The sequence below is a fragment of the Malus sylvestris genome, chromosome 15 (genome assembly GCF_916048215.2).
Source record: "Malus sylvestris chromosome 15, drMalSylv7.2, whole genome shotgun sequence".
Lineage (NCBI taxonomy): Eukaryota > Viridiplantae > Streptophyta > Magnoliopsida > Rosales > Rosaceae > Malus > Malus sylvestris.
This window is the reverse complement of record NC_062274.1, coordinates 52202248-52486641: the sequence shown is the minus strand read 5'-3', so window position 1 is coordinate 52486641 and position 284394 is coordinate 52202248. Positions and strand designations below refer to the sequence as shown.

General features: G+C 38.9%; 24 protein-coding genes, 4 long non-coding RNA genes, 1 other non-coding gene and 1 pseudogene across 63 annotated transcripts; 12 read left to right on the top strand and 18 right to left on the bottom strand.

Annotated features, from left to right (window-relative positions):
• Window positions 1–3934: 3934 nt before the first annotated feature.
• LOC126605174 (uncharacterized) lies at window positions 3935–5686 on the bottom strand. The gene is made up of 3 exons (XR_007616861.1): window positions 5578–5686; window positions 4983–5049; window positions 3935–4144 (listed from the first exon to the last, which is right to left on the bottom strand). It is a non-coding gene; the product is annotated as an uncharacterized LOC126605174 (long non-coding RNA).
• A 23160-nt stretch (window positions 5687–28846) lies between these two features.
• Window positions 28847–33054, bottom strand: LOC126602419 (transcription factor TCP8-like). Of its 4 annotated transcripts, none has more exons than XM_050269272.1 (2): window positions 30724–33054; window positions 28847–29472 (listed from the first exon to the last, which is right to left on the bottom strand). In XM_050269272.1, exon 1 carries the CDS (start codon window positions 32557–32559, stop codon window positions 30739–30741), a length of 1821 nt encoding a protein of 606 aa, XP_050125229.1. In that variant the 5' UTR covers window positions 32560–33054; the 3' UTR covers window positions 28847–29472; window positions 30724–30738. The 4 variants fall into 4 exon arrangements, with proteins under 4 accessions (XP_050125229.1, XP_050125230.1, XP_050125231.1 ...); XM_050269273.1 differs by having other exon boundaries at window positions 28847–29461; XM_050269274.1 differs by lacking the exon at window positions 28847–29472 and adding an exon at window positions 29731–30022.
• A 9101-nt stretch (window positions 33055–42155) lies between these two features.
• Window positions 42156–43689, bottom strand: LOC126602422 (60S ribosomal protein L30). The gene is made up of 4 exons (XM_050269279.1): window positions 43449–43689; window positions 43232–43333; window positions 42527–42595; window positions 42156–42426 (listed from the first exon to the last, which is right to left on the bottom strand). Exons 1-4 carry the CDS (start codon window positions 43573–43575, stop codon window positions 42386–42388), a joined length of 339 nt encoding a protein of 112 aa, XP_050125236.1. The 5' UTR covers window positions 43576–43689; the 3' UTR covers window positions 42156–42385.
• Window positions 43690–43835: 146 nt separating this feature from the next.
• LOC126602421 (uncharacterized) lies at window positions 43836–45527 on the top strand. Of its 2 annotated transcripts, XR_007616103.1 has the most exons (3): window positions 43979–44315; window positions 44417–45176; window positions 45377–45527. XR_007616103.1 is itself a non-coding variant. In XM_050269278.1 (2 exons), exon 2 carries the CDS (start codon window positions 44427–44429, stop codon window positions 45120–45122), a length of 696 nt encoding a protein of 231 aa, XP_050125235.1. In that variant the 5' UTR covers window positions 43836–43909; window positions 44417–44426; the 3' UTR covers window positions 45123–45299. The 2 variants fall into 2 exon arrangements, 1 of the variants encoding a protein (XP_050125235.1); XM_050269278.1 differs by lacking the exons at window positions 43979–44315; window positions 45377–45527 and adding an exon at window positions 43836–43909 and having other exon boundaries at window positions 44417–45299.
• Window positions 45528–65217: 19690 nt separating this feature from the next.
• LOC126602420 (serpin-ZX-like) lies at window positions 65218–81163 on the top strand. Of its 3 annotated transcripts, none has more exons than XM_050269275.1 (3): window positions 65218–65503; window positions 66082–67120; window positions 72227–72584. In XM_050269275.1, exons 2-3 carry the CDS (start codon window positions 66118–66120, stop codon window positions 72400–72402), a joined length of 1179 nt encoding a protein of 392 aa, XP_050125232.1. In that variant the 5' UTR covers window positions 65218–65503; window positions 66082–66117; the 3' UTR covers window positions 72403–72584. The 3 variants fall into 3 exon arrangements, with proteins under 3 accessions (XP_050125232.1, XP_050125233.1, XP_050125234.1); XM_050269276.1 differs by lacking the exon at window positions 72227–72584 and adding an exon at window positions 80201–81163 and having other exon boundaries at window positions 65224–65503; window positions 66082–66576; XM_050269277.1 differs by lacking the exon at window positions 65218–65503 and having other exon boundaries at window positions 65519–67120.
• Window positions 81164–81965: 802 nt separating this feature from the next.
• LOC126602286 (serine/threonine-protein kinase-like protein At5g23170) lies at window positions 81966–83586 on the top strand. Its single transcript, XM_050269113.1, has one exon. It carries the CDS (start codon window positions 82158–82160, stop codon window positions 83211–83213), a length of 1056 nt encoding a protein of 351 aa, XP_050125070.1. The 5' UTR covers window positions 81966–82157; the 3' UTR covers window positions 83214–83586.
• Window positions 83587–85731: 2145 nt separating this feature from the next.
• LOC126601630 (zinc finger transcription factor YY1-like) lies at window positions 85732–90629 on the top strand. Of its 2 annotated transcripts, none has more exons than XM_050268361.1 (6): window positions 85732–86015; window positions 86687–86745; window positions 87958–88160; window positions 88478–88567; window positions 89286–89429; window positions 89933–90629. In XM_050268361.1, the coding sequence occupies exons 1-6, from the start codon at window positions 85930–85932 to the stop codon at window positions 90233–90235; spliced, it is 885 nt and encodes a 294-aa protein (XP_050124318.1). In that variant the 5' UTR covers window positions 85732–85929; the 3' UTR covers window positions 90236–90629. The 2 variants fall into 2 exon arrangements, with proteins under 2 accessions (XP_050124318.1, XP_050124317.1); XM_050268360.1 differs by having other exon boundaries at window positions 87955–88160.
• Window positions 90630–91607: 978 nt separating this feature from the next.
• On the top strand, window positions 91608–96714 carry LOC126605231 (ubiquitin-like domain-containing CTD phosphatase). 2 transcript variants are annotated; one of them, XM_050272604.1, is made up of 7 exons: window positions 91608–91974; window positions 92071–92209; window positions 92305–92419; window positions 92509–92572; window positions 93568–93733; window positions 94098–94352; window positions 96575–96714. In XM_050272604.1, exons 1-6 carry the CDS (start codon window positions 91685–91687, stop codon window positions 94341–94343), a joined length of 1020 nt encoding a protein of 339 aa, XP_050128561.1. In that variant the 5' UTR covers window positions 91608–91684; the 3' UTR covers window positions 94344–94352; window positions 96575–96714. The 2 variants fall into 2 exon arrangements, with proteins under 2 accessions (XP_050128561.1, XP_050128560.1); XM_050272603.1 differs by lacking the exon at window positions 96575–96714 and adding an exon at window positions 94463–94768 and having other exon boundaries at window positions 91609–91974.
• Window positions 96715–98832: 2118 nt separating this feature from the next.
• LOC126604709 (COBRA-like protein 6) lies at window positions 98833–101880 on the top strand. 2 transcript variants are annotated; one of them, XM_050272006.1, is made up of 6 exons: window positions 98833–98966; window positions 99062–99141; window positions 99744–100191; window positions 100629–100782; window positions 101046–101329; window positions 101419–101880. In XM_050272006.1, exons 1-6 carry the CDS (start codon window positions 98912–98914, stop codon window positions 101703–101705), a joined length of 1308 nt encoding a protein of 435 aa, XP_050127963.1. In that variant the 5' UTR covers window positions 98833–98911; the 3' UTR covers window positions 101706–101880. The 2 variants fall into 2 exon arrangements, with proteins under 2 accessions (XP_050127963.1, XP_050127962.1); XM_050272005.1 differs by having other exon boundaries at window positions 101043–101329.
• An 824-nt stretch (window positions 101881–102704) lies between these two features.
• On the bottom strand, window positions 102705–103636 carry LOC126603098 (agamous-like MADS-box protein AGL103). The gene has a single exon (XM_050269847.1). It carries the CDS (start codon window positions 103542–103544, stop codon window positions 102705–102707), a length of 840 nt encoding a protein of 279 aa, XP_050125804.1. The 5' UTR covers window positions 103545–103636.
• A 3623-nt stretch (window positions 103637–107259) lies between these two features.
• On the bottom strand, window positions 107260–113125 carry LOC126604845 (uncharacterized protein At4g06598-like). Its single transcript, XM_050272160.1, has 5 exons — window positions 112947–113125; window positions 111105–111847; window positions 109082–109161; window positions 108843–108965; window positions 107260–107940 (listed from the first exon to the last, which is right to left on the bottom strand). Exons 2-5 carry the CDS (start codon window positions 111824–111826, stop codon window positions 107729–107731), a joined length of 1137 nt encoding a protein of 378 aa, XP_050128117.1. The 5' UTR covers window positions 111827–111847; window positions 112947–113125; the 3' UTR covers window positions 107260–107728.
• Window positions 113126–115736: 2611 nt separating this feature from the next.
• LOC126602025 (magnesium transporter MRS2-4-like) lies at window positions 115737–143613 on the bottom strand. Of its 2 annotated transcripts, none has more exons than XM_050268843.1 (4): window positions 143060–143613; window positions 117756–118204; window positions 116697–116972; window positions 115737–116247 (listed from the first exon to the last, which is right to left on the bottom strand). In XM_050268843.1, the coding sequence occupies exons 1-4, from the start codon at window positions 143190–143192 to the stop codon at window positions 115969–115971; spliced, it is 1137 nt and encodes a 378-aa protein (XP_050124800.1). In that variant the 5' UTR covers window positions 143193–143613; the 3' UTR covers window positions 115737–115968. The 2 variants fall into 2 exon arrangements, with proteins under 2 accessions (XP_050124800.1, XP_050124799.1); XM_050268842.1 differs by lacking the exon at window positions 143060–143613 and adding an exon at window positions 118406–119233.
• LOC126602024 (receptor-like protein EIX2) lies at window positions 121201–124267 on the bottom strand. 2 transcript variants are annotated; one of them, XM_050268841.1, is made up of 2 exons: window positions 123934–124078; window positions 121201–123800 (listed from the first exon to the last, which is right to left on the bottom strand). In XM_050268841.1, the coding sequence occupies exon 2, from the start codon at window positions 123718–123720 to the stop codon at window positions 121384–121386; it is 2337 nt and encodes a 778-aa protein (XP_050124798.1). In that variant the 5' UTR covers window positions 123721–123800; window positions 123934–124078; the 3' UTR covers window positions 121201–121383. The 2 variants fall into 2 exon arrangements, with proteins under 2 accessions (XP_050124798.1, XP_050124797.1); XM_050268840.1 differs by having other exon boundaries at window positions 121201–124267.
• Window positions 135291–137341, bottom strand: LOC126602030 (uncharacterized). Its single transcript, XR_007615951.1, has 2 exons — window positions 137171–137341; window positions 135291–135664 (listed from the first exon to the last, which is right to left on the bottom strand). It is a non-coding gene; the product is annotated as an uncharacterized LOC126602030 (long non-coding RNA).
• Window positions 143614–145853: 2240 nt separating the features above from the next.
• LOC126603097 (receptor-like protein EIX1) lies at window positions 145854–177394 on the bottom strand (annotated as a pseudogene).
• Window positions 148054–148846, bottom strand: LOC126602026 (receptor-like protein EIX2). The gene is made up of 2 exons (XM_050268844.1): window positions 148493–148846; window positions 148054–148359 (listed from the first exon to the last, which is right to left on the bottom strand). Exons 1-2 carry the CDS (start codon window positions 148796–148798, stop codon window positions 148279–148281), a joined length of 387 nt encoding a protein of 128 aa, XP_050124801.1. The 5' UTR covers window positions 148799–148846; the 3' UTR covers window positions 148054–148278.
• Window positions 154723–156498, bottom strand: LOC126602027 (uncharacterized). Its single transcript, XR_007615943.1, has 2 exons — window positions 155851–156498; window positions 154723–154924 (listed from the first exon to the last, which is right to left on the bottom strand). It is a non-coding gene; the product is annotated as an uncharacterized LOC126602027 (long non-coding RNA).
• On the top strand, window positions 156956–160578 carry LOC126602029 (uncharacterized). Of its 7 annotated transcripts, none has more exons than XR_007615947.1 (8): window positions 156956–157307; window positions 157898–158151; window positions 158254–158313; window positions 158566–158653; window positions 158814–158866; window positions 159089–159194; window positions 159663–159766; window positions 159929–160578. It is a non-coding gene; the product is annotated as an uncharacterized LOC126602029 (long non-coding RNA). The 7 variants fall into 7 exon arrangements; XR_007615946.1 differs by having other exon boundaries at window positions 156959–157307; window positions 158084–158151; XR_007615945.1 differs by lacking the exon at window positions 156956–157307 and having other exon boundaries at window positions 157314–157972; window positions 158084–158151.
• On the top strand, window positions 163157–166934 carry LOC126602023 (putative calcium-transporting ATPase 13, plasma membrane-type). The gene has a single exon (XM_050268839.1). It carries the CDS (start codon window positions 163514–163516, stop codon window positions 166409–166411), a length of 2898 nt encoding a protein of 965 aa, XP_050124796.1. The 5' UTR covers window positions 163157–163513; the 3' UTR covers window positions 166412–166934.
• Window positions 177395–183462: 6068 nt separating the features above from the next.
• LOC126602017 (conserved oligomeric Golgi complex subunit 1-like) lies at window positions 183463–189761 on the top strand. Of its 3 annotated transcripts, none has more exons than XR_007615934.1 (7): window positions 183463–185726; window positions 186384–186578; window positions 187040–187320; window positions 187780–187959; window positions 188216–188390; window positions 188836–189147; window positions 189418–189761. XR_007615934.1 is itself a non-coding variant. In XM_050268832.1 (6 exons), the coding sequence occupies exons 1-6, from the start codon at window positions 183621–183623 to the stop codon at window positions 189004–189006; spliced, it is 3108 nt and encodes a 1035-aa protein (XP_050124789.1). In that variant the 5' UTR covers window positions 183463–183620; the 3' UTR covers window positions 189007–189761. The 3 variants fall into 3 exon arrangements, 1 of the variants encoding a protein (XP_050124789.1); XR_007615935.1 differs by having other exon boundaries at window positions 189354–189761; XM_050268832.1 differs by having other exon boundaries at window positions 188836–189761.
• Window positions 189762–190333: 572 nt separating this feature from the next.
• On the bottom strand, window positions 190334–194225 carry LOC126602018 (cleavage and polyadenylation specificity factor subunit 3-I-like). Its single transcript, XM_050268833.1, has 6 exons — window positions 194073–194225; window positions 193670–193868; window positions 193428–193525; window positions 192872–192917; window positions 192639–192788; window positions 190334–192204 (listed from the first exon to the last, which is right to left on the bottom strand). The coding sequence occupies exons 2-6, from the start codon at window positions 193832–193834 to the stop codon at window positions 190570–190572; spliced, it is 2094 nt and encodes a 697-aa protein (XP_050124790.1). The 5' UTR covers window positions 193835–193868; window positions 194073–194225; the 3' UTR covers window positions 190334–190569.
• On the bottom strand, window positions 194196–194269 carry TRNAR-UCG (transfer RNA arginine (anticodon UCG)). The gene has a single exon. It is a non-coding gene; the product is annotated as a tRNA-Arg (tRNA).
• Window positions 194270–202269: 8000 nt separating this feature from the next.
• On the top strand, window positions 202270–228048 carry LOC126602020 (DNA-directed RNA polymerase I subunit 2-like). Of its 10 annotated transcripts, XR_007615936.1 has the most exons (10): window positions 202270–202581; window positions 202663–202715; window positions 202837–202910; window positions 203079–203196; window positions 204008–204092; window positions 204219–204335; window positions 204547–204728; window positions 224927–225048; window positions 225614–225736; window positions 225899–226092. XR_007615936.1 is itself a non-coding variant. In XM_050268836.1 (8 exons), exons 3-8 carry the CDS (start codon window positions 224952–224954, stop codon window positions 227401–227403), a joined length of 483 nt encoding a protein of 160 aa, XP_050124793.1. In that variant the 5' UTR covers window positions 204585–204728; window positions 224577–224770; window positions 224927–224951; the 3' UTR covers window positions 227404–228048. The 10 variants fall into 10 exon arrangements, 3 of the variants coding, with proteins under 3 accessions (XP_050124793.1, XP_050124792.1, XP_050124794.1); XR_007615939.1 differs by lacking the exon at window positions 224927–225048; XR_007615937.1 differs by lacking the exons at window positions 225614–225736; window positions 225899–226092 and adding an exon at window positions 224577–224770 and having other exon boundaries at window positions 202272–202581; window positions 224927–225278.
• A 9010-nt stretch (window positions 228049–237058) lies between these two features.
• Window positions 237059–239678, bottom strand: LOC126602019 (multiple organellar RNA editing factor 1, mitochondrial-like). Its single transcript, XM_050268834.1, has 5 exons — window positions 239208–239678; window positions 238633–238730; window positions 238485–238550; window positions 237503–238323; window positions 237059–237379 (listed from the first exon to the last, which is right to left on the bottom strand). Exons 1-5 carry the CDS (start codon window positions 239600–239602, stop codon window positions 237365–237367), a joined length of 1395 nt encoding a protein of 464 aa, XP_050124791.1. The 5' UTR covers window positions 239603–239678; the 3' UTR covers window positions 237059–237364.
• Window positions 239679–241346: 1668 nt separating this feature from the next.
• On the bottom strand, window positions 241347–242067 carry LOC126602016 (ferredoxin-like). Its single transcript, XM_050268831.1, has one exon. It carries the CDS (start codon window positions 241979–241981, stop codon window positions 241547–241549), a length of 435 nt encoding a protein of 144 aa, XP_050124788.1. The 5' UTR covers window positions 241982–242067; the 3' UTR covers window positions 241347–241546.
• A 1122-nt stretch (window positions 242068–243189) lies between these two features.
• LOC126602015 (transmembrane 9 superfamily member 1) lies at window positions 243190–249419 on the bottom strand. The gene is made up of 12 exons (XM_050268829.1): window positions 249190–249419; window positions 247805–247997; window positions 247612–247716; window positions 246740–246757; window positions 246552–246649; window positions 246317–246469; window positions 246008–246142; window positions 245703–245869; window positions 245282–245376; window positions 244774–245147; window positions 244116–244389; window positions 243190–243688 (listed from the first exon to the last, which is right to left on the bottom strand). The coding sequence occupies exons 1-12, from the start codon at window positions 249274–249276 to the stop codon at window positions 243621–243623; spliced, it is 1767 nt and encodes a 588-aa protein (XP_050124786.1). The 5' UTR covers window positions 249277–249419; the 3' UTR covers window positions 243190–243620.
• A 5489-nt stretch (window positions 249420–254908) lies between these two features.
• Window positions 254909–258718, top strand: LOC126602014 (serine/threonine-protein kinase SRK2A). Its single transcript, XM_050268828.1, has 9 exons — window positions 254909–255472; window positions 255750–255824; window positions 255927–256028; window positions 256254–256307; window positions 256400–256492; window positions 256585–256677; window positions 257196–257300; window positions 257391–257489; window positions 258012–258718. The coding sequence occupies exons 1-9, from the start codon at window positions 255353–255355 to the stop codon at window positions 258327–258329; spliced, it is 1059 nt and encodes a 352-aa protein (XP_050124785.1). The 5' UTR covers window positions 254909–255352; the 3' UTR covers window positions 258330–258718.
• A 1156-nt stretch (window positions 258719–259874) lies between these two features.
• Window positions 259875–266590, bottom strand: LOC126602010 (thiamine biosynthetic bifunctional enzyme TH1, chloroplastic). Of its 2 annotated transcripts, XM_050268810.1 has the most exons (10): window positions 266464–266590; window positions 265892–266176; window positions 265683–265757; window positions 264472–264547; window positions 264308–264383; window positions 263755–263889; window positions 262589–262653; window positions 262356–262483; window positions 261469–261716; window positions 259875–260834 (listed from the first exon to the last, which is right to left on the bottom strand). In XM_050268810.1, the coding sequence occupies exons 1-10, from the start codon at window positions 266518–266520 to the stop codon at window positions 260291–260293; spliced, it is 1689 nt and encodes a 562-aa protein (XP_050124767.1). In that variant the 5' UTR covers window positions 266521–266590; the 3' UTR covers window positions 259875–260290. The 2 variants fall into 2 exon arrangements, with proteins under 2 accessions (XP_050124767.1, XP_050124766.1); XM_050268809.1 differs by lacking the exon at window positions 266464–266590 and having other exon boundaries at window positions 265892–266291.
• An 843-nt stretch (window positions 266591–267433) lies between these two features.
• On the top strand, window positions 267434–270730 carry LOC126602011 (tyrosine--tRNA ligase, chloroplastic/mitochondrial-like). 5 transcript variants are annotated; one of them, XM_050268815.1, is made up of 4 exons: window positions 267434–267580; window positions 268559–268674; window positions 268887–270362; window positions 270492–270730. In XM_050268815.1, the coding sequence occupies exon 3, from the start codon at window positions 268897–268899 to the stop codon at window positions 270343–270345; it is 1449 nt and encodes a 482-aa protein (XP_050124772.1). In that variant the 5' UTR covers window positions 267434–267580; window positions 268559–268674; window positions 268887–268896; the 3' UTR covers window positions 270346–270362; window positions 270492–270730. The 5 variants fall into 5 exon arrangements, with proteins under 5 accessions (XP_050124772.1, XP_050124771.1, XP_050124770.1 ...); XM_050268814.1 differs by having other exon boundaries at window positions 268559–268684; XM_050268813.1 differs by having other exon boundaries at window positions 268552–268674.
• Window positions 270731–277098: 6368 nt separating this feature from the next.
• Window positions 277099–284054, bottom strand: LOC126602009 (uncharacterized). 2 transcript variants are annotated; one of them, XM_050268808.1, is made up of 12 exons: window positions 283601–283749; window positions 282911–282998; window positions 282653–282777; window positions 281934–282378; window positions 281701–281816; window positions 280652–281435; window positions 279674–280111; window positions 279270–279458; window positions 278962–279189; window positions 278290–278623; window positions 277993–278176; window positions 277099–277824 (listed from the first exon to the last, which is right to left on the bottom strand). In XM_050268808.1, exons 4-12 carry the CDS (start codon window positions 282351–282353, stop codon window positions 277341–277343), a joined length of 3177 nt encoding a protein of 1058 aa, XP_050124765.1. In that variant the 5' UTR covers window positions 282354–282378; window positions 282653–282777; window positions 282911–282998; window positions 283601–283749; the 3' UTR covers window positions 277099–277340. The 2 variants fall into 2 exon arrangements, with proteins under 2 accessions (XP_050124765.1, XP_050124764.1); XM_050268807.1 differs by lacking the exon at window positions 282911–282998 and having other exon boundaries at window positions 283601–284054.
• Window positions 284055–284394: the final 340 nt, after the last annotated feature.

The window sequence follows — 284394 nt, the reverse complement described above, 5'->3', positions numbered from 1 at the left end:
TTTTCATAATTAATTGCACTAAATAAGGACTCCTAAACCTAACCAAATAAGGCTCCATAATTTTCTCAACCATTAACTCGGATTGACCAAGTTACTGTATGTCAAGAAACAGTAAGCACATGTTCTTTGACACTCACAACTTACATTCTCCCACTTGAGTGTCCAAGAACATGATCCTTATTTGGCTAAGTGGTAGGTGATCACTGAGTCCCACAAAATTTGCAACTATACCTTTAACAACTTGTCACTAGTAGTTTAAATATTGGATTATAGAAAATAACATGTAATTGCTTCTACATGTTTACTCTATTACCACGAATATCAAATTACGAGCACAATGTTGCTTGACATCATTCGTTAAATTCAGGTTGATAAGCAAAAGATCAACTCCTGAACTGAGCCTCATGAAAGCATGGCTCATATTTTTTGTCAATTTATAATATGATAAGAGGACAAGTAAAATATAACATACTATTTACAAAATTAGGACCTCTTATTAAACTTATGAACAAAACTTAAACAAAAACTCTTAAAATATCAGCCACTAACACTTCAAATTTTAAACACAAAAGGTAATCTCTTACTCCCACTGATTAAAAGAGACAAAATTATATAAATTATTATTACTCCCACTGATTAAGAGAGTAAAAAAAAACTTTGTAAATGTCTACAAAATGAAACAGATACCTTTCCAATACTCCCATTAGCAAGACATTAGTCATGGGATCTAAAACATAAAATTTGTGAGCTCAACATCTTTATTCCAGATATTTGTAGGGAAGTGACTATTGTGACTGAAAAACTATACAAAATCATTTGGTCCGTTTTGTTCATCTAACATTTGACAGAAATAGAAAACTTTAACGGAACGTTTTCTGATTGCATCAAAAGCATATAATTCCATAATCATCTTTGGACAGAAACTAATTATATTAGGTTTGCATAGCTAAAACACAAAATACAAGGGCAAACATATATAACTTCAACACTTTTGAGCAGATGAAGTATATGCAATCTTGTCAATTTCATGTTTCACTATACATTGATTTATATTTGTACTGAATAAGAAAACACTTCTGAGCAGATTAATTATTAATCAATAACAAATAAATCACAAGTCCAATTTCTTGAACAACATATAAGAATTAATAAGTAAAACACTTTTGAGCAGAATATACTCATTAACCCTTCTTGAATTTCCTACAAGATTAGTTGCATATGTAACAAATAAAATATAAACAAGTATGATAATGTACGTTTTATCTACCAAAACTATGATCATTAAAAGCATGCAAAATTGATGAGTGTGAAGCCCATAATACATTATTTCTCCCCCTTGGGCAAACACTCAAAATTGCAATATTAAACACTAGAGAAAGTGGTTTTCATATAACAAAATATAGGCTAGTTGAATAAATAAAGATAGTATACACGATCCATTATATAATATAAGATGACAAATTTTTACAAAGTTTGGAGTTAGAAAATCTATCAAAATGGTAATCAAATAGGACACGTTGCAAGGTATGCAAAATTGCAGCAGTATTTCCCAAGCTCTACCACAATTTCAGATTTAATCATAATTTAAATAAAACCAATTTACAATCTTTAATATGCTCAAAACACAAAAAAAAAAAATCTTAAATAAATTTGTTGAGTCACAAAATAGTTGGTTTGGACATAATAAACCAATCTATATGTATCAAAATTAGGCTTATATAAGGAACAATATCTCAACATTATTAATCGATCTAAAAGTGACAAGTGATTAGATAAACCAATGGCTACAAAATTTATTTTAGTGTATGAGAGAAGACCCACATATGTGTTCAATATTAGATCATAAATTAAAATGAAACCTAATAAGAGAATCCAAACTCAAAATTTATGTTTTAATTCTAAAACAAAGTCGATTAAAGTAAACACATAGATATCTCAACAACATCAATTTTTTAATAATAATTTTAATCCAATTTAGAACTCACAGAAAATTAAGGAAAAAGATTGGCAAATTTACCTACTTATTCTTAATTCTGCAAGATTCATCATGGAAGTAATGAGTTGTGGAGGATCGAACCAACTCCAAATTGCATGATTGTTACACCATTGGGCAGAAACTAATCATGCAAAGAAAATACCTGCATAGCTAGCCAAAACATAAAATACACAAAATACATATAGCTTCAACAGCTTTGGCCAGATGAAAATATGTTAGAAGTACTTTATGATTTGCTATAATACTAATTTATAATTGGTGAGTGATTTCCTGAAATTCCCATTGGGACAAAGTATTCACCATATAAATTAGAATTCTGATTTTTCAGAATAATCCTTTAGAACAGTATTAAATAACCGTTTTGTTGGATATTCAATGATTCTCAAAAGATTCAATCACACACAAAAGTGTGTCGTTGTTGACATTGAACAATAGAGTTCTCGAAAGAGGAAACATAGTTATTCAGTTGTTCGATAGGGACCAAAATAATCAATTAGTAAACTGATGCCACTTTCCAATTTTCTCTCAAAAGACAATTATCATCATAATCAGAATTGATGACCAAACAAAACATTGGTTTAAGCAAAACAAACCAATACATCTTTAAATCAAAATTTAATCAGTGTTGTCTATAAAATTCATTAGTGTTGATAATTTGCATAAAATAAAGACATATTAGAACCATAAACTTGTATAATAACCGGTACCAATAGATGTGCACAAATCAGTGTAACAATATCACATAACAAAACTAGTTTTGAAGTACCAAAAAATTCAGCAGTACTATTTTAGTTTGCAAATTCACCAAACACTCAATTCTCTTTAGATTGTCATGAAAAAATTTAGGTATGAACTAGACATATATGAATACTATTTTGCAAAATTTAATGATTTTTTTTAAATCTTATAAGTGAGCCAAAAATGAATTCGAAAAGAGAGGTGCTGCAGAAACAGCAGAAAATGTTCAGTACATACCTGAGATTACAAATTCACCAAATATTCATTGTTCAACTGATTTGGATCAGAATTTTCAAACATAAAGTAAACATAAAAATCTGTTATTTCCCAAAATTTCATAATTTTTGAGATTTTACAAGTGTACTAAAAAAAAATTTGAAATAAGTTGTGCTGCTGAAACAACAGAAATTCTGCAAAACATACCCGAGTCTAAATAATTCACCAAAACTTCAATCTTCCTCCAATGTGTATGAAAATTTTCAGAAATAAAGTAGACATGTAAATTTATTGTTACCCAAAATTCCATGATTTTTTTTTTCGATTTTAAAAGTGGGTTAAAATAAAATCGAAATGGAATTTGCTGCAGAAACCGCATACATTCTGCAGGACAGTCCCGAGATTAAAAATTCACCAATAATTCTTTTTCAAACCAATGCTCTTCAAAATTTCTAGATTTGAAATAAATATCTCAATGTATATCATACTAAAATTTCATGAATTTATGAGTCACATAGATATGTCAAAATAATATCACAAGCAGACTATTCTGCGGAAGTCTGCAGAATTCCAGCAATATGGTATCAAACTTAAAAATTTACCATAAATCCATTTCTTGTCTAGAAACGTGAAAAAAAATACCAACATTTAGCATGTCCATTTTGATATATCAAAATCTCCTTTTAAGATAGAAAACAATTTAAAAGTGACACCAAAATGGCCACGGCATTAATATGTGTATATAGATCAAGCTCCTTACGACGCAAGATTTGAGAATTGAAAGGGATCTCAAACCTTTCTAATTCCTGCAGAATGAGTTCACACATTCATCTAAGCTATGAATGAACATGTGTGCCTGCATAAAACATGTTAGTGTCAATGACACACCCTAACCCGAAGACTAGGACGTGCTGGCCGTCACGTGAGCGTGACGTAACCATAACGCAAGCGGAAACGATTTAATAATAAAATACGAGTCAACGAAAACCACTAATTGCAGTTATTTACAACCTAGCATTCTATGTGCATAAGAGTGTACTAAACACACATAAACAGAGCATAAGCGTCTAGGTGCAGTCAAGTAGGACCATAACTATTTTACAACACCCTCGGGTGAATCCTACATTTATTTAGTCTGTCAGAACGCCGAAGCAGTCCTCGTAGGCCACCAACGCCTCAACTATCAACTAGAACCTGGAGGGGCGAAAAACAGAAAACGTGAGTGGGCGAAAATAAAGCTTTTCCAAAACATTTCATGAATCCACATTTATAACCCCTTTTTGGAAAACCTGTATACTTTCCCAGAAAAATAGTATATAGCATATATATCTCAACTGTCTCGATCATCAATCTTATAACAGATTCAATAAAGAATGTACCATGCCAATTTCAACAGTTTAGTATGAATGCATTAACATAATATAATCAGGTAAAAGAAATAATCAATCGGAGGCCCTCTAATAGCCCTGAACGATTGAACCTAGAGCTCAATATCTATCAATCTCACTCTCTGCCGGAGTCACTCCGCGTGACCTGTCCGGCCTTCTGCACATAAGTCGGAACCACCTAATGTAGTCTGAACGACTCATGGTAATATTCGCTCTAGTGCTTCTCTCATCAATCATCTGTATACAATAACCTAAGGTCACCCACCAGTCATAATCTCACTAACACTCTACGACTGGCCCGTCGTACCCACTCCGCGTGGACTGTACGACCAGCATCTACTTGGATCCAAGGCGAGCGTGCGATGCGGTGAATACTATAAGCACTAAACCATGGTGCAGGATATGAGCTCAATATATCATCATCATCAACATAAACAGTAATAATACTCACCTGATAATTACCTGTGCGTCCACAGCACCATTTCAAATATATGCATCATACATCAATTCATGATGTTCATAAAATTCTATGCATGGCAAACCAAATCATATTTCACATTTCAATTCAACATACTTTTCATTTAAGTTGATTTCTGGGGAAATCGAGTATATAGGTATATATATAAAAAGCAATGCCCACTCACTGATATGTCGCCGGGTCGTAACCCCCTTGACGCCCCTGGATGTGCTCGTCCTCGTTATATGTTCCTCCTAGAAGTGAAATAACTTAAAACAATCATTTAACGCACATTTAACGCACCTAAACCAAACTAGGTAATAAATTCTTCATACGATGCTCAAATTGGGTATATGAATATACCACAGTGACCTACACAACCTCAGGATCATCCCCATATTTTTAAAATAATTTTTGGAGGTCTCACGCGCCCCCACGCGCCTGACGTGGCACGGACCTACGCGCGGCCCACGCGCAGCCACGTGCCAGGCACACTGACGGTACAGTGAACGGCGTTAGGAATATTCCGTTAAAAACTAACGGTTTCCGTTAAAATTAACTAACGGCGTCAGAATATTCCGTCAAACTTGACGGAATATTCCGTCACCTTCAACCTTCAGCTCCGGCGACCGTCGCCGGCGCCGGAAACTGGGAAAATTTTCAATTTCACTATTCTTCTTCATTTTTCGTCCATTTTTCACGTAATTTATACCAAAATGAAGCATTTCACATGTACAATCACGTTGGAAGGGTTTTAAGGTCTAAAAACAACAAGATCAAACCTTTCCAAATTTCACAAAACTCGGCCAACTTCGAAACCAGTGATCCCGACGTCCATTTTGTTCAAACGAGGCACTCCGAGCCTCCTCGTGACCTCCTTAAGCTCACTGTGATCTTAGTTTGGCCTAAAACACAACCAAATCAAAGTTCGTGAACAGTGTCAATTCATGGGGTCTTTAGAAACTAGGGTTTTTGAAATGAAACTTACTTGAAACTTATACCCCCGTGCTCGTGAAGTTCCCAAGATCACGATGGTGATCTTAGATTGGACGTTCGTGTAGGATTGTGGTTATGCTTGGTGTTTGCCGTGAGTTCGAGTGAGTTCGAGAGTAAGAGAGAGAGAGTGTTTCTGAGGGAGAGCTGAGGAAGAAAGAGGGAGTGTGAGAGACAAGAACACGGGAAATGGGGAGGGATTTAGGGTGTAGGACCCCACCTAAAGTCCAAACACAACATTACAACCTAGTTTTAGTCCCTAACATAAATTAACATATACTAATATAAATCTAACCCTAGTTTAGGATCTTAAAGTAAAACAAATGTCATACATTTTACACACCTTGATCCCGTGTAAGGTCACATTGGTCATTTCACGTCCTCGGAATTTATAATTCCGGGACGGGCTGTGACAGTCATGGTATCCAAATTCAGAATTTTAAATCATGAAAATCCTATACAATGGCTCACCCACGAAGTTAGTATCCATAAGGTTAATTCAATCCATCAACTCAAAATAATTTCAAAAGGTTGCTTTAGACAACAACAAAAAATATGAGCAAACTTACTAATTTTACTTCCGTTGGGTCAAAATTTATTCTCACCTTTGAACGGGATATGCTCACTAGGGTTTGGGCGAGCCCTAGGAAACCCAACACTAACACTACCAATCAAATTAAAGCAAGATATGCAAATCTCGTAAAGCTCAACCCATAATAAAGCATGGCAAATAATTCATTATGCAAGACTTGGCAGCAAGCTTTTCATAATGGGGTTCAAGCTCGATGCATAAACCCTAGTGCATGGGTAATGAACCATGGCAGCATACTAGAGCTCTCTGATCCTTCAACCAAACAAATTTACTCCATCGGAGATATCATGTGATAGAAAAGGAATACTAAAAACTACAAAATCTTTGGAATAATGTATCTTTCACCCACCATACATCTTATGTATAAATATGTCGTATGATGTAACTTGACATCTAAATCATAAAGTTAATTGAATATGTTGGTCAACAGTCATTCACAATATAAATTTTGCCATGAATCTTTGTGATTCATGCCGCAAAACTGTAGTTAGAAAAGCAATTACAAAAATATTCTAAGATTAAGCGGAAGCCTCAGGATCCACAAGTAAAAGACATTTAAACAAAACAACAAATAATTATGCCTTTAATTTGTTAAGAATTTGTTCAAACAGATTACCAATAATCCGAACCCCCAAGCTTTGCAAATTCCCTAGCAGATTTGTATCAATATATTCAAAACCAACCATGATCGAAATTCTGAATTCTAGGCGAGGTGAGAGGCTCTGATACCACATATAAGATGTAATCTGAAAATCAACAAGTTACTAGAATCACAGATAAAACAAATATAACTACAATAAACCAATCAAACAATTAAAAGGGAAATAAACTTATCTTCCGAAGTGGAGGAAGAAGAAGAAGCCATGACTGCTAGGGTTTCAAGGAGGAACTTCTACACTCTAGCAGCCGAGATTCCTTGAGCACAAAAATAGGGTTTTGCACTAGAATAGGATGATGCTGTGAGTGCAGGGACCTCCTAATATATAGACGCTCATCCCTTTAATCCGGCCTATTAACTGATTAAAGGGATATTCCATATCAATTAGGATTTCATTATAGTCCTAAATGGTAACGAACTCTTTGTCAACTAAATAAGGTTTTCATAATTAATTGCACTAAATAAGGACTCCTAAACCTAACCAAATAAGGCTCCATAATTTTCTCAACCATTAACTCGGATTGACCAAGTTACTGTATGTCAAGAAACAATAAGCACATGTTCTTTGACACTCACAACTTACATGTGCATGTACGTTGTGTGGAGAGGAGAGGGGGAGAGGGGGGGAGGGTTGGCGGAGGGGGTATTGGGTAGTGGCGATGATGGTGGTAGTGGTGACAACAATTTGGTGAAGGTGATGGTAGTAGAGATGATGGTTGTTATGGTGACGATGGTGGTGGGAGAGGGGCGGCGTACTAGAATATTTTATTTCTCTTCAAAATTCTAACTCTATTTTATTTGTATTTTGTGCTTTCTATTTTTTTTTTAAATTTAATTTATTGAAAACAACAGACATTAACATACATGTTTTATAAAATTTAAACTAAATATTATTTTTCTATTTTTGTATTTTACCGAATGCATTTTACACTCGTTTTTGCATATGTAAAACGAAAAACTTTGGACAGAATGTTACAAAACATGCCCATAGTTTACCCTGATTCCCTATCAAATAATTATAAAAGGGGGAAAGTGGTGGAAGGTAAAAGGCAACAAACTCGCCTTCTCAGGTTTGTTTATTTATTAATCTCTCCCTTGAGCTCTTCCGTCTTTGGATTCATTTCATTTGATATGATATTCGAGGAATGTCAATGGCATTTCTCAAAAGTGAAACTTTTTATGAATTCTCTGTTGTTTCATAGTTTAGCGTCAATTTTCAAGTCAATATTTTAAAATCTTGTGCTAAAACATAAGGTGGCAGAGAATCTGTGAAGAATTTGTCAAGATTTATGCAATGTGTGTATGTGTGTGTCAAAGTTGAAAAGAGAAGAGATTGTCAAGATTTTAGAGAACGGCCATCGACTTGCTATGAATGAGTCAAGTACCGATATTATACCCAATTTAAACTAACCTAGCAGATAACATAGTTTTATCACAAAAAATCGACGCATTTAAAATAAGAATAGCTTAAGACAAGTTACCTTTTATTTTGTCACGTTTTCGAGGTAAGATTTTTTACATTTTTCAACAGAGATAGAAAATAAATAAAATATATCCTCCTATACAATCTCACTCACTTTTCTTGTTCCTTTTAGCCCCTTCGGACAAAACTAACAAATTACTATTATAAATAGGAAAATGTTAGAGAGATAACCTTTATTAGAGACATGAGAGAAAGGGGTGCTAAATATCACACTGTTTAGTTTCGTAACTATAACACAAAAGATTGCAGGAAAAATGGGAAGGGAGGGCTATTGATATTATTGCTTTACTTCTTTTCTTTGCTGTGTATTGTAGTCACACACGGAGTGCTCTTTATATAGAGCCACATCCATGACAAAACAAAAGGTGAAATGTTGAAAACTTCACATAACAACAATCATACTATTGTGGCCTTTTTGAAAACTTCACATACTGACAAATACACTACTATGGGCATTCATTCTCATAATTTTACAACACTCCCCATTGGATGCCCATATGTCAACATTAGTTGCCTCACTAAAACCTTGCTGGGAAAAAACCCAATGGGAAAAAACTGTAGCGAAGGCAAAAAGAGTACAACTTTGCTTGGATTGTTGATATAGTGTTAAGTATGCTTATGTTGCCTCGTTAAAACCTTGATAGGAAAAACCCAGTGGGAAAAATCATAGTCGAAGGAAAAAGAGTACAACAGGCATGTATCATGGATGCTCCCCTTGATATGTATCTCCCCTGATTCCGCATTCTTCAAGCTAAACTGATTGGTAAGTCGACGTAATCCGATACCATGCACTAGCTTCTGAAACGTGCACTTTGTTAAAGATTTGGTGAATAGGTCTGCCAGATTTTCATTAGAACGAATTTGTCTGACTTCAATAACTTTAGCCTTCGGAAGCTCATGTGCACTAAAAAACTTTGGAGATATGTGTTTAGTCTTATCGCCCTTGATAAATCCTTCCTTCATTTGGGCAACACATGCTGCATTATCTTCATGAATGACAGTCTGTGTTTGAAGGTAGACCATATCAATTCTAGATATGATGGATTATTGATCTTAACCAAGAACATTCACGACTTGCTTCATGTAAAACAAGTATTTCTGAGTGATTGGAAGATGTAGCAACTAATGTTTGTTTTGTTGAGCAACATAAGATTGTTATATCTCCATTAGTAAATAGTTTATGAGCGGCTTTTATGCGGATCAGAGAGAAAACCAACATTTGCATATCCAACAAGGATCTGGTCCTTTGTGGATTTCTCTTAGTAGAAGAGACCCATGTCTGTTGTCCTACGAAAGTATCGTAAAACATCTTTGATTCCATTCCAGTGATGAATTGTTGGATCAGAACTATACCTTACTAACAAGTTGACTGAAAAAGTTATATCTTATCTAGTACATTGTGCTAAATACAATAAAGCACCTATTGTACTCAAATATGGTACTTTTGGACCAATGACCATGATCGCCTTAATTTGATTGAGAGCATACCTAATGGTTTGTTAGTCGTTTCAGGCGACTTAAGTCCTTCTAGGACCGTCATATATATGTCAGTATCTAATTCTCCATATAGATACGCGGTGATGACATCCATAAGTCGCATGTCAATTTTTTCTGAAACTATCAAACTTATTAAGTAACGGAGCATAATTGCTTCCATTACAGGAGAGTATGTCTCCTCATAATCAATTCCAAGTCTTTGTGAAAAACCTTGTGCAATGGGTCGTGCTTTATATCTTGCAATCTCGTTTTTCTCATTTCGCTTTCTTGTGAATACCCATTTGTAACCCACGGGGTTTACACCAAGCGGGGTTTGGACGACCAGTTCAAAAACACTTCGCATTTCTAAGGAATTTAATTTTGCCTGGATTGCATCTTTCCACTTAGGCCAATCTTGTCTCTATTTGCATTCATCAATAGAGCGGGGCTTAATATCATCGCTTAATATGATTTTAGTGGCTATTACGAATGCAAACATGTTGTCGATGATTATTTTATTTCGATACCACAATTCATTAGTCCATGCATAATTTATGGAGATTTCTTTGCTTTCATGTACTTCTGTTTCTTCAGGGATATGTGTCATCAATGACATTTTCTTTTTCAAAATCATCATTTGTGGATTTGTCATTCATTTTCTTTTTCTGAATGATTTCATTTAGATTCATTTGTGCAATTATCCTTCTCTTTCGAGGGGCTGAATCTTTTGAACCTGGGGGTCTACCACGCTTCAGGTGTGCACCAAAAGAATCATTCGCTGCCACTTTATTTTGTCTCATAAGGACATCAATTCTTGCAGACGCATTTGCAGTTGGTATATGTGATTTTGTCACTTTCGTTGCATCATTAAATGCATCTGGCATTTGATTAGCAATATTTTGAAGATGAACGATCATTTTCACATTGAGTGCTTCGTGGGTCAAAATGAGAAAACATGGGTACAACCCATGTCAGCTCTTGCTGTTTATCTGGAACGGTTTTTTCTCCCTCTAACGACGAGATGACTGTCTCATCAAAGTGACAATCCACAAAATTATCTGTAAACATATCACATGTCAAGGGTTCCAAATATCTAATGATAGGTGGCGAATCAAAACCCACATAAATTCTCAATATGCATTGAGGTCCCAATTTAGTGTGTTGTGGCGGTACAATAGGCACATAAACAACATAACCAAAAACTCATAAATGTGAAAGGTTTGGCTGATACCCAAATACGAGTTGTACTGGGGAGTATTGGTGGTTGGCTATAGGTCTCAATTAAACCAATGATGCAGCATGTAAGATGGCATGTCCTTATGCAGAAATTGGCAATTTTGTTTTCATGAGCAAAGTGCGAGCTATTAATTAAAGCTACTTGATAAATGCTTCTACTAAACCATTTTGAGTATCGACATGAGGAACATGGTGTTTGTTAATGCACAAAATCAGTGAGGACTTTGGTACAACAGAAAGTGTTAAGTTTGTGACCTTCGCTAGATTGCTCCAGTCACTAGTGTGGATAAGTATGTAAATGGATAGAGACAGGGAAGCAAACACAAGATGTATGTGGTTCACCCAGATTGGCTACGTCTATGGAGTATAGGAGTTCTCATTAATTGTGAAGGGTTTACACAAGTACATAGGTTCAAGCTCTCCTTTAGTGAGTACAAGTGAATGATTTAGTACAAATGACATTCGGAAATATTGTGGGAGAATGATATCCTTTTATAGAAGAGTTTCTAGCTTTGTTTTGACATTGACACGTGTCGTGTTGTAATTGGCTTCTGATGTTGACACGTGTTGCGCTGTGATTGGCTTCTGATGTCGACACGTGTTGCACTGTGATTGGCCTCCTAGTTTGAGGAAACTCTTCTGGGTTCTTGGCGGTATAACATTGACCAGTGCTCAGTAGTTTCGGGATTGGTCAAGTATGGTACAAACAGTGCTCCCCTAAGTTCCCGAGTGAGGGAAGCTCCTCGGTTGAGGACTTGCAAGATCCAAGCCGCTGAGTAATCATGAAACTTCTAAGTACTGAAGTGTGATATCGTTTTCACTTGCCTTATCTGTCTCATAAGTAGATGTGGCATCTTCTCTGAAAGTACTTTTCCTCCATCCAGGGGTGGTATCCTTAACCGGTGGAGATGCACTAGGTAATGTATCAATTTCACTTGAAGCTTACTTGTAGTTTTAGGCTTGGTCAAGCGTGATACAAACCATGAAGTAGGAGTCCCCCAAGTCGCCGAGCTGGGAGATCCGCCGAAAGAGGTGACAGACAAGGTAAGCAATCAGAGCTCCCAGCAATCAGTCTCAGATCAGAAGTTTGATTTCGAGTTCCGGCTAATTGTTCTTATTCTCCCTATCTTGCAGGCAGCAAGAAGGATAAAGAGAAGAAAAAGGAGAAGAGATGATATGAGATACTTTTGCTTTTGAAGAAGTAACTTTCCACAGGCTTATTCTTGAACTGGGCTAGAGGGTTTTCTGGTTTCCTTCAGAGTATAAGGTCGACTCAAGAATTTGAGGGTCAAAACAAGTCCATCAAATCAAGAGTGCGTTCAACCTTGATGATATGGGATACTTTTTCTGTTGACAAAGTAATAGATGAATCGGCACGTGTTCTATTGCGCTTGTCTCCACATGATTCCTTGTATCCTTCTCACTTGCCCTATCTGTTCCTCAGGCAGATGTGGTATCTTTTTTGGAAGCATAAGATGTTAAAGATGAGTACTCGAGAGCAATGCTAGGTAAGTAATCAGGCAATGAGTTCCAGGTAGTTAGTCCTGACTGGAAGCTTGATTCCAAATGCTAACTGATTGCTCTCTTTCTCCATGTCTTGCAGGTAAGAACAAGGTCAAAGGAAAAGACACAAAAAAGCATGATATGGAATAATCTTGCTTTTAATCCTGATGATATGAGATACTCTGGCTCTGGTGTGGCTTGTTTGCAGAGGTATTATCAGGGAAAAATAAGCTGAGTACTTCGAGAGACTGTGCTGAGAGTGCCTCTCGGATATGAAGAAAAGTTGAGCATTTTATTTATTTGCAGGTTTGCCTGGCTGTGGAGGATGAAGGTTGACATATATAGGAATTGTCCCAACAGCGAGTAGTAACGTTGTTCCTTTACCCTTCTCGGTCATAGTAATGTAGTGGGAGCTGCAAGATTCACGTGTTTTAACTTTGTCAGAGCACTTTGAAAAAGTGGTCTGTGGTATTTGGAAAGCTGATGTTGCATGTGAAGATTGCAGATAAGTTTTATCCAAGGAAATCTGGCTTTCGAAGTTCAGAAAACGGTTCTTCTTCAATTTTCGAACAAGCAATCCTGTCGGGGACATAGCTCTTAAGATTCGAAGAACGGTGCCTCTTCGATTTTTGAGAAAGCAACCCTGTTGGGAGTCTAGCTCTCAAGATTTGGAGAGCGGTGCCTCTTCGATTTTTGAGAAAGCAATCCTGCTGTGAGTCTGGCTTTCGAGAGTCGGATAGCAGTGCCTCTTCGATTTTTAAGAAAGCAATCCTGGTGGGAGTTTAGCTCTCAAGATTCGGGGAGTGGTGCCTCTTCGATTTTTTAGCAAGTAATCTTATTGGGAGTGTTTTCTCGATGTGAGTAAAGGTTGGCCATTTTTGTCAATCTGCCTTGCCACAGAGCACATAGGTTCATTTAAAGAGCTTCAGCTTCGAAAGTTTCATTTACATAGCTCTAGCTTCGAAAGCTTCATTTACAGAGCTCTAGCTACGAAAGCTTCATTTACAGAGCTCCAGCTTCGAAAGCTTCATTTCAGAGCTCCAGCTTCGAAAGCTCCAACTTCGAAAGCTTCATTTACAGAGCCGAGAACTTTGGGGAGCCAAGCAAGCTTGAGATGATGGGCCATGAAGGCCGGTAGTTGTCATCGTCAGTATCTTGGTCATGGAGAATATGGGGGAGCTTGCATGAGGTGTGGATGTCGTCACAGGTATCGATCTCGACTTTCGCGGCACGGCGGTCAGCCATGATCTGATCCAAATCCCTTTCGTCCTCAACAGAGTCATAATTCGCATGATCCTGAGCAATTTTTTTGGAATAACCTTCGTCTCAAATATTTTTTCCAATAACTGCTTGCACCTGAGCTCCAGCTTCAAAGCTTCACTTTCAAAGCCTCACCTATAAGGGCTTCACTTCTAAAGCTTCACCTACAAAGCTTCAGGGCATGGTATACAAAGACCGCCTCCGAACAACCGCCACTTCGGCCTATACATGGATTGAATTTGAAGTCTCCAACCAACAGACTCTATTGACTGAAGACTTGGGGGACTACAATATGTACCATATATTGGGCTTCCGCAACTAGGCCTCATGAAAAATACTTGGGGGACTTAGCCCATTATTTATGTACTAATGAGCGAACCCTTATTCTATAAAAGGGACTCCCTCACTTTCATTAGAGAGCACCCATTATTCATGTATTGAGGAGCGAACCCTTATTTTATAAAAGGGATTCCCTCACCTTCATTAGAGAAAGACTCTTAGCCCATCACTTATGTATTGAGGAGCGAACCCTTATTTTATAAAAGGGGCTCCCTCACCTTCATTAGAGAGCATCGCCGCCAGCTGAGCAACCGCCTCACTGCGAGCATCACTCCTAACCCATCACTTATGTATTGATGAGTGAGCCCTTATTCTATAAAAGGGACTTCCTCACCATCATTAGAGAGCATCGTCGCCTACTGAACAACGGCCTTGCCGTAAGCACCAACTTCAGCCCATCATTTATGTATTGAGGAGCGAGCCCTTATTCTATAAAAGGGACTCCCTCACCTTCAACGCCACAAGCCGAGCCAACCAAGGCAACATAAGCCACAACCCGAGCAGCCTCACAACATGTGCTACTTCTAGTTGAGCATCATTTCACATTGAGCACCGCCTCATATTGAGTATCAGTTCTAGACGACATCTAGTTACTTCGGCCCACACATTGACTGAATTTCAAGTCTCTAGCCAAAAGACTATCTTGACTAAAGACTTGGGGGACTACTGTTTGTACCATATTTAGGGCCTCCGTACTTAGACCTCGTATAAATACTCGGGGGACTCAAATGTAATTATGTAATAAATGAAGGGGCAAATATGTAATAAGTGAGGAGACCTTATTCTATAAAAGGACTCATCACTCTCCTCATTAGATGAGGACACGTGTCAATGTCAGAACAAAGCTAGAAACTCTTCTATAAAAGGAAATCATTCTTCCACAATATTTTTGGAATGTCATTTGTACTAAATCATTCACTTGTACTCACTAAAGGAGAGCTTGAACCTATGTACTTGTGTAAACCATTCACAATTAATGAGAACTCCTCTACTCTGTAAACGTAGCCAATCTGGGTGAACCACGTACATCTTGTGTTTGCTTCCCTGTCTCTATCCATTTACATACTTATCCACACTAGTGACTGGAGTAATCTAGCGAAGGTCACAAACTTAACACTTTTTGTTGTACCAAAGTCCTCACTGATTTTGTGCATCAACAGTGTTCAATGTCAATGCCTTGTGTCATGCAGTAATCATCAAAGGTTTGAGAATTGACGTGATAGGGTAATCTATGAACTATGCTTGTAACTTAATTATCTGAGCAAGAAGTCTCGCTAAAGTAGCATTTCGAGTAGACAAGAGGCAAACATGTGACCATCAAATAGATGCATCAACCAAAACCATAAATATCGAAATGGTCTACAAGGTGGTTGAATAGGCCGACAAATATCCCTTTGAATTCTTTGCAAAAATGATGGGGATTCAGCATCAATCATTAGTTGTGATGGTCTAATTACCAACTTCCCTTGATATTAAGCCTTTCAAGGGTTATCATTTGATATAGCAATGTGTCTGCTCAATAATTGATGTCCATTAGACTTGGTAATGATTCTATGCATCATGGTAGATCCTGGATGACCCAGACAGTCATGCCAAAGCATGTAAATTTTTGGATCAATGAACTTCTGGTTCATGACAGTATGTGCTTTAATTGTCTTTATGTAAGTATAGTACAATCCACTCGATAAACCACGCAACTTCTCCAATATACGCCTCTGGGTATCATTAGAGGTAATGCATATATATTCCACATTTTCTGCACTTTTCATTTCAATGTGGTATCCATTTAAACGTATATCTTTAAAACTCAACAAATTTTGAGTAGATCGAGTAGTGTACAACGCATTTAGTACGTCCATGTTGTTCCATTTGGTAACATGATCTAGGCCTTTCCTGAGCTTTCAATTATATCTGATTGGCTTGATATTGTTGTTGTTTGGTTGTAGCTTTGAAGAAGATGAAGCATAAAAAAGCAATAGGCCCATACGATATACCAATCGAAGTGTGGAAACTTTTGGGAGAGACAGGTATAACATGGCTCACTGACCTTTTCAATAGGATTTTGAAAACGAAGAAGATGCCAAATGAGTGGCGAACGAGCACTTTGGTGCCTATCTACAAGAATAAGGGCGACGTACAAAATTGCATGAACTATAGGGGTATTAAGCTAATGAGTCATACAATGAAGCTCTGGGAGAGAGTCATTGAGCATAGATTGAGGCAAGAGACACGGGTTTCGGACAACCAATTCGGGTTCATGCCAGGGCGCTCAACCATGGAGGCAATCTATCTCTTACGAAGATTGATGGAAAGATATAGAGATGGGAAAAAGGATTTACACATGGTCTTTATAGATTTGGAAAAAGTGTATGATAGGGTCCCAAGAGACATTCTTTGGAGGATTTTAGAGAAGAAAGGAGTACGAGTAGCATATATCCAAGCTATAAAGGATATGTATGAAGGAGCAAAGACTGCCGTAAGAACTCATGAAGGACAAACCGAAAGCTTTCCCATAACTGTAGGATTACATCAAGGCTCATCCTTAAATCTTTACCTTTTTGCGTTGGTAATGGATGAGTTAACAGGACATATTCAAGATGATATTCCTTGGTGTATGCTTTTCGCAGACGATATAGTGTTGATAGATGAAACTCAGGAAGGGGTAAATGCAAAGCTTAACCTTTGGAGAGAAGTGTTGGAATCTAAAGGTCTTCGCCTAAGCCGATCAAAGACAGAATATATGGAGTGCAAGTTCAGTGCAAATGGAGGCCAAAACGAGTTAAGGGTGAGGATCGGAGATCAAGAAATACCAAAGAGCGACCGTTTTCGTTACCTAGGATCTATCTTGCAAAAGAACGGAGAATTAGATGGAGATCTCAACCATAGAATACAAGCTGGATGGATGAAGTGGAAGAGTGCATCCGGCGTGTTGTGTGACCGCCGTATGCCACTGAAGCTCAAGGGAAAATTTTATAGGACGGCAATAAGGCCGGCGATGCTGTATGGCACAGAATGTTGGGCGGTGAAACATCAACACGTACACAAAATGGGTGTAGCGGAGATGAGGATGCTTCGTTGGATGTGTGGGCACACGAGAAAGGATAAGATTAGGAATGAGGATATCCGGGGTAAAGTAGGAGTAGCCGAAATTGAAGGAAAGATGAGAGAAAATCGGTTACGGTGGTTTGGACATGTGCAAAGAAGGCCTACTGACGCTCCGATTAGAAGATGCGACTATGGGACAGAGGTTCAGGGCCGAAGGGGTAGAGGAAGACCTAGGCAAACTTTGGAAGAGACTCTAAGAAAAGACTTAGAGTACTTGGATCTAACGAATGACATGACACAGGATCGAGCACAATGGCGTTCTAAGATTCATATAGCCGATCCCACTCAGTGACTTGGATTTTCCAAGTCTCCAACCGAGAAGTTTTCCTCACTCGGGAAATTAAGGGAACACTACCCCAACCTACATGCTCCACTCAGAAAGCTTCAACATACAAGCTTCAACAAAAGAAAATTCAAAGAACTTAGCGAAGAAGGCTTTGGTGTATTTAACACAATACGTTGAAATGAAGGAAAGCTTATTTATTGATATCCCCGATAAGTTACAAATATGTACATATACATGAGTCAAAATAAACACACAAGAGGGAGCCTTCACAAAGGTTGCTTAGGAGAAGTCTCAGCAGTCGGTAGAGCCCCAGAAAGAGAAGGCACCGGAGGGGGATCATTTGGAGCCTCAGTACTGGACAGAACCCTAGAAGGAGGAGGCATCAGAGGTTGATCATTTGGAGCTTCATTACGCGGTACAGCCCCAGAAGACGATGGCAATAAATGTCTTTGGAACAAACCCACAAATCTCTGATGATCAAGTAAAACCTGACCATCAGTTTCCTTCATCTGGTCAAGCTTCCTCTTCATGTTTGTAGCATAGTCATGTGCGAGCCGGTGCAACTGTTTATTCTCATGCTTGAGCCCTCTAATCTCCTGTTTGAGACTCATCACTTCAGCCGCCAATGATTCAACTTGGCGGGTTCGAGCAAATAGGCGTTGGGCCATATTAGACACAGAACCTGCACACTGAACACTGAGAGCCAGCGAATCCTTAACAGCTAACTCATCAGACCGTTTGGAAAGTAGTCTGTTATCTTTGGGAGTGAGAAGGTTCCTGGCCACCACCGCAGCGGTCATATCATTCTTCATCACGGAATCCCCAACGGTAAGAGGACCAGTAGGGGAGACGAATGATGGGCGCCATATGTTGTCTGGAGAAGGCGGGGCTGCCTCTTCAACAAGGTTCAAGTCAAAACGACGGTCGGAGGGGCCAGACATTTTCAAAGGTGTTGAAGAGAGAAGAGGTCGGACAAATCAAGATCTTAGAAGTGCAAGAATGAAGCTTCTACTGGTGGAGATTCAAGTGTGCTTTGGAACTTAATGCCAGCCCCTATAAAAATCTGCACTCGACGGAGCTTCAGAAATCGAAGAGGCGCCTGCTCAGAAATCGAAGAGGCGTTTGCTTTCTTAAAAGTTGGGCTGCTTAGAGATCATGAGGTTTGATCTCAGAAATCGAAGAGGCGTTTGCTTTCTCAAAAGTTGGGCTGCTCAAAGACCACGAAGGCCGATCTCAGAAATCGAAGAGGCGCTCGCTTTCTCAAAAGCTGGGCTCCCTAGAGACCACGAGGGCGATCTCAGAAATCGAAGAGGCACCTACTTTTCCAACCTTGTCAGCACCTGTCACACGCACACTCAGCTTTGCGGAAATTATGGGCATTCTGTCAAACACTTCTGGGGAAGTAGAAAACACATGAATCTTACTGTTCAATCACCCACTTCCCACACGCAACAATAGCTCATGGGTACCACAGATAACTTTGCCAAAGTTCTCTGCCAAAGTTGAGCACGTGAAGCTTGCAGCTCCCACTACATCGCTCTGACCAAGAAGGGTAAAAGAATAGCAAAGAAACAGCACTAACAAAGTTTAGACCCATAAATTTTGAAGGTCTAGCTACCATATTATTACCCACAAGGGTAAAGGAACAGTACCACTGCTGGATAATTGGAAAGTCCTTGTGTGTCAACCTATGTGCTTCGTGGCAAGGTAGACTAGCAAACATGCCCAACCTTTACTCACATTCGAGAAAACACTCCCAATAAGATTGGTTGCTCCAAAATCGAAGAGGCACCGTCCTCCGAATCTAAAGAGCCAGACTCCCAACATGACTACTTTCTTAAAAATCGAAGAGAGGGTAAAGGAACAGTACCATTGCTGGATAATTGGAAAGTCCCTGTGTGTCAACCTCTGTGCTTCGTGGCAAGGTAGACTAGCAAACATGCCCAACCTTTACTCACATTCGAGAAAACACTCCCAACAAGATTGCTTGCTCCGAAATCGAAGAGGCACCGCCCTCCGAATCTCGAGAGCCAGACTCCCAACATGATTACTTTCTCAAAAATCGAAGAGACACTGCTCCCTGAATCTCGAGAGCCAGACCCCCAGCATGATTGCTTTCTCAAAAATCGATGAGGCATCGTTCTCCGAATCAATCGAAGAGGCGCTCGCTTTCTCAAAAGCTGGGCTGCTCAGAGACCACGAGGGCCGATCTCAGAAATCGAAGAGGCACCTACTTTTCTAGCCTTGTCAGCACCTGTCACACGCACACTCAGCTTTGCAGAAATTATGGGCATTATGTCGAAGACTTCTGGTGAAGTAGAAAACACATGAATCTTACTGTTCAATCACCCACTTCCCACACGCAACAATAACTCATGGGTACCACAGATAACTTTGCCAAAGTTCTCTGCCAAAGTTGAGCACGTGAAGCTTGCAGCTCCCACTACATCGCTCTGACCAAGAAAGGTAAAAGAATAGCAAAGAAACAGCACTAACAAAGTTTAGACACATAAATTTTGAAGGTCTAGCTACCATATTATTACCCACAAGGGTAAAGGAACAGTACCACTGCTGGATAATTGGAAAGTCCCTGTGTGTCAACCTCTGTGCTTCGTGGCAAGGTAGACTAGCAAACATGCCCAACCTTTACTCACATTTGAGAAAACACTCCCAACAAGATTGCTTGCTCCAAAATCGAAGAGGCACTGTCCTCCGAATCTCGAGAGCCAGACTCCCAACATGACTACTTTCTCAAAATCGAAGAGAGGGTAAAGGAACAATACCATTGCTGGATAATTGAAAAGTCCCTGTGTGTCAACCTTTGTGCTTCGTGGCAAGGTAGACTAGCAAACATACCCAACCTTTACTCACATTCGAGACAACACTCCCAACAAGATTGCTTGCTCCAAAATCGAAGAGGCACCGCCCTCCGAATCTCGAGAGCCAGACTCCCAACATGATTACTTCCTCAAAAATCGAAGAGACACTGCTCTCCGAATCTCGAGAGTCAGACCCCCAGCATGATTGCTTTCTCAAAAATCGAAGAGGCATCGTTCTCCGAATCTCGAGAGCCAGATACCACAGACCACTTTTTCAAAGTGCTCTGACAAAGTTAAAACATGTGAAACTGGCAGCTCCCACAACCGTGCTATGACCAAGCAGGGTAAAGGAATAGCATTACTACTTGTTGTTAGGGAGACTCCTATATATGTCGACCTCCATCCCCAACGGACAGGCAGACCTGCAAAAATGCTCAACCCTTCATCATATCTGAGAGGGCACTCCCAACAAAGCCTTTCGAAATATTCAGCTTTCTTTCCCCCCGATAATACCTCTGCAAACAAGCTATACTAGAGCAAGAATATCTCATATCATCAGGGTTAAAAGCAAGAGTATCCCATATCATGCTTTTTCCTTGTCTTTTCTTTTGGCCTTGTTTTTACCTGCAAGACAAGGAGAAAGAGAGCAATCAGTCAGCACTTGGAATCAAGCTTCCAGCCAGGAACTGACTGCCTGGAACCCCTTACCTGATTACTTACCTGGCATTGCTCTCGAGTACTCATCTTCAACATCCTATGTTTCCAGGGAAGATTCCGCATCTGCTTGAGGAACAGATAGGGCAAGTGCGAAGGATACAAGGAAGCATGTGGAGACAAGCGTAACAGCACACATGCCGATACATCCATTACTCTGTCAAAAGCAAAAGTATCCCATATCAGCAGGGTGGAACGTACTCTAGATTTGATGGACTTGTTTTGACCCTCAAATTCTTCAGTTGGCCTTATACTCTGGAGGAAACCAGAAAACCCTCCAGCTCAGTTCAAGAATAAGCCTGTGGAAAGTTACTTCTTCAAAAGCAAAAGTATCTCATATCATCTCTTCTCATTTTTCTTCTCTTTATCCTTCATGTTGCTGCAAGATGGGGAGAAGGTGAACAATTAGTCGGAGCTCTGATTGCTTACCTTGTCTGTCACCTCTTTCAGCAGACCCCCTAGCTCGGCGACTTGGGGGACTCCTACTACATGGTTTGTATCGCGCTTGACCAAGCCTGAAACTACAAGTAAGCTTCAAGTGAAATTGATACATTACCTTGTGCATCTCCACCAGTTAAAGATACCACCCCTGGATGGAGGAAGAGTACTTCCAGAGAAGATGCCACATCTACCTATGAGACAGATAAGGCAAGTCAAGACGACACCACACTCCGATACTTAGAAGTTTCGTGATTACGAGATCATTCTCCCACAATATTTCCTAATGTCATTTGTACTAAATCATTCACTTGTACTCACTAAAGGAGAGCTTGAACCTATGTACTTGTGTAAACCCTTCACAATTAATGAGAACTCTTCTATTCCGTGGACGTAGCCAATCTGGGTGAACCACGTACATCTTGTGTTTGCTTTCCTATCTCTATCCATTTATATACTTATCCACACTAATGACCGGAGCAATCTAGCGAAGATCGCAAAAAGCGACCGTTTTTGCTACCTAGGATCTATCTTGCAAGAGAACGGAGAATTAGATGGAGATCTCAACCATAGAATACGAGCTGGATGGAAAGAGTGCATCCGGCGTGTTGTGTGACCGTCGTAGGCCACTGAAGCTCAAGGGAAAATTTTATAGGACGGCAATAAGGCCAGCGATGTTGTATGGCACAGAATGTTGGGTGGTGAAGCATCAACACGTACACAAAATGGGTGTAGCGGAGATGAGGATGCTTCGTGGGATGTGTGGGCACACGAGAAAGGATAAGATTGGGAATGAGGATATCCGAGGTAAAGTAGGAGTAGCCGAAATTGTAGGAAAGATGAGAGAAAATCGGTTCCGATGATTTGGACATGTGCAAAGAAGGCCGACTGACGCTCCGGTTCGAAGATGTGACTACGGGACAGAGGTTCAGGGCCGAAGGGGTAGAGGAAGACCTAGGAAAACTTTGGAAGAGACTCTAAGAAAAGACTTAGAGTACTTGGATCTAACGGAGGACATGATACAAAACCGAGCACAATGGCGTTCTAGGATTCATATAGCCGACCCCACTTAGTGGGAAAAGGCTTTGTTGTTGTTGTTGTTGTTGGCTTGATATTGTTGTTACCTTTACTTGTGTAAGCATCAAACTTGAGAAATATTTTCGATCTTGAAGTATTGCATATGTGGTTGTGCTATATGCATGACAAATATCTCCACCATTACTCTTGTTTTCAAAATAACCATTGTTTTTATCTATGCTCTCTGAGTAAGGGAATCATAGTTAAAACTAATTTATTCTTAATAATTTTATTGAAAGAAAATGCGAGCTTTAAACTACAAATTCAGATAATAAGAGTACATCAAACAGAAATGATTTAATTGGACCGATACAGTTCATTCCCTCTTTCCACAATGAAATTTGAGACATCCAATTGGGTTGTGTTCAATTGCCCTAATAAATCAAACAATGGATCAAGTATATCCATTGGTTTAGCCTGATTGAGAAAATTGGTTTCGACACCCTTTTCCTTGAGGGAGACATGATACAAGTCCACCATATGTTTTGGGGCACGACAGGTACGTGCAAAGTGCCAAATGCCACCACACCTATGGCAAGCTCCTTTAGGATTTTTAAGAGTTTTATTCATATGAGCTTTACCTTTGTGGCGATATACATTTTTGAAGATCGGGCCTAAATTATGTCTTGCACCCTGGTTGTGAAATTGGACACCATGATTCTTACCTTTCTCGTTCCATCAGCCTTGCCTGTGGCCACGTCCTCGTTTGTAATTATTGCCACAATAGGATGTGGTATTCATTTTAAGGGAAACATCATTCACTTTTGGGAATGACCCCGATCCAGTAGGTCGAGACTGATAATTTTTCATCAAAAACTCATTTTTTTTGTTTAGCCACAAGGAGCACCAATATTAGCTAGTTGTACTAGTAAATCCTCGCTCTCTATACTGCTGTTGCAGGAGCACGTTGAAGGCATGATAGGTGCTGAAAGTCTTTTCTAGCATATCTTTCTCAGTGATAGTCTCCCCACAAAGCCTCATCTGGGAGCTAATTCTGAACATTGCAAAGTTGTACTCAGCTACCGTCTTGAAATCTTGGATCTTTAGATGTGTCCAAACAAGGCCTTGGAATAATCACCATTTTCTGGTGATTGTATCTATTTCTCAATGTCTTCCATATGGCTAATGGATCTTTAACCGTTAGGTACTCGCTCTTCAGCCCTTCATCAAGGTGGCGATGGATAAAGATCATGGCATTTGCCCAATCTTGAGAGGATGCATTGTTTTCCTCCTTGATGGTTTCTCCAAGATTCCCTGCCTCCAGATGGATCTTGGTATCCACTACCCAGGTAACGTAATTCTTCCCAGTAATATCCAGGGCAACAAAATCAAGTTTTGCCAAGTTCGCCAGTTTCTTTTCTAAAAGAAAATTGAGATTTGTAAGAACTTGCAATAATATGTATTCTGGAAGAATGTAGTGTTAGAACTTTTGGTTCTTACAACTTTTTCATTTTGATCTTCAAGCCAAAAAGGTAAGCACTCAAAATTTCAGGCTTGAGATTTACATGATCAATAAGGAGGGCGATTGTACCGCACCACTCTCATTGAAATAATATAGCATAGGGTGTGTGATTATAATGCACCACTCAAGCAGTAGGAAAAATTAAATATGTAGAGTAGGGTGGGCGATTATACCGCACCACCTAAAATTGCAGTAAAATTAAATCTGTAGTTCAAGATGGGCGATTATACCGCACCATCTTTGATCGCAGTAAAATTAACATAAATAAACACTGGGTTAGTATTCAAAAGCTACACTAAATAAGAAATCAAAATTATAAGTAATTGTTATATTGAGAACTAGAAGCAGGCACGGTGTTAGCATCTTCACGAGGCTATATCAAGCAGGTAAAGCAGAGGATGAAGAAGAACAGTAAAATCCTTGGAGGAAGCATTTTTTAGCGAAAGGAGATGAGAACTGGTTAAGGTTAGAGAGTCATGTTGATAAATTGTTATAAATAGGAAAAAGTTAGAGAGGTAACCTTTACTAGGGACAGAAGAGAAGCGGGTGCTAGATATCACACTGCTTAGTTTTGTAACTATAACACAAAAGATTGCAGGAAAATGAGGAAGGGAGGGATACTGATATTATTGCTTTACTTGTTTTCTTTGTTGTGTATTGTAATCACACACGGAGCACTCTATATATAGAGCCACATCCGTGACAAACCAAAAAGTGAAATGTTGAAAAATTCCTATAATAACAATCATACTACTGTGGCCTTTTTGAAAACTTCACATAATAACAAATACACTATTGTGGGCATTCATTCTCATAATTTTACAACAATTACATATTAATCTTGGATTTCCTCCACACCATTCTAGAAATTGAATTCCAGAAAATAAACAAAAATGACCAAAAAAAATAACCAACTGTTGTAAAATTATGAGAATTAATGCCCACAATAGTGTATTTGTTATTATGTGAAGTTTTCAAAAAGACCACATTAGTATGATTGTTATTATGTAAAGTTTTGAACATTTCACTTTTTGGTTTGTCACGGATGTGGCTCTATATAAAGAGCACTCTGCATGTGATACAATACACAGAAAAGAAAATAAATAAAGCAATAATATCACTATCCTTCCCTTCCTCTTTTTCCTGCAATCTTTTGTTTTATAGTTACGAAACTAAACAGTGTGATATCTAGCACCAGCTTGTCTCTTGTCCCTAGTAAAGGTTATCTCTCTAACTTTTTCCTATTTATAACAATTTATCAGCACGACTCACTAATGTTAACCAATTCTCATTACCCTTCGCCGAAAAATGCTTCCTCCAAGGATTTTACTGTTCTTTTTCCTCCTCTGCCTCACCTGTTTGATGTACGCTTGCCAAGATCTGTTAGCACCATGCATGCTCCTAGTTCTCAATATAACAATTACTTATATTTTTTTTATTTCTTGTTTGGTGTAGCTCCTGACTACTAACCCAGTGTTTATTTATGTTAATTTTACTGCAATCAAAGATGATGTGGTACAATCGCCCATCTTGAACTGCAGATTTAATTTTACTGCAATTTTAGATGGCGGTATAATCGCCCATCCTGCTCTACCGATTTAAATTTTCCTGTTGCTTGAGTGGTGCAATACAATCGCCCACCATATCCTATATTGTTTCAATTAGATGGCTAACTTGCTGTGGTTTGGCCGGAAAACGACTCAAAAGTCTATACACGGCCACTTTCGAGTAGTTTTATGGCCAAACCACGGTGAGTTAGATATCGAAAAAGGTACCATTCTCTACGTCTCATCGAGAAGTATGATTTTTGTTTTTGAATCACTTGATTTTGTTGAGTATTGAAGAAGTTATGAACGTTTAAAGTTTACCCAGTTTCCGGCGAGTTTTCCAGCTTTCTCTCGAACCAGTCAACTTTGAGGCTATTTTCTGGCCATCTCTGGTACCCATTGGGCTTCTAAATAGGTATAATATTATTCTACACTTTCCTATCTTTATTTTGATATATTATGGGTCGAATTTGGTTAAGAAATGATTGAGTTACGAAGCTTTGAAAATTGCTCAAACTTCCGGCTAAGAGCTCAAGGACACTTAACGGAGTTTTTAACGGAATGACCAAAATGATGGATGGTGGACAATCTCAGGGACCACTTTGATTGATTTGAAATGTTAGGGACCAAAGTGATGAGTTATGCAAATCTCAGGGACCATTTTGGCTATTTAGCCTTAAGATATTTGTCTTGCAGACAACACAACCACACATACAATAATTCAAGATCAAAAATATTTCTCAAACTTGATGCTTACAAAAGTAAAGGTAACAACAATATCAGGCCAATCAGATATAATTAAAGGCTCAGGAAAGGCCCATATCATGTTACCAAATGGAACAATATTGTCCATACAAAATGCGTTGTATGTTACTCGATCTACTTGAAATTTGTTGAGTTTTAAAGACATACATTTAAATGGATACCACATTGAAACGAAAAGTGCAAAAAATGTGGAATATATATGCATTACCTCTAATGATACCCTTAAGCGTATATTGGAGAAGTTGTGTGGTTTATCGAGTGAATTATACTATACATACATAAAGACAATTGAAGCATAAACTGTCATGAACCAGAAGTTCATTGATCCAAAAATTTACATGCTTTGGCATGACCGTCTGGGTCATCCAGGATCTAGCATGATGCGTAGAATCATTATCAACTCTAATGGACATCCATTATTGAGCGGACACATTGCTATATCAAATGATAACCCTTTCAAGGCTTGTTATCAAGGGAAGTTGGTAATTAAACCATCATAACTAAAGATTGATGCTGAATCCCCATCATTTTTTGCAAAGAATTCAAGAGGATATTTATGGGCCTATTCAACCACCTTGTGGACCATTTTGATACTTTATGGTTTTGGTTGATGCATCTACCCGATGGTCACATGTTTGCCTCTTGTCTACTCGAAATATTGCTTTTGCCAGACTTCTTGCTTAGATAATTAAGTTGCGAGCACAGTTCCCAGATTACCCTATTAAGTCAATCCGACTTGATAGCGCTGGTGAATTTACGTCTCAAACCTTTGATAATTACTGCATAACACAAGGCATTGATGTTTAACACCTATTCCTCATGTCCATACTCAAAATGGTTTAGCAAAAGCATTTATAAGATGTTTCAATTAATAGCTCACACTCTGCTCATTAAAACAAAATTGCCAGTTTCTGCATGGGGACATGCCATCTTACATGCTGCATGATTGGTTCGATTGAGACCTATAGCCAATCATCAATACTCCCCAGTACAACTCGTATTTAGGCATCAACCAAACATTTCACATTTATGAGTTTTTGGTTGTGCTGTTTATGTGCCTATTGTACCATCACAACGCACTAAAATGGGACCTTAGCGCAGATTGGGAATTTATGTGGTTTTGATTCACCATCTATCATTAGATATTTGGAACCCTTGACTGGTGATATGTTTACAGCTCGTTTTGTGGATTGTCACTTTGATGAGACTGTCTTCCTATTGTTAGGGGGAGAAAATACCATTCCAGAAGAACGACAAGAGCTGACATGATTGTACCCACCTTATCTCATTTTGACCCACGAAGCACTCAATGTGAAAATGAAGTGAAAATGATTGTTCATCTTTAAAGTATTGCTAATCAAATGCCAGATGCATTTAATGATGCTACGAAAGTGACAAAATCACATATACCAGTTGTAAATGCGCCTACAAGAATTGTGCACTCCTGAAGCGTGGTAGACCCACAAGTTCAAAAGATTCAGCCCCTCGAAAAAGAAAGATAAGGACACAAATGAATCCAAATGAAATCATTCAGGAAAAGAAAAAGAATGACAAATCCACATTTCATGATTCTTAAAAACAAAATGTCATTGATGAGACGCATGTCCCTGAAGAGACAGAAGTACATGAAAGCAAAGAAATCTCCATAAATTATGCATGTACTAATGAATTGTGGGATCGAAATAAAATAATCATCGACAACATGTTTGCATTCGTAATAGCCACTAAAATCATATTAAGCGATGATATTGAGCCCAGTTGTGTTGATGAATGCAAACAGAGATAAGATTGGCCTAAGTGGAAAAATGCAATTCATGCATAATTAAATTCCTTAGAAAGGCGAAGTGCTTTTGGACCTGTAGTCCAAACCCCGCCTGGTGTAAACCCTGGGGGTTACAAATGGGTATTCACAAGAAAGCACAATGAGATAAACGAGATTGCAAGATATAAAGCACGACTCGTTGCACAAGGTTTTTCACAAAGACCTAGAATTGATTATGAGGAGACATACTTTCCTGTAATGGATGCAATTACATTCTGTTACTTAATAAGTTTGGTGGTTTCAGAAAAACTTAACATGCGACGTATGGATGTCATCACCGCATATCTATATAGAGAATTAAATACTGACATATATATGAAGGTCCCATAATGACTTAAGTTGCCTTAAACGACTAACAAACCACGAGGTATGCTCTTAATCAAATTAAGGCGATCATTATATGGGCTGAAACAATCTGGACGAATATGGTATAATCATCTCAATGAATATTTGATCAAAGAAGGATATACCAACAGTGTCATTTGCCCTTATATGTTCATTAAGAAATCAAATTCTGGATTTGGTATAGTAGCAGTATATGTTGATGATATGAACTTAGTTGGAACCCTTGAAGAGCTCTATAAAACTGCTAAATATCTGAAAAGAAAAATTTGAAATGAAAGACCATGGAAAACAAAATAATGTCTCGGCCTGCAAATCGAACATTGTGCTAATGGAATTTTGGTCTTTCAATCAGCTTACATTGAAAAAATCCTGAAGCGATTTGGCATGGACAAGGCTTATCCACTCAGCACGCCAATGGTCGTTCGTTCTCTGTACATTAAGAAATATCCATTCCGTCCAAAAGAAAATGATGAAATGGTCTTTGGTCCAGAAGTATCATATATGAGTACAATATGTGCTTTATTGTATTCAGCACAATGTACTAAACCAGATATAGCTTTTTCAGTCAACTTGTTAGCAAGGTATAACTCTGCTCCAACAATTCGTCACTGGAAAGGAGTCAAATATGTTTTACGATACCTTCGTGAGACAACAGACATGGGTCTCTTCTACTTAGAGAAATCCACAAATGACCAGATCCTTGTTGGATATAGAGATGTTGGTTTTCTCTTTGGTCCACATAAAGCCTGCTCACAAACTGTATATGTGTTCACTAATGGAGATACAACAATTTCATGGTGCTTAACAAAGAAAACATTAGTTGCTACATCTTCCAATCATTTTGAAATACTTGCTTTACATGAAGCAAGTCGTGAATGTTCTTGGTTAAGATAAATGATCCATCATATCCAGAATTCATGTGGTCTACCTTCAAAGACAGACACTCCAACTATCATTCATGAAGATAATGCAGCCTATGTTGCCTAAATGAAGGAATGATTCATCAAGGGCGAAATAACTAAACACATATTTCCAAAGTTTTTTAGTGCACATGAGCTTCCGAAGGCTAAAGTTATTGAAGTCAGACAAATCTGTTCCAATGAAAATTTGGCAAACCTATTTACCACATCTCTACCAAAGTGCACGTTTCAGACGCTAGTGCATGGTATCGGATTACGTCGACTTACCAATCAGTTAAACTTGAAGAACGCGAAATCAGGGGGAGATACATATTAAGGGGAGCATCCATGATACGTACATGTTGAACTCGTTTTCCTTCGACTAGGATTTTTCCCACTAGGTTTTTCCTATATAACGAGGCAACATAAGCATACTTAACACTATATCAACAATCCAAGCAAAGTTGTACTCTTTTTCTTTCGCTACAGCTTTTCCCACTGGGTTTTTCCGAGCAAAGTTTTAACTAGGCAACTAATGTTGAAATGTGGGCATCTAAGGGGGAGTGTTGTAAAATTATGATAATGAATGCCCACAGTAGTGTATTTGTTATTATATGAAGTTTTCAAAAATGCCACAGTAGTATGATTGTTATCATGTGAAGTTTTCAACATTTCACTTTTTGGTTTGTCATGGATGTGGCTCTATATAAAGAGCACTCCGTGTGTGATTATAATACACAGAAAAGAAAAGTAAAGCAATAATATATATCATTATCCCTCCCTTCCTCTTTTTCCTGCAATCTTTTGTTTTATAGTTACGAAACTAAACGGTATGATATCTAGCACCCGCTTAAATGAAACCTATCTTTTCATGTACCTCTCTAACTTCTCTCATGGTTCAATACAAATCCATGCACTCATCTCATTACAAATTCAACTTCCAAATCTGCAAAAACACAAACCCAACAAATCTCTAGTGTTCCTGCTCATCCTCTAATTAATATTAATTAATTAAATGAAAAATTGGAAGGAGGACTGCAATAACCAAGCTGCATGCCAATGCCATCATGTAAATTACACAAAAATAAAAATAAAAATAAAAAACTGACCATATATTATTCATGTCATTGAGAACTGTTTGGGCCTTCATCTCCACTATCCGTAGTTTGATGCTGGTGGTGTTGTTGTTGATGATGATCCAACGGATGCTGATGATTCTGCTGGTGATCGGAATTCATATTTAAACCTCCTCTAGAGTAAGCATTAAGCGCTGCCAGCATGCCTAAATTCGACTCGGAAACTCCGAGGCCGAGATGCTGAGACGGTTGTTGCTGCATTAGCATGGAGCCCAACTGGAGGGGACTCCCTCGGCTGCCGGCTTGCTGGAATTCAAGACTGCCCGGAAGATTGAACCTCGGCATGAAATGTAATGGCGCTTGCAATGTGCTTACGTGACTGGCGGTTGCGGACGGGAATGTCCACATTTGGGTTGCTTCTGAAGGACCTGCCCCAGATGTTCCGGTGGCCATAGAAGGTACAGCCGAACCAGCAGTTACTGGCAGCATCCAGAATGTGCTGCCAGCACCGCTTGTTGGGGCTGGTGCCACTGCCCACATCGCAGTGGCGGGTAAGATGTTTGAAGGCCTCAAAACCCCGGAAGAATAAGATCCTAGCTCCTCTCCCTGCTGCTGCTGTTTTGGCAATTGTAACCCACAACTACTCCCACCCTTAAATGCCTTGTTCCTGGACGGCGATCCTACTCCACCACCGCTGCCGCTTTCTCCTCGCTCTTGATTGTCATCCTTGAACAAATCTTCTCTAAAGCGTTTTCTCATATAATTCTCAGTCGATTCTCCACCGCCGCCTCCGCCACTGTCTCCGCCGCCACTTGGAAGCGCTTCTGCAATTTCATCTGCTGTCATGAGAGGAGACTGATGCGGCTGATGATGATGCTGTGGATGCTGCTGCTGCTGCTGTTGAGGTTGTTGATGAAACCCCAACAGACCCGAATGGGCAAAACCCTCGTCGTAGTGAGGGCGGTGGGTGAGAGCCAAGGCGCCGTGAAAGGAGTGAGGGGCGGACTTGGAAGGCGGAGCAGAGAGACTTGACCCACTGCTGCGCAGGGATATGTTCAAGGTTGAGAAATTGGCTGGGATGGTGCCTGTTCCGGTAGTGGCGATGATGGAAGGCTCAGCTTGCTGGAGGAGCCACTCGATGGTCTCGCCGTCAGACTTATGTCCCAGTTCTCTGGTCAACTGGAAGACTCTGGCCGCGCAGGTTGCCGGCATTCGTATGCGTCGGCCTCTGCCTTCAACTTTTGTGTGTCGGTCCTTGGTGGATCGTTTGGCCACTGGAGTCGTTGTTGCTGCTGCTGCTGGAGGCGGAGTGGTGGCGGGTGAAATGGTCAGTTGCTGTTGAATTTGGTTATTTTTGGCGGAGTCGAGAAGGGAGCCGGGTCTGGTGGGTGGGTGGGGATCGGATCTGGTGGCGATGGCGAGGGAGGCGTCGACTAGTTGGGGAGGGGCGGTGGAGGTGGAAGTGGAGGAGGGGGAGGAGGTGGAGGAGGAAGAGGAGAAAGATGAGGAGGAAGGAGCAGAAGTTGTTGGTGGTGGTGGGGTAGAATGGGAAGTGGTGGTGAGGCCAGCTTGAATTGAGATGGAGCCCATGGAAGGATGTCCTCCTCCTCCTCCCCCTCCTCCTGAAGAAGATCTGATGCCATCAAAGGGGCCCACAAAGTGGGAAGAAGAAGAAGAAGAATAAGAGGAAGAGGAGGAGGGGTGTTGTTGTTGGTGGTGGTGTTGGAATTTTTGTTGAAGATGAGGAAGAAGATGGTGGTGGTGGAGACTTGTGGTGTTGTTAGAAGTGGAAGTGGAAGTGTTGCTGTTTTGCTGCTGCTGCTGCTGCTGCTTCTTGTTGTTGTTGGGTTGGAAATTTGATAAGTCCATTTGGTAGGGAAGGGTTTGGACTTGGAGGAAGAGAGAGATGATATCTTTATTTTTATGTGTTTTTTTGTTTCTTGGGTTTTAAGTTGCTGTTGGCTGATTGATCTTGATCCACTTCGTCTCTCTCTCACTCATCAGTCATCCACAATAGTAATTTTCTTTTTCTTCTCTCTCGTCTTTCTCTCTCTTGAGCTGGGTTGGACTTTGGACTTTAGAGAGAGAGAGAGAGGGGGTGAGGTGGAGTGAGAATCTCTTTAAAAATATGGCAGGGTTTGGATTGGAGTTGGACCAAGCTAAGACCAACTAAGAGTGAGTTTGTGGGGTTCTTACTTTCTTGGTCTATGATTAACTCTTGTCCTTCCCCTGCGCAGCACCAGAAGTAGCACTTACTCTTTAGAGAGAGAAATATCTAAGAGAGAGAAATTAGGTCAAGCAGGTGAGGGTCCTTTGTGGTGGAGCTACTAGCTATGAGGAAGGAAGTAAGACAAGAGAAAGAGAAAGAGAAGACCCCTCCGCCCTCCACTCGTGGGGTCTGGTAAAAGGAATGATAGGAATCCACCTCTCTTTTTTACACCCACATTTATGCCTGCCTGAACCCCTCCTCGTCCCCAGTAATTTTGTTCATATTTTTTTGGTTTTACATCCAACAGTCTCTCTCTCTCTCTCTCTCTCTCTCTCTCTATAAACATTCTCCTTAATTTTCCTATTCTTTTTTTTCTGTGCTTTGAAAACCCAAAGTCACCCACCCAACCAACACTGTTCTAGGGGCAACTTGGTCTTCTCAAGAGTCCTCCAGCGGCCCTTTTAACAATAATAGAGGTGCCCACATTCATAAACAAGATAAATATCAGAGTTTTCCACTCATATATTTCTTTTACCATTCTGCAGAATTTCAGGGTCAGACCAGAATATGTTATGAAATGGTAAATTACTGATATAGGAGGGAGGGAGGGAGTGGGAGGGTGAGTCAAGTTTCTCCCAGTCGAGAGCAGGGAAGCAAGCGGCAAGCAGCTAGACGGCGCACGTAAGCATGCAGATAAAAGCATCTAATGCACTAGCAGGACAGCTCATCCCAACCCATTGATTTCTAATATATAGAGATCGGTGGAGGATTGGAAGAGGACTGCTTACTTGTTGCTTTGAAAAGAGATGAACTGTTCCTCTTGTTTGTTAGCTAAAATGTAATTAGCAACTTATATGTAATATGTAAGAGCTTTTGGTTAGTGCAAAGAGGAATGCTTGGCTCCTTCAAATAAATGAGGAGTTTCTCCTCAAGATACTTTGTGATCGATTCACAGATTTTTATGTTTATAATTCAAATTATTTATGTTATAAATTACTCTATAAATATCATCTCCGTCCTTAATCCATCGATTGTATGAAACAGATAGACAATTCGTAATGTTTTCAAATCCAATCATTTGTTTTTATACAATTCAATGACTAAACAATCTCATATTTTATTGAATTTTTGCAAAGATGATATTTACATAGTGATTTATAATATGAACGGTTTTGATCACAAGTATGAAGTTATGTGAAAATGTTATAAAATATCTTGAGGGGGAACTCCTCCTACTCATCCATTGAGGAGCCAAGTTAATTCATAGTGGAAAAAGAACAATTGTTGGCTACTCAATAATGAGGGAGAATTCCTCATCAAAATGTTTCGTGACCAATTCACATAACTTCATGATTTTGATCAGATCCATTAATATTGTAAATCATTATGTAAAGATCATTTTTGCAAAAAAAATAAATTAAAACAATGGTCATTTAGTCAATCAACTGCAACAAATAGATAATACTTTTACCGATCCGATCATATATTTTTATACAATTTAATGACTAAACGATTTCATATTATTGATTCAGTTAGATAGTTGATTCCTCTAAATCAGTCTCGTTTGAGGAAGAGAGTTGATCAAACTTTAGTTCACAAGTGGTGTCACTAGTAGTACAACTTAGTGGTATTCTTTTTTAACTTACAAGTGAGAGGTCTTTACGATTGAATTCTCATGAATGATGAATTTAATAAGTATATAATTATAGTTGCTCTACTGTGTTTTTTTTTCCAAATCTCTTCGCAGTAATGTTGTATGAAAAAAGACTCTATGATGACTACTAATATATGTATCGAACTAAAAGTTGGGTAAAGATTCTCATTTCGATTACGGATTAGTAAGCGAGCATGCATATATCTAACTAAATATTGGATGAGGGTTCTCTTTTTGGCATTGCATGGATGGATATAATAACATTGAGTTTTGGTAACATTTATGCTAATTATCTTGATAACTTTTGAATTAGTGCCTAAAATAAAATACCTCAGTAAATGTCCCAGAGTAAAAGTTTGAGAGAATTCTCTTTTCCTACTGATCTAACAGATCAATACAACTTGGCTTAATCACCATTATATTTGATTGGATGCCTAAATTTTTGGGTTGTTGTCTCATACATTTGCTTATTTAATTTCCCATTAATTAGTGAAGCGGTGTGCTTATCTTTAACTGTTGGGTAGCTTACCACCACGTTTATTATCATTGGATTAGGTTAAATTTTGTAATTATCTCAAACTGTTGAGTAGCCTTGTTTACCACCCTACTTATTATCATTGGATTATGTTAAATTTTGAGATTTATATCTATACACTATCCAGATCTCGAAATTTAAACTTATTTAATGATGACAAATATAGTGGTAAGCATTACCATCATTTGAGGGTGGTGAAAAGACAAGTTGTAGTAGGGATTGCAACACAGCTAGAGGCGGAGGGAAAATCCAATGTACTTTACTGCTTAGTCTGGTACTTTATTGTTTAGTCTAGCTTTTACAGAAGCTTCAATAATTTGTGAATTGGTTGTCGCATTAGCTCTTTCCCATTTGACTAAGGTTTTTAACAAGGTGAAGTTAGCAGAATGATTATAAAGCATCATTACCAACAATGATGATGATAGGGATACAGGATTTTTATAGACAATTTCTTTCAATTCTCAATTTTTTTTCCGTTTATTTTTACTTAAAAAAAATCTACATATAATAGTAATTCAATCCCCATTGTTAAGACTTTGTTTAAGATTTTTATGACTACGGTTCTAATCAATGGCAAGCCATTGCAAATGCGGTTGTTAATATTTTACAGAGACAGGTTAACGGCTCACTATTAACCATGACAAGTGCGAGAATTTTATCACAAAAGATAGATTACTCATATCAATTATATGATGATGATACATCTTCTACAAGGGAGATCTTATGTTTTACTAATATAGTAAATAGTAAAATAAAATTATAAAGCCTAGATCTCTTTTTGGTGTTTTATTAAACACATGACATCTACGAGAGTAAAATTTAGACCCCGTCTTACAAGGTGAAGACTGAATTCTAAAACTTTACTAAACTTCAGATGCAAGAAAAAGATAAAATACAATTAAAATGTTCAAAATCTAGATAATCTCCCCTGTTGAAAGGTGCAGATGTTACTTGAACCCTATTTTATTTTTTTTCCCATTTTTTGCATCACTCTTTCTAGTTTGAACACCTCTTTCCCTTAATTTTGTGCTCTTAGGTGACCACAAAAATAGGCTCGCTTAGCACAAAGCATTACACATAACTGTTGTGATATGTCTTGAACTCTAATTTTCGTCTGGGTTTACTCGGCGCTGACCTTACTACAGTGTAAAGTGGTGAGCATTTGAATTGTCAATTTCTTTTTTACTCGTCATCAATGAAACTCAAACTTAAAATCTCTCACTTACAAATGATGAGATTCGAACCTGCATAAACCCAAACCTAATCCAAACTTGAATTGAGAATGTTAAGTTAGAGTTAGGTTGACCATCTAACCTGCCCAACTAGCCCAAATGGCACTCCTAAACACTTGGTTTGGGCGCGCATATCATTTTCAACTTTCTCATTTAATCATATTTGAAAGGGAACTAGCAACAATTAATTACAATAGACTAATTGCTTGCCACTACTCAGCCAGGCAATCCAACTTGGACCCATTCGCTTTTATAAATTATTTTAATTTGAACAGATAATCATCTAGCTTAATTAATTCTATGAATAACCACACAAATCCAACCCACATCCCTATCTTTATCAGCATAACCATTTTTAATTCAACAACAAATATATAAACATTTTTGTATTAGACAATAGAACAAATACAAAAATTAAACCCTAACAATGATTTTTATTTTATTTTAATGAGGATGATGAAGAATTAGGCAAGTCAAATTACTCATAAGGCTTCTTTGACAAAAAAAAAAATAATAATAATAATAAAAACCTACTCATAATGCTTGGTCATTAAACTACAAAAGTAGCCTTACTCTCTAACACTCACAATGCGGTCAGAAAGAATCAATACCCAAGGTTTAAAGCAGACCTTGACCTCTCTCTTCTTTTCCTATGTGCGTATCAGTTGCGGTTTCAACTTTTTTCTAATTTTAATGAGGATGATGAAGGATTAGGCAAGTCAAACTACTCGTAAGACTTGGTCATTGATCTACAAACGTAACCTTACTCTCTAACATGCACAATGTGATCAGAAAAGCCAATACCCGAGATTTAAAGCAGACCTTGACCACTCTCTTCTTTTCCAATGCACGTATCAGTTGCGGTTCCATTTTTTTCATTTGGATTCCGCACTTTGGGTAATATTTAGTAGTATGGGATTTGGAAGGCTCGAAACAAAGTTATTTAAAAATGAATTATAAAATGTTAGATGGAATTAGGAATGTCATTCTGGTTCTAGAGTAGATCAAAAGCATTTGAAAGAGATTTGCAAATACCTGACTCGACAAAATTATGAAGGAATTCCTTCTCAATACACTTTGTTGTTGATTCACTGAAGCATTTATAAATCACCATGTAAAGATCATATTTGTTAAAATATTGATAAAATATGAGAACCATTAGTTTTCAAACTATATAAAAACTTATGGTTAGAATCGGTAAAAGTAATACGAACTATCTATCTATTTGCCACGAAGCATTTTGAAGAGGAATTCTCCCTCATTCTTGAGTAGTCAAACAGTATTTTTTTCACCAAGAATTAACTTGGCTGATCCCCAACGGATGAGAAGAAGTTCCTCCTCATGATGCTTTATAACATATTTATAGTTATTTTATTCGACAACATATTCGAGGGGTTGGAACTCACTTCTTGTAAATCTCATTCGATTTAGAATTTGTTGTCGCATGAGGCAGACCTAATAAAAAATTTCTCGTAAAGTAGTGATTTAGTTATTTAAATCTCATCCGATTTAATTTCACTGCAGCGCTTGTGAGGTGGGGGGGAAAGAACAGTGGTCACAGTGGGGAATTACTGTTGCTGCATTATACTCCTTTGTTTGGTTCTCCGTACTCGATGGAGACGCATCGCACCCTCTTATTATTTATTTATTATTATTATTATTATTATTATTATTATTATATCACTTAAATCCCAATTCCAAATCTTCCAACTAACCAATTTAATTAAATTTCCAAATTAATTACATCAAATTCCAAAAATGGTGTTGTCACAGCTCACAGGCAGGGACCGGCTTCTCTGCCCTTCCAGTTTCATACAATCTCATCATCTTCTATTTTGTGCGGTCACGGTTAAGCGATTTCAACATTTTATATTGATTTTTTTATAGAAATAATAAGACAAAAAATAATAATGATATAAAATATTGATGTGACTTAATTGTAACAGCACAAATAAGAGGGAATAGGCTATGAGAATTAGGAGGGCAGAGAAGCCAGATCTCACAAGCAGATGCCAGACCACCCACATGGGAGGATGACGACTTACCGATTAAAGCCGTTGATTATTGGTCTGTTTTTTCAGATTTTGTGCACGGCTGTCAGCCTAAATTTACCGTAATATCCCATCATTAAATGTTTTTTCAGTGCTGATCTTCATTTCTTTCTGTTCCCTTTTACTTTCTCCTTTTAACATTTATCCCTTTACTCATTTACTTTCTTGCCCGATAAAGTAAGAGGTTAAAAACTGTGATCCTTTATTACTCTGTGTCACATCATACTTTAACATTAATATTATGTCAACAATATAAAATATTGTGCTCAAAATATAAGGTGATATAGAGTTTATAAAGAATCTCATTAGCATTTCCCTTTACTCAAATTCAAGTCAAAGTTGATAACATTTTAGGTTCAATATGGTCCACTAACATTATCGATTGTCTTAACTTAAAACATCTACAATGAGAGTCTTTATTTAGCAACTATCATCACTAACTTTGAGGATCATTTTGAGACTTTTAAGGGAATATTCGGGTTCCTAAAGGAATATTGTCAGCAATGGGAGGTCCTTATAGCATAATACATAAATGTAAGGACTAAAATATTAAAAAAAAACGTTGTTCATTTCGTTGGAGTATTGGGACCATTGATGAAAACGAAAAACACCTATCTCTAACGTTGGAAGAAAAAAAAAACCAAAAAGAGAAGTTGTTGTGTAGCATTCCCAAAAAGAGAAAAAATCCAAAAAGATGCCTTCCACATAGGTAACAGTTGGTTCACTTTTTGAGTCCTTATATACAGTCCTCACATTTGAGGATTTCTTTGAGGTATCGGGTGAGTCACTATATATTGAGATACTTTGGCGACTTCTATTCTGACCCATTGGAAGCCTTTTGTCCCTATATTTAGATACTATACGTACGATTGTAGGGACTCCATTTAGAGTTTCCATTGGAATGCTCTTAACCACCTATAATTAGTGTCGACTTTATTACAAAAGGCTTAGGTGATATTAGGGGCGAAATTTGTTGTGTGCTAGTTGTATATTATTTTTTGTCATTTATCTGATATAGGATCATATTCTCCAACACCATGAAGATAAGAAAATCAAAATACTTCTTGGTATATAATATGAAAATGGCGTTGTTTAGCTCTGAAAAAATAGAACTACAGGCTAAAATTTCTAGAACAATTTTCACCATCACAAACTAAGAGGATAGTTGCTTAGAAAATAACCTCCGCAAAAATGTGACTTCATGGTATAGAATCAAAATGTCATACTAAGAAGCGTATATCCTTAATAATAGTACGCACTTTTTACGGGACTGAGAATCAACCAAGGATCGCATCAGCGACAAGTTTAGAATCTCCTTTCACTTGAACATGAGATATGCTTGATGCTTCGTAGGATTGCAAAATTGAGAGCATCTCGAAGACTAACAGCTTCTAATGGGAGTTGTGGTAGAGCCAAGTGTTGAGGTCCAAAATTTTGTACAATTTTAAGTAATGCTAATGTCGTACCAAATAATGAAATATCTCTCGAACCGTGTTTTTCATATTTCTTTAAACTCGACACTAAGCTTACAAGCATTAACTGCTTGTTTATTTTAGATGGATCCATAGCAATCCCGATATTTACAGGTACGTTTTCTACCATGCACCATAGCTAGAATCTTTCATTTGTCCCCATCGACAGGAAGGTTTGGCACCTCGGTGTCGGCTCTTCGCCACCTGAAGGAACAAGTAAAAGTTATGTCTACAAGTGGGCCGGGATAGCATTTCTCGTCATTGATAGGGCTCCACATGCATAGCATCTAAATACCCGGTACATGGTACGCTGTGGGTGGGCTCTACTCTCTACTTCTCCAGTCTCTAGTGCAGTGCAGGACCTGCGTCTTTATATATGTAAATAATATATACACACACAGGGAGTCCCGATGAAAACCTTGTTGTGCTAACTTCATAAATTTCTTTAACGAGCCGAACTGTTTAAATTTCAATCCATCATTGATAGAGCCTCATTGCAAAAAATTAGAGAAATTCAAAACCATTTAATCCAACTATCATATGGTTTCGATTTAAGTAAGCCTTAAAAAAAAGAAATTGTTATTGACACTCTAAAAATTTCATTTTGCACTCCAAACTTTCTATAATTAGAAAGAAAAACACACTAGTAAAGAGTGTAAAATGAGATTTTTAAAGTACTAATAACAATTCTCTAAGAAAAACCTAAAAAGCAGACGATCGGATTGATAAAATACATTGTAGAGTAAGTTGTACAACATATCCGTCACATAATTTGATTTCAGAAACATCAATTTCTGAGGCCCCTTTAATTTCGAGTTTTACCAGTATTAGAAGAGCATCTTCAATAGTATGCAGTTTGGCGTGTGTGACAATACCAAAATGTAATAATAATGTCTCCCTCAAATCATTCAAGGATGTCCTACTTCAAGTGTTAAAATTGATCAGTCTCACAAGTCGTGCCAAATATTTGACAACGAATTACTTCGTCAAAATTATGTCCTTGGATTTGTCGAACTTACAGTAGAGTATTGAGTTATGATTAAGATAAGTTTAGAGTTTAATTTTCGTAATTGAAACAAAAAATTGAACACAAGAACTCCCATATGAATACATGGTCTAAACATGTCTAGTTAGAATGGTAATGCCGCTTAATGGTGGTTGTCAAATCGCTTTCACCCTTTTCAAGAAAATGCATATGACAACCAAAAATATGAATCGATGAGTTAAGGGTGTTCGAAAGGAAGGGGTCTAATGGCAAGTATAATGAGCCATCATGGGCAATCCCAACAAAAGCCAAATAAACGAATTTAGTGACGTGAACTTGTAACTAAGCAGGACATGAGATGTAACATCCGCATCGCATGAAGAGACTAAGGCAAACTCTAAGGATTGAACGAACACTGAAAAGGCCCAAATGGCTAATTCATAAGTGGACGAACACTCGAAAGCAAGATCAAAACAAAACACCATTGAGGATCAAGAGGCGACTTGGCCGACAGTTCTACGGTACGAGCGGATCACTTAAAATACACGGAGCGACGTGAGCAAAGATGTCGTATTAACAATGTTATATTGATGTATTAGTATTAAATATCGATACGTATCAACATATCTCTCATGTATCGGTGTCATATTAACAAAATCCAACCCAAAACTTACTTCCTTTGGTTTCAGGACTCTTGAAACCCTCCGTGTCCTCTGGCATTCTGCATCTTCCATTTTTCTCAGGTACCAACACACAACCTCAACAGGAAAAATGAAAGAATCCTCGTTGAGTCGATCTCTGATATCGGTCTCTGATGCCATACGAGTTCCATCATGGTTGTGGCAACGACAGGAGTGTTTTTGCTTCGGGGACCAAGCACCGTCAGCAGCGCTTTTGCTTATGCAACATGATCGTTCTCGCATCTGAAACAGATGATGTTTGGGTCCGATCAAATGGTCATCGTCTCCTTCCCTCACACAAATCCCCTCAATTGTACAATTTTCGCAAGCCTAACGGACTCACGAGCAATGGCCATTTTGATGACATGGACTAGGCTGTGAAGTGAAGGGCGAACGACAGAACCAGAACCAAACCATACCAGAATCCACCATTGTTGCCAGAAGTCTAATGGTAAATTGGAACCAAGCTTACGCAAAGTCCATAAAATAAACAAGGTTATAACACTAAGATTCAACATTCCATCTTTCCGGTGTTTACTACGACAAGTTAAGGAGAAGATTGAGATATACGTAAGCAATTCTAGATCAAGGTTGGAAACCCTGTGTGCACAGACGGTGTAAACTGGGAGCATTACCGAAAAAACAGATGAAAAGAAAACCCAGAATGGGACTTCTCTAACATAATAAAATTTAACTTTAGACGATTCTCATAACACCATGAAGGTCACTTCTAAGATAAGATAACCTCATATATTGGAAGTATCCTCGTACTAATTGAAAAAAAAATACATCCTCATAGAAAACCAGAGTATTTCAATGAAAGCAAGCCTACAAACCCAATTGTACTTTCAAAAATGGGGGCGATATCCAGCGTTCCTCAATGATCACCAGGTAGAGTCTTTATGATATCCGAATCACCTGAAAATTATTATAACATGTGACAAGTCAGCCAAATTGGTTATCATATCAGTAGTTTGTGCAACAAATCGTGCAGAATGGTAATACTACTTTTGAGTACCTGCATCGATGATGCTAAGGCAGGAAACACGGAAATACTTGCCGCAGGCTGTACCGAGCTCAACATTGTCTGAAAACAGAACAAGTATGACCAACCAAATGAAAAGGTAATAGTATTGCAAACTCAATTATATACTAGTTGACAAACTTTACCAAACGAAAATGAATAGAGCAAGTATAATCAACTTTATTATTTCAAATTCTTTCCACCATCAAAGAGATACGACACGGCAGAAAGAAAATATAACAAAACAACACGGAAAATGTCTCGCATTACTCCTACTTGTGAACAAAATGGAGATATATGCGTGAAACACGAGGGGCGAATACAACATTAGTTCTCCATGTTGAAGCAAGAAATGGATTAAATACAGTGAATTATCCAACACAAACCACCAAACGAGGCGAGATAAACTCTCTAGTTTAACTAAACCACCTTTTTACGTGAATTTGTAAATTGTCGTAGATGATGCTAAGAAAACGACCCAACAAGGTATTGATAAATTCCACAACATCCAAGTCCATAACATTCATAAACAATAACATTAGTTCTGTTTTATCGATGTATCGGGCGAAAAGCAAAGTATACAACAAAGACACCAACCAAACATCCATGCCAATTCTACAAACTTGTAACATCATAAGTTCACGAAAAAATCTACCTAAAGCAAGCAAACCCAGATTAATTATACAGAGAACCACTTACTTCCGTTGTAATGGTGAACCCCAATCTTCGCAAGCATGGCGTAGTATTCAATTTCCGACTTCCGAAGAGGCGGGCAATTGTTGGAGATAATGATCAACTTGCCTGCAAATACAATTTCCACAACAACACAATCAAATCCCAATTACAAAAACTTGAAACGAACCCAGTACTTAGAATTCAAAAACCAAAGAATCAAAACGAGGAAGAAATCGGGTGCCTTTGGAGCTGCGGAGGGAATCGATGACGGTTTTGTAACCAAGAGTGTATTTGCCGCTCTTCATGACGAGAGCGAGCCTGGTGTTGATGCTCTCATGGGTCTTCTTCGTCTTCTTTGGCGCCACCATTGTCGATTGCAACCTCTCCCTCTCCTCCCTCTCTCTCTCTAGCTGCGCGGAGGCCGACACCCAGAAGAACCGCGCGAAGGTTTCAGAAGGAGGCGGATGGTCCGTTCAGGGTGTTTAAGTATTAAATAGCAGGGATGATGAAGGTATCGCACGTGCAGATCACGTGACTTTATTAGGGTTTTTTTTACTTGCTTTTCGGTTTGGGCCGGCCCATATTCTAATGATGATACTAAAGCCCACAAACGGCAAGCTATGTTTTGTCGTTTAAAGGTTTGCAACTTCTGCAACTCTCTGCGTGCTTCTTCCTTCAGTTCAGCCGAACAGAGCTTTACAGGTATGCTTATTTATATATGTGTGTATATATATATTGGGCTAATTTCAAAATTTTGAAGGAGTTTAATTTGGTTTGAAATTTGGGAAGTGGATTTTGCAGAAGTTGTTAAATTTGAAATTTCTAGGGTTTTTTTTTTTTAAATTCTTCCATGTCCTTTTTTTTCTTGAAATTTCACGAGGGTTAGGATTCTTTTGTGTTTTATTAGGATTAATCATGTTTCTATTTGTTTTAGGGTTTCAATTTTCCATTAGGGTTAAGTGTTTATGTATACCATTGTAATTCAATTGTTAAGATAGTTGATAAGTTGAAGTTTCCGAGTTTATAATCTTGCAATCGTAGTAGTTTTGGGTGAAACCAAGAACGAGCGTGAGGCCCCTGGAGCGATTCCAGTTTATCTTGTTCATTGGTTAGTTTTTCCAGTAGTGTTAATCTGCAACGGGCAGGTCTTCGGCTTTGTGATGCAAGTGTCGATAAGTTTCTTCTGATGTTTCTTTTTCTCCTCGACAGGATCATAGCAATGAGCAAACGGAAACAGCCAGACTCTAGTTCCCCGGCGGACTCTTTGAGCCAGAACGAGCGAATTCTATACAATGTGATCCATGGCAAGCAAGATATGGGAATTTGGACACGAGACATGAAGAAAGAGACGAACCTCCCTGACAAGGTGTTTAACGCAGCCTTAAAAACACTTCAAGCAAAGAAACTGATACAAGAGGTTGTAAACGTCCAAAGCAAGGGGAGAAAGCATTACATTGCTACAGAATTTGAGCCCTCCAAGGAGTTAACCGGTGGGGCTTGGTACTCGGAGGGGAAACTCGACAAAGATTATATAAACCTTGTAAAAGATCAGTTTGCGAAGATGATATATCAGCAGAAGGTTGCTACGTTGGAGGGAATTGCAGATGCCATCAGAAAGACTAAAATATTCAAGACCGAGTTTACAAAACAGCAAACGGAGGAGATTGTGAGGGATTTGGTTTTGGACAATCGAGTCATGGAGGTGAAGAGCACCGGGATGGGGGAGTTTGCTTCTATTCAAATTGGAAAAGTTTGCTATAAATGCAAAAGCAAGGGAGGTACTAGAGGAGAAACCAAAGTTGGCGCAATGGCTTCTATTCCATGTGGAGTTTGTCCGCGGATAAGTCAATGTACACCGGATGGGATTATTTCCCCATCAACCTGTGTCTACTTCGCAAAATGGTTGGACTTCTGAATCGAAGTAATATCTTTTTCACTCAACTTATACCGTCCTGCTGTATTTTTCCAGGTAATTTTCCTCCCTGCCTAAATATAACTTGTTGCAAATCTTTTGGTTGTTTGATTACTTGTGGAAGTAATGCTACATTGGGTTGTCAAATTTCTGAAAGCAATTCATGTTTTACTACCACTACTTACGTTTCAGCAGTTGAGCTATATTACCAAAGTCGATCGATATGAATAATACAGTTTTCTCAAAATCTTCTGCAGGAATAAGAGTTCTCAAAATCGATCAATATCTTAATCGTGTCTAGGGGTGAACGAGGTCCGGGTATGTTAAGTTTTACTGTAAAACCGTAACCAAACCAAGTTACAACAAAACCAAAGCGTTTGATTCAGTTCGATTCACATCGTTTTCATATATTGCAGTCGTATAGCTAGAAATCCTATGTAGATTTCAAGGGTTGAGCGAAAGTAGAAACAACCGGCTTTGTAAAAAGAGAAAAACAGAAAGGAAAGAGAGAACGAGAAAAGAACATTAATAAAACCGGAGTTCTAATTAGTGTAGTGTAAGAAGAGTTTTGTTCTTTGTTCGAAATGGTGCTACTGGAGTATTTCGTTGAACACCTTGTAGGCACGAACTACTAAAACCCAGACGGCCACAGGTCATTGGAAGCGATTCCAGCCAGATTTCCGACTCCACAGGGTCAATTGGCCCAGTTTGACCTATTGTGGATCAGCTCCTGCTTGCACGCGACTACTTTTCAAGGTTATTCAGACATTTTAACTCCCCACTACACTTCAAGATTGTTTCGGACATTTCAACTCTTTTTTTAATCGATATGATTGACCACGTTGGATTCTCAAATATTGAAATTAGCTAAACTCCATATTAGTACTCCACCATAAGCTTTTAAAACGAATGCAACATGTTTTTTTAGTAGCCAAAATTCTCAAGTTCGTACTAGAGAACTTGTGAAACAAAGGTCAAAAGTTTGAAACCAATTTATTATCTCGTTTCTTAATGTAATTGATGTTTGTATACAACAACAACAACAACAACAAAGCCTTTTCCCACTAAGTGGGGTCGGCTATATGAATCCTAGAACGCCATTGCGCTCGGTTTTGTGTCATGTCCTCCGTTAGATCCCAGTACTCTAAGTCTTTTCTTAGAGTCTCTTCCAAAGTTTTCCTAGGTCTTCCTCTACCCCTTCGGCCCTGAACCTCTGTCCCGTAGTCACATCTTCGAACCGGAGCGTCATTCGGCCTTCTTTGCACATGTCCAAATCACCGGAGCCGATTTTCTCTCATCTTTCCTACAATTTCGGCTACTCCTACTTTACCTCGGATATCCTCATTCCCAATCTTATCCTTTCTCGTGTGCCCACACATCCCACGAAGCATCCTCATCTCCGCTACACCCATTTTGTGTACGTGTTGATGCTTCACCGCCCAACATTCTGTGCCATACAACATCGCTGGCCTTATTGCCGTCCTATAAAATTTTCCCTTGAGCTTCAGTGGCCTACGACGGTCACACAACACGCCGGATGCATTCTTACACTTCATCCATCCAGCTCGTATTCTATGGTTGAGATCTCCATCTAATTCTCCGTTCTCTTGCAAGATAGATCCTAGGTAGCGAAAACGGTCGCTTTTTGTGATCTTCGCTAGATTGCTCCGGTCATTAGCGTGGATAAGTATATAAATGGATAGAGATAGGAAAGCAAACACAAGATGTACGTGGTTCACCCAGATTGGCTACGTCCACGGAATAGAAGAGTTCTCATTAATTGTGAAGGGTTTACACAAGTACATAGGTTCAAGCTCTCCTTTAGTGAGTACAAGTGAATGATTTAGTACAAATGACATTAGGAAATATTGTGGGAGAATGATCTCGTAATCACGAAACTTCTAAGTATCGGAGTGTGGTGTCGTCTTGACTTGCCTTATCTGTCTCATAGGTAGATGTGGCATCTTCTCTGGAAGTACTCTTCCTCCATCCAGGGGTGGTATCTTTAACTGGTGGAGATGCACAAGGTAATGTATCAATTTCACTTGAAGCTTACTTGTAGTTTCAGGCTTGGTCAAGCGCGATACAAACCATGTAGTAGGAGTCCCCCAAGTCGCCGAGCTAGGGGGTCTGCTGAAAGAGGTGACAGACAAGGTAAGCAATCAGAGCTCCGACTGATTGTTCACCTTCTCCCCATCTTGCAGCAGCATGAAGGATAAAGAGAAGAAAAATGAGAAGAGATGATATGAGATACTTTTGCTTTTGAAGAAGTAACTTTCCACAGGCTTATTCTTGAACTGAGCTGGAGGGTTTTCTGGTTTCCTCCAGAGTATAAGGCCGACTGAAGAATTTGAGGGTCAAAACAAGTCCATCAAATCTAGAGTACGTTCCACCCTGCTGATATGGGATACTTTTGCTTTTGACAGAGTAATGGATGTATCGGCACGTGTGCTGTTACGCTTGTCTCCACATGCTTCCTTGTATCCTTCGCACTTGCCCTATCTGTTCCTCAAGCAGATGCGGAATCTTCCCTGGAAATATAAGATGTTGAAGATGAGTACTCGAGAGCAATGCCAGGTAAGTAATCAGGTAAGGGGTTCCAGGCAGTCAGTTCCTGGCTGGAAGCTTGATTCCAAGTGCTGACTGATTGCTCTCTTTCTCCTTGTCTTGCAGGTAAAAACAAGGCCAAAGGAAAAGACAGGGAAAAAGCATGATATGGGATACTCTTGCTTTTAACCCTGATGATATGAGATATTCTTGCTCTAGTATAGCTTGTTTGCAGAGGTATTATCGGGGGGAAGGAAAGCTGAATATTTCGAAAGGCTTCGTTGGGAGTGCCCTCTCAGATATGATGAAGGGTTGAGCATTTTTGCAGGTCTGCCTGTCTGTTGGGGATGGAGGTCGACATATATAGGAGTCTCCCTAAGAAGTAGTAATGCTATTCCTTTACCCTGCTTGGTCATAGCACGGTAGTGGGAGCTGCCAGTTTCACATGTTTTAACTCTGTCAGAGCACTTTGAAAAAGTGGTCTGTGCTATCTGGCTCTCGAGATTCGGAGAACGATGCCTTTTCGATTTTTGAGAAAGCAATCATGCTGGGGGTCTGGCTCTCGAGATTCAGAGAGCAGTGTCTCTTCGATTTTTGAGAAAGTAATCATGTTGGGAGTTTGGCTCTCGAGATTCGGAGGGCGGTGCCTCTTCGATTTTGGAGCAAGCAATCTGTTGGGAGTGTTGTCTCGAATGTGAGTAAAGGTTGGGCATGTTTGCTAGTCTACCTTGCCACGAAGCACAAAGGTTGACACACATGGACTTTCCAATTATCCAGCAATGGTACTGTTCCTTTACCCTCTCTTCGATTTTGAGAAAGTAGTCATGTTGGGAGTCTGGCTCTCGAGATTCGGAGGACGGTGTCTCTTCGATTTTGGAGCAAGCAATCTTGTTGGGAGTGTTTTCTCGAATGTGAGTAAAGGTTGGGCATGTTTGCTAGTCTACCTTGCCACGAAGCACATAGGTTGACAAACAGAGACTTTCCAATTATCCAGCAGTGGTACTGTTCCTTTACCCTTGTGGGTAATAATATGGTAGCTAGACCTTCAAAATTTATGTGTCTAAACTTTGTTAGTGCTGTTTCTTTGCTATTCTTTTACCTTTCTTGGTCAGAGCGATGTAGTGGGAGTTGCAAGCTTCACGTGCTCAACTTTGGCAGAGAACTTTGGCAAAGTTATCTGTGGTACCCATGAGCTATTGTTGCGTGTGGGAAGTGGGTGATTGAACAGTAAGATTCATGTGCTTTCTACTTCACCAGAAGTCTTCGACAGAATGCCCATAATTTCTGCAAAGCTGAGTGTGCGTGTGACAGGTGCTGACAAGGCTAGAAAAGTAGGTGCCTCTTCGATTTCTGAGATCGGCCCTCGTGGTCTCTAAGCAGCCCAGCTTTTGAGAAAAGCGAGCGCCTCTTCGATTGATTCGGAGAACGATGCCTCATCGATTTTTGAGAAAGCAATCATGCTGGGGGTCTGGCTCTCGAAGATTCGGGGAGCAGTGTCTCTTCGATTTTTGAGAAAATAATCATGTTGGGAGTCTGGCTCTCGAGATTCGGAGGGCGGTGCCTCTTCGATTTTGGAGCAAGCAATCTTGTTGGGAGTATTTTCTCGAATGTGAGTAAAGGTTGGGCATGTTTGCTAGTCTACCTTGCCACGAAGCACAGAGGTTGACACACAGGGACTTTCCAATTATCCAGCAATGGTACTGTTCCTTTACCCTCTCTTCGATTTTTAAGAAAGAAGTCATGTTGGGAGTCTGGCTCTCGAGATTCGGAGGACGGTGCCTCTTCGATTTTGGAGCAAGCAATCTTATTGGGAGTGTTTTCTCGAATGTGAGTAAAGGTTGGGCATGTTTGCTAGTCTACCTTGCCACGAAGCACATAGGTTGACACACAGGGACTTTCCAATTATCCAGCAGTGGTACTATTCTTTTACCCTTGTGGGTAATAATATGGTAGCTAGACCTTCAAAATTTATGGGTCTAAACTTTGTTAGTGCTGTTTCTTTGCTATTCTTTTACCCTTCTTGGTCAGAGCGATGTAGTGGAAGCTGCAAGCTTCACGTGCTCAACTTTGGCAGAGAACTTTGGCAAAGTTATCTGTGGTACCCATGAGCTATTGTTGCGTGTGGGAAGTGGGTGATTGAACAGTAAGATTCATGTGTTTTCTACTTCCCCAGAAGTCTTCGACAGAATGCCCATAATTTCCGCAAAGCTGAGTGTGCGTGTGACAGGTGCTGACAAGGCTGGAAAAGTAGGTGCCTCTTCGATTTCTGAGATTGGCCCTCGTGGTCTCTGGGGAGCCCAGCTTTTGAGAAAGCGAGCGCCTCTTCGATTTCTGAGATCAGCCTTCGAGGTCTTTGAGCAGCCCAACTTTTGAGAAAGCAAACGCCTCTTCGATTTCTGAGATCAACCCTCGTGATCTCTAAGCAGCCCAGCTTTTGAGAAAGCAAACGCCTCTTCGATTTCTGAGCAGGCGCCTCTTCGATTTCTGAAGCTCCGTCGAGTGCAGATTTTTATAGGGGCTGGCATTAAGTTCCAAAGCACACTTGAATCTCCACCAGTAGAAGCTTCATTCTTGCACTTCTAAGATCTTGATTTGTCCGACCTCTTCTCTCTTCAACACCTTTGAAAATGTCTGGCCCCTCCGACCGTCGTTTTGACTTGAACCTTGTTGAAGAGGCAGCCCCGCCTTCTCCAGACAACATATGGCGCCCATCCTTCGTCTCCCCTACTGGTCCCCTTACCGTTGGGGATTCCGTGATGAAGAATGATATGACCGCTGCGGTGGTGGCCAGGAACCTTCTCACTCCCAAAGATAACAGACTACTTTCCAAACGGTCTGATGAGTTAGCTGTTAAGGATTCGCTGGCTCTCAGTGTTCAATGTGCAGGTTCTGTGTCTAATATGGCCCAACGCCTATTTGCTCGAACCCGCCAAGTTGAATCATTGGCGGCTGAAGTGATGAGTCTCAAACAGGAGATTAGAGGGCTCAAGCATGAGAATAAACAGTTGCACCGACTCGCACATGACTATGCTACAAACATGAAGAGGAAGCTTGACCAGATGAAGGAAACTGATGGTCAGGTTTTACTTGATCATCAGAGATTTGTGGGTTTGTTCCAAAGGCATTTATTGCCTTCGTCTTCTGGGGCTGTACCGCGTAATGAAGCTCCAAATGATCAACCCCTGATGCCTCCTCCTTCTAGGGTTCTGTCCAGTACTGAGGCTCCAAATGATCCCCCTCCGGTGCCTTCTCTTTCTGGGGCTCTACCGACTGCTGAGACTTCTCCTAAGCAACCTTTGTGAAGGCTCCCTCTTGTGTGTTTATTTTGACTCATGTATATGTACATATTTGTAGCTTATCGGGGATATCAATAAATAAGCTTTCCTTCATTTCAACGTATTGTGTTAAATACACCAAAGCCTTCTTCGCTAAGTTCTTTGAATTTTCTTTTGTTGAAGCTTGTATGTTGAAGCTTTCTGAGTGGAGCATGTAGGTTGGGGTAGTGTTCCCTTAATTTTCCGAGTGAGGAAAACTTCTCGGTTGGAGACTTGGAAAATCCAAGTCACTGAGTGGGATCGGCTATATGAATCTTAGAACGCCATTGTGCTCGATCCTGTGTCATGTCCTTCGTTAGATCCAAGTACTCTAAGTCTTTTCTTAGAGTCTCTTCCAAAGTTTTCCTAGGTCTTCCTCTACCCCTTCGGCCCTGAACCTCTGTCCCATAGTCGCATCTTCTAATCGGAGCGTCAGTAGGCCTTCTTTGCACATGTCCAAACCACCGTAACCGATTTTCTCTCATCTTTCCTTCAATTTCGGCTACTCCTACTTTACCCCGGATATCCTCATTCCTAATCTTATCCTTTCTCGTGTGCCCACACATCCAACGAAGCATCCTCATCTCCGCTACACCCATTTTGTGTACGTGTTGATGTTTCACCGCCAAACATTCTGTGCCATACAGCATCGCCGGCCTTATTGCCGTCCTATAAAATTTTCCCTTGAGCTTCAGTGGCATACGGCGGTCACATAACACGCCGGATGCACTCTTCCACTTCATCCATCCAGCTTGTATTCTATGGTTGAGATCTCCATCTAATTCTCCGTTCTTTTGCAAGATAGATCCTAGGTAACGAAAACGGTCGCTCTTTGGTATTTCTTGATCTCCGATCCTCACCCCTAACTCGTTTTGGCCTCCATTTGCACTGAACTTGCACTCCATATATTCTGTCTTTGATCGGCTTAGGCGAAGACCTTTAGATTCCAACACTTCTCTCCAAAGGTTAAGCTTTGCATTTACCCCTTCCTGAGTTTCATCTATCAACACTATATCGTCTGCGAACAGCATACACCAAGGAATATCATCTTGAATATGTCCTGTTAACTCATCCATTACCAACGCAAAAAGGTAAGGACTTAAGGATGAGCCTTGATGTAATCCTACAGTTATGGGAAAGCTTTCGGTTTGTCCTTCATGAGTTCTTACGGCAGTCTTTGCTCCTTCATACATATCCTTTATAGCTTGGATATATGCTACTCGTACTCCTTTCTTCTCTAAAATCCTCCAAAGAATGTCTCTTGGGACCCTATCATACGTTTTTTCCAAATCTATAAAGACCATGTGTAAATCCTTTTTCTCATCTCTATATCTTTCCATCAATCTTCGTAAGAGATAGATTGCCTCCATGGTTGAGCGCCCTGGCATGAACCCGAATTGGTTGTCCGAAACCCGTGTCTCTTGCCTCAATCTATGCTCAATGACTCTCTCCCAGAGCTTCATTGTATGACTCATTAGCTTAATACCCCTATAGTTCATGCAATTTTGTACGTCGCCCTTATTCTTGTAGATAGGCACCAAAGTGCTCGTTCGCCACTCATTTGGCATCTTCTTCGTTTTCAAAATCCTATTGAAAATGTCAGTGAGCCATGTTATACCTGTCTCTCCCAAAAGTTTCCACACTTCGATTGGTATATCGTCTGGGCCTATTGCTTTTTTATGCTTCATCTTCTTCAAAGCTACAACCACTTCTTCCTTCCGGATTCGACGATAAAAAGAGTAGTTTCTACACTCTTCTGAGTTACTCAACTCCCCTAAAGAAGCACTCATTTCATGTCCTTCATTGAAGAGATTATGAAAATAACCTCTCCATCTGTCTTTAACCGCGTTCTCTGTAGCAAGAACCTTTCCATCCTCATCCTTGATGCACCTCACTTGGTTTAGGTCCCTTGTCTTCTTTTCCCTTGCTCTAGATAGTTTATAGATATCCAACTCTCCTTCTTTGGTATCTAGTCGTTTATACATATCGTCGTAAGCCGCTAACTTAGCTTCTCTGACAGCTTTCTTCGCCTCTTGCTTCGCTTTTCTATACCTTTCACCATTTTCATCGGTCCTCTCCTTGTATAAGGCTTTACAACATTCCTTCTTAGCCTTCACCTTTGTTTGTACCTCCTCATTCCACCACCAAGATTCCTTTTGGTGTGGGGCAAAGCCCTTGGACTCTCCTAATACCTCTTTTGCTACTTTTCGGATACAACTAGCCATGGAATCCCACATTTGGCTAGCTTCCCCCTCTCTATCCCACACACATTGGGTGATTACCTTCTCTTTGAAAATGGCTTGTTTTTCTTCTTTTAGATTCCACCATCTAGTCCTTGGGCACTTCCAAGTCTTGTTCTTTTGTCTTACTCTTTTGATATGTACATCCATCACCAACAAGCGATGTTGATTAGCCACGCTCTCTCCTGGTATAACTTTGCAATCCTTACAAGTTATACGATCCCCTTTCCTCATTAGAAGAAAATCTATTTGTGTTTTTGACGACCCACTCTTGTAGGTGATCACATGTTCTTCTCTCTTCTTAAAGAAGGTGTTGGCTAAGAAGAGATCATATGCCATTGCAAAATCCAAGATAGCTTCCCCATCCTCGTTTCTCTCCCCAAAACCATGGCCACCATGAAAACCTCCATAGTTACCTGTCTTCCTGCCCACGTGTCCATTTAAATCTCCTCCTATAAATAACTTCTCCGTCTGAGCAATTCCTTGCACCAAGTCTCCAAGATCTTCCCAAAATTTCTCCTTCGAACTCGTATCCAACCCTACTTGAGGTGCGTACGCACTAATCACATTGATAAGTTCTTGTCCTATTACAATCTTGATTGCCATGATTCTATCTCCTACCCTCTTGACATCTACAACATCTTGTACCAAGGTCTTGTCCACGATGATGCCAACACCGTTTTTCGTTCTATTTGTGCCCGAATACCAAAGTTTAAACCCTGAGTTTTCTAGATCCTTTGCCTTACTACCAACCCACTTAGTTTCTTGTAGGCACATAATATTTATCCTTCTCCTCACCATAACTTCCACTACTTCCATAGATTTTCCCGTTAAGGTTCCTATATTCCACGTTCCTAAACGCATTTTGCTCTCTTGAACTCTACCCTTCTGTCCTAGCTTCTTCACCCTCCCCCGTCTAATAGGATCAAAGTACTTCTTTTGTGTGTCCCGGGTAAAGTTGATAGGAGCATATGCTCCCAAACAACTTTGAGTGGAGTCGTTCGAAAAGAAGTTTCTATGGCCCCCTTGCTCATTTAACACTGCATCCGGGTGCCGATGGAGATACAGCGACCCTTGCTCACTTATCACTGTGCTCGGGCCACACAGCGCGCCACTTACGGGTGACGCCCTAGCTTTAGCGCGATTTTGTTCTGGACATATGAAAAAGAGGTAAAAAGTCCAAAATAACCTTAAACACAACTTATTTAGATGGAAAACATAACGAAGTTAGGATGAGTTGTCAATGATTTTGAAATCTTGGGCTAAGCTTAATTCTACTTACAACATGATAGATCATACAGGTAGAAATCTTGGGTATTCATGAAAAATGACCTATATATTGTGAGAAGGGGTGTTGGTAAATATAAAGAAAATTATTTTAGAGATTTGACTTGATTTGATTTGATCTAGGTTTTTTGTGGACAAAGATTTGATTTGATTTATTTCTTAGTATTGCTCTATCTTATAAATGTTATAGGCATAATTTACTGAACAATTATGGAGGCCAGAAAGAGAGAGAAAGAAAGGGTGCGGCATAGAGAAGAGAAAGAGAGGGATGTGTAATTGTGAGGTGTGTTCTATTACACCCCATTGTACCTTTATTTATAGTAGTAGGGAAGGTTAATTCCTTACCCTTTTAGGATTACAACTCTTAATAGGTAATCAACTCCTAATAAGAATATAAGAGATATTCCTAGATATACTAGGATTTACACAATCACATTCCTAATCTAATAGGACTACAACACTCCCCCTTGAGTGTGTAAATACTCAAGTAAATGGCGCATCAAGTCTTCAGCGATGAAGTAAGTACAGTTGATGAAGTTGTCGACACAATGAGCGAATGCGAGTCTCAGATCAATGGAAGAATGCATAAAAAGTAAAACTCACAAAACCTTGCTATGGTAAAACCCAAGGTGGGAGAAAAACCCATAGACTAAGGAGAAAAGTGAGAAGTTGCATTAAGTCCAAACTATATGTCTTTTGGACGCAAGTAGAATAGCTCACAAGGGTATGATCATCTCAGGATGGGTGCCTTGTTAAAACCTAGTTATGTAGCAAAAACCCAGTGGGAATAATGCTCCCAATTGTAGGGGGAAAAAATACATTAAGATTAAGTGAGTCTACTTCTGGATACTCTCATTGAGTTTGACAGAACTTCCAAATGAGAACTACAAGCATTGCATATGAATAGTTAGGCATACCAATTACTCGAACAAGCTTCTGGAACGTTGACTTCGGCAGCGACGTCGTGTAGAGGTTGGCAAGGTTGTCTGGGATCGGCTTGCATGACTTTAATCTCCTGATGCTTTGCTGATGTAGATGTAGACACAATATGTCTTGGTGTTGTCTTCGTTGATGTATCATATCTTGGTCGGGTGGATACATGCGGCATAGTTCTTATTGGGACTCAACAATGGATCCTAACCATGTCTCACTTGTGGTGTAGTGAAGTAAGGTGAGTCTTTGAACAATTTGAAGATTTCGCAACTAAGGTCATATCGTGGATCTCCAAGATATTACGATATCCCTAACAATAAAGACATAACCATTCGGGGATTTTACCTTGTGCGAGTTTGATAAGTAACCGCGTTAGCATAAAAACAAGGCAAGCATCATTATAAGGATCAGGGGGTTGGATCGCTCGAGATGCGATGTGATTTGCCCTTGTAATACCTTCAGGGTACATCTTTAATACTAATTCATTGATTGCGTGTAGGCGTGGTGTTGCATATTTACCAACAAATCAACATCGAATGAGATGTCCTGTCTTATACAATGAGCTAAGTACAACAAAGCGCAAAGTTGAACTTAGATATGGAATTTGGATTCCATAACCTCTTCAAGGGTATCATGTAGACCAAGGTACAGTCAGAACAACGCTTGAACTTCAGGTCAAGACATAAACGAGTTTTTCCTAGAATCCTTCATCTCAAATTCCATCTTCAGGTGCGAGGCAGTTTTCTCAAGCTTTTCCGGAGTCTTAGTGAGATTCGTGTTGACAACATAAACTGTAACTCTAGCAATTCGGAATAAGACTTTGTTGATGCACAAAATCAGTGAGGACTTTGGTACAACAGAAAGTGTTAAGTTTGTGACCTTCGCTAGATTGCTTCAGTCACTAGTGTGGATAAATATGTAAATGAATAGAGATAGGGAAGCAAACACAAGATGTACGTGGTTTACCCAGATTGGCTATGTCCACGGAGTAGATGAGTTCTCATTAATTGTGAAGGGTTTATACAAGTACATAGGTTCAAGCTCTTATTTTGTGAGTACTAGTGAATGATTTAGTACAAATGACATTAGGAAATATTGTGAGAGAATGATCTATATTTATAGAAGAGAGTTTCTAGTTTCATTCTGACATTGACACGTGTCATGTTATGATTGGCTTCTGATGTTGACACGTGTTGCGCTATGATTGGCTTCTGATGATGACACGAGTCGTGTTGTGATTGGCCTTCTGGTTTGAGGGAAACTCTTCTGGGTCCTTGACGGTATAACATTGACCGGTGCTCAGTAGTTTCGGTATTGGTTAAGTATGGTACAAACAGTGCTCCCCTAAGTTCTCAAGTGAATGAAGCTCCTTGGTTAGGGACTTGCAAGATCCAAGCCATTGAATAATCATGAAACTTCTAAGTACCGAAGTGTGGTATCATTTTCACTTGCCTTATATGTCTTATACGTAGATGTGACATCTTCTCTAGAAGTACTTTTCCTTCATCCAGGGGTGGTTTCTTTAACCGATGAAGATGCACAAGGTAATGTATCAATTTCACTTGAAGCTTGTAGTTTCAGGCTTGGTCAAGTGCGATACAAACCTTATAGTAGGAGTCCCCCAAGTCGCCGAGCTAGGAGATTTGTCGAAAGAGGTAACAAACAAGGTAAGCAATCAGATTTCCAAGTAAGCAACTTGGATTAGAGGTTCGACTTTGACTTCCGGTTGATTGTTCTCATTCTCCTTGTGTCGTAAACAACAACAAAGATAAGGAGAAGCAAATGGAGAAGAGATGATATGAGATACTTTTGCTTTTGAAGAAATAACTTTCCACAGGCTTATTCTTGAACTGGGCTGGAGGGTTTTCTGGTTTCCTCCAGAGTATAAGGCCGACTGAAGAATTTAAAGGTCAAAACAAGTCCATCAAATTAAGAGTGCATTCGACCTTGATGATATGAGATACTTTTGCTGTTAACGAAGTAATAGATGAATCGGCACATGTTTTGTTGCGCTTGTCTCCACATACTTCCTTGTATCCTTCTCACTTGCCCTATATGTTCCTCAAGCAGATGTGGTATCTTTTCTGGAAGCATAAGATGTTGAAGATGAGTACTCAAGAGCAATGCCAGGTAAGTAATCAGGTAAGGGTTTCCAGGCAGTCAGTTACTGACTGGAAGCTTGATTCCAAGTGCTGACTAATTGCTCTCTTTTTCCTTATCTTGCAAGTAAGAACAAGGGCAAATGAAAAGACAGGGAAAAAGCATGATATGGGATACTCTTGCTTTTGACCCTAATGATATGAGATACTCTTACTCTAGTGTGGCTGGTTTGCATAGGTATTATTAGGGGGAAGAAAACTGAGTATTTCGAGAGGCTTCGTTGGGAGTGCCCTCTCAAATATGAGGAAAGGTTAAGTATTTTTGCTGGTCTGCCTGTCCTTGAAGGATGGAGGTCGACATATATAGAAGTCTCCCTAACAACAAGTAGTAATGCTATTCATTTACCCTTCTTGGTCGTAGCAATGTAATGGGAGCTGCAAGCTTCACGTGTTTTAACTTTGTCAGAGTACTTTGAAAAAACTGGTATGTGGTATCTGGAAAGCTGATGTTGTATGTGAAGATTGCAGACAAACTTTATCCAAGGAAATTTAGCTCTTGAAGTTCGGAGAGCGGTGTCTCTTCGATTTTCGAACAAGCAATCCTATCGGGGATCTGGCACTCGAGATTCGAGAACGGTGCCTCTTCGATTTGTGAGAAAGCAATCTTGTTGAGAGTATGGCTCTTGAGATTCAGAGAGCGGTGCCTCTTCGATTTTTGAGAAAGTAATCATGTTGGGAGTCTGGCTCTCGAGATTCGGAGGGCGGTGACTCTTCGATTTTTGAGCAAGTAATCATGTTAGGAGTCTGGCTCTCAAGATTTGGAGAACGGTGCCTCTTCGATTTTTGAGCAAGCAATCTTGTTGGGCGTGTTTTCTCGAATGTGAGTAAAGGTTAGGGCATTTTTGCCAGTCTGCCTTGCCACGGAGCATGGAGGTTGACATACATAGGGACTTTTCAGTTAATAAGTAGTGGTGTTGTTCCTTTACTCTTGTGGGTAATAGTAAGGTAGCTGGACCTTGAAAATTTATGTGTCTAAACTTTGTCAGAGATCTTTGGCAAAGTTATATGTGGTACCCGAGGAACTGATGTTGCGTGTGGAGAGTGGTGCCTCTTTGATTTTTGAACCAACAGCCATGTTGCCCTTTCTTTTATAAGGGCACCAATGGTGTGCAAGAAGTACATTCAGAGAGTTATTGCTTGTACGAATTTTCCCCTTATTTTTGTACTTAAGAGATTTATTGCACCTCATTTCTCCTTCATCATTTCTGAGAATGTCTGGCTCATTCGATCATCGTTTTGACTTGAATGCCTTCTCAAGACAACATATGGCGCCCATCTTTCTTATCCCCTACTGGTTCTTTTACCGTTGGGGACTCTGTAATGAAGAATGATATGACCGCTGCGGTGGTGGCCATGAACTTTCTCACTCCTAAAGATAACAGACTACTTTCCAAACGGTCTGATAAGTTGGCTGTTAAGGATTCTCTGGCTCTCAGTGTTCAGTGTGCAAGTTCTGTGTCTAATATGGCCCAACGCCTATTTGCTCGAACCCGCCAAGTTGAATCATTGACGGCTAAAGTGATAAGTCTCAAACAGGAGATCAGAGGGCTCAAGCATGAGAATAAATAGTTGCACATGCTCGCATATGACTATGCTACAAACATGGAAATGAAGCTTGACCAGTTGCAGGAATCTGATGGTGAGATTTTACTTGATCATCAGAGGTTTGTGGATTTGTTCCAAAGGCATTTATTGCCTTCGTCTTCTGGGGTTGTACCACGTAATGAAGCTCCAAATGATCAACCTTCGGTGCCTCCTCCTTCTGGGGTTCTACCCAGTACTGAGGCTCCGAATGATCACCCTTCGGTGCCTACTCTTTCTGGGGCTCTGCGCATTACTGAGACTTCTCTTGAGCAACCTTTGTGAAGGCTCCATCTTGTTTGTTTATTTTGATTCATGTATATGTACATATTTGTAACTTATCAGAGATATCAATAAACAAGTTTTGCTTCATTTCAATGTATTATGTTAAATACACCAAGGCCTTCTTCACTAAGTTCTTTGAATTTTTCATTTTGTTGAAGCTTGTATGTTAAAGCTTTATGAGTGGAGCATGTAGGTTGAGGTAGTGCTCCCTTAATTTCCCGAGTGAGGAAAACTTCTCGGTTTGAGACTTGAAAAAATCCAAGTCACTGAGTGGTCGTGAGACTTCCGAGTATCAAAATGCAATAGCATATGATAGGAGTCCCCCAAGTCTTTGGTCGAGGGAGTTGACGAATGAGGTGTCTTGCTAGTAGCCAAGTTTCCAAAGTAACAAAACTTCATCATTTTCCTTTCTAAATGGTAGCCCAAAACTCCTCATTCATATATATTTGTTATGAAAGTTGTTAGGCCCAAAGAAGAGGAAGCCTAGGCAATTTTTTTTTTCGATTTTTTTTTTGAATTTTTTTTTTCGATTTTTTCGAATTTTTCGAATTTCTGAATTTTTTAATTTTTTAATTTCTGAAAAAATATATATATTTTTTAAAGCTTTATAGGTGAAGCTTTGTAGGTGAAGCTTTGAGGTTGAAGCTTTGTTGGGTACCATGAATTGATTTTGTTTCACACTATCTTGATCAAGATAATGTGAAGCTTTTGTAGGTGAAGCTTTGTAGGTGAAGCTTTGTGGGTGAAGCTTTTGTGGTGGGTGAAGCTTTTGTTGGTGAAGTTTTTGTGGTGGGTGAAGCTTTTGTTGAAGCTTTTGTGGTGGGGGAAGTTTTGTGGTGGGTGAAGTTTTTGTGGTGGGGGAAGCTTTTGTGGGTGAAGCTTGTATGGGTGAAGCTTTTGTAGGTGAAGCTATTGTGGGTGAAGCTTTTGTGGGTGAAGCTTTGGAGTTGAAGCTTTGTAGGTGAAGCTTTGGAGTTGAAGCTTTTGTTGGGTACCATGAATTGATTTTGCTTCACACTATCTTGATCAAGAGTGTGTGAAGCTTTTGAGAATTGTGGTTGAACTCCTTTGATGAAGCTTTTGTTGGCACCATAAATTGGTTTTGCTTCACATTGTCTTGATCAAGAGTGTGTGAAGCTTTTGAGAATTGTGGTTGAACTCCTTTGATGAAGCTCTTGTTGGCACCATAAATTAGTTTTGCTTCACACTGTCTTGATCAAGATAGTGTGAAGCTTTTGAGAATTTTTAGTTTAACACGTAAGGGCATAATTCACATCCCTGACTGATCAAATAATCATTTAGACGGGTATACCACATCTTTTGGATTGTAAGTGAACGCCTCAAACAAGTTAAGAGGGTGTTCTGTGGTTTTGGAACTATTTGAACCAGTCCATGTAATTCTTTGGGAACTTACATGTAAATATCCGTATCAATATCCCCATGGAGAAAACACTAACCATATTTCATAATGCTGCTATCAATCAAAGACGTTTTGAGAAAAACCTTGCGTCGTAAGGCATGCATGATATCGCATTATTTCATTCATCTCATAACGCTTCCTTTTTCACTTGTAACACAACAGGGTTACCTTGGGCAATGTAGGAACGACAGGTCCAATACACACTTTGGTAAATAATTTAACTTGGATTGTAGTTTCGGTTGTCCAAGCAGTTCTACGTTGAAACTTAGTCAACGAAACACAGTTCGATATCGTTGCTTTTCATTTATGTCAGTAGCTACCATATAAGTGAAAACATCAATGGTAATCTTATTTCAATTTCATTTAGCTCATCCAAACTACTATACTGGACCAAGAACTTCAAGTCTCGGGAGTAATCCAGATTAATCTCATGAAATGGAAATGATTTGAGACAGCGATTAAGTGTAGATTCATTTTGTACCATGCCTTCCTCTTCTAAAGAAGTGGATCCTACAAACCGAGTGATATGTCGTGCTCCAGGCCAAGACAGATTGATTGGCTATCCATCGATGTACTGGACTGTCTAACAGGGGCGGCACACCTTCCAGGGATGTTGACTCGACGTCTGTTAAGTATGTTTATCCTTGCATGCATGTTTGCAGCTGGTATATAACCTCATCACTTTAGCTAGATCAGAGGAATGCGTCTAGAGCAACATTCTGAAAGCTAGAATTCATCACACTTGCTTATCATACTTGTGTAGTATGGGGATCGAGATGAGACATAGTGGGCAACGTTTACGCAAATTCAAGCCATTCTCTACGAACGTTAACGTTCTTATCTCTTCCTAACAATGGGAAGACTGTCTCATTAAAGTGACAACCCGTAAATGAGTAGTAAATAAATCGCTTGCAAGGGCTCGAAGAGAGCTAGTGTGAAAGAGAATCATAATCGACAAATATTCACATCCTTCTTTGATGACCCATGTTGGTACATTGCGGCGACGCAACTTGGCATATGGAAGGCACACCCAAATGCGTAAATACAAAAAACGTCATGTTCGTACCTAGTAACTAACTGTAACATCATATAGGTTGGGTGGCAATGGGCTTCAAGGTGGACCAACATAGCTACGTACAAGATTGCATAGCCCTAGGCAGAAACTGAAAAAAACTTAGTACTTTTACCAAAATCTAGGCGATCATTTAAATTGCACTTTATGATCACTAGGTGAGGCTATTTGGGGTGAACATGGGAATTCAATGTTCAATTATAAATCCAAAATGCATGTAATACTTTATTGAAAACCGTCGATATAAACTCTCCGGCATTATCCAATCTCTCGGACTTTAAGGGATAAGTAGGGTGGTGAGCCATTAATCGGTCAGGAGGTTTAGCAGCAATGTGTGTGAACAAACATGTGACCAGTTTGTCGATTCATCAAACAAAACCATAAGTATTTATATGGCCCGCATTTTGGTTGGATTAGTCCACGTATATTCCCTTGAATCCATTATGAAAAGAGAGTCGTTTTGTATCTTTGCTAAGGATGATTTAGAAATCAAATTTCCCAAAACGAGCGGGTTTTGGCAAAGTGTGTTTGTAAACACAAGATCCTTACTTCGGGTAAGGAGATGCGTCGTATCATCATTTTTTGACCTAAGTATCCCAAATGGTCGTGCGAAAGTAAGTAAACTGCTCAATCACTAGGCTCCAGGCCAGCCACATGTGGTGTGTTCCCGGTTGGGAGACAACTCATTGGCCCCAAATCAAGGCTGCAGGCTCATTTTTTGAGGTGGTGCAAAGATATTTCACTCTATTTTCTTCAGTGGTTTCATTAATGATCATTGTTCTCTCAACTAACTTCCCCACATTCATACCTAATCACTTGTTTAATTGAATTGGGTCACATGTATTAAGAAACATGATTCAATTAACTCATATTTGAGGACAATATCAATAAGATTATCTATAACTAAAACATACACCAAACTTGAATCCAATAACATGGATAAATGTTCACAAAGTAAATGGTTTACTAAGGGGATTCAGCCAAAAGGTTATCCATGTCAAAATTCTACTCTTCCAACGGTGTTCGATGGAGCAAAATTAGTCTCACATATTGACTACTACAATGGTACTCCTTAACAACATTGGTAGGAGCACAAACAGGTGCATAACCAATGATTTATTCCATCAAGACGAGGTAGATTTTGCGGGGTTAAGGTTTAGGAATACTATCCCTTATTCTTGAAGTTTTAGGTCTTAGGTGCCAAGGATCACGCTTCAGGCATGAGGCCACACCTTGGCAGGCCCTGATTTTACCATATGTTTATGGTAGTAATCATATCCAAGAATTTGGTAAACTTCTGCTTTCTACACTGTTGCTTCAAGGGCGAGTTAGAAACATGGAAGGACGAGAAAAGTATTATCTAGTTAAAATTTGATCAAATTTATAAATTTCAAAATTGTACTCATTCATGGACGTAATCATGGTGTGCTTCAGGCAATGGCTTTCATGGTTAGATGGTCCGTCGGAGTGAGCCAAAGAGCCATGGAATCCTTGTTCGGGAGGTATTTCCATTTGTAATGCTTTGGGCATAAGTCTTAGAATGAAGATCATGAAAAAGGCTTATTCAGCTATTCCTTGCCATTGTTGGCTTCAATGGTTTCTCAGCTTCTTAATAGTCAAGTAGAGATTCACGTCTTGTACCCTACATAAAGTGGTTTCTATTAGAAATGTCCAAATTAGGAAAATCGAACTTGTGATGGTTCGACAATCCACTAAATTGGAGGGAACAAGATTTTGATTGGTGCTATAGGAAGGAATCATCCATAAGCATCAAAGTTAGAACATTCGAGTTCGAAGACATGGTTTTCATGAAAAGCGTCGGGTTTTCATGGGTGTATTGTTTTAAGAAAACTTCGAGTTCAAAGGCACTAAATTTGAAACTACATGTTCAATTTAGTTTATGAATGTTTAGTTCATAAAAGAGAGGTTCCTACAAGAACACAGAATGCAATATGTTGATTTAATTGTAGTTGATTTGGGTTGTTTCAGGAACTAAGTGTGAGCGCTTCATTACTACGAAAGTATGTCAATGGTTCAAAGTATAAAAATAAATTATTGAATCGTTAATGTCCAAAAGTGATCTTCAAGTCAATAATTTTGTATTCATTATCAAATAAGTGAAATGCAGGTTACTTTTAATTAATTCAATAGATCAGGACCACACATGGTCGATTGTGGAAGCAAAATAATGCCAAATAATAGCAGTGGGTCGAAAAACATAGCCTAAAAAAAAATTGGGCTCAAGATTAGCTACAATAGCAGGCCATGGGCCAAGTATGGGAGCCCAGTAGCAACTGCTGCTGACGTTTGGGCAGAAGAAATTGGGCACCAAAAATATATGGGTGCGAACTAAAAAAAAACAAGCCAAAAAATGGCTTTGGGCCAAGAAAACCACAATCTAACATGTCTTAGCTGGCTGTGTGAGGCATGACTTGCAGCAAGCTGCAAGGGTGGGCCACGACTGCTGTGCAGTCTAAAGTGCATGCATGTTTAGTGGGCCAAGGGAAAAGCCCAGCAGTACAGAAGGCTGCTAGTGGGTTTGGGAAAAGCTGATGTGTAGCCCATCGTACAAAGCAAGCTCCAAGCTTGCAGTTGAAAGTGGGCCGAGATGAAGTGAGGCCCAGCAGCATAAGGGTTACTGGTGATGAGCCGAGGTACAAGAAGCCCAACATGTTTACTAGCTTCTAGATCGGACCAAGGGCTTGAAGCCCGTGCACCAAGGACCCAAGCAGCAGGCTTGGTCCAATTTGATCAGTAAGCCTAAAATGGTTGTCCAAATGCTTACCCAAGCTTCAGGCTTGATGCGTTTCAGCCGCAAAATTTTCCCAAAAGTTTAATTTTTTTTTTCCGACATAGTTAAGGTTGAAAAACCCTAGAATTGCTTCTAATTTATTTATGTGTTTTGACTCACATATGTGGTTCATGCATCATGGGGAATGTTTTCATGCTTCATGGGCGTTTCAAATATCTTACTTTATTTTAAGCGTACCTAATTTGCAGAAAACAATAAAAGCCTTTGAATTTGTAAAAGATCATTCTCAGAAAGCCAGAATTACATCTCCAATGCGTTGTATCACGTTCAACATAGAAAAATTAAATTGAATCAATAGCATGTAGATTAATTCAAAATAATAAATTAGTCACAAAAAGAATGATTAAAACGTAATACTCCCTTAATTGAAGATCATACTCTCTTTAGCGCAGCATCAAAAGCGTGCTGATAACATGTTGTAGGCATAATTTACTTAATAATGATGGAGGCCAAAAAGAGAGAGAGTACGGCATAGAGAGAGAAGAGAGAAAAGAGAGAGAGATGTGTACTTTATTATGAAAAAGTATTTGAGTTTGTGAGATTATTAAAGTTGTATTTGAAATTTGTGAATTTGGAGGAATTCTTAATTAATCCTAAACTCAATATTTTCAACTGAATATATATTTAGAGGACCCACAGTACCACAACAACTCGCGTATTTCATCAGTGTTAAAAAACTCAGCGTATTCGTCCGAGAAGCTCGTCGTCTTCACCACGAACGAAGAAGCACTCAGGTATGGAACGAAAATTTTACTCCTAATCTCTATTCAATTTTCATGTCAGTAGGCAAAGTACTTCTTCAAATTTTCTGCACATCTAGGTTTCTATTGATTCGAGGGTTTAGGGTTTCTATCTATTTGACTACATATTCAAAGTACGTGGTACATGGTTTGGCGTTTAGGGTTAAGGTGTGTTATCCACACATTCTTTTAACTTTCGGTCATTGGATCGAATTAATTGAAGAAGATTAAAGTACATAAAGGTGAGTGAGAAATAAAGAGGTGTGCAGGGTTTCTTGAATTGCAAACCAACAAATGAAGGTGAACCAACCAAGTACCATGAAACATCTGCTATATTTTAATCACTTGATAAATATAATAGGGTTTTATAAGTTATCTACATCTCTATCAATTTCTCAATCGGTTTTCTTCATGTATAAATATGTGTGTATGCATATTTATATGTGTGTGTGCATGTGTATTGTATGTATAATGTATAAAAGCCTAGTTATTAAAGGATACATGGCAATACGGGCATGAGTGTGTTTTAGGGTTTGATCAATTTATATCTAAATCTCTCCAAATACTTGCAGCTGGTGTCTCCTCATCCCATAAGTTAAACGGTCGATATGGATCCCAAAGAGTATTCTACCAGCAACCTAACCGATGTCGCACTCAAAATCACCAAGCATCTTCTCATGAATGAAGGCAAAGGGAAGAACATTGTGTACTCTCCGCTGTCCATCCAGGTCGTGTTGTTCTTGATAACAGCCGGTTCAAAGGGTCTCACTAAGGACCAGTTGCTTTCTTTCCTCATGTCCGAGTCCTCCGACCAACTCAACTCCCTTGCCGCCCATCTTGTAACTTTGGTCTTAGCAGACGGATCCGCTAGAGGCGGTCCTTGCCTCAACTTTGCCAATGCCCTCTGGGTTGAGGAGTCTCTCTCTATCAAACCATCTTTCAAGGAGGTTGTGGACACTGTTTACAAGGCAGCGATTAAACAAGTCAGTATCAAGACTGACCCTGACAAAGCGAGAGTTGAAGTGAATTCATGGGTTGAAAATGAGACGAACGGCCTTATCACCGAGGTTCTTCTTCCTGGGACAGTTAAAAGTGACTCCAAGCTTATAATTGTAAATGCCTTGTACTTCAAAGGAGTTTGGAACGACCAGTTTGATGCATCAATGACATTCAAGCATAACTTTTACCTTCTCAATGGTACTAAAGTCCTGGCGCCGTTCATGTGCAGAAGCTACGAGGACCAGTATGTAAGAGCCTTTGACAGCTTCAAGGTGGCAAAGCTTGAGTATGAACCAGGAAAAGACAAGGAGCGGCAGTTTTCGATGTACTTTTTACTTCCTAATGAAAGAGATGGGCTCCCAGCTTTGGTCGACAGAGTTTGCTCCAAGCCTGGTTTCTTAGATTGCCATCTCCCCAAAACAAGGGTCGAAGTTGGGGCCTTCAAAATCCCAAGGTTTAAGTTTACCTCTGGCTTTAAAGCTTCCAAAATCCTCGAGGATTTAGGACTGGTTCTGCCTTTCAATGGGAATGGTGATTTGAGTGAGATGGTGGAGTCACCTCTTCGCGAGGCCAATATAATTCATAAATCCTTCATTGAGGTTGATGAAGAAGGTGTTGGGATTTAAAAGACTTCTCTTCTTTGGAGATGTCTATCTATCAAATAAGAATGTAACACAGCGGAAATTGATAGGCAAGAGAAAAAGAATATTCAAGGTAACACTCAAAACTTTTCTTATTCTCACACAAACTAATACAAGAGAAATCACTCAAACACTCTTGGAAGCTATGAATGCTTCTTCTACTTATTCTCACTTTAGAGAGCCTTCTTGTCTCTCTTACTTCTTCTTCTTCTTTCTCACTTCTCTTTTCTTCTTCTTATGTCTTACATTACAACACACTCACCTATATTTATAGGCAAGCATAACCAACCATACCAAGTGTGAATACCAAGTGTGAAATCATCCTAGCCATTATTCTTGATTCTCTTAAAGTAGCCCACCAACATAGACTTTGCTTATGAACATAATGAACACATGCCATATTCATGCTAGAATTGTCTACCATTTTCAATGCATGCACCAACCATTCTAGAAGCAAGATTACCTTTCAACATCCCCCCTTAATCTTGCTTGTGACGCCGATTGAGTTTCTCAGTCTGATAAAGACTTCTTGCTTGAGTGGCTTAGTGAATATGTCTGCAATTTGGTCTTGAGACTTCACGTATTCCACTTGCACATCCTTTCTTGCAATGCACTCTCTTATGTAGTGATAGCGGGTATCTATGTGCTTGCTCCTATCATGGAATACTGGATTTTTTGCTAGAGCTATTGCAGACTTATTGTCGACATAGATCTCTGTTGGTTCTTCTTGTGGCATGCTTAATTCTGTCAGCAAGTTTCTCAGCCAAATTACATGACAAACACATGCGGTAGCAGCTACGTATTCAGCTTCACATGTAGATAGTGTGACAATCGGTTGCTTCTTCGACATCCATGTGAATGCAGTGTCTCCAATGAAGAACACAAATCCAGTAGTGTTTTTTCTATCGTCAGAATCTCCTGCCCAATCACTGTCGCTATATCCAACAAGTTTGTAGTTACTAGAACTCGAATAGAACAAGCTAAAGTTAATAGTACCTTTAAGGTATCGAAGAATTCTTTTGGCGGTCTTCAAGTGTGTAGTTGTGGGATTCTCCATGTAGCGACTGACTAATCCGACGACATACAGAATGTCCGGTCTTGTGCATGTCAAGTAGCGCAAGCTTCCCACTAGACTTTTGAAAAATGTTGGATCTACGATTTCTCCTTGGTCATGCTTGGTTAGTTTCACTCCACATTCCACTGGCGTGCTTATGGGCTTGCAGTCGTCCATTTTGAACTTTTTCAGTATCTCTTTTGTGTAGCTTTCTTAGGAGATGAAAATGCCTTCTTCATTTTGCTTGACTTCAATGCCTAGGTAGTATGCCATCAACCCGATGTCCGTCATCTCAAATTCTTTGGTCATCACTTTCTTGAACTCTTCAAACATGCTTGATTACTACCAGTGAAGATTAGATCATCCACATATAAGCACACAATCAAAATATCTCCATCTTTGACTTTGACGTAAAGAGCATGTTCATGAGGGCACTTGGTGAAATTGTTCTCCTGGAAATATTTGTCGATGCGACTATTCCATGCTCTTGGCGCTTGTTTTAACCCATAAAGAGCTTTCTTCAGCTTCAGAAATTTGTCTTCACGCCCTTTGATTTCATAGCCTAATGGTTTTTGAATATAGACTTCTTCTTCAAGCACACCATTTAAGAAGGCGGACTTCACATCCATTTGTTGAACCTTCCATTTGTTTTGAGCTGCCAAAGAAATTAGTAATCGTATAGTTTCCAAACGAGCAACACGTGCAAATACCTCATCATAGTCGATTCCGGCTCTTTGACTATAGCCTTTCACCACTAGTCTCGCCTTGTATCTTTCGACCTCTCCGTTGGCATTTTTCTTTGTCTTGTACACCCACTTGACTCCGATGGCTTTATGTCCTTTTGGAAGAACAGTGAGTTCCCATGTTTCATTTTTCTCGATTGCTTCGATTTCTTCATCCATTGGTTTCCTCCACTTAGTATCTTGTACTGCTTCTTGGAAGTCGACTGGTTCACAATCAGCAAAGAGACAGAAAAGTGTAGGATTATCAAGTCTTTCAGCTACCTCATAGAGATCTCGTATACTTCTTGTGCGTGGTACTTCTCTTTCATTTAGGCTCCCACTTGATGATGTTGATGCTGGTGAATTGCCATGATTGGTTGATATTGGTGAAGCAGGTGGAGTAGTGGATTCTTGTTGAACCTCTCTTGCTTGCTCCATCGTCCCTTGTTCATTCTCTTCTTCAAATTGAGGAAAGAAATGAAGATCTCCTGCATGCGGGCCAAAATCCCATTCTTCTTCTTCGTCGAACGTCACGTCTCGACTGATCACCGTCTTTCCATTGTTTGGATTATACAACTTGTAGCCTTTTGAATTTGAGTCATAGCCGATGAAGATGAACTTCTCACTTTTGTCGTCGAGTTTGGCTCTCCTCTCGTCTGGTACATGTACATGGGCTATGCTTCCAAAAACTCTTAGATGAGAGATACCTGGTTTTCTTCCACTCCATGCTTCTTGCGGAGTCTTTCCCCACACACTTCTTGTTGGAGATCGATTGGATAGGTAGACAACACATGCTACAGCTTCTGCCCATAACTCCTTAGGCAATCTCTTGCTTTTGAGCATACTTCGAGCCATGTCGAGGATAGTTCGATTTTTTCTTTCCGCCACACCATTTTGTTGAGGGGATCTTGGAACTGTCAAAGGTCGACGAATTCCATTGGCTTCACAAAATTCTTGAAATTCCTTTGAAGTGAATTCTCCTCCTCGATCAGATCTCATGGCTTTGATCTTGCAACCACTCTCTTTTTCTACGGCGACTTTGAACTTCTTGAATGCTCCAAAGACTTATGATTTCTGCTTCAAGAAATAAACCCAGGTTTTTCTTGAAAAATCATCAATGAAGAGAAGGAAATAATTATTTTTACCCAAAGAGCTTGGTTTTATAGGACTGCACACATCGGTGTGAATGAGCTCAAGTGGCTTCTGGGCTCTTGTGGTCGACTCCTTTGGAAAGCTTTTCCTGAATTGTTTTCCAAGTAAACATCCTTCACAAACTTGATCAGGGTGGCTGATGCACGGTAATCCTCTCACCATCTCCTTCTTAGATAATAACTCCAATCCCCCGAAGTTAAGATGCCCAAAACGAAGATGCCAAAGCCAAGATATGTCTTTGTAACATATCTTGAGACACTTTGCAACATCGTTTTGAATGTTCATGGGAAACATCCTATTCTTTGACATTTTCGCCTTAGCAATTAATCTTCCTTTGTCATCTCTAAGAAAAAGGATATAATTTTTTGTATAAAAATCATAACCTTTTTCTAAGAGTTGACCCAAACTCAAAATGTTGCTTTTCATATTGGGCACGTAGTAGACATTTGAAATTAATTGGTGACCGCCATTTTCAAGGGGAATAAGGATGTTACCTTTTCCTTTTACGGGTATTTTGGATTCGTCTCCAAAAGAAACGTTGCCACTCACTGATTCATTTAGCTCTACGAACACGCTTCTTTTTCCACACATGTGGTTGCTGGCGCCGGTGTCAAGATACCATGTATAGTCTTGGTCTCCATCATTGTTCTTGCATGCTAGTAGCACAACGCCATTCTCTTCTTTATCTTCTTTCACATAATTGACCTTCTCATCAAGTCTGTTGTTTGGAGCTCTACATTCCCAAGCATAATGCCCGAACTTTTGACAATTATAGCATTGAACTTGAGATTTTTCATACCTCAAGTTTGAGCGTCCTCTCCCACGACCTTTTGTTGAGCTTTCTCCTCTTTCGTAGTTACTATGGTTGTTGAAGTTCCAACTTCGTCCACGCCCATGTCCACGTCCGCGACCTCGGCCACGACTTCTTCCGTACTGGCTTCTCTCGTTGTCGAAGCTTTCTTCTTTCTTCTTTGGCTGAATATGTATCTTGAGGAGCTGCTCATCATTCCCTTGCCTCTTCTTATGTTTCTCTTCATATGCTTGTAGCGAACCCATTAATTGCTCTATACTGATTTCTTCCAAGTCTTTAGTTTCTTCAATTGTCACGACAATGTGCTCGAACTTGGGGTCCAACGAGCGTAGTATCTTTTCCATAATTCTAACATCTTCTAATTTTTCACCGTTTCTTTTTAATTGATTGGAAACGGCTAAAACTCTTGAGAAGTAATCGGAGATTGATTCAGACCCTTTCATTTGTAAAGATTCGAACTCACCTCTTAATACTTGAAGACGAACCTTTTTCACTTGTTCGGCTCCTTTGTAAGAGGTTTGAAGCTTCTCCCATGCTTGCTTGGCGGAGGTTGCACTTGAGACCTTCTCAAAACCATTGTCATCTAATGCTTGGTAGATGAGGTAGAGAGCCTTCTTGTCTCTCTTTCTTGAATCTTTCAAACTCTCATTCTGGGGTTGGGGCAGAGTAGCTTCATCTTCTGGCTCAGTGTAGCCTTTCTCCACGACTTCCCATACATCGTGTGCTCCCAAAAGGGCCTTCATTTTGATACTCTAATTATCGAAGTTGTTGTTGTTGAGCACTGGAACTTGGAAAGCTGCCATAGCGTTGTTAGCCATGGCTCTGATACCACTTTGTTGGGATTTAAAAGACTTCTCTTCTTTGGAGATGTCTATCTCACAAATAAGAATGTAACACAGCGGAAATTGATAGGCAAGAGAAAAAGAATATTCAAGGTAACACTCAAAACTTTTCTTATTCTCACACAAACTAATACAAGAGAAATCACTCAAACACTCTTGGAAGCTATGAATGCTTCTTCTACTTATTCTCACTTTAGAGAGCCTTCTTGTCTCTCTTACTTCTTCTTCTTCTTTCTCACTTCTCTTTTCTTCTTCTTATGTCTTACATTACAACACACTCACCTATATTTATAGGCAAGCATAACCAACCATACCAAGTGTGAATACCAAGTGTGAAATCATCCTAGCCATTATTCTTGATTCTCTTAAAGTAGCCCACCAACATAGACTTTGCTTATGAACATAATGAACACATGCCATATTCATGCTAGAATTGTCTAGCATTTTCAATGCATGCACCAACCATTCTAGAAGCAAGATTACCTTTCAACAGAAGGCACAAAAGCTGCGGCTGTTTCTGTTTTTGCCGAGGAGTGTGGTTGTGCTGAGCCATTTGAACCGATTAAACCGATACACTTTGTGGCTGATCACCCATTCCTGTTTTTGATCAGAGAGGAAATGACTGGAACGGTTCAGTTCATTGGTCACGTGCTCAATCCGCTCGAAGAATGATTTTATCATAGATCAAGGGTCAGAAACGGTCTCTTCTTAGTTCTCTTGGTAGTCCATGCAACTCTTTATTTTTATGTGATGACTTTTATTTCTTTTTAATCTTTTAAGATATTGGTTTTGATAGCCAATTGGATGCGCGTGATGATGGATTGTTATCAGATTAGTACGATCTTTACTTTTTATTTGTTGTTAAATTTTGAAAATATTGTTTCTCATGTCTATTATTAAGAAAGTATGAACCCAAAGTCTTACATTCATGTCATAATCTTGCGTACTTATGTTGCCAAAACTTTGGCGGAGAGATAGTTGCATTATTTCCCTGTCGATCTGTGTCAACTTTACGAAATGGTTGGATTTCTGAACCGATTGGATGGGGGAGACCCAAGCCAATAAGGTTACTCGCTTTGTGAGGGTCGGAAAACATCTATCGTACACAGTTTTATCCTTGCTTTAAAAAGAGATTGTTTCTACAACTTGAACTGATGACTTGAACCCAAGCCAATAAGGTTATTCAGACATTTTAGCTCCCCACTACACTTTAAGATTGTTTCGGACATTTCAACTTTTTTTTATTGATATGATTGACCACGTTGAATTCTTAAAAATTGAAATTAGCAAAGCTCCATGTTAGTACTCCACCATAAGCTTTTAAAATGACTACAACATGTTTTTTTAGTAGCCAAAATTCTCAAGTTCGTACCATGGAGAACTTGTGAAACAAAGGTCAAAAGTCTTAAACCAATTTATTCTCTCGTTCTTTAACGTAATAGATGTTTGTATAAATAATAAAAAAATAAACATATGAAAAAGAGGTAAAAAGTAACAGAACTTATTTGGATGGAAAACATAACGGAGTTAGGGTGAGCTCACAATGATTTTGAAAATCTTGGGCTAAGCTTAAGTCTACTTACAACGTGATAGATCATACAGGTAGAAATCCTGGGTATTCATGAAAAATGACCTATATATTGTAAGAAGGGGTGTTGGAAAATATAAAGAAAATTATTTTAGAGATTTGATTATATTTGATTTGATTTGATCTAGGTTTTCTGCGGACAAAGATTTGATTTGATTTATTTCTTAGTACGTATCGCTCTATCTTATAAATACTTCATTATGGAAAAGTATTTGAGTTTGTGAGATTATTAAAGTTGTATTTGAGAATTGTGAATTTGGAGGAATTCTTAATTTATCCTAAACTCAATATTTTCAACTGAATATATATAAAGGACCCACAGTACCACAACAACTCGCGTATTTTGTCAGTGTTAAAAAACTCAGCGTATTCGTCCGAGAAGCTCGTCGTCTTCACCACGAACGAAAAGCACTTAGGTATGGAACGAAAAAATTACTCCTAATCTCTATTCAATTTCCATATCAGTAGCCTAAGTACTTATTCTTCCAATTTTCTGCACATCCAGGTTTCTATTGATTCGATGGTTTAGGGTTTCTATTGATTCGAGGGTTTAGGGTTTCTATCTATTTGACTACATATTCAAAGTACGTAGTACAGGTTTGGCGTTTAGGGTTGGGGTGTTCTATCCACACATTCTTTTAACTTTCGGCCATTCGGTTGAATTAAATGAAAAAGATTAAAGTACAAAAACGTGTTCGAGAAATAAAGAGGTGTGTAGGCAGGGGCGGAGCCACCAAGGGCCCGGCCCATCCTGACTTCATCTGAGGTGTGAATCTCATGGAAGAAGATAAAACAAACGACGTCGTTAAGCTGTTTTGATTTTAAATCTTTTTCAGCTGTCTAATGAAACAGTAAGTTTGGCAAGGGAGTTTTAAAAGAGATGTGCAATTTTAAATGGAAAAAACAACCCCACTTCTGGTTCAATTCTCTCACCTAACAGTAATATACACCCTATAATTTTCTAAAGCAACCCCACCTTCTTTATTTGCAGACCTCTCCCCCTTTTCCTTCTTTTTTCTACTTCTTTGTATTTTGTTTAGCCTTCCATAACCTACCTCTTACTTGGTTGTCTGGGTTTTTACATTTTTTTCTACTTAGTATTGAATTTAAGAGATTTTTTTTCTTCAGTTTTGTGAGGATTAAACGAATTGCATATGTCAACATGTTATGAATTCAACTTTTCACACACACTCATATATATATATACACACACACACATATTTGTGAAAGGCCCCTCCTCATTCAGAATTCTGGCTCCGCCACTGTGTGTAGGGTTTCTTGAATTGCAAACCAATGAATGAAGGGGAGCCAACCAAGTACCATGAACATCTGCTAGGGTTTTATCAGTTATCTACATCTCTATCAATTTCTCAATCGGTTTTCTTCATGTATAAATATGTGTGTATACATATTTATATGTGTGTGTGCATATGTATTGTATGTATGATGTATAAAAGCCTAGTTATTAAAGGATACATGGCAATACTGGCATGAGTGTGTTTTAGGGTTTGATCAATTTATATCTAAATCTCTCCAATTACTTGCAGCTAGTGTCTCCTCCTCCCATAAGTTAACGACCGATATGGATCCCAAAGAGTATTCCACCAACAACCTAACCGATGTCGCACTCAAAATCACCAAGCATCTTCTCATGACTGAAGGCAAAGGGAAGAACATTGTGTACTCGCCACCGTCCATCCAGGTCGTGTTGTTCTTGATAACAGTCGGTTCAAAGGGTCTCACTAAGGACCAGTTGCTCTCTTTCCTCAAGTCTGAGTCCTCCTACCAACTCAACTCCCTCGCCGCCCATCTTGTAACTTTGGTCTTAGCAGACGGATCCGCTAGATGATGAAATCCGGTGAGCTAATTGATTCCGGATGATGTGTTTTGGAAGGCAGACAGGAGTAGAGAAAACAGAGAGAAAAAAAAAACAGGAATGTGAAAGGTTTCTTATCTGTGAAGTAACCACAGATATTCATTAAATATCAACTCATAGGATATTTCCTTACAAGCTAATCTAGAGCAATCTCAGCCCTTGATTCACAAACAAAGATCTAAAGTATACACTTGTCTTATGAGACTAGACATACACTTTCTATTGAATTCTTCTTTCTTAAACACTTGAACAAAACTGAATTCTATTTAATTCCAACACTCCCCTTTAAATGAATTCTGGTTTTGATCCCAAGCATTCCTCTGAGATAGACAAACCTTTCCCTCAGTAGAGCTTTGGTGAAGATGTCTGCCATTTGATCCTGTGATTTGCAGTAGATCAGTTCAATGGTATTCTCCTGCAAGGCTTCCCTTATGAAGTGAAACTTCCTTTTGATATGCTTGGTTTTCTGATGAAAAATAGGATTTTTTGTCATAGCTATTGCTGATGTGTTGTCACACATAAGTGGTGAAGCATCCACTTGCATCTCACCAAAATCCTTTAACACAAACCTCAACCATATAGCTTGGGAGGTAGCCATTGCAGCACTCACATACTCAGCTTCAGCCGTAGACAATGCAACACTTTGTTGCTTGATAGAAGCCCAAGAAAATATCCCAGAACCGAATGTAAATGCATACCCTGAGGTACTTCTCATGTCATCTTCACTGCCACCCCAATCGCTGTCACAGAAGCCTACCAGAATTGCTTTTTCTCCCTTTTCATATTTGATTCCATAGTCCAAGGTCCCTGAGATATACCTTAGTACTCTCTTAGCAGTTCCCATGTGAATTCTTGTGGGATTATGCATAAACCTTGATAAGAGACTGGCTGCATACATAATGTCAGGTCTTGTAGCAGTCAAATAAAGCAGACTTCCAACCATTCTTCGGTATAAGCATTCATCAGCAGATTCAGAACCATCCACTTTACAAAGTTTCTCATTCGTGATCAATGGTGTTGCCACAGATTTGCATCCTTTCAGATTGAATCTTTCAAGCAGTGATTGTGCATACTTCTGTTGATGTATGAAAATCCCAGTAGTTTCTTGTATTACTCCAATTCCCAAGAAGTGATGCAACAAGCCAAGATCCGACATCTCATATTGTCTCATCATTTCCCTTCTGAATTCTTCAATCATTTCTTCACAATTACCAGTAAAGACCACATCATCAACATATATAGACACAATAAGCATCTCAGAGTTCTCACCAGTTTTTGTATATAATGTAGCTTCACTAGGACTTTTGTTAAATCCACTCTTGCTGAAATAGGAGTCTATCTCACTGTACCAAGCCCTGGGGGCTTGTTTGAGTCCATACAGTGCTTTGTTTAACTTATAGACCTTCTCCTCTTTATTTGGCACTTCAAATCCTTGTGGTTGATCCACATACACTTCTTCCTCCAAAATGCCATTTAGAAAAGCTGATTTGACATCTAACTGGTGAAGTTTCCATCCCTTTTGGGCAGCAAGAGTAATCAAGGTTCTAATGGTGTCTAACCTTGCCACTGGGGCAAAGGTTTCATTGAAATCTACCCCAGTTTGTTGTGAGTAGCCCTTGGCAACTAATCTTGCTTTGTTCTTCTGTATTGATCCATCCAAATTTAGTTTGGTCTTGTAAATCCATTTCACACCTATCACAGGTTTATCACTCAGTCTATTTACCAATTTCCAAGTAGAGTTTTTCTCAATCATGGCAATTTCTTCACTCATTGCTTTCTGCCAGGATTGATCCTTCTCAGCTTCTTCAAAACTCTCTGGTTCAACAACACAATAGTTACACACTGCATAGATCTCATTTAAACTCCTCATTCTCAATAGAGTTGTTTCAGGGGAGGAATCCTGTAATTCTTGTCCTTCTGCATTTAAAGTAGAGGACTGAGATCCTTGTGTTGGAGTTGAAAAGTCAGTTTGACTCTCATCTTGTATAACAGGTTCATTCACATTTTCCACTTCAGCTTGTGCTTCTTCCATTGCTAGTGGCACTGAGATAGTGTCTATGTTATTGGTTTCCCAATTCCATGCTTCATTCTCCTTGAACACCACATCCCTTGAGAGGATCACTTTATGTGACTCAATATTGTAGAGCCTATAGCCCTTTTCACAACTTCCATAACCTACAAGGATACACTTGACACTATTGATCTCAAGCTTGTGTCTTAATTGAGACGGTATCTGCGCATAGCAGATTGATCCGAACACCTTCAAGTGCTTCACACTTGGTTTTCTACCACTGAATGCCTCAAAAGGTGTTTTCTTCTCAAGTGCTTTAGTTGGACACCTGTTTAGGAGATACACAGATGTATTGACAACTTCACCCCAAAAAGAAAGTGGCATTTTCTTATCATGGAGCATTGACTTGGTCATTTCAACCACGGTCCTGTTCTTCCTCTCAGCCACACCATTCTGCTGTGGTGTGTAGGCCACTGTCAATTGCTTCTGTAATCCTGCTCCTTCACAGAATTCTTGGAACTCAAGTGAATTGAATTCACCACCTCTGTCACTTCTTAGTCTTTTGATCTTGAGACCACTTTGAAGTTCAACCATCATTTTGAATTTCTTGAAGATTGAAAAGACTTCACTCTTGTTTCTCATAAGATATACCCAAACCATCCTGGTGCAGTCATCAATGAATAACAGAAAATATCTGTTCCCAATGAGTGTAGATGTCTTCATTGGACCACACACATCTGTGTGTATGAGTTCTAGAGGTTGACTTGCTCTCCATGCACTTCCAATTTCAAAAGAGTCCCTGTGATGCTTCCCCAATATGCAGCCTTCACACGGTTCTTTAGTCTCTTGTAACTCAGGAAGACCAGTCACCATTTGTAGTTTCTCCAATCTCTTTAAACTGTGAAAGTTGAGATGTCCTAACCTCTTATGCCATAACCAAGAGTTTTCTGCAACACTTGCTTTTAGAGCAATTGAATCATTGTAATCTAGCATAAGTGGAACGCTTTTGTTTTCTGTCATGCCAACTTGTGTTACCAAGTTTTGGAGGCTTCTGTCATCAAAGATCTCCACCATATTGTCTCCAAAAAGTAAGAACTAACCATGAGCAATCATCTGTCCCACACTAAGGAGATTCTCATCAAGACCTGGTACAAGTATTACATCCTTGATGAATCTTCTTCCCCCCTTTGTCTCTAGAACAAGAGTTCCTTTTCCAGTAGCTTCCACTAGTTGTCCATTCCCCATTTTAACTCTGCAATTGAAGCTTCTGTCAATGTTGATTAACAAGGATTCATATGTAGTCATGTGATTACTGCATCCACTGTCAATATACCAGATTCCTCTCTTGTTTTCAGTTTTTGCAACACTACAAGCATAAAAGACATTTACTTCCTCTTCTTTTGCTCTATGTGCATAGTTGACAACTTGATTCCTTCTTGGATTACAATCTTTTGCTAGATGGCCAAATCTGTCACACTTGGTGCATTTGGGTTTTCCCTTGAATCAGCAAACACCATAGTGTAATTTGTCACAGATTTTACACTTGGTTTTGGTAGACTCACTGCTAGATTTTGATTTTGATTGTGAAGTATGGTTGTTGTCCCATTTCTTCCCTTTTCCTTTCCATAATTTCTTTTGATTTGAGTTGCTCCCCTGAGCCCTGTAACTTCTATCTCTCTCAGTCACACTTAGGCTAGTAAAAGCCTTTTCAGCTAAGTTTTCAGAATGCATATTTAACCTCTGCTCATAGCCTTTCAATGTACCAATCACTTCCTGAACCTCAATGGAGTCAAGGTCCTTAGTTTCTTCTATAATAGATGCGATGGAATCATAAGATTTAGGCAAGCTAATAAGTATCTTTTGTACTAATCTTTGATTTGTCAGTTCTGCACCAAGAGTTTTCATTTGATTCACAATATCAATCAAACTTGTTAAATAAACAGATAGAGCTTCACCATCATTCATCCTAGTGTACTCAAAATCTCTTCTTAAACATTGTAGTTTGACAGACCTAACCTTTTTATCACCACGAAATTCTTGTTGAAGAACATCCCATGCAGTCTTAGAGGTTTCAAAGTTTGAGATTCGAGGAAAAAACTCATCAGACACTGCCCCTTGAATGATACCAAGAGCTTTTGCATCTCTGGTTTCATTGACTTTCATTGCTATCTTCCTCACAGACTGTTGATCTTCATCGCTAGAATCATCTTCAGTTTCTGCAGTTTCGTAACCCTTGTCCACCAAATTCCAGAGATCATGCGATTTGAATATGGTCTTCATCTTGATGGACCAAAAATCGTAGTTGATCCCATTGAAAATAGGAGCCCTCAGATCTCCCCCACTGCCCGAAGTAACCATGTGAGGCTTTTGTAAGAACAGATGAGATTTTCACGATCTGGGTATGTTTTTCCCCCTTTCCTTTTCAGAGATACGAAGCACACACAAAACGCCCAGTCCTGAATTTGATCAGAACCTAAGCTTTGATACCATGATGAAATCCGGTGAGTTAATTGATTCCGGATGATGTGTTTTGGAAGGCAGACATGAGTAGAGAAAACAGAGAGCAAAAAAAACAGGAATGTGAAAGGTTTCTTATCTGTGAAGTAACCACAGATATTCATTAAATATCAACTCATAGGATATTTCCTTACAAGCTAATCTAGAGCAATCTCAGCCCTTGATTCACAAACAAAGATCTAAAGTATACACTTGTCTTATGAGACTAGACATACACTTTCTATTGAATTCTTCTTTCTTAAACACTTGAACAAAACTGAATTCTATTTAATTCCAACACTAGAGGCGGTCCTTGCCTCAACTTTGCCAATGCCCTCTGGGTTGAGGAGTCTCTCTCTATCAAACCATCTTTCAAGGAGGTTGTGGCACTGTTTACAAGGCCGTGATCAAACAAGTCAGTTTCAAGACTGACCCTGACAAAGCGAGAGTTGAAGTGAATTCATGGGTTGAAAAGGAGACGAACGGCCTTATCACTAAGGTTCTTCTTCCTGGGACAGTTAAAAGAGACACCAAGCTTATAATTGCAAACGCCTTGTACTTCAAAGGAGTTTGGAACGACCAGTTTGATGCATCAATGACATTCAAGCATAACTTTTACCTTCCCAATGGTACTAAAGTCCGGGCACCGTTCATGTGCAGAAGCTACGAGGACCAGTATGTAAGAGCCTTTGACAGCTTCAAGGTGGCAAAGCTTGAGTATGAACCAGGAAAAGACAAGGAGCGGCAGTTTTCGATGTACTTTTTACTTCCTAATGAAAGAGATGGGCTCCCAGCTTTGGTCGACAGAGTTTGCTCCGAGCCTGGTTTCTTAGATCGCTATCTCCCCAAAACAAGAGTCAAAGTTGGTGCCTTCAAAATCCCAAGGTTTAAGTTTACCTCTGGCTTTAAAGCTTCCAAAATTCTGGAGGATTTAGGACTGGTTCTGCCTTTCAATGGGAATGGTGATTTGAGTGAGATGGTGGAGTCACCTCTTCGCAAGGCCAATATAATTCATAAATCCTTCATTGAGGTTGATGAAGAAGGCACAAAAGCTGCAGCTGTTTCTGTTTTTGCCGAGCTGCGTTGTTGTGGTGAGTCAGTTAAACCGATTAAACGGATACACTTTGTGGCTGATCACCCATTCCTGTTTTTGATCAGAGAGGAAATGACTGGAACGGTTCAGTTCATTGGTCACGTGCTCAATCCGCTCGAAGAATGATTTTATCATAGATCGAGGTTCAGAAACGGTCTCTTCTTAGTTCTCTTGGTAGTCAATGCAACTCTTTATTTTTATGTGATGACTTTTATTTCTTTTTAATCTTTTAAGATATTGGTTTTGATAGCCAATTGGATGAGCGTGATGATGGATTGTTCTCAGATTAGTACTATGTTTACTTTTTATTTGTTGTCAACTTTTGAAAATATTGTTTCTCATGTCTATTAAGAAAGTATGAACCCAAAGTCTTACATTCATGTCTTAATCTTGCATACTTATGTTGCCAAAACTTTGGTGGAGAGATAGTTGCGTTATTTCCCCGTCGATCTGTGTCCACTTTACGAAATGGTTGGATTTCTGAACCGATTGTACACGGGAGACCCAAGCCAATAAGGTTAATCGCTTTGTGAGGGTTGGAAAATGTCCATCGTATACAACTTTATTCTTACTTTAAAAAGTAGTTTCTACGACTCAAACCCGTGATATTTTGGTCACAAAAGGAACAACCTTAGATACGTTATTTACACATAGTGGAATATGTGCACTTTCATCGTTAGGGATGCAAGTATTATTCCCTAGAAATTAGATTCAAATTCAACTTAGAATTATCAAAGGAATATGATTCTCTCCCCTCTAAATTTCACTCTCTTTTTCTCTCCTATTTGAGCGGTTACGATTGAGCCATGTCGATATTTTGTGATGACTTCTTTAGAGAGAGAGAGAGAGAGAGAGAGAAGAAAATGAGGGAGGAGGGCAGAGAAGGGGAAGGGAATTAAGGGAGGGAGAATTGTACTCCAATATAAAAAAGGTGTTAAGGGGGGACCCCAAAATGAGGGAGGAGGGCAGAGAAGGGAAGGGAATTAAGGGCGGGAGAATTGTACTCCAATATCAAAAAGGTGTTAAGGGGGGACCCCAAAAACGACCAGGCAAGCCAACCAGCATCTAAAATTCTAAAAATTTCTAATGGAGCATCGATATCTGATAACCCTCGTCAGAATCCCTGTTCTTTTTCTCAGCAGCACTGCTACCTTTTCCTTTTCTCAATTACTCTTTCTTTTCTGTTTACTACTTCTTCTTTTGACGTCTCCCCACAGCCGCTTTATTTGCTGGCATCTCCAAAAGCACTTCCAGTTTTCCTCCGGCCAACTCTCACATACGTACACCTTCAATCCTCCATCAACTTCATCATCATCAAACAATAAAACCCTACACTTTGCAGGGTACCAGATTTCTTGGTTAAATGGTGAACTTTGATTATGATGAGCTTGTGAACGCAACAGGAAGGTTCTCTCCGACTCGGATGGTCGGCAAAGGCAGCCATGGAATGGTCTACAAGGCCATGCTACTCAACAAAACTGTTGCCCTAAAGAAGCCATTGCAACATCGTGACAACTACTCCAAGCTAGAAAACGAAATATGCGTGTTATCGTCTTTACCCGAGAACCGGCATGTTATAAGCCTTCTTGGAACAAGCCAAGATCACTCGAACGGCAACAACAAGCTCATTGTCATGGAGTTCATGCCCAATGGCTCTCTCCATGACCTACTTCATGTTGCAACTACACCGCCTTCGTGGCCTAAACGTGTAGAAATCGCCATCCAAGTCGCCCGGGCGGTCCAATTTCTTCACGAAGGGAAGCCTACGGTGATCCACAGGGACATCAAGTCTGAAAATATTTTGTTCGATTCAGATTGGAATGCCAAGTTGGCGGATTTTGGACTTGCCGTGCTCTTTGATTCGCCGAGTCAGGTGAGTCAACCCGCTGCAGGAACTATTGGATATTTGGACCCTTGTTACACCACGCCTAGCAAATTAAGCACCAAAAGTGATATGTTTAGTTTTGGTGTTGTGTTGCTTGAGATCATTAGCTGCAGGAAAGTCATCGATGTTTCTAAGTCACCCGCTTCGATAGTGGACTGGGCAGTGGCATTAATCGAAGAAGAGCGAATCGACGAGATTTGTGATGCAAGGATAGGGTTTCCCGTATACATGTCAAGCACAATAAGGCACATTTTATATGTTGCAGCAAGTTGTGTATCGTCCAATGTAGAAAATCGTCTGACGATCGGAGAGATTGTTAGGGAGATGGAAAATTCTGTTATCGAACGAGTTAGGTTACCGATTTGGATCAATATGTTGAGGAACTTGGTACTCATGAGGAGGAAGAAAAAGTTGGCAAAAAAATGGCAGCAGGAAAAATGTGCAACAGTACTAGAACAAAGTGATGATGGTGTTCATGTCCCAAGTGGAAAGCTATTGCTGTGGCAGGTATTGGCTGATGCTGAAATGGAATAGGAGGAAAGATTGATACGGTTTAACGGGGTGAGTCGACTCGCTCCGACTCGTTGAGTAAGCAACTCGGGCGGGTGAGTCTTTCCATGTGTATGTATTGAAGTTTTAGAAAACCTGCCGGGCATGCACTCTAATGTAAAGTGCAAATAGAAGATTCCCAAACATTAGGTGGGCAGAGAGAATCACGATGTTCTTTTCTCGGTGCCTGTCATTCCTTGCTAATGGCAAATTGGCAATGCTCTTCTTTTTATTTTTCTCCTAGCCGACATTCACCTCTCCCAGACCTTACGTAAAGCGGAAACCTTGTGCACTGGGTACGACCTACTACCTTTAAAATAATATATTGCCAATTATATATCAGTTTTTCTTCGGTGCAGATCGGCAATTTGTTCCGAGTGACTGCGTTGCAGTGTCTGGTTCTGTTTTTTACATTCAGATTCAGACATTGCGTTGCAATGTTCGTTTCTGGTTTATCTTCTATATTTAGATTCGGACAATGCTATTTTTTTGTCGTTCTATTTTTCTATGGATTGTCTTCAAATTTCCAAGGGATACAAGCATTGCCTTCCACCATTCCAAACACAAATTCAATTACAAAATTACATAGCAAAAATGGCCTAAAATCCGAAGCACGAAATTTGCATATTTGATCAACCGCTCAAGTTCTTCCTCGAGCACCTTACATGGCGTCTTCCAGACCTCATCGATACTTGAGTTCAACTTCGGCAACTTTAACCTTGGCAAGGTTTCTTTTAAAATCTCTCTCCAGCAGCTGATGTGGACCAATCTTCTCGAAACCCTCCTGTCACCACCACTTCACGATCTCGTAGAGGTCGTTGATGATTCTGGAAGAATTTTAATACGGATCTGTAAAGACAAAGAAAGAGGAGACAGAAGAAAGTCTTTACAGCAAATCACCATTCTCCCCAAAAAAGTGCGTTGGAAGACGAGCATATTTAGCATCAATTTTACGGTGATCCTCATTGTTACGTGAGGAGAATTATATATATATATATATATATATATATATATATATGACAATTCAAATTCAAAGTCTACGCAAGCGGATCCCAATATGCTGCAATGATGGTGGGGAACAATGATGCTTAATTAGAATCTGGCTTTAGGTGTAATTAGGTTTTAACTTTGAGGTTATTCTGGTCTATTTAAGTGGATTTTGAGCTATATTTGAATTGTTTTATAAAAATAAATATTTATGATTTGTGTGCTAGATTTTGGCTATAAATGGTAAAAACTCAGCAATGATGCTTTCGAGAACAACGATGCTTCAAAGATATTTGAGGCCCGAGATGATGCTAAAAAAATGTGTCCTCACTTCATATAAGAAAATTATTTGCTTTCACACGTAAGACATTGATAAAATTATACTTACAAAAGCACTTCAAACTCAATAATTTAGAAACACGAAAAAATTAATTTATTTTGCATCGAGAGAAGGAAACAAAAATATTCCAAGCTTACAAGTAGATATATGATTTGTTTTCCACCTGAACTTTTAAAGTGTTTTTGTATAAATCGTGAGGTGTTTTTTATTTTTCTTATTTACTAACCTTGTCAACATGAGACTAAAAAAATAATGATGTTTTCGAGTCTTTAATTCATATTTATAAGTAATGAATGAGCATTAAATTAAACCTTTTGATGACACGTTATATGGTTTGCAAATGTGGTCTAAAAATTTGGTATTCGCATTACTCTTTGTTGAAGATTAGACTTGAATTGGAAAGAATGTTTAAAAATAGCAACCCACATAGCTACTAGCTAGTGACTAAAAATAAATTAATAACAAAACCAAAATTCGTAAAAATTGAAAAAATAAACATGCAATAGCATTTCGAACTTAGGACCTCTCGTTAATTTTAAACAACAGAAACAATTGCTTCTAATTAAATTTCTTGACCATTTAGTCAAATTTTATAAATTTATATTCTTATGGAAATAAATTTGTAAAAATTGAAAAGTACATAAGCACACATGGTGTTCGGAACCCAAGACCTTCTCACTAATTTCAAACAACAAAACCACAAGTTCTATTTAAATTTCTTTATCATTGAACCAAATTATATATATTTATACTCTTATGAAAACATATATAAATATATCACCCTAATAATTTTGATGCCCCAAATTTTTTTAGGCCCCAGATGGTCACCCTACCCGCGCTAGGCCTGGTTCGGCCCTGCGATGCTTAATCACATTTTGGCCTTCGGTGTAATTAGCTTTTAATTTTGAGGGTAGTTCGGTCTGTTTAAGTGTATTTTGAGCTATATTTAATTGTTTATAAAAATTAATATTTATGAATTTATGGGCTAACTTTTGACCATAAATGATAAAACCGATATTGTGGGAACAACTATGCTTAATTGGATTTCACCTTTAAGTGCAATTAGGTTTTAATTTTGAGGCTAGTTCGGTATTTTTCCTATATTTAAATTGTTTTATAAAAAATAATATTTATGAATTTGTGTACTAAATTTCAGCTATAAATTATAAAAACTCCTAAATTTTGGCAACTCCCGCCAAACAGACGTCAAGGGATGAACCGACACAACCGGAGCTGCTAAAACCTGAAGCTTAATTTCCGTAACGATCTCTCCCTATTACCAAAACCCTAGTTCTTGCCCTAACCCTAACCCCCAATTCCTAACCGTGGAATCCTAACAAAGACGACGAACAGAAGAAGAAGAAGAAGAATTAGATGGAGTCCCAATTCCATCACAATTCCTCCGAGAGGCGCCCAACCTTCCGACCCAAGACTCTCCCTGTCAAATGGTTCAAAGAATGGTATCTATTTTCCCTTTTCTTTTATTTCTAATTTCATGATTTAACTTTCATCTCCGATTACTTTAAACGAAGAATTGCCAGCACAATCTTTTCGACTTCCTGGGTTTTGAATGTTAGTGCAATTTCAGTTTTCATAGTCTCTGAAATGTCGTTCGATTCTTGCGTTTATGGTTTCGATTTACAGTGGAAATAAAGTTAGGTACTTTTATGGACCTAGTTGTAGGTGTTGATGGTTGGTAAGAAGTGAGAAGGGTGCGTTGGGTTCTTTGATGATTTGAAAGTCAAGTTTTTGTTTAGCAATTTCAAAACGAAAGAAAACATCAAATGTCAGTTTGAAGATTTGGTTACTGTACAGCTGAGTTAAATGGCCTAATTTTATGTTCATTTAATGTTTAGGAACACGAAAGTGAAGAAAAAAAAACGACCAATTTTATTGTATCCCAAGATTTTCTCTTTTATATGGTGATTAAGAATCAAGAACTATTCGCCTAAAAGAAAGATTAAAGAACTATTTGCCTAGAAGTAAGCTTCCGGCCACAGTGGCGGGGTCTTGTAGGACCTTATGTACGAAGCATTACTCTCATAACAAAAGAAAGAAGATAGCTGCACTTGGATAATTTGAAGTATTTGACCTACCTTTGGCTAATGGCTTGATACAAAATCGTGGTCAGGGTTCCACAAGATGTCATAGCAACAGGTGGAGAGTGCTCTCTAATGAAGTGGGTGAAAGGTACTTCTTCCCTACCATGTTCTGTACGGTGATTCCTGAAAATACTTCTAAACCACTTTACGTTGTAGTACGAGTTATATGAATGAGAAGGATAATGAATTGGTAAGTGTTTATGAATTTAAAGAAACAGAAAAAGGAAAAAAGAGATAAAGATATGGAATTAGTATTGCCTTCGGTTTGATGTGTGAGTTCTACATGCTATTCGAGCTATGACTGATGTAATTCGTCATAGAAGTCTTATCTACTCAATTTTCTTTATTTTCTTTGATTTGTAATTTTGTAAATAATAGTAGTATTACATGATTCGTAGGCCATTAAAATGTACATCAAGGCCATTTATTTGCATCATAGTAATAGTATACACGAGTGCTCTTGTTCGGTCAGTGCCAATACATACGTTACGCACTTTCACTCATTATACTCTCCCAAGTTGATATTTCTTCAAAATCAGTAGGGATTAGTGTCTGAACTGAGATCCTTCTGCTTTAGTAAGTTTATGGTTTGACTTCTGAAGTGTTTTCTAAGTCGTACTTTAATGCGGAACCAAAATGGAAGGTGCTAATCAAAGGTTTTTTTTGTCTCTTATTCTCTAGGGTTTTAGTATTTTGTTTTCCTATTTTACAAGGTTTAATTCTTTCCAGTTGTATTTCGGATTAGATTTGGTTTTCTATCATATTTTTGGATTAGGATTTCTTTCCAATGTGTTTACTTTCCTGCGTTCTTTAGGTATAAGCCATTAAAAATACCCCCATTGTAATTCAGATTGAACGAATGAAGAGTTGATGAATAGAAAAGTTTGGTTTTCCAGAGATTGGAATTCTTATCCTGCGATGGGATTGTTTTGGTGAGATGCCAAAATTCTTGGTGAGAGGCCAAGAATGGGTGTGATGCCCCTGGAGCGATTCCAGTTATCCTTTATTATTGTTTAAGTTTATGTTTTCAGTGTTTTCGCTTCCGCAAAGCTATTAAATTCCACTGCCCAACATCTGATTTAATAGTTATTAAATTCTTGATATGTCATTTAAGTGATGCATTAGATTTATAAACACGTTAGTTTTACTTTTGGCCTAAGACTTATTGAATCACTAATGAGTTTAGGCTTAAGAGAGCCATGTTGGATTAACATGATGGGCGAGCATGTTCTGTTGTATGTCTTTGTTCCTATGATATGAGTTTGGACTGATTTTTCTCATTTTCTGTTTTCGTTAGCAGATACATCAGAGGCTTTGGACGAGAAATCAAAGAAAACAATGGCTCTAGAGCCAGAGCTAGAGCCAGAACCAACAACCGAAGTGCTTTTTCTTTGCAGCCATGACAGCTGTGGGAAGATCTTTATTGATGCTGGTGCTTTGAGGAAGCATGCTGACATCCATGCGGAGAGACAACATGTTTGTTGGTTTGAGGGTTGTGGAAAGGTATTTTTTCCAGATAGAGTAAGCTATGGGATTGAGATAGCAAGTTACTATAAAGTCAAAAGAAATGGAGAAGAGTTGTCAGTTTCTTAATTTGGTAAAACCAAAAGCAAAAAAACAAGAAGAAAGTTTTTGTTTATGTAGTTGTCTAATAATTTTTTCCTGGCATTTGTAAAGTCTTGTTCAGTCCCAAATGTGCAATTCCTATAGTTTCTTGTTGCACTAATGTGGGTACTTTTAAAGCAAGGATATATCTGATATTCCGGCAGAGTTTCTTATATCTTAGTTGACTTTGAAAAATAATATTTTGAATGTTACAGAAATTTCTGGATAGTTCAAAGATGACAAGACACTTTCATATTCATACCGTAGAAAAGAATTATGTATGTCCTCGTGAAGGTTGTGGCAAGGTATCATCTTATCCATTACTACAACGTTTTCTTTCAAGTTCTCTTGCCATCTAATGTTGAAGTTTTAACGGTTTAGCTGTCTTTCAAACCCTCCCACCCAAAACAACACACACAACAAACTATACGATTACAATATCTGTTTGAAGGACGCAATTTATCTTCTTCCCTGCTATGTTAAGTTAGTTTCCTGTGCACACTGGCAAAGTAATTTGAATATCAAACATATCCTCAACGTACCAATGATATCTGCTGAAACTTCTGTTTATTTTTTATTAGTTCAATGTGTGTAGCTCACATTCCGTTTTGGAATGAATCAGAGTAGTATGTCTAATATAGGCTAGACTAGACCCTACAAGTGGGTAGGTTTTGAATTGTTGTTTTAAATTGCCGCTCTTCACATTTGATGCTAGATTTTAGAACCCTACTTAAAGGAAAATAGAATCTGGTAATGAATTGCAGTTTTGGCCAGCATTAACGATGGCTGCTTAAGATAATGATTGTTGTGATACAAGTATTTAGTTTTACACATCCAATCAGCAATCAAGCAGAAAAACTGTCACCATCACTGTAGTATCATCCTAGCTGTTTACTTGAACCATTCTGTGCTTTTCATAAATTTGATGTCTTTTTCGGGCATAAATTTCCTTTGTTTGTGGTTGTTTAACATGCATAACTGATTTTTCCGTGTTATAATCAATTTCGAATATGACTTGTGCAGGCCTTCTCCCTGGAAATCTACCTTAGGTACCACATGAAAACACATTCAGCAGACAACTATTATAAGTGTCCATACCCAGCCTGTCTAAGGAGATTTGCATATGAGTACAAGCTTAAAAACCACATTGTCGATTACCATGAAACGGTTTGCTATTCCTGCCTCACTTTTCTTGTTTATGAAATATTTGAAGTTGTCTTCATTTGTTTTTGGTACGGAATAGTGTGTGAATGTTTTATACCTGTGTCTCAAACTAGTATTAATTTGACGTATGATGCCTTTAACATGAAGGCAAATATGTTTTTTTTTTTTCCATAAATTTGAATGTTTTATTATGATGGAGTATAAAAGTTGACATGTGGATTTCACTAATGTAAGAAACTAGAGCTTCAAAAGTCTTGTTTAGCAATTTACGTAAGCATTGAAATCCGATTCTTCTAGATTCATCAGTCCAAAGACAAAATTCGTGAGTCTCGAAAAAAAGTGCAGGTAAAGGTCCTTTTTAGTTCTTTCTAACAAAAAAATCTGAAAAACAAGGCCAAAATTTGGACCTTATGATCGCTGATATTAGTGTCATACATCTATTTTTCTGGACTTTCTTAACATAGGGAAGTATGACTTGATTCTCAATATTAACACTGATTTTACAGATCGACGAGCCAGTTTGTGTGCCAAAATATGCCATCCTACTTGCAGAGAAGCAAATCAGAACTCCCGAGCCTCCTTATGACAAAGAATCCTCGGATCGCCCTTATGCTTGCATTTATGACGGGTGTAGTAAGACGTACATCCATGAAGACAAGCTTAAACTGCATTATAGGAAAATGCATCCTGGCCATGTGTTTGATGTGGCTCGCAACGAGATCGATGAAGCCAGTGATCAAGATGCCTATGCCGGAAAACGTGTGAATGTCAAGAGCCAGCAAAACATGCTCAGACCTAACTGGAAGTGAAGAAACAGAAGAGGACAGTGAAGAAATGTTAAGAAAGTGAAGAAACAGAGGAGGACCGTGACAATGTTGAAGCTGGTTGGAGGTGCGGTGACAACAATGGCGACGATGATGAGGAAACAGAGGACGAAGCTCTTTTTTCTTTGTTTCCTTGTCCGTCAATTTTTCATCTTCTAAAAATGGAGTTGGAGGCACTTTGTATGTAACCCACCTACTGTCATTTCTTTCTAAAAATGGAGTTGGATGCACTTTGTTATCTTCCCTTTGGAAGGGGCAAATGTGATTACTGATTAGGCATTTGTCCATACATTACTATCCAGTTGGAAATTAAGTCCATAGATTACTTTTATTGAGAAAAAAAACCTCTAGAATTCATCATAAACTATCATTTTTCTTCCTACTGTAAGATTCGAAGTTATTATATCAATTTTTTTTTTTGTAAATTTAAGTCAAGTGATTTGTGCAAGATACACTTTAGAGGGTAGATTGACATTTTTAATGAATTTAAGGACTTGCTATTTTGGAAAAAATACTCTAAGGGGTTAACTTTAGAGGGTAAATTGATATAATTTAAAGTCTAAGCCAAGTTTGAGGCGATTTTAAAAATGAGCTATGAGGTTTCAATTTTCTAACGTTATATCTTTGGGATTTTAAAATTATATTAATTTATTTCTTTTGTCTCTTTGACCTCTAACCATCCAATAAATTGATGAGTTTTTTGGCAATATGGTGCAGATGCGGCTCACACGTTAGCTTATATAAGAATCTCAAACTCATCACGTCATCGATTTAATATTTGTCATACAAATAATCATATTAAAGACATAGAATAATACCATTTTTATAGTTTACGGTGCAATATGAGTAAATTGAGACATCATGCCCCATTTTGAGAATCATTCCAAACTTAAAAGGTGTAAAATGCACTAACCCGGTTTAATGACAAATCGACAATTTACACTAATTTCATAGAGCTTGTTTTGAAGTGTTTTTAAAGAGTAATATTAGAGAGACTAAATTTTGTAAATTAAATGATATGGAAGCTAACGATTGAATTATTAGTTAAACGTTGATAAATGTGCTTATTTGTATTGGTGACACATCATTTAGTTTGCAAATTTTGTCTCTTTAGTATTACCCGCTTTAAAAATGATTGAAAATATTTTAATAAAAGTACTTTTAGAACCAATTCTTAGTAAAAATTCAGACGAATTCTGAAAAGACATTAAATACTTTCTTCCAGAAAGTAAATTTAATATTTCAAATGACAATAAATTCGTTTCATGCCAATGAATCGTGAGTTGGGTTGGGCTGGAAATTTGATTGAAAGTCTATGAAAAAGGAAAATGAATAAAAATCAGATTATATATAAAAAGAAGAAAAGTAGCGTCTGTTGGTACCCCTCTCTCTAGACTTAAAACCTCAGGAGAGAGAAAGCAATTTGTTGGTGCAATGGCAGGAGTAGCAGGTGCAGGCGCAGCCTCAACCTCAACCTCAACGCCATCGTCGCCAGAAGAGGAGATAACGCTGACAGTGAAGTGGAGCGGAAAGGAGTACACCGTTCGAGTATGCGGCGACGACACGGTGGGCGAGCTGAAGCGCCGCATCTGCCAACTCACCACCGTCTTGCCCAAACGTCAAAAGCTTCTCTACCCAAAACTCCTCCCGTCCAAGCTCGCCGACGACACCGTTTTGCTCTCCTCTCTTCCCTTCAAGCCCTCCCAAAAGATGACCATGATCGGGTAAGTCTCCGTCTATCATTTGCCCATGTTTAAATGCCTATATATTTATGCACACCAGGTGTTTGATAAAATGTTTCTGCAATGGAATTGAATCAGTACCATGGAGGATGATATTATAGTGGATCCGGTGGAGTCTCCGGAGATTGTTGACGATTTTGAGATTGCCCAAGATGAAGCTGTTGAGATTAAAGATAAGTATGCCAACAAGTTGAGGAGGCGTGTCGATCAATATAAGGTTAGCAGTTTCCGTCTTTCACTTTTGATTGCAGATGAATGTGATTTACTGCTTTGTTTTTATGTATTTTTTTTATTATGTGAATTGGATTGTAGATTGAACTTCGAAATCCTTGCCGGGAAGGAAAGAAACTGCTTGTGCTGGATATTGATTATACTCTGTTTGATCACCGGTCCACAGCAGAGAACCCGCTTCAACTTATGCGGCCTTGTCAGTTGTTCTTTCTTCGTATGAAATTTCTACTTTTCAAGAGTCTTCATGTGTCTTTCATTTGACTTTACACACATTGTGTTTTGTAGTTCTTCACGAGTTTCTTACAGCTGCTTATGCGGAATATGACATCATGATATGGTCTGCAACTAGGTAAGTTGTCAGTTAGAAAATGCAATGCTAAAGGAATTCTATAACAAAGATATATTCCCTCTTTTGTTTCAGTGTTATTAAGTATCATGTTCATTTTCTAAACGTGCCTAGGCGACTGTTGTTTAGCATTGGAAGTGCATTGTGTGGATGTTTTCATATCCTGTAATAAACTCTCATTTATAGTTACTCGCACATGGATTTCCATGGCTTCAATTGAAGCAATTAAACACCTCGATTTCATCATGGTTACTAATATAGTTGTTTACCCAAATTCAATCATTATAAAATTGAATTCAATATCGAAATGGGATCGTTTCCTTTCAATCTTGTTGAATTGATTTTGTCTTTCTCTTTCTATTCTTTTCTGCTCTTTGACAGAAATTTTCTTTGAAATTGGTATTATACCTTCCTTTTTTCTATTATCTCTTGTCGGATGAATTGTTTGAATCACGAGTACCAGAAATTGCATATGTATGTTAGCATCAAAGTAGATGAGATCTAATCTGTTATCGTAAACTCTACCATGTTATGTTGCTATACCTTAAGTTTGGACTTCAGATTTTGAAGAGGTTATGCTAAATATGTGTGTGCGTAAATTTTAGAGAAGATGTTTATGTTGAAAAGAGTAATGAATTTGAGAGATCTTCTGTATATTCTTTTCATTACTCAAGTATCAACTCTTTCCGAAAGTAAATGACTCGTACAAAACAGTTTAGGGCTTTTTTCCCCTTACATACAAAAGGTTTAAATTCAAGTTGAAGTGAATTTGCATCAATCCTTTTGTCTTCTTCCCATCTTTGTTTTGTGTGATGGGCCTGATGGCATATGTGAAAGATTAAGTAGACTAGCAAGTCAAGAGCTTCAAATTTCTTTTTCTGATTGTAAATTACAGGGAATTGTGACGATAATAATAACTATGGACTTTATATTAAGTTCAGTAAACAAATTGGGTACGTGCACCTGTGTAGTAATTCTTATATGTTTCATTTATACAGCATGAAATGGGTTGAATTGAAGATGGGTCAGCTTGGAGTGCTGAGCAATCCCAACTACAAAATCACAGCTCTTCTAGACCATATGGCAATGATCACAGTTCAATGCGAGTCTCGTGGAACCTTTGATTGCAAGCCATTAGGCTTGATTTGGGCTAAATTCCCTGAGGTATGGAACAATGTACTTGTTAACCATCGCTTTTTGCTCATTTTTCCCTTTTATTTATTTATAAACTCTGAGTGATGTTGAGAGTTTGCTATCTCCTTTGCATATCATATGAAGATAAATAATGTCATTTATAAATTTCCCCATTTCGACTTACAGGGGGATTTTTTTTAAATTGTTTTCAACTTTTCTAGATGGAATACCATCATTTTAAGAGTCTCAGACACAGTAATGATTTTGTCTTTTTAGTAATAGTAGTTACTTTGGGACGGGTTAAATTTCAATGTCTGGTATGCGAGTAATGCAATTTTCATTTGCTGTCTAACTTTCAGTTGACTGATGACTAGCAATTTCTTGTTATACTCAGTTCTACAGTTCAAAAAACACCATAATGTTTGATGATCTGCGAAGAAACTTTGTGATGAACCCTCAAAATGGTTTGATCATCAAGCCATTCAAGAAGGCCCATTCTAGTCGAGACAGTGATCAGGAGCTCTTGAAGCTCACAACATACTTGCTTGCCATTGCAGAACTTGATGATTTGAGCAACCTTGATCACCATAACTGGCAGTCATTTTCTGAGGACAATGTCAAAAGACGTCGGCATCAATGATCTTTAAAGGTATCATTTCTTTTATCGTTCTTGCAATTTTCTTTTTTTGTTTATTTGTTGATTACCATATTCTCCTTTTTTTTCAAGCAATCCCATCTAATACCTTCTTTCAATTCCAGGATTGCCGATATTCGCTCCATCTCAGGGATGAACCGAGTTTACCTGAAGCCCGTGACGGGAATTTGTCTGCAACTGAGACTCACTATTTCCATATCTGTATAATTTCTTCTTAAATTTTTGCACATATTGTTTGTGCTTCCAGGGCTCTGTGGGGTTCTCAAGATATACCTATATATATCTGCGTATAAGCATCGATAACGACGTTAGCGTGTTCTCTTGAACCTCGTCTCTAAAATGGTTGCAAACATGGAATGAACACAGGGATGGTACTTGGATATTTGTTTCTATGCCGATTTTCTCACGAATTTTGTTTTTTCTAGTCTCTGAAATCTGGTGAAGCTTATAGCCCTTTATGTTAAATTTTCGTTAAATTTGAACCTGGAAATTGCTTTTATTTTCAGGCTTATTTTTCATGTGGTTGCCCCCTAAAAAATAATAGAAACAATTTTCATATATTTTTACGAGTGTGTGAGTGCGTTGTGTTTTTTGTCCTTGTATCAAACTATGACATACGTCAATTTTGAGAGAGCAATTTACATGAAATAGATTTACCATTATATGACGTTCTAATACATTACCATGTGGAAAAAAAAAAAAAAAAAACTTACGCATCATAATGTGTAATTGGACAAGAGACATTACATGCCGCTGAAGTATTGCCATATAAGTCCTCCAATTTTAGACACGGAAAGAAACCTGTCAACTGGCAATTGACATCTGTTGTATGTGCACTGAATGTCTGTCTGCATTGAGTTTTTTGTTTCCTAGTCCCATGGACATACTTAAATGTGAAAGTTCTAATTTTGTTTATTTAGTCTGAACTGGCTACAATACTTATAAGCATGTTGTACAATCAATATTTAACGGTCAAATATGGTTATTAGAAGTTACTACATCATATCTGATCATTGGATGATGATTGTACTGAGTACTAAATTCTCGAGCACGTGAACCGAAGATGATTGTATTCATAATATAGATCATAATTTTCTTGTCAGAATGACATATTTTCTTTCTAGTTGGTGCGGGCAATAACTTTTACACTCAAAATTTTTATTCATTTGGGACTTTTTGTTAACAAATGATATCATCTACACTAAAGGGATGATGGAGTAAACTAAATCACAACGGGCTAATAATAATATGGTTCAAATTTGTTTTTGACAAAAAATCGAACCAAAGACTTCTCACTTACTAGTAAAGAGGAATATCACTCGACCGTATTACTAAGTAACTCAAATATATATTTCAATACACCTACAAAACATGGAGCACCAAAAGACACAAGTAGAGGATCCTACATATATTCAGGTTCCAATTCCATCATTATTATTTGATAAATTTCCTTTCTTGTCTATATAATTTTTAACGTAAACCCTAATAAGGTCCCCTAGCTAGATAGCCCAATAATGCAGACTGACTGGTGGAGCATATTTTATATTTGGGTAAAAAAAACAAACAAATATCTATAGTGCTGTGTAGCAAGCTTGCTTATATAGTTCAAGTTTCAGCAATTAATTAAAAACATGGTGTGTATAAATAGAGGAATCTTACTTAATTATTAATTATTAATTAATGGGGTCAAAGAGTTAGCTAGCTATACATCGCAAGAGAAAAGTTTTCATTGTGCTCAGAACACAAATAGTACACTATGCATCATTATATAAGTAGAGGGAAGTTTTATTTTTCAAGTTGTTAATTTTTTAATACAAATATCTCATCACTTATATAGTAACACGTAGTGTACCATTCTGTATTTCGGACACACTGAAAAATCTATCTATCTCGCAATGAAAGATTTTTCATTGTTATGGGAACCAAGGATGGTATATCATATGTTATCATATTGCAACATACAGTGATCCAGCACTAGTGACTCTGGCTGAGTTACTAATTTAGAAATTGATCATCGTCATCTGCATTATCTCACACTAATAATAAATTACCTTGTTGAATTTAGAAATTGATCATCGTCATCTGCAGTATCTCACACTAATAATAAATTACCTTCTTGCAATTTTATTGTTTTGTTTTTTCGTTGATTATCGTATTCACCATGTTTGCAAGCAATATAATATAATGTCCCATCTAATACCTTCTTTCAATTCCAGGATTGCCCATATTCGCTCCATCTCAGGGATGAACTGAGTTAACCTGAAGCCAGTGACGGGAATTCATCTACAACTGAGACTCACTATTTCCATATCTGTATAAATTTGTTCTTAAATTTTTGCACATATTGTCGAACTTGGATTGTCTGCCCTCACCATCCTATGCATTTCCTATGCCCTCCTATATTATGTGGTTACAGTTAAGGCACGTCAACATTTTATATTGATTTTTTTTTATAGAAATAATAAGACAAAATGTAATGGGAATATAAAATCTTGACGTGGTTTAACCGTGACCACAAAAATAGGAGGGTATGAGGAGGGTATGAGATGGGAAGGGCAGACAATCCAAGTCCTTATCTTGTGCTTCCCGGGCACTGTGGGGTTCTCTATATATACCTATATATCCGCGTATAAGCTTGATAACGACGTTAGCGTTTTCTCGACTTCAGCAACCTTGTCTCTAAAATGGTTGCAAACATGGAATGAACACAGGGATGGTACTTGGATATTTGTTTCTATGCTGATTTTCTCATGAATTCTGTCTTTCTAGTCTCTGAAATCTGGTGAGCTTACAACCCTTTATGTTATATTTGCGTTAAATTTGAATCTGGAAATTGCTTTTATTTGCAGGCTTATTTTTCATGTGGTTGCCCCCTAATTAAAAAATAATAGAAACAAATTTCATATATTTTTACGCATGTGTGAGCGTGTTGTGTTTTTTGTCCTTACATCAAACTATGACTTGCGTTAATTTTGAAAAAGCAATTTATATGAAATGAGTTTACCATCATATGACGTCTTAATTTATTAATACATTACCATGTAGAAAAAAACTTACGCTTGATAGTGTGTTATTTGACAAGAGATGTTACATGCCGCTGAACTATTGCCTTATAAGTCCAATTCTAGACACGAAAAGAAACCTACGTCAACTGACAATCGATTTCTGTGGTATGTGGACTGAAGGTCTGTCTGCATTGAGTTTTTTGTTTCACAGTCCAATGGACATACTTAAATGTGAATGTTCTAATTTGGTTTATTTAGTATGAACTGACTACAATATTTATAAGTATATTGTACAATCAATATTTGACGATCAATATGCTTATTAGATGTTACTACATCATATCTTCCCATCAAATGATGATTATATTGAGTACCGAATTCTCGAGCACGTGAATCGAAGATGATTGTAATCATAATATAGATCATAGCTTTCTTGTCAGAATGACATATTTTCTTTCTACTTGGTGTGGGCAATAACTTTTACACTCAATTTTTTATTTATTTGGACATTTTTTAAACAAATGATATTATCTACATTAAAAGAATGAGAGAGAATGGACTAAGCTTCACAATTGGCTAATAATAATGTGGTTCAAATATCACTCGACCGTAGTACTAAGTGACTCAAATGTAACTTTGAATACACCTGCAAAACATGGAGCACCAAAAGACACAAGTAGAGGATCCTACATGTATTCAGGTTCCGATTCCATCATTATTATTTGATAAATGTCCTTTCTTGTCTAAATAATTTTTACCCTAAACCCTAATTACTAATAAGGTCCCCTGGCTAGATAGCCCAATAATGCAGACCGACTGGTGAAGCATATTTTATATTTGGGTAAAAATACAAACAAATATGTATAGTGCTGTGTAGCAAGCTTGCTTATTTAGTTCAAGTTTCAGCAATTAATTAAAAACATGGTGTTTATAAAGAGAGGAATCTTACTTAATTATTAATTAGTAATTAATGGGGTCAAAGAATTAGCTAGCTATATATCGCAAGAGAAATTTTTATTTTGTGCTCAAAACATGAATAGTATACCATGTATTATTATATAAGTGGAGGGAAATTTTATTTTTCAAGTTGTTAATTTTTTAATACAAATATCTCATCATTTGTATAGTGACACATGATGTATCATCCTGTGTTCCGAACACACTGAAAAATCTCTTTATATCGCAATGAAAGATTTTTCAATGTGCCGGGAACCAAGGATGATACATCATATGTCATTATACAAGTGAAAAGACACTTGAAAGATAAAACTTCCTTCACTAATATAATGACATATGGTGAACCACCTTATATTCCGAGCACACTTAAAAGTTTCTCATATTGCAATATACAGCAGTGATCCAGCACTAGTGACTGTGACTGTGAGTTACTAATTTAGAAATTGATCATCGTCATCTGCATTATCTCACACTAATAATAAATTACATACGAAAAAAAGATTAATTAGCTTTTTGAGAATATAATCTCTCTCAAGTGTCTGGATATATATTATTGCAGTTCAATTTGGAGATTTTGAATTTGGGGAAAAGATGAACCTGCTCTTGGTTTTCATCTTCTCTCTTATCAACTCCTTCGGATTATCATGTAAGTAACTAGCTACCTCTCTCTCTCTCCCTATCTCTAAGATTTTTGTTTAATTCATTTGTTGAAATTTTGGTGACAATTAATATATGATGCAGATGGGTATGATCCATTAGATCCATATGCCAACATAACAATCAGATGGGATTTTCTGCAGCAAAGTGGAAGCTCATCTGATGTACGTACGTGAGTTTTTTGTTATTTCATTTCATTGCACTGCATTACCAGAAGAGAAAACCTGCAGTCTGTCACTTGAGATATTTGTCTAGGTCCTGTATTTTGTTACTTGAATTTCCAAAATAGCCCCACAGGGCCAGGGAGTTTTTAACAAACATATACACTTAATCTCTCGTGAAGTATTCTTGATTAATAATAAAAAAAGAATATATGAAGAAATATTCTATTGATTTGGATTTTGGTTATTTTTAACATTTCACACGTGAAAAAAAATGTGCGGGTGAGCAAAGCGTCCATTGTTAGTAGAGCTTCCACGACACTTATGTGGGATTTGCTGTAAATCTAGACGTTGACAAATGTTGCATTTACCGGGACACTTTTCATGATCATTTGTTGTTTTGTCGCGATAAATGTTTGTCACAAAAGACATCTTTTCTTGTACTGAGGGAAGTCTCAAAACGATGTTGGGGCAATTAAAAAACCACCTAATTATTGCAGATAATTGCAAAACAGAATCCTTTCTACTGGATTTGGTTAAGGAGATTTAAACTGAGCATCCGTAAGAAGAATATTTACTTGATTTTTACTACATTATTATTTCAGATTAAAGTATCGATATACAACTTCCAGCAGTTTCGCCACGTGGACCGGCCCGGTTGGAAGTTGGGTTGGACATGGAAAGGTGATGAAGTGATATGGGACATGTGGGGAGCTGAGGCCATTGAACAAGGAAACTGCTCCAAGTTCAAGGGTTCACCAGACCTTCCTCATTGCTGTAAAAGGAAGCCGGTGGTTATCGATCTGTTGCCCGGAGCCCCTTTCAACAAGCAGTACTTCAATTGCTGCAAGGGAGGAGAGCTCTCTTCCATGATCCAAGACTCTTCCAAGTTCGGATCTTCTTTTGCGATGAGCGTCGGATCCTTTGCAGGGAAAGACATAGTTATGCCCATCAATTTCACCATTGGACTCCCTGGTTACACCTGCGGCATGCCATTCCAAGTCCAACCGACAAAGTTTAGTCATGATGGTCGTCGATGGAAACAAGTACTCGGTGAGCATTCAAAAATTTCACTCAGTATCGCTTTCATATAACTTAAAGCGTTTATTACCAAAGGTTCGCAAGAAGTAGATAAAAGCGTTTATTAAAATTTTTAGGGCTACAAAAGAACGTCTTTGGTGTATTAGATAACTAGAATTACTTTCTTACAAAGTTTGGACGCAAAAGTGCTTCTTACAGTGACAGAAGCACTACTTAAAGCGTACCTGGGGTATTGGCTGGATAATTAAAATAAGGTTTCACAAAGTTTAGGCAAATGTTTTTAGGGTGACGAAAGCACTTTGAAACGCTTCTTGGAGAAGCATGTATTTTGTCAAAAAGCATTTTCGGGTCAATAATAAACTAGAAGCACTTGGCTATTAGTGAAATGTTTTAGGGTTAGTGAGAGTTAATTTTATTTGTGTAACATGTTTGATGTGGTTTTATTGTAGAGACATGGAATGTGACCTGCATCTACTCCCTGATCAGAGCATCACCTTCTCCAAAGTGCTGTGCTTCCTTGTCTGCGTTCTACAGTAGCACCATTGTTCGGTGCCCCAAGTGCAGCTGTGGATGCCAAGGACTTCCCGGAGTGAAATGCGTGAAGTAAGAAAGATCTAGGTTATCGATTCTCTAACAAAGAAATATGAAACTAAAACATGTTTTGATGATTTAAAGCAGACTTTTCTGAAACATTTACAAAGAACTTAAACAACTTTGGGACATGTTATTTCAAATCTTTGAAGTTTTTATTTGTCTTTGTTGGAAATAGTTGCTTTTAAGAACCTTGTGTCTTATACTTCGTGCTTCAATATTTCTTTGGTATTCTCTACAATGAATCAATTTTTGTGTATACTACAAATCAGCAGGCCAGGTGAAGAATCTCCACCTCTTCTGCAACTTCCGCACACCCATGAGACTGAAGAACCATCACCTTTGGTGACTTGTTCGCGGCACATGTGCCCAATAAGAGTACATTGGCATGTCAAGCAGAGTTACAAGGAGTACTGGAGGGTCAAGATTACAATCTCCAATTACAATTTCGTTAAAAACTATTCTTACTGGACCTTAGTCGTTCAGCACCCGAGTCTGCAAAGCTTGACTCGGCTTTTCAGCTTCAACTACCACCCTCTCAATCAGTATGGAACCATAAGTAAGTTAAACAAACCGAAAGCCCCATAATTTATTCTGTTTAGAATACACAACTTTGAAATAACATTAAGGTGCATTTGCTTTCTACAGATGATACAGGAATGTTTTGGGGAATCAAATACTACAACGACCTGTTACTCACTAGGGGGAAGAATGGGGTCGTGCAGACTGAGATGCTACTGCACAAAGATGCAGGGACTTTCACTTTTAGAGAGGGATGGACTTTTCCTAGGAAAATTTCATTCAACGGGGATGAATGTGTGATGGCCCCTCCGGACGAGTACCCTAGACTTCCCAATGCGGCTCCTAGTGCGACAGCATCAAAGCGTTCCATCGTAGTCTTTGTCTCGCTGTTGATCCTTGCAGCTGTGTTCTGACATATTGTCTGAGAATTAACGCTGATGATCTTCGATTCATTACTTGTAGGAAATTCGTTTTTGGTTTTCTAGCGCCGTTGAAATTTGAAAAAACCATGTCTACTGTTGTTAAACTTGCGATTAATTAAAGTAGTAATGTTTTAATGTTCAATGGTATATATATTTTACCAGACAAGTTTCACTGTATATATATTTTGACAATGCAAAGGCAGCAGACCAATCTAAGCCAGAATTTATAGGTTGGTGATTGCAGCCAATATGGGTCATAGCCATTTCCCTTCCCCAATATATGTTGAAACCTAAGTTAATTCCATCCTTTCAACTTCATCTTTCTTACCAGTCAACTTAACGGCTAGTTCTAATTTGAATACATTCGATATTATCTACATAAAGGGTGGGAGGTAGGCTAAACCTCACAATGGGCTAGCCATAAAATGCAATTCTGTTTAAGTTTTGTAGCAACTTCAGAAATATGAAAACCATGTACTTCATTTGTGTACTTACATTAACTTAATCTCAAAATTAATCTGTTTCCATCATTTTCATTATATATATTTGTCGAACCGAATTCATCAGAATTATGCAAATCTAGCCATTTTTTTTACAACTAAACTCACCTGGGCTCCTTCAAATTTTTTCATTCAACGCAGTGGTGTTTTAATATTCATACAGCCGAACTCACTTAGCTTTGTTGTTTTTGATGTACTCAAAGTACAACTACAAACAGAATTGATTGGACAAAAGCATTCGCGATAAATTTATTAGGATGTTATCACGAATCAGAGCAAAAGCATAATAACCAATTTCCAACAATGAATTAATGGAGCTAAAATTATGAAACAATATATCGCCAATTGATCTCTAAACAAAAACTTAAGGTCAAATTCATTTATAGCCAAACGGTAAATCAAAAGATGAACCAATCAAAATTACTATTGTCCAAAAAGAAAAATCAAACTAAACATTAGTAGAAGTTGGATAACCAAGGATTAGATCCACTCATCCACCAGATGATGACGTCCTTAATGAAGTCTTCTGTGATTCTGAGAATGAAATCCATGCACTTGGAAGCATTGGACATTTCACAGACGTCGGAGGCTTTGATTGAGTGGCTGAAGTACTAGTAGTAGAAGCAGTGGTCGTAGTATTCATTGGGTTTTGAGAGGGGGGCTTCTGAACATCAAAATTCGCAGGCTTCAGATGTTGCAGTGTTTTTCCTGAGCTTGACTCAGGCCGGGATAAATTTCGATTCTGTTTTTCAGCATATAGCTTGTATCTGTCCATGGAGTCAATCCTCAGTGTCGAGGCTTGTATCTTGGCTTCGAGTGAAGCGATGAGTTTAGTCAATTCATCTTGTGAAAACAGGTCTATTCGAGGATCCCATGGTGGGTACTTGTCCTCAGAAATCTGTTTATTGCCCGGTTTATGAAGTTCGGGATCAACATGAGCATCCTCATCGTCATCACTATCATCACCATCATCATTATTGTCGTCACCATTACTGTAATCTTTCTCATCTTTCTTCTTCCTGGCCTCATAAAAATCAGACAAATCGAAGTTTCTCTTGGAAAAACCAGGGGCAGCAGTCTCCCTGGAAGTCTTGTACCTGTCGAGAATGCGATTGAATTCAACTGGATCTTGTGGCCACGTCTCCGGTTGAATTGGCCTGATGCCCTTGTTTTGATCAGCTTCGTAGACAATCAAGGCTACATCAATGTCACAAAGTTTGGAAAGCTCGTCGGCCTTCTTGTATACATTTTTCTTTCGCTTCCGAAAGGCCATCTTTCGAGCACTCTCGTTGGGTATGAGTTCCAAGCTTCTTCTTGTAGGAGCCACCATCTTCTTCTGCTCGATCTTCTCCGCGATCTCTCTGAAATTCCAAATTCCGAATTCTGAATTCTAAATTGTAAGTAATACACAATGAGCAAGCAAATAGGGTGGTGATTGAGTATATATATAGGGAGGGAGGGAGGGAGGGAGGGAAGTACGGGAAGAGGTTCATGTTGTACAAGGAAACCAAATTCAAATAGGAAACAGAAATTAAACTGAGAAAACTAGTTTCCAAATATATCAGGAGATCATGATTCTATTACTTGATTTACACGTCATCGACATTCTGATCTTTCCTTTTTTCCCCATATACAATACCCTTTTTTTAAAGAAAAAAATAATCTTTCCTTTTTCCCCAAGGAAGATAATAATGGCATACGGTAATTTTTATTTTTTATTTTTTATACAATGATATTCAATTTAAGGAGAGGAGGATTGGGTTAGACCACACAATAGGCCAGCCACTAACTACGTATATATCGAATTCAACACAAGTATAAGGCATTTTTATTCAAAATTGTTCCTGAGATTGACATCTCTTCACTTTGGTTCCTGATATTTGAAATCGATGATCTTGAGTTTGTCCACCATCAAACATTTTAGTCATTCCGTGAAAATCTTTGTTAATAAGAACCAAATTGACAAAAATACCCTCAATTCAATAAACAATAGGCCAAATGATTTAACAAAAATTAAGGGTACTTATGTCATTTTGGTCCCTTATTTAACAGAGATTTTTCACGAAATAACCAAAATGATTAACGGTGGACAAACTCATGGACTACTTCTATCGATTTTAAATTTTATGGACCAAAGTGAGGAGTTATGCCAATCTTAAAGGCCATTTGGCTAAAAAGCCAAATATAATATCTCATCGCTTTCCATGTGAGATGAACTTGAAACCCCGCACTTACAAATGAAGAGGAATATCATTAGACAGGTAAATTCTCATATTTTACCCCTACCATCGCACGCCACTTTTTTTCCATCTCAAGTGACCATAGTTGACCTGGGAGTTGCTTACTGATCAACATGTTTTATTAGCTATTAGTATGTGGTTATTATGGTAGGAGTAGCAGGTGGATTGTGTGCAAATTGCCACCCGGGGTGGAATTCGCAATTGATGGAGGATTCTTACCTCTTGCTGTTGAGTCGGACTCGATAATGGCTGTTCAAATGAATTTGCAACAGGCCAACACAAATGAATTTGCAACAGGCCAACATATTGTGTTTAATTTGAACTCACATTATCTGCAGCGAAATACGGTGAAAGTAGATGTCTGTATCGAAGATGAAACAACCAGATGCTAAAACCGACCAGATGTACAAGATGCACTTCATCATGCTCGGCTTACTAGAGTGACAAATTGGACAGTTTGCAGCAACTAATCATCTCATTTTAATTACTATTGCACACAATTTGGCAGGATAACTTTATCAAGAACGAAAGCAGAAGCGAAATAACCGACTTCCAACGGTGAATTAATTGAATTTGTAGGCTTTATCTTGTATAAATATCAAAGGATATTCCACCCACATAAGGTTATTAACCTCCTAATCATCTATGTGATAAATAGATGAAAATCAAGAGATATTCATATTAGAATATACTTGGGATTTTCATGGGCTTTTCAGTCTTTGTACACTCTTCCCAACCACTATATAAGGAGGCTTTGGCGAAGAGAGAAGATATAAGAAACACAAGTTTTTCTACAGTTCAAATATTCTAGTTAGGTCTTTAGGGCTATCACTTTTGGCTCTAGGTCTTGGGAGGCGAAAACCAAGGGGCAACTCGATATACCGTAGCCAACCCGATGACCTGCGAGGTTCTAGAAGTGCACGCAGGGTCATAACAATTGTTCGTGTTTGTAAGAGCGTGTTGAGATTCAAGCTTTCGCATAAAAAGTACACACATCCTTTCGAATTTATTCATAGTCTTCCAACAGAATTAAAATTGAAAAAACAATCGCAAATCTCTAAACAAAACCAAACATTAGTAGAAGACTAGAAGTTCTATAACCAAGGATTAGAGATGGTGTCCTTAATTAATCTTCTTGTGTGATTCTGATCTTGAAATTCACGCACTTGGCAGCATTGGACGTTTCACAGGCAATGGAGGCTTCGATTCCATGGCTGAAGTACTAGTAGCAGAAGTAGTACTCATCGGATTCTTCCATTGCAAGGTTGAAGTACTAGTAGTAGCAGCATTCACCGAATTCTTATTAAAACCACCCCATTGGGCCAATTCGTGAGTAATTTTTTTACCAAATGCGTCATGAATGAATGGCTTTACAGGGTCTTGAGAGGGGGGATTCTGCACATAAAAATTCGCAGGCTTCAAGTGTCCCGGTGTTTTGCTTGAGCTTGACTCAGTTCGGGATAAATTTTAGATTTTGTTTTGCAGCATAAATCTTATATCTTTCCATGGAATCAATCTCCAGTGTCGAGGCCTGTATCTTGGATTCGAGTGAAGCGATGAGTTTGATCAATTCATCTTCTGGAAACAGGTCAATCCGAGCATCCTATATTGGGTACTTGTCCTCGGAAATCTGCTTCTTGCCTTGTTTTTGAAGCTTGGGATCGACATCATCATCATCATCTCCGTCCTCAATCAAAATCGCCAACACAATCATCAGCGCCATCATCTTTCTTCTTCTTGGCCTCATAAAAATGGGACAAACTGAAGCTTCTCTTTTGGAAACCGAGGTAGCAGCATCCTTGGAAGCCTTGTACCTGTTGAGAATGCGATTGAATTCAGCTGGATCTTGCGGCCGCGTCTCCAGCTGAATTGGCCTAATCCCCTTCTTTTGATCAGCTTCGTAACAACCAAGGCTACACCAATGTCACAAAGTTTGGAGAGCACGTCGGCCTCCTTGTATACACTAGTCTTTCTCTTACAAAAGCCGTCTTTCGATCACTGTCGTTGGGTATGAGTTCCAAGCTGTTTCTCGTAGGAGATTATGATTTTGTTACTTGATTTACACGTCACCATTATAATTAAAACCATTGAGCAAAACGGAAAGACACTGCACGCAGATGAGACTAGAAACCTATTAAGCCTGCACGCACCGCCTCCGCCTCAGCCATTAAACTTGAGCAACAAGGAGCAATCCCTTCCCTTCCCGCAGTGATGAAACACCCCGCCGTATCTCCCTCACTATCCAACCAAAGCCACTGTCTTCTCCTGAAGAAGATCAGGCCCCATCACAGTTCAGTTTAACAAATCCATCCGCAGCAGCAGCCCCGGTCCGCTGCTGCACTTTCTGCAGCCGGCGGCCTCTTCATCTTCACCGCCACTTGATACTCGACCCATTGTTTACCGCAGACACGCACTGCTATTTGCACAACCGGCAAACCTCTGTTAAATATTACATCATTTTGACATTTCCACATCCTCTATAGACCAAACACCAACTGCTGGACGTTCTCAAATCTTTGTACTTACAAGGTTAATGTTTTCAACATGCGTGTTTGGTCAGAGACGAGATGCATCTGAAAGTATTCACGAAAGCCACTATACTCCTTGAAAGTCATTTTCTCAAATACAAACGATATTCTACACTAAGAGGGAGGGTTTCCGACTTTTATCTCCTATAGTTAAATCCGTGGTCAAATTTTCTGTCCAATATGCTGACATGGCATACGAGAATTGTACAGAAAAATAACTAAAATTTTGAACAGGTGCGATACGTGCATATCAATTATATCAACAGTGACAACAAAATCAAAGAAACCACAGATTTCATTTGAAACATTTTACAAGTACACATTTTTTTTGCTACCATCCAATCGGCCCATCTTTTTGTACTATGCTGAACTCTGCAACGGGCAAAAAATGGAACATACAACATTTTATGAATAAATGATTTACTTCAGACATACAATAACGATTGAAATACTGAACCTGCTTTGAGTTACCACCACCGGTAAGTCAACTGCCCCAAGTAGAATTTACTTTGGGAGTTGGCTACCAGGTGCACCGACATTAACTTAACAGACAAGGGCAATAAACAGAAATCAAATCGCACAAGGTGAGGAGAGAGACAGAGAGACAGAGAAAGAAGGCGCCGGGAATGGAATAGCTCGGCCTTATCCCACACAAGGGAAGCAAGAAACTTGGTCAGGCGTGGCATGCAACATCGATCAATGGAAGAAAAGTGGAGGCAAAACACAACTTTTGGCTACATGGACATCTAAATGCGAAGTGCGCCTGTTACAGGGTCACGACCTGCATTTGCATCCTTGTGTTTCAAAGACAGGTTTGCAAATTGGGAATCAAGGTCTCTGCTGTTAGAGTGGCTATGGCTAGAAGAAGGTCGCTGCTGTTGCTGTTGATGCTGCTGTTGTTGTTGCTGATACAAGGCTCGTAGCCTCCCAATCTCCCTCTCCAATAATTCTTGTTCCACTGAAAATGGAAACATCTTAGTCACCTTATTAAATAATGAATACCAAAAAGGGGTAAAGAAAGTTCTGCTGTTGACATGACAGATACATCAAAACCGCTTCCAGATACATGGGCCTTCAAATCTTCCATGCATCTTTTAGCGCAGTTTAAATCATGTTTATTGTAACTTTCAATATTTTAGGAAGAGCCAAGGCATCCAATTGCAAACCCATGAAACATTAACATCTACCAAATTCTAAACAAAAACAGTTCATCAACCATAGTTGTTTAGCCAAGACCTACCAACCTGTATAAAAGGAACCCTCAGGTGAGAATTTTTGCATTTAAGAAATAATGACTGGAAACATCCATTTGACATTGAACTACATTGTGAGGTAGCCCTGGAGAGGGCATTCACATGCATTTTAAATGCAAACGTTCTGACTTGAATTCTCCCTAAAATGTGTATGAAGTGTAAAATGTACTTTGAGCCTGCTAAAAAGTGAGTATTATACCACTATAGCAAAAATTCCAGGTATTCAGGTGATAAAAGAGTGACGGTAGGTAAAACGTTTAAATTCCAAACCCAAGGCTTTTACAATCCACATGGTCCCCGCACTCAAATTGTTAAATATTATGTTGAAGTCTAACATCCCCTATGTGTTATCTAATTTTCTCCAGATCTTCAAAGCATAGTTTCTCATTGTTCTCCATTTGAGTACCAATCATCCTCAAACTGCCATGGGTATGAAGTGTAAAATGTACTTTGAGAAAGCTTCAGGCTTATAACTTTTTCAGCTTCTGATTCAAATAATCAAAATCCTAATACACAGTTCTAATTTAACTCTATCCAAATTCAAGTAACAGATGAAGCCGAAAATGCATAGATTATGAAAACCTGAATGTTCAAGGTAGAAGCTTACAGTATTTGATAAGCTGCTCCTGTGCTATACTTTCTAAGCGCTGCTTGAGGGCTTTGTTCTCCATGCTCAGAATCATATTCTGCTGGTTGAGAAACTCAAGCTCAGCCGAAACTTCAGTCCCTTCTGCCTGTGGAGTAACACATGCAGGAACACTATTGTGAATCATAAATTATCATAAAACACCTCAGAAGAAAACCCAATTCAAACTTAAATAGAGTACTTCCAGCTTTTGCTGACACTTGCCTGTAAAGCTTGCACATTCCTCTCCAGCTCTGCTATGTATTGAAGTTTCCGAACCCGTGAACGTTGAGCAAATTGCCTACAATAACTAGTAATTCAGTCTACTAAAATATAGTTTAATATTTGAATTCAAGAATACACCAACCAAGTTTCTAGAATTATCAACATTAGTGCTGTTAAAAGGAAATGATTATATCAAACCCAACATCTGCATCATGATACAGAGCGAGTTGATAATTTTGTTGAGAAAGAAATGATTATACTAAACCCAAGAAAGGGAAAAAAACAAAGGAGAGGTCAAAAAGATCACATCAAACAACCAGAGACACACAAACGAGAAGGAAAAAACCGCAGCAAGACTGAAAACTGAAAATCCAAACAAAACCCTAGAGAAAAATAAATAAATAGCAGCCTTCCAATCAATCCAAATTAGGGATAAAGGGGTATCTCTGAACTCCAAGGAAACAAAAGCCCAAAGCGCAGACTGAAAACAAATTCTGTCCCAAAGCTCCTCAAAACACAATCCATCGTAAGCTTAAAAATTCTCCTATTTCTCTCCATCCAAACCACCCATATCACCACCAAGACCAGGCAACCCCACATCACCCTGGCCTTCTTGCCCTTGCACGCCAAAGAACGATATTCGCCAAGAAGAGATAAGCAGTCTGAAGGAGTTATCCAGATAAGCAGTCACTAAGAGCCAGTATTCACAATTTAGTATGTAAAACAATTAGGAAAAACTTCTTTCATCAAAATTTTATCAAGGTTTAAGAAAATTCTTTCACTCCACCCCAATTTTGAAAAGAAATCTGTGGAAATTTAACTTAAAACTTATGGAGATAGCCCGTAAGTGAATTACTCTTGAGATTTGAACAAGCAGCATTCAAATGCTTAAGAGCAAAGGGACAGTCCTAGTCCAGTCCTTCAACTATCTTCCTCCGGTTTTACAGAAAACTAAACTATATAAATTAAAACTATTAAATTAGCATACGTACTTCTCCACATTAGCTATAAAACAGATGATAGGTAGTATTCCACATTTAGCTTCTCATGCTGTATTGTCTTCCCAAATTAGAAAAGTATATGAAGCTACGCCTCATACGTAATCACGCAAAAATGTATTCCACATACCTAGTCACGCCTAATACTCAGGGCCACATACTGGCCAACAACTCAATTTCATGCCTAACACCAGGTGATCTAAAGTAAATAGACTAAACTTTCTTCATATTTGTAATATATTACAGGTGTATGCTTGCAATTAAGGAAAAATTTGTCCAAATACAGCTATTTATATACTTAAATGCTTGCAGTATATTAATGTGATGTGCTTGCATGTAAGTTTTATGCATTTGTGTATGATTGTATGGATGCACTTGAAGTTGCACACTTGCAACATAGATGTAACAATGCAAATCCCAACCCCATGTAGCCCACTAAGTAACCAAGTTGCAGAGAAGCAACAAATTACCCCTAACATACCACATACAAAGCATCGAAAGATCCTGTATCCGTACCATACTAGAAAAGTACCATAGTCCTTATTTCATCTATTCAAGTGCTCTTCCCAATTATTTACATTCCGTTATGCTAGTCATCACATAGATCCATTTAAGGGAACAATTCTTATCCACACAAATTATATGCATTCTAACTACAGTAAAGACTTTTGTAAAGCAGCCTCGAATTATGTTTTTTGGAATAAATTGAGTGTGTGAGATAGAGGGTGTATGTTTATTCCATCTGGAAAACCTATAAAACAACCTAAAGAAAAGTAGAGACAGATCAAAGAGACAACCTAATATGTAAGAGTAATTTTGCTATGTTGATGTCAGATAAAATGAGTATGGGAGCAAAGAAATACTAAATCAATTCATCTGGAAAACCTACGCAACAACCAGGAAAAAAATGAAGTACAGGCAGGAAAAGAGAAAACCAAAATTTATGTATGATTAATGTCGCTTTGTTGATATCAGGTAAAATGAGTAAAAGTATAGGTAAAATACTAAAGAAACTACATACTGTTTAGCACGTTTTGCATCTGTCTCAGATGCATAAGGCTTAGCATTGGAATTGTCCTTTCTCTCAGAAGAAGCCTTTGGATCATGAAGACCAGAATCAACATGATCCTGCTTTTCATTTGCTGTAGAGGCAATCCCATCAGCTTCTTGTGGTGTAGATAATGATCTTGAACTCTGAAGAACAATGTTATCCCTGGCAGAAGGAAGGCCACCCAGGTTATTTACACTATTCAAAGAAGACTCCCACGCTTTATTCTTCTGCTTCACCAAGTTCAGTTCTGTGTATAATGAAGCATGTCGTAAATCTTTTCGAGGATCAAAGTCTTGAGATCCCCAAGAGGGTGCAGAAATCATATTATGATATTTGTACTCGTCTTGAGTGGAATAATCAAGGTTGGAAGCATTAATTGCATCCACATATGCAAAAGAGTCACTTGATGAACGACGATGACCTCCTCTGCGTATAGGTGTGTCTGGCTCATTAAGGAGATCATCAAGCCAAGAAGGCTGTTCCTCTATAAGTAGGCTCTCTGAGGAAGTCCTCTGGTGATGTGCATTTCCCTCTCTAGGCTTCTGAACAATTTTTGATCCAATTGCAGGACTAAAGACATAATCTGCATATGATGGGGCAACACTAGGAAATGGACTTTTAGGAGGAAGTAAAGGATGCTTTCCGGAATACATAAAATTTCTGATATTTGATGAACTCTTGGAGTTTGCCATTGCTGAAGCACAAACCAGTCCCTGTCAAACGATATAGTGTAAGATGACAGAGGCAGAAAAGGTATACAACATGGGAAAAAAATGTATAACTAAAGCACAGTGTTGACAAGCCAATTGATAAATATGTCACCATCAACAAAGGAAAATAGGAAAAGAAAAACATGGGATAAAGTCAATAACTTGCCACTAAACAATTGTAAACAGAAAGATGACGTAATAACTATAACTCTGCTATTAATATCCTTCTCCACATTGACATGAATACACACGTACATCAATGGGCAAGAACACGTCTACTGGAAACTTCAAAATTATCAATACGATTCATAAGGCATACGAGTTTGAAACCCAAACATACACAAGCTTAAAACACAGATATGCCAGCATAGAAATACATTCAAATGGACAACACTACAACCATCCAACTTTTTGAGGAGTATGGTGATCACGACGAAACCATTTTCATCACTATAATAACATCGAAACCCAAACAAACACAAAACTAAAGCTGCCATCCAACTGGGTTTTCCGCTTTCTCCCCATTAAATACCACCACTTACACTTACACTCTAAATGAATCGGAGGGCCCAACCACAAGGCTAACTGTGTTAATGAAAAGCCAAAAATTCCCAATCACCGCACGCTTCTGACTCAAACCCTCAAATTTGTTCCTGAAGAAAACATGGAAAGAAGAGATACAAGATGGAAACCTTTGAATTGAATAGAATCTCCTAAACAAATGAGGTCCTAATCACAGTTGGTTGACATGAGGGATTCTGTTTTCTCAGCCCCAAACAACAAAAATCTTCAGAGATTCAAACCTGCAAAGCTCATTTCATTTTCCCACATTTTCTCATCACCCAAACAGACAATGAATCTCACAATTTCCGAAATGAAAAATCACAGAAAGAGCCCTCAAAAATCATCATTTGCAACGAAAAAGATAATCATCAAGTGATTTATTGGACGAAATGCTGAGAATGTGTGCGATTATCAGCAAAACTAATCACAAACAGCTGCTGATTTAACGAAACACAGAAACGGAGATGCACACACGAAGCTAAAAATGCTTCCTTTTGCTTTGAGAAAATACACACAAACAAATATATGTATTGCTTACCTGTATTGAACGAACAATCGAGATCTTGAAACGCAATGATCAAAGATTCAGAGTTGTTTATTTGTCCTAGGGTTTCTGAGATATCAATGATTTAATACCGCTCTCCTCTTCGGAGACGAAGCTCTCTCTCTCTCTCTCTCTCTCTCTCTCTCTCTCTCTCTCTCTACTATTTCTTCTGGTTAATGTCTGGGGGTTGGATTGAACTTATATTTTGTTTTTTGTCCTTTTTATTTTATTTTATTTTATTATTTTAAATATTTTTTGTAAAATTTAATTGTCCACTTTGTATGTTGAAAAGATATTTTGGATGCACAGCCTTGCAAGTTGCAAGTGGTACCTTTTTATTCTCCCTTTCCAGTTCATTTTTGCCTACCTAAAATCCTATTCTGGGATTAAAGATGGTCAACAAAGTTGAAACCACAAAGAAATTTTACATTTCGTAACCAAGTTTTTTTGTTTGTTTTTGAGACAATCTCTTTTTTCATTTGTGTAATTATTAATAATGTACCGATTTAGTCTTTGAATCGTTACATTACTAACTATAATTCTTTTTAGAATGATGTGCTGGTTTAGTCCCTAAATTATTAATTCAGCTCCTAAACGATTGTTTTAAGAAAAAATAAGCCCCTTAACTCAGTAAATATGTCAATTGCATTTCCACTATAAGACTCAAAGCTATTCTATTCAATTTTTCGTCGAGTTACGTGACTTACATGTAATACAGTTTAAAGTATACGTTAATAGTTTTAATGCGTTTAAGAACTTATTTTCTTGAAAAAATAATGTATAGAGTTAAATTTGGAGGGTATGTTGACAATTTGATTCGTAATATATTATATATATGCAATATTAATGGTTTATTGACAAGACAATAACGGTATTACTTCATAAAGTGTGTCATCTATAAGTAACATGGGTTAAATTGATGAAAAATTGGATAGACTAGTTTTGAATCTTATAGTAGGGATGAAATCGTCAGTTTTAATGATTTTAAGGACTAGTTTAGAAACTTAACTTACGTTTAAGGAATAATTTAGGAACCAAATCGAAATGTCAGTTCACAATTTTTAGGGGTAGAAAACCTAGAGACTGAGATCATGTTCTCTTGGTTATTTTTTAATCAGAAATCTAAGGGTTACGACATATTTTACTATAGTCTTAAACTAAATGGGTGAATTTTTACAGACTTTTAATAACCATTTCAGTTATTAGTTTTTAGGTTTTGATTTTTCATTTTTTTATTTAAAAAAATTATAAATAAAAAATAGTTACCAAACAACCATTTAGATTTATAAATGAACATTTGGATTAAAAGTAAGTATACAAGAGAACTCAATTTCAATACATACTTCGATATTCCCAAAACGAGTTTGACTCTCTATTTCTTTCGTGAAAATAATTGAAGTGATAATAATATTCTCTTCAATCAATAATTTAGATTATTATAAACCCTAATTCCCAAACCAACAATAATATAACCCCAATTTAGAATGTTAATAGTACTGGTAGGGCCATTTTAGCTTTTCTTTGTGGAGTTATGCAACTTTTTTGCACACAAACATTTCCCTTGGTTTTATTTTCTTATTACAAACGCAAAGTATAAATGAACAATGTGGAGTGAGTTGTTGACAACGACATTTATTATCTCAACATAATTAATCAGTTAATTAATCAATTGATTACTTAATTAATTAGTTAATTGGTTAATTAATAATGTATTGACAAATAGGAAGAGTGAGAGGAGGAGTCGGCACATAAAAATTGCATGATGGGAGACAGCCAATTCCTCATCAATAAGGTCAGCAACAAGACAACAAATTCAGTACAATATAAATCAAACATGTCCACATTTATTCAACCTAATTTTGCCTCTGCCTACCAGAAATCGCTAACCCTAAACGGTCGGATCGTCGTCGAAGTTCATTATAGATTGGGCCCCATAAGGTGCCTCTTTTTGGGGATACCTATGTATACATGCAAACAAATGATATTGAGCAAGGAAAGATTTGAACTCGAAACATCGACTGTAAAGAGAATGCTCGTAAATAATGACTAAGAGCAACAAGTGTAACATCCCACATCGACCACGGGAGTGATCTTTAAATGTATATTCTCATCCCTACCTAGTACAAGGCTTTTTGGGAGCTCACTGGCTTCGGGTTCCGTCGGAACTCCGAAGTTAAGTGAGAAGGAGGTCATGTCACTCCAAGGATGGGTGACCCACTGGGAACTTGCTCTTAAGTTCCCAAAAACAAAACCGTAAGGGAATGGTAAGCCCAAAACGGACAATATCGTGCTACAGTGGTGAAGTGGGTCTGGGATGTGATGGACCCCGGGCCGGGAAGTGACAAATGGTATCAGAGCCAATCCCTGACCAGAAGTGTGCTAACGAAGACGTCGGACCCCTAAGGGGAGGTGGATTGTAACATCCCACATCATCCAGAGAAGTGATCCTTAAATATATATTTTCATCCCTACCTAGCACGAGACTTTTTGAGAGCTCATTGGCTTCGGGTTCCATCGGAACTCCGAAGTTAAGCGAGTAGCGCACGAGGTCACTCCCATGATGGGTGATCCACTGGGAAGTTCTTGTGTGAGTTCTCAGAAGGTGGTCGGAGCCCAAAACAAATAATATCGTGCTACAGTGATGGAACGGGCTCAGAATGTGATGGACCCAAGGCCGGGATGTGACAACAAGCACGACCTAATTACGCCAAACTCACAAAACGTAAGCCAACCATCACCGAAATGACGTCGTTGGGTAAAACTGTTGTTGAACAAAAGCTACAATTGAACAACAATTCCAACTTGTTAACGTAATCGCTTGTTAATTTTGAGCGAAGAAAATTCATTCATCTGTTTACATATACAACACTATACTAACCTACATGCCATGTAATTCGAAATGAATCTGGCAGCATACGAAGTCGTGAAATCCCTAAAAAACTCCTTGTGCTCATACAACATGTAAACACAAGCTTACTTACAAAGCCACTGGTCTACAACGGATGACAGGCTCGACTCATGTACCAAGCAGCTTCTTCCACCTGGCATACCCGAATATGAGAAAGAAGAGTAACACGGAAAATGCCGTAATACCCCCAACAAAGGGCTCAAATATCCCCTTCTTGGTGTATAATATACAGGGGATGTTCATACCAAATATCCCAGATATCAAGGTCTCCACTGCTATCGCAAATGATGCAATGGTCAATGTCAACTGGAGCTGAATGAGTTCGTTTCGATGGTTGTCAAGTTGTATGTTGACATAATCCTCCGTGTCATCAATATACTCCCGCACCTACATCCAAAGAACACGATACGTACATGAGCAATATTCAAGGACGGATTAACAACACAATAGCCAATCATGCTTAACATGCACAACTAAGTGGTTTCTAAATTACAATTCTATATACCAATGATCGTGAAATTAGTTCCAACTGGGAACCCACAAGAGGTCCAAAGCCCCCAAATTATTCCAGGAGCAAGGGCAACCACAGAACTCTCACAGAAAATATGCAACATTTAAGAAATCTAACCTAAAATTCGTTATCTGGAACTGAATCAAAGTTGATGCAACTGCATTAAAATGCAAGCTAACAGTGACAAATGATATTTAGTATTGTTTTGTAAAACGTTAAGTTCTCCAGGACGAGATCCTTTAAGAAGCATTTGTGTAAACTGAACTTACTAGTCAAGTTCTTTAGTATAAAGTTGTTACAGTAGGGTATAACAATTAGCACTCACAGATAATATTTTGTTACGGGTTCCATCCAGTTGCATAAAATATGCCTCAAGCAGCATCTCTAGATCTTCTACGTCATCGTAATCCATATTGTTACTGTTTACCAAGCTCCCACTTCTGTTAGAACTAAGCCGACGTAAATAGGGTGCGGAGATGCTATTTGAAGCAGAACGCCCCAACAAAGCCTCAGGCTGTTGATTTTGCATCCATTTCCTTGTTAAATATAACTGTGCCATATCTTCATTGTCATCCAACAAATGTTCAAGTTCATCCCTCACCTGAAATCAGACAGACACATGCTTCTAACTCAAAAAGAAATAAAAATATGTATATTAAATAGTGGCATACAGATAAAACATGTATGCTCAGTCCCCATTTTACAGAAATTTTTTGTAGCATATTGTCAAATAGTAAAGAGTATCAACTTCTCTTTCTACTCCTGCACAATCTGGAAACAGCTAAACGCTCAATCCCATGCACCACACAAATTCAATCCCATGCACCAACAAAACAAGAGTTGGTGACAATGGCTCTCAACTATAATCAAATTATTCAGTGAGCCAAACAACATAGCATCTAGCCCAGACAACCAACCAGATATGACTAGGCGACCAGAAATATATGCTGAATGAGAGTAAAGATGCTTTTATTAGTGACATGAATGACATTTTACGAGCGCACTACCACTACAAATTTCTATCTTTAACATATTAATGTATCTGTTTGTTTCAGTTCCTAATTCATGAAACATTCTTGAAGCAGATTCTGTGGAGACACTTAATGGGGTTATTTATTTATGTCAATATGGGATTTACTGCTTTATAATTCATACTTGATAGTGTTAAATTATTTAAGGCACCAGTGGCTCCAAAAACCTTTTTCAGTTTTCAAAACAAATTAAAATATCACAAGAACTATGAAATGAAAAACATTTTAACTCCAAGTTGTGTCAGGTTATTGATGCCCGAAAGATTTGAAATTAGACATGCAGCATAGCAAAATATAACAAAGAGAATAATGACAAATGATATCCCTCAAGAAGAAGGGTAAAGCAAACATACCTTCTGTACACGTGCAAGCAAACGCGTAAGAATGCTTTTCAAACTCCTCACAAGTTCAAGGTTTTTGGTGCTAACATTTCTAGCCAGTTCATCTAAAACAGGGTAGGCTTCTCTCTCAAGGTCTGCCACGCTAGAATTCAAGTATGTACAGACAACTTCTAATGCAATCTCCAGAACCTGAAACTCAAAAGGGAGATCACACTGCACACCTTCAACGGCTTCAGGAACAGGTAACCATTGCCTTCCGGTTGAAACATTCATTCCACTAACTTGTTCATCAAGTGGAGTTGCTTCTTCTATCCTGGACTGCCTTTTCTGAGGAAGTTGTTGCCTTAGCTGATCCGCAAATGGAAGAACCTCCTGCCGAAGAGGATCAAGCAACAAAACCTCTTCGGCTGTAACTATAGCCTTTATAAACTCTAAATTAACCACCATGGCCTTCTCCCTAGCTGCAATTGAAATGAGAAAACATATTTCCATTGGTCATCATGGTCTGCTATGGCTACACAATTAAAAAACCAGCAAATAAAGTAACCCTAACCCTAATGTAGCTGCAATGCTTGATAAAATTTGCAAAACCCAGAAGAGAATTCACATATAAAGTAAGATAATTGACAAAATAAGATAAAAAGGGGGAGGAGGAGGAGTACCAAGGATGCTGGAGGAATGGGAGAAGACAGGGCCAAGAATCCTCAAGTCCCGGGCGGGAATGGCAGCTCGTCGAATAATAGCATTCTTGTCACACTCGACGAGCTCTGATCCCCCGAAGCCGTCAAACCGCATCCAAAGCCTGGCTCCTCCGGCCTTCTTCTTCCCCTTCACGCCACCAACAACCGCGTTCAGACTAGTATTATTGTTGTTGATATTGGTATTGTTGATATTGGCATTGTTGGTGGGCAGAGGAGATCGAATCGGCTGCGGCGGCGAGGAAAAAGGGGAAGGGGGAGGACCAATGAACTTCTTGGGGCGGCGCCGGATGCTGCTGCTGCGCTTGAAAGAGAAGGGACCCTTCCCCATGTTTGCTTCTCTCTCTCTTCCCGTTCGGTGTGTGTATTTAAGCGGGTCATGGATCTTTCTCTTCCCCTTCTTCTCTCCGGCTCCGACTCCGACTCCGCCTCCTCATCATCCCCAGGCGCTTGCTTCTTTCACGTTCTCTCTCTCTCAACTCCCAAACACACTTTATTTAGTTTTTAATTGTTTTTCTATACAGGTGGCGCCTTGGTGACACAATATAATAAGGAACGCGGGAATTTTATTGGGCATTCGAGGCCACGCTGTGGAAATTTTCATTGCCAAGATAATGGGATAAATCAAGTGTTATAACTTATAATACAATTGGTCGAAAATTTAAAAAATATATTTTACATAATTCTATCAGGATATTTAGAGTATCGGGCCATGTCCTCGGCAATAAATGTAGTGTGTAATTGTTTAGACCCAAATTTACACCATCAGCCCGTGCAATCAAGACCGTTAAATGTGCATAACTTCACATTGTCATATGAAGAAATTAAGATAATTTTATTGTTAAGAGATAATATTATGATTTTTAATCATAATGATTATTTTTTAATAGTGAATTATCTTGGTTTTTCTCTTGTTCCAGATAATCGTGATGCAAATAATATCTCTAACCTACAATTCAAATTAATTGGAGATATTCGGCATGTGGCAGTGCATCTACTACTAGATTAATTTCATGCAATTAATCTATGCATGGGATAAAGATTAAATTGAAATAGTGATGTGGTCAGAATGGCTTTTCGGAGTAGCCAAAGACCTACAGGCTTGCTATACACGTGGGTTATCATTGGCAATGTTTGATGAGGTGGTGGTTTTTAATTTTGCATGCAGCAAATAAGGAGTTCTATTAGGATTCTATCAGGAGATGATAATGATTATCTATGGTTCAATGTAATTTAGAATTCTATCAGGATGTATGTGATGACTTCCAGTTGGCCGACGAGTGATGAGGGGACAATTATCCTAATGCAATTGCGCGTATAGGATAATCAGCGAGATTAAGTGATGATTATTCTACCTAGAGTAATATTCCAAGAATCGTGTGATGCGGCTACAACTTGAGGGTGATGCAGTTCGTTCTTATAAATACAAAGTCGCGGACAACATTCGAGGCTCCTCCAATTGAACACACAACTGTCATGCGCAAACTCTCTCAACAAATTGAGATTTTTATTTTCTCTTTTCGCTGACACATCTTCCGTTGGCATCAACAGCACTGTGAAAGCAACCGGTGATATCTTAAGTCGGCATAGATAGCTCTGTCATCGTAGAATCAGCCGGTCTGGCAGTATCTTCCGTTGGCATCAACAGCACTGCGGCGAGGACGGTTGGTTACCTATCCAAGTCTCGGTCGAGAAGGATTTTCGAATCCTTATTGATTGAGGTCATCTCATTAGCCTTCTCGGCGAAGTGAGGTGTTACAGTTTACTGAGTTCGGCGCATTGCACGCCGAGTTATTTTATGATTGGATACTCCCAAGTGGGATTTAGAGTTCGGCATTCAGACGGCCGAACCACGTTCACTATTAAGACTTATATTCGCTTTGAGTATTTGTGTCCTTACACTTTGGTGTCGATTCGGCGAGAGTTTACTCTGACGAATAACATCACTATGACCGAATCCGACGACGGCGATTCATGAACTTCGTAAGAATAGTAACCTTGTCTTCAGGTTCGAGAGCCCAAGAGGCCGAGACGTGTTCCTTTCTCGGCCGCAATCGCAAGACGCAGAAGTCAGCCGCGCACCCAACGCAACATCAACAAATTTACTTCTCGGCCGAGCTCGGCCGACGAGTTGGCACGCCCCGCATTCACCGAAGGACGTAGTTAGCTTATAGATTACTCAGCATGCGCGCCACGTAGGCTTGGTAGTTTTTAGGGTCAACAGTAATGTAAGTTGTCCTCAATGATTATAGATATTTATGACCTTCAACAAGTCACAGAAAAGAAGAAGACAGATAGCTCATGCATCATATATGCTTGACAAAATTGCATATCTATGAGAGAGATCATAATTAAACTCATCTTACTTAAGAATATATACACACAAGCCCTTTAAGGGAAGGAATTTTTTTTTTTAATTGAGATTAGTTATGAGGCTCACTTCAAACTTTAACTATATATATATATATATATGGTCACCAATCTGGTCCCCTACCTCACAAAGTAGCTTGATGGCCGAACCACTCCCAAGGTGAATAGTTCCCTAGGGGCCGACCTTCAACGTTTCACCTTTCATAAATCTGGGAAAGGGTTTGGGAAGTGACGTTGAGGCTGGGCACGTGCGATAAGTAATAAAGAAAGCAAAGGGAAATCAGAGGAGTTAGAGCAGGGAACAATGCTATCAAGCAAGAGATGCGCTAACATGCAACGGTTTTTGTGCAGCTCAATCCCTTGATTTGTTCTATATATATAGTTCCTCGTGACTGTATCTGAAATTTCATATTTATAAAGCAAATCTTACAATTTTATTATAGAAAAGAAAAAAAACCAAAGAAAAGATAAAATAAATTGGCATAAAGAAGCATACAACAGTGTAACACTCCATCTGTACAGCAGAAAAGTAGAAACAAACCACACAAACTCGCTCTAACTGCTCAAAATAGTTAATAACGTTCAACAATTGCAGCATAGAGCTTCTTCACAATGCTATTTTGGAACTGAGAAAATGCATTGCTCCATGGCACATTAGACATCAATGAACCAAGAACAATCCAAAACCCGAATGCAAATCCAAGCCCCAAGCTCAGATAGAACCCACCGTCTTCAAGTAAATAACCTTCTCTGTGCTTCTCATCACCAACGTGTGGCATGGCCTCATTTGTAATGCAACGCTCTTCCAATGGAAGTCCACAAAGTTTATTGCCAACATAACTAGACTGATCAAAGCTCTGAAGTTGAGTGCTTTTTGGAATCTGCCCTATCAGATTGTTATAGGACAAGTTCAGATAAGCGAGAAATGTCAAATTGGAGATGCTTGGAGAAATTTCGCCAGAAAGTTGGTTCACGGAAAAATCAAGCGACTCTAATGTTCCCATATCACCGATTTTGGAAGGGATTCTTCCGGTCAGAAGATTATTGGATAAATTCAATGTTTGTAAGCTAATAAGGCTGGTTAGCTCTTCAGGGATTTCTCCAGATAACTTGTTGCTTGAAAGGTCCAAGCTAACCACCAAACCAAGAATTGTGTTGTATTCCACTTCTCTGCCTTTGGTCACAGAAACTGCATTCTCTGAGTAGGACTCCTCAATATCATTATACCCAGTAGAAAATAGGATAAAATTGGTAACAAATTCTGTAGACCGATTGTCCAAATCTGATGTGGCTGTGGCCATGGATGACAAATGTTGGAAACATCTTGGTATCGCTCCCGAGAGATTGTTATGCGCAAGGTCCAAGATTCGGAGTTTTATGAGACTACAAAGTTCATCAGGAATGCTGCCATGGAACTTATTTGAACGAAGACTAAGAACAACCAAGCTTTGCCCAAACCATATTGGAATACTTCCAACAAACTTGTTTCCACCAAGGTCAAGAAGTAACAGCTCTTTACAGTTTTGTAGGGACACATGTAATTCTCCAGATAGGTTATTATTGCGCAAGTGCAATGATTGAAGGGAAAGTAAGTCCCCGATAGAGCTTGGAATTTTTCCCGTCAAATAGTTGTCATCTAATTTCACAACTATCAAGTTTGGCCAGTGTAATAGACAATCAGGAATTTCTCCAACGAGGAAATTGTTATCAAGATGAAGAACTTGAAGGTCTTTAGGTACATCACTCCTATCACAAAAGAAGTGAGAGAGAGTCCCTGAAAATGATGAATTGGAAAGATCTAGTCTAGACATTGCTGAAGACACAAAAGGCAATGAACCGTTGAACCGGTTCGACCTTAAGTTAATCATGATTTTTGAATTGGAATGCTGTTTTGGTTTTAGCCAGTTGGCAGAAACTATGTTTGGAACCTCGCCAGACAACTGATTATGAGAGAGATCTACAAGGGTTCCTCCCCAGTCGTGCAAAAAGATGTTCCAGAACCAAGTCGGAATGGTACCTGAAATTCCTGTAGTGGACATGTTAAGAACAGACAACTGATTTTGACTTTGAAGCCATGTAGGCAATTCTGATGGGTCCAGACGCCAAGAACCTAAACTCAACTCAGAAAGTTGAAAAGGAGGAACCCAGTCATAGTTGGTTTTAAGAGTCAAGGAGTTCTCATTTGCAGTAAAGGTATCCAATCTTGTAAGATTACTAAAATGAGCTTCAGAGACAACACCCTCGAATGAATTGTGATCAATGGTACAGTATTGCAAGCGTGACAGATTTCCTAAGAACACTGGAATGGGACCTGATATAGAATTATACGAAAGATCAAGAGAACTTAAATTTTTAAAAATTCCTAGCTTACCAGATAAATGACCTGAAAAACTATTAAATCCCAAAAATAAAGAAGCTATTTGATCAGAACTACACTGAGACAAACTTTCAAAGATTTCTGATACCCTCCCCGTGAAATTATTTGACCATAGAACAAAATAAGTCAACTTACAAAGATTTCCCAATGAGTTTGGAATTTCCCCTTTAAGTTGATTACCAGCTAAGTTAAGCAGAACAAGGGCTGTCAAGTTTCCAAGGGAACTCGAAATTTCACCATGAAAAGCATTGTAAGAAAGATCGAGGGACTCAAGATGGCCCAAACTGTACAACCATGTAGGTATGGTAGAGTTGAAATAGTTATCGGATAGATCAAGAACTTTAAGACTTGTCAAGTTCGCAATACCACTTGGCTTGTGATGAAGTTCGCAGCCTGGCAAATGCAACTCGACCAGCAGAGAAGGGAATGTGTTTACTTGTAACCAATGAGATGCGTTGGTAAGATCTACAGAGCCCATGTCAAGATGTTTCAACAGAGAGAGACCAGAGAGCCATTCGAGATTCTCGACCATCAAACCATAGTTGTCAGAAAGGTCGAGATACCGTAGGCTCGAGAGATTTCCCAATTGATGAGGAATGGTTCCGCTGAACCCTGCACTCGAGAGATCAAGATATCTTAAACCTTTAAGAGAACACAAAAAGCTGGGAATCTGTAGTCCTTCAAAATTATTGCTGCTTAAGTCCAAGTAGCTGAGATGCTTTAAATTGAGTAGAGAAGGATTTACCTTACCACCCAGCCTATGGAACTCACCAATCTCTTCATCATAATTACCAGCAAGGTGGAGCTCACGGACATGACCGGTTAAATTGTCGCAGGCAACACCGGTCCAGTTGCAACAATCGCCTTCACCAGCCCAAGAGGAAAGCAGATTTGAAGAATCATTGAGATCTTTCTTGAACATAAGAAGTGCTCGTCTCTCATTTTCTTTGCAAGGTGGTGAATTAAGGTTTCGATTGCATAAGGCAAGTGTAAAAGACGCAATGGATAGAAGAAAGGTGAGTAGGGAAACATGTCTTATGACTCTCGCCATACAGATATGGAGTAGGTAATGGATGTGAGGAATGAGTAATTTAGAGGAGTGCTATATATACACACAACACATTAGTAAAGAGTAAAGGTCTCCAACCTCGGCCCTACTCTTTATATTTATCAGAAATCATTTTTCTACATCCATCCCGACAAAGGCGGTAGACAATGTCCGAATGCCCTTATTTTACTCTAGTACTATTGGATATTTAATTGAGAAAATTAGAATTAGATGTCTCATTGTAGACATTTAGGGCTAGTTTGGTATTGTTGTGCTTTGAAAAAAAACTGTTGTGAGAATAAGCGGTTGTGAAATAAATCAGCAGAGTGTTTGGTAAACTTTTTGTAAAAGTGCTTTTGAAAAAAAAAACAGTCTGATAGTGAGTCTTTTCATTAAAGGAGCGCTGTAGCTCCGTGTGCTTTGAAAAAAAAACCAGTTTTCCAAAGCTGCAAATAGCAGCTTTAGCTTTTTCCTTTGATTTCAGCTTATTCTCACAGCAGCTTCCAAAATAAGCCCTTTTTTTTCAGTTTACCAAACACCTAAAACCCTCACAGCTTTTTTTTTTAAGCACATCACTTCCAAACCACCCCTTAGAGTGCTACATTGCATGTAGTATCTATTTCCTTTAAGAAAAACTCTTTTCAAATCACTTCAACAACCTGCACAAACTTGCCTGACTAGCAAGAAAGTTTGCCCGAATGGGTCCAAACATGTATGTTTATCTCTTGTATTTTGCATTTCTTTCAAGTTATTGCTTTGTAGTTGGATATTTTCTAAGTATTTAAGGTTATTTCCTTTCTATTCGTTTATTTTGTAGTCTTCGATACATTTATGTAGACATATCTATGTGGGAATTACAAACTGAGTTGAACAAAAAGCCAATCAGTTTGTGTCTTTCAAGTAATTCGATTCATAACTTAAAATCAAATTGTGTGCCTTTCTAGTAATTCGATTCATAATAATTGACAGCTCAACATTAGTATTGCATAATATTCTAGGGCTGATCTTATTTCCATTTGTCTTAAGATGGTTTTTTTTTTCTTCCAAAGAAACATATGATTGGAGGAGAAGTCTTTTGCTCAACCTTGGAATTTTATGAAAAGAGCTTCCTTTTTCTACATCTATCCCCCGCAAAGACGGTAGACAAAGTTGTGGAAAATTTATAAGTCAATCAGCAGGAATAAGACAAAATTGGAGGAGAAGTCTTTGCTCAACCTTAGAATTATATAATAAAATACCATTAATAATCTAAAGAATTGTAAATTTGAACAAGTGTTCATAATAAAATACCATTAATAATCTAAAGAATTGTAAATTTGAACAAGTGTTCAAATGATGATAGGCTGCAGTCTGAGGATTGGCAGTATCTTAATGTCCGTTCGATAAGTACTCAGAGCTAAATCTTTCATTATCTTCCTTGTTTATATTAGGGTAATTGTTTCATTTTCTACATCCGGTCCTACAAAGAGGGAGACAAAGTCGTCATGGAAAAATTTGTAAATCAGTCAAAAGCATGTGGTTGCAATAATTGATCTATTTGTTGTAAAATCGACTGTGGGTGCAGTGGAATAAATGAAACAAGACACAAAATTTACGAGGTTCCTCTACAGTCAGTGTGACTGGAGTACGTCCTCGGGGCAGCAGCGGCGCTTTCATTATAATTTGAAATAATAGGAGTACAAAGATAACTCTCTCTATTATCTCCTCTCATCTTCCTCTATTCTCTCTCTTCCTCTTCCTTCCTTCCTCTCTTTCTTTCCCGTGAACTCTTCACATCTATCTATCCCTTTGTTGTGTTTCATAAGGCTTGTTTTTATACAAGTAAATCACATGCTAAATAGTGGAAGGGCAACTTGCCCATTATTTGAGTGGACATCCATTTCTACAACACTCCCCCTTGGATGGCCACAAGTCTTCGATTGACTCGTTAAAATCTTAATTTGTTTTGAATGCTCCCCCTGATGAGTATCTCCCCCAGATTTCAAATCATTTAGGTTGATCGTTGATCGTTCTGCTTTAGTCTCTTAGTAAGAAGAGTTGCTAAAAGAGTTGTTTTACTTGTTGTTAACTTTCCACAGGCTTTTTCTTGAACTGGGTTGTAGGACTTTCTGCTAGACTAGCATCCAAAGGTCTGAATTTACTCATTTTATCTGGAGCGGAATTTGATTCAAGAGTAGTGAACACTTGATCTTGAATCGGACTTGTGATTTCTTTAAGGACCTTCGAGGCTTGATCTTGAATGAAATTGGACCATGAGGAGCTTCATGTGGCAAGTGATCTTCAGTTTTGTCAGGGATGAATCAGCACGCGTTTGTTGCGCTTGTCTCCACATGCTTCAATGTATCATTTTCACTTTCCTTACTTGCTCCCCTTGCTTAAGTAGTATTTTCACTGCTTTTCCCCCCATGCATATGTGGCATCTTCTCTTGTAGGATTTGTCCCCTGGTGCAGAAGTGGAATGCAAACCCTTGCATTTGGATGGTTCATCACTTCTTGGTGACTGGAGACCCAACTCCAACCGTTGAAGATGACTACTCGAGAGCAATACTAGGTAAGCAATCAGGAAAGGTTCCAGGCAATCGGTTCCTTACCGGGAGTTTGAGTGGAGGTTCCGACATATTGCTTTCCTTATCCTTGTCTTTGCAGGCAAGAACATGGACAAAGGAAAGGACAGGGAGATTGCATGATATGAGATAATCTTGCTCTGGTCCCTGAAGATATGTGATAATCTTGCTCTGGTGTGACATGTTTGAAGAGGTATTCTCGGAGAGGAAGAAAACTGAGTATTTCGAGATGCTATGTTGAAGATGCATTCTCGGAGATGAGGAAGAGTTAGGTATTCTTGCAGTGTTGCAGGTCTGCCTTGTTATGGAGAACAGAGGTCGACATATATAGAGATTTCTCAATAGCAAGTGGTGGTGCTGTGCTTTTACTCTTGTCAGCAACTGTGGTGTAAATAGAACAGTAAGATTTACGCGTTTTCAACTTTGTCAGAGATCTTTGACAAAATTGCACGCGACATCTGAAAAGCTGGGATTACGTCTGAAAAATGCCAACGAACTTTATTCAGGAAAATCTGGCTTTTTGAAATTCGGAGAGCCGTGTCGCTTCAATCTTTGAACAAGCGGCTCTGTTGCCTCTTCTTTTATAGAGACATCAATTGCGTTCAAGAGTATGCTCAGAAAGTTGCTGCCTGAGAAATTTCCACCTTCTTGCACTTCTGAAATTTTATTTGACCTCTGTTTTTCCTTCATCATTTCTGAAAAATGACTTGCCCATCTAACATTTGCTTAGATTTGAGTCTTATGAGTGATACAGACGAGCAGCGTCAGGATAATATATGGCGCCCGTCCTTCTTATCTTCTAATGGTCCTCTTACGGTTGGGGACTCTGTGATGAAGAATAACATAACCGCTACTGTGGTAGCTAGGAATCTTCTCACTCCAAGGGATAACAAGATCCTTTCAGAACGGTCTGAAGAGTCGGCCATTCAAGACTCCTTGGCTCTCAGTGTTCAGTGTGCTGGCTCTGTGTCCAATATGGGCCAACGCCTACTTGCTCAAACTCGCCAAGTTGAATCATTGATGGCGGAGGTGGCAAGTCTTAAACAAGAGATCAGAGGGCTCAAGCACGAGAATAGGGTGTTACACGTGCTTGCAAATAGTTACTCTACGAGCATGAAAAGAAAGCTCGTCCAACTGCAGGAATCCGAAAGTCGGATTCAAAGTGATCACCAGAGGTTCGTTGCTAGATTCCGAAAGCAACTGATGCCTTCCCCTTCTGGTGTTTTGCTAAGTACTGGGGTGCCACATGATCAATCTCCAGTGCCTCCCCCTTCTGGGGTACTTCCGAGTACTGAGGCTTCACATGAGCAACCTTTGTGAAGGCTCCATCCTATTTGTTTGTTTTAACTCATGTGTATGTATATATCTGTAATTTCTTGGAGATATTAATAAATAAGCTTTATTTCATTCAATGTATTGTGCCAAATACAATAAAGCATATACTTCACTAAGATGTGGTACTTCTGGACCAAATATTAATTTATTTTTACCCTCACGAAGATAAATGATTATTCTTAGTGTCTTCATCATATGAGTATTCAACTCATAATCTTCAATCCATATGATTCTTTTAATATCATAAATATCATGGATAAGATTCGTGTTGGTAGATTGTTCGATCTGCAGCTCGAGACAATAATTCCTTCAACACTTTATAATTTTTCTAGACTCTTCAGGAGTCCCAATTTAATATCATCAACTCTTCAAGAGTTATAATTTAATGTCATTGACTCTTGCAAGAGATTTTAGTATGTTGCAACAATATCATAATGATAGTACTCACTAAGGCAATTTATATCATCCATTGGTATTGAGTACATATTTTATGTTTTACCCTTCAGAGGCTTACTTCAAGCAATTTGAATCCTTCAAGAGTTTTCTACACTTCATGACACATTTTCCTTTGGAATTTATACAGAGCAATTTGCTCCCATGTATACTTGAGGGATTTACTTATGGAGATATAATATGGGCGACTCACAACCCTTCGTATATAATTCTCCATTCATATGAACTCGTTTATAACCTTGTGTCATATCATGTAAGTGTATTACACTATATTACAAATGCCCATATATAACCTCCTTGGTTTAACATCATTTGGCTATTTGTATTGTATTCAAATATATATATGTTCATTTGCCCACGTTCTTACAAAATTTGTAATGGAATTGCCTTTCTCCATTTTTGGCCAATAATTTTTCTTTTGTCGACGAACAAAAGAACGTGACTTAATATTAACACAGCTTATTGATGAATTTAGTAGCTACTTGTAAAAACCAAAATTACCATTGGTTATCATCAATCCGTGATCACATACTCTCATGTGCACGCGCATGCATAAAAACTTTTCATTTCTTTGGATATCCATTGCCTCTTCAAGGGCATGACGCTATCTCTTCCAGGATAGTCATAATTGAGAGAATGTGGATCATAACCTCCTCTTGAGCGTTATAGAGCTTGGATTTTAATCTCCACTTCCGGGAGTTGAGTCATTGGAACCTATATGTCTATTATGCTTCATGTATGAGACATCAACATTCCCATGTCTGTGGATTGTCCTATATGGGACGTGTATCCATGCGGCGACTGTCATGCTTCTGGCATGCAACAGTTATGCTTCGGGAATGCAATAGTTCAGTAGTGCCATATTATTCTTCTTTCGAATAACTGAACCTTTTGAGTCTAAAAATCTGCCACGCTTCAGGCGTGCAATAGATAAATCATTTACTGTCTCATTATTTTGTCCAACAGGGACATCAATTCTTGTAGGCACATTTGCAGTAAGTATATGTGATTTCATCACTTTCGTTGCATCATTCAATTATTTCAATTTCATTTTCTCATTGTTTGTTTCGTGAATCAAAATAAGACAAATTCTCTTCGTTCTTCTGGAACGGTCTTTTCTCATCATTCTTCTGGAATGATATTTTCTCATCGTTCTTCTGGAACGATGTTATTTTCTCCCCCTAATGGCAGGAAAACTGTCTTATCAAAATCATAGTCCGCAAATCATGCGGTAGACATATCCCCAGTCAAGGGTTCCAAATATTGAATGATAGATGATGTTCAACATCAATGCCTAATCTACGATGATGCCTCATTTCAGTACGTTGTGGCAGTCTTACATGCACATAGATAACACAACCAAAAACTCGTAAATGTATAATGTTTGGCTAGTTCCCAAACACGAGTTGTACTGAGAAGTATTGATGGTTGATAATATGTCTCAACCGAATTAATAATGCATTATGTAAAGTTTACATGTTCCCATGTAGAAAATTGGCAATTTTGTTTTCTTGAGCAGAGCGTTGGTAATCAATTTCACCCACTTAATAAATGTTTCTGCTAAACCATTTTAAGTATGGACATAAGGAACTTCTGGTCCTTGTTTAATAGTCTGTGAACCGAGACTCTTATGTCCTTTATTATGGTTAAGTTGAGGCACTGCGGCACTTTAAACTTACGGTACTCATCAAGGAATTTCATGTCCTGATCTTCAGGATCAAAGGACTTCATGCCTGATCTTTTTGTATGATGGAACTTCGGGTCCTATCATTTTATGTGATGAGGATCAAGAAACTGCAGGTTCTGATCTAATCAAGGAACTCTGGGTCCTTGTTATACTCATTGTAACAAAAGATAAGTACAATAAATAAATTAAAGCAATAAACGGTAATTCCAGCCATAATGAATAAAAATTGCATTTAAGTAAATAAAGCTTGTGACAAGGGCTTTAATTCAGCACCATCAAAACTTAAAGCAATAGGCGGTAAAACCGTCCATGGTAAATAAATTGCTTTAAAGTAAATAAAGCTTGTGACAAGGGCTTTGATTCAGCACCATTCACATAAATATCAAAGCTTTAAAGCAAAGGGTAATAATTCTACCCACTATAAATAAATTGCTTTAAATAAATAGAACTTGTGACATGGGCTTTAAACCAACACCATGCACATAAATAAATATATAATTTTATTATTTCTTTTCATAATGGTGATGGTCTCATCAACTTCCCACTATCAACTTTATTATTATTTTTTATTATTTCTTCCCTTCACTTCTGTCGGGGCACCCATCCAAATTGTCCTTATTTTATTAATGTTTTCATTTCACAACAACAAGTCCTTTTAGTTACTCAGGAAGTAAAAGTAACAATAAGTTCCAATTGGTGTTCCTCCTCCGGTGAGTTTCGAAAAAGTCGAAACGGTTCCCATAAGTTTTGGAGTCAAAAGTGTCTGCAACTTATGAGAAGATCAAACCGTTAGATTTAGTTCAAATTTTAGTATGATATGGATAAGAGGATACCAAACAACTTTCGTGAAGAAACAATTTCGATTTGAGCTACAGAAATAGAGTTATGGTACTCATAAGGTGGCTGTCCAGTTTTCTGCGGAAATTGGAAACTGGTTTAGTATTTCAGACATCTGCAACGATCGCACCGTTAAAGTTTTCTGAAATTTTGATATGTTGTAGATATTGAGTGGACGAACAACTTTCAAGAAGAAAGTATTTTAATCCGAGGTCCGCAAGTTGGAGTTCAGAGGCTGTTTACATTGCTGTCAAATTCTTTACGAATTTTGAGTATGTACTATTTTGCTTCTGCAAAGGATGATATACAGTCATACAACAATATATATAGTTGCTTCAAGAAAATCAATTGTACTGAGATTTGAAGATGAAATGAAAATTGTTTCTTATCTGTGAGATTCCAGTTGAAGGAGGTGAACATGATTTGTGGCGTTGTGCTTTCCACTGACATAAGAGCTTCTCGTGCTGATAACGTGTTGTAAAATCGACTGTGGGTGCAGTGGAATAAATGAAACAAGACACAAAATTTACGAGGTTCCTCTACAGTCAGTGTGACTGGAGTACGTCCTCGGGGCAGCAGCGGCGCTTTCATTATAATTTGAAATAATAGGAGTACAAAGATAACTCTCTCTATTATCTCCTCTCATCTTCCTCTATTCTCTCTCTTCCTCTTCCTTCCTTCCTCTCTTTCTTTCCCGTGAACTCTTCACATCTATCTATCCCTTTGTTGTGTTTCATAAGGCTTGTTTTTATACAAGTAAATCACATGCTAAATAGTGGAAGGGCAACTTGCCCATTATTTGAGTGGACATCCATTTCTACAACACTATTGAATTAGTTTTATGAAATACTTGTCCTTTTTTAAGAATGTGCAGTCCTCAGATCGAAAGATTTATTTGTAGATCAATTAAATTCATCTTGGTCAATTTGAAAATTTTCCATTTATTCTTTCTGTAGATGAAATTAATAACTACTTGTGCCTTGAAAATAAAATAAAATTCATCACTTTTTTTCATCATTCAACTCTTTTAATGGAAGACAATATTCATTCCTAATTTATTAGGAAGGGAAAAAAGGAACGAGATGTTTGGGTATCTAGGCAGCTTTGGAGGTGGTTAGCATGCCATTTTGGTACCTCTTTGTCTCTTTCAGATTCTTTGATGTTTTTTGGGATATCTATGTGCGTAAGCACTTTTTACAACAGTTGCATAATCTTTGGATTTTTGCGAGTCTTTCTACTATTGCAACTATTTGGAAGGCTTGAAATAAGTTTATTTTTTAAGGCCGACCACTCTATTTTCATCATCTCTGCATGTCTATCAATTTTGCGATTGTTCATGGTGAAAAGTTTATTACTGGTTACTTTCAGGGTTTTGACACTCGAAACATCTCTTCGATGGGGATCCGACCTATCTCTCGCAAGACGCCTACTATTCTTCCTATCATTTGGTCTCCTCCTTGGTTTCCTTGGATTAAACTTAATACATATGAAGTTTTCAGGAACTGCCATGGTCATTTTCTGGGTGGTTTCTGCTATCATTACTTGTAAGATAAAATACAACCTAAATTGAAAACTTTATTTTTTTTTTTTTTAGCAGAATTATCTGCAATTATTATTGGTGTAGAGTTTGCATATTAGCTAGGTTGACATTGTCTTTGGTTGAAAAGTGATAGCTCTAGTGTTATTTCTGCTCTTCAATCGTCTAATTTTGATCCTCCATGGCCTCTTCGTACGTAATGGAGGAGGAGGTTTTGCCCAACCTTGAAATTTTATGAAAAAAGCTTCCTTTTTCAGCATCCAGCCCCACAAAAGTAATGGTGCATCCCCAATACAAATTCCAGGCAGTGATGGTTCAAACTTGATCCACAAGGAAAAAGTCATGTGGTTGTAATCAGGCATGTAGATAGCAATAATTGTTGGCTAAATCGCCAAAATGGTCCCTAAGATTTGCATAACACATCACTTTAGTCCCTGAAATTCCAAATCGATAAAAGTGGTCCCTGAGATTGTCCATCATCTATCATTTTGGTCATTCCGTTAAAAACTCCGTTAAGTGTTCCCGAAGCTCTTGGGCGCAAGTTTGGGCAATTTTCAAAGCTTTGTAACTCAATCGTTTCTAAACCAAAATTTGACCCATAATATATCAAAATGAAGATAGGAAAGTGTAGAATAAGATTCTACCATTTTGAAGCCCAATGGTTGCCAGAGATTGTCGGAAAATAGCCTCAAAGTTGACTGGTCCGAGTGAAAACTTGAAAACTCACTGGAAATTGGGTAAACTTTAAACGTTCATAACTTCTTCAATACTCAACAAAATCAAGTGATTCAAAAATGAAAATAATACTTCTCGATGAGACGAAGATAATGGTATCTTTTTCGATGGCTAAATCTCCGTGGTTTGACCGGAAAACGGCTCGAAAGTGACTGTCTTGGTCTCGAGTTAGCCACTTTGAGTGGGCAAAGAAACCCAAGCAAGACATGCCTTGATCCAAACCACAAGAAATGAGAGAAAAAGGAGCATGATAAGTTCTTCTTTGGCGGCCTAGCAATGGGCCACATAAGTGTCGCTTTTTCTCAATTTATCATCTTCAATGGTAGACAGCGTCTTTCACTTAGTTATAAGTCATTCAAGAGGGGCCGGGGAAGAAAAATGAAGGAGAAGACATTAATTAGTAGGACTACAGACTAAGAAGTACGAAGGCGACTTTTCTCAAAACAACATACGAGTTCATCGTTTATCCCAAAGGAAGAGTTTGAGACTTTTCCAAGTCCAGCCAGGGATCGGGCATATAAGATGAACCACCTCTAATATTCAATGGGGTCTTAAACAAACGAAGACATTGTTGGAATCCATAACATATGCTGGAGTTTTCTTTGGGATAAACTCTAGCAATTTAAGAACTAAAGCATGCTATGTGCCTCGACTCAAAGTGACACAGATAATTTTTCCTGAAATACGCTTTCTGTAAGATAAATGAATAACTTGAGAAATACAACAATTCCAATAAGGTTCTTTGAAATATGCATTCTGTGAGATAAATGAGTAGTCATCTAGAAGAAAAATAAAATTCATAACAGAAAGACTTCTTCTTTGACGGCCTAGCAATGGACCACATAAGTGTCGATTTTTCTCAATTTATCTCCAATGGTAGACAGTGTTCTTCGCTGGGTTATAAGTCGTTCAAGAGTGCCCGGGGAAGAAAAATGAACAAGGCATTAATCAGTAGGACTACCGACTACTAGTACGAAGGCGACTTTATTGGTTTGAAATACTAGACGCTTTCCATAAGTTGACCATTTATCTTGTTTGCGAGTCAAGTGGATTTGAGTAGGGTACCATGTATTGGACTCATCTTGTGCTGGTTGTTACTATTCCAGATTTTACAGATGCCGCCCATGATCGTGACCTTGAGTTTTGTCCTTTTTTTTGTTTTCGTTGATGTTTCTTTGTTCTTCTCATCGCGGGTTTAGGCCTCGTCACCCCGATTGTTTTCTTTTATCATCTCTTTTCATTATTTAATAAAATTTCATAGATATGGGCCGTGTGATCGTTCTTTTGTGGAGTTAGCCTTTTTCAATTGCTCTCTGTGGAAATGAAGTGGTCTACTTTGTAGTTGGTGGTTAATCCCAAGGTTTTGATTCTTTCTAACCACCATGTGTGGGGATATAAGGCTACTATTGTAGTCCGACGACCAAGCCTTATATGTAATTTAACTCGTCTAATCCATTATCATCCTTTCATAAAAATAAAAATAAAATTAAAGGAAGTTAAAACTATTATAAGTTGGATGCAAGAAACATACATTCGCCATTTTTTCCGTTAAGGGAACAATTATTTTATCAGTTGGATGCAAGGTCTAAAATATCGATATTATCCCGATATTTCCATCGAAATTTTCGTGTTTTTGAACTACCGATATTTACGATATCATCGATATTTTAAACCTATATATGGTACTAAGTCACTCATGTATCTTACCATGCAATGTATGAAGTGTAAAATATTATACTAATTCATTATATATAAATGATTATGATGTGTTTAAACTTCTTTCATTAATTATTACATATTTTCTACTCACAATGTTTGTCAGCTCGCTATATAATTAACTTAAATCAGTTAAATCCATCATGCAATGCATTTCCTTCCAATTTTTTTGTGATAAACTAATAGATGATTGACTAAATAAACATCCTGCAAAGTTTCAATAAAAATTTCCAAGTTTTTCTTACAATTTCTGTGGTTTTTATTCAATTTTTATCGATATCGATAATATCCCGATATTTCTATCGAAATTTCCGTGTTTTTGGACTACCGATATTTCCAATATCATCGATATTTTATACCTTGGTTGGATGTAGCCAGCCATTCCTGAGTTATTGTCCTCATGAATGATGATACTCCCAAATTGTTGACACATTAGTAATTAAGGAACCATCAGAGACCTTTTCAGTTCTTGATTTCTGGCAGTGAAATTGGAGCTTGATGTCCCGCTCCTCGTATGGTAGCGTAAGATAAAGCATCACTGTATGCTTGCGTCTATCCAGCAACCTGAAAAGTTACAAAACAGGATCACGAACCGACCTGTTTTTCTTCACCCCATTACGATAAGTGAAAATTATATAAAAACTACACAAATTATAGAATGTGGCATCTAGGTATTTCATGGTATCTATTTGCAAGAAGGTCTAACTCAAGTTGAAAACATGACATCTGCACAACTTGCATCAAATTTACAAGTAAAAAACAAAATGGTAGCTAATCACTGATAAACACAACAAACGATACTCAATGAAATTGAAAACTTGAAAATAATTCACTTCAAATTCTAAGTTTGCATGATCATGGCCACATCGTAACCTAGCTAAGAAAATTAGTTCCGAAACGGGAAATTTGGAAAAATAACCAAAATATGAACCCCCGTATAGAACAACCAATAGCCCTCTTTGTGCTAGCTCGCTCCTTCCCAGAAAGTTGGTTACCAACAAGATCAATGAACGCCTTAAATGGTGATAACTGGAGTTGGATCTCAACCGATAAGCTGTTGTTAACTCTATCCTTATTGCCTAGGGAACGAGAATGAAAGCCTATACATTTCAGAGCCCATTTCGCAAACTTTTGAACCTTCAAGATCTCATCTCCATTGCTGGAGGCGCTATGCAACTTATTATTAATTCAATTCATATCCACTCAGTTATTCAGGCTAACAATGTCAATACTAAAACCAGAGGTCCAGAACAAGTCTATGGGAAGCGTGGGGAATAAAAATATCATCAGAAATATCTTATTATTCACCAGAACATGAGATGCTTTAAAAAATTATTCAAACCTTCATGTCACTTACCCATAGGAGGATTTAGAAAATGGAACTCTGTCATCTCAAACATCATATTTTCAATTTCCTAAATCCTTTTATGTTTACTTGTGTATTAAACATAGGCTAAGGTATGATTTAAAGTTTGGGACTTAGATGCCAGAAACCTTAGCTATTCTTCATATGGCATGAATGCAGGAAAGGCTATTAAAAATTGTATTTCCATGTCACTTAAATATGAAACACAGATAAAGGTAACTCAACAAAACAAGAGTTGATGACTATGGCTCTCAACTATAATCAAATTATTCAGTGAGGCGACCGGAAATATATGCAGAAGGAATGTAAAGATGCTTTTATTAGTGAATTGAATGACATTTTACGAGCGCACTATCATTACAAATTTCAATCTTTGATATATTGATGTATCTGTTTGCTTCAGTTCCTAATTCATGAAACATTCTTGAAGCAGATTCTGTGGAGAAACTTAACTGGGGTTTATTTATGTCAATCTGGGATTTACTGCTTTATATTCGTAGTAGATAGTGTTAGGTTATTTAAGGCACCAGTGGCTCCAAAAACCTCTTCCAGTTTTCAAAACAAATTGAAATATCACAAAAACTATGAATTGACAAATATTTTAACTCCAAGTTGCCTCAGGTTATTGATGCCGGAAATAATTGAAATTAGACATGCGGCATAGCAAATCATCTGAATAAAGAAGAAGGGTTAAGCAAACATACCTTCTGTACACATGCAAGCAAACGCGTAAGAATGCTTTTCAAACTCCTCACAAGTTCAAGGTTTTTGATGCTAACGTTTCAAGCCAGTTCATCTAAAACAGGGTAGGCTTCTCTCTCAAGGTCTGCCATACTAGAATTCAAGTATGTACAGACAACTTCTAATGCAATCTCCAGAACCTGAAACTCAAATGGGAGATCACACTGCACACCTTCAACGGCTTCAGGAACAGGTAACCATTGCCTTCCGGTTGAAACATTCATTCCACTATCTTGTTCATCAAGTGGACTTGCTTCTTCTATCCTGGATTGCCTTTTCCGAGGAAGTTGTTGCCTTAGCTGATCCGCAAATGGAAGAACCTCCTGCCGAAGAGGATCAAGCAACAAAACCTCTTCGGCTGTAATATAGCCTTTATAAACTCAAAATTAACCACCATGGCCTTCTCCCTAGCTGCAATTGAAATGAGAAAACATATTTCCATTGGTCATCATGGTCTGCTATGTTAAAATATAAAGAAGTTCTTGATTGTCATATGTATTCTTGAGAGAGAAAGAGAGATTTGAGAGAATATCAATCTTAGAGAGAGAAATGAATTGTATCTTGTTATGTATTGAATGAATCATTTGTGTTACAATATCTACATATATATATAGACAAGGCTATCTTAGTCACTAAGTAAGTTAACAAACTTTAACTACCTAGCAACCTAATCTACGTACACTTGTCTAAATCTGAACCACCTAATACATCTTTACATCCCCCCGCAATCTCATGCTTGATCGAACTAAGCATGAGATTGGAACAATGAGACTGAAACAAAGGAGCAGCAAGGCCCTTAGTAAGAATATCTGCAAACTGTTCCTTTGAAGACACATGGCAAACATTCAAATCACCTCGAATCACCCTTTCCCGGACAAAATGGTAATCTATCTCAATGTGCTTCACCCGAGAATGAAAAACTGGATTAGAAGATAAAGCAATTGCCGAAATATTGTCACAGTATATCACTGGTGCAGTGAAAACAGAAACATGGAGATCACATAACAACTGACGAATCCAGGCCAATTCTGCAGCTGCAATAGCTAGTGCTCTATATTCGGCCTCAGTCGAAGATCTGGAGACAGTGTGTTGTTTCTTAGAAGCCCATGATATGGGACTGGAACCAAAGTATACGACATGCCCTGAAGTGGATCGGCGATCATTGGGATCACCAGCCCAATCTGCATCACTGTATGCTTGCAGATGTAATTGTCCAGGTTTGAAATGGAGACCATAGTCCAGTGTGCCACGAAGGTAACGAAGAATACGCTTAACTGCAATAACATGAGAAGTCATGGGAGAATGCATAAACTGACAGCATTGATTGACAGAAAAGGCAATGTCTGGCCTTGTAAAAGTCACATACTGCAAGGCCCCAACAATACTCCTATATTGCTCTGGACTGTGATAAGGATCACCATCATCTTTAAGAAGTCTGTGGTATGGTAAGCAAGGGGTAGGACAGGACTTAGAATCTTGCAAATCAACTTTGCTTAATAGATCTTTGATGTATTTGGATTGAGAGACAAACAGGCCACCAGATTGATATGAAACCTGCAACCCCAGAAAGTAATTCAACTGACCCAAATCCTTCATATCAAACTCCTTTGTTAATTCCACAATAACATCATCAATCAGTGTAGATGAACTGCCTGTAAGAATAATATCATCTACATAGAGTAACAACACAACCGTACCAGCACCATTATGTTTAACAAATAAAGAAGGATCTGCAAAGGAGGACTGAAAACCCAAACCAGGTAAATAACTTGTAAATCGTTCATTCCAAGCCCGGGGAGCTTGCTTCAGGCCATACAAGGACTTATTGAGCTTACACACATACTGAGAAGAAGAAGCAACACTCTGAAATCCAGGAGGTTGAGTCATATACACTTCCTCATGTAACTCACCATGCAGAAATGCATTCTTGACATCTAATTGACGCAAGGACCAATTGAATTGAGCTGCCAAAGCCAGGATCAACCGCACAGTTGTTGGTTTAACAACAGGGCTGAAAGTCTCAGTATAATCAATACCTTCCTCCTGATTATAGCCTTTGGCAACCAACCTGGCTTTATACCGAGCTATAGAACCATCAGAATGTGTTTTGATCCGATACACCCACTTGCAACCAACCAAATTCTTCCCAGAGGGAAGAGGAACTAAACTCCAAGTGTTTTGAGCATGAAGAGCATCTATCTCTTCTTGCATAGCTGCTTGCCACTCAGGACATTTACTCGCAGATTTGTAGGAAGTAGGTTCACTACCTTGTGTAGAGGACTGAACAGTTGCGGTGAACACTTTTCTCTTTGAGATTCCACTTTTGGACCGAGTTTGCATGGGGTGCAAACTCACTGAGGGAAGGGGAAGAACAACAGGGAATTGTTCGATTTGAAAATCCGGATCAATAGGTATTTGAGACTGTGTAGACCTCGGAGAAGCTGGCTCAATGGTAGGAGAGGGAAGGGTTTGCAAGGATTCTGAGGGTGGAGGGGAAGGAGCAAGGGAAGAAGATGGTTGAGGAGGTATGACTAGGTTTTGAGAGGTGACTAAGGGTGGTAAGGACCGAGGGATAGGAACAGGCACCCGTGACTGTGAGAAAATGTTAGGAGACTGAGGAGATGAGGACTGAGAAATGGAAAATGGAAAATCAAATTCATCAAACAACACATGCCTAGAAACCAGGATTTTATTGGTAAGAAGATTAAGACACAAATAACCTTTGTATTGGCCTGCATAACCAAGAAATACACATTGAGATGTTTTGGGTTGCAACTTAGTGGTATTATATGGTTTTAAAAGAGGATAGCATGCACAACCAAAAATTTTAAGATGAGAAATTTGAGGAGGTTGACCAAAAAGACATTTATTGGGTGAAAACATGTGCAAGGTTTGACATGGCATGCGATTAATAAGGTACACAGAAGCAGCACATGCATGAAACCAATACTTAGAGGGCATGGAAGCATTTTGGAGAAGAGTGATGGCAGTTTCTAAAATATGGCGATGCTTTCTCTCGGCAAGACCATTCTGCTCAGGGGTGTAAGGGCATGATTTGTTATGAACTATACCCTTGGAAAGTAAGAAATGTTGAAATTGATGACTAGAGTACTCACCCCCTCCATCACTTTGAAAAACTTTGAGAGGGGCAGAAAATTGAGTTTTCAAAAACTGATAAAACTGAGCAAAGATATGGAACACTTCACTTTTATTAATCATTGGAAAGATCCAGGTAAACCTGGTACATTCATCCACAAATGTAACATAGTATTTGTAACCTTCAACCGAAACAGTGGAAGAAGGTCCCCAAACATCACTATGTATCACCTCCAAGGGAGTTACAGTTTTATGTGCAGGAAAAACAAAAGGAAGTTTAGAAAATTTGCCCTCTAAACATGATTTACAAACAGAAGACACATGAGAAACAGGCACAGAGATATTGGATTGTTTTAACATTGTAGAAGTCACAATGTTGGAAGGATGGCCGAGCCTGTGGTGCCACAACGTTATTTTGACTTGTTGACCAAGAAAACCGGAATGTGTGGTATTGTATGCAGAAGGTTGATGAGCTTTATTGATGAGATGTTGAGGAAGAGAGAAGGGAATGGGATATAAGCCAGCTCTACACAGCCCCTGGAGAAGAATTCTCCCTGTGACCTTGTCCTGGATCCAGTAATAAAACTCATCACATATAAATCGACATTTGTTATCCTTACAAAGTCTATAAATGGATAATAAATGTTGAGAAATATGAGGAACATGCAGAATTTTGTGTAATTCAAATGCATATTGAGGTGTTCGGAGTGTACTAGAGCCAATATGAGATATGTTTAAACCTGAACCACTGGCTGTGGTTACGGTATCTGTACCAGAGAAGGGAGTAGCAAAATTCAAATTTGCCAAATCAGAAGTCATGTGAGATGTTGCTCCTGTATCAGCCACCCAAAACTGGTCTGAAGGTGCTGATGGTTGGTAAGTGGTATGCATAGCGGATAGAGTAGAAGAAGGAGCCCGTCCTTGATGTGAGAAATCATTGCGATGATAGCACTGTAAGGCAGTATGGCCAAATTTCCAACAAATTTGACACTGAGGCCTAGAAGGTGGATTAGGAGAAGAAGAATGTCGCTGGAAGCAATCAACAGCAACATGACCTCGTTTGTTACAGATTTGGCAGGTTGGAATATCATAACCATGGTCAGGACATGTAGAGACATGTGGCTTCCCTGGACCAAGTATTCCAGCATTGGAATTGGAAAACCCCGATTGAAACCTAGGAGTGGAATTATAGTAGTTTCTACCTCTTCCTCTGCCTCTGTAGTTAAAACTGTACCCTCCATTGTGATTAGAAGAACCACCAATATAAGAACCAGCATTGATTGAACTAGTAGGACTATATGGCTTTGATTGAGTTTGAGGAGACCCTTCGCCCAACATCAGAGCCTTTCCTTTGCCTTTGGTATCATTTGCCATCATTGCAGACACAAAAGAATCACTCACAGAAGTATTTTCAACCACAGCTTCCTCGGCTAATAGCTGAGACCTGAAATCTTTGAGTGAAATAACATTGTCTCTCCCCCTTATAACTGTTCGAAAAGTATTATACTCAGCAGGCAAGCCCTTAAGTGCCAAGATGACAATGTCATCATCTTCAAAGAGTACTCCGGCAGCAGAGAGATGATCACGGACATCCTTGATCCTTTGAAGATATTGAGAGACAGAATCAGAGCCTTTCTTGATATTCTGCAATTCAGTTTTCAACTGAAAAATACTTGCTTTCGTGACGGTGGAGAACCGATCCTTCAAAGTAGTCCACATGTCATGAGAAGTAAGACATCCAATGATACAAGACATGGCTGTAGAAGATAGGGTAGCAATGATCAATTGCATGAGAGCACGATCATGCATTTTCCAAATCTGAAATTCCTCAGTTTCCACACCTTCAACATCCAAATCATCTATAAACCGAGGAGGACAAGGACGAGATCCAGCAACAAAGTCAAAAATACTATGACTTTCAAGAAGCAATCGAATCTGATAATTCCATACCAGATAATTTGTATCATCAAGCTTCACAGTTACAGAATTAGAGACATTCGAAATGAGAGTCGTGATTGGAGACTGTACAATCTGTAATTGTGCAGCAGTCACCATATTTGCAAGAATTTGAGAATTCAGGAGAAAACGATCACAAATCTATGGAGTTAGAAAGACGAATCGGACAAACAACTCACAAGGAATGCAATTGTGGAGATATCTTGGAAGACGATATCAATGCAAACAAATCGTGGAAGAAGCAATTAATCAAACACTTGGCGTGCACAATGAGACAGAAACGGCAAGAAAGCAACTGCGCAGATACACAACCTCACAAAGCTATAAAGAGAGGAAAATCAAGAGCAGAAATGCACACCAGAGCAAAGCGATCAGGAATGCAGAAGCAAAAAGAAACACAGATCAGGATCGAGAAGGCGTCATCACCGGCGAGGATACCATGTTAAAATATAAAGAAGTTCTTGATTGTCATATGTATTCTTGAGAGAGAAAGAGAGATTTGAGAGAATATCAATCTTAGAGAGAGAAATGAATTGTATCTTGTTATGTATTGAATGAATCATTTGTGTTACAATATCTGCATATATATATAGACAAGGCTATCTTAGTCACTAAGTAAGTTAACAAACTTTAACTACCTAGCAACCTAATCTACGTACACTTGTCTCTGAACCACCTAATACATCTTTACATGCTATGGCTACACAATTAAAAAACCAGCAGCAAAACCCAGAAGAGAATTCACATATAAAGTAAGATAATTGACAAACTAAGATAAAAAGGGGGAGGAGGAGGAGTACCAAGGATGCTGGAGGAATGGGAGAAGACAGGGCCGAGAATCCTCGAGTCCCGGGCGGGAATGGCAGCGCGTCGAATAATAGCCTTCTTGTCACACTCGACGAGTTCTGATCCGCTAAAGCGGTCAAACCGCATCCAAAGCCTGGCTCCTCAGGCCTTCTTCTTCCCCTTCACGCCACCGCCACCGCCAGCAACAACCGCGCTCAGACTATTATTGTTGTTGGTACTGGTATTGTTTATATTGACATTGTTGAAAGGGGGAGGAGATCGAATCGGCTGCGGCGGCGAGGGAAAAGGGGAAGGGGGAGGACCAATGAACTTCTTGGGGCGGCGCCGGGTGCTGCTGCTGCGCTTGAAAGAGAAGGGACCCTTCCCCATTTTTGCTTCTCTTTCTCTTCCCGTTCCGTGTGTGTATTTAAGCGAGTCATGGATCTTTCTCTTCCCCTTCTTCTCTCCGGCTTCGACTCCGACTCCCACTCCGCCTCCTCATCATCCCCAGCCGCTTGCTTCTTTCACGTTCTCTCTCTCTCAACTCCCAAACACACTTTATTTAGTTTTTAATTGTTTTTCTATACAGGTGGCGCCTTGGTGACGTATAATAAGAGTAAGTCTACCCCTAAGGAGTTTGTGCCAGTGTCAGCACCCAACCCATTTATCCACTTCAATGAATAGTAACATATTTCAATGAACAGTAATACACCAATGCATCTCTACCTCTAAAAAAATGCGCTGGCACCCAGCCCATTTAAAATATCTTTAACTTTTTTTCTAAAAGAATAAAGAAATAAAATAGTTTTAATTTCGAATAAGATTTTTAACCAATCTCGTCACGCCACGTGTCATTATCCGAACGTACTATTTTGTGAATAGATTTCCGCTAAGATTTTCAACCTATCTCGACGCGCCACGTGTCACTTCCGTATTACAATAATTTAACCAAGATTTCGATAAGATTTTCAACCAATCACGTCATGCCACGTGTTATTATCCGAACGTACTATTTTGTGGATAGATTTCTGATAATATTTTTGACCAATCCCGACACACCACGTATCACTTTCGGTTTACAATAATTTAGCCAAGATTTCGATAAGATTTTCAACCAATCACGTAGTGCCACGTGGCATTGTCCAGAACCTCATCCTTTCTTTTTTTGTCCATATAAACCCTACATCCCTACATCCATCCTCACACCAAGCTCAATCCTTCTTTTTAGCTCAGAATCCTTGTTCATCGTTTTCAAATCCTGAGTTCTTATTACAATGTGTTCTTCAAGGAGACTGTATAAACAGTTGCAGGAGCAACATGAAAGGTTGTTGGCACAACAGGCATAATTGGCCAATCTCGAGGAAGGTGGAGGTGGAGATGAGGCTTTCTTCATGGAGGAGGATGAGGATGATCACCATAAAAGCCAGAGGGCATCACATTCCCGCTGTGTCATGGAAACCGTGGGTCAGATAGCCAAACCAAGACGTGCTGCAAACCTCGATAAAAAAAGGGAAAGACGATATAAAGATCTATTGGAAGATTATTTTATTCCCAACAGCATATTCCCTGATCGTGTTTTTAGACATCGTTTTAGAATGCAACGAAATTTGTTCGAAAAAATCATGAGTGCTATTTGCAACCATGATCCATACTTTGTGCAAAAAGAGGATGCTTTTCATGTTCTAGGTCTTATTCCTGAGCAAAAAATTATGGCATCTTTGCGAATGCTTGCATATGGAGTATCTGCAGATCAAGTGGATGAGATCGCGAGGATGGGAAAAACAGCTGTTATGGAGTCCCTGATGCGGTTTTGCTTTGCAATTGAAGCCTTTTACACCAATGAGTACCTCTGAACACCCACACCAAGGGACATGCGAAGGCTTCTGAGGAAGGGTGAGATGTGAGACTTCCCTGGCATGATTGGAAGCATCGATTGCATGTACTAGACTTGGAAAAACTGTCCAAGTGCGTGGCAAGGAGCTTATGGTGACAGAAAATGAGCCAAAAGCATCATTTTGGAAGCGGTTGCTTCATTTGATACATGGATTTGGCATGCTTTTTTTGGTGTTCCAGGAGCTCAGAATGACCTAAATGTCCTTGCCCAATCCCTAATGTTCGACAAACTACTGCAAGGAAACTCGCTGAGATGCATATATTGGGTTAATGCTACCCAATACGAGGGATCATACTACCTTGCAGATGGCATTTACCCAAGGTGGTCAACATTTGTCAAAACAGTGCCACATCCACAGACTGAAAAGGAAAAACACTTCGCAAAATGTCAAGAAGGGTGTAAGAAGGATGTCGAGCGTTGTTTTGGTATCCTGCAAGCTCGTTGGGCGATTGTCAGGGCTGCAGCTAGAATGTTTGATGTCGAGGCTCTTTGATCCATCATGATGACATGTATTATTCTCCACAACATGATTGTTGAAGATGAGTATGATTATGATGTCGTCGATGAATATAAGCCGGATTCGATGAACAACTCAAGAACACGTATACTGTGCTCATGACTGGACCGAAGATCCCTTGAACGTGATGGACATTACAATGAATTGATCGTTCAGTGGTACACTGATGTGCAAGAGCCATACTGGCACGTAACCCGCCAGAATGACTTGATTGAGCACCAGTGGGGATTGCATGAAGATGAAGATAATTAAAATGAGGCTTGTGGTTGAAGAATAAATTGTATTTTTTTTTAAGTTTATGTAATTCTATGTAGTGTGTTTTGTTTTTAAGTTTATTTGGTGAGTTTATGTAATCTTATTTCATGTGTTTAAATAAAGTACAAAAATAAATAAATAATTACATTAAAATTGCATAATAAATTAAATAAAAATAAATAAAGTTTTAAAAATAAATAAGAAATAACATAAAAATTACATAAGAAATTAAATAAAGTTCAAAAGAAAAAAAGAAAAAACATAAAAAAATAGTTAATAACGTTCAACGATTGCGGCATAGAGCTTCTTCACAATGTTATTTTGGAACTGAGAAAATGCATTGCTCCATGGCACATTAGACAACAATGAACCAAGAATAATCCAAAACCCAAATGCAAATCCAAGCCCCAAGCTCAAATAGAACCCACCGTCTTCAAGTAAATGACCTTCTCTGTGCTTCCCATCACCTATCGGTGGCATGACCTCATTTGTACTGCAACGCTCTTCCAATGGAGGTCCGCAAAGTTTATTGCCAACATAACTAGACTGATCAAAGCTCTGAAGTTGAGTGCTTTTTGGAATCTGCCCTATCAGATTGTTATAGGACAAATTCAAATAACTGAGAAATGTCAAGTTCGATATGCTTGGAGAAATTTCGCCAGAAAGTTGGTTCACGGACAAATCAAGCGACTCTAACATTCTCATATCCCCGATTTTGGAAGGGATTCTTCTGGTCAGAAGATAAATTCAATGTTTGCAAGATAATGAGGTTGGTCAGCTCTTCGGGGATTTCTTCATATATCATGTTACTTGAAAGGTCCAAGCTAGTTACCAAACGAAGCACTGTGTCATATTTCACTTCTCTGCCTTTACACAAAATCCACATTCTCTATGTAGGTATTCCCTATGTAGAGCTTATCAATCATATCAAAAATAATACCGGCCTTTGCAATACTGGTACATCCTTCGCTTGAAAAGGTAGTGGCCATGGATGAAAATTTTTGGAAGCATCTTGGTATCGTTCCCGAGAGATTGTTATGCGCAAGGTCCAAGATTTGGAGACTTGTGAGACTACAAAGTTCATCAGGAATGGCGCCATGAAACTTGTTTGAACGAAGAGTAAGAACTACCAAGCTTTGCCCAAACCATATTGGAATGCCTCCAACAAACTTGTTTTCAGCAAGGTCAAGAAGTAACAACTGCTCACAGTTTTGTAGGGACAGGGGTAATTCTCCAGATAGGCTATTATTGCGCAAGTGCAATGATCGAAGGGAAAGTAAGTCTCCAATAGAGCTTTGGAATTTTCCCTGTCAAATTGTTGTGATCTAAATTCACAGTTGTCAAGTTTGGCCAGTGTAACCAACAATCAGTAATTTCTCCATTGAGGAGATTGTTATGTAGATAAAGAACTTGAAGCTTTTTAGGTACATCACTCCTATCACAAAAGAAGTGAGAGAGAGTTCCCGAAAATGATGAATTGGAAAGATCTAGTGTGGACACTGTCGAAGACACAAGAGGCAATGAACCGTTGAACTGGTTAGATCTTAAGTCAATTACAAATTCTGAACCTATAGAAACTATGTTTGGAACCTCCCCGGACAATTGATTACTCGAGAGATCCACATAGTTTCCTACACCATACGAAAAAATGTTCCAAAACCAAGTCGGAATGGTACCTGAAATTCCTGAATTGGACATGTGAAGAAAGTGCAAATGTTTTTGACTCTGAAGCCAAGCAGGCAACTCTGATGGGTCCAGACGCCAAGAATCTAAACTCAAGATAGAAAGTTGAAATGGAGGAACCCAGTCATAGTTGGTTTTAAGAGTCAAGGAGTTCTCATTTGCAGTAAAGATTTTCAATCTTGTAAGATTAGTAAAATGAGCTTCAGAGACAACACCCTCGAATGAATTGTGATCAATGACCAAGTATTGTAAGCTTGATAGATTTCCTAAGGATATTGGAATGTGACTTGATATAGAATTATATGAAAGATCAAGAGAACTTAAATGTTTAAAAATTCCTAGCTTACCAGATAAATGACCTGAAAAATTATTAGTCGAAAAATCTAAAGAATCTATTTGATCAGAACTACACCGAGACAAACTTTCAAAGATTTCTGATACCCTCCCCCTAAAATTATTTGACAATAGATCAACAGAAGTCAACTTACAAAGATTTCCCAATGAGTTTGGGATTTCCCCTTCAAGCTGATTCCAACTTAATTGAAGATCAACAAGGGCTGTCAAGTTTCCAAGGGAACTCGAAATTTCACCATGGAAAGCATTCTGAGAAAGATCAAGGGACTCAAGATGGTTCAAACTGTACAACCATGAAGGTATGGTAGAGTTGAAATAGTTCCCGGGTAGATAAAGAAATTTAAGACTTGTCAAGTTCGCAATACCACTTGGCATGTGATAAAGTCTGCAGTAAAGACAATGTAACTCTACCAGCAGAGAAGGGAGTGTGTTTACATGTAACCAACAAGATGCGCTGGTAAGATCTACATAACTCATGTCAAGATGTTTCAACAGAGAAAGACCAGAGAGCCATTTGAGATTCTCGACCATCAAATCAGAGTTGGAAGAAAGGTCCAGATAACGCAGGCTCGAGAGATTTCCCAACTGATGAGGAATGGTTCCGTTGAACCCTGCAAACGAGAGGTCAAGATGTCTTCAACCTTTAAGAGAACCCAAAAAGCCGGGAATCTGTAGTCCTTCAAAATGATTGCCGCTTAAATCCAAGTAGCTGAGATGCTTTAAATTGAGGAGAGAAGGATTTACCTTACCACCCAGCGTATGTTCCTCACCAGTCACTTGATCATAATTACCAGCAAGGTGGAGCTCTCGGACATGAGCGGTTACATTGTCGCAGGCAACACCAGTCCAGGTGCAACAATCGCCTTCTCCAACCCAAGAGGAAAGCAGATTTGAAGAATCAATGAGATCTTTCTTGAACATAAGAAGGGCTCGTCTCTCATTTTCTTTGCATGGTGGTAAATTAAGGTTTCGATTGCATAAGGTAAGTGTAAAAGACGCAATGGATAGAAGAAAGGTGAGTAGGGAAACAAGTGTCATCACTCTCGCCATATAGATATGGAGTAGGTAATGGATGTGAGGAATGAGTAATTTAGAGTAGTGCTATATATACACAACCTCGGCCCTACTCTTTATATTTATTAGAAATCATTTTTCTACATCCATCCCGCCAAAGACGGAAGTGGGCCAAGAGATATGAGACAAAAAGGATGATCCCTCCCCAAAACAAATTCCCGAAGAGAATTGTAGATTGACAAGGCCGAATGCCCTTATTTTACTCTAGTACTATTGGATATTTAATTGAGAAAATTAGAATTAGATGTCTCATTGTAGACATTTAGAGTGCTATATACACACACACTTTTTAGATGAAAATTAATAACTACTTTTGCTTAAAAATAAAATATAAAAAAATTCATCACTTTTTAAAAAAAAAAAAAAAAAAAATTCATCACTTTTTTCACCATTCATCTCTTTTAGGGTAGACAATGTTCTGCCCTAATTTATTAGGAGGAGAAAAAAAAAATAAACAAGCTGTTTGGAAGTAAAATAAGTTTGGCCTTGTACAAGGTCCCAATGATTTTATTTCACTCAAGTACCAATGACTATTTAATTTCTCATAGTTTTGGTTAATAAACCACTGCTCTCAATTACTCATTTCTCACTACTCTTAATTTCTCATAGCTTTTCCCAAGTAATTGAGAGCAGTGGTATATATGATTGGAGGAGAAGTCTTTGCTCAACCTTGGAATTTTATGAAAAGAGCTTCCTTTTTCTACATCCATCCCCCACAAAGACGGTAGACAGTAATAATTGAGCTACTTGAGTGGGCAAAGAAAACCCAAACCACAAGAAATGAGAGAAAAAGGAACGTTACAAGTCCTCGTGTTTCACCTTGTTTGCAAATTGGCGCACCCAGATTTTCTTTACATAGTGGATCGTAATGCGAGAGACATTAATCAAAGGTTCACACTTTTAAATTAATTAAAAAACTAGAATTATGAGTAAGATCAAATCTAATTTTAATCCATTGATACATTAATCACCTCATTTATTAATTATATTTTGATGTTTTAATTATTTCCCTTTTTCGGATTGTAATGCGAGAGACACTATGTAACTTGAGAAATACAACTCAAAGGTTCACACTTTTACATTAATTAAAAAAACTAGAACCATGAGTAAGATCAAAATCTAATTTTAGTCCATTAATACATTAATCACCTCATTTATTAATTATATTTTGATGTTTTAATTACTTCTCTTTTGTAGATCAATTAAATTTATCTTGGTCGATCCGAATTTTTTTTTTCTGTAGATGAAAATTAATAACTACTTTTCTTGAAAATAAAATCAAATAAAACTCCTCACTTTTTTCAGCATTCATCTCTTTTAATGGTAGACAAAGTTCTTCCCTAATTTATTAGGAGGAGAAAAATGAACAAGATGTTTGGAACTAAAATAAGTTTGGCCCTTGTATAAGGCCCCAATGATTTTATTTCACTCAAGTACCAATGGATATTTAATTTCAATAGAAGAGAACAGTACCCAAGGCCAAGGATTTGAAAGTACCATACACGTGGCGTTGTTGGTGGGAAATACCCTTTTAAGCTGTACATTTAACCCAATCGGATTTACAGGGGAAACGCTACTTTTCGTTGGCATTTTGGTAGTTTTGAGGAGATCAAGTTGCAATGTAAGTTTTTATATTTTGTCACTAATCTCATCAACAATTGGAAGGATAGAGAATTATTTTGAGAGTAAAAAGCTTAAACTAGAAGAAACGTATATTCCATATAAAGTAACATAAAGAAAGAATAAAACAACACTCAACTCACAACTCAAAAAGAAATGTATTTTCCATAAAAAGTAACATAAAGAAAGAAGAAATGTACGTGACTGGTTAAATTGTCGCAGGCAACACCGGTCCAGTTGCAACAATCGCCTTCACCAGCCTAGGAGGAAAGCAGATTTGAAGAATTTTCGCATTTAAGAAATAATATTGGAAACATCCATTTGACATTGAACTACATTGTGAGGTAGCCCTGGAGAGGGCATTCACATGCATTTTAAATGCAAATGTTCTCCAGATCTTCATAGCATAATTTCTCATTGTTCTTCATTTGAGTACCGATCATCCTCAAACTGCCATGGGTATGCAGTGTAAAATGTACTTTGAGAAAGCTTCAGGCTTATAACTTTTCAGCTTCTGATTCAAATAATCAAAAACCTAATACGATTCATACCTTAAAAATCACATTGTGTGTCTTTCAAGTAATTTGATTCATAACAATTCACATCTCAACATTAGTCTTGCATAATATTCTAGAGCTGATCTTAATTCCCTTTTTGTCTTAAGATGGTTTTTTTTTTTTTTTTTTTTTTTTTTACAAAGAAACATATGCTTTGAGGAGAAGTCTTTGCTCAACCTCGGAATTTTATGAAAAGAGCTTCCTTTTTCTACATCCATCCCCCACAAAGACTACTTGAGTGGGCAAAGAAAACCCAAACCACAAGAAATGAGAGAAAAAGGAACATGACAAGTCCTCGTGTTTCACCTTGTTTGCAAATTGGCGCACCCAGATTTTCTTTACATAGCGGATCGTAATGCGAGAGACATTAATCAGAGGTTCACACTTTTACATTAATTAAAAAACTAGAATTTTGAGTAAGATCAAAATCCAATTTTAATCCATTGATACATTAATCACCTCATTTATTAATTATATTTTGATGTTTTAATTATTTATCTTTTTCTTTACATAGCGGATCGTAATGCGAGAGACACTTAGTATCCTGAGAAATACAACTCAAAGGTTCACACTTTTACATTAATTAAAAAACTAGAACCATGAGTAACATGAAAATCTAATTTTAGTCCATTATTGACACACCCCGACCTAGTCAAGGCGTGTTGGCCGTCACGTGGGAGTGACGTAACCATGTGCATAGTGCGGAAACAATAAAGATATAAAGGAAATACGAAGGAATGAAAACCAAATTACTAGCAAAACTAGCTAAGATAAAGTGCTAGAGCGAGATTAAGTGTGAAATACACAACCAGAGCTTAAATCGCCTAAATGCAGTCAAGCAGGATAAGTACTAAATATACAACACTCCAAAGGTGGTCCTACATTTGATATTCTGTTAGAACCACTGTCGAAATCCCTGAGGTCCACCAAAGCACTTCTACCTAAAACCTGAAGGGGCGCAAAACAGAAAGTGTGAGTAGGCAAAAACAATGCTTTTCAAAATCATTTCATTTCTCAAAAAGTTCTAACCCCTCGCTGTAAAACATGTATAATTTCCCAGAAAAATAGAATATATACATATCTCAAACCATGCTCAGAAAATGGTGCCAAAGTATCTCAATGAAATGCTATAAGTAATTCAATTCACATATGCCAATGCCAGATAACATATCAATCGAAATCTGCCTAACGTGCCCTACACGGCTGAGTATATAGCTCATAATCAATCTCAATCATATCAAATCCTGCACATGAGTCGGAACCACCTAAAGTGGTCTGTACGACAAGACTAGGTGTAAAATAAATATGCTCTAGTGCTACGATCACATGAAGACTGTGCGAGTATTCGCGAGTCACCTACGAGTCGGAACCATCTATAATGGTATGTACGACAAACATGTGCACTTAACTTGGATCCAAGGTGAGCATATGGTGCGGGAGGTGAACATCATGTGATGAAGGACTGTGCCCTAACTCTGGGCGGAAACACTAACACCAGGGTGAAGGTTTATGAGCTTTCAATGCATCACATCACATCTCACATAACTAAAGCAGTCTCATAACTTTGAATTATAAACTTACTTGGCACTTACCTGTGCGTCCGCAACACCACAAATAAATATATGCAACTACTAATGCATAAATAAAATAGGCAGATACTTTGCATGGCATTTCAAAGCGTATAATCATTCAAATTCATTTTCTGGGAAAAATCTCAAGTATATAGGTATATACGGAAAACCAAAAGCCCACTCACTGGTATGTCGAAGGATCGTAGCCCCCGAGCCTCAATTGATGGCGCTTGTTCTCAGGATAGGTATCACCTATATGCGAAATAACTGAATAAACATTATTTAAAGCACATACACAAAACTAGGAAATAACTTCTTATATAATGCTCAAATGGGGTGTTTGAATATACCACCATGATCTACTCAACCTCAGGAACATCCCCATATTTTTAGAAAAAACTTTCGACCACTGACGCGCCGCCACGCTCCGGCCAAGGCACGACCAGACACGCGGTCCATGGGCAAGCACGTGCCTGGCACGGGGGACAGAATAGTTAAAGTCGTTAGGGAATATTCCGTCAAACACAAGCATATTCCGTTAATTATACCTGACGCCGTTAATCACCGTTAGGATTATTCCATCAAAGTTGACGGAATATTCGTCTTCTTCTCCGACGAGTCACCGGACTTCGTCACCTTCGCCGAAAACTGGGAAAAATTTCTAAACTTCATATCTTCTTCATTTCTCAACCAAAATTCATGAAATTAGTACCAAAATGAAGCTTACAACGAGAAGATCAAAACCTTACCAATTTCAAGCCCTAAAATCCATGGAATCTTGCCGGAGAAACCTCGATAATCCGGCAAAACTTGAAACTTGCGAACTTGGACTTCCCGACGTCCAAATCACTTCAACTTTCTTCCCCGAGCTTTGTGAGGATGTTTCAAGGCTCCTTATAACCTTAAAACTCCTTGAAAACTTCACAATCATGACTGCATGAACAGTGCTCCAAAACTGGGGTCTTGAGTTCTCGGGTTTTCGAGGTCTTCACGTTCTAAAAACGGTATCAATAGGGTTCCTGGGCTCGCAAGGAACTTAAAAATAGTCTCCATAGGTTCGATCTGAGGATGGAAGTGAAGGTTCAAGGTTCGTCCGTACACTATTATGGAAATGGAAGGAAGTTCGAGAGAGAGGGAGGAGAGAGAGAATCAATGTGTGTGTGTGGGTGTATGTGTGGTCCGGATTGGTCCCCAACCAAAAACAAGAAAATAACTTAAGTTCCAAACACTTAGGAATAAAAGAAATGGGTCCAAATCCTAAGCTTAGACCTCACAACCCCACAAAACGTTCAAGGGTAATATAGTCATTTCACGCCATAAAAATATAATTCGGGACGGATTGTGACAATTAATACATTAATCACCTCATTTATTAATTATATTTTGATGTTTTAATTATTTCTCTTTTTCTTCATAATTTTAATGTATTAATTTCATTTCATTTCATTCATTGTAATATATTTTGTTGTAAACTAATTTTTGTTATACAATACATTTCGATATACTTTGTCTTCTTCATTTAGGTACATTAAATTCATTATAGGAGAAATTAGAATCCACCGCTCCATTTTTACAATGTTTTGACTAAACATCTAGGGTATTTTAATTTTTTATTAAAGTTTTTGAACTTTTGATTAAGGTGCTTTAATTTGAGGCCACATCAGCATAATTGAATTTAAACTATTTACATGTCATTTTTATGTATTTAAACTCATAATGCTATATATTGGTTTCTCAATTTGCCCTCATGGAGCATTTATTTAGGCATTATCGGGATTAACTTATTATCAAAGCCCATTGCCTTGAATTTTGTCATATCGAGGTTTTATGAGTTTTACCACTCATGCATTCTTCCGTTTGTTTTGAGACTCGCATTCGCTACTTGTGCCAACTAAATGAGACGATTTCATCAACTGCTTCTACGCGCCATCTACATGAGTATTTGCACACTCAATGGGGAGTGTTGTGACATATGTTCTAATACATATTGTGATTGTGTAAATCCTAAGTAGAGATAGATTATGAATCATTTGGGATTTAGAAGATCTTTCCTAATAGACTTTGTATTACTTGGAGAGCAAGTTTTTCTCCTCCTTATTACTATTAATAAAGGCACAATGATTGGGAATTAACACACAATTTCTCAAGCCTATTCTTCACTCTCTTTTTGACACACCCCGTCCCGAAGGAGGGCATGCTGGCCGTCACGTGAGAGTGACGTAACCATTTGCACAGTACGGAAGCTTTAAGATACAATTTAAGTTGATACACCCGAAGGTGAGTCCTAATTTTGTCCAATCTGTCAGAACACCGTCGAATTCCTCGTAGTCACCACACCTTTGTGATTCCTGAACCTGGAGGGGCGCAAAACCAAAATTGAGTGGGTCAGTAAAACAATTCTTTTCCAAATCCAAACATTTCTCAAAACGTTGTAACCCCTCTCCGTAAAACCTGTATACTTTCCCAGAAATGTAAAATATAAATATACATATATATTCTCAAAACTTCATTTTTACTATCTCAACATTTATCTTTATCAATCATGCCATGCCATGTCTAAATTCAACAGTTAAGTATGAATGCATCAGCAATAATCATATCAGGTGCAAGAAAGAAATCAACCGGAGACCCTACAATGGTCCTGTACGGCGGAATGTAGAGTTCAAAATCTCATCTAACCGGAGTCACCAACTGTGACCTGTTCGGCCATGCCGGAGTCACCTAGTATGACCTGTACGGCACTACACTGCACATAAGTCGGAATTACTTAATGTAATCTGTACGACTTAATGGTAGAATAATATGCTCTAGTGCTTCTCTCATCAATCATCTGTGCACATAATCTAAGGTCACCTACCAGTCGGAACCCCTCTAATGGTCTGTACGACTGGCATGTCGGAACCACCCCCTGTGGTCTGTACGACTAGCATCTACTTGGATCCAAGGTGAGCATGCGATGCGGTGAATAATAATAAGCACTAATACCAAGGTGCAGGTTATGAGCTCAATATATCTCAACATCATCATAACAATAATAAATACTCACCTGATACTCACCTGTGCGTCCACCGCACCAATTCATACATATGCATCATATATCAATTCATACTTTCATATACTTATATACATGGCATCTCAAATCATATCTTTCATATAATCTACTCATGGCATTTGAAAACATACTTTTATACTTTGCATTTAAAGCATACTTTCGTAACATTTTCAATTTCTGGGAAACGTCAATTATATATGTATACGGAAAACAAAACTGCCCACTCACCTGGAGTTCATCCAACAACTCCCTAGCACCACACATCAAGGCGTCATGACGATCGCCGCCTTGCACAACACCTAGTTCGCCGTGGTTTGGCCGGAAACTGCCTCGAAAGCCTCGGAGGTCGCCGGAAACTCGACTCCTAACTCGCCGGGGATTCGCCGGAAAACGCCTCGAAAGCTCCGACCAAACTTTGAACTTGTCGATCTCCGTGTTCTTACGTCCAAAAACTTCCAACGAAGCACTCCGAGCTTCCTTGGGACCTCACTAAGCTCGCTGTGATCTTGTTTTAGCCTGAAATTGATGTCTACGTGATCGTGGAAGTTCCAGGAGTCCAAATGTGGTCTTACCTTGGACGTTTGTTTATGTTTTAGGTGGTTTTGGGTGAGGTTGAGCGTCGGAGAGGAAGAGAGAGAACTGAGAGTTTCGTGAGGGAGGAGAGAGAGAGAGACAAAGCACGGGAAAGAGGGAGAGAATTAAGGGGTGTGGGATCCTACCCAATCCCCAACTACAAAATTCTAACATAAAATTTAAGTCTAAGTCTCCACTCTACTTACCAAATTTTAGGAGCTTAGATATAACGAACGTAAAAATTATACCTTAGTCACGTATTAGGGCATTTTCGTAATTTCATGTCCTCGGAATTAAAAATTCTGGGACGGGCTGTAACACTTTTTCTCTATACCGCACCCCTCAGTTAAATATGGGCTACAACAATATAGATATATATATTTAACAAATAATATTATTTACACTAAAAGATGAGGATGGGTAAAGCTTCACAATAGATTATTAATAATGTGATTCAGACTACTTTTCAAATTTATTTATTTTTATAAATTTTAATTTTGCAAAAAGACAAAATAGGATATATTACATTATACACATTCTAAAACCCTGTTATCTAGCACTGTTTGCACTGTTTATAAATAGTGAAATGACGGAAATGCCCTTATTTTCTTCTCTGTTCCCCCTTCTTTTTCCTCCTTGGCACAGTGAATCAACGTATTTGTCCATGCTGCCCACGTGTCGATCATCGTCGACTGCTCCACTTCCACTGCATCTCGAATTTTCCTTTTGCTTCCACTTCTTTCTCTCACAAAGCTTGGCGTTTCATTTGCTTCTGGTAGTCCTCCATTTGCTACGAACTCCAGTTCTCTCTCTCGATTTTGCACGAACCACAGCATAGGCTGTCTATCCCTTTCCGATTCCAAAAAACCCTAATCCCATTTTCTGTAAATTGAATTAGTACTAGCTGAACAGAGTTTCTCTCTGCAACTCCTCTCCCACGGGCTTGAACCTCAACTATGGAGGGAAGCTCGCTTCTCTTCTTCTTCTCCTGTTCTTCTTCTTCCTTGCTCTTCGGAAAATCCCGCCTTGTGGGTTTAATCGCCATTTCTCTCATCCCAAATGTGTGCATGTCGGATCTCCGTCCCAAATCCTGACGCAATAACACTTCAAAGGTAAAGTTGTATTATTATTTTCTCTCTGTGATTTCATGCATGCTTCCATATATATTGAAATTGTCCAGTTTACTAATGGATGTTTCTGTATGATTTTGCATGTCTCCCTTGATAAAAGCTTGAGCAAAATATGCTTATGAAATCAATCTGATTTAGCTTTATAGATGTGTCTGCATCTGTACTGCTTATTTGCTACCCATATAAACATATAGCTTTATATGAGTGTGCCCCTCATTTGCAAATGAGTGTTTTTTGTGATGTTTATATATCTAGGCATTGGAATTAGTGTTTTTTGTTTTTATTTTGATCCTAGGGGCTCAAAACAGAATTTTTTGTTGTTGTAAGTATATATGTGAACATATAATATCAGCATTTGGAGTGAATCGGGTTCATTTTAAATTTTCTTAAATTTATTGATTATCAGATGACATAGTTAACAGCTTTTGTGATTTTAAAACAATTGAAGGTGAGATTTACATAATTAAACAATCAATTGAAAATTTGAATTGAGTGTTAGTTTTACCTGACTGATTTCTTTGTTGGATTTATTACTGCTCGATGTTAACACTCAAATATGGTTTTTGCGCAAGTGGTGATCGGCCTGCCTGGGTTAGGAAAGGCCACTTATTGCAATGGCATGTCTGAGTTCCTCCAACTCATCGGATGTAAAAATTTTACTCTGAATTCCGGGTTTTCAAGTTTTTCCATGACTTCAATGTTGGTCTTTGAATCTGTCTGAAATATTTACAATGGCAATTTGTTGTTTTGGTGTGCAGGAAGGTCGCTGTGGTAAATTTGGATCATTCCACTGATGCATTGCCGTATCCAATGTCGTATGTTGAGGGTAATAGAGTAGAGCTACTAGTCCACCTTCTTTTATTTGGTGTTTTCTACATTTTAAATCCTACTCATTCTGCTTAGTTTTTGTTCGATTTGGGTTTTGTAGATCAAAGCCGACTTGGGGATTTTGAAATGGTGGACGCCGGGCCCAGTTACACCACTTCAGGTACTTCAATTCCAATGCCAGGACTGTGCATTTCTTTTGCGTAATTTTTATCTTCTGCTGATTTCAATTGAATTCCAATAAATTTTTTATGTGCTTAGTTTAATTTGTAGTTGTCCAATTGTTATGAAGATGTGTGAATGTGTGTGAATTATTGATTTCTGACTTTTGTTGAACAATATGAAATTGCCTTTTGTTTTAAGTTCTTGATCCAAAGAAAATTGCGTTATTTCGTAATGGCATTGCCATTTGTAGTGGAACCATGCAGGATAATATCATAGTGGATCCAATGGAGTCTCCAGAGATTGTTGATGATCCATTCCAAACTATGTGAGTTTTCAAGGTAAATAATCACTCACCATATACTTTTCCACTTACTGGGATTTACTTAATTTGACCTATTTTCTTCAGTTTGATTCAAATTAAATTATTTATTTTTTTTTAAAATAATTTGGAAATTAGGCCTTTTATTTTGTGTGTTTTCTTTGTTATTTCATTCTCAGTTGAAAAGTGGGAGTATAGCTCAAAGAAAAACCCTTGATTGAATAAATTACTGGTATGGTTCCTCACATAAGAAAAAAACTTCAATTTTTCTTTCCTCAAAATTTTGGTTTTTATTAATTTTTTTTCCGCAAATTGTAGTTTTTCTTTGTTGCATTTGTCAGCTACCATCCACAATGAACGACCTGCTAAAGCTAATGTATTTGATTTGAAAAGAACAAGACTAATTTTGTCATTAGTATCTACATTTTCACATCAATGTAACTGACTGATGCAGAAGAGCCAATTTAACATCAGCAGACATGAGGGAATCTGATTTCAGTGGTTCAACTTTCAATGGTGCATACATGGAGAAAGCTGTCACATATAAGGCAAACTTTGAGGTAAGAACTTCGCACTTTACAAATAGATACTAAAAAGTGAACGAAGCATAAATAGCTTTAGCTACCTATCCTCCAGTATACGTTTGCATCATGAGATCACCCAAAAGACAAAAACCCACCTTCATTGTCAGTTCATTTCCATACAAGTTATCTTGGATTGTTACTGCATTTAGGCCATGCTTAATATGAAGGACTAGACTACACTTGAAGGATTAAGAAGGGCTATCCATAAGGGGTTGATGTCTAAAGCGTATCCCTAATCTTATCCCTGCTAATCCCTTTAAAAATTGTAAGCAGACATATTGAAATTTATGTATATAAACTTTTTTTTTTATAAGAACAGATGTAATTTAGAATCATACATGTGTCAACATGGTGGTAGTATATTATTGAACGACACTATGGATTAATTATGATGCCGAAAGAAAGTTGCTCATTACTTGCGTATAATTTATTTTGTTTGTTCAGGGAAGAGCATGGTTGCATGTGCTTTGGGTGGGAGTTTGTACTGCAGGGGAAGCTGTCGTACATTCTTGAAGCAGAACATTGTGCAGAGAACATTCGGAGGATTGGTATGTATGTCTTTGCCTCTTTTTAGATTAAATAAACCCTTTGTTTAGATTAACTATGGCTTTCAGCTTCATTATGTATTCATGAAACTAATCTCTGCAGTTTTTCAATTCATCTGGGGTATTTGTTATTTGAACGACATTAAAATTATTTATGGGTTATAGGAACCATGGGTTAAGAAAATGGGTCCAAATTCAGAGCTGCGTTCTTCTTCCCTCAAAATAAGAAGAAAACACTTCCTCGGCACCATATTTTGGCACCTCAGGTATATTTGTGTTCTAAAGCCTTCTACTTCTTTCAGTTTCTTCAGAGCTATTATTTTGCCCATATGTGATTTGTAAAGTGCAAGATTTGATTTCATGTCTTGAGTACTTATGGTTTTGTACAGTGCAAACTTGAGCTTATTGATCCAATTGGGTAGAACAGTACACTCAACCAATTTCATATCCTCTTGGCCAAAAGAGAGTATAATGCTTGCCACTGAGAAAAATACTTTATATAATTGCAATGTGTTGGTGTGTGGCATGCTCTAATTAGGGATATTTTTGTGTTATAAGAAAGCCATAGAGAGTTGCATTCTTGTTTTTTTGGATTTGGTTAATGTTTCAATCGTAAACGTGATTACGCAATGAAAGCTGAGGACACACAAATATTACATTGAGTTTGGAATTTGTAAGTTACAAGCTCATGGAAAGTAAGCTTTTGTAATTGTCTAATGACATGGTCAAAGAGTTGTCCATCTTATGTTTACAATGGTCGTCAATGAACACTGTAGTCTCATTCTGTGGGAGAAATTTCAAAGTAAGATGTTAAATATCTGAAATAAGCCTAATAAATTTATTTCATTGTTTCTTTTTTTGTATGAAAAAACAGTTAGTGTTGAAATTTTCTTGGTGCTTTGTTTTATAAAACATTCAGGATGGGGATTATTTAGCTTTCATTGATTGGCATCGGTATTTAAGTTTTGTCTCTGCTTTTCTTGGTGCCTGTAAAGGTCCCTCTTCCTCTTTCCTTCCCTCCATTTTTTTCTTATGAGTTTCGTGCTAACATCAATTTGTACATCGATGAAATAGGAGCAGCTAGATTTTGAACAACTATTTATATGTATGTAGAGTTGTCAACAACTATTATGTACATTTTATAAATACTTTGTACATGTTTTGTATAAATACTTTTTACATATTTACACACAATGGTTACAACACATTTAGTTACCCATTCTAACACATACAGCGCTTATAGTCAAGTTGGCATTCCAGCGGCATCACACGGGCTAAATTTCTAGTTATTTCTATTTTCACCCTCACAAACTCTCTCTCTCTCTCTCTCTCTCTCTCTCTCTCTCTCTATATATATATATATATATATATATGTATATATATGTATATATATTAACAAACAATATTATTTACACTAAGGGAGTGGGGGTGGGCAAAGCCTCACGATAGGCTATTAATAATGTCGTTCATATTCGTCTTTGGTGAGAATTGAATTCAAGACCTTTCATTTACAAGTGAAGAGAACTATCACTAGATCGTAATACTTTCATTTACAAGTGAAGAGAACTATCACTAGATCGTAATACTAAGTTGCAACTTTAATACTTTTTTAGAACAAGAAAAAAATCGATTCTCGTGTAGTTTGAATTGTGTGTCTTTCAAAGACCAATAGATAGGAAGGCAAATATAAAGCTGATGATTGTATGCAACATGTAAAACTACACAGCTTTTTACAGACAATAATCAGAGTTGGTGATTGTATGCAAACTCTCTAAGCACTAAATGGACCAAGCGACACTTCCAATACCTTGTAGAAGTCTAATGAAAGGAAGAAGAACACGACATGGTGGGGGTTGGAAAAGCAAGGTTCATTCTCCATAGACGTTGGACGAGGCATGGGGATTTGGCGTTCGGTGTGTAGGGGAGTGGTGTGTTAAAGTTTAAGGGTACTTTAGAAACAAAGCTGATAAAAATGCTTGCGCTCTGCTATGGATTTTGAAATTGAAATTCACAATTTAACACATCCATTTTTAAATTATTCAGAAATCAATTAAAGCAACTGAATTTACTTGATAAAATAAGTATTTCAGTTGAGTGGGCACCAATCACCATCCTTACAGATACTGTCAATATTAGCGCCAAGTTCTAGCAATTTCTTAGCAACTTCCAATGTATATTTTTCTTTTTATAACACATTATGAAAAAGAAAACAGCTAACACAACATATTTTAAGAGGCGCGAACGTCAGTAATTAAAGAAAGCTTCTTATATGCACGTGAGCGTATGTGGAGAGGCTAGTGAAAAATAAAAACATATGCAATATGTAATAGGAAAAAAAAGCCAAAATCAATGTTTGAGCAAAGGTAAAAATAGGATGTGTACTAGAACAGTTTCAAGGACAAAAGTGTAAAAAAAAAAAGGGCTTTTCATGTGTACGGTGATGTTCGTAAAGAGAAATAATGTATGCAAAATTAGAAATTTTAATACCTTACTATACATTTGGTATAACCTTTTAACAAAAATATGCAAATACAAATGCATACTAGATGTGTGACGAAGAAAGTTTTTGTAAGTCGTGCATAATGCGTGATTCAAAAAAGTGTTTAGGGGCAAGTAGCTCCCGTAATAATAAAAACGTTGAATTGTGTCTACTTTCTAATACATGATGTATTGCGAGATTCTTCTACATTTTATATCCATAATCACATTGTAGGTGATTGCGATGGGACTAATGCGACTTCCCTCAGTTGGTTTGGATGGCAAGTAGCCCCTGTAATAATAAAAATGCCGAATTGTGTCTGCCATCTAATTCGTGACGCATGGCGAGATTCTTCTACATTCTACATCTATAATGACATTGTAGGTGCTTGCGATGGGACAATTGCGACTTTTCTCAGTTGGTTTGGGTGGCAAGTAGCCCCCGTAATGATAAAAAGTTGAATTGTGTCTGCCATCTAATTCGTGACGCATAACGATATTCTTCTACATTTTATATCTATAATGACATTGTAGGTGCTTGCGATGAGACGGATGCGGCTTCCCTAAATGGGTTTGGGCAGCATAGCCCATTGCATCTGTGTTAGAATGTGCATGAAGACTAATAGAATATAAATTTATTTCTCTAACTGACTTACACTAAAAGTAAAATAAAAAAATAAAGCACTAGCAGAATGTAAACTTATTTATCTCTAACTGACACTTTTTTTAACAATCTCTAATTAACTCTTACGCTAAGAATAAAAAATAAAATTAAGTACTAAAAATAAATAAATAAATAAAATAAAAAGAAAGCACAACAGCCGGTGGGGAGTCTGACTCAGAAGACAATTTTCTAGCTTTGATTGGCTAAAGCCTACCCCGGATGACGGATGTAAAATTTATATTTAACCATTTGGAGCAAAAAGAAACTTCCACTAACTTGTAAAAAGCTAATGAAAGAAACAAGAAAGCATATGGCACGGTTGGAAAAGCAAGGTTGATTCTACATAGATGTTGGACAAGGCAGGTAGGGTGTGTCGGGGTATGACTTGTTGGTTGTGCACCAATCACCAACCCTACAGATAAGGTCAGAAATAGCGCCAACGCTAGCTGCTAAGTTCAAGCAATTTCTCAGCAACTTCCAATGGATATTTTTCCTTTTCTTCTGTTCTGATGAAGACATCAGGTGGTTCTATGACTCTGAGATTCTGTACATAATACTCTCGATAGCTGATTCTGTCACAACCATTCAAACTCTGCCTTTAGCTTCCAATGGAACTTTGTCACCTCGACAATGGCTTCAAAATTGATAACAAATGCCTCACTCAACTCATGAAGGAGAAAAACCTACACCTTCTTCAAGAGCTCGAAGGCATTGATGGCGTTGTATCGGCTCTCCAAACCGATACTGAGCGTGGCATCGATGATGATGGTGACAATATTGCTCGCCGGCTTGAAGCATTCGGTTCAAACACGTACAAGAAGCCGCCTTCAAAAAGCCTCTTCCATTTTATGTGGCAAGCTTCTAAGGATCTTACCATTGTCATCCTCTTAGGCTGCGCCGCGCTCTCACTTGGATTCGGCATAAAGCAGCATGGACTAAAAGAAGGATGGTACGACGGAGGAAGCATCTTTGTCGCGGTTTTTCTTATCGTGGTTGTATCCGCCTTTAGTGACTACAGGCAGAGCAAGCAATTCCGGAAGTTGTCCAAAGCAAGTGAGGACATTCCAATTGATGTTGTGAGAGGCGGTAGGCGGCGACACATTTCGAACCTTGATATTGTTGTTGGAGATGTTGTGTTCTTGAAAATTGGAGATCAAGTTCCTGCTGATGGATTGTTCTTGCGTGGACATTCGTTGAGCGTGGACGAATCAAGCATGACGGGGGAAAGTGAGCATGTGGAAGTTAATGGCGACCTGAATCCGTTCTTGTTTTCAGGAACCAAGGTGGTCGATGGATATGGTGAATTGCTTGTGGCTTCAGTTGGCATGAACTCGACGTGGGGCGAAATGATGAGCTTGATTAGCCGTGACACCAGTGATCAGCAGACACCATTACAAGCGCGTCTAAGTAAACTAACCCCGCTGATGGCGAAGATTGGCTTGGGCGTTGCATTCCTAGTTTTCGTGGTCTTGGTAGCGCGTTACTTCACAGGCAACACGAAGAACAACAGTGAATTTGGTAAGTTTGAGGGCAACAAGACAAAGATTGATGATATGGTGAATGCCGCGGTGGACATGGTAGCAGTTGCAGTTATTATTGTTGTGATTGCAATTCCTGAAGGCTTCCCGTTGGCTGTCACTCTGACTCTTGCTTATTCGATGAAGAAGATGATGGCGGACCAAGCATTGGTAAGGAGGCTCTCTGCTTGCGAAACTATGGGATGTGCCACCGTAATTTGTACAGACAAGACGGGCACACTGACGCTCAACGAGATGAAGGTTACAAAGTTTTGGCTTGGACAGGAATCTGTGGAAGATGATGCTGGTTATTCATCAATTTCTGATTGCCTTCTCGATTTAATCCGAGAAGGAGTAACGTTTAACACAACTGGTAGTGTTTATAGGCCTAGTTCAGGATCGGGATTTGAGTTTTCGGGCAGTCCTACTGAAAAAGCCATTCTTTCATGGGCTACTCTAGAGCTGCACATGGACATGGAGAAATTGAAGAAGCAATGTGTCATTCAACATGTTGAAGTCTTCAATTCGCACAAGAAACGAAGTGGGGTTTTGATGAGAAGGAAGGCCGACAATACTACCCATGTACATTGGAAAGGAGCTGCAGAAATGATACTAGAAATATGCTCGAGTTACTACGATGCGTCTGGTGTCACGAAAGATCTGAATGATGATGAAAGGCTGAAGTTTGAGAAGATTATTCAAGGCATGGCAGCAAGCAGTCTCCGATGCATTGCTTTTGCACACAAACAAGTTCAGAATAAGCACATTAATGACGAAAAGTACGAAAAGCTCGAAGAAAGCAACTTGATCCTCGTAGGATTGGTAGGTCTAAAGGATCCATGTAGGCCAGGAGTGAGGGAAGCAGTAGAAGCTTGCCAGTTAGCTGGGGTGCAGGTGAAAATGATCACCGGTGACAATGTTTTCACCGCTAAAGCAATAGCTAGCGAGTGCGGGATACTCCGGCCTGACCAGGAAGCCAAGGAAGCAGTGGTAGAAGGTATAGAATTTCGCAACTTCACGCCGGAGCAAAGAATGCAGAAAGTTGATGGAATTCACGTGATGGCGAGGTCTTCACCATTTGATAAGCTTCTTATGGTGCAGTGCTTGAAACAGAAAGGCAATGTAGTAGCTGTGACAGGTGATGGCACGAATGATGCACCCGCACTCAAAGAAGCGGACATAGGACTCTCTATGGGGATTCAGGGAACGGAAGTGGCCAAGGAGAGCTCAGACATTGTCATTTTAGATGACAATTTTGCAACTTTGGTGACTGTTTTAAAGTGGGGAAGAGGAGTTTATGCCAACATCCAAAAGTTTGTTCAATTCCAGCTCACAATAAATGTTGCAACTCTTGTGGTCAACTTTGTGGCAGCTGCCTCGGCTGGCGAAGTACCTTTAACAGCGGTCCAGCTACTGTGGGTGAATCTGATTATGGACACAATGGCGGCTCTGGCTCTCGCCACCGATAAGCCCACCAAAGAGCTCATGGAAAAGCCACCCGTGGGTCAGACGGATCCCGTGATCACCAACATCATGTGGAGGAACCTTTTACCCCAAGCTTTGTTCCAGATAGTTGTGCTCTTGGTCTTGCAGTTCAAAGGCAGATCAATATTTGGTGTTAGTGAGACGGTAAACAACACATTGATCTTCAATGTATTTGTGTTTTGCCAAGTGTTTAATGAGCTTAATTCAAGGGATATGGAGAGGATTAATATCTTCAAAGGGAGTCAGGGGAACAGGCTGTTTTGGGGCATCCTCGTTGTAACAATTGCAGTTCAGGTGGTGATGGTGGAACTTCTGAACAAGTTTGCAAACACAGAGCGGTTAAGTTGGGGACAATGGGGTGCATGCATTGGGATTGCAGCCATATCTTGGCCAATTAGTTGGGTTTTCAAGTTCATACCAGTACCTGCTAAGCCAATATTCAGCTATCTAAAGAGGGATAGCAAACGTGGGTTGGAGCAGTTGGCCGAGGCAAAGTCCCCATAGTATTGCACCGAAGTTCAAATCCCCCACCCTGTAAATTAGAGTAATATAGAATTTAGTGCGTAATATTATGGAGCAATTAAATAAAATTGCGACGGGGCACGGTTGAAGGCCAATGAGTATGGGTGGTTTTGGATGGGTGGCGCGGGATTGTGGTGGTGTGTTTCACGGGGCGGGAGGACATGGACATGGATTGAGTAGCATGTCGACGCTGGCATGTTGATTTTAGGGTAGGCAGCAATTTCGTTGTCTATTCCCTCCTTTCCTTCCTTGTCTCTTCCTTCATAAAAATAGATAAAGTTATAGTTATCCGACAAGCAAGCAAATCATAGAAGTAGGGCCCACCATATTGTCCCTTCTCTTCTTCTCTCCGCCCCATTTTCCTCTCTCTCCCGCATCCCGCCTTAGGAAACAACTCCAGAACTCTGTAGCTCCATTTTCTGTGTTTGTCTTTTATCTTCTTATGGAAAATTAGTCTAGTAATAATTTGAAGTTAGTTATTAAATTTTAATTAGTATTTCTGGAAGTCTTATTCTTTTCTGGTTTGCGAGTCTGCAAGTTTTAATCTTCAAGTATGTAAAGGTAGGCTTCAAGGGAACCATGCAAAACTCAATCCGTTAGACCTGTTAATATGTATACAGATATATCAGAGAGAATTATCAAGAACTTAGAGAGAGAAAGTAAGAAGAGAGAGAGATGAATGTATTATTGTGTATATTTCTTACACAGGAAGTCATTACACTTAGACTTGTATAGAAGCCAAATACATGTAACAAACTAACTAACTAACTGAATGCACAATCTGTTGTCAAGTGTCATAATCTCATAACACTAATATATATCCTAACATCCCCTCTCAATCTCAGGTTTGGATGAACCAAGCATGAGATTGGTACAATGAAACCGAAACAAAGGAGAACCAAGTCCTTTTGTTAGTATATCTGCAAACTGCTCCCTGGAAGATACAAACTGAACCATGAGATGATGTTTGGCAACCCGTTCATGCACAAAATGAACATCTATCTCAATGTGTTTCGTAAGCTGATGTTGAACAAGATTGAATGACAGGGCTATTGCGGACAAATTGTCACAAAAGAGAACAAGAGCTGTTGGAAGTTTGATGTGCAGAAATTGAAGAAGTTGTTGTATCCAATCAAGTTCAGTTGAAGTGGAAGACATAGCCCGATATTCCGCTTCTATAGAGGATCGTGACTGTATCTAGAATTTCATATTTATAAAGCAAATCTTTCAATTTTATTATGGAAAAAAATAAAACCAAAGAAAAGATAAAATAAATTGGCACAAAGAAACATACAACAGTATAACACTCCATCTGTATAGCAGAAAAGTGGAAACAAACCACACAAACTTGCTCTAACTGCTCAAAATAGTTAATAACATTCAATGATTGCAGCTGAGAGCTTCTTCACAATGCTATTTTGAAACTGAGAAAATGTGTTGCTCCATGGCATGTTAGACAACAATGAACCAAGAACAATCCAAAACCCAAATGCAAATCCAAGCCCCAAGCTCAAATAGAACCCACCATCTTCGAGTATATGACCTTCTTTGTGCTTCTCACCTCTTGCCGATGGCATGGCCTCATTTCACTGCAACGCTCCTCCAATGGAGGTCCACAAAGTTTATTGCCAACATAACTAGACTGATCAAAACTCTGAAGCTGAGTGCTTATTGGAATCTGCCCTATTAGATTGTTATAGGACAAATTCAGATTATTGAGAAATGTCAAATTCGAGATGCTTGGAGAAATTTCACCTGAAAGTTGGTTCACAGACAAATCAAGCGACTCTAATGTTCCCATATCACCGATTTTGGAAGGGATTCTTCCGGTCAGACGATAGTTGGATAAATTCAATGTTTGTAAGCTAATGAGACTGGTCAGCTCTTGAGGGATTTCTCCAAATAACATGTTGCTTGCAAGGTCCAAGCCAACCACCAAACCAAGCATTGTGGTATATTCCATTTCTCTGCCTTTGGTCACAAAAACTGCATTCTCTGTGTAGGCCTCCACAAAATGCTCTAGATAACTATCCCCAGCAGAAAATAGGATAATGCCAGGGCTACCAAATCCTACAGACCGATTGTCCAACTCAAATGATGTGGCTATGGCCATGGAGGACAAATGTTGGAAACATCTTGTTATCGTTCCCGAGCGATTGTTATGCGCAAGGTCCAAGATTCGAAGATTTATGAGACTACAAAGTTCATCAGGAATGTCGCCATGGAACTTATTTGAACGAAGACTAAGAACTACCAAGCTTTGCCCAAACCATATTGGAATGCTTCCAACAAACTTGTTTCCACCAAGGTCAAGAAGTAACAGCTGCTTACAGTTTTGTAGGGACACATGTAATTCTCCAGATAGGTTATTATTGCGCAAGTGCAATGATTGAAGGGAAAGTAAGTCCCCGATAGAGCTTGGAATTTTCCCTATCAAATTGTTGTTATCTAAATTTGGCCAATGTAATAGACAATCAGGAATTTCTCCAACGAGGAAATTGTTATCAAGATGAAGAACTTGAAGGTTTTTAGGTACATCACTCCTATCACAAAAGAAGTGAGAGAGAGTTCCTGAAAATGATGAAGTGGAAAGATCAAGTGTAGACACTGCTGAAGACACAAGAGGCAATGAACTTTTGAATTGATTCGACCTGAAGTCAATCATGATTTTTGAATCGGAATGTTGTTTTGGTTTTCGCCAGTTGGCAGAAACTATGTTTGGAACCTCGGCAGACAACTGATTATAAGAGAGATCCACATAGTTTTCTCCACCATACGAAAAGATGTTCCAGAACCAAGTCGGAATGGTACCTGAAATTCCTGTATTGGACATATTAAGAGCAGACAAATATTTTTTACTTTGAAGCCATGTAGGCAACTCTGATGGGTCCAGACGCCAAGAACTTAAACTCAACTCAACAGGTGGAAAAGGAGGAACCCAATCTGGGCTGGTTTTAAGAGTCAAGGAGTTCTCATTTGCAATAAAGATTTTCAATCTTGTAAGATTAGTAAAATGAACTTCAGAGACAACACCCTCGAATGAATTGTGTTCAATGACCAACTCGTATAAGCCTGATAGATTTCCTAGGGACACTGGAATGGAACCTGATATTGAATTACTTGAAAGATCAAGAAGAAATAAGTTTTTAAGACTTCCTAGTTGATCAGATAAATGACCTAAAAACTTATTATCCAAAAGATATAAAAATTCTATTCGTCCATAACTACACTGAGACAAACTTTCAAAGATTTCTGATACCCTCCCCCTAAAATTGTTTGACGATAGATCAAAAGAAGTCAACTTACAAAGATTTCCCAATGAGTCTGGGATTTCCCCTTCAAGCTGATTAGAACCTAATTGAAGATCAACAAGGGTTGTCAAGTTTCCAAGGGAACTAGAAATTTCACCATGGAAAGCATTCAAAGAAAGATCAAGGGACACAAGATGGTTCAAACTGTACAACCATGTAGGTATGGTAGAGTTGAAATAGTTATCGGATAGATCAAGAACTTTTAAGACTTGTCAAGTTCGCAATACCACTTGCGATGTGATAAAGTTCGCATCTGGCCAAATGTAACTCTACCAGCAGAGAAGGGAGTGTGTTTACTTGTAACCAATGAATTGCGTGGGTAAGATCTACAAGACTCATGTTAAGATGTTTCAACAGAGAAAGCCCGGAGAGCCATTCAAGATTCTCGACCATCGAACCTTCGTTGTAAGAAAGGTCGAGATAACGTAGACTCGAGAGATTTCCCAACTGATGAGGAATGGTTCCGTTGAACCCTGCATCTGACAGATCAAGATATCTTAAACCTTTAAGAGAACCTAAAAAGCTAGGAATCTGCAGTCCTTTGAAATTATTGCGACTTAAATCCAAGTGGCTAAGATGCTTTAAATTGAGTAGATAAGGATTTACCTTACCACCAAGCTTTTGATCAGAATAACCAGCAAGGTGGAGCTCATGGACATGACCGGTTAAATTGTCGCAAACAACACCGGTCCAGTTGCAACAATCGCCTTCACCAGCCCAAGAGGAAAGCAGATTCCACGGATCATCAATATCTTTCTTGAACATAAGTGTTTGTCTCTCACTTTCTATGCAAGGTACATTTAGGTTTCCATTGCATAAACCGATTGTAAAAGACGCAATGGATAGAAGAAAGCCGAGTATGGAAACAAGTAAGTGATGGATGTGAGTAATGAGTAATTTAGAGTGCTATTTATATGCACATTAATAAACAGTAATTTACAAGTGAGTCAAGTCATTTTTCTACATCCAGACCTACAAAGTCGTTATGGAAAAATGTATGTCGATCAAAAGCATGAATTGATCTATGATCAGTCAAGAGTCAACATCCATCCCCCACCAAGACGGTAGACAACGTCGTCGTGAAAAATTTATTAGTCAGTCAACATAAATAAGACAAAAGTCAGGTGGTTGTAATCAGGCATGCAGATAGTAATACTCGTTCTACTTGGTGGGCAAAGAAACCCAAACCACAAGAAATGAGAGAAGAAGGAACATGACAAGTTCTACTTGGTGGGCAAAAAAGTTCATTTCATTCATCGTAAAATATTTTGTTGTAAACTAATTTTTGTTATACAATACATTTCAATATACTTTGTTTTCTTCATTTAGGTACACTAAATTTATTATAATACATTTCGTTGCATACATTTAGGTATATACATTTCGGTACATACATCTCGGTGCATACATTTAGGTACACACATTTCGGTACATATATTTCAATACAAATATTTAGGTATACTAATTCAATATAATACATTTCGGTACATACATTTTGGTACATATATTTCGGTGCACACATTTCGGCGCACACACACACATTTAGGTTCATTAATTTATAATACATTTCGGTACTAACATTTAAGTACATTAATTGAGTCTTTCAAGTTTGAATAAGGCTAAATAAATTAATAAATTGAAAAAACTTTTTTGGTAAAAAAAAATTAAAATGTGTATATTAAAAAATTTAAATATTTAATGAGAGACATTGAATAAAATACACATTAATTACTTTGAATCAAGGACATAATACATTTCAGTACATATATTTTGGTACATACATTTCGGTGCACACATTTCGGCACACACACACATTTAGGTTCATTAATTTAATATAATACATTTTGGTACTAACATTTAGGTACATTAATTGAGTCTTTCAAGTTTGAATAAGGCTAAATAAATTGAAAAAAACTATTTTTGGTCAAAAAAAAATTAAAATGTGTATATTAAAAAATTTAAATATTTAATGATAGACATTGAATAAAATACACATTAATTATTTTGAATCAAGGACATAATACATTTTGGTACATATATTTTGGTACATACATTTCGGTGCACACATTTCGGCACACACACACATTTAGGTTCATTAATTTAATATAATATATTTCAGTACTAACATTTAGGTACATTAATTGAGTCTTTCAAGTTTGAAGAAGGCTAAATAAATTAATAAATTGAAAAAAAAATTTGGTCAAAAAAATAAAAATAAAATGTGTATATTAAAAAATTTAAATATTTAATGAGAGACATTGAATAAAATACACATTAATTATTTTGAATCAAGGACACATCAGGGGAATATAATCAATATGTAATCTAACACCAGATTTATTTTAAATTTCAATATTCTTCAAGGATTAAAGTTAGAAAACCCCTTAAAAAACTATTAAAGATCTTACTACAAGAATAGCCATATAAGTGAGATTAAATTTTTTTGTTAGATTCTTTGATCTAACTTACATTTTTAGAATTACATTTTTCATTTTATTATGGCCAAATTGGATTAAAGGTCCCCGTGGTGAGAGGGTAATCGGAAGATAGCCCCCGTGGTGAAAAAATTCGGATTTAAACCCTCGTGGTGAACTCCGTTAGGATTTAAGTGCAAAATTAACATCTTCCTCATCTGTCTGCTAACCCATTCAACCTTCATAACCAAAAAAGAAAAAAAAACTCATTCATCCAAGGCTATGAATTCGTTGATCCATGCTTTGATTCCATTCAAATATCTTTTGTTCATTAATCAATGAATTCCCTAAATATGCCCATTTGAGAAAAAAAAATGATTTCAAAGAAGATCTTTCAATTGTCAGATTACAGAAGGATTGTGATTTTTTGCTTGCAAAAAGCAAAACGAAAATGAATATTACAATTATAAACAATTGGAGGAGAAAATTGGCGATGAAAATCCAAAATACGTTTACAGGGAAATGGGTTTCTTCATTTACAGGGAAATGGGTTTCTTCTATTGGATGCGTCTATGGAGACTGAAGAAACATGAAAATGGGTTTCTCTTTTGGATGGGAGATGGATTTGGATTTTTTTGGTGCCATTTATTTGATGGTAAGAATGTAGCTGCTTTGATTGCACTCTCTATCTCAACGCTCACACAATTTTTCTTTCTTCTTTTGCTTTTCTAATCAAAAGATTGACGTTGCAGCTATTCAAATACGACGCAAGGAGAAAAATGCAGGACAAATTGAGATTGAACGCAGCAGACTTCGTGGTTTTAAAATCCAATGAAATCCTTGGGGGAAGGGTGGGATTGTTAATTTTGGGTTAAAGGAGAGTTCACATAAATGTTAATTTTGGGCTTAAATCCTAACGGAGTTCATCACGAGGGTTTAAATCCGAATTTTTTCACCACGGGGGTTATCTTCCGATTATCCTCTCACCAAGGGGACCATTAATCCAATTTAGCCTTTTATGGAAATCGGGTCAGATCATATTACCCATTAATATTAACGGATCGAGTCATATTACCAGTTCATTTTAACTTACGACACATTAGATATCAGTTATATCACGAAAACAACACGAATACCCTACACTTTATTGGTTTTAAAATTTCCCCTAAAACGATTAATCCACTTTAAAATTCCCCCCTCCCCTCACCCCACAAAAAAAATGTTGACATTTAAACCCAAATCAAACATTAATCCATTTCCACACCCCAAATCGAATTGCCAGAAAGCGAAAAAATATATTAATAAATATAAATCTATCTTTCAAACCGAGTAACTGATAATAAAAATGATTCCATATAACAAATTCCTCATCTTTAACCGATTGGAAACTCTAAATTTATGAACATTTTTGCGCAATGCTTTTTTTTTTTTTAACAACATTATTATTTACATAGGAGGAGTAGGTTAAGCCTTACAATGAGCTACCAATAACGTGGTTCAAATTCGCTTTTAACGAAAATCAAACATAATACCTCTTACCTACAAATAAAGAGGAATATACTAAATCGTAGTACTAAGTGGCTTTTTCTACGCAAGACTTGCTTCTTCTGTTTCGTTGCTATTTGCTTCTATGACTCTGTTGACTGAAGCTTTCGACATCTCTTGCCTTTGATTGTGCGTTGGTGGCAAATCTATCCAGATAATTCTCTCACTAATCAAGGGGGCTAGTTCCGTCTCTGATTAATACAACCTCCTATGAAGCGGTAGCTTCCCGCCTCCTCTTTTCCTACTGCCTCTTCCGGTGAGAAGTTCCCTTCCCTTTTTAAAAATGCCAGATCGGTCTGCCTCAGCAAATGCACGATGCGGAGCCTTATTTTATTATAGTAAAGTCTTTATCTATTTATAGGTTAAGATATCAACGGATAATTCTTCAACATGTAATCAAGAGAGATGTGAAAATCAGGCTGTACTGTAATATAAAAATCCTACAAAAGAGGCGCGTTCTACTATATTATTGTACCAACCACATGCGTTATTGCAGCACCTTCGCCGTAAACACATAAGGGAATCAAGGTTTCAAACCCCTTTTCTATTCGAATGAGAAAATTCGAGCACCCGCCGAATTGGTAAGGAAGGTCTATCAATCCAACTCATACGATTCATTCATTAAAAAATTTACAGGTGCCAACGGCAATGGGACTCCTGCAAGTAATGAGAAGCTTAAAAAATGAAGCCCATTTCTTTGAAATCCCACTATAGTAATGCCAATAAAAATAGAAAATGAGAGACCCAAAGTAATAAGAAAATGACTTGTAACTGTAAAGCTATAAGGTAACATACCCTTGGGATTACAAAATAACAAAAAAGTAAAAGTGACCGAGATGTGATTGGAAAAGCTTTTGTTTAACATTTCCGGAAAGACCACATTTTTGTTTGTTTACCAAGTTCAACACAAAATCATAAATAAACTATACCAATGATTGCTGAGGTATTTGGTACTATGTTTCCTCTTTTGTTTTTAGTAACAAAGAAAGATTTGTGAATGAGAAATACAAGTTTCCTATATTCATAGGAATCAATGGGAGAATGGCTACTTGCTTAGTTGGGCTGGGGACAAGCGGGTGCTGGGGTAAAGCTCTTTCATTTGCTTGATAATTTTACTTTTTGTGGCCTTTGGGTCTTCAACCGGTATTGGCGCCTGCGCACGGAGAGTGTATTCTAGATTATATCAGTTGGGTAGGCCGAACTGGGGTTCTAGAAAAATCTATACGAATTCTTCTTTGCAAGGGACATCCTGTTAAGAGTACTGAAGGTTCACACGGTTATCAAAGGTGTAAAGCACTAGATTAGATCTTTAGTCTATGTGTTAGTTAGGGGAATGCTAGGTCACCTAAAATAGTTAGCTTTGGTATTTATGTATAAATACTTCATGTACAGAGAATACAATGTGTAATGGAAAACAGTTTCACAATTCTCACTCTCTCTCTACATTCTCTCTCTCTCTCTAAGATTCAGTTTTCTTACTCACAAAGATTTTACTTTCTATATGGTATCATCGCTAGAGTCTATCGACGTTGATCTCCCACTTCCGTGTTCTTGATTTTCTGGCAATTTTCTTTCCTGCCAAACAGATCTTTCTCGTCTTCTCTTTCAACTCTCTGTGAAATTTGCCATGACTGCTGCGGATAAATCTACCAATTCTTCCTCCTCAGCCTCTATTCCTCCCGTTGACGCTTTCGAATCCCCTCACGATTGCCTCTATCAATGTTCAAAACATCGCAGGTATGGTTCTGACTAAGTTGAATTGTCACAATTACATCACCTGGCACAACCTATTTCTTCCAGTTTTGAAGCGTTTCAAGCTTTTGTGGCTTTCTCTGGAAAAACGCTTCGCTGGAGTCTTTCGTTCACATGTTCACAGCCTTCGTGCCAAGATTCAGACGATCCAAAAAGGTAACTCTTCGATGACTGATTACCTTAATTCAATTATAGAAATTTCTGATAAATTGGCTGTTGCGGGTGAACCGATTTCTGAATCTGATTTGGTGGCCTACATTCTTTCTGGTCTCCCTGAGGATTATGATTTTTTGTTGATTCTATTGAAACCAGAACTGAATCTGCTACTTCTGATAAACTTCATGGTTTGCTTTTGAGTGAGAAAATTTCCTTTCAAAAGCGTAAAAATCAAGCAACTGCATCCACTCCATTTCATTCCTATACTGCTCAATCCTCTCCTAATTCTGGTCATCACTCTGGATTTTGAGGGAATTATCGAGGTCTCAACCAAAATCGCTCTAAATTCAACCAAAATCGTAACTTTGGGGGTAATCGTTTCAATCACCAAACTAGTGGGATTCTTGGTGCTGGTCCATCTCGATCTGGAGGTTATCAGTCTGGTCAATCATCTTTCCTATCTAGAAAGTCAATTCCATGTTAACTCTGCAATCAACATGGTCATCAAGCTCTTCATTGTGGTAGCCTTTCTCAATTTGCCTTTTCACTAACTTCTGGCACTACTCATGGCTCTGGCCCTACTCAGTTATCTGGTTATTCACCTATGGCTATGTCTGCAATAGCCTATTCTCCACCAAGTTATTAGATAACAGATAGTGGGGATTCTCATCATGTTTCTCCAGATCTTTCTTTCTTTAACTCTGTTATCCCCTACACTGGCAATGAACAACTATTTGTGAGCAATGGTAAAGGTATGTTGATATCACATATTGGTCATGCCTTTAGACGCACACTTAATACAGTTTTTAGACTTAAAGATGTCTTACTTGTCCCTCAAGCTTCTCATAATTTGCTATCCGTCTATAAATTTGTCAATGATAATTCTTGTTCTCTAACTTTTGATCCTTTTGGGTTCTACATCAAGGATCTAAAATTTGGGAAGATGCTCTTCCAGGGCCCTAGTGAAGGTGGCCTCTACCATTTCTACTAGACATCTTCAAATGGCTCTTCTAGAATAACAGTTTCTCCTCGTGCTTTGATGGTTGCGAATGTTGACATTCATCTTTGGCATAGAAGGCTTGGACATCCTTTTAGAAGGCTTGGACATCCTTTTAGTGTTGTTTTACATTCTGTGCTACATAATCATCATTTACCTGTAACTAGTTTAGTAAATAAATTGCCATTTTGTGTAGCTTGTCGAATGGGCAAAGCTTCTAAGCTTCCATTCTCTGTGTTGCCTTGTACTTCAGTAAAACATTTTCATTTGGTTTATGCAGATGTATGGGGACCCTCTCCTTCACTCTCTTGTACTGGTTACAAATACTACCTAATACTAGTGGATGATTTCACCAAATACAGTTGGTTATATCCTTTATATCTTAAATTGGATGTTGCTTAAGTTCTTATCACTTTTATTCTCAAAGTTCAAACACTATTTGCTTCTAAAGTTCAATGTTTAAGGTCCGATTCAGGGGGTGAGTTTTTAAATAAAACACTTCATGATTTCTTTAATGCCCAAGGTATTACACATCAACTAAGTTGTCCTCACACACCTGAAAAAAATGGGTGTGCTAAGAGGAAACATTGTCATGTTGTTGAAATGGGCAAGACTTTACTTTCTCAGAGTGGTTTACCATCCACATTTTGGGTTGAAGTTTTTCAAACATCAGTTTACCTCATTAACAGGTTACCTTCACAGAATTCTTCCTTGAGTCCATGGGAAAAATTATTTCAAGCTCCATCGAAGTATCATACATTGAAGCCTTTTGGATGTGCATGTTATCCATGGCTGAAACCTTACTCCGGTCACAAGTTGGAACCAAAGAGTAAGCTGTGCATTTTTTTGGGCTATAGCTTGAATCACAGTGGCTATAGGTGTTATGATCATGTAACTGAGAAGCTATATATCTCAAGACATGTTGTGTTTGATAATGATGTTTTTCCCTATCTTCATCCCAATTTTTTAACCGCTCCATCTTCTGTACTATCTTATTCCAATCCTATCACCCATTCTATCTCAGTTTGTATACATGTGCCATCTACTTCCCAAACTGCAGAACTTCAAGCTCAACCGTCTGTTAGTACTCATGTCCAAACTGCATCACCAATGAATGATCCAACATCTATTCCTTCACCATCTGCTTCCTCTTTACCAGTCTCTTATCACAATTGTGTAGCATTGGGTTCCAATCAAACTATTGCAGCACATCCCAATACTCATTCTATGATCACTAGAGCCAAAGATGGTAGTCATAAACCAAAAGTTTCACTGGTACCAAACATCCTCTTCCATCTTCAGTTGATCCTCTCACCAAAATACCATCTGCACCAACTACTTACCTTCAAGCTTCAAAATGCAAGCTGAGTTTCAAGCCCTTCAATCCACTGGTACATGGGATTTGGTGCCTCATCATCCTTCTTACAATCTTGTCAGTTGTAAATGGGTCTTCAAAGTGAAACACGAGGCAGATGGGTCTATAGAACTGTATAAAGCCCGACTAGTTACTAAGGGTTTCCATCAACAAGAAGGTTTGGACTTCTCCGAGACTTTCAGTCCCGTGGCTAAACCACCAACCATTCAGATTTTTCTTTCCATTGCAGTGCATTATGATTGGTTCATTCATCAACTAGATGTTAGCAATGCATTTCTTCATGGTCAGTTAAAAAATGATGTTTATATGGTGCAGCCCCCAGGCTTTGTTGATACTTCCAAGCCTACTCATGTCTGCAAACTTAAGAAATCCCTATATGGTCTTAAACAAGCGCCTAGAGCCTGGTATGAAGCTTTTTATCGGGCTATTCTGTCATTCGGATTCTCTGCATCCTCCTCCGACACTAGTATATTCATCAAGAAAGACACCACTATCATTTTCATCTTGGTTTATGTTGATGATATAATCATCATTGGTAGTTCTTCTTAAGTCTGCCAAACTATTATTTCTCAATTGCAAGCTATTTTCATGTCAAAGATCTTGGAGATATTCACTATTTTCTGGGAATTGAAGTGAAACGATCTTCCAAAGGTCTATTTCTTCATCAGTCAAAATATGCCTCGGATCTACTAAAGAAAATTGATACGTTAGGAGTTAAGCCCTGCAATACTCCAGTTAGTTCTTCTAAGTTGGATCACTCAGGCGCTTCACTTACAGATCCTACTTCCTATAGGTCCATTGTTGGTGCATTGCAGTACCTTACTTGGACTCGCCCTGATCTAGCTTTTGCAGTGAATCAAGTGTGTCAACATATGCAAACTCCACGAACCATTCATTTGCAAGCTGTTACGCGTATCTTACGATATCTCAAAGGCACCATTGACTCAGGGTTATGGTTTATAAAGGATGCTCAATATCTCACTGCTTGGTTTGATGCTGATTAGGCTGGTTGCCCTGTTGACAGACGTTCTACAAGCGGATATTATGTGTTTTTAGGACCAATTTTGGTGGCTTGAAGTACTAAGAAACAAAACACAGTGGCTCGGTCATTCACTAAGGCCAATTATAGGCCTCTTGCAAACACTACTGCAGAAATTTCGTGGATTTACAAGATTCTTTCTGATATTTCATTCCCCATTCTTCGTACACCTGTCATCTTCTATGATAACAAGAATGCTATTGTACTAGCTTTCAATCCAGTCTTCCATGCTCGAACAAAGCATGTTGAGATTGACTATCATTTCATCTATGAGAAAGTTCTTTTGGGACAGATTGGTGTACAACATGTTAGTACATTGTCACAGATCGCTGATATTTTTACCAAGTCCCTTCCTGCTGATCGTTTTCTCTCCTTGACTGACAAGCTTTCAGTTCGATCTTCTACCTTCAGCTTGAGGGGGTGTGTTAACAGTACTGAAGGTTCACACGGTTATCAAAGGTGTAAAGCACCAGATTAGATCTTTAGTCTGTGTGTTAGTTAGGGGAATGCTAAGTCACCTAAAATAGTTAGCTTTGGTATTTATGTATAAATACTTCATGTACAGAGAATACAATGTGTAATGGAAAACAGTTTCACAATTCTCACTCTCTCTACATTTTCTCTCTCTCTCTCTCTCTCTAATATTCAGTTTTCTTACTCACTAAGATTTTACTTTCTACACATTATTCTTATCTTCTCAAGTTCCAGTTTTTTACTTTTCTTAAAATAAAAAAATAAAAAATTTACCTACTCTTAAGTAGAGAGGTACGCTTTATACGGGTAGTGGGGTCATGTATACTAATGGTCGTATGATTAATCCTAGACAATTTGATTCAAATCAAAGTAATGACTCCCGCCTAAGACTAAGGATGATAATTTATCCCGTTAAATCCGATAACTGCGGATAATCGCCTGAATGAGGCGGATTTGGTGATGAATTTTTTTCTAATATGGGAAAAACTATGTCTTCCGCCCTGCACCCATCCTCATAGTATATGTTTCAACGGGAATCACACATGCGTTATTACAACATGTGGGATGAGGGATGAGGGGATAGTTCTTTCAACATGTGGAAGGGGAATAAGTAGTTGATCAAGAGAGATGTGAGAAGCCAGCTATACTGTAATCTAACGTTTTAGTGTGTGAGATCCGGCAAAAGATATGTGTTTTACTATATTATTGTACCAACCACATGCGTTATTACAACACTTTTGCCGTACATACATAAGGGATTAGAGGTTTAGAGCCCCTTTTCTATTCGAATGAGAAAATACAAGCACCCGCCAAATTGGTAAGGCAGACGTATCAAACCAACCTGTACAATTCATTCCTTAAAAAAATTATGGGTGCTAACAGTAGTGGGACTCCTGCTGATAATGAGAAACTTAAAAATGAAGCCCATTTCTTTGAAATCCCACTATAGTAATGGCAATTGTTGATGCACAAACTCGGGTTGATCTTGGAACAACGTAAATCCGACCGTAAATCACACATACACACAAGAACACAAAGATGTATCGTGGTTCACCCAAGCACATTGGTGTCGATCTAGTTTCACTATGTAAATTGAGGGTTACAATGTACATAGAGACTATAGAGGCTAGGGTTTGCTCTAGTAGCCATATTTGACATCCTTTGCTCTCCCTCTAAAGTGAAGGTGAAGGATCCCTTTTATAGAAAAAGGGTATCTTCCCCTCTTACATAAGGGTATCTTCCCCTCTTACATACATGATAGACTAAGTAGTGAGTCTCAAATATTGAGACCCAATATATGGTACAACAACAATAAATAGAGCCGGTCCTGAGATTTTTTAGGCCTGAGGCAATGCCAAAAAATGTGCCCTAACTCCATATAAGAAGAATGATTTGTCTTCACACGTAAAACTTCGATAAAATTATACTTAGAAAAACACTTCAAACTCAAAAATTTAGAAACACAGAAAAAATAATTTATTTTGTATTGAGAGAAGAGAACAAAAAAACCCGGACTTACAAGTAGATAAATAATGAGTTTTGTTTCTCTTCTAGCTCAACTTTAAAAGTGTTTTTTTATAAATCGTGACATGTTTTTCTTATTTACTTACCTTGTCAATGTGGGACTAAAAAAAGAATTATATTTCGAGTCTTTAATTGATATGTATAAACAATGAATGAGCACTAAATTAAAATTATTGGTGACACGTCATGTGATTTGCAAATTTGGTCTAAAATTTTGGTCTACTCTTTGTTGAAGGTTAGACTTGCATTGGAATGAATGTCTACAAATTGCAACTCACATAGCTACTAGCTAGTAATTAAAAGGAATTAACAACCAAACAAAAATTCGTAAAAATTGAAAATAATAAACATGCACATAGCATTTCAAACTCAGGACCTCTCGTTAATTTTAAACAACTAAAACCTCTACTTCTAATTAAACTTCTTGATCATTTAACCAAATTTATAAATGTAGACTCTTATGAAAAGAAGTTCTTAAAAATTGGAAAGTAATAAATACACATAGTATTTCAAACCTGGGACCTCTTTGTTAATTTTAAACTACATAAACAACCACTTCTAGTTAAACTTTTTGATCATTTGACCAAATTTTATAAATTTATACTCTTACGAAAATAAATTTATAAAAATTGGAAAGTAAATAAACACACATAGAGTTTTAAACCCAAGACCTCCCCATTAATTTTAAATGATAGAAACCACTAGTTCTTGTTAAACTTCTTGATCATTTAACTAACTTTTATAAATTTATACTATTATAAAAAACACACACACACACACACACACATATATATATATATAAGGAATTGTTATTGACACTTCAAAAATCTTACTTTGCACTCCAAACTTTCTATAATTAGAAAGAGAAATATACTTATGAGGAGTGTAGAATAATATTTTTTTTGAGTGCTAATAACAATTCCTTATAAATATATTACCCTAATAATGTTGTTGGCCCAATTTTTTGGGCCCCAGACGGTCGCCCAACACGTATTGGGCCAAGGCCGGCCCTACCAATAAAAATAGAAAATGAGAGACCCAAAGTAATGAGAAAATGACTTGTAACTGTGAAACTATAAGGTATCATTCCCTCGGAATAATGAAATAACAAAAAAGTAAAAGTGACCGTGATTAAGAGAGAAACTTTTTTTTACATTTCCGAAAAGACCACCAATTTGTTTGCTTACCAGGTTCAACACAAAATCATAAATAAGTTCTACCAAAGGATTGCCAAGCATTTGGTACCGAGTTTCCTCCTTTATTTTTAGTAACAAAATAAACCAGAAGTAGGACTAAACTAAGAGTTAGAAGCGTAAACAAAAAGGATTTGTGTTTGAAAAAATACAAGTTTCCTATATTCATAGGAATCAATGGGAGAAAGGAAAATTTCTCAAGTCGTTGGGGACCCACGGTGCTGGGGTAAAGCTCTATCATTTGCATGATATACTTTTTATGGCCTTCGGGGGTTCAACTGGTACTGGTGCCTTCAGTTGGGTAGGTTGGACTAGTAATTCCTTCGGCATCATCGCAAGGATCTATCTCCATATCAAATTATTAGTTTACAAAACGCTCTTGGGGATTCTTGTCTTCTCGGGTTTCAGTTTTTAACTTTTCTTATAAAAAGTTTTTACCTATTCTCTAAGGAGAGATATACGCTTTATACAGGTAGGGGGTCATGTATACTCATGGCCATACGATTAATCTTAGACGGTTAGATTCAAATCAAAGTAGAGACTCTCGCATGAGGTTAGGGATGGCCATTCAACCCGTTAAATCTGATAACCATGGATAACCGCCCAAACGAGACGGATTTGGAGATGAACTTTTTTTTCAGATATGGGAAAAATCGTGTCGCTCACCCTGCATTCACCCCAAGGTATATGCTTTAACATGAATCACACAAGGATAGATTGATATAACAGAAAACTCTGCTAAAATGCCCACGGATCGTATATGGTTATAGGAGTTCCCGCCATATCCATTCACTTAGCCATACCAAATAGTATAATATAATATGTATATTGGATATCCATCCATGTCCGTCTTCCAATCCGTTGCGAATAATATGTATATTCAGAAGTATTGAACTTATTTGATAATTTCCTTTAATTTGCCATGATATTTCGCTTATGAAGAACACCTTCAAAAAGTATTATTATGCTTTTTATGATTTAGATGTAGATATTTAATTAAAGAATTAATATTTATTAAATTATAATGTGTCAGTTGTACAAATAAATTTGAGAGGTGTGATATTCATACATCCCATTTTACTTCTTACGTATCTTTTTAATTTTCGACCGTCGGATCGGATGAATTGAAGAAGATCAACGAACAGAAATTATAAAAAATATATAAAAAATAAAATGAGATATGTGGATAACACGTCACAACACCCACCCCAATTTTTATTAATATTCGTACTTATGAGAATAGATATGCATTTTTGTTCTCAAACTCAACCGTTGCCATTCCTACGGAGGCCCGTATACACTCAAGTCCTGCGGTGTCACCAACGAGAAACTACCGAACGCGCAGAATGCCGATCTAATCGCTCGCAACCCTTCCCACACTTCAGTTGGTGATCTTCCTCCACCAAAATCAATGAGAGTGAATTCCGGCGACGGCCTCAGCGGTGCCTCCGCCGCTGCTGCCGCCGCCTCCCGAGATGCCGAGTCCCTCTTCCGCTCCAAACCCATTGCCGAAATCAGAACCGTCGAGTCCACTACCCGCAGCCAGATCCAGTCCAAGAAGGAGGAGCTCCGCCAACTTGTCGGCACTCGCTACCGCGATCTCATTGACTCCGCCGATTCCATCGTCCTCATGAAGCGCTCCTCCCACTCCATCTCCCAAAACCTCTCCTCCGTCCACTACTCTATCAATTCCCTCTCCTCCGCATCCTCCGCATCCTCCGCCGACAACCCCGACTCCTCCCGCCACGACCCTACCCGCCACCGCATCTACGGAATCGCCTGCCGGGTCAAGTACCTCGTCGACACTCCGGAGAACATCTGGGGCTGCCTCGACGAGTCCATGTTTCTCGAGTCCGCCGCCCGCTACGCCCGCGCCAGTCACGTGCACTCCATTCTCGCCCTCCCTGGTCACGTGCGCTTCCTCTCCAACTTCCCTCTCCTCCAGCACCAGTGGCAGATCGTCGACAGTTTCAAGTCCCAGATCTCCCAGCGCGCCCGCGACCGCCTCTTCGATCGAGAGCTCCACCTGCCCGTTTCCTCCTACGCCGACGCATTGGCCGCCGTCGCTTTGATCGACGACCTCCGCCCCGAGTACGTACTTTCCCTCTTCCTCGACACTCGGAAGTCGTGGGTTTCCGGGATACTCAATGCTTGCCGTCCCGATGCTCAGTGCTCCGACGTCGTTTCGGTGCTGTGCGAGGCTCTGCGGGTGATTCAGGTGACTGTGGGGCAGGTTGGTGAGCTCTTCTTGCGGGTGCTCAGTGACATGCCGTTGTTCTACAAGGTGGTATTGGGTAGTCCTCCTGCATCCCAACTGTTCGGTGGAATTCCCAATCCAGATGAGGAGATCAAGCTTTGGAATTCGTTTCGGGAGAAGCTCGAGTCTGCCATGGGAATGCTGGACAAGGATTACATTGCCAAGGCTTGTTGCTCTTGGCTTAGCGACTGCGGAGGCCGGATGGTGGATAGGATCAACGGGAGGTTCCTCATCGACGCGATTGGCAGCGGCCACGAGCTCGCCTCGGCTGAGAAGTTGATTAGGGAGACCATGAACAGCAAGGAGGTATTAGAAGGGAGCTTGGAGTGGCTCAAGAACGTGTTCGGGTCCAACATTGACCTGCCGTGGAGTCGAATGAGTGAACTTGTTCTCGGAGATGATTCAGATCTCTGGGACAGTATCTTCGAACCTGCATTCGTCGCCAGGATGAAGGTGATTGTGGCATACAGGTTCAAGGAGCTCATGAAGACCGTGAACATTAAGGAGGGCAAACCCATCGATTTCCTTGGTGCTGGTGGTGGAGTTTGGTTTGTGGAAACCAAATCGAATAACGCTAAGAAAGGTACTGCTAGTGCTCTGCCTTGTGAAGAGAATTGTCTCAATTTCTATTTTGGTCCTCAAGTGAGTAGTATTCGAGATGCGGTGGATAGTAGTTGTCAGGATGTTCTTGATGACTTGCTGTGTTTCTTAGAATCGCCAAAGGCAGCTCTTAGGTTAAAGGATCTGGCACCGTATCTACAAGATAAGTGTTGCCAGACCATATCCAATATATTGGTGCAACTAAATAGTGAGCTTGATAATTTGGAAATTGGTAAAGACACGCAAGGGCCGGTAACTGTTGACAGGGCACTTTTCATTGGGAGACTCTTGTTTGCATTGCAGAGCCACTCCAAACACATTCCCATCATTCTTGGTCCTCCGCGGTCTTGGGTAAATGTAACAGGGTCTGTAGTTCTCGATAAGTTCCTGCCCATGTCAAGACAATCTAGAGCTCCCACTGATTCTCCAGTGCTTGATAGCCCCTCAGGTTCTAAAAGGCATACTTCATTTGCTACTGCTGCATTGCTTGGAGCAGGCCAAAGTGCAAGCCCTAAACTTGAAGAGCTTAATGTAACTATGCGAGATCTCCGTATTCGTGCGCATGGTTTGTGGATGTCGTGGTTGTCTGATGAGCTTTCAGTTATTCTTTCCCGTGATCTTCAAAAAGATTATGCTTTGTCATCATCAACTCCTCTGAGGGTAAGGCGCATTCAACGTACTTTGCTCTCCATTATTTCTGTTCTTTACGCTGTTATTTACATTTTATTTAGTATAAGTGGAATGGACTGCAATCTTACGTGATTAGTGGATAGTCATTGGATGCCAACTAGGAAGTGTAAATGATCCTCCATCTGTTTCATTCAGAGAAATAAGTGAAATTAATAGGTTTAATCATTTGAATCTAAACAGCCTAATCTTATTACTGCAAGCTTGTCTTGATTATTATAATATGACAGTTAGCCCGTAAGCTGCTTTAACTGGAGATAATTGCAAAGTAGGCCAAATGGAAGATATAACCTTTTTATACAACATTCTAGAACCGTAAAGAAACATTCTCCACAAAATTGTGTGTAGTTACAATGTAGGACGAATGATGTGGTTTAATTGAACAGACCTGAAAAAGTAAATTTGTGGATGATTCAAAAGTGGTTTTAAATCAAAGCCATGGCTTAACATATAATTATGTGTTGTGTAAGTGCACATTTTACTAGTATTCTTGAAGATATTTGGTGCTTATGTTATCTTTAAGACTGAGTTGATTGTCTGTTACGCACTTACGCTACACTGGTAGTGGTCTGCTGAATACGGTGTTGATTGAATACAATTTACCCATCATCATTTTTATTATTTGGGCAGGGTTGGGAAGAGACAGTTGTTAAGCAAGAGCAGTCTGATGATAACCAATCGGACATGAGAATATGGCTCCCTTGCATGCCTTCTCTCTATATAGTCTCATTTCTATTTCGCATATGTGAAGAAGTTCATCGAATTGGAGGTCATGTTCTTGACAAAACAATTCTGCAAAAGTTTGCATTAAGATTGTTGGAAAAGGTATGTAGCTTCGCTTGATATCTGATTTCTTTTCTCTATTCATCAATGTGTTGCTCACGTGCTGCTAGACTAACAGGTCATTGGCCGGCCATCGATAGGTCATTCTTATTTCTATTACAGTTTTATGTACACCTATTCGTGATTTTACTATTGCTTAGCATGAAGTCTATCTTCTTATCTTGCAACCTCAGGGCTGTAAGTATTGATTTTGAATTTTTGTCAACTCTTGCATTTATATTTATGTGCCCTTATGTGTCAGTTTTAATAAACATCTTTATTACCTCATGAAGTAGCTTACGTTTACTTCTGCCATTCACAGAAAATGTTGGTTTTGTGTGTTCATTAGAAAAATGAAAAATTCCCAGTTGTTTCTTTAGATTATTGTTTTGAAATATACTTTAAACCATTTGTCTTTTTTTTTTCTTTTTTTTTTTAATATTGATTGCAATACTTTCATGTAGGTCATTGGTATTTATGGAGACTTCCTTTCTACTGTAGAGGCCGGTGGATCTCAAGTGTCAGAGAAAGGAGTTTTGCAAGTTCTGTTAGATTTGAGATTTGTTGTCGATGTCCTTTCTGGGGGTGATTCTAATACGAGTGAGGAGTCATTTGCATACCTAAAGACAAAAAGTCCTTTCAGACGGAAGCAGGACCAAAGCCACGCGAAATCTGCCATTAGAGAGCGTTTTGATGGGTTGATAAATCGTCTTTCGCAAAGATTGGATCCCATAGACTGGCTTACGTAAGTTAATTTATTCTCGTGAATAAAAAGTTAGAAATCTAAACAAATATAATGAACTTCCAAAAGTTTGGATATGCGACTGGTGTCTCATTTCATGCATCTTTCTCCCATATTGTTTTGCTTAAAGGGTTATCTCTAGTGGTTGTCTTCAGAGAAAAATGAATATTTAGGAGTTTCCTGGTTGATCTCTTGGGCAGCTAGTATGTTGTTATGATCACAAGGGAAACCGAGGATTTGGATCTTAAGTAGAAAAGCATGGGAAATTAGGACAATGTTTTTTATGGAATATAATTCAACTAGTGAATCATCTATAGGGGAACCACAGCTCTAATGAGTTCTTATTATAGCATAGAAGTCGAGCTTATTGTGGTCCTATGTTTTGAATTATCTTATTTAATGATTTATATAACTATTTAGGCATTTTGACTTTGTGTATTTAATCACATTATCTTATTTAAGGTATGAGTCGTATCTTTGGGAAAATGAGAAGCAGTCCTACCAACGCCATGCTGTCCTCTTTGGATTCTTTGTTCAACTTAATCGCATGTACACAGATACTGTTCAAAAACTTCCTACTAATTCAGAGTCCAATATCATGAGATGCTCTTCAGTTCCTCGCTTCAAATACCTTCCCATCAGGTTAGTGTTTTTTGAAATTTCTACCAATGTAGTTGCTACATTACAAGGTGTGCACAACCCATACTACTGTTTTGAGTCTACTCATATTTCATTCATATAATGAACTGTATAAATTGGGTTGCACTGGCTGATTCGCTACATATGACTGTTTCTATTAGTGTTTTCCAGTTTTAACTATGTCCAAAAATATTCATTGCCAATGGGTATCTTCCTCAATAATGGGTTCTGAACTTTTGACTTTGTCTTGGTGTTCAAGTGCTCCAGCATTGTCTTCAAGAGGGACAGCTAAGGCATCCATTCCAATCTCTTCGGATGATATTTCTTCAAGAAGTCCCTGGAAAGCTTATACAAATGGAGATCTTTCCAGTAAGCTTGATTTGGACGATAACTTGAGTTTTTCTGCCGTACCAATCTTTAATTCTTTAATGCAGGCAAGGCTGTCTATCTCTTTACATTTTCTTGTTACAAGTTTTTCCTATTTTTATAGTTGCATTCTAAACAAAATTGTTTCATGTTGGAATAGCGATGCATTTGTTTGAAATGTGAATTTTTCTGGTTCACAATAAGCCAGTTGAGACACATAGTTAAAGCATGTAACGCAAGACATTTTTAGTTTCACACTATTAGGTTGGATTAAAACAAGTAAATTGTCTAGATAGTAATGAGATAAAAGACCGTGTCAGGTCGGTAAGCAAGTATGGATTGCACACAGCATACCTCTTGTTTTTTCTGATATCACCGCAATATTCTCTTTGCTCGTCTTCTACAAACAACAACCAAGCCTTATCCCACTAAGTGGGGTCGGCTAAACTGTTCCATTTGTTTAGGATATTGAGATATACAGGTTTTGAAAATGATATTCATTATGATTGGCAGGCTGGAAGTAAATTTGGAGAGAGCTTAAAACTAGGATCCATGCTAACAGATGGGCAAGTGGGCATATTCAAGGATAGATCAGCAGCCGCCATGTCGTCAATTGGTGACATTCTACCTTCCCAGGCTGCAGGTCTCCTATCATCATTCACAGCTTCCAGATCATACTCTTGATTGCCTTCAGAATTCTTCAGTCTTGTCTTCTTTTGGGCATATACAAGTAATCTATGGCTGTGAAGAAAAACAACGGAGTCTCACAAAGCATGAGATAAGGGCTCGGAGTTTGCAGCACTTATTTGAAACTTGATAGAACAGGTATGCGATTATGAAACCCTAAATTTTGGAATTTTAGTTTGAGTATCTGGTGGGAGATTAGGAAACTTAAGATAATGAGGTTATGTATAGAAGGCTGAGTAAACCCTAGTTTGAAGCTTTGAGAGCTTTATTCTTTATAAATTCGATTCTTTTGTGTTTCCGCTTGTCTTCAAAACTGTTCGTAGTTTGGGTTTTTGCTTTTAAAGTTGGCAGTGAATGTTCCGAAAGACTTAAGAGGAGGCTTAACGTAAGCCTATCTCCCCCGTATAGGTGAGTCAGAGTCATCATTATGTATAGAGGAGAGGTAGCTGAAAGTTTGGTCCATTTGTTTCTTCAATGCCCCCATCTACTTTCGAAGGCTTCAGATCAAATTGTCTATGGAAGTTAATGCAATGCTGAAGGAATCGGAGATGAGAACGATTTGGGTGTCATGTCAACTTGGATGAGGAGGATGCGCGAAATTGTACGTCTTCAAATTCAATTTTTCTCTACGAACTGGAACTCTGTCATGTAATTTTGTGTATAACTTGCAATATACGAAACCGTGTAGTTTGTACACTTAACATGTTACTTGGGAGCCTTACATAAATGAATTTGTAATTTTCTGATTGCTACATGGCTCTTTGTTTTTGGCAAAAACTGCGGAGGATATATGGTGCGTTATTGCATTCAAGTTCAACCAAGGACATAATATGCATTCGAAAAATGCCGGAATCCCTTGTACATTTTTGCATCACTTGGGGATGGATGCGGTTCGGTTTGACACCAAAAATAAATACCACTATTAAAACCAAACCGAATCAAATCAATGGTAATCGGTTTCGTTTTGGTTCGGTTAAATTAAGCCTATTCTGACAAATCACGTTCAACATTTCAAGCGTGTTAATTTTCAAACATCTAAGGAGAGAAATTGTTTTTATTGACCTTAATCGAAGAAAAATTAGTTTTATTGATCGGTGTTGGGAAATGAAATGCCCATAAACAAGAGAGATTAGATGACTTAATCAATCATAGTGTTCTTGTATTATACAACCTCCTGTGACAATTTCTCTTCTAAATCAAGCAAAGCATCTGCACAAAATTAATAGGTACACCCAAATTTCTCAGTCCGAAACAAAGCAGCATTAATCCACAGAAACACATGCGTCCTTGAAATTAAAACGATTTAACCACAACTTCTCCGAGAGACACGAATGATAACGATAGCATTCGAATAAAAAAGAGAACTCTTGAAAACTAGTCCATACAAAATTGAAAAAAGTCAGTTGCTTGCATGTAGCAGTTGCTACTACTGTTTAGTTGGTACTAATACGAGCTCAGAAACTACTGTTAACTAGTATCCAGTGTTCATCTCTATACCTTTACAAGATTCAAAAGTTATTCAAAATGCTGGAAAAAGATATACTGAAGCGCTGCAGCTGCTTACGTTGCATGGAGAGGGATTGGCTTCACCGCACTTTGGATTCGACGAAATGCTGTTTTTACTCTTTCCTTGAGACCTTCGTTTTCACTCTCTACATCCCCGCTCTGTTTATCAAGCTGCGCCACATTCCCATCAACACTAATCACTAGTTTCCCATTTTCTCCAGGCTTCACGTCGCCAAAGAGTGAAACAAGAAATGCACGAATGACCTTTTCCACCTTCTTCCCATTTTCTTCCTCAGTTTTTATATCCTCTGATTCAACAACTACCTTGGGGACTTCTCGATTGATATTCAAAATAAGAGCAACAATGGAGTCTGACACCATGTCACTTATAGGATCCGAAGGCCAATGCAGTGATATGTGTTTATCTGTATCCTGCTTCAAAGTCACCCGATCATGCACTCGCAATGTTGCCACTCCAGATTCCTCATCCACTGAAGACTCTACACTCCCGTATATTTGCTCAAGCCGATGTTTTATCACAGTGAAGCCACTAGCATATGGAATAGTAATCCGTTGAGTGACATTTGCTGTGCACAGCTGTGAGAAGACATGGAGATCATCGGAAGCCATTATTTGATAACTGAAGCCTTTTTTTACCAGCAAACCGCTGACAGTTTCACAAACTTCAGGGGTCTCCTCAGCAAGCCTTCCAATAGCTTTTGCCATTTTCTGGGAGTTAAAATACAATTCAACAGACTGACAATTCTTTGGGGTCAGGATTTTGGTGTTCCAATCAGCAAACTGGGTCACGAGCTTCTGTTTTAGCCTTCCCATCTCATTAGCTCCTCCATGAACTAGGATTATGTTAGGAGGCCTCAGCTCGTCCAAAAATGCGGTAGTCTGAACAGAGTCCGCGTGGGCGGAGAATGAAATGTGATGGACCTGCATGTTGAGAGGTACCGAGAGTCCACTCATACTAGTTACCTCTTTTGGTTCATTGATGATGGTTTTGGCTAGAGTCCCTTCAACCATATAACCTGGAATAACGCAGGAATTTTTCTTATCAGTGCACCACCTATCAAATAGCTGCCTTGACAGTCCACTCTGAAGACCACCAGGGCTTGCCATCACCACCGATGGGCCTACATCTTTGAAATTCTCAACGCTCTTTAGTGGTGATATGTACTTAAAAATGAAAGGATTTGACTTCGCATTGCGGATTCTATCGTTCATAGAAAGGGTGTATGTCTCGTATACAGACAAACATCTTTTGGCAAGTGGAGAAGCATAATAAATGGGAATATTATGGAGCTCAGGATGGTTTGACCAATACTCATCAAGGATGAGGAGAAGTTCTTGGGCACGGCCAAGTGCATATGCAGGAATCAAGACACGACCCCCCTGAGAGATGGTTGTGTGGATAACATCAGTGAACCGCTTCTCACGGATGTGCCGAGGTTGATGGTGCTGGACACCGTAAGTCGATTCAATAATGCATACATCAGGGGAGAACAGTGGGGTCTCAGCAGCACGGAGATGCCGGTCTTCTTCACGTGAATAATCTCCAGTATAAAGGACTCTAACACCGGCTATATCAACCATAAACATGGCAGCACCAAGGACATGACCGGCAGCGTAGCACCAAAATCGAATGCCCTCAACCTCTACTGTCTGATGGAAATCAATAACCTGCAATTATCATGCATTGTTAATATTAATATTATCATGGGAATATCATTCATGTCGGATTTAAAGGATTAAGGATTCAATATTCATGTTTAGCGTACTGAATACAGTAAATAATAAATGGATAATGACGTAAAGATGGTGAGGACTGAGAGTTCATCAGTGACCACAAATATTAATCAACTCAAAGTACTAATATCACCAATCGCCCTGTCCCCAACTGCAATATTAATTAAGTCAAAAAATGCCGACTGAAATACATCTAAATATACATCCCCTATGAGACACATAACTAACAGTACTAGTAGCGATAGAAAATACATCATTGAGAACAACATAACTCAAATTTAACATAAATCTGTGATAGGTTGGTTATGCTGGAAAGTGGAAACAAAACAGGTGGGAATGAAAACATAAGCCATGGAAGGACAACAAACCTCAATTCTATCCATTGAGGAATTTATGTCTTGCTCGTCAAACAACATATCTTCAACTGAAACTTTGCTCACTTTTATATAATCCGTCAAAAGCAACTTGTAGATAACCTTTGTAGCATAAGTCATAAAAACTCGGCCTTTGAATGTGGTCTATCAAAAGTTACAGAGATATTAGTCCCCTGAATAACAAAATACATACAAATTATTGTATAATTCCTTCATAGAATGAAAACCTTCTCAAGAAAGTAAGGTAGGGATGCAGCATGATCCAAGTGAAAGCTGCAAGAAAAAAACATGACCGAATATTAGTATAATGGAATGTACCATCAAGTACAAGGTAACGTAACTTTTTACTATAAAATGTAATAGGATCTAATCAGATGATTAGGATAGTTTTGCATATTAATTCAGTTAATAGGATCTAGATCATTTTGTTGTGGAAACTCTCTGTTGTAAATAAGTGGTGTTGAGGATTTAGGTCTGTAAATTGGGTATTTGAGCTAATTTTCCATCATTATATACAATCTTTTCAACTGACAAGAAAATCAAGGAAATAAGCAAAACGTAGTTAAAAAAGGATGGTTGATATGTTCAAGTTCAAAGCCATCTTTTAGTCAAAGAAAAACTATCCCATGTAAGCAGCTATCCTATTAGCATTCATCGCTTCTAACTCTAAACAAGAAATACAGAACGAAAGAACGTAAAGTATGTGTCATCTCTGATATAATTTAGCAACATATTTCAACAAAAGCTCCAAATTTTGTATATAAGTTGACGATAAATACATACTGGGTTACGAGGAGGACATCAATTGTGGACGGATCAATCTCATCAAAGTAGGGCAAAGCAGCCATGCCCGAATAAGCGGGGTGAATTCCACAATCAAACTACAATTCATACGAAGACGAAATCACACAGCCACAAATGCAAGAAACAAGAAAAAAAAAATCAAAGTCGGGAGAGTGAAAACACCAATTATATATTCGATACCCAGAAAAAATAATCATGCAGTTGTGTGAATGGCAGCATACCAAGACAGTTTTCCCTTTGAAGGTCATGTGCACGCAAGAGCGGCCGACTTCATTGCCGGCACCTAGCGGAGTGATGATCATCTTATCATCTTCTCTTGATGCTGCAGGAGCCTCCCGCCGCTTAAGAGGCGCCGGCGCCGGCGGTGGTTGTCCCACTGAAGCCATCTTTACCCGGAATGTGCGAAGCTCTGCAATCAAACTGATAGATAAATGAATCAGAAGACTTGAAATTCCAACTAAAACTTACATTTTCTTGATTACCCTTTTTCTTTCAGACCCTAAATCGAATTTACCCCGTCAAAAAAAAAATTAAGAAATTGAAATTTTAGTTGAATTGAAGAGGAAAAGCAAAGAACACCATATAATAAATGAAACCCAGAAGAGAAAATGTTCGATTTCTTACCTAAGATTTCAAAGAAGAAGAGAGAGAGAGGGGCAAAAAAAAATGCCTAAAACCCTAGAGAGTGTGTGTTTAGGAAATTTGGCTGAGGAGCGAGGAGAAGAGGATGAAGAAATTAAAAGGAAACGACCACAGTGGGAGTCGAACCCACGACCTTCTGATCCGAAGTCAGACGCGCTAATCCACTGCGCTATGCGGTCAGATATTGGGAGGGAGTAGAAAGCTATATCTTATAGATGTAAACCTCTGAACAAGCTTGTGTGCATCATTGTTCTTGGGACGCTTTATAAACTGTGTTGCAAGATCAAATAGTTGGATTTGCTAAACACATAACCCTTTTTTTGTTTATTTTTTTAATTCATAAATTTCCGTTATGAGAACTTACTAGTTTCAAAAATGGTGATTATATATGTAGTTAATCATAAGTGAATTGATTATACTACGTGACAGTGTTTCAGTATCACACAATCATATTCTAATTAGTAGTTTACGATCTCAACTGCATTCTACCATTCCGATCAATAATGTTAGGGGGTTTCATTCCTTTTAGTTAAAGTGTGTCGTCGTTATAACATATATTTATTCTACCATTCCAATCAAACAAATGACACCTTATTTCCAAAAATCACTATCATATGGGATACGGACAATACAACACCAATTAAAAGGGCAACCCAATAAAGTTATCTGCTTTGCGAAAGTCAGGGAGGAACATCTTTAGTACGCAACTTTACCCTTACTTTACAAAAGGCTGAATATTAGAACACCAATTACTGATATAATTCATGACATCATAAGGGCATGTTCTAATGATTCGTAACAACATCACAATGTGCATCATATGTTGGTGCCTTGACTCCCAAGTTATTATCAACTGGTTACGTTGTTTGGGCATCCGGAAGACTGGTGGGTGCTTCGAGTAGTTGACCACCATCAGGAAATGATTCATATACAGGCAACGAACACTCGTCCATCTTTTCGGATCTGAACCGGGTACAACATCAAGTGCCTTCATCTCCTTGTGCTCTTCAGACACAAATGCTTTCTAGGTAAGCTTAGCGATCTCATTAACACGCTTCACACATTCAAGGCTCTCAGGATCTTGATAGGTATCCTCAAGTCCACCCAGGTGCTCAGCCTACAAAGACATTCAGTAACCATATACATGCATTCGACCAAATGCATTGTGTATATAACATTTGTAATCCACGAGAAAAGGTTTAAGGACTTTGTTGCTTTTCCGATTACCATATAAAACTAATCTAGTTCAAAGTACAGCTCGATGTACACATAATTATATTTGACTGAAATAGTCAGTACAGTCTGAACTCCCAAAAAATGCCTTTACATAAAAATTTACATAAAGGAGTGTGGGAGAATTTTGAACTTGTAAACGTAATAGGTTGAAGCAAACAACCTTAACCTGTAATTACTATAAAAATTCACTCATTCTTATATCGGAGTAATAGAAAGAGAGAAATTTGCAATTACTACTTTTCCTTAGTGTAAATATATTTTCATATAAAAAAATATTAAACAAAAAGAGGACCCTATTAAATCAAAATAAACTATAAATTTCGTATTTTTTTTAGCGGGTCAGGAGTACATCCAACAAAAACTTGGGCTTCAGCCCAAACCACAGACAACAAAAGCCCACAACAGTGTGACATAAAAAAATTAAAAAATAAAAAATCTGCCAAACAATCTCCAAAACCCTAAACCCTAAAATGTTAATGAAAGCTATGTAAACAAGAAGGCAGAAACAAAACCCCTCTCCCTTCCTTCCTTCCTTCTTCACTAAACAGAGAGCGAAACAACAATTAGAAGAACGACGTCGTCAGATAGAGAGGAGAAGCTGACGAAGATGTTGGGGAAGTAACCGGCTTCGGGGGAGGACTTCACGACGGTGCGCGAGCTCTTCCGCCACCGCATAGAGTCATTTGATTACCTTGTCACTAAGGGTCTCAAGGTTCTACTCAGTAAGATCAAGCTCATCCAAATTGTCGACCCTTCAATGATAGGACGCATTCCGTAGAAATGGAGAAGAAAAGGAAAATGCAAGGAAAGTAAGAAATAAAATAGGCTCTCTAGGAAACCCTAGGAGAGCGTCGAAAGCCTTAACGGAATTCTCGGTATTCCAATCACCGCTGTGATAAACCTTAAGGGTGACGATAACTAACTTCGAGGGGGTCGTCTTTCATGGTGTGGGGAAGGTTGTTCCATCTTTTGACTCGGTGCATGCAGTTCTGTGTGCGGGGTTGGGAGTGGTTAGGTATGGCCTTTGCAATGATTGAGGATATGGTTTCTAAGTTTTCTGGAAAATTTGCAATAACAGAAGATGAACAGAAGATTGTTGTGGTTGATAGAGATGAGGCACTGTCTCTTAAGTCGTCTAAAGTGTTCTTAGTGGGGGAGGTGTTGACAAGAAAACCACTGAATAAAGAAAATTTCAAGCGACAAATGAGAAGCTTGTGGAGACCTAAGCCAATTGCTAATATTTGAATTAAAGGTTGACATATTCACGTTTGGCTTTAATACCAAGCAGGAACGGACTACGATCTAGAAGGGTGGCTCGTGGCTTTACAATAAGCAGTCTTTGTTGGCCCTTGAGGAGGCTGATGACTTAACTCATCCTGCTAGGGTGCAACTGTCGTATCAAGATTTCTGGGTCCAAATTAAGGGGCTCCCAATTTGCTACATGACAAGGCAAATGGGTAAACTTATCGGAAATATCTTGGGTGTATATGTCTTACTGGATCAAAGTAAGAAAGAGTTCCAGTTCGGAAGCATTCTTAGAATTAGAGTCCGACTTGATGTTGGGAAACCGTTGCGTCGTTGGGTGTCAGTCCAATTAGATGGGAAGGTGGTGCATGTGGATGTTCGGTATGAGAAGCTTCCTCTTACATGTTTTCTATGTGGTATGATGGACCACGTGGAGGAACAATGTGAGAAATTTAATTGACAGAATGATGATGATCGTGCAAAACCGCATGGGAGGTGGTTCAAGGTGATGTATTAGGTAAAGACTATAGGAAGCCACAAGGTAAAAAGTTTGGTCTGGATTCGGAGGTTGGGTGGTCCATGAAAGTGCCAGATTCTAAGAATGGTGATGAAGGCATGAGGGAGGTCAAAGTGGGGATGGAGAATGGCGAAACGGACCGGCGTATATCACAACCAAGAGAGAGAGATGAGAGCCAAATCTTTCGGGTTCCCATGGATTCGTTTGGTAACTTAGGGCAGTCTCTAAGAGTGATTGATGAACATGTGTTAATGTGCAGCATTCCGGATCTTAATAAGATTGCCCATGATGACGAGATGATTGACATATCAATGGCAATTATACCATTTGTGGAGAACAATGATGTTATTACAGGTCAATGAGAGATGAGGAACGGGGTGAGTAGCAGGTGGCATACCCTATTAGTGTGGGACAACTAATTGCACCCACCCCAATTCGGGAATGATCATTAGTTCAACATAATGCAGGAAGGGCATACACTGATTAGGTAATGGGATCATACCCATTTAACTTAGATCCTTTTGTCTTTGGGCTTAGTGGTCCCATGCAAGGAAGAGGTAAAAGAAAGGTGGAGGTTAGAGGCAGGGGGAGAAAGTGAACTAAAGAGGTGTATACAAAGCTACCTGAACTTGGTAAGTGACATACACGTGAGCAGGAGGGTGGGAAAAGTGAAGATGTAGTGAAGAGAAGGGCGGTGGTGATGAAGTCTATGAATTTTTCAACAGCGGCAGCTAACGAGGATCAGCCCCGCCGAACAGGAAGGTGGAGACTTACGCAGTGAGAGACAGATGGAGGGTTTCCGACGTGCATTATTAAGTTGCCAACTCCAGGACTTGGGGTTTATTAGAAACAAATACACTTGGGAAACTACACGAAATGGGGAAATTAGGGTTCGACTAGACCGTGCTATAGCTAATCAAAGTTGGATTGATTTGTTTCCACAATTTCAGGTAAGCCATTTGAAACCCACGCCATCTGATCATATTCCTATTTTGATGGAATGAGAGATTAAAAGAAGATTACGAGCCCGGAGAAGTTTTAGGTATGAAGATGGGTGGACGGTTCAAAAGGGTTATGCTGATGCTGTAAAGGTTGGCTGGGAGTCGACTTTCACAGGTTTTCCCATGTTCCAGGTGACAGAAAAAATTAAAGCCACAAGGTGTCAATTGTTAAAGTGGTAAAACGCACGAAAAGAACAAATCCAAGGGCAATTGTAGAGACGGAAGATAAACTAAATTCTTTATTTGGTCAGCCTTTTACTGAGACTACCATTGCTCAAAGACAGGATCTTTATAATCGTTTGCACTCGTTACTGGCCCAAGAGGAAGCATATTGGCGACAAAGATCCAGGGAGAATTGGATGAGGTTGGGGGATCAAAATACGAGATTTTTTTCACCAGAAAGCTAATAGAAGGCAGAGAAAGAATGGTTTATGTGGGTTGTTTGATGATAAAGGTGGCTGGCATGAGGATAAACAAGGTATGGAAAATGTTATTGTGACGCGTCAATGGTACTCGAACATGTAACACCCAAAGTCACGGCAGCCATGAATTCTGAAGTATTGTTGCCTTTTACAAATGAAGAGATAAAGTATGCACTTTTCCATATGCACCCTATGAAGGCACCGGGGCCGGACGGTATGTCGCCTGGATTTTATTAGAAGCATTAGGAGATTGTGGGGCAGGATGTATGTGATGGAGTTCGGTCTCTTCTTTCTTCGGGTGGTATGTTGTGAAAGATTAATTATACTCATGTCACTCTTATTCCGAAGAACAAAGATCCCACGTTGATGACCCAACTCCATTTGATTAGTCTGTGTAATGTTATATACAAAATTTGTTCCAAAGTCTTAACTAATAGATTGAAGAGCATATTACCGGATGTTATCTCACCTGCTCAGAGTGCGTTTGTACTTGGACGATTAATATCAGATAATTGTCTCGCGGTGTTAGAGATTGTGCATCACGAAGCCTATGATCGTATTTAGTGGAGTTTCCTGGAACAAATGATGAGGAAATTGGGATTCGTCGAGGATTGGATATCTCTTATTATGATGTGTGTCGCTAATGTCACATATTCTTTCAAACTTAATGGCGAGCCGGTGGGATATGTGCATCCAAAGCGAGGTATAAGACAATGGGATCCATTATCACCTTTTTTATTTGTTCTATGTGTTGAAGGTTTGTCAACCTTATTTGATGCGTGGGAGACAAAGCCGATTAAAAGGGGTGGCGATAAGTAAGGAGGCCCCCAATGTTCACCACTTATTATTTGCCGATGACAACTTCATCTTTGTGAGAAGTTCCTTGCAAGAATGTTTAGAGGTCAAGCACTTATTAGAAGTTTACGAGAATGCTTCGGGACAAGCAGTTAATTATCAGAAGAGTTGTGTGTTATTTAGTGGAAACCTTAATGAGTACGATGGCCAATTACTTGCAGACTATTTGGGTGTGTCACGGGTTGAGTACCATAACCGCTATCTCGGCTTACCGATCTATGTAGGTAAAGCCAAGAAAGTGACTTTTGCTTATTTGAAGGATAGATTGTGGAAGAAGCTTAATGGATGGAGAGGAAGTCTGTTAAGTAGTGCGAGGAAGGAAATTCTGATAAAAACAGTGGCACAAGCTGTGCTGTTGTACACCATGCAAACTTTTTTACTCCCTAAAACTCTATGCAATGAGCTAAGTCAAATGGTAGCTCAGTTTTGGTGGGGGCATGAATTGGGTAAACGTCAAATCCATTTGATGAAGTGGAGTAAAATGTGTAAACCGAAAAGTGAGGGGGGTTGGGGTTGGTGTTTAAGGATCTATACACTTTTAACCTTGTTTTACTTGCTAAGCAAGGATGGCGTTTAATCCAGCACCCTGAGTCCCTTGCTACCCATATTTTCAAAGCAAAGTACTTTCCAACTACGGACTTCTTACAAGTTTCGGTAAGATCAAATGCATCTTTTTGTTGGAGAAGTGTGGCAGAAGCACGCGTGGTACTTCAGCGAGGTGCTAGATGGAGAGTTGGGGATGGTATAAAAATTAAAATCTGGGGGGATAGTTGGCTGCCTAGAGAGGGCTTCTTTAAAGTCTTAAGCCCTATTCTTACTGGAGTGGAGCACGATAGTACATTGGATAACTTGCTAGTGGATAACAGTAGTCTTCAATGGAATTGGGAGTTAATTAATAGTATATTCTACGAAGAGGAGGCAAAACTGATTCAAGGTATCCCCTTGAGTTATTTCAAACCACCAGATCGGTTGATTTGGGTGGCGGGGAATGATGGTTTATTCTCAACAAAAAGTGCATATTTGGTAGCCCGGTCAGGAGGAAGTGTGTGTGTGGGGGGGGGGATGAGACTACGAGTTCTGAAATGCATGGGGAATTGAAACATATGTGGAAAGCTTTGTGGAGAGCGGGTGTACCTGAAAAGGTGAAGATATGTGTCTGGCGGTGCTATTTAAATGCTTTACCAACACGAGAAAATTTGTTGCGACGTAAAGTGATCACAAATGCTGCTTGCCCATTCCAGAAAATGTGGAGCATGCGTTTCTAAACTGCTCGAGATCATCGTCATTATGGTTTACTAGCCTTTTGGGTTTGAGGACAAACCGACAAATCCATTGAGGTTTCCGTATGTGGTTGGTGGAGATGGCGAGGTTACTTGCATGACAAAGCTTTGAACTACTTTTGATTTTGATATGGAGTATCTAGAAAGAACGCAATTCTTTTTTATAGAATGGTAGGGCTTTGAATAAGGTGGAAATGGTTTGTAAGTCTCAAGCGTGGTTGCAGGAATATAGGAAATGGCATGCCTCATCACAGGGTAGCAGGTGAACAACCTCTCAAAAATGGGAGAGACCTGGTGTGGGTTAAGTCAAATGTAATTTCGATGGTGCATGAGATGAGATAGGTGAACGAGGGGGTGTTGGGCTCGTGGTGCGCAATGAGAAGGGGGATTTTGTTGCAGCTACAGCTTTGCATTTCAGCGGGGATCAGCTCGGCAATTTTGGCTGAGATTTGGCTGCTCGAGCAGCAGTCTTATTTGCACACACTCTGGATGCAAGGCAAATGCACTGATGGTTGTCAATGCTTTGCAGAGTGACATGACAGCCCTTGTCCATGGTATGTTTGGTAACGTTGTCCTGGATGCAAGGCAAATGCTACAGTCTTTTCAGCATTGGAAGGTTGTGTTTGGTTGACGGGAGACGAACAAGGTTGCAAATCGGCTCACAAGATTGGGTTTCACTTTAGCTAGTCCTATTTCTTGGTTTGAAGAACCACCTGATGTAATTTCTGATTTACTTTTTGAGGATATTATTACTAGTTAAAGGTCGGGATGCTCTTTTTCCCTTGAATCGGGTTGAAAGTCCCGACAAGGTTTTTATCGAGGCCCACTATTAGCACCCTATCCTCGTGTTTGTACGATGCCTTCACATTTGTGCAATATCGTACTTCTTTCAAAAGAAATAAAATAACAATTCTTTTCATTCATATCCACTTTAGATGAACATAGTAGTTTAAATACACAAAAGAATAGCTAGGATTAAGTAGTCTTAGTGGGCTTAGCATTAGCAATGGGCCTAATAAATACTAGTAACCCATGGTGGCCCAAAGGGTCCTAACAATCCCGCCCGCTTAAAATAATGCAAGTCCTCAAGCTATAATTGTAGTAGTTGCTAACTTTGACCGAATGTGCTCCGTCTCTTTCCAAGTTACACCTACTCCAAGCAATCTGGCAAGTTGGCATGTAGTGGTGTGTCTCTGCTAGTTCTCCTAGCTATGAGTCATGAGGTCCTCAAATATTATCACGATAGATGCCCCCAAAACAAGTGCAGTATAAGTCTCCAAATAGACCACAATTCTAGCAAGCATGTAATATAGCCAATTTTTGTCAAACAATAAATCCAAAGAATCAGAGGACCGTTAATACGTGGAGAAAATGGTCGGCCACTGGTGGAATTGGAATACAGAAAAGCTGACACCATGATGCCATATCAGAAAGTGACTTGTGGCAGCCATAAGCCTTCCTGCCAAAAATACTTTCCAGCTTATACCTTGAAAAGAGCGCTAAAGCCACACACATCACCGCATGCGTGCAGAATCTCATCAGTTATCACGTGCACATGCACAATAAACATTAGGAATCCATAATAGCTTTTGGGCCTGATCTGTGTTGTGTTCTCATCATCTGTTCCTTTACTGTATTATTCTGTTTGTGGCCTACCGCCTACTTTATATTTTTTTGACCTTTTTCCGTTGTAGATGTAGTTGTCATGTTGTAATATATATGATTATGCTAACTTCGCCCAACATGCTTAACAGGCTCTCATTGATACCACTGATCGTGAAATTTATGAGTGTTTGACATGTTGCTATGTCGAGAACTATGAGAAAGGAAAAGGGGCTGTTGGCACTCAGCTAGTGGGTGAGAGGGCACAAATTATTCTGGATGAAGTGAGAGACTTCAAACTTTTCACTCGTCATGAATGTCTAGAGCACATTGGTACTTACTGTTGCTTATCATGGTCTTTCAAATCTGACTAAAATAGTAACCATTTGTATTGATTCCTTCTATCGTTATTAGGAGAGCACTTCCAACCTCTTATGGGTGGATTGGAGAATGAAAGACCTTCAGTTGTAAGTCCTGTTCTACCAACTTTGACTCGTTTTGGTCCTTCAACGGAGTTGGGGAAAGAAAGCTACTTTACCAATAGGGTGGGTTGTTCGGCTGCTTATATCTGACTGTTCTCATATGTAGGTGGGGGATGCTGTTATAATGAATTACTTATTGGTCCACCTTAATAAGGCTCATGACAAATTCAATCTGCTCATGTTAGCTGCTATCTCTCTCTCTCTCTCTCTCTCTCTCTCTCTCTCTCTCTCTCTCTAAATATATATAATTACATGTGTATATGTATTCTAATTTCACTCTTGGGCGCAAATGAAAATTTCCTGTGTGGGAGTGTTGTGCATCATTTCTCACACTTTGTGCGTCTTTAGATTTATGGTGCAGAAACTGTTTTCACTTGTGGATCAGACTTCTGTGCCAGACAACCCAGATTCCTTGCAAAATCATGAAGTCCTACTCCCTGGTCACTTGATTACAATATATCTCAAGGTAGAAACTAGAAAGTTGAACTTCTGTTTTTAATAGATTACTTTGTGTGTGTGTGTGTGTGTGGAAGTTTGTATAATGGTAACTCTTGTGGAAAACAAAAATGTTTTGATGTCTAGTAAGTGCACCACAGTGTCAAGGTTTTCTGCTATTCTGCATATAACAGTAATGCCTGAAGAATTTTATGTTCTAAAGCTTGTCTAGGGTGCCAGGATAAGTATTTACTTAGAAGAGTAGTATGTCTCTGAACAGCATCTGTAAATATAGCATGTAATAATGCAGCGGTTGGTTGTAGAATAGAAATATTTTCGTGGCTAAGGCTAATGTATTCCCTGCTAATTAACTTGCAACTGAGCCATGACCAAAACTTCAAAGGGGTCTATTCAGTCATTTGATATCCTTAAGTTGTTGACCACTTGTTTTTACTCAATTGTGAGATAGAGATTCATGCTTTTGTTTGGATCTTACTGATATTTGGTGTTCATGGCTATGGAACATAACTGAGAATATGTTACCCTAACCTCTTATTGCATAGTGAATGAATACAACTACATGGTACAGAAATAGTGAATATCACATTTCTATGAACAATTTCTTCCGTAGCTGTTTGATGTTGTAAAGCCCTTCTTGGTTTGTCTCCTTTGTGTTTTCTTTCAACTGGAGGGTAGGTTTTCTAGCACCATTATCCCAATAAACATTCATTTCGGAGCAAATTAACTTATATTTTAATTCCCTTATCTGATTATCGTAGAGTACAATTTCTACGCATTTGAGTTCAGCGTTGTGTTCACGTAGTGTTTATCATGGTTTCTAGGAAAAACTAGAAGAGTGGTTGCAAAGGACGAAAAAGCTTATTGAAGATGAGATCAACAAAAACAAGGACTATGAGTTTGGCAACGGTATTAATTTTTTAAATTAAATCATTGAATTATTCCTCTTGTCCCCTCTCTTTTTAGCTGTGGCCCTAATCAGATACTTGCATTCTTTTTCTCTCATGTATTGACACTTCCATCCTGATAATGCAGTAGCTAGAGTAAAGAAGCTTATGGATAAAAATCCTGCAAAGCAGATCAGTTTAGCTGTTGAAAATATGTTGGAAACTGGAAGACTTAATACCCCAATCTGGTCTAGATTTGCAGCAGGTATGGCTTATTGGTTATGCTTGAACTTTTTCATGTCATAAATTTTGTAGGAAGAGGTTTGCTATTCACAAGCGAAACTTGCCCAGAACGTGGCCGCTTCTTTATATATGAATCTTATCTCATATGTGATATTCAAGTTTACAAGTAGGCTATCTTTATAATTATTTGGATGCTTGCTTATGATTTTTATGTGCTTTACATATATTTTTAGAGGGCAGGCTTGACGGTTCAGTCAGAGAGGCTTAACTATTTACGTTTCTTATCTCATTTTCGTGCTGTTCATCGAGGGGCATCATTCGCTGGACTGCGCACCACAAGTGTGCGGAAATTGCCCTGTGCATACACCTGATGGAGAACCATGTGGCTTGTTGAATCATATGACTAACACTTGTAGTAAGTACATGTTGTGCCATTCTTTTTAATTTAATTTTTTTCCGGGATGCATTTGTTTTTCCCTTATATTTGGGGACCTCCGTAATATGGTTTGGATTACAGAAACTATTTTTTCCATGGATTCTAAAGAATTATAAGACAAATATACAATACAACTTTTGGCGAAGCATAATAATAATTGAACTTCTAACTAAAGGTAAAGTAAAACTCTAAAATACCTTGATAACAAAATAAAACTCTAAGGCCTCGATTGTTAAAAAGGATTGGTTTGGGTAGCACTATTCACTACATTGAAGGCATTTTGGAGGAAGAAATAGATGATAATTTCCTTATTTTGTCCACGATGAGGTTACTCATGAACAAAAGTTGTCCCTTTTAGTCCTATTTTTTTTGGGGGGATTAGTAGTGTTGATGCACAAAATCAGTGAGGACTTTGGTACAACAGAAAGTGTCAGGTTTTGTGACCTTCGCTTGGTTGTTTCGGTCACTAGTGAGGATAAGTATGTAAATGAATAGAGACAGAGAAGCAAACACAAGATATACGTGGTTCACCCAGATTGGCTACGTCCACGGAGTAGAGGAGTTCTCATTCATTGTGAAGGGTTTACACAAATACATAGGTTCAAGCTCTCCTTTTGTGAGTTCTAGTGAATAGTTTAGTACAAAATGACATTAGAGATTATTGTGGGAGAATGATCCCTATTTATAGAAGAGAGTTTCTAGTTTTGTTCTGACATTGACACGTGTCGCGCTGTGATTGGCTTCTGATGTCGACACGTGTCGCATTGTGATTGGCCTCCTGGTTGAAGGGAAGCTCTTCTGGGTCCTTGACGGTATAACGTTGACCGGTACTCAGTAGTTTCGGGATTGGTCAAGTATGGTACAAACAGTGCTCCCTTAAGTTCCCGAGTGAGGGAAGCTCCTCGGTTGGGGACTTGCAAGATCCAAGCCGCTGAGTAATCACGAAACTTCTAAGTACCGAGGTGTGGTATCGTCTTCACTTGCCTTATCTTTCTCATAGGTAGATGTGGCATCTTCTCTGGAAGTACGCTTCCTCCATTCAGGGGTGGTGTCTTTAACCGGTGGAGATGCACAAGGTAATGTATCATTTTCACTTGAAGCTTACTTGTAGTTTTAGGCTTGGTCAAACGCGATACAAACCATGTAGTAGGAGTCCCCCAAGTCGCCGAGCTAAGAGATCTGTCGAAAGAGGTGGCAGACAAGGTAAGCAATTAGAGCTCCAAGCAATCAGTCCTAGATCAGATATGTGATTTCGAGTTCCGGCTGATTGTTCTCATTCTCCCTATCTTGCAGGCAGCATGAAGGATAAAGGGAAGAAAAATGAGAAGAGATGATATGAAATACTTTTGCTTTTGAAGAAGTAACTTTCCACAGGTTTATTCTTGAACTGGATTTGATTCAGGGTGGTGGACACTTGATCTTGAATCGGGCTTGTGATATCTTCAAGGACCGTTGGTAGCTTGATCTTTAAGGATTTGATTCAAGAGTGGTGAATCGGCACGTGCAGTTCACGACGCCTTAGTGAGTCGACTCAAGAATTTGAGGGTCAAAACAAGTCCATCAAATCTAGAGTATGATCAACCCTGATGATATGGGATACTCTTGCTGTTAACAGAATTGTGAATGTGGTATGGAAAGGTGTCGTGCTGTAGTGATCTGTTTCAGCTCATCGTTGAACCTTCTGCTTCAATCTTTTGCATGGCAGAAGTGGTGTGCAACCTTTGCATTTAAATGGTCATTCAGAACATTCATTCATAGTGACTCATCCACGCTTGGCAGCTTCAGTGTAAAGAGCCAATATCTGATCAACTGTCATGAGGTATTTGCCGGAGGAATTCATGACCTTGATAGCAGTTGAGGATGAGTACTCGAGAGCAATGCTAAGTAAGCAACCAGGCAAAGGTCCCAGGCAGTCAGTTCCAGATTGGAGGTTTGATTTCAGGTTCCGACTGACTGCTCTCTTTCTCCTTGTCCTGCAGGTGTGGACAAGGACAAAGACAAGGACATGGAGAAATCATGATATGGGATACTCTTGTTTTTTACCCTGGTGATATGAGATACTCTTGTTCTTGGTGTGGCTTATTTGCTGAAGTATTATCGGGGGGAAATAAAGCTGAGTATTTCGAGAGGTTATGTTGAGAGTGCATTCTCAAATGCGAGAAAGAGTTGAGCATTTTTGCAGGTTTGCCTGTCTGTGGAGGAGGGAGATCGACATATATAGGGATTTCCCAATAGCAAGTAGTAATGCTATTCCTTTATCCTTCTTGGTCACAGCAATGTAGTGGGAGCTGCCAGCTTCACGTGTTTTAACTTTGTCAGCGCACTTTGAAAAAGTGGTATGTGGTATCTGGAAAGCTGATGTTGCGTGTGAAGATTACAGACAAGCTTTATCTAAGGAAATCTGGCTCTCGAAGTTCTGAGAGTTGTGCCTCTTCGGTTTTCGAACAAGCAATCCCATCGGGGATCTGGCTCTTGAGATTCGGAAAATGGTGCCGCTTCGGTTTTTAAGAAAGTATGTTGGGAGTCTGGCTCTCGAGATTCGAAGAGCGGCGCCATTTCGGTTTTTGAGAAAGTATTTATGTTGGAAGTCTTTTCTCGAATGTGAGTAAAGGTTGGACGTTCTTGCCAGTCTGTCTTGCCACGGAACACGGAGGTCGACACACATAGGGACTTTCCAGTTGTCAAGCAGTGGTGCTGTTCCTTTACCCTTGTGGGTAATAGTAGGGTAGCTGGAACTTCGAAATTCTCATGCCTAAACTTTGTCAGAGATCTTTGGCAAAGTTATATGTGGTACCCGAGGAGTTGATGTTGAGTGTAGAGAGTGGTGCCTCTTCGGAATCCGGAGAGTAATGATTCTTTGATTTTTGAACCAACGACCCTGTTGCCTTTCGTTTTATAAGGGCACCAATTGTGTGTAAGAAGTACATTCAGAGAGTTATTGCTTATAGGAATTTTCCCCTTACTTCAGAGATTTATTGCACCTCATTCTCCTTCATCATTTCTGAGAATGTCTGGCCCATCCGACCGTCGTTTTGACTTGAACTTTGGTGATGAGGCATGGATGCCTTCTCAAGACAACATATGGCGCCCCTCTTTCTTATCCCCTACTGGTCCTCTTACCGTTGGGGACTCCGTGATGAAGAATGATATGACCGCTACGGTGGTGGCCAGGAACATTCTCACTCCCAAAGATAACAGACTACTTTCCAAACGGTCTGATGAGTTGGCTGTTAAGGATTCTCTGGCTCTCAGTGTTCAATGTGCAGGTTCTGTGTCTAATATGGCCCAACGCCTATTTGCTAGAACCCGCCAAGTTGAATCATTGGCGGCTGAAGTGATAAGTCTCAAACAGGAGATTAGAGGGCTCAAGCATGAGAATAAATAGTTGCACAGGCTCGCGCATGACTATGCTACAAATATGAAGATGAAGCTTGACCAGATGCAGGAATCTGATGGTCAGGCTTTACTTGATCATCAAAGGTTTGTAGGTTTGTTCCAAAGGCATTTATTGCCTTCGTCTTCTGGGGCTGTACCGCATAATGAAGCTCCAAATGATCAACCTCCAATACCTCCTCCTTCTGGGGTTCTGTCCAGTACTGAGGCTCCGGATAACCACCCTCCGGTGCTTTCTCCTTCTGGGGCTCTACCGAATGCTGAGACTTCCCCTAAGCAACCTTTGTGAAGGCTCCTTCTTGTTTGTTTATTTTGACTCATGTATATGTACATATTTGTAGCTTATCGAAAATATTAATAAATAAGTTTTGCTTCATTTCAACGTATTATGTTAAATACACCAAAGCCTTCTTCAGAAAGTTCTCTGAATTTTTTCTTTTGTTGAAACTTGTATTGTTGAAGCTTTGTGAGTGAAGTATGTAGTTTGAGGTAGTGTTCCCTTAATTTCCCGAGTGAGGAAAACTTCTCGGTTGGAGACTTGAAAAATCCAAGTCACTGAGTGGTTGTGAGACTTCCGAGTATCAAGGTGCAATAGCATATGGTGGGAGTCCCCCAAGTCTTCAGGCGAGGAGAGTTGCCGAATGAGGTGTCTTGCTTGCTACTAATTTGTCAAAGTAACGAAGCCTTGTTTTAATGTCACACCTTCATATATGCCTTATCCAAAAATATTTCAAGCTGGTTTTAGCTTTGCGAGGTCCCAAAATTTTTGTGTAGCCCAAAACTGCTCATTTGTTTTCAAGCCCACGAAAAGAGGGGATCCAGTGCCTTTGTTCATTTTTTATTTGGTTGGCAAGCCCAAAGAGGAGAAGAGGTATGTGCCTACTCCCCTTTATTTATTGTATTTTTTTTTTTTGTGAAGCCCAATGCTTTCTTGCTTCATGTCGGGAGGTAGAGAAATAATAACAATAAGACTCAAAGTCTCATCCCTTTGCCTGTGTTTTCTTCCCCATTTCCCTGGACTGTTCTCAATATGGCACTGTTCATTTATTCGTTTTGTCCGTCACTTTTTGTGGCCTTTAGCTTTTCTTTTGCTTTGCCTTTTCCTTTCTTTGTTGGAAAGGTTTTCATTTCCACTAAAAATCTGGATTATTCCAAAGCCATGTTGAAGGAAATATGGGTGTTGGAGCCAAGGAAGTGAAGGAGGGAGTTAACGTAGAGGGAGCGGTAGCTCTACAATATAACACCATTCTTTGTAGCTCAAATCGCAAGGTTGTCTTCATGAAAATTGTTCCTTAGCTTGTGAAATACAACATATCCAAATTTGAGATCCATCGGAGTAGTACAACTCCAGATACTCAGGTATGATGAGTGACTATTCATCATTTTTCTGTTAACCCGTCAGACTGATTATGAGCTTCGAAACATCATGTTCTCTTGTTTAGATCAACATACTTTCTTCATTGAAGTTTTTCCTCACCTTGTGAACTACAACATATCCAAATTTGAGATCCGTCGGAGCAGTAAAAATTCAGAAAGTCAGGTATGATGAGTAGCTGTTCATCATTTTTCTGTTAACCCGTCAAACTTATTGTGAGCTTCGAAACTTCATTTTCTCTTGTTCAGATCAACATACTTTCTTCATCGAAGTTGTGCCTCATCATCTCTTCCTTAACATATCAAAAATTCAGAACAAACTAACGGTTGAATATCTCCAGATCTTCGAAACACCGCAGCAGCTTTGAAGCTTGCAGAAATCTGACCGTCATGTTTGAAGCTTCAACACTCTAACTTCCGTCACTCAAATAGAAACATTTCCTTCGTGAAAGTTGTTCATCTGCTCAAGAACTATAAGATGTCCAAAATTCAGCTCCACTGAGGAAGAGCATGAGTTGCAGAAATTTGATAGATGGGGACTTGATTTGATCAGCCCTTGGCCCTTCGCCCAATGGGGACTTGATTTGATCGGCCCAATGCCTGCAGGGAAGGGCAAGGTCCGCTATGCAATCGTTGCAGTTGACTACTTCACAAAGTGGGTTGAAGTAGAACCCTTGGCAACCATTACTGAGGAAAAAATACAAGACTTCGTATGGAAGAACATCCTCTGCAGATTCGGCATTCCCAATGCGATAGTCACGGACAATGAGCGACAGTTCAACAACAAGAAGTTCAGGATGTTCTGCTCTAAGTTCAACATCAACTTATGTTTTGCCTCTCCAGCCCATCCCCAGTTTAATGGACAAGTTGAGGCCGTTAACAAAATAATCAAGCGCACTCTGAAAACTAGCTTGGACAAAGCTAAAGGTTGTTGGCCAAAATTCGTACCCCAAGTTCTTTGGTCATACCGCACTTCATATCGGACTTCCACAGGAGAAACTCCATTCTCACTTGCTTTTGGTACAGAAGCAGTTGTCCCGGTTGAGCTTGAGCAAGCAACATACCGAATCCAGAACTACATGTAGAGTGAGAACGACAAACAACTCACCCTCAACCTGGATCTAGGTGAGGAAAAACTTCGATGAAGAAAGTATGTTGATCTGAACAAGAGAACATGAAGTTTCGAAGCTCACAATAAGTCTGACGGGTTAACAGAAAAATGATGAACAGTCACTCATCATACCTGAATATCTGGAGTTGTACTACTCCGATGGATCTCAAATTTGGATATGTTGTAGTTCACAAGCTAAGGAACAATTTTCATGAAGACAACCTTGCGATTTGAGCTACAAAGAATGGTGTTATATTGAAGAGCTACCGCTCCCTCTACGTTAACTCCCTCCTTCACTTCCTTGGCTCCAACACCCACATTTCCTGCAACATGGCTTTGGAATAATTCAGATTTTTAGTGGAAATGAAAACCTTTCCAGCAAAGAAAGGAAAAGGCAAAGCAAAAGAAAAGCTAAAGGCCACAAAAAGTGACGGACAAAAGGAATAAATGAACAGTGCCATATTGAGAACAATCCAGGGAAATGGGGAAGAAGACACAGGCAAAGGGATGAAACTTTGAGTCTCATTGTTATTATTTCTCTACCTCCCGACATGAAGCAAGAAAGCATTAGGCTTCACAAAAAAAATAAAATAAAATAAATAAAGGGGAGTGGGCACAGACCTCTTCTCCTCTTTGGGCTTGCCAACCAAATAAAAAATGAACAAATGCACTGGATCCCCTCTTTTCGTGGGCTTGAAAACAAATGAGCAGTTTTGGGCTACACAAAAATTTTGGGCCCTCGCAAAGCTAAAACCAGCTTGAAATATTTTTGGATAAGGCATATATGAAGGTGTGACATCAAAACAAGGCTTCGTTACTTTGACAAATTAGTAGCAAGCAAGACACCTCATTCGGCAACTCTCCTCGCCTGAAGACTTGGGGGACTCCCACCATATGCTACTGCACCTTGATACTCGGAAGTCTCAGAACCACTCAGTGACTTGGATTTTTCAGGTCCCCAACCGAGGAGCTTCCCTCACTCGGGAACTTAGGGGAGCACTGTTTGTACCATACTTGACCAATCCCGAAACTACTGAGCACCGGTCAACGTTATACCGTCAAGGACCCAGAAGAGCTTCCCTTCAACCAAGAGGCCAATCACAATGTGACACGTGTCGACATCAGAAGCCAATCACAGCGTGACACGTGTCAACATCAGAAACCAATCACAACACGACACGTGTCAATGTTAGAACAAAACTAGAAACTCTCTTCTATAAATAAGGATCATTTTCCCACAATAATCTCTAATGTCATTTTGTACTAAACTATTCACTAAAACTCACAAAAGGAAAGCTTGAACCTATGTATTTGTGTAAACCCTTCATAATGAATGAGAACTCCTCTACTCCGTGGACGTAGCCAATCTGGGTGAACCACGTATATCTTGTGTTTGCTTCTCTGTCTCTATTCATTTACATACTTAGCCTCACTAGTGACCGAAGCAACCAAGCGAATAGTTTAGTACAAAATGACATTAGAGATTATTGTGGGAGAATGATCCCTATTTATAGAAGAGAGTTTCTAGTTTTGTTCTGACATTGACACGTGTCGTGTTGTGATTGGCTTCTGATGTTGACACGTGTCGCGCTGTGATTGGCTTCTGATGTCGACACGTGTTGCATTGTGATTAGCCTCCTGGTTGAAGGGAAGCTCTTCTGGGTCCTTGACGGTATAATGTTGACCGATGCTCAGTAGTTTCGGGATTGGTCAAGTATGGTACAAACAAGTAGGGATATCTTTTCTTCATGGATAACCTTCAACTAGGGGTGGGCATAAAAACCGCCAAACCGGAAAATCGAATCGAATCGAATCGAACCGTGACAAAAAAAACCGTAAAAAACCGTGTTGACCAAAAAAGTTAAAACTGGAACAAAAATCAAACCGAACCGTTTCAAACGGTTCCGGTTCTGGTTTCGAAATATTAAGATCCGGAGGAACCAGATCGAACCGCTTTTAATATAAATTATTGTTTTATTATTATTTTTATATAAACAAGACATTTTTCCAAGAAGACCATGTGCATAAGCCTAATATTTTTCTTCACTTTCTCCCCCTCCTTTGTTGTTTTATCACTTTTCTCCCTCTACATTATTTTCTCCTTTCTTTTCCAGTATATTATGCATTATGTACATTTTAGTTTTTGTTTAAAATCTACACTTTGGTCTTGATATAAGCTTTTCTATATTTTGATTTATATTTATATGCACAAACTCTATCTTCCGGTCACAAATCTTGTAGATCTAGTAGTGGAAACTCAAATTTACTTGAATTTGTGGTTGAAATATGTGTTTGGTATTAGAAGTAGAAAATTAGAAAAAACATATATATAATTTTGGTTAGAACCGTAAACCGGCATGAACCGTAAACCGGCATGAACCGAACCAAAACCATCATAAACCGAACCTACGATTTTAGTAACAAATTTAAGCGAAACCACACTGAACCGAACCGTTGAAATTTTCCCGCCCCAAATCCTTGAAGCTTTGAAACTCTAAAACTTTCAAGCATGCAACCTCCCAAATTCCCAAGAATCCTGAAAGATTGAGAAAGCTCTCTTCGTTCTTCATCAAATCCTTAGAGAAATGTTCATCAAGATCAAATCCCGAAGGCCCTTGAAGAAATCCACACAACTGTTCATCAAGATCAAGCCCGAATGCCCTTGAAGATCCGTTCATCGTTCATCAAGATCAAGCCTCGAAGTCCCTTGAAGATCCGTTCATCCTCGTTGATCAAGATCAAGTCCAACAACCCTTGAAGAAATCCACACAACTGTTCATTAAGATCAAGCCTCGAATGCCCTTGACGATCTGTTCATCCTCGTTCATCAAGATCAACCCCAACGGCCCTCGAAGAAATCCACCCAACTGTTCATCAAGATCAAGCCCTAAAAGCCCTTGAAGATTCGTTCATCCTAAGATCAAGCTCCGACAGCCCTTTGGAACAACAACATCAACAAATATGCACCACTGTTCATCCTTAGATCAAGCCCCGACAACCCTTTGGATTAACAACCCATCCACAAATCTACACCTTACAAAGATAGAATCAGAGGATCAAATCGTAAAAGAGATTGTAATCCCAAAATTAATACAAAATATTATTTTGTACACGTGTTCTTGTTTCATTCATCGCAGGAAAATTCGTGTTTACAAATTTGGCACGCCCAGTGGAACCATCTCTACCTCTCATCTTTATCTTCAAATCCGCAAAAGGGCACAAATGGCGTCAAGAAAGGTTCAATCTATTCCCGCAACCAATGCGAAGAACAAGAACTTCCTCGCTGAAAATGGTGGCACTTCAGACGTCACAACTCAAAGCAAGGTAAGAGCTATTTCAGTCGTGTCTTCCACCCCTGCATCAACTCTACCGAATGAACAATATCACCCAAGGCACGAGCCTGTGATCACCCTGGCCTCACTAAGTGCGCCGAGGGAGGAAAACCCGAGAAGGTACTCCGAGTCCTTGCTCTCTGATGCTGACTCAAGCAGCAGCTCAGCCATGCAAATTATGACCATCGGGACGACTTAAATCGATGAGCAGTTGGCTCAAATGAAGGAAGCGATTGCAAGGCTCACAAGGACCGCAGAGAAGAAAGACTTGCAAATTGCCGCACTCGTCAACCAACTGGAGGCACATCACAACGTGAAAGTCGACCCAAAGGTTGATCCATTAGAAAGAAGACGAGGACGATGAGGAGCCTCCGATAGAAAAAGTCGAGGAGAAGCCAGACCAAGCAACGGCACTCATAGGCTCTTTTTCCATCCAGCAACCCCAGGACATGATTGCCAACACCGTCAAAACACAAGGTGGAGGCACTTCGCGGGATGTACTGTTGTACTCAAAGCCATATACCAAGAGGATTGATAGCTTGCGTATGCTGAGGGGTTATCATCTGCCAAAGTTCTTGCAGTTTGACGGAAAAGGAAACCCAAAGTAACACGTCGCCTATTTGGTCAAAACTTGTAACAACGCAAGGACTGAAAGAGACTACCTCGCAAAGCAGTTTGTTTGCTCTCTGAAGAGGAATGCGTTCGACTGGTACACGGACCTAGAGCCTGAGTCCATTAGCAGCTGGGAGCAATTGGAGCAAGAGTTCTTGAACCGCTTCTACAGCACCCGCCGCACTGTAAGCATGCTAGAGCTTACAAGTCGAAGTAATGGAATGACGAGCCAGTCGTTGACTACATCAACCGGTGGCGCACTTTAAGCCTCGACTGCAAAGACAGACTATCGAAGATCTCCTCAATCGAGATGTGCATCCAAGGCATGTAATGAGGATTACACTACATCCTTCAAGGCATCAAACCGCGGACCTTCAAAAAGTTAACCACCCGTTCCCACGACATGGAGTTGAGCATCGCCTATCATGGAAAAAAAGAGCCAATCACTAACTTCAAGAAGGACAAGGTGTTTTCTTCGAAGGTGGACAATCATGGGAAGAAGCCCGCCAAGGAAACTTTTACCATCAACACTATCCCTACCAAAACCTCATCTGTACCCATCAAAATCTCCTCTAAGAACAAAGCAAAGGAGATAAATAGAGGTAAGCCTTCTCACACCTAAGATAGGTACAAAAACACCTTGAGGGAACTAAAGCAGAAGACGTACCCTTTTTCGAACTCTTACATGGCCGCAATGCTAAACGACCTGTTAAAGAAAAAGGTCATCGAGCTGCTTGAATGCAAGCATCCCGAAGAGATGAATTGCGTTAACGATCCCAAGCACTGCAAGTACCATCGTAGCATAAGTCATCCCGTCAGCAAGTGCTTCATCCTCAAGGAACTCATCATGAAGCTGGCACAACAAGGGGGAACTGAACTCGACCTAGAAGACACGGCCACGACGCACACTACTATGATTGTGTTTGGATCCTTTGATCTCACGCCTAAGGAAAACAGGGAGAAAGAATGAGTCATAACCAGAGATCAAAATTATGAATTGCTCTCACTGCCCAGCATTATCTGCCGAGTGCCATTTCTTGCGATTTGGTCCAAAAAACTATCTAAGGTACATTGAGAAAGCACGCTCGCCCTAGTCGGGTGGTTAAAGAGGATTGTTCGGATTTTGTGTCTCTTTATTACAACACTAATCGGGTTATATCTCCCAACGTATGTTGGCTTAGCAACTTTTATGTTTCTTTTGGGCTTCCTATTGTTATGACAGCGGTGCTTTCTCCCTTACTCCACCTTCAGCTTTGTGGCTTGCAGTATTGGCTTCCTTGTCTTTTTAGCGGTCACCAAGGTCCATCCTTCATCATCGTTAGTAGGTGTTCTTGGTTGCTTGCCCTAGTGATGGTTGTGTAAAAGGTGACGTGTGATTTGAGCATTGACGGGAATGGTCATGCATCACTTGAAGAGGCACGAGATCAAATGATCCAAACACAATCGTAGTAGTGTGCGTTGCGGTTGTGTCTTCTAGGTCAAGTTCGATTCGCCCTTGTTGTGCCAGCTTCATGATGAGTTCCTTGAGGATGAAGCACTTGCCAACGGGATGACTTACGATACGATGGTACTTGCAGTACCTGGGATTGTTAACACGATTCATCTCTTCCGGACGCTTACATTCAAGCAACTCGATGACCTTATTCTCTAACAAGTCATCTAGCATTGCGGCCATGTCAGATCCGAAAAAGGGTATGTCTTCTGCTCCAGTTCCCTTAAGATGTTTTTGTACCTATGTTGGTTTACGAGTGCGACGATTTGCAAGTCTTTCTCCTTCGCGGTCCTTGTGAGCCTTGCAATGGCTTCCTTCATTTGAGTTAGTTGCTCCTCGATTGAAGTCGTCCCAATGGTCATGACTTGCATGGTTGAGCTGCTACTCAAATCGGCATCGAAGAGCAAGGACTCGGAGTACCTTCTCGGGCTTTCCTTCCTCGGCGCACTTAGCGAGGCTAGGGTGATCAGGGGCTCGTGCCTCGAGTGCTCTTGTTCCGTTGGCAGAGTTGATGCAGGGGTGGAAAAGACGGCGGAAAAAGCTCTTGCCTGGCTTCGAGTTGTGATGCCCAAAGTGCCACCACTTGCGGCGAGGAAGTTCTTGTTCTCCGCGTTGGTTACGGGAACAGCTTGAACCTTCCTCAACGTCATTTGTGCCTTTTGTGGATTTGAAGATAGAGATGAAAGGTAGAGATGGTCCTACTGGCCGTGCCAAATTTGTAATCACGAATTTTCCTGCGATGAATGAAACAAGAACACGTGTACAAAATAATATTTTGTATTAATTTTGGGGTTACAATCTCTTTTACAATTTGATCATCTTATTCTATCTTCGTAAGGTGTAAATTTATGGATGGGTTGTTGATCCAAAGAGTTGTTGGGCTTTGATCTAGGGATGAACATTAGTGCATATTTGTTGATGTTGTTGATCCAAAGGGCCATCAGGGCTTGATCTTAGGATGAACAGATCTTCAAGGGCCTTTGGGGCTTGATCTTGATGAAAGTTGTGTGGATTTCTTCAAGGGCCATTGTGCTTGATCTTGATGAACGAGGGTGAACGAATCTTCATGGGCCTTCGGCGCTTGATCTTGATGAATAGTTGTGTGGATTTCTTCAAGGGCCGTTGTGCTTGATCTTGATGAACAGTTACGTGGATTTCTTCAAGGGCCGTTGGGCTTGATCTTGATGGACGGATCTTCAAGGGCCTTCGGAGCTTGATCTTGATGAATGTTTCTCTAAGGATTTGACGAAGAACAAAGAGAGCTTTCTCAATCTTTCGGGATTCATGGAAATTTGGAAGGTTGGATGCTTGAAAGCATAAAAAGGTATTTATCAAGTCCACCTGTCCTGGGGGCGCCTATGCCCGAGAAGTCGCTCATATTGTACATCGTCACTCAGGAAAGTTCAGTTGGAACACTCTTGGCACAAGAAAATGAATCCTAGAAAGGATAAGCACTTTACTACCTCAGTCGAGCTCTCACCAGCGCTGAGTTGAACTACTCCGCGATATAAAAGATGTGTCTTGCCTTGGTGTTTGCCATTCAGAAGCTCAGACATTACATGCATGTTTACACCATCCACTTGGTTACTAAAGCTGACCCAGTCAAATACGTCATGTCCAAACCAGTTTTGGCAGGACGTCTAGCTAAATGGGCATTGCTTCTCAACCAATACGAGATCATCTACGTCCCAGCTAAAGCCTTCAAAGGACAAGCGCTAGCAAACTTCCTTGCCGAACATCCAATCTCAGCCGATTGGAAATCTCATATGACTTGCCTAACGAGGAGGTATTCTACATCGATATCTTCCCGACATGGACAATGTTTTTCAATGGATCCGCACGAAATGACGGAGCGGGGGCAGGAGTAGTATTCATGTCGCCACAAAGACAAGTACTACCCTATTCCTTCCAACTAATCAAGCTATGCTCTAACAACGTCGCTGAGTACCAAGCACTGATCATCGGACTCCAAATGACGATCAACATGGAAATCACAACCCTATAAGTATATGGCGACTTCAAGCTCATAATCAATTAACTTTTGACTTAATATGAATTAAGAAAGAATGATCTCGTCCCATACTTCCGGCTGGCAACTCAACTGCTACAAAAGTTCGAGGCCATGACACTGGAACATGTGCCAAGAAAAGAAAATCAAATGGTCGATGCTCTCGCTGACCTAGCTTCGAGTATGGCACTAGGAGAAGATGAAGCTGCAGACGTGCTAGTCTGCCAAAGATAAATGATCCCGCTCTTCACTGAAATGCTACTGGATGATACAAATGTCATCTCAGTACTTCCAGTCGACGCTGAAGAGTGGAGACAACCGCTGATCGACTACTTGGAGCATGGAAAGCTTCTAGATGATCCTAGACACCGCTCCGAAATACGTCGACGAGCACCTCGCTTCCTCTACTACAAAGGAACACTCTACCGACGTTTTTTTGAATGAGTACTTCTGAGATGCCTAGGTGAGGAAGAAGCCAATCAAGCCATGGAAAAAGCACACTCAAGTGTATGCGGGGCGCATCAGTCTGAACCAAAGCTACATTTCCAGCTCAAAAGAATGGGTTATTACTGGCCAAGCATGGTGAAGGATTGCCTAGAACACGCCAAAATGTGTCAACCCTGCCAATTCCATGCCAACTTCATACATCAACCACCTAAGCCATTACACCCTACAGTTGCTTCATGGTCGTTCGATGCATAGGAATTGGACGTCATAGGACCAATTTCACCAAAGTCATCTGCAGGAGAAGCTTACATCCTAGCTGCAACAAATTACTTCAGAAGGAAACTATTGCCCGTTTCATAAATGAGCATATCATCCACCAATATGGTGTGCCTTGCTACATCATCACAGACAATGGAAAACAGTTCTCTAATAGACTCATGGACGAGCTCTGTAAGAAATACAAGTTCAAGCAGCACAAGTCTTTCATGTATCATGCCCCAACCAATGACCTCGCAGAAGCATTCAACAAAACTTTATGCAACTTCTTAAAGAAAGTCGTTGGTAAGACCAAGAAGATCAGATTTACAGGCCTAGCTGTTCCGAAAACCTTGATAGAAACAGGCAACGACGAGGTATGGAACTCTTGGACAATTATTTTGTCCGTAATAGTGAATTCCCTGATACGTACTTTAAACGTTGTTTTAGAATGGAACGACATTTGTTCAACAAAATCATGATTGTTGTTTGCAACCATGATTCTTACTTTGTGTAAAAGAATGATGCTTTTGGTGCTATGGGTCTCATTCCTGAGCAAAAAATTACTGCTGCCTTGCAGATGCTTTGCATATGGAGCATCTGCAGACTAAGTGGATGAGATAGTGAGGATGGGAAAATCAACCATTCTTAAGTCCCTGATGAGGTTTTGCGGAGCAATCGAATCTATCTACACCGCATAATACATCCGGATACCTACTGACATGGACTTGCAAAGGCTTCTGAAGAAGGGCAAGATGTGAGATTTTCCTAAGATGATTGAAAGCATCGACTGTATGCACTGGACCTGGAAAAACTGTCCAAGTGCATGGCAAGGCGCTTATGGGAACAGAAAATGAGCAAAAAGTATCATTTTGGAGGCAGTGGCATCTTTTGAAACATGGATTTTGCACACATTTTTCGAGATTCCGGGAGCTCAAAATGACCACAATGTCCTTGCCCAATCCCAAGTGTTCAACGATGTCCTGCAAGGTTAAGCATCAAAAGTCACGTACTAGGTTAACGAACATAAATACGACGGGCCATACTACCTAGCAGACAACATTTACCCAAGGTGGCCATCGTTTGTCAAAACAGTGCCACTTCCGCGAAGTGCAAAAGAAAAACACTTTGCAAGCTGTCAAGAGGGGTGCAGAAAGGATGTGGAGCATTGTTTTGGTATCCTCCAAGCTCGATGGCCGATTATCAGGGGTGCTGCCAGAATGTTTGATGTAGAGTCGCTTTGATCCATCATGATGACGTGCATCATTCTTCACAACATGATTGTGGAAGATGAGTACCATTATGATGCCGTTGATGAATATGAGCCAGACACGATGAACAATTCCAGAACACAAATATATTGTGCTCATGATACCACCGAAGAACCCGTGCAACACAAGCCATTAAAAAGGGATGGACGTTACAATGAAAGGCTCATTCAACGATATACTGCACTTCAAATGCCATATATGCACAATGCCCGGCAAATTGACTTGATAGAGCACCAGTGAGAATTGAAACAAGCTTAAGATACTTAAGTTCATTTAGTGTGTTTGTTTTTATTTGGTGTGTTTATTTAATTTTATTTGGTGTGTTTTTTTTAGTTCATTTAGTGAGTTTTTTATTATTTGGTATGTTTATGTAATTTTATTTGGTGTGTTTTTTTTGGTTCATTTAGTGAGTATTTTATTATTTGGTATGTTTATGTAATTTTATTTGGTGTGTTTATGTCATTTGAATAAAGATTCTCTTAGTATAAATAAATTTACTCTCACTTTAAATAAAGTACTAAATTCAATAAATTGGAAACAACATACAGTACTCTATTCAATAAATAATAAATTACAACCCAAAGTGATTGGAAAATTATGGGCTCCGATTACAAAAAGTACTCTATTCATCATCACTTAACCAATTTGTGGTGCAAGGATGATCTTCTTTTGTCGTGCTAAGACCATCTCCTCTTGCTCTCGCTTCTCTTGCACGCCTCCTTCGTCGCACCACGTCCGCTTTCTCCGACTTCCAAAAATATTTAGAATTTGGAGACTTCCTTTCTAAAGGCGTGTTCATAATGTCACGATCTCGTTGAGCCATTCTTTCTTCTCTAACTTGTTCCCTTTCTTGCCTAAGTAACTCTCTTTCTCTCTCATTAGCTTGAAATGCTCTCTCAATAGCTGCAGCTTTTGCCTCCTCTCTAGCCTTCTCTAGCCTTATCAACCTCAAATTTCGCCATTTCCGGTGCCAAAGTCAATTCACCTTGGCGAGCAAGTTCTTCCATAAACTTTGCATAATCATTCTTGGAAGCACTCCCTTTTCTCTTTGAATCGTTCTTACCTTGAGGTCTAATTGGATAACGAGTCGACCCCGACGCTTGTTCAGGGGGGTGTTTCGGGCACTTCTTCTGTGTCATCTTCGTGAACATGAGAGGCATGATCGGGTGTAGAGTGTAGAGAGGTGTTTTTCATGAAAACTTCTGGACCGACAAGCACAATTCTAAATTTAGGGCAATCTTTGACAATATTCTAACATTCCCACTGGTTGAATGATTTGTTTTTGCTTTTGGTTTTGGCATTATACCAAGCTTGTGCTTGAAATTCTTATACAGTGCGGGAGAAGAAATAAGTATAATGAAAGTAGGTAACAATAAATAATACAAACAAATAATTATAATCAAAGTAGGTAACAAATAAATAATACTAACAAATAATTATAATCAAAGTAGCTAACAAATAAATAATACAAATATAAACAAATATTGGTTTGTATTATTTATTTGTTAGCTACTTTGATTATAATTATTTGTTTGTATTAGTATTTGTTACCTACTTTCATTGTAATTATTTGTTTGTATTATTTATTTGTTACCTACTTTCATTATAATTATTTATTCTCCCGCATTGTGTAGGAATTTCAAGTACAAGCTTGGTATAATGCCAAAACCGAAAGCAAAAACAAATCATTCAACCAGTGGGAATGTTGGAATATTGTCAAAGATTGTCCTAAATTCAGAGTTGTGTCTGTCGATCCAGAAGTTTTCATGAACAGTACCCCTCTACACTCTACACCCGATCATGCCTTGCATGTTCATGAAGATGACGCAGAAGAAGTGCTTGAAACGCCCCCCTGAACAAGCGTCGGGGTCAACCCATTATCCAATTAGGCCTCAAGGTAAGAACACTTCAAAGAGTAAAGGGAGTGCTTCCAAGAATGATTATGCAAAGTATATGGAAGAACGTCCTCACCAAGGTGAATTGACTTTGGCGCTGGAAATAGCGAAATTTGAGGCTGATAAGGCTAGAGAAGAGGTAAAAGTTGCAGCTGTTGAGAGAGCATTTCAAGCTAATGAGAGAGAAAAAGAGCTACTTAGGCAAGAAATAGAACAGTTTAGAGAAGAAAGAATGGCTCAACGAGATCGTGACATTATGAACACAACTTTAGAAGGAAAGTCTTCAAATTCTAAATATTTTTGGAAGTCGGAGAAAACGGACGTGGTGCAAAGGAGGCAAGCAAGAGGAAATGGTCCTAGCACAACAAGAGAAGATAATCCTAGCACCACAAATTGGTTAAGTGATGATGAATAGAGTACTTTTTATAATCGGAGCCCATAATTTTCTAATCACTTTGGGTTGTAATTTATTATTTATTGAATAAAGTACTATATGTTGTTTCCAATTTATTGAATTTAGTACTTAATTTAAAGTGAGATTAAATTTATTTATACTAAGAGAATCTTTATTCAAATGACATAAACACACCAAATAAAATTACATAAACATACCAAATATTAAAAAACTCACTAAATGAACTAAAAAAAACACAACAAATAATAAAAAACTCACTAAATGAACTAAAAAAAAACACACCAAATGAAATTAAATAGACACATCAAATAAAAACAAACACACTAAATGAACTTAAGTATCTTGAGCTTGTTTCAATTCCCACTGGTGCTCTATCAAGTCAATTTGCCGGACATTGTGCATATATGGCCTTTGAAGTGCAATATATCGTTGAATGAGCCTTTCATTGTAACGTCCATCCCTTTCTAATGGCTCGTGTTGCACAGGTTCTTCGGTGGCGTCATGAGCACAATATATTTGTGTTCTGGAATTGTTCATCGTGTCTTGCTCATATTCATCAACGACATCATAATCGTACTCATCTTTCACAATCATGTTGTGAAGAATGATGCACGTCATCATGATGGATCGAAGCGACTCTACATCAAACATTTTGGCAGCACCCCTAACAATCAGTCATTGAGCTTGGAGGATACCAAAACAACGCTCCACATCCTTCCTGCACCCCTCTTGATAGCTTGCAAAGTGTTTTGCCTTTGTACTTCGCTGACAGGGCACTGTTTTGAAAAACGATGACCATATTGGATAAATGTCGTCTGCTAGGTAGTATGGCCCATCGTACTTATGTCCGTTGACCTAGTACGTGACTTTTGGTGCCTATCCTTGCAGGACATAGTTGAACACTCGGGATTGGGCAAGGACATTGTGGTCATTTTGAGCTCTTAGAACCCCGGAAAATGTGTGCCAAATCCATGTATCAAAATATGCCACTGCCTCCAAAATGACACTTTTTGCTCCTTTTCTGTCCCTATAAACGTCTTGGCATGCACTTGGACAGTTTTTCCAGGTCCAGTGCATACAGTCGATGCTTCTAATCATCCCAGGAAAACCTCACATCTCGCCCTTTTTCATAAGCCTTTGTAAATCCATGTTAGTAGGTCTCCGGAGGTACTCTACGGTGTAGATAGATTCGATTGCTCCACAACACCTCATCAGGGACTTAAGAATATTTGATTTCCCCATCCTCGCTATCTCATCCACTTGGTCTGTAGATACTCCATATGTAAGCATCCGCAAGGCAACAGTAATTTTTTGCTCAGGAATAAGACTCATATCACCAAAAGCATCATTCTTTTGCACAAAGTAAGAATCATGGTTGCAATCATGATTTTGTTGAACAAATGTCGTTCCATTCTAAAACGACGTCTAAAGTATGTATCAGGCAATGCACTATTACGGACAAAATAATCATCCAAGAGTTTCATACCTTGTCGTTGTCTGCTTCTATCAAGGTTTCCGGAATGGTTGGGCCTGCAGATCTGACCCACAGCTTGGATGACTTGATGGGAATGTGAGGCTTTGCCCATTCTTGCTTCGTCATCTCTCCTTCTACGCTCCTTATCCTCGTCCCTCTCATTTTGGGCCACTTGGATATTGAACATTCATTATGATTGGTTAAACAATTATTCCTCTTGTTGATCGATTTCCCACATCATTCTTGAAGAAGAAGACATTGTAAGAAGGAAGCATAAACTATGAATAATGATACAGATTTTGATTTTGATGAAGAAGGAACTATGAATAATGATAGAGATCTTCAGAAAATTGGTGTGAGATTTCTGAGGATGGATGGTGGATTATATGGAGGATTCAGAAATGATTAGGTTGTAGATAATGCCACGTTGCATGCCGTCATTCATTAAAAATTTGATCGAAATCTATCCTCAAATATTGTAAACAGATTATGACACGTGGTACGACGTGATTGGTTAAAAATATTATCGGAAATCTATCCTCAACGATTCTGAAAAGGTAACAACACGTGGCACGACAACATTGAATAAAAATCTTATCGAAATCCATCACCAATAATTGTCTTTTTGGATAATGACACGTGGCACAATGAGAACGATTAAAAATCTTATCCGAAATTACAAATTAAATTATTTTGTATTATTTTATAAATTTAAAAAATACTAATATTTTATTGCCTATTGTCAAAGCTATTCAGTGTAGAGTAGAGATGCAAAAGATAGTTACTGTTCACTGGGCGATGAAACTGCTCTTAAGCATGAGTGGGGCATATCCTGGTCTGTACCTTTTCACTATCCCTTCTAGATTTGTTCGGCCAGTAAAGAACATTTCAATTCCTTCCGTTGGAGGTCAGAATATTGAACTTATTGGACCCCTTGAACAGGTAAATATGGTTTTTCTTTTAATAATTTTTTTACCCACATTATGTTTTCTGCCATGATAAGAATTATCGTTTATCATTTTTCTGCTTTGATAGTCAGGTGCTTATTATGATCAGACCCTAAAAGTATGACTATCTGGTTTCTCCATGTGCTATTAGGTTTTCATGGAAATAAGATGTCCTGATGGTCGAGATGGTGGAAGGAAAGATGGTTTCCCAGCAACTCATGAAGAAATTCATCCAACTGGAATGCTCAGTGTGGTCGCTAATCTTACACCCTGGTCAGATCATAATCAGAGCCCATGAAATATGTATCAGTGTCAGGGTCTTTTCTGTTTTACCCTCCTGTCTGTCCTTGGTTATTGTTCAACAGAAGTTCCATCTTGTATAAATTTTTTGGAATCCTACCGCTAAATTTTTTTTTCACATTCCTGTATAGCTCGTTTCGAGAAATATGAGTTTGAGCCTCAAGGGCATATTACAAATTATAAGAATGTGCACCTTAAAAATCCATGCAGCTTAGTAGTTTATTCATATTACTAAATTGGAGTCCACACAAAAATTTCTAAATAATCATCCTGCAGGGCCGAACAAAGTGATGGAGATTTTGTTCTTGATGGAATCTATTAGAAAATCTTGTATTCATTTGGCCAAATGCGTTTTGTATACATGAATTTATTCTTGTTTCTTATTGTGTATGTTGAAAGCTTTAACAGAAATTTCAGGAATTTTATTTTTCTTTTATTCTTTTATGCTTTTGTATACCAAATCAATGTCTTTACTAATGCATATGGTTTTCTTCTTGGACCTAAATACTCTTGCTTACCAAATGATGTGTTTTGGCAGACAGAAACAATAGACTCGTCTGATCAAAAGAAGAGGTCGGATAACACCCCAACATTTTTTAAGAAAAGTAACGTCGATAAAAATCCTTTGATTGATTCAGATGGTCTTCCTTATGTTGGTCAGGTTAGCATTCATTTCTGGATTTTAGTTTGTGCTCTATATTCTCCTGCATTATGTTGAACACAGAAAGTTAGGATCATGGCAGTGCAACTGTTGATGTGAGATTTGTCCAAGATGCAAGCTTCTGGCCAGTCGACTGACTTAATGATTGGTGTCCTAATGCAGCCTCTGGCCAGTTGACGGACTGGAAGTGCAAGTTTTTCCCTGGCACCTGTTTATTGCTTAGATTTTAGGTCATTACTTTTGGGTTTTACAGAGTTCAAAACCCGAGAGTTGAAGCCTAAAATCTCATACAATATAAATGTATATATAGTACATATGTGGTTGCAATTCTGTACTCAACTTTATTCTCTGTTGCATTTCAGACAATAAAACCATATGAAGAATACTATAGCTTTACCAATGCCACACTCCATAAGCCCAGAGCCATCAAACGGAAAGGTACAGAACCCGTTATAGTTGACTATGTTGCTATTGATGGGAAGAAGCTCCTTCAAAAGGTAAGTGGACAACATTTACTTTGGTTCCTAATTTTGGATCTCGGAGACTGGATTTGAAAAGTCTGAATATATCGAATCGCAATATATAGCTAATTGATAACTGTGCTTGATGATTGCTTGTACCTATTTTGTATTGTCTTTATGGACCATGTTTTGCTTGCCAATGGAGAAATGAGAGTCAACTTTAAGCTCATCTACGTTTACCTTATTTGGTTTGCGATTGCACAGAAAAAGATTTAGTTTAAGGTTTTTGTCCCCCTCACTTCTCTATTAATTTCTATCAATTTTGTGTGACCAAATGAGGAAAGAATTTGTCTCTAGGGACTACATTAAATCTTGGGTTTAATGATTGCTAATAGCCATGTTTCCCATAGGTATACTTACTTTGGGATTAATGTATCTGCAATTCTGCAGATGCTCCGTATTTATGACTTAATAACATGGGAGATTTGTTCATTACTTTTCCTAATGTTTCGTTGAATATCTCTAGTTATCATCATAACTCTGGGTCAATCATTGTTAAAATGTTTATCCCATAACTTATTATATGCCATAACATTATACCGTTCTTGTGCAGGCAAACATACGCTTTCGACACACTAGAAACCCTATCATTGGTGATAAATTTCCTTCTAGAATGACGATAGCTATGCTGTTGGAATCGGTTGCTGCAAAGGTACTTGAACCTAAACAATTTAATTTTTACTGTATGTTGTTAACAGTTGCTGAAAAATTGCACTACCTGTACACTCCTGTAGTTAAACCCCTTAACCTTGAACATTTCTTGTCACAGGGTGGTAGCTTACATGGACATTATGTTGACGCAACACCATTTGCTAGTTCAAAGAACGCTAATGGAGAGACTGGACCAAAATCCAAAACCCTTGTTGATGAACTTGGCGAATTGTTGAAGGTTAAGAGGTTTAACTACCATGGTGTAGAGGTTCTGTACAGCGGGGATTATGGCACAGAACTCACTTTATTGGCCCTGTTTATTATCAACAACTACGACATATGGTTTCAGACAAATTTCAGGTAAAGATTCGACCAATTTCAAGTTTTATAACTACACGAGCTTTCAAGATTTTCTCAGTGTCCCAATTTTTATCATCAGTTGCCTTACATGTGGTACTCGATTTGGCGTGCAGGTACGCTCCACTGGAACGGTAGACCAGATCACTCGCCAGCCTATCACGGGACGAAAGTGAGGTGGTGGTATACGTTTTGGCGAAATGGAGAGGGACTCCATGCTTGCGCACGGGGCAGCATATCTGTTGCATGACAGGCTTCATATGTGGAAGCATCCTAACGTCCTCATTCGTCCAACCAAAACGGGTTGTGCGTGCGGTTTCAGGAATTCCCCCTGTAAGAGCTCCCAAGAAGGTCAGCTGCCATGCTTGTAACACAAGTAAAGGGATGGAGACAGTTGCAATGCCTTATGTCTTCAGATATTTAGCTGCTGAGTTGGCATCAATGAACATAAAAATGACTCTTCAGACAAGTAATGCAGCGAAAGCTTGATATCATGTTCTTAGGAGCGAACAACCAATGTAAGATGGTACGATGAAATTGATACAGCGGGCGGCGGCAGGACTCTACGCACAAGGAGCATCGGGTGTGGGAATCGTGTCGCAAAAATGACCGTCGATGCTGGGGATTGGTGAGAGGCTCCTGACTTGTATTTATATGTTGGCCAAGAGGGTTTAAGTTCTCTTCAGTTTTCTTAAAAACACTGAGATAACTTTTAAAGCTCTCAGCATTCTTTTTTCTCCTTTGTTGGTATGCATCCAGGTGGAATTACATTTCTTTTTATAACTTTGACAAGAAACCTTACAACAACAACAACAAAGCATTTTCCCACTAAGTGGGGTCGGCTATATGAATCCTAGAACGCCATTGCGCTCGGTTTTGTGTCATGTCCTCCGTTAGATCCAAGTACTCTAAGTCTTTTCTTAGAGTCTCTTCCAAAGTTGTCCTAGGTCTTCCTCTACCCCTTCGGCCCTGAACCTCTGTCCCGTAGTCACATCTTCAAACCGGAGCGTCAGTCGGCCTTCTTTGCACATGTCCAAAATCACCGGAGCCGATTTTCTCTCATCTTTCCTACAATTTCGGCTACTCCTACTTTACCTCGGATATCCTCATTCCCAATCTTATCCTTTCTCGTGTGCCCACACATCCCACGAAGCATCCTCATCTCCGCTACACCCATTTTGTGTACGTGTTGATGCTTCACCACCCAACATTCTGTGCCATACAACATCGCTAGCCTTATTGCCGTCCTATAAAATTTTCCCTTGAGCTTCAGTGGCCTACGACGGTCACACAACACGCCGGATGCACTCTTTCCATCCAGCTCGTATTCTATGGTTGAGATCTCCATCTAATTCTCCATTCTCTTGCAAGATAGATCCTAGGTAGCGAAAACGATCGCTTTTTGTGATCTTCGCTAGATTGCTCCGGTCATTAGTGTGGATAAGTATATAAATGGATAGAGATAGGAAAGCAAACACAAGATGTACGTGGTTCACCCAGATTGGCTACGTCCACGGAATAGAAGAGTTCTCATTAATTGTGAAGGGTTTACACAAGTACATAGGTTCAATCTCTTATTTAGTGAGTACAAGTGAATGATTTAGTACAAATGACATTAGGAAATATTGTGGGAGAATGATCTCGTAATCACGAAACTTCTAAGTATCGGAGTGTGGTGTCGTCTTGACTTGCCTTATCTGTCTCATAGGTAGATGTGGCATCTTCTCTGGAAGTACTCTTCCTCCATCCAGGGGTGGTATCTTTAACTGGTGGAGATGCACAAGGTAATGTATCAATTTCACTTGAAGCTTACTTGTAGTTTCAGGCTTGGTCAAGCGCGATACAAACCATGTAGTAGGAGTCCCCCAAGTCGCCGAGCTAGGGGGTCTGCTGAAAGAGGTGACAGACAAGGTAAGCAATCAGAGCTCCGACTGATTGTTCACCTTCTCCCCATCTTGCAGCAGCATGAAGGATAAAGAGAAGAAAAATGAGAAGAGATGATATGAGATACTTTTGCTTTTGAAGAAGTAACTTTCCACAGGCTTATTCTTGAACTGAGCTGGAGGGTTTTCTGGTTTCCTCCAGAGTATAAGGCCGACTGAAGAATTTGAGGGTCAAAACAAGTCCATCAAATCTAGAGTACGTTCCACCCTGCTGATATGGGATACTTTTGCTTTTGACAGAGTAATGAATGTATCGGCACGTGTGCTGTTACGCTTGTCTCCACATGCTTCCTTGTATCCTTCGCACTTGCCCTCTCTGTTCCTCAAGCAGATGCGGAATCTTCCCTGGAAACATAAGATGTTGAAGATGAGTACTCGAAAGCAATGCCAGGTAAGTAATCAGGTAAGGGGTTCCAGGCAGTCAGTTCCTGGCTGGAAGCTTGATTCCAAGTGCTGACTGATTGCTCTCTTTCTCCTTGTCTTGCAGGTAAAAACAAGGCCAAAAGAAAAGACAGGGAAAAAGCATGATATGGGATACTCTTGCTTTTAACCCTGATGATATGAGATATTCTTGCTCTAGTATAGCTTGTTTGCAGAGGTATTATCGGGGGGAAAGAAAGCTGAATATTTCGAAAGGCTTCGTTGGGAGTGCCCTCTCAGATATGATGAAGGGTTGAGCATTTTTGCAGGTCTGCCTGTCCGTTGGGGATAGAGGTCGACATATATAGGAGTCTCCCTAACAACAAGTAGTAATGCTATTCCTTTACCCTGCTTGGTCATAGCACGGTAGTGGGAGCTGCCAGTTTCACATGTTTTAACTCTGTCAGAGCATTTTGAAAAAGTGGTCTGTGGTATCTGGCTCTCGAGATTCGGAGAACGATGCCTCTTCGATTTTTGAGAAAGCAATCATGCTGGGGGTATGACTCTCGAGATTCGGAGAGCAGTGTCTCTTCGATTTTTGAGGAAGTAATCATGTTGGGAGTCTGGCTCTCGAGATTCGGAGGGCGGTGCCTCTTCGATTTTGGAGCAAGCAATCTTGTTGGGAGTGTTGTCTCGAATGTGAGTAAAGGTTGGGCATGTTTGCTAGTCTACCTTGCCACGAAGCACAAAGGTTGACACACAAGGACTTTCCAATTATCCAGCAATGGTACTGTTCCTTTACCCTCTCTTCGATTTTGAGAAAGTAGTCATGTTGGGAGTCTGGCTCTCGAGATTCGGAGGACGGTGCCTCTTCGATTTTGGAGCAAGCAATCTTATTGGGAGTGTTTTCTCGAATGTGAGTAAAGGTTGGGCATGTTTGCTAGTCTACCTTGCCACGAAGCACAGAGGTTGACACACAGGGACTTTCCAATTATCCAGCAGTGGTACTGTTCCTTTACAGTTGTGGGTAATAATATGGTAGCTAGACCTTCAAAATTTATGTGTCTAAACTTTTGTTAGTGCTGTTTCTTTGCTATTCTTTTACCTTTCTTGGTCAGAGCGATGTAGTGGGAGCTGCAAGCTTCACGTGCTCAACTTTGGCAGAGAACTTTGGCAAAGTTATTTGTGGTACCCATGAGCTATTGTTGCGTGTGGGAAGTGGGTGATTGAACAGTAAGATTCATGTGCTTTCTACTTCACCAGAAGTCTTCGACAGAATGCCCATAATTTCTGCAAAGCTGAGTGTGCGTGTGACAGGTGCTGACAAGGCTAGAAAAGTAGGTGCCTCTTCGATTTCTGAGATAGGCCCTCGTGGTCTCTGAGCAGCCCAGCTTTTGAGAAAGCGAGCGCCTCTTCGATTGATTCGGAGAACGATGCCTCATCGATTTTTGAGAAAGCAATCATGCTGGGGGTCTGGCTCTCGAGATTCGGGGAGCAGTGTCTCTTCGATTTTTGAGAAAGTAATCATGTTGGGAGTCTGGCTCTCGAGATTCGGAGGGCGGTGCCTCTTCGATTTTGGAGCAAGCAATCTTGTTGGGAGTGTTTTCTCGAATGTGAGTAAAGGTTGGGCATGTTTGCTAGTCTACCTTGCCACGAAGCACAGAGGTTGACACACAGGGACTTTCCAATTATCCAGCAATGGTACTGTTCCTTTACCCTCTCTTCGATTTTTAAGAAAGTAGTCATGTTGGGAGTCTGGCTCTCGAGATTCGGAGGACGGTGCCTCTTCGATTTTGGAGCAAGCAATCTTATTGGGACTGTTTTCTCGAATGTGAGTAAAGGTTGGGCATGTTTGCTAGTCTACCTTGCCACGAAGCACAGAGGTTGACACACAGGGACTTTCCAATTATCCAGCAGTGGTACTGTTCCTTTACCCTTGTGGGTAATAATATGGTAGCTAGACCTTCAAAATTTATGGGTCTAAACTTTGTTAGTGCTGTTTCTTTGCTATTCTTTTACCCTTCTTGGTCAGAGCGATGTAGTGGGAGCTGCAAGCTTCACGTGCTCAACTTTGGCAGAGAACTTTGGCAAAGTTATCTGTGGTACCCATGAGCTATTGTTGCGTGTGGGAAGTGGGTGATTGAACAGTAAGATTCATGTGTTTTCTACTTCCCCAGAAGTCTTTGACAGAATGCCCATAATTTCCGCAAAACTGAGTGTGCGTGTGACAGGTGCTGACAAGGCTGGAAAAGGCTGGAAAAGTAGGTGCCTCTTCGATTTCTGAGATCGGCCCTCGTGGTCTCTGGGGAGCCCAGCTTTTGAGAAAGCGAGCGCCTCTTCGATTTTTGAGATCGGCCTTCGTGGTCTTTGAGCAGCCCAACTTTTGAGAAAGCAAACGCCTCTTCGATTTCTGAGATCAACCCTCGTGATCTCTAAGCAGCCCAGCTTTTGAGAAAGCAAACGCCTCTTCGATTTCTGAGCAGGCGCCTCTTCGATTTCTGAAGCTTCGTCGAGTGCAGATTTTTATAGGGGCTGGCATTAAGTTCCAAAGCACACTTGAATCTCCACCAGTAGAAGCTTCATTCTTGCACTTCTAAGATCTTGATTTGTCCGACCTCTTCTCTCTTCAACACCTTTGAAAATGTCTGGCCCCTCCGACCGTCGTTTTGACTTGAACCTTGTTAAAGAGGCAGCCCCGCCTTCTCCAGACAACATATGGCGCCCATCCTTCGTCTCCCCTACTGGTCCTCTTACCGTTGGGGATTCCGTGATGAAGAATGATATGACCGCTGCGGTGGTGGCCAGGAACCTTCTCACTCCCAAAGATAACAGACTACTTTCCAAACGGTCTGATGAGTTAGCTGTTAAGGATTCGCTGGCTCTCAGTGTTCAGTGTGCAGGTTCTGTGTCTAATATGGCCCAACGCCTATTTGCTCGAACCCGCCAAGTTGAATCATTGGTGGCTGAAGTGATGAGTCTCAAACAGGAGATTAGAGGGCTCAAGCATGAGAATAAACAGTTGCACCGGCTCGCACATGACTATGCTACAAACATGAAGAGGAAGCTTGACCAGATGAAGGAAACTGATGGTCAGGTTTTACTTGATCATCAGAGATTTGTGGGTTTGTTCCAAAGGCATTTATTGCCTTCGTCTTCTGGGGCTGTACCGCGTAATGAAGCTCCAAATGATCAACCTCTGATGCCTCCTCCTTTTAGGGTTCTGTCCAGTACTGAGGCTCCAAATGATCCCCCTCCGGTGCCTTCTCTTTCTGGGGCTCTACCGACTGCTGAGACTTCTCCTAAGCAACCTTTGTGAAGGCTCCCTCTTGTGTGCTTATTTTGACTCATGTATATGTACATATTTGTAGCTTATCGGGGATATCAATAAATAAGCTTTCCTTCATTTCAACGTATTGTGTTAAATACACCAAAGCCTTTTTCGCTAAGTTCTTTGAATTTTCTTTTGTTAAAGCTTGTATGTTGAAGCTTTCTGAGTGGAGCATGTAGGTTGGGGTAGTGTTCCCTTAATTTCCCGAGTGAGGAAAACTTCTCGGTTGGAGACTTGGAAAATCCAAGTCACTGAGTGGGATCGGCTATATGAATCTTAGAACGCCATTGTGCTCGATCCTGTGTCATGTCCTTCGTTAGATCCAAGTACTCTAAGTCTTTTCTTAGAGTCTCTTCCAAAGTTTTCCTAGGTCTTCCTCTACCCCTTCAGCCCTGAACCTCTGTCCCATAGTCGCATCTTCTAATCGGAACGTCAGTAGGCCTTCTTTGCACATGTCCAAACCACCGTAACCGATTTTCTCTCATCTTTCCTTCAATTTCGGCTACTCCTACTTTACCCCGGATATCCTCATTCCTAATCTTATCCTTTCTCGTGTGCCCACACATCCAACGAAGCATCCTCATCTCCGCTACACCCATTTTGTGTACGTGTTGATGTTTCACCGCCTAACATTCTGTGCCATACAGCATCGCCGGCCTTATTGCCGTCCTATAAAATTTTCCCTTGAGCTTCAGTGGCATACGGCGGTCACACAACACGCCGGATGCACTCTTCCACTTCATCCATCCAGCTTGTATTCTATGGTTGAGATCTCCATCTAATTCTCCGTTCTTTTGCAAGATAGATCCTAGGTAACGAAAACGGTCGCTCTTTGGTATTTCTTGATCTCCGATCCTCACCCCTAACTCGTTTTGGCCTCCATTTGCACTGAACTTGCACTCCATATATTCTGTCTTTGATCGGCTTAGGCGAAGACCTTTAGATTCCAACACTTCTCTCCAAAGGTTAAGCTTTGCATTTACCCCTTCCTGAGTTTCATCTATCAACACTATATCGTCTGCGAAAAGCATACACCAAGGAATATCATCTTGAATATGTCGTGTTAACTCATCCATTACCAACGCAAAAAGGTAAGGACTTAAGGATGAGCCTTGATGTAATCCTACAGTTATGGGAAAGCTTTCGGTTTGTCCTTCATGAGTTCTTACGGCAGTCTTTACTCCTTCATACATATCCTTTATAGCTTGGATATATGCTACTCGTACTCCTTTCTTCTCTAAAATCCTCCAAAGAATGTCTCTTGGGACCCTATCATACGCTTTTTCCAAATCTATAAAGACCATGTGTAAATCCTTTTTCTCATCTCTATATCTTTCCATCAATCTTCGTAAGAGATAGATTGCCTCCATGGTTGAGCGCCCTGGCATGAACCCGAATTGGTTGTCCGAAACCCGTGTCTCTTGCCTCAATCTATGCTCAATGACTCTCTCCCAGAGCTTCATTGTATGACTCATTAGCTTAATACCCCTATAGTTCATGCAATTTTGTACGTCGCCCTTATTCTTGTAGATAGGCACCAAAGTGCTCATTCGCCACTCATTTGGCATCTTCTTCATTTTCAAAATCCTATTAAAAAGGTCAGTGAGCCATGTTATACCTGTCTCTCCCAAAAGTTTCCACACTTCGATTGGTATATCGTCTGGGCCTATTGCTTTTTTATGCTTCATCTTCTTCAAAGCTACAACCACTTCTTCCTTCCGGATTCGACGATAAAAAGAGTAGTTTCTACACTCTTCTGAGTTACTCAACTCCCCTAAAGAAGCACTCATTTCATGTCCTTCATTGAAAAGATTATGAAAATAACCTCTCCATCTGTCTTTAACCGCGTTCTCTGTAGCAAGAACCTTTCCATCCTCATCCTTGATGCACCTCACTTGGTTTAGGTCCCTTGTCTTCTTTTCCCTTGCTCTAGATAGTTTATAGATATCCAACTCTCCTTCTTTGGTATCTAGTCGTTTATACATATCGTCGTAAGCCCCTAACTTAGCTTCTCTGACAGCTTTCTTCGCCTCTTGCTTCGCTTTTCTATACCTTTCACCATTTTCATCAGTCATCTCCTTGTATAAGGCTTTACAACATTCCTTCTTAGCCTTCACCTTTGTTTGTACCTCCTCATTCCACCACCAAGATTCCTTTTGGTGTGGGGCAAAGCCCTTGGACTCTCCTAATACCTCTTTTGCTACTTTTCGGATACAACTAGCCATGGAATCCCACATTTGGCTAGCTTCCCCCTCTCTATCCCACACACATTGGGTGATTACCTTCTCTTTGAAAATGGCTTGTTTTTCTTCTTTTAGATTCCACCATCTAGTCCTTGGGCACTTCCAAGTCTTGTTCTTTTGTCTTACTCTTTTGATATGTACATCCATCACCAACAAGCGATGTTGATTAGCCACGCTCTCTCCTGGTATAACTTTGCAATCCTTACAAGTTATACGATCCCCTTTCCTCATTAGAAGAAAATCTATTTGTGTTTTTGACGACCCACTCTTGTAGGTGATCACATGTTCTTCTCTCTTCTTAAAGAAGGTGTTGGCTAAGAAGAGATCATATGCCATTGCAAAATCCAAGATAGCTTCCCCATCCTCGTTTCTCTCCCCAAAACCATGGCCACCATGAAAACCTCCATAGTTGCCTGTCTCCCTGCCCACGTGTCCATTTAAATCTCCTCTTATAAATAACTTCTCCATCTGAGCAATTCCTTGCACCAAGTCTCCAAGATCTTCCCAAAATTTCTCCTTCGAACTCGTATCCAACCCTACTTGAGGTGCGTACGCACTAATCACATTGATAAGTTCTTGTCCTATTACAATCTTGATTGCCATGATTCTATCTCCTACCCTCTTGACATCTACAACATCTTGTACCAAGGTCTTGTCCACGATGATGCCAACACCGTTTCTCGTTCTATTTGTGCCCGAATACCAAAGTTTAAACCCTGAGTTTTCTAGATCCTTTGCCTTACTACCAACCCACTTAGTTTCTTGTAGGCACATAATATTTATCCTTCTCCTCACCATAACTTCCACTACTTCCATAGATTTTCCCGTTAAGGTTCCTATATTCCACGTTCCTAAACGCATTTTGCTCTCTTGAACTCTACCCTTCTGTCCTAGCTTCTTCACCCTCCCCCGTCTAATAGGATCAAAGTACTTCTTTTGTGTGTCCCGGGTAAAGTTGATAAGAGCATATGCTCCCAAACAACTTTGAGTGGAGTCGTTCGAAAAGAAGTTTCTATGGCCCCCTTACTCATTTAACACTGCATCCGGGTGCCGATGGAGATACAGCGACCCTTGCTCACTTATCACTGTGCTCAGGCCACACAGCGCGCCACTTACGGATGACGCCCTAGCTTTAGCGCGATTTTGTTCTTGATTCATTTTCATAAGGATTCGACGTGATCATGGAGTGCCGGCTGTCGACTACCTGACGCCCTCCCCCTCCTCCTTTATCCGGGCTTGGGACCGGCCATGTAAGACATAGGCGGAGTTTTTGACAAGAAACCTTGTTACAGAAAAAATGAAAATTGATTTGCACAGGTTTTCAGGAAAGCTGAGGACCTTATGGCTGCTTGAGGTTTACACGAGAGGTTTTAAGTTCAAGTTACATGAATGCATTGTTCTAAAAATCTCCGTCTAGCGCAGCCTAGGTCTCATTTAAACAGTAGTCGGCTGGCCAGCAACCCGATTAGTCCTAGGCATTTAAAAATTAAGAAATGACACCTAAACCTGCTTAGGCGCCCACCTAAACACCAACCTAACTTTAATTTTGCATTTTGAATTTTATTTTTCCAAAACTTTAAGAAACTTGTTGAATATCCACTCGAAAATGTAATGCCCTCGGAAAACCTTTCTTTTCTTTGTAGCACTTTCTCTTCCCGGTCATGTACCAGAGGAAGCTTGTCCAGTTCCAGGGCGTTTCCCATAGAACAACTAAATCGGGTAATAAACTGGGGTTCTTCTACCCCGTAATTTCTGTTTTTGTTGGTTATCATCCACCATGAAGCTGCAAGTCTGCAGCGGCTCTGCCGCCGCTTTCCATCCCAGGGGATGGAAATGGGAGCGCAGGGAGCACTTGGTGGTACCGGAAAGCTTTCATTACGCACGTAATTGAGTTCAAACTAATCAATCACCAATCTCAATTATCGTTTTCAAGCAATATTTAATATATTACGAAGACCGTTGGAACCAACCTTATGTAAGTCTAAATCACCAGAGTCCCAATAGAAGTTTCAAAAACTACTGCAACAAGATAAGCTTCACCGTCTCATTTCACTACGAAAGAGGATTCACAAAAGGAATTTGGCAGATTATTTACCACGGAAAGACTTCAGGAGGACAAATAATCTCCCTTCCCATCAGATCAAACATGAGAAATACACCGATTATAACTCGTCTTCCTACATCCCTTCTTGCATCGTCTTGTCTTGAGTGGCACTGGCATGTCATCAATAATTTTTCCCCTGCAAAAACCAATAACCATGAGCTATCTAAAATTTGCAGAAAATTCCATCAATTTCTCATCTCATGCTCAAATTGTAATGATACTCCACAAGTTAAAGATTCATAAACAGTGGATATCTTACTTGGTTAATCCCTGCCTGTCCCACGGGTACATAGTTACTTTGTTGGAACCTGTCATCTCCTCCATGCCCAGGGTATCTCTGGCCATTACCAGATGCCGGTCCTTGGCCATAAGCCCCAGGGTTCGGTCCTTGTCCATAAGCTCCAGTGCTCGGTCCTTGTCCATAAGATCCAGTGCTCGGTCCTTGCCCATAAGCTCCAGTGCTCGGTCCTTGCCCATAAGTTCCAGAGCTTGGCCCTTGCCCATAAGCTCCAGAGCTTGGCCCTTGCCCATAAGCTCCAGAGCTCGGCCCTTGTCCATAAGCTCCAGGTGTTCCCTGTCCTTGAAATCCACTCAAACCTTGCCCACTGGTATCAGCATGTGGGGGGCCATAATTCCTATTTTCTCCCCTAAATCCCTGCTGACCAGGAGGAGCATAATTCCTCTGATCTCCTTGTGGGAAGTTCCTGTGTTCTTCGGGACGATAACCTTGCTGCCCACCTTGGTTGTAATTGCCCTGATATGAAGGTACTGGATCTCTGCCTGGCTGATAAGCATCCCTCGCTCCGGGGGTATTCACTGGAATAGGACCTGTGTTCTCTCCTTGTCTTGGTGACCTATAATTTTGTTGTGGATAATTTTGTGATGCCTCATAGTTCCCTCCACCTTGCATAGCACCCTGTTGACTATAGGAGGGATTGCCTGGCGGATTATACGATGGTCGTTGCTGATCATATCTTTGTTGGTCACGGTTCCTGTTATTATCACGGAATCTGCCCTGCTGCCTTCCATACTGAACTGGGGGTGGTCTTGGTATGATTGTACCATTAATGTATTTGTCTCCTGATATTTATCAAAAACAACTTAAATAAATTAAAATGCTAGATATGGATGGACTAGCTCATTTGTTTACAACTCTCCAATCCAAAACAGCATAACTGGTTGAATCTGCCGATAAATTTGCAACCCGCTATTCTCAAAGAACATGATCATTAAAATCTAACCTCCATACTCCTTGTTCTGTACATCAAGGTAAGAATCTGGCAACACAAACACTACTCCAGGTAAACCTGTTAAATGTCGAACGGAGAAGTTAGCAGGATTCAAGACTATCATTTTCAATGGTAACGCAGAATGCTATCCAAAACTTACCTTCGAACTTCTGTGACTCTTCCTCAGACATCTCAACCTGAAAGCCTGTATATGTTGTAGTGCTACAAGCATACATCTTCTTTTTTGCCTCTTCCACACTGAATAACAATAAAACTTAAGAGAAGAAAAATCCAATGCATACAGTACTGCTGCAAACATAAAGCTAGCCGAAAACACGCCAAGGAACTAGTAGCATTAACAGAATCGCATCCAGGACCCAGCAAATGGTTGATAAGCAATACACATATAGCCAATAATATATCTATAGTAAGACCAATCAGAATTACATTCGATAATCGGCAACTATCGAAAAGACCCGAAAAGAACTAACATCGTCAAACGAATTCATTCCCCTCCCCTTCTTTCTTTCTAAAAGTAAAATATTTCATAGGCAAGACAGTGTAACATCTTATCAGTTCCTTTAAGGGCTCAAGGCGATTACCACAGAAACTACACAACCAAGCTCAAAATTAACAATTTCGTTCACAAATGTAATTTTACCCCAAATTTTCTTAGTAACCAAACATATTATAAAATCAAATACAATAAACATAAACACGTAGAGAGAGAGAGACCTGATGTTCAAGCCTTTAGCACAAGTCTCCTCATAATTCCTGATCATCTCTTCAGCCGGAGGCTTGTTGTCTCTCGGGAAATCCATGACGATCAGCCAGTGGTTGTAATCGCACCCTTCAAACAGTACCGTATTCGGGTCAATCTCGTCCTTTTGGTTGTTTCCGTAAGACGCCGGCCGTGCGGAGGAAACCGACGACGACCTGAAAGTCCGAGACTGGAGGAGGAGCCTCCAGGACTGTTGCGGCGATGCAGGGGATTTTTCTGAGGTGGGGGCGCGAAGTAGAGGAGAGGAAGAGGAGTGTAGAGCTGAGAGTGCGGAGGTTGTGGAGAGAGAGCGGTTGAGAGTGGAGAGACCGCTTAGGGTTCGGCGGAGGCGGAGAGAGCTCAGCGCCATGGCTAGGGTTTTGAGAATTTTGGCCTGTTCGGGGTTTTAGAGAAGAAAAGGGTTCGCTGCTCAGTGTACATTAACCCCAAATCCTGCACGCGCGCATCATTTATTCTTCCTAGAATTTCGGTTTTGCCCTTCAATTTTCAATTTTTTTTTTTAACAATCGATATTATCTATATTTTGAATAATTGATATATTATACACAGTAGGAGTGATGTGTGTTTAGCCTCACAATGAACTAACAATAATGTAGTTCAAATTCGCCTTTAACGAGAATTGAACATAGAACCTCTCACTTATTAGTGAAGAAGAATACCACTATATCGTAGTACTAAGTGGCTGAAAGTGTTTTTAAAATGGTTGAAAGCGTTTTTAATAAAATATTTTCTGAACTATATTTTAGTCAAAATGCAATTAAATCTTTAAAAAACACTTGAACTGTTTTCTGAAAGAAACACTTTTTTCTTTGGTCAAGAATACATTTTGGAGTCCTGATTTTTTTTAACGTAATATTTACACTAAAATCTCTCATTTATAAGTGAAAATAAATACTACTAGATCTTTATTACTAAGTAGTGGAGAATTTGATTTTTAATTAGTTGAATCTAAACCTAATAGACAAGTCGTATGTATCGTGTTCATGTCAATCTAGTGAAGTGTTACATGACACAAATTGGTTCGCACATTAAAATAATTTTCTTTTCACAAGCACTAATTTTGTGAGAAATTGAGAACATTTCATAGAAATATCAACACGTAAAGAAAATGATATATTTTCCGTTTCAGTTGACTTATTTTATGAAATGTGAAGTACCCGCTTGAATACTACGTTATCAAGAAGAGTAAAAATTATTATCCTAATGGTAATTTGGCCTTAAAAGCAAGGAACCATCTCGTAATTTTAAGAGATGCAATTGAATAGCTACATAGTAGATGATGAAGTATTGCAACAAATTCTGATATTATTCCTACCAGTTTCTTAAGTAAAAAAAGGACCGTTAGATCTTTTAAATTTACAAGAACGAATGGCGGAAAGGAAGGATACGGTGCTTCTCCATGTGAGTAGGTTGAAGAAGACTTGCAGCACCATACGACACCGTCACATCCACACAGAGAAGGAGAGAGAGCACCGGCAGCAGCACTTCCGAACCTCAACCACCTCAGCATGAATGCTCATTTCGAGTGCACGAGTATTTATCTGAATCGGTAAGAATGAGTGATTCACAGCCTCCTACTAACAGCGACGAAGACGATGAAGGCAATCGAGTGGAAGAAAAAGTGGATGCTGTATTAGATTTGTTTCAGAAAACATGAAGTTCTTGACTTGTCCGCCAAGAATTCGAAGCCAGTTGAAGGCTTCACATGTATTTTTGGCATTGTGAAATATAATTTTACGGGGTGTTTGATAATCCGTAACCAGAATCAACAAAAATCCAATTCCGACTCCTCCTGATTTCAATTCCTACAATTCCGACTACGGATTAGTAAGCAAGGTCTTAACACTTAATGTCCTGTTAAGCAATGTTAAAATTGATTCCCAAATCTGGTTTGAAGACATGTCCTTCACTTTTAAACTTAGAAAACTTGGGGTACCTGCTCACAAGCACTTTTAATACAAGTACTTTGAAATTTTTGATGAAAACCAGAGTGCTTCGTGGAAAAGCATTGGGAAGTTCTTCCTTCTTGAACCTTTTGCAACTCAAAAACACTTTTAATTATCTAAAAGCACCTCTAATTATTCTAAAAGCACTTCCAAACAAAGAGAGAGATTCATACAAGGGTGAGTTTACAAGATACAATGATCTCCATACCACAAATGAGAGTACAAAAACATTAAGCAACTCATATAATTAGAAACAAGACAACCTTATCCTGAAACAAACTTAAGGCAGATCCAACCAGCCAGCAGCCATCAAAACATGACGTCATCATGAGAAAGCTCAAAAGCACTTAACCAGTAAGCTCCTCTTCCTTGTGGGTCTCAAGTGTGACGTCAGACGACGGATAAGCCACACAAGTGAGCACAAATCCACCGTCCATCTGCTCATCATCCAAAAAGCTCTGGTCCGACTGATCCACACCCCCACTCACAACTTTGCCGGCGCACGAGGAGCAAGACCCTGCCCTGCATGAGTAGGGAAGGTCAATCCCGGCCTCCTCCGCCGCGTCGAGAATGTACACGTCGTCGGGGCACTCAAACTCTTGTGGCCCTTCTGGTGTGAGCAGCTTCACCTTGTAGGCAGCCATCGCCACACGCCCTCCGCGGTTGGCCTTGAGCCCGAAAAGGGCCTGACCGACGTTGGGGGATAACCGCAGGCTGGTCATCGGCTGGCCGCGGATGAAGGAGGTGCTGACCATGGTGCCTGAGAGAGCTGTGGCTGCCATGTTTGTTGGTTTGCTTTGGTTGCAAGGCTTTTTTGTGTTGTGGCTAAAGAGAGTGGGAGTGAAAGCCTTGGCGGTGTTGATAAATGGGATGGTTTGTGGAAATAGAGTGGCTACAAATGAGAGAGAGAGGATGAAGTGGCATCAACCCTTATCTGCCACGTGGCAACATCTTGTGGATCACTCTATCTTTTTATTATCACCACAGGACCATAGAGAGTGAGTGAACGTGGCGGGCACAATCCTCCTCTGAACGAGGTTTTTGGTCTTATTTCAATGGTTAGTGTTATCCCCACACGCAGTTTTATCCTACTAACTCAAGGGTTGAAGGACTCGTTTTGCGTAATTTCATGCCAGGTGAACAGACTAAGACTACCATAACCTCAATTAAATTTCATACAAGCAATCAAAATCACCTTAATGTCATGCTTAGTTACAAGCTCACGCTACTAGATCCGATAAAATTAATTAATTAATATTGGTTCTAAAATAAACTGGTAAATAATACAGAGGTTAACATCTCCTCTTGGTTGGTGGAGGTGGGAACGAAAAACATTTATGACCACATAAATTGACTGGAGATCACAAGATGTGAAATGAGCATGTGGCCGCACATACAACACTAGATCCACTCTTCCTAGCTACAAAATTAGAGGACTTGTCCTTCTCTACACCACTGGTTAAATTAAAGTTACCAAGATGGATTTAACTATAGCATTACCTGTATAACAAACAAGAGGCTATCATTTTCAGAATTCAGATCCCCTCTAAATCTCGCAGTTCGGAATTGACGGATCTCGTAATCCGAACTATTCAAGAGAGGAAGAGGGAGAGAGATCCGAACCCCTAATTCTTGTAAGGTGGAATGGTAGTATGGACTAACGGAAGCCGTAAGATTTAAGATAAGTAATCCAGATCACTCAGTCCATGAACTCTGAAATCCGAAGAGGATCTAGATTTCATTTGAAAAGCGATAATCTTAAGTTAAATAATTATGATACAAAGATTTATGTCAGTGTATAGCAAATTTTGTACAATGCAGGTCGAAAAACAGAGCTCGTTTACGGCATGGAAAGGAGCATAAATGCTATCAGCTCTTGCTGGAGACATGCTCATCCTTAATCTTCCTTATCGACACAACAAAATATTACGGAATCAATTGTCATTCATACAAGTTACAAGAAATACTCGAAATAAATCGATCAAAGATGTAAAGACACAATGTGTGGTTTCACCGTTTCAGACAATGATACTTATATATGCAAGGTACAGATGGAATCAAAATTCACAAGTCGTTACATAACTCAGAATCAAAGGTTCGTTTTCGGAGACGGAGAGTAACGGGGCACCTATTTGTGAAAGGTCGAAAAAAAAGAAAATAATGAAATAACAGGAGTTCGACATCCGCTAACTTAGATTATAAAACAATCTCTGCATCTAAAATTAAGGCTTTCACTTACAGCCGGGGAAAACAAAAAAATCTCAGGGCTTTACCGAGTCCAGAGAAGAATACATCCCTGTCCTCAAACCCTGTGATTTCAGTCTCTAGTGGTTACTGGATCCCCATCCCTGACCACGTACCTCAACAACGGCCAATCTACTCAGAGAATCTCCATCAGGTCCATTTCCTCGCGGAGATGCTCTAGTCGCACTTGATGTTTCTGTAGATCCTCCTTACAAACAAATTAGAACCCAGATATCCAACAGCTCCTGCACATTCAAAAAAGGAAACAAATGAAACACAGATTAAATAATTTTTCTGGCACTTTTTTACTTTTCTAGCGTTTATAATCAAGAGGCGAGGGAGAATATGGCACTCAGGAAGAAACATTTCTTCTTAGTAACTAGGCAACTAATGCTCAGGTCAAGCATATAGTTCAACAAAGTAATGACCACTGTAAAAACGCCTTTAAATACATAGGCCAACAACATGATAGCCTACTTTCCAGCTCCATGCTGGTTGGGTGGGAGCAAGAGTTGAGCAAAAAAAAAAAATTTGACATCTACGAATCCTTGAAGTGGCTACTTTTCAGCTGCCATGCTGGTTGGGTGGGAAGAGTCGAGAACAAAAAAATTGACATCTATAAATCCTTGATGTGGAAATAAAAGTCAAGTTAGTGTATAAGAGAAAACTCACCGCAAAGGATTCCTAAGCCAAGGCAAAACATCAAAGTGTATCCAAAATAGAAGCTGGTCTGGAAGAAACCCGACATCTTGGTCTTTGCATAGTAGTAATATATAGAATACAAGTACACGTAGACAGCTGTTGATGCAGCAGAAAAGAAAGAAGTCCATTGCCAGTGGTAGTTCTCAGCATTAAGCAAGAAGTATGTCCCCACAATTGTCACGCACACAGTAACAATGATGAGAATCAGAAAAACAAGCAGCATAAAGCCATAGACATAATACACCTGTTAAGACACAAAGACGAAGAAATACGTTAGCATTCATGGTAATCACCGTCAACACTCAACGACAATCATGCACTTTTGCCACAATAGACTAACAACTTTCTCAACAATATAGAATCTTCTCATATGTGCTGTAACAGAACTTCACTGAGTCTTTCACGAACAAATGATTCCTATCATTGCTTTCAAGACATAAAATTCAGCTAATGAAATTCGTGACTTCTACAATTTTCACAAGCTTGGTCTCATAATGACCAACTATTGTAAGTGTAACTTTGTCTAAGGAATGGCATGCACTGCCAATGTTTGTAACGTTATTTGGTACTCAGATCTATTAATCAGCAAGTCTATACTATAAAAAGCACATAGTTATCGAAATTTCACCTTGTAATTCCAGAAGGATGTGAAGACAAAATACATTTCGATAAATATGCTTCCAAAGGGCAGAAGTCCTCCCATCAATGAGACTACAGATGGGGTTAAATACCATTTCTTCTCAGGAATAGGACGAGGAATGGTTTTCACACGACAAGGATTGTTAGGAGCACCACTCCAGTTTCTTCCAACAACTGTACCAAGAAGTGCTAGAGGAAAAGAGATGAATGCCCAAATCACAAAAACAACCACCATTGTACCAAAAGGAATAGCAGCCAGTGACCCGTAAAATATAGCAATTGTGTTCAAGATGAACCCAATCCCAAAGCACATAAATGGAAATAGAGATGCTGTGAGTATCATTGACTTTATCCAATTTTTACCTGATAAAACAACGAATAATATTTCAGAAATAACACAAGCTCAGAAATATCCAAACAAAGGTTGTTGTGATTTGTTAGAAGGCTTAAACAGAATGAATACCATATCTATCATATGAATTAAATTAAATACGTACCACCATGTCTTGAATACATCCCACCACTTACATAACCAGAAATGAAAGATGTAAGGGCGTAACACACTATGAAAGTTGTAACAATTGCACCTCTCCTGAGACACCAAATAAAAAATGATGTAAGACATAATACTCTATTAAAGTTCTAGCAATTCTTCCCAGGTACACAAATAGTAATTAACTATTTAGCATGCAAAATCAGATAACAAGCTAAGAGCTAAGACAGGGAAAGATTAATGTGTGGTGATGCATCGCTGGCCTAATATTAATTACACCAACATATAAGTATGCAAGACTTATATATTTATGATTCAAACATAAACATTTCGAAAATCATAAAAAAATATTTAAATAAAAAAACTAGGAAAGTGGAAAACCCAAAATAGCATCCCAAGTACTTTTGAGCAAGTAGTCAACATACCCAACATACAACATCCCAACAATTGCCAGTAAGATGACGAGAAGAACAAGCAACGCTAGCTGAGCGCCCGTGCCAACAACGGCTGAAAGAATAACCAAATTTCGAGAAGGCCGAAAAACATCCCCATGCACAAGTTTCCACCCAGACTCTTCACTGACATCTCTTTCCTACAATAGGCACATTTTCAAAAGGGTTACCAGTCACCACACAAGGACGGTATCTATTGTATCTCTATCTACGTCACATAAGAAAAATAACAAAACATCTAAAAGAAGGATGATATGATTAAAATCATTAGATCATACCAGAGTCTCCAGATCGTCGTCTTCCCGAGCATACTTTGCATAGTCATTCCTAAGAGTCCGCATCAATATCATTGACACCAAACCAGTAAGGAAAATAACCATCATGAATGAATTGAAAATCGAGAACCAATGTATCTGCAAATTGCAAAATGATCATACAGCTCATTAAAAAACCAAAAAGAAAAAAGCATTATTAAGCAGCCAATGTTAAAATCCCTTGCAGACTTAATTCTCCTGAATTTAGAATAATATGCTGTCAGCGTCAGAAATAAAAATAAGTTAACATATAAACACATAATCAGTTATTACTTGGTGCTCAAAAAAAGGGTAGTCCAAATAGACATCAAATCGACGTGCAAATGTGATAGTGGTTGCAATCCATTTGACAGAGTAAGTTAGGTCCAATTTCTTCCCTGCTTCCAACGGCTTTGGACTATCTTGAGTGAGATTCACATGAATGATCTACAAAATTATAAACTATAATGAATATCATAGATCCTCAAGCCCGCTATTAAAGCCACATCTGATATGGAGAATCACAAACCTGATCTTTATTGTATTTAACAATAATATTTTTATGCGTGTAAAGGACATGCTTGCCATTTTCACTGTTCTTGTCCGGGTGCAACTCACCAACAAAGCCTAGAACGTCATGAGAAGATGAAGATCAATTTAATAGGATGATAACATAAACGTGAGCTCAAAATTTGAAGGAATGAGTATGATGCATACCCCATAAAGGCAGATCATCTGAACATGCATCCAGCACAGCAACGTCCAGGGAAGATAATATGTTAAAGATACAAAATATAGGATCAGTGAATGCCCCAAACGAATTGACCACAAAACATAGAGAAAATAAACCCTTGCAATAGATCCCCACAAAGATCTAGATTCCCAAACACATAATAAAGCTACTTTTCAGATAATTGTGAGCATTTCCTACGTGTATAGACTCTATAATACTGTTCATGAAAATGTAATTAACACAAATTTCTTGTAGTTAAACATCAAGTTTCCTCAAGTTCCGTGTGTTGTAAGGTTATATTGAATTTGGCAACAATTAGACTGTAGGTCATGAGGCATGGACTTGTCAGTCACAACACACGTTTGCTTAACTATCTTATATGACTAAGAAAACATACAAGTACATATTTTTATTGCATCAGCAATATTATTGTCCAAACATAAGCATGAGAAATGTTCTTAATATTGATTTAAAGATAATTCTGCCATACTCTTTTGCTTCCTAAATCACTCTCTCCCATGCACTAGATAAGTATGATTCATCTTTCACACTTGCCATAACATTGTATATCCAGGAATGCAATGATGTCATAACAATGGAACCAACGCACCACCGACTCCCCCAGAAAAAAAAATGCATACTAAATACCAATAAAAGTACCGATTTTGTAAATCAAAAGTCCATAAGTATGTTGGATTTTTTTTTTTTTTTGAACAAAAAGTATTTTGGAATGTTTACTCAGGACATCCAACAAAAACTTTTTATGCATCTAGAAACACCATACATCGATTTAATCTAAACAAATATTTCATACTGTCTATATATATTGTATTAAATAATTTTATGTAAAACATACCCATGAAAAATTCAAACCAGTAGTTATTCTCGATTGCATCCTTGAAGTGTTTAACCTTTTGATCGTCAAGTTCAAGTTGGCAAATGGTAGCCCTGTCCACATTTTCTGAACAGAGAAATGAAACAAATCAAGTTGCAATTAAATACCACAATCCATCAACAAAAATTATAGCAGAGCATGGAAGTCCACATACTTTGAAACTTTATCTCAATCTGGCTATCAATCAGCTCATTTCCACCCAGGACTTCACCAAGGCCACCCCATTTGTGAGCAGCATTTTCAGATTGATGACAGAAAGGAAGACTGTAGTAATTGTATGTTTCTTGTGGATTATTGTAGGGCCCAACTTTATTCACCCAAAGGGTAACTGATTCTTCTGTTTTATACTGCAAACGAAAGCAAGGGAGCATTAGAACATTTAGACATAATTTATAATTAGATCAAGCATGGATCAATCCAAGATCAATTATCCTAGCAGCACAGGAAAGTGTGAAATTAGAACTAGTCAACAAATGGTTTGAAGTTAGATTAATAATACAGATGACAGAATGACAGTGTATGTGAAAGTCTAGTTAACACGTGATGATTACGGAAAAAGGCTTCATCCTAACGTCTTTTACATCTATAATTCAACGCAATCAGCCATCTGTAAATGCTTCATTAGAGCATCAGGATGTCTCCACCTTAGTGTGTTTTCAAAGTAACCTTTTTTTCTTTTTTGAGAATAAACGGTAACAATTTATTAAAACAATAGCATGAATTACAAAATAGTGGATAAGAAATCCACCAACTAGCAAAACTAGCTAAGACCTCTCATGTAGATCTATTTACAAGTATCAACCAAAATCATTACGGCTGCTAACATATCCCACACTATATGAGTTCGTTGAATGAATACGGGTACCTGACTTATGGATAGATGTACGGTACATTAGCACTCATAAAGTTTTTTTTTTTTTTTGACATGGTAAGGCAAGCTTCTTGTGTTACGATTGCAGATTGACTTGCAACCTGTTTTTGGTGAAGCTGGATCGCATTCATATGTAATTTTCAGTGTTATATATGCATTGCGATATTAGCTATCTATACAAAGTAGTTTTCAAGTTCCAAGATCTGCACTTTCGAGAAGCTTCATGTCTTTCTCTATGCTAAAGGCATCCATGCGCAAATCTACTCAAATGCAAGCATAAACCCCAACGTACACAAATTTCGTCATCGATTTCCTTGAGGCCCCTGGAACCCATTATCATAATACCAAAACCCTATATTAAAATCACCATTGCAAGTCCCAATTCGCCAATATAAGCGCTATCGTAGGTACCCATAAGACAAAAACAGCAACAATACGACCAATAAGCAAACCCAGTTAAGATCTCACCCTAACAAACACATACACAAACAAGCCGTACAAATTACAGATCTGAATCCGAATTCAAAGATTAAAAGGACAAACATAGCGATCTACCAGGATTTAGTGAGAGAGCCAATGTTAGGGTTTGAGCAGCACAAAATGGAAGAGAGAGAGAGAGAGAGAGAGAGAGAGAGAGAGAGAGAGAGACAGAGGGTGAAGTAATTTACCTTGTGATCTGACTCGGAGGCGAAGGCGGGAGCGAGGAGGAAGAAGACGAAGAGGAGGGGTGAGAGAGATCGGACGGAGGAGAACATGGCGATCGCCGGCGAGGGTGGGATCTGGACGGTGAGCGTGAGAAGGTGGTGTAATGTTTTGTGTTGTGATCTCTCCCAGAGGCAGAGGAGGCAGAGGCTGAGGCTGATGCCACTCGGACTCGACTCAATTACTCTCTAAAGTCTTCTCAAAAGATAGACTTCGGAACGCATCTTTCTTTCTTTTTCCTTTAATTTAATTTGGGCCTTTTGGGCTTTATGGTTGGGCTTTTTGTTTCTGTCTTTTGTCCTTTGGAGACTGAGTTTATTGGGCTGTTATGGATCATTGTTGTTTCACAACAACCAAATATCACATCGGCATCCTTGTAATGTGTATCCTTTCACAAAAACCCCAATACCTACCATACAAAGCTCTACCTTGGAAGTATCTTACTGGTGGTCAAAGGGAGACTAAAATGGTTTTGTGAGTTTTCTCGGCTTTCAAAAAGGTGGACTGTCGAGGTGAAGCCAAAAGATGGTCCTTTTTTTATGAAGAAAAAAAAATCATAGAGGCCTCTACCTTGAAACCTGGGACTAGCACTGTTGCCAAATTGAGAGCATGTACCTCATTTGGAAGTCTCATCTTATTCCAATGGAGAGCTTGGAAGTCTTCTTACACCATGCGACGGGGTTTGCACCGTGCAAGCCATTTTGAATTGGGAATCGGCAAAATTAAGGCTCATGATTATACAACACCATATTTTTGTTCGCATTAAGGATTTGACTGACAATCTCAACAGAGTTTGAACTTTCGTATCATCTGTTAACTTATTTATCGACATTGGCATTATTTTCTTAAATTTTTTTGGTATGAACCATACTAGTCTTGAAGAGTCGTACTATATGTTGAGAGAATCTAGGGTTTCACATGGAGTCATTTCAAAGGTGAACCTATAGATTCACACAAATTGTCAATCACTCTTGCTCTCGTGAGAAAATCTATGGGCAAATTTTTTTTGTTTTTATAATTACTTACTTTCAGGATGAAATTTGAATCATAGAAGCTTTAGGCAAAGGACTGTGATGCTTGAGGTTTGGGAATGTGAGAAAACAAGCACATGAACAAAACAAAAGTGCCCGACAAGAGGCTATCTTCATATCCTTGATCTTGTTTTTCTTCGTGTCTGTGTTTCTTTCTATTGGAGAGATCTTTTCAAATCATTACGGTCCTTGTTTTTATCTTCAAGTTGTAACATGACATTAGAAGATGACAATATTAGTGGGACAAGGATTGCATGTCCTTCCTTTTTTCATGTCCTTCTATGCCCTCTTATTTGTGTGATCACGGTTAAACCACATCAACATTTTATATTACTATTCATTTTTGTCTTATTATCTTTATAAAAAAATAATATAAAATGTTGACATGGCTTAACCGTGACCACACAAAACAGGAGGGCATGGAAAGGCATGAAAAAAAGAAGGGCAGACAATCCTTTTCCATATTAGTGGACATCCATGGAGAGTGATTGAGCTACCACTAGTTAACCATGGAGAGGTCGATGATGACACCATGCCTTTCAACTCGACACCACATAGTCCAGTTGGTGCTATCTACATGGCGGAGGCATCCCGTGTGAGATCCGTGAGAGCAAGTCCATTCATTTTAGAAGTGCAACGGCAAGGGCAAGGGAAATGAAATTGTATTTACAATTAACTCTGAAGAGCAATTACCTTTGTGCAAGTTCCAAGGACAAGGTTAGAGATCTGCATGGACAAAAGCACCCTCAAATAACAAAGTCACAAATTAAAAAGTTCAAGAATGTACTCAACAAAACACTTGTATATTAATCCATAAGTTTTTTTTATACAACTTATTACAATATCCCTCAACGCATTTCATGTTTTGAAACGTTGCATGACAACTTCATTACTAATACAATAAAATCTCTCTATAAAAAAAAAAAAGTTATCATTCGTCCATTGATCTCTCATCCAATTACTCAATCGATCTTTAGAATTTTTATGGCTGATTATGCTCTTTCAACGATGACAATTGTGCATAAAATAGTTAATACTAATGTCACAAGCAACTAAAAGAGTATATTTTTTCAACAAAAGATAATTGAGGTGGGCATCCGCCCCTGCTGGACCTAAGCCAGCTCCATCCATGGCAAGTTCACCTGTTTGTGAAGGGTAAGGGTACTATTGATAAATATGTATATTATTATTTTTTTTATACTTTGTAAGTATGTTCTATGAAAATAAAATGATTGTGTAATTTCAATAATATATTTCAAATACAAGGAATGAAGAAGATGGTTGGGTATTTAGAGAAAAAAAAAAGGATTTTTTTTGGTAATTTTTTTATTTCTTAAATAATTTGGATATATGTTTGGTAATTTTTTTTAATTTCTTACTCTTACAATAATCCTTGCCATTGAATTTCAAAATTATTTATGTTGGATGCCCCAAATTGCGCCATGTGGCAGCTGCAAAAAAAAATTACAATTATTTTTACTGTGGGTAATCTAACGGTCCAGTCGATTGACCATTGAAAATTCAACTACTCAACTTGGAGGCAAAATGAGCAATTTGGCTATGGGTTGTGCACGTGGGTGCACACCACTCTATCAACTCATGTAGCCGGCAGGTGCAAGCCCAGGCAGAAGTTGGAAGGGCCGCTGAAAGGGCACAAGCTCTTGATCTAATTGTTATCTATTTTTTGCACCGATGGACCAGCTTTTTTTTATTTAACCCAATTACCCTATCAATTAGACTATACTAATCATACATATAGCAGATTAGTTTAGTTTAGCCTTGAAAAGAGACGAGTATGTATAGAAGAAGATAATGAATATATTTTATTACAAAACAACAAACCCTAAACCTAACCTCAAGATCTTATACCAAACCAAAATAAATGTTAGATTCTCTTCAACAATTTAATAAACGATTTTCACCATATTTCGTGATAACAACCTTTTCTTTTTGTCAAAGTAATAACAACCTCTTTTGATGTAATGCCTTGAAAAGCAATCATATTATGATTAGGGGCAAAGACCCCTAAGACCATCTCCAACCCTTGGGCTAAAAGCCAAATTTTTTAGCCCGGAAAATTTAGCTTTTAGCCTAGAAACATCTTTTCTGCTCCAACCCTTCTACCCTAAAATTTTAGCCCGGAATTATTAAAGAATGAAATTAGCCTAAATTTTTTTCTTAAATCAATTTTTTTTTAAAAAATAAATATGTAGATTATTGTAAATTAATTTTATGAACATTTTAATCTAAAAAAATTTAAATTCCGATAAACATTTCGCATTTAGCCCGGGGGGAAAGCTGGGGGGTATTTGGCCCAGAAATAGCATTTGGCATTTAGCCTAAAATTTTAGCATGGATTGGAGAGTGTTTGGGGGGTAATTTGGGGGGGTAATTTGGCTTTTAGCCCAGGGTTGGAGATGGTCTAAGTCCGCAAATTTTGAACCTAAAATTTAAATTTATGATATTTTGACGTATTTTTATATTTTGCTCTTCCTAATATGTCAAATTAAACTATTATTTTATTACATTATTTTTTTTCTTAATTTCTTTCTTATACTTTAAATTTTACATATAAATAATTCATAATAAAAATCATATTAATCTCTTGTCGTCCAACGGCGGCCGGAGTCTGAACCGTTTCGGCGGCACCTTCTTCTTCGGAGAAATCGCCCTTTTGCGCTCCGAGAGCTCTTTGAGGAGCCGCTGGGGGCTGTTTTGGGGGAGTTCCTGTTGTGGGTCGACGGCGACGGCGAGGACGTGGAGATTTTGCGATCTGCGGTTTGGGAATTTGGGGGTTTTGAGGCGGATTTGGGTTGTGAACTGCGAGAAGGAGGAGGAAGTCTGAACAAAGGAAAAGTAAGAAAGTTCAAATCTCCAGCACATATCTAGATTTTAGCTGCAAAATCCAGACCTCCGTATAGAAAAAAACTTTAGTACAAAATCCCATTACCAGTACCAAGTTGAGAGAAAGATGAGAGAGGAGAGAGAGATAGTCATAGATCTGATGATTCAGAAGAAAAAGTTCGAAAAGGTTAGAAATTTTTTACTGTTTTTTCACGGACTTTCAGAGAGAGTGGACATCAAAATATTTAGTAAAATTTTTTTTTGAAGCCTGCTATCAAATTTGACAGTAAGCTCATTTGCTGTCATTTCATGTCATGATACATAAGATTTGGTATTTCGATTGGAAATAATTAATGACTGTTTTTTTTCACTGTTATAGCTTATGCGGATAATTTAACATCTTTTTTGGGATGCTTAATGGGAGATTAAGAATTTAATATGAAGTAGTGGGGCCATTGATAACAACACACATAGATGGAGTTAGTACAGAAGAGTTGGAGGAAAAGTCATAGGAATTCCTGTGATAAAGACCCTCTTTACTATATGTTAATCTACACAGTTTTTTTTTTAACAAACGTTATTATCTATATTAAGAGAGAAGGTGGGTTCAACCTCACAAATGGACTAGCATTAATATGGTTCAAATTCGTTTTTGGCGAGCATCAAACTTAAGACATTTTACTTATAAGTAAAGAGGAATATCACTAGACCGTAATACTAAGCGGTAATGTACCCAAGTTAATTACATATATTTATTTTATACCAATAGTTCTTCTTTTTAAATATTAATAATTGCTGGTACATTAAACTTAGGGAAGAGTATTACCCTAGTGTTGATTTTTAAAGTGATTATTATATTTTTTTAAAATATTATTTACTCTCATTTGAATTTATTTAGAAGCCATATTTTGTGAAAATATTAAATTCATAAATGAAAAATAGTTACAATAATGCTAAGGAATTCGATCAAAATATTTAATTAAAAAGGGTTGCAGTGTAATCATTTGGTTGATCGAGGACTAAAGGCGGATCCACTCATGGACTTGGGTGTCCCGGGACCACCCAACAGTCTGGGCATATGGTAGAAGGGAGAAGACCATCCAACGGTTTAGGCAAGTGTTGTGCACCAGAAGCTAAGAACAAAGAAGAAAGATCTAATTTATGACGAAGAGGAACATATAAACTTAGATCTTATTCATGTGATATATAATAAATTTACTTATATCAACCTAATCTACCTAGACTCCTACTTAGGCCCCATCTAGGGGCCTAGACGCTAGAACCCAGTTCGCCACCCCACTAGCATTTAGTGTACCTTGATTAGGACCACCCAACGTTAAAATTCTGGATCTGTCACTGCCAAGAACCGAAACCAAAATAATAACAATAAAAATGGGAGTTTTAACGAAACACTCCCGCTACTGTTCACTTTAACGAAAAATCACATTTTTACTTTAAAAAGTCACTCCTTATACTATTCACTTACAACAACTTTTTGTCATTTTAATTAAAACTCAAAGTTTTCAAGTCCTTTTTGTTAGTTTTCCTTAAAAAAAAAACATTTTTATACTAACATCTACAATTACAAAGGGAGGTTCGATGATAATTGATCCCAAATTTGTGGTCCCAACCGCCTTTTTGGAGCGAAGAAATGTCTCTCTCAATCTATATCCTTTGATCTCATGTACATGCATTTATAGTCAAAGTCATGCATAGTACGACAAAATGGAAAAAAAACATAACATTAGAGAAATTAAAAAAAATTGAAAATAAATAAATAAAAAAGCTCAGAACCAGTGTTTGGAATTTTTAAAAAGCGTTTTGATTCCTTGCTTACTACCCTTCAAAGAAATTTCTCGCATCTTGGATCCCTCACTCAGCTCATCAACCCTCAAATCTCTCTCTCTCTCTCTCTCCCCACAAATAGAATAATCTTTCTTTCAATCTTCACCACATGCAACCCCAATCCTAATTAATTCCCCAAATCAAATCCAGCAAGTGATCCAATTCAATAACCCCCTTCCTTCCCAATCCCCCCACGCTCTCCATCTCTCTAGAACGCTGATCTCGGTTCCAGGATTTGGGTTTTTTTCCAATTCGATCCAATTGCTCCGTTTGGGTGTTGTGTGAGCTTGGAGATCATCCATGAATTGAAAGCTCAATCGATCCTTTCAAGCTTCCGAGGTGTGTATCTCAATTGGAGTTTCTATACGGAGCCTCAAACAGCAAAATTTGAATAAATAAAGCGTAGAAAATGGAAAAGTACGAGCTTGTTAAGGATATTGGATCTGGGAATTTTGGGGTGGCCAGGCTTATGAGGAACAAAGAGACCAAAGAGCTCGTCGCCATGAAATACATCGAACGCGGCCAAAAGGTCCTTACTTCCCCCCCCCCCCTTTTTAATTTCACTGTAATTTCATATCACCTTTTACGTATTTGTTTTTGCATTGAAGTTTAATTCTTTTAGGATTACAATCCTCATATAGGAAAACCCACTCGTTTGATTTCGTAGTTGGTACTCGAAAAAGTTAGAATCTTTCCATTTCGTTCAATGCATCCATAAGAAACAGATTATTTTGTTATTTTCGTATGATTATGTGTATATGTATACGTGTATGGGATTAACTGTACGTTCCATTGTTTGGTTGCAGATTGATGAGAATGTGGCAAGGGAAATCATAAACCATCGATCGCTTCGCCACCCAAACATCATTCGGTTCAAGGAGGTGTGTGTTTATTGATATGGCCTCCTGCATTCTGAAACTCTGAAGGATCCAAATCAAATCTTATCAGTTTCAGCGTGCTAATATGAGGTTCTGTAATTTCAGGTAGTTTTGACTCCTACACATCTTGCTATTGTTATGGAGTATGCGGCTGGTGGAGAGCTCTTTGAGAGGATTTGCAATGCAGGAAGGTTCAGTGAAGATGAGGTTTGATCACTGATCTTGATTAATGAGAAGCTCCAATTTTTAAAAACTTTTGTACTCGTGTCCTAATAAAATCCCGGACATGATGAAGAAATTGATAGCTATACTTATAGCATGCCAATACTTATGATTGGATAACCTCCAATGTGTTTTGTCCAATGTGGCTAATTTGTTAAGTTTCTAAGAGACAACATCATCTTAAATAGTTAAATTTTGTTGGTTTTGCAGGCTAGATATTTTTTTCAGCAGCTTATCTCGGGAGTTAGCTACTGTCATTCTCTGGTGAAGATAATATGAGTTGTTAGAGTTCCTGATCTCCAATGGATTTTTCCCTTAACCCATGATTCTCATTTTTCTCTTGTCTTTCTGTGCAGCAAATATGCCACCGAGATTTGAAGCTGGAAAATACCTTGCTGGATGGCAGCCCAGCTCCACGCCTGAAAATTTGCGATTTTGGTTATTCTAAGGTTTAATTCTACAATGAACATATCGTCAGAGGCTTTTGTTATTTCAAGGTAAATGTAAAAGTTCTATATTCTGATGAACTTTATTTGTGTAGTCATCCTTGCTGCATTCAAGGCCTAAATCAACTGTGGGAACTCCTGCATATATTGCACCTGAAGTTCTTTCTCGAAGAGAGTATGATGGCAAGGTAGCCTTCAATTTTTTCATTGCTGTCATTTTCATTCTTCTCTGATAATTGATGCACTACAATTTTAAAGATACTTGTATATTGTTCTAAGGATTAGTTGATAGCCAGTCATTACAATGAATGGTATTTCCAGATTTCGTCATAAGATGTGATTTCTTGTTGTGCCAAGTAGGTGGTTGAAGGTGCAGGTATATCATTTAATGATGACGAAAATGAGTTGAAACTTGGAGTGGTAGATTAGATGTCATGATGTATTTGACTTTATAATTTATAGAGCACAGATCATTTTTTCTTTTGCTCAATTATTTGCTTCTGTAATAGCAATGTTTGTTTACATGACAACTAGGAATTAGGGAGTTCAACCGTTCTCCTACCTGGGGAGAGCAGGAAGTTAAATGATGTTATACACGTGTTCATTGAATCTTTTGTGCTTAGAATTTAAATAGAAATTTTCAACAAAAAATATATATTATACAGCTTTTACTTCAATCATCTGATTTTCGTTTCTGTTCATCCAGTTGGCAGATGTGTGGTCATGTGGAGTAACCCTGTATGTTATGCTGGTGGGAGCTTATCCATTTGAAGACCAAGAAGATCCAAAGAATTTCAGGAAAACCATTAATGTAATTTTACTATTTATTCAGCCCTGAAAGTTAATCATTAACCTTTTTCTGTTTTAACTGTGTAGTTTCCTTTTCATTCTTTTGATGCAGAAAATAATGTCTGTTCAGTACAAGATCCCAGACTATGTTCACATATCTCAAGATTGTAGGCATCTCCTCTCTCGCATCTTTGTTGCAAATTCAGGAAGGGTATGTATTATACTATGTTGCCTGGCAAGTTTCAATAATATTTACTTAAAAAAGAAAGCTTTAGGTTTCTGAACTTTGTAGGTTAATGGCAATTGGCTCATTGTCTTGTTATGACAACATCAAATTAATTTGTGTATATAGGCTGATGACACAGAATAGGCTACTAGACTAGGCGTATAATAAAGTGTCCCTTGCAATCTTTACCTTGATAGTCTTTGGAAGAATAAAAAATCCATGATGGTACCTCAAACGTAATTGTTGTCTTAACAACCAACTAATGTTTTAACCTTCGGAATGAGAAGATGGAGGTATGCATCTCAGTCCTCGTATATTTTGTTTACAATCAGTCTCATCTGATTTGCTCCTGCCGAGGTTTTAGTGGCCCCTAAAACAAAAAGAAATGAATTATAAAAGTTTGAATCATTGTGCTAGTGTTGAACATTAGATGCATAAGTGAATTTGATATTGGTTCTTATCATACTCTTCCATGATGTGCTCAACTGGCTTCAATTCTTGTTTCAGAGGATCACCATTAAAGAAATCAAGAACCACCCGTGGTTTTTAAAGAACTTGCCTAGAGAGCTTACAGAAGCAGCTCAAACCGTTTACTACAGAAAAGAAAACCCAACCTTTTCTCTCCAAAGTATTGAAGCCATCATGAAGATAGTGGAGGAAGCCAAAAATCCTCCTCCAGTTTCCCGATCAATTGGAGGCTTTGGCTGGGGAGAAGAAGATGGTGATACAAAGGAAGATGTCGAAGGTGAGGAGGAAGAAGAAGAAGACGAGTATGACAAGACAGTCAAAGAAGTACATGCAAGTGGAGAAGTGCGCTTCAGCTGAGAACCAGTTTCTTCCTCAATATCAAAAATCTCATTATCTCCGTGGTCAAGAACGTTATGCTTGTATAAACAGTCAGTTTTTTGGTTTTGCGTAGGCGATGGTGTTTCAATAAACAAAGTTCTGTAAATTATAGTGTGGTGCTGAGACTGACTGGATGTATCACTAGTAGAATTTGTAGTCAAAGGTTGGGGGTTTGAGATGTTTTGTCGTTGTTTTCGAATTTAAGGGAGGTGGGAGGCTCGGAGGGGGGAAGTGTTAAAGCCTAAACGGGTTGTGTTGTATCGTTTTATTTTAGAACAAGAGATTGTCAAAAAGGAAACTTAGCCCCCCAATGGGGTATATGGTATGTAAGGAGGTTTATTCAGTTATAACATATTACTTTTGTTATATATTTCGGTATCACCCTGACTTGTGATTGCTTGTCCAGTTGTCTGTTAGGTAGTACCCTCAAAAGTGGGACTTGCTATGGACTCTTTGATACCTCATGTTTTTTGTACAATGTTAGCACGAGAATTGACGTTAAACCATGAGGTGGTAAAGTTCATGGAAAGTTCCACTTTGAAAGTCTCCATAGCATTTCTTGGTGGTAAAATGCTTTTTTGCTTGCTTTCATAATTTTTTCACTTACCATGTTTTGATAACAATCAACACAAACTTTATCTTTGGACATCCCCATTTTAACCTCAAGAATCAACCAATCTCACATTCCGGGTTTCCAAACTTCCAAGTTAACGTTCTTGGCTGAACTTGTTTTGAAGATAGGGGATGGGTAGGATTAGGCTATAGATAGGAATGCAACTCGAGCGGGTTGGGTGGGTTGACCCCAACCTTCACAAGGCAATGGGTTAGGTTTGGGTTCATGCGAGCTCATTCGAGCTCGGGTTTCAAGTGTGTAGGTTTATTCGGGTAGGGTTCTAGTTTGACAAATTTATCGAGTTCAATCTTGTAACACCTTGTTTTGCAGGATTTTTTTTTTAAATTTTTAACTAAACAACGTCAATACTAGTTAAATCCAATTTTTACACATCATCCACACAAACGATAAACCAAATAGCTTGAAGAGCACTTCTAATGTTTTAAAATTGAAATTAAATTACAAACAACATCAAGGCTTCAATTAAAAGAAAGACGTAAAAGAAACTATTTGTTTATCCAAATTAAAACGAAAACAAATTTCAAGTACAATAATCCAAAAACATATTTCTAGCTTATAATAATATGAACTGAGATGACTAAAATGCGCATGAGGTGAATTCGAGCTAGATATCAGTTCAGGTTAGGGTTCAAATGGGCAAGAAAAGCAGAACCCACCCCATCCCAATAAATAATCGGATTGAGACCGGATTGAATTTGGGTGAGTTTTTCCTTCATTCTAACCCGCCCAATCAAATTTAAAATTAAGTTGAAATGAACGAACTCGAGTTGACCCAACCTAAGTTGCACTCGCACCCCCCCCTAGCAATAGATCCAGGGTCCAAAGCCCATCAGTGAGGATAGAGTTGACTTCTGGGGAACAAACAAACATCAAATTGTGGGAGACAGATATTGAGTTCGAATACAGCAAAGGGGATTTTTATATTCTTCACATCTACTCAAGAAGAAGATAAATACACAATAAAGTCTTCAATAATTCAAGTTTTCGATCGATCGATCAACTCAAGTCAGCAGCCAAGCACATGGAAACATATCATGAATTAATTTACAGCAGTACATCGCACTTCTGCTGCATTACGTTATACAGAACCCGAATCCCCTTTACGCAAAATATTAGAAAAAACAAACGTCCATACCGAGCAACAAAACGTCCCACGCTAAGCAAACAACCGTCCATACTCCGCCGCTGAGCAAGATCAACTTTTTCCGGTGCGTTGAACCCAAGAGAACCGAGTACACTTGACTTCTCTAGCCACTCACAAGAAAAATGAAAATTTGCATTGAGGCCGGCCTTATCCCCGTATGTTTCACTTTGCTGCTGCTGCTGCTGCTGCTGTTGCCTCCGTTAGCACTGCATGCAACTTCCTAGTCTCTGTCAAAACACATTCCCTATCAAATAGAGCAGACACAACTGCAACGCCTTTCAGGTTCGGTACGCCAATTTCCATCACCTCACGTGCATTTGAAATATTGATCCCACCAATCGCAACCACGGGTAATTTAGACGCCAAACAAACAGTTTTCAGCCCGTCCAAGCCTATAGTGCGATTGTTTTCCTTTGTATTAGTTGGATATACACCACCACTACCAATGTAATCAGCACCACCAAGCCATGCTTTCTCCGCTTGCTCTGGTGTCTTGCATGACACACCAATTATCTTTTCAGGGCCAAGGAGAGAACGTGCAACATGGGCAGGCATGTCAGACTGGCCAATATGCACCCCATCAGCATCAGAAGCAAGCGCAACATCTATACGATCATTTATTAGTAATGGAATTCCATGGGCACGGCAAATTTGGAGACATGACTTAGCTGCTTCCAGAAAATCCCCTGTTTCAATATCCTTTTCCCTGCAAAGCAAAGTTAAATTATTGTCAAGAACAAATGGAAAACTAAAAGCAGAAATTTATTACGTCTCATAAGAATAGTTATGGGAACAAATCCAAACAAATGCCCATCGAGAAGGCAAATTTAAATTCAGACCAAGAAACTTATAGAGTGGATGTCTTGATTGATGCGAAAAGAATACATAAAAAAAATATACTTGAGAAGAGTTGGTGACAGTTGATCACAGCTCCAAGTAGGCAATCTCAAAGTGAAACTAAAAGAAAAGGCAAACTCTTTAAGTTGTTAGTTGGTGCGCAATTTTTCTATTTTATTAAACATTACTTCATAAAGTTTGGCATGTTTGCAAACTGAAATTAGAAATATAGGAGGCCCTGGGGATTGAACTCATTTTCGTCAATCCTGGAGAAAACTGAAGTAACAACAACAACAACAACAAAGTCTTTTCCCACTAAGTGAAAAGAAATGATCATCCAAAATACATGAAGAATGAACATCAACCTTAAAGGCATCTCTAGGATTAGTTATAGATGCCCTAACACATACAAATGAAAGAACCGAATTACTAGTATGTAGTTATCAGAGACATAAAGCCTAAGGTTTATAAGAATTATGACGAGCATTGAATGAGTAACAAACCTCAATTGGACAATTGTAGCACCTCCTTGTACAGCATCTTTAACAGCATCTGAGATAGAATGGCCCCACTTTCGGTTCATACGCGAATCTGTAACAGCATACAAGAATAGATCGCTTGGATTGAATCTGACTTGTCGACCAGAGTTGTGCTTGAGGTTCATTAGATGATCAAAAGGGCCTTGGGGACCTTTTCCAATGGAAATATCTTTGCTATAATCCAGGGCAGTCTCGACAAAGAACTTAGATGCCTACCAAAATTAAGATAAAAAAGATAATAGTTCTGTGTCTTCAATTGCATTTGTGAATGTAAGTGCTTTTCTGTTTGCTTGTTGGTGTAGGTGTGTGTGAGTGAGCAGCAGCAGCAAAAGAACAAGGTATGAGATATTGGAAACATAAAATGTAACTCAACTAGCATCAAAACTCCAAGCAATATCCCAAAGGCCAAATTGTTGTAAATTAATCAAAAATTGGGGGAGGGGGGTGAAGCCTTGTAGAACAAGAGGAGGAAGGTAAGAGAGATGGGACCAACAATTTGTTAGTTGAGTAACTAATTGACTAGCATACAAAAAATTCCTTAACGCTGCGGAATAAAAAGCAAACATTGACAAGGTTATAAAATTGTCCGGTGAGTTTATGGTATTGGAGTAGACATTTTACTATATTAGTTGTTATCCCACTCTGTACAACGTGAACACAGTGAAAGTGGAATTTCACATATGTGACACAAGTTATCCCCGCTATTTGGAATCAAACGAACCATGACTATCTTCTGTTGTTCTTGAATGTGACTACTTCAGAATACGTGCTCAACAAAGAAAGCCAGTTTTTTTTTTTTCATCTACTCTCCCTGCAGCATGTGATTTATTAAGAAGCATATATGTTATTACCTTAACAGCCTTGAGCATTGAAGAACCTTTTGCCAGCTCAGCTGCAATACATGATGCCAAAGTGCAACCAGTTCCATGAGTATTACGAGTTTTGATGCGTGACGAACGCAGCTCATATAAGTGCTCGCCTGCAATATCAATTCTAAATATTAAATTTTCCAGAACACTCATGCATTAAGTAGATGAAAGAATAGTATCACCATCGGTGAAGGTTCCACAAGACTTAAGCTTACCATCGAAGAAGACATCAACAGCGTCCAATGAATCAGGGAGGTCTCCTCCTTTGACAAGAACATTTCTGAAAGCAAAGAGGCACTTTGTTTTAACATACTACAGTTTCAACACAGAGAAACTTAGTTTTATTCCAAAATTCTCCAACTACTACACTGCATTAATTCTGTGAAAAATGTTGCCGAATGAAGTGAAACCAAGAGATATTTGCTTGATATAATATGTCAATGTTATCTAACTGCAACTCTTCCTAAACCTAAACGACGGACCATGAGATATTTGGCTACACACCCCTTGAACAATCATTGTCTCCTCATTTTTGTTGTACATAGGTGACAACATACTGAGGATGGCAGAGAGCCATAGACCTTGCCAAATATGTCAAAGGTCCTTGCTGTCAGAAGTTAAGAGCTTTTGAGACTGTTCTTTAGAAACCAAAGGCTAATTCAACCCCACAATATTTCCAGATTACTAATACCCATCAAATTAGTCTATCATAGTCCATGATCACGAAATCTTGTTTCCAAGAAACTGGCCAAAAACAAAGCAAGCTATCTACTGAGAAAATAGATGAATATGTCCACAAGTCCAGAAAAGGTTTTCTGTACGCTCATCATATAATATTTGGCGCCCAACTGCCCCATCAATCAGACAAGTTCAAACATGATAACAGTTTTATGCTCATCATATGAACAAAAAGAAATGACCATGACCATTTAGTACAAACGCCTTAATACAATTTCAAGGGCACCCTGTTTTACAAATGTGTGACATACTGGAAGTAGTTAACAACCACAAACATGAAGCTTCGCATTTTAGTTGATTATCCTGGTGAAATGGTTAACTATTCCTAGTAAAGTTTTATGTAATGGAAGAATTTTTTCTGTGAGAATAAACAAAAGCCAGTCACATTTGTGAATACATATTATACACCTTAAAAGTTCAACTATGCAACAGTGAGCTAATGGGAAGTGCTTGCCTTCTCTTGTGATTTCAACAGTACTCACAATGCATTCAAATTTAACATTTCTGCTTTATTAAAAACATGTCCAACAGTTGAGTGACATTGGAAGGACTATAATAAACTGCAACAATGCAAAAAACAAGAGTTTTGTAAATCGTCCAATTAAGAGAGAACTGAGAACTCAAGCTTGTTCCAATCACTAACCGTGGACCCATATCATGTAACAATTTTGCAGCAGAATGCATGTCAGAAACTGTGTTTATTTTCACTCCATCCAGTAAAGCTGATGCCTCTTTCAAATTTGGAGTTACTATGTCAGCCATTGGAAGAAGCTCCTCTCTGCAGGCAAAAACCACAAAAAAATTACAATTATTGACAAGTATCACAAAATTACAATTATTGACAAGTATCTGCTGTTACCCAAGGAGACCTTTTCTCTAACTTAAGAAGAAAAATATCCAAGACAGAAAATTGGCCAAGAAATAACCAAGGAAAAATGGCGAAGGAGCAATTCAAGAACATAGCGGTGAATATCCTAATCAATCTACATTTTGCGTTCAACAGAATTCTCTGTTTCTGCCAAGCAGATCTGAATGCACATTTTGCATTCAATAGATGGTTTCAACATCGTAATCAATCTACCACATGGCCCACAAGAGATTTTCACAAAGCGAAAAAAAAAAAAAAAAAAAAAAAAAAAAAACAAGAAGGCATTACTATGAATTTACTCAATTTTAGGTACAAAGGATTGGCATACCTAAACACAGCAAGTATTGAAGGACCAGCCAATACATCTCCACTTGTAGACACCATAACAGGGTCAACCACTAAAGCTGCCTTCAATGATATTACCAATTCATTAAAAACGCTAATTTAGTAACATTAGAAAATAAATGTTCAATTTTTAATAGGACTGCATACCTCGAACAGGATACACCTGAAGTTGTTGATGAAGAATCTTAACGATGCCAATAGAAGGTAACATCCCAGTTTTCACCTAATAATGACATATCATGAGCAGCTCAAAACCAATTTAGTATCAATACCACTTCTTGATAAAAACAAGTTTGCAAAAGAGGCATGCCTCAAGTACAGAGGAAGTGAAAGCTGACATTTTTATAATAGCGTTTTAAATAACATTTTATGACACTACGATTAAACTCTTGGCCAAATACAGACAAAGTGAAGTAGATTACAACTTAATTCAAAAAGTTCTTGCTCTGAAAATGCTTAAGTTATTAGTTTACAGATTCAACCAGAGAATATAAACACTACGAATATGATCAAAACTTCAAATTTGTGATTCAGCAAAAGAATATTATAATCAACAATTCAACATCCGGTGAAACTCATTGCACTCATTCTGCAGAATCCAGAATTACGCAGAAATCCAAAGATAAAACGTATAAGCTTCTCTGCATCAAACATGCACTTATTTGCATCCATTCAAATTAAGTTATGCTTTTCTTCAGTGGAACCAACATACTTTTTAATGCAATTTCATATTTGTTGATGTCTCGATTTACTACATAGACATGACCAGACACATACACACATGTCAACAAGCCGGCCAGTCATAGAATTGAATGATCATTGGGTCTAATTTCCAGCTTAAGTTTACCATATTATTTGAGACTTGTTTCATTTGCAGTTCTCTGTTATCAGGCCAGTTCTGTTTGATACCAAAATAAGATGAATAGAGAAAGATGACATGGAATCTGAAACCCCTATGCTTGAAGTGAATATTTTCTCAAGAACACATGCACTGAGCTGCAAGTAGAAAATGGATATCTAGTCTGCTTTGAAGAACAAAGAAAAATAGGCTCCAGTTACAATAATCCATTAGCTACTTCTGACATATAGATTAACTTTTATCTATATAACTAATCTAACATCTACACTAATCAATTAATAAAAACTAATCAATTCTATAAGCTCATGATGATGGTCAGTCAAACATATGTCATTGTACCAGAATGGTTGATTTCACAGATGACCTGGTAGACCTGTGACCTAGGTTTTTTACAAGCTAAAACGGCTCGTGTTTTATTGCTTAAACACCGTGTTTAAGCAATACGACACGACACTTTGACTTATAATGGCTCGTGTTTTTTTTACAAACTTTGACTTACCACATCGACATCCATATCAGATAGCACAGACTTCATCTGCTCAGCAACAAAATCCTCGGGCACAATGTTTACACCCTAGCAATCAAATAAAAAGAAAGATAACAATCACCACTAGAAACATTTTTCTTTTCCATCTTTTATGTTATGCTTTCTCGGCAACCAAACAGAACACAGCCCATGGAAATTAAAAAACAACATCAAATAACAACCTGAACGCCAACAGTGTTTTGTGCAGTAACAGCGGTTATGACAGTAGAGCAGTACACTCCGCGAGCAGCACAAGCCTTAAGATCAGCTTGGATTCCAGCACCGGCACCGGAATCGGAGCCAGCAACAGTCAGTACATGTGGAATCTTAACTGCAGAGTGGTCACTTGTCATTGGACCTCCACTTCCCCGCATCTCCATTGAAGCTCTCGTTTGCTTGCCTCGGCTGATTCTCGAATTCACCAAAAAGCTCAAACCTTTTGATTGCCTGAACTCTGGGAGCACAGCCTGTTCATGATATAGCGCCAAACAATTGAAATTATGAGTGCAACCCAGAAATGCAACAGCCATGGCAACACAGCAGCAGTGATAGAAAATGCAACAGATATTGAAACCTAATTGGATCAATTATTCGAACAAATAAATAAATTGACAGTAAATTGGAAAAGCAGAAGAGTAAATAATTTTGACGTTGATTGATTGATATCTTGGTCTTCCATATTTTGATTACCTCTGGTATTTTTCTCGGCAACCAAACAGTAAATTGGAAAAGGGGGGAAGTGGGAAGAGGTTACCTTGTTGAAGGAGAGGAAGGAGAGAGATGTGGAGAGAAAGTGAGCCTCGTTTGCCATGAAATTTGGCGATGATGTTCCTTCTTTGACACGGGCTGGGTACAGACTTCACTTGGTAGCCTTAAACCCAGTTTTACCGTGCGGTTGATAATGGTTGCATTATTTTATTTACCATTACCGTTAAAAAATAAACGGCTTATAACTTAATTAGTTAATAAACTTCGTTCAGGCATTTAAGGTCCGATGTTAATGTTATCTCGTAATTTAAGTTTTTTTCTTCTAAACAAATGGTATTATCTACATTAAATGGCGTAGGTAAGAGAGTGGGTTAAAACTCTTAGAACTAACAATAATGTTGTTTGAATTCACTTTTGGTAAAAATAAAAAACTTCCCATAATTTAAGTTAATTTAGTTGAATTATATTACTACTATGGTCTAATAGTATTCATTTTTACTTATACTACGGTCTAGTAGTATTCATTCTCACTTGTAAGTGAGAAGTTTTAATTTCAATTTTCGTCAAAGATGAATTTGAACCACATTATTATTAACTTATTGTAAAACTAAGTCTAACCCTTTCCCATCTCTTTTGTCTAAAACAAAAAAACAAAAAAATTTACATAAAAAAAAAAGGAAAACTAATGAAAAGGGCTTGAAAACTTTGAGTTTTAATGATAAGGACAAAATAAAGGGTAAAGTGAATAGTACCAGGATTGACTTTTTAGTATAAAAATGTGGTTTTTCGTTAAAGTGAACAGTATCGGGTGCTTTGCGTTAAAGTTTCCTAAAAAAAATGGAACTTTAACGAAAAGCATCGGTACTGTTCATTTTAACGAAAAAAACACATTTTTACACTAAAAAGTCAATCATGTACTATTCACTTTATCCTTTATTTTATCGTTATCGTTAAAACTCAAAGTTTTCAAACCTTTTTCATTAGTTTTCTTAAAAAAAAATCTTTAGACGAAAAAACAAAAAAGGACCAAGCAGAAAACTCAATCTTCTCCCAGAATCCGATAGTGTGAAGTGCAGCAGCCAGCCACTGCCGCTCCTCCAATCCCCCTCAGACTCCTCCGCACTATCAGCCAGCCATTGTTGCCGCATGTAACTTCACTTCATGTGAGTTCTTCCACCTCCTTCTTCTTCTCCTCCTCTTTCCCCAGCCTCTGCAAATTTTGCTCTTTTCTTCTTCTTCTTTTAAGTTATAATTTACTTTCTGATTCGATTTCTTTAAATTAGGGATTTAGGGATTTTAGCGAGTTAGGAATTTAGTGTTTTTCTTCATGGGAAGTCTGGAGTTAACCTTTTGGAGTTTTGGGTCTGCCTTAAAAATGCCCTCCAACTGTCCGATAAAATGCCTCAATGGGGGGCGTCCGGGCTTGTGCTGCACGCTTCTGCCTGTTCCTTGCGCAAGTTGTGGCGCGGTACGCACGCCGCAGCCTTCCTTAAAAGAAACTTGTAAAGAAACTAGTCTAGTGCATTCATAAAACAACTAGTGTTTATCAAAAAACAGAAGACTATGTCAACTTTCCTACATGAGAAATCAATTGAAATCCTTACATATAATATAGATTACTTCTTTTAATTGTAATGATTTACGCTTCAACCATATTCTATGCCCCCAACATATTGTATACTAATCACGGAGAGACTTGGTTTTTAAGAAACTGTGATATAAATTATGGACATAGTTTTGTTTAAGTGTATTTGTTTGATACGTTCGTTATTAATGGATTTAACATTTTCTCATGTTTTGGAGCAAATTTCCATCATTTCAGTTTTAGAGCTCTATTAGTTGATACACTCTATTATTATTATTATCGTAGGGACTGTTTTGTTGCTATTGTTGATAAGAAATATTAATGCGACCTGTTCAAAAAGCATCCTCGTGGACAATGCTTGTAAGGTTTTTTCTTCTTAAAAAAATTGAGAACTTTTTACACATTGACCCGTAGGAGAAAATTTCCTGGATCCGCCACTGGTTGTAGCTGATGCCCTGCTTCTGTAGGCTTGGTCTCAGTTTTGGCTTTTGAATATAGCCTATATAGGCTTTTACTTGATTTTAAAATTCACTCGTCGTTTTGTTTTAGATTTCAGCCTTTTGATCATATAACAAAGGAGATGATGGCAAAATTTTGACAGAATCTTTCAACTAAGATAGATGGCTGGGTGCCAAAGAGTCATTGTTTAGAGAGATGCATTCGAGTTTGAAGGTTCAGAGAGGTGAGTTTCCTGGCTTCTTGCTAGCTCTTCATTCACTTCCACTGGAAGTAGTGGCATCGGCATCATTACGTCTTGGCATATCATTTTTCATTGAAAGTGACCTAAGTTCAGAGGGAAGATTGGTGGTTTACTCTTGATTATGACTATATAAGAAATTAAGAAAAAGTGTAAATGGTTCTGAAAATCTCTCTTTTTCTTGCAGGAATTTAAGAATGGCTGCAGCCACCACTTCAAGGGCCTTTCTCTACTCCCATTACTACCGTAGTCTCCCATTCTTCTTTCCTCCTTTCAGTACTGCGTCTAGGTTACCCACCCTTCGTCATAATAACTTGAGGAATCCAAACGTTCTCTCTACCGTCAAGTGTTTTCAGTCCTCGTCTGGGCGTCCAAATGTGGTTGAAATTCTTGAAGAGAGAGGGTTGCTTGAATCCCTCACCAGCGAGCATCTAAGGCAAGTGTGCACTGACCCCAATTTACCTCCTCTCAAAGTCTATTGTGGCTTCGACCCAACTGCCGAATCCTTGCACTTGGGTAACCTTATTGGAATTGTCATCCTCTCGTGGTTCCAGAGATGTGGCCATCACCCCGTAGCTTTGATTGGTGGTGCCACCGCTCGTGTTGGAGACCCTTCTGGCAAGAGCTTGGAGAGACCTGAGCTCGACCTTGACACTCTGTCCCGAAACACCTCAGGAGTTACCAATACAATTATGAGAATTCTGGGTGGGGTTTCCGTCTTGAACAATTATGATTGGTGGAAAGAGGTTCGGTTGTTAGAGTTTCTCAAAGATGTGGGTCGATATGCAAGAGTGGGGAGCATGATCGCAAAGGAGAGTGTGAAGAAGAGGTTGGAGTCAGAACAAGGAATGAGCTATACTGAGTTCACGTACCAGTTATTGCAGGGCTATGATTTCCTACACCTCTTCCGCAATGAAGGTGTTAATGTCCAGATTGGAGGTAGTGATCAATGGGGGAATATAACTGCAGGGACTGAACTCATACGCAAGATTCTCCGTGTGGATGCTGCTGCTTATGGCTTGACGTTTCCTCTTCTACTGAAGAGTGATGGAACCAAATTCGGCAAGTCCGAAGATGGTGCCATATGGCTTTCGCCATCCATGTTGTCTCCCTATAAGTTGTATCAGTATTTGTTCTCTGTTCCTGATGTTGATGTGGTCAGGTTTCTCAAGATTCTCACTTTCTTGGACATGGATGACATCAAACAGTTGGAGAGTGAGATGAAGAGACCTGGATACTTGCCCAACACAGCTCAGCGCAGGCTTGCTGAGGAGGTCACCCGTTTTGTGCATGGTCAAGATGGTCTGGATGAGGCCCTCAAGGCAACTGAAGCAATGAGGCCTGGTGCTGATACTAAATTGGACTGGAACACCATTAAAGCCATTTCTGAGGATGTTCCCTCCTGCTCTTTCCCTTATCATCAGGTCCTCGATCTCTCTCTTGTTGATCTCTCAGTTTCATCTGGTTTGCTTGACAGCAAATCTGCTGCCCGGCGTCTGTTGAAGCAAGGGGGGCTTTACTTGAACAACTCCAGAGTTGATAGTGAAAATAAGAGAATTGAACCTCAAGATATTGTGGACGGAAAACTTCTCCTTTTATCTGCAGGCAAGAAGAATAAGGTTCTGGTACAGATAAGCGACACCTGAGGGATGCCTGCCTGATGGTAATTATCATCCATGAAACCTTTACGATTCAAAGTGTGTATAGTACGAACTCATTTCGTTGACCTAGGGTTAGCTCTTCAAAGTTCCGTAAATATACTGACGATGATGACTATGTCTTTGAAATGCAGCTGATACTCGGTGTGATCTGTGTACTCATCCCACAAATCTTCCTCCCTTAAAGTTGACATTATTCATGGTGGTTTTCGAAGGCTAATGCCCTTGAGGTTTGAGGCTTAAACGCACTTCGCTATTAGATGATTTTGTTTCTCTCGTAGTTAATTTGGTCTTTGGTTAATATCATATTGATTGATCTATTCTTTTACATACAGTTGAGACGTCGATCTAATTTTATGAGTACCTCGTAGACCTTTTTCATATGCAGTACCTAATCCAACAATGTAGAGTCTTCGAGCTACTAACTAATTTTTATACCAAACATACACACTCCAAGTTGGCTCTCTCCAATTTTGCTCCCTCCAAGTTACAATCTTCCAAGCATGCACGTATTAGCCATGCTTCCTCGACATCAGCACAAACGAGAGAAGCTCCATGGATATTCGCCGCAATAAACTTGTATACTCTTTTCAAATTCGCTTAATCTGGGTGGTTGTTACCTGAGAAGCAGATGCTGAATCTGCTTTTCAGCAGCATCTGCTTCTCAGCTAATAACGAATTGCTCGAGTCTAATTTCAAAAGTTCAAGGCCGCGAAGATTAACACCGCTAAGTGTGATTCATTCTCCCTAAGAAGTTGAGGCGAGCCGGCAAAAGAGGAATCAGTCCTCTCACATAAGATCAAACGAGTCTTCTCCCATAATTGCTCTGTAAAGTAATCCACCCCGTCGCCGGCTGCCCCTCTTGCAGGGGCTTTTTGTACACCAACAATGGTTATCAAACTAGATCGAGGACATCTGAACCAACGTGTGCTCGGACGAGATGCTGGAGCACATACAAACTAGTCTTGCTTCCTACTCGATATTAGAATTGCAGCTACGCTCCTCCTCTCATCCGTAACAAGACGGTTGGGAATGACCATTGGGAGTCACAGCTTCCATGCCGAGAACTGAAGCCAATGCACCCAAACTAGTTGACAAGAATCCAGCACTACTGCAATCCATCCCACTGAGACTGCGGCTATATGCAACAGAAGTGATAAACACACAAACCGAGGCCAGCTTTGTGCACGGAAAACGATGTGGCTTATGGCACGCAAAATGATGCGAACATTTTACATGCTAAACGAGGCGAACCCAGGCACACAAGACCAGACGAACTCGGTGCACACAGAACAAGGCGAACTCCCGAGTGCTCAAAAGACGAGTCGGGCTCCACGTGCGCAAAAATATATTTTGAAAAACATGAATATGATAGTTTGTTGAAGTGGTAAGAGAAATAAAAGAAAAATTAACAATGAATATGATAGTTTGGTGAAATGTTAAGAACATGAATATGATAGTTTGCAAATTCGTACATAAATCATTGTTCATATCTATTTATTTTCACATTCGCCTCACTGTGAAGTTTTGAAAAGGTGCGTAGTGCACGTCAAAACGACATGGGTGCCATTGACGCAAAAAGGTGCTGGCTTATGGTATGAAAAACGATGCTGACCCCTCATATGCTAATGAGGTGAACCTAAGAAGACGAGGCAAACTCAGTGCACGCAAAACGAGGCGAACTCCTAGGTGCTCAGAAAACGAGTCGGGCTCCACACGCTAAAAAATATATTTTGAAGAACATGAATATGATAGTTTGTTGAAAATGGTAAGAGAAATAAAAGAAAATTGTACAAAAATGAGGCAAATTCCTGGGTGCCAGAAAGTCACGCGTGACTTTATGGCACCCTAAAGAATTTGAAATATTTTTGTACATTTTTCTTTTATTTCTCTTACAACTACAACAAATTATCATATTCATGTTCTTTCAAAATATTTTTTTTTTTGTCACATCTTGGCCCGGGCCCCTACCACATCCTAGGCTCAACTCCGTCGTAGCACGATATTGTCCGATTTGGGCCCCGACCACGCCCTCATGGTTTTGTTTATATGAACTCACACGAGAACTTCCCAGTAGGTCACCCATCCTAGGAATGCTCTAGCCCCTTTCTCGCTTAACTTCAAAGTTCCTACGGAACTTGAAGCTAGTGAGCTCCCAAAAGGCCTCGTGTTAGATAGAAATGGGAATATACATATAAGGCTTACAAGATCCTCACCCCTGGGCGATACGGGATCTTACAATGACACCTCAACCTAAATCAGGGCGTGCTGTTATGTGAGAGTGACGTAACCATGTGCGCAGTGCGGAAGAAATAATGATATAGAAAAATTCGAGTGAATAAAAACCAAGTTACCAGCAATACTAGCTAAGAAAATGTGCCAGTGCGAGATTAAGTGTGAAATACATAACCAGAGCATAAGTAGCATAAGTGCAGTCCGACAGGACAAGTACTAATTATACAACACCCAAAGGTGATCCTACATTTGTGAAATCTGTCAGAACCTCCGGCAATCCTCGTAAGCCACCAACGATAACTCCTACCTAGAACTTGGATGGGCGTAAAACAGAAAATGTGAGTGGGCAAAAACAAAGTTTTTCGAAATCATTTCATTTATCAAAAGCGCTAACCCCTCGCCGTAAAACCTGTATAATTTTCCCAAAAAATAATATATACTATATCAAAAATCATGCTCAGGATGAAAATCCATAGAAATATACCATGCCCAAGTATCTCAAATGAAATGCTATAAGTAATCCAGTTAAAATATATCAATGTCAGATATCATATCAGCCGGATCCACCTAACGTGACATGCACAGCTGAGTCTATAGCTCATAACCAATCTTTATCATATCAAATCCTGCACACAAGTCGGAACCACCTAAAGTGGTCTGTATGACAAGATTAGGTGTAAAATAAATATGTTCTAGTGCTACGATCATGTGAAGACTGTGCTAATGATCGTGGGTCACCTACGAGTCGGAACCACCTATTATGTTATGTACGACAAGCCTGTGCACCTAACTTGGATCCAAGGTGAGCATATGATGCGGGACGTGAACATCACGTGAAGGATTGTGCCCTAACTCTGGGCGGGAGCACTAACACCGGGGTGCAGGTTTATGAGCTCTCAATGCATCACATCATATCTCGCATAACTAAAGCAATCTCATATCTTTAATTTATGAACTTACTTGACACTTGCCTGTGCGTCCGCAGCACAAATCATAAATATATGCAGCTACTAATGCATAAATAAAATAGGCAGATACTTTGCATGGCATTTCAAAACGTATAATCATTCAATTTCATTTTCTGGGAAAATCTCAAGTATATAGGTATATACAGAAAACCAAAAGCCCACTCATTGATATGTTGAAGGGTCGTAGCCCCCGAGCCTTGATTGACTGCGCTCATCCTGAGGATAGGTCACACCCATATGCGAAACAACTATATAAACGTTAATTTAAAGCACATAAATGAAACTAGCTAATAATTTCTCATACATTGCTCAAATGGGGTGTTTGAATATACCAACGTGATCTACTCAACCTCACAAACATCCCCATATTTTTAGAAAAAATTTCTAACCATCCACGCACCCTCACGCGACGGCCAAGGCATGGCCACACGCGCAGTCACGTGTTTGGCACAGGGAACGGAATAGTTAACGTTGTTAGGGAATATTCCGTTAAACACAAGCATATATCGTTAAAGATACCTGACGCCGTTAGTCTTCGTTAGGAATATTCCGTCAACTTTGACGGAATATTCACCTTTGTCTACCTCTGCTCACTGGAGACCGTCACCGTCGCCGGAAACTGGGAAAAAGTTTAAACCTTCATATCTTCTTCATTTTTCAACCAAAACTCATGAATTTTATACCATAATAAAGCTTACAACGAGTAGAACAAAACCTTAACAATTTTAAACCCTAAAATCCATGAGATCTCGTCGGAAAAAGCACTATAATCCGGCCACTTCTGCAATTCATCAAACCCGAGCTTCCTGACATCTAAATCACTCCAAAGTTACTCCCTGAGCTTCGTGAAGATGTTTTAAGGCTTCATATGACCTTAAAACTCGTTGAAAAGTCCACGATTACGATCACATGAACAGCGCACCAAAACTGGGCTCTCTGGTTTTCGGGTTTTAAAAGCTCTCACGTCGAACTAAGGGTATGGATGAGCTCCTGAGCTCACAAAGAATGCAACCTCCTCGACGTTGATCCGTGTAAAATGAAGCTAGTTTGAAGAGTGACCGTACAACTTGTACAGACAACGGATGAAATCCGAGTGAATGAGAGAGAGGGGGTCAATGGAGAGGTTTGGGTGTGTGTGTGGTCCAGCTTTGGGCTACCAACAACAACAAAACCATTAACTTTAAGTTCCAAAAACTTCGGAACTAACTAGATTAGTTTAAAACCCAAACTCAAACCACACCACTACACAATGTACTCAACATCCAAGGGTATTCTAGACAATTCACACCATTGAAAATTTTATTTCAGGACGAGCTGTCACATTTTGTGTAAATTATAACTCGTATTTAAACACTTGAAATCAACGATTTAAAACCTAAATATAAATACATTTCAACTTTTTTTTTTCTTTTATCTCAATCATCTAAACTACATATTAATATAACCCTCTTTGTCAACCAAAATAAAAAATACACACTAAATATAGATTTGAACATCTCTATATTTGTTACTTTTTTTTTTAATTTTTCTGCTTAAATATACATTTGTTGCTCAATAAATCATAAATCTACTTCCATGCATTATAAAGATTTCCTTAATACTCACGGAAAATATTTAGAGAAAATAAAAAGTTTGCATTTTTTTACAAAAAAAAGTGGATTAACCGTCACGGTTTTCAGTCGATTTTGCAAATTCGTACATAAATCACTGTTCAATCTATTTATTTTCACATTCGCCTCACTGTGAAGTTTTAAAAATTAAGGTGAGACTTTCCATTGAGATTCTTGAGTTTAGAACCCCGTTTGACAAAGTTCTGGACCTCACTACTATATTTTTCACTCTTTTTTTTTTGGTTTTCGGCTTAAATATTATACTAAATATACATTTGTTGCTCAATAAACCGTAAAACTGCTTCCAAATTCCTCAAAAAGTTTAACTTAATGCTCAGGAATTTTTTTTTTTGCAAAAATAAAATATTTGCATTTTTGTCAACAAAAAAAACATGGGTGTTAGGCGTGCTCGACACACGCAAAACGAGGCTGACTTAGCTCACGCAGAACAAGAGGAACCATGGCATGCAAAACAAGGCAAGCTCTGCTCACATAAAACGAGGCGCACTTCGGGCATGCAAAACAAGACGGGATACGTCGCACAAATCGAGATCAGTCCTACGCAGTGCATGTCAAAATGACACGGGCGCCACTGACGAAAAAGAAAAGCGGGCTTATGGCATGCAAAACGATGCGAACACCTCACGTGCTGAACGAGGTGAACCCAGGCACCCAAGATGAGCAGACTTTGTACACACAAAACGAGATAAACTCCCGGATGCCCAGAAAACGAGTCGGGCTCCACGCGCTGAAAATATATTTTGAAGAACATGAATATGATAGTTTGTTAAAGTTGTAAAAGAAATAAAAGAAAAATTAACAAAAATGTACAAAAATGATTCAAATTCCTGGGGTGCCAGAAAGATCCCACTGAATTGACTTTGGTCCATGAATCTAAGAAATAGTGAGAATTTGGGATCTCTCTTAATTCTCTCTTAATTAAGTTATGCATGACTTTCTGGCACCCTCAAGAATTTGAAACATTTTGTTACATTTTTCTTTTATTTCTCTTATCACTTCTTTTTTTTGGTAAAAAATTCTCTTATCACTTCAACAAACTATCATATTCATATTCTTCAAAATATATTTTTCCATGCAAAATTATTATAACTCATATTTAAACACTTGAAATCAACAATTTAAAACCTAAATATAAATATATTTGAACCTTTTTCTTTTTCTGTTTTTGTTATTTTTTTTGTCTAAATCTAAACTACATATTAATATAACCCTCTTTGTCAATCAAAAGAGGGTGAAAGACTATTTAACAAAACAAAATTTTGTTATTTTTTGTTTACGCCTCACCTATAGGTGATTTTAACATATCTAATTTTTTTAAAAATTAAAAAATATACACTAAATACACATTTTAACATCTCTATATATTTTACGTTTTTGTTACTTTTCGACTTAAATATACACTTGTTACTCAATAAATTGTAAATCCGCTACCAAATACATTATAAAGATTTTCTTTAATGCTCACGGAAAATATAGAGAAAATAAAAAATTTGCCTTTTTTTACAAAAAAATGTGGATTAACACTCACGATTTTTAATCGATTTTGCAAATTCCGACATAAATCACCATTCAATCAATTTATTTTCACATTCGCTTCACCGTGAAGTTTTGAAAATTAAGGTGTTTTAAAAATTAAGGTGAAACTTTCCGTTGAGATTCTTGAACAAAGAGTGTGTTATGACCCGTGACCGCCTGCCTCGTGGTAGCGGTTCCTCCGTTGTGGGTAAATGAAACCCCAACTCTACCAACTCGAGAAAAGGCTGTACATCAGTACTAGGGGTATTATGACCGACGCGGGCACCCTCGACAACGGATAGGAGGAGAACCTTTTCACTTCTTTGGTTTTCGTTTTTATTTTAAAACTGAAAGCGAAATAATTATCAAACACAGAGCACCTTATATCCAAATTTAGTCTAGAAAATATTCACATCTTTATTTTTCATTACATGAAAGAATTTGAAATATCCATACCTTACATCTACACAGCTACATACAATCTAGAACTAGCTTCACAAATTACACACTGCATATCTCCACTGCCCCCACAACTTGTACACACAACACACACCACCACCATGTATATACTCGTGTGTATTTTATTTCTTTTCCATGTACGACGTCGTCATAATTTTCGACAAACACAACCCCTTCACATGTTCTCAGTCAGATGTATATACCAAGGTCCATAAACACTAACCGATACGGTGGCTGCCACCACTAAAACCTCCGCGGCTTCACCCACGCTGTCGGTCAGCGCAACAGCTCCAACTTGCCGGAGTGCTGTTTCCGCTAATTTTCTTCCTAGGGATCCACTTCCGCCAAGAGCCACTCCCCTTGCAGCCGTATATACAGCACGAGAAACCCTTTTAAACACGGGATCCTCAGCTTGCAAGCTCCTTCCTAACATGCTCGCCATAACTGCCTTCCTTGACCGAAGCTTCTCGCTGTCTACAACTTTGTTACTGTCAATCGAAAAGTCACTAATTGATTCAACAATTTCCTCCATGCCTGCATCTTCGACACTGTCCAAGGTTCCCAAGAGTCGTTCAGTGCATTTTGATACTATGTGTTCCATGTCTATAGAGCTGGTTACTACCCTCTCGCTTAAAAGGGTTTGCCGGCAAATAAGGATGCTGCATTTACATATTTTTCACCGGGGATTAGAAATCTATGATATAGTCACTCAAAGCAAAGACAACTGAAATGTTGATCATTTAGGAACGTTACTTTTTATGCACTCAAAAAGAAAAAAGAAACCCCCATATTGTTTCAAGTAAATCCGAATGTGCGCGCTAAGTTACCTTATGGAAGTAACAATAATTTTCTGAATTTGAGCCTGAACAGCCCTCAGCCTAGAATGGTTAAGCTTGAAAGTCTCAGGTAGAGCCTCTTCGGTCAAACCAGACACACCGCTAACCAACTTCAACAAACCAAGCCTCACCAACAAATCAACTGTTTCTCCCTTACATTCGGGTTGTTGAATACCTGGTCCAAGAGAAACAAACACATATTAAACAAAGAAACACAGAACACACTTTGCGATTACCAACATCCCCTTAAAATAAAAAAAATTACAAACATAATCTCCGTACTCAAACCTGTGCTATTAGTAGAAGCAGAAGTAGAAGGGGAATTTGATTTCACCAGAAAGCTTCCACCACTTCTAAGGGCGGTGGAAGGAACAAATCCCTGAGAGGGATTATCACCACTCGTCAGAGTTGAGCAAGAGATTGTATGTTCTTGCCACTCCTGATCTTTGCAATCCCACACTGCTGAAAGCCACTGTGCTGTAAGTGGTATAGAGGTATTGGCATCTGAGGGAGACCCATGGCGATTGGCAAAGGCTTTTCTTAGGTATTCCACACCAGTTGGCCCCTTTAACAAAGGTTTCATAATTCTTATACGTGCTTTGCTAATCTCTCGTTTAAGCACCTGTCACAAAATCCAACGTTACATTACTCTGGGGGAATCTTGGTATTTCAATATGTATTTCAATAAACATTATGACACTTTGAATCCACTAACTAGTGTTCTATATAGAATTTTTTGAGATATAAAAGGTAACAATCAAATACACGGAAAACATTTTCAATTCTCATGCAAAAAACTCGCAAATACTACTACAAAAATACGCGTACAGTACCAATAATTCAATGAAAGATGTTACTATTACCCTTCGGAAACTTATTGCCCCTAGGTTTCTATTCCACAAAAGAAATTCATAATATGTGAAACCTTTTTCAGATGTACAACTAAAACCGGAGACATACCTGAATCTGCTCTAGAACAAAACGCAGGCCCTTGATCATTGCCAGGACACTTGAGCAGTTGGAGTCGTCCCTGGTTTGACATATCTCATCTAGTTCTTTCCTTAAACTCTGGTATGTGACCATCATTTCATCATCAGTCGCCGGAGAGGACAGCCTTCGCAAAGTGACCATTGAAAACTCTAGGATCTTTCCCAGGTAGTCAATGTCCAGGTTACCGGATTTCAAAACCTAAGGACAAAGAATAGAAGTTAATTTTCTATACATGCACGCGAAGTAATGTTAGAGAAGACAATTAATGGTGCTGCTACCTGAGAGAGAATATCCACATCAATAACATCAAAAATCTCTTGCTTCCAGCTTTGTGGAGCCATCTCACAGATTTCATCCCTCATCTCCATCATGAGTTGAATTATTCTGTCATAGTTGGGCTCATCCTCTTTTACAGATTCAATTACACCATCCCAAAAAGCCTTCTCCATTGTCTGTCTTATCTTTGACTGGAAAATATAATACCCATCAATCAGAAAAGTGGTAAAATTTATGGCTCATCATCAGTAAATACATGTGTTTACAAACAAAATATCCTTTTCAAAATATGACCACAAATAGATGAAAAGGCATTACTTATGAGTCTGTCAACATCCAAAACAATAATATTTACATTTTTAACTTCAACCACTAATATTATTTATAAATATGAAAATGCACAAACCTGAACATTGTTTGGATTTTCGTCAGTAACATTAAAAATATCAGCAAATTCCTGCTTCTGCTCGTGGAGAAACTCATTCACAATTAATTCATTCTCTGTGACCAACTTTTGTGAAGAAGATCCAAGCTGCTGATCCAAACTGGTTTTCCTAGCAGAGGACACAACTCCATGATGAAAAGTATCATCTTCCCTAAATAAGGATCGGACTACACGACCTGGATTACTTCTCTTATCTGCACTAGCAGAAGGACTGAGTGTTGAACTAGGGGGACTTGGAGAAATAATGTGTGTGACCTGCAACCCTGATGGGCTTCCATTTTCCTTTGCTTGAAAGTATTTTAACCGTGTTTCAGATATAGCAGATTTCATACGCTCGATCCCAGCTTCTCCACCTAGGTGCTGCACTTTTTCCCTCAATAGCTTTTGGTCTTCAGTAACCTACGCCAACATATAACTCAAAATGTCAGCCAATAGGTCAACATACTGCTAGATTGTCAAAAAAGAAAGACAAAGTTGAACAATCTCCTACAAAGGAAATTAGTAAAACTAGTCAATATTTAGCTTATTCTTTTACTGTATAGAAAAGATCGGCCCCTATCACTGAAAGAGAAAGTTAGCAAGCATCCCTTTTCCTTTTTGAAAAGTGACATACATATTTTCCCAAACATCTTTGCCATGATTGTAATTGAAAACATAAATGTTCACAAGCAAGCCACAAGAATAAGTTGAAAATGGAAAGAGGAAGGTGAGTAAAACCCGTTAGTTTATAATAGAAAATAAAAACCTAAGATGGAGTGGAGGGTGTGCCAGTTTGTCTTCTTTCCCCCTATACATAAATCAAATGATATTAAAGAAAGAGAAGCTGGATCTTTTTGCTGATGGTGGAACAAACCCAGTCTTCTTAAATATGTCACACAAATTTTTTAAGAAAGAAAACAAAGGAAAAATAATAATAAAATCAATATACAACTAACGTACCTGTTTCTGAATAGCCTTCATATCATGAGTAAGATCACCAGTCACTCCTTCCGGAGTCATCTTGCAAGTTTGAATCATAGAGAGCTCTAAATGGCATGCTGCTCTCACCAAATCTTCCACTAATAACTGAGCATCCTTAACCTTCCAACCCACAAAACAATTCAAGTAGGAGCACCATGCTTTATCAAAGGCTCCAAGCTGAGATCTGAAGGTCAAATGTTTGGGCAATGCGGGATCAGACTCATCATCAGAACTTTGTATGGGGCCATCGAATATAACCTTTAGTAGTAACTCAAACTGTCTAACAAACTCTTCTGCAGATTTGGCCAGAGAAATTTCACGCTCTCCTCTACCACTGAAAACCGCATCTGGATGACCCAAAATCATGTAAGCACAAAGAACCACTCTCATCGGATATCTTGATAATTTAACAGAATTTCTAGCTGTGTCCCTGATGGAAGAAGATTTATTTGCGTTTCTACTCCTTAAAGATGGCCTTGGTGTAGTCCTCTTTTTTGGGGAAGCAACTCGTTTGAGAAGGTGATCTATGTTATCAAAGTTGGATGGATAATTTATTGAGGCAACAGCCCTGGAAACTTTTAACCGGCTCTCAAGCCGGTCAAGAAGAGCTTTCACAGTCTGAAGGGTATCAGTTGATTCAATCAAAATTGCAAGCTGCTCAAACGGCATTGACTTGACAGTCTTTTCAGTAATTTTCAAGGCATCATAATCTGTTGCCAAAGCAAGTGTAGTTCTCCTCAGCCTGAGGAAACGCCTCCAACACCTATTAAATATCAACACTCATTTAGGCTGAAAGTTGTAGTTTAAACTTGGGTAAAAAATTGGATAATAGCATTTTACAAGCTAAAAATTTTCAATACCATAGAAACAAGTAAAACTTTAACCACCAAAAAAATACAGTTGACTCTGGTATACCGCCAAACACAACAAAGAATAATAAACATCTACTGGGAAATACCAAAACAACCACAAGGCTTTGATCCAGACCAAAACAACTCTCTGAAATCAGTATTTCAAAGGATGCATACCTTGCTAACTTCCTAGAAAGAAGATCAGCCTCCTCGTGCATCCTATTCCAACTCACTTGAAAAGATATCTGTAGCTTTCCTCTTTGCCTTAGATACTCTGCTCTTTGCCTCTTTGCCTAAATATATAACCAAAAAAAAAAAAGTTTATTAGGAAACACTAGAATAGCAACAAAAGGCCACTGGTAGAACAGAGAAATAAGTTGTGCTCGTGTAACTCTAAATGAAATGCATACCCTTTGCAAACGATTTTCTAACTGCTCCCTCTTTGCCCTCCTTTCAATCTCACGTTGATGAGAGACAGACTTAGCCACTCTTTGCACTTGCAACATCCTTGCACAAGCCCTATTCTTCTCTGCTTCCAAAAGTGCCAATCGCTTTTTTTCAGCAGCTGCACGTTTTTGGCTTATTGCAGCACGTACTCGCTCCTTGTACTTCTTCTCCCAAGCCATCTTCCGCAATAAGGACTGAGATGTCCTCTCCTTCAGAGTAGCCCTTCTTTGTCTATAAGCTTTGAGCATAAGCATTCTATTTGCCTCTGCCTGCTGAAAACGTGATTCCACTTTAGACCCAAGCTTTTGACGTTCCTTTTCAACACGCATTTCTACCTCACATTTAGCTGCTTGCCGCAATTCATCCAATTTTGCCAAGCGCATTTGAGCGTTTTCAAGAATACTCAACCTGTTGGTTCAACAGTAAGCAACATCAATTGAAAAAATTGGGTCCCAATATATGAGTCCAAGAGAATCCCAGGTTCACTTTCTGGTGAGAATGAAAAAGAATATTTTCAATCATGATAAGGAAAAACTGAAAGAGTGAAATCCTTCAAAATAAAGAGGGACCATTCAAAACATTGTGGACCATGAAAACATTGGACAGTGAAACTACGCGTCATTCTAAGCCAACAACATCAAAGAAGAGTGAGCTTCTTAAACTATATAAATTCAAGTGTTACCTTTTCTTCTCAGCAGCTTGTAGCTTGGCTTCAAGGCGCTGGCCAAGGTCATCCTCTTCAGATGAAGATCGGGAGGGACTCCTCGGCTTTGCCCGTGCCTTGCTTGACAACTTTTCATAGTGTTCCTGTACCCAAACCAATTAACGAAATTCGAAAAGTCAGATTTTAAACTAAAAACTAGATACAAACAGACCTAAGAAACGATATAACAAAATTTTACGCCACAAAACACATCGCTTGACAAGAAAATACTATTACCAAAAAACAATGCTGTTACTTGTTCCAGACTTGAAAACAGAGACACCCATGTGAAAAGGAAGAAAACCCAGATTTCAAACAACCTTACCTACCACAAGCAAAAGCAACACGCTTTAAATTAAAGGTATAAACAATCTAACCATCTACAAAATTAAATTTTATTAAATAAAAAAACAAAACAAAGACTTAATCAAAATTCACAAGGTGTTTTTGATATATGAAATTTATAAAGTAAAACCCTTTTCCGTTCAACTGCGATCAAAAAGATTGTACAAAAGAAGATAATAAGAAAACAAATAAATTTGAATATCATCTTAAAATTTGGAACCAAAATGTTCATAAAAAAAGTACGAGAATTTGATAACAAGCTACTCAAGGATCCTTACTTTCGAAATAGATAAGTCAGCAATCAGCATCACCTACCTAAAATTAAAATTAAAATTAAAAGAAAATAAAGAAAAACAGTTCTTGACTGAAGTATATGGCTGAGTTCAGTCGTTGAATTTTCCCGTACCAAATTATCAACAAAATTTTCTCAGTAAACAAACAGAAAATTAGTGGGATAAGGTTTTGTTGCTGTTGTTGTAAACAAACAGAAAATTACAAATTCGAGAACAAAAATCCACGGAGGAAAAACAGCATTTAAGAAATGAATAGTACAAATAGAGAAAGACAGAGAGGGAGGGAAACCTGACGGCGAAGATCGGCGAGTCTGAGCTTGGCCTGAATTTGTTCGGCGGTGTTAGGAGTCTTGTTACAGTCGACAAGGCTGAGCCTCCGTCTGAGCCTCGTGGGAAGTCTCGGAGGCGAAGAGAAGGACGACGCCCTTTCGTCGGCCGGAAAATCCATGGCTACGCCGCCGCCGCCGCCTCCCCCCACCATGTCTCGTCGTCGTCGTCGCGTGAGTTGAGTTGATGATCAATCAGCACGACGTCGGACAGTACGAATTTCGAATTCGCGAACCGATCAAATTAATAATTTGAAATTTTGAATGAATTAAAAGAGAGTGAAACGTCGCGACCTCTCTCAGCTTTTGCGTTTCGTTTCGTTTCGTTTCGATTGGAGTTTCTGCAAGATTTGTGTCGGGAGTTGGGTTTCGGTTCGGGCAGGGATTTAATATTTATTTTTGCGGGGGGAGGATGAGACGAAAATGAAAAGGCGTGAAGAGAATGAATGTGTGCATACACATACGTATTATCCGTGTCTTTCACACGTCATCTCTCGTCCCAACGGTATTATTTTAGTCTTGTAATTTTAGTTTTTTGTTTTTTTTATTCTTTATTTTATATTAACATTTACCTACACACTTTGTGTGTATGAACATATTTTTGTAGAAAATGAGAACGAGAGAGGGGGAGGGAGAGAATGTGGGAGAGTCGGAGGTTTTTATTTTTTTATTTTTTTATTTTTTATAAATATTAGAGGTATTTTAACATTATCTGTAGGTGATGTTTCAATAAAAAACTATAAAATTTGGACCTGTG

Coding starts and splice junctions, on each gene's coding strand:
- LOC126602024 (XM_050268840.1), bottom strand. CDS start 124,239: ATGGCGAGAGTCATAAGACATGTTTCCCTACTCACCTTTCTTCTATCC.
- LOC126602420 (XM_050269276.1), top strand. CDS start 66,118: ATGGATCCCAAAGAGTATTCTACCAGCAACCTAACCGATGTCGCACTC. Junction 66,577..80,200: donor CGAACGGCCTTATCACCGAG/GTTCTTCTTCCT, acceptor CTTATCACTAAG/GTTCTTCTTCCTGGGACAGT.
- LOC126602016 (XM_050268831.1), bottom strand. CDS start 241,981: ATGGCAGCCACAGCTCTCTCAGGCACCATGGTCAGCACCTCCTTCATC.
- LOC126602009 (XM_050268807.1), bottom strand. CDS start 283,792: ATGGTGGGGGGAGGCGGCGGCGGCGGCGTAGCCATGGATTTTCCGGCC. Junction 282,379..282,652: donor CAAGCTGCTGAGAAGAAAAG/GTAACACTTGAA, acceptor TTGAACCAACAG/GTTGAGTATTCTTGAAAACG. Junction 281,817..281,933: donor TAGAAAATCGTTTGCAAAGG/GTATGCATTTCA, acceptor TTATATATTTAG/GCAAAGAGGCAAAGAGCAGA.
- LOC126602017 (XM_050268832.1), top strand. CDS start 183,621: ATGAGAGTGAATTCCGGCGACGGCCTCAGCGGTGCCTCCGCCGCTGCT. Junction 187,960..188,215: donor TTCAAATACCTTCCCATCAG/GTTAGTGTTTTT, acceptor TTGGTGTTCAAG/TGCTCCAGCATTGTCTTCAA. Junction 188,391..188,835: donor TCTTTAATTCTTTAATGCAG/GCAAGGCTGTCT, acceptor TATGATTGGCAG/GCTGGAAGTAAATTTGGAGA.
- LOC126602025 (XM_050268842.1), bottom strand. CDS start 118,772: ATGGGGAAGGGTCCCTTCTCTTTCAAGCGCAGCAGCAGCATCCGGCGC. Junction 118,205..118,405: donor CCATTCCTCCAGCATCCTTG/GTACTCCTCCTC, acceptor TTTCAATTGCAG/CTAGGGAGAAGGCCATGGTG. Junction 116,973..117,755: donor TGCTTGCACGTGTACAGAAG/GTATGTTTGCTT, acceptor GTCTGATTTCAG/GTGAGGGATGAACTTGAACA.
- LOC126602010 (XM_050268809.1), bottom strand. CDS start 266,239: ATGGCTGTTGCATTTCTGGGTTGCACTCATAATTTCAATTGTTTGGCG. Junction 261,717..262,355: donor CAATGCTCAAGGCTGTTAAG/GTAATAACATAT, acceptor TAATTTTGGTAG/GCATCTAAGTTCTTTGTCGA. Junction 260,835..261,468: donor GCTACAATTGTCCAATTGAG/GTTTGTTACTCA, acceptor TTTGCTTTGCAG/GGAAAAGGATATTGAAACAG.
- LOC126602023 (XM_050268839.1), top strand. CDS start 163,514: ATGGAACTTTGTCACCTCGACAATGGCTTCAAAATTGATAACAAATGC.
- LOC126604845 (XM_050272160.1), bottom strand. CDS start 111,826: ATGGCAAACTCCAAGAGTTCATCAAATATCAGAAATTTTATGTATTCC. Junction 109,162..111,104: donor GATGCAAAACGTGCTAAACA/GTATGTAGTTTC, acceptor TAGTTATTGTAG/GCAATTTGCTCAACGTTCAC. Junction 107,941..108,842: donor GGAGCAGCTTATCAAATACT/GTAAGCTTCTAC, acceptor TTCCATTTTCAG/TGGAACAAGAATTATTGGAG.
- LOC126602015 (XM_050268829.1), bottom strand. CDS start 249,276: ATGTTCTCCTCCGTCCGATCTCTCTCACCCCTCCTCTTCGTCTTCTTC. Junction 247,998..249,189: donor CCTCCGAGTCAGATCACAAG/GTAAATTACTTC, acceptor TTTCGTTTGCAG/TATAAAACAGAAGAATCAGT. Junction 246,470..246,551: donor TTAAATACAATAAAGATCAG/GTTTGTGATTCT, acceptor ATAATTTTGTAG/ATCATTCATGTGAATCTCAC.
- LOC126602018 (XM_050268833.1), bottom strand. CDS start 193,834: ATGGCTTCAGTGGGACAACCACCGCCGGCGCCGGCGCCTCTTAAGCGG. Junction 192,918..193,427: donor GATGTCCTCCTCGTAACCCA/GTATGTATTTAT, acceptor TTTTTCTTGCAG/CTTTCACTTGGATCATGCTG. Junction 192,789..192,871: donor TACCTTACTTTCTTGAGAAG/GTTTTCATTCTA, acceptor AACTTTTGATAG/ACCACATTCAAAGGCCGAGT.
- LOC126605231 (XM_050272604.1), top strand. CDS start 91,685: ATGGCAGGAGTAGCAGGTGCAGGCGCAGCCTCAACCTCAACCTCAACG. Junction 92,420..92,508: donor GCTTCAACTTATGCGGCCTT/GTCAGTTGTTCT, acceptor TGTGTTTTGTAG/TTCTTCACGAGTTTCTTACA. Junction 92,573..93,567: donor ATGATATGGTCTGCAACTAG/GTAAGTTGTCAG, acceptor TCATTTATACAG/CATGAAATGGGTTGAATTGA.
- LOC126602286 (XM_050269113.1), top strand. CDS start 82,158: ATGGTGAACTTTGATTATGATGAGCTTGTGAACGCAACAGGAAGGTTC.
- LOC126601630 (XM_050268360.1), top strand. CDS start 85,930: ATGGAGTCCCAATTCCATCACAATTCCTCCGAGAGGCGCCCAACCTTC. Junction 88,161..88,477: donor GGTTTGAGGGTTGTGGAAAG/GTATTTTTTCCA, acceptor TGAATGTTACAG/AAATTTCTGGATAGTTCAAA. Junction 89,430..89,932: donor TTGTCGATTACCATGAAACG/GTTTGCTATTCC, acceptor CTGATTTTACAG/ATCGACGAGCCAGTTTGTGT.
- LOC126602019 (XM_050268834.1), bottom strand. CDS start 239,602: ATGGCGCTGAGCTCTCTCCGCCTCCGCCGAACCCTAAGCGGTCTCTCC. Junction 238,551..238,632: donor AGAGTCACAGAAGTTCGAAG/GTAAGTTTTGGA, acceptor GACATTTAACAG/GTTTACCTGGAGTAGTGTTT. Junction 238,324..238,484: donor ACAGAACAAGGAGTATGGAG/GTTAGATTTTAA, acceptor GATAAATATCAG/GAGACAAATACATTAATGGT.
- LOC126602422 (XM_050269279.1), bottom strand. CDS start 43,575: ATGGTGGCGCCAAAGAAGACGAAGAAGACCCATGAGAGCATCAACACC. Junction 42,596..43,231: donor GGTTCACCATTACAACGGAA/GTAAGTGGTTCT, acceptor TTCTGTTTTCAG/ACAATGTTGAGCTCGGTACA. Junction 42,427..42,526: donor CCTTAGCATCATCGATGCAG/GTACTCAAAAGT, acceptor AATAATTTTCAG/GTGATTCGGATATCATAAAG.
- LOC126602020 (XM_050268835.1), top strand. CDS start 224,952: ATGGTCGAGATGGTGGAAGGAAAGATGGTTTCCCAGCAACTCATGAAG. Junction 225,049..225,617: donor GTCGCTAATCTTACACCCTG/GTCAGATCATAA, acceptor TTTGGCAGACAG/AAACAATAGACTCGTCTGAT. Junction 226,910..227,026: donor TGGAATCGGTTGCTGCAAAG/GTACTTGAACCT, acceptor TTCTTGTCACAG/GGTGGTAGCTTACATGGACA.
- LOC126603098 (XM_050269847.1), bottom strand. CDS start 103,544: ATGGTGGCTCCTACAAGAAGAAGCTTGGAACTCATACCCAACGAGAGT.
- LOC126602014 (XM_050268828.1), top strand. CDS start 255,353: ATGGAAAAGTACGAGCTTGTTAAGGATATTGGATCTGGGAATTTTGGG. Junction 255,473..255,749: donor ACATCGAACGCGGCCAAAAG/GTCCTTACTTCC, acceptor GTTTGGTTGCAG/ATTGATGAGAATGTGGCAAG. Junction 255,825..255,926: donor ACATCATTCGGTTCAAGGAG/GTGTGTGTTTAT, acceptor CTGTAATTTCAG/GTAGTTTTGACTCCTACACA.
- LOC126602419 (XM_050269272.1), bottom strand. CDS start 32,559: ATGGACTTATCAAATTTCCAACCCAACAACAACAAGAAGCAGCAGCAG.
- LOC126602421 (XM_050269278.1), top strand. CDS start 44,427: ATGAGCAAACGGAAACAGCCAGACTCTAGTTCCCCGGCGGACTCTTTG.
- LOC126602026 (XM_050268844.1), bottom strand. CDS start 148,798: ATGGCGAGAGTGATGACACTTGTTTCCCTACTCACCTTTCTTCTATCC. Junction 148,360..148,492: donor AACATACGCTGGGTGGTAAG/GTAAATCCTTCT, acceptor TCTCGTTTGCAG/GGTTCAACGGAACCATTCCT.
- LOC126604709 (XM_050272005.1), top strand. CDS start 98,912: ATGAACCTGCTCTTGGTTTTCATCTTCTCTCTTATCAACTCCTTCGGA. Junction 98,967..99,061: donor CAACTCCTTCGGATTATCAT/GTAAGTAACTAG, acceptor TATATGATGCAG/ATGGGTATGATCCATTAGAT. Junction 100,783..101,042: donor CCCGGAGTGAAATGCGTGAA/GTAAGAAAGATC, acceptor ACTACAAATCAG/CAGGCCAGGTGAAGAATCTC.